Raw genomic sequence first — 280,113 nt, 5'->3', positions numbered from 1 at the left:
TAATAAGAAGTCTAACACATAGGCAATTGAAAACCCAAAAAGATATGAGAGAGAATTGAGCAGAAAGAAGGTTTGAAAAATATGAACAAAATTTTTTCTAAGTTTTATTAAAAACATCAATTTATAGGCTCAGAAAAGTCAGCAAACCTTAAGTATGATAAATACAAAAGAAAAAACAACTATATTATCAGTTAAGTTTCTGAAAACCACAAAGAAAGAGAAAATCTTAAAAGCTGCAAAAGGAGAAAAAACATTACATCAGAGAGAATCAATGATAAGAATGACAGCTACTTTCTTTCCAGAAATGATAGAGGCCAGAAGTCAATAGAACGATATCTGTAAAGTATTGAAAGAATAACACTGTCAAACTAGAATTCTATTTCCAGTGACAATATCCTTCAAAATTTAAAGTGGAATAAAAATATTTTAGGTAAATAAAAACTGAATTTATCATCAGTAAATTCACACATGAGAAATGTTAAAGGAAGTTCTTCAAGCAATAGGGAAATGATACCAAATGAAAGTTCAGATCTACAAGAAGTTATGAAGATCACCAAAAATTGTAAATATATAAAAAATTTTAAATCTTTTTTCTCTTATTAAATTATTAAAAGATAATCAACTGTTTAAAACAAAAATAACAATCTGTTATGAGGTATATACCTTTGTGGAAGTAAAATATGTAACTATATCCGAGTACCTACTGTTTTTCTTTCCTTCTACCTAGCTATCCCTAAGGGATGAAGAAGGGCCCTTCAAATTGGCCAACTCGCCCGCTGGTGTGGTTCAGTGATTGAGCATCAACCTATGAACCAGGAGGTCACTGTTGGATTCCCGGTCAGGGCACATGCGCGGTTTGCGGACTCGATTACTAGTGTGGGACATGCAGGAGCAGCCGATCAATGATTCTCTCTCATCATTGATGTTTCTATCTCTCTCTCCCTCTCCCTTACTCTCTGAAATCAATAAAAACATTTTTTAAATAATAAAAATTTAAAAGTTGGCCACCTCAAGAGCTTCAAATCAACTGCACAATGACCATCAATATTCTCTTTGGTTAGGAAGAAACTTCCTTCCCAAATTCTGTCCCCTTTTCAGGCCTCCTGATGTCTCCCAGGGCCTAGCCCACCCCGCGGTTATGTAAGGTTCCTAAGCTTTTGTTCATTCTCCATAAAAGAAGAGCCCGTTGATTCTATTCGGGAACCAGGCATTGAAAACCTCTTCTTTACAGGGCCTCCACATTTTGCTTCTTCTTTTGGAATAATTTCCTCCTCTCTTTTCTAGTTAATCCTTATTCATCCTTCAGATCTCAGCTCAACTATCACTTCCTCAGGGAATCTCTCACTCATCTCTCCTCCATTCCCTTCATGCCCCATGTCTGTGTCCATGCCTGCATGTCATGTACGGTCTCTCAGTTCCTCTGGACAAGGCATCACCATAGTCATGCCCCCAGAACCCAGAGGCTGAGCCCACAGAACCACTGTTGGGTTCATGGAATACACACCTACCTGCCTTTCAGGATGTTCATCTCTTCCAAGCTCTTTGGACCTTCTTGATGTTGATTGACCTCCAGTTCGAACTTCTCTCATCACCAACTGTTAGATTCTTCTTGCCAGGGCCACCTTCTTTCCCTCAATTCATCCAGTGTGCTTGTCATAGTCAACCTTATTCTGCTGCATCCTTTTGCCAATAAATGCCATGTTATGTCCATGTAAAACTGAGCCTTGGGGAATGCCCATACTTAGAGGCAGGAGAAAGGCAAGAAGGTATTTCAGGCCAGCCAGGGTTAAGAACCCATCATAGGTATTACTATGGTACCGTCATAGCATTTGTGACATTATATTATCTTTGGCCTATAACCCTGTTCTTCATTGTATCCAGTGCCTAGCACAGAGTCTGGCTGCATATATGCATTCAGTCAATATTTGTTGACTAAGTGAATAAAAATTTGAAGAGTTCAAAAAGACCCATAGGAAATGGATTTATTAAAGTGAAGGAAGGAAAGTTTTGAGAAAGTATTAGGAGTTCTATTCTCCCCCTTCCCCAAAACCCCCAATCCAACCCCACCCCACCTCTTGCAGCACTGGTGTGGCAGTTGGTTGGCCACAGTCACCCTGGAAAGGCTGGGTGAGTGCCTGTCCATTCCTGATGCCAAAGTACACCTTGAAGTCATGCCTGCCCAAGAGGGTTTCAATGATGGTCAATTCTTCTTGTACTAAAAGACATTACATAATGAGGTAAGTGGCATTACGGCCATTAAGGCCTGGGATTAATGAGATAACATACTCTTAGTATATTCTCTGCAATTATCTGAGTGTACTTGACATTTACCTCTAATTCAGTGGTTCACAGTCCTGGTGTGACTGCTCTCAAGGTGTCTCTAATAATTGCAAGTATATCAACAGACTCTCCAAATGAATGATTCACTTTAATACAGATTCCCAGGTCCACCCCAGACATATTGTTATAATAATTTTATGGTCATGAGACAACCCCTCTAATGTATGAAATAATTATTGTGTGAAATATTTGCTGTGTGGAAACCCCAATACTCTGTAACTTCCAAAATTAATGAGCACCCCACTATCTTGATGTAAAAGCCCTGAGCCCTTACAGTGTAAACGCCCTGCTCCTAGCAGAAGGCACACCGTCCGGCCCACACTGATAAGAACACAAGTTGTTTACTTCCGTATATATAAGCCTGGGACCATCCTCAGTTGACGTCTCCTGCCTGATAAGAGGAGGACTCCATGTCGCTTCGTGAGACAAGCCCCTGACTGCTCTGCTGTGTGAGCCTGAACCAACTGCGGCCGCCGGTCTCTCTCTGTTTTCGTCGTCCGTCCTTCAGTGTGCATCGCCGGGTGGCCTTTGCTGGAGCCTAGGACCCACTAGGAGTAGGTAAATAAACCCTGGGTGATTGCATACTAACTCTGTCTTATGTGTCATGTGTTCCGGTTCGGCTCAGCTGTCTAGACATTGAAGTACCAGGGGACAGGCCGTTATTGCTGACTCCTGGTCACCTGTGTTTGTCCCACCAAGTCTAGACAGAAAATCAATTAATTGGGGCATAATTGGGACACATATTTAATAGGACTCCCTGGAGTTGAGCCTAGAAACCTGCCTTTTCCATAAAGATTCTCAGATGACTCTGGTGCAACACTCAGGAATCATTGCTCTATGTCAGTCCTCTTGTTTTCTGGATGAGCAAACTGAGCCAGGAGGATGAAAATGACTTGCCTAAGTCACACTGTGCCGGGATTAGGACCAGGATCCAGGCTTCCTGGCTCCAATTCCAATGCTCTTGCAACTACGGTGCACAGCCTCCGAGTCCCCAGACTCCGGCTCCCACTTCTGGGAAACTGAGCAAGGCTTAATTACAGGAGCCCTGCTCTTTCTGGCCTTGCTCCTCAATACCATGCAGCCTGAGGGGGCAGGGAGAGGGGTGGGCAGTGGGTGTGGTGTAATGTGATCAGCTCTGAGGGGCTCTTTCAGCCACAGAGGCAGAGGCTGGGAGCCGCTGTCCCGCTGGTCGGCTGGGCGCCCCACCTCCCACCAGCTGTTTTCCTATCCAGGCTCCACTCAACCCCTCCCCACCCCATTTGTCAACAACTCGCAGAGATGAGAAAAAGGCAACAGCTATGCACGTGTGTCCTTGGAACTAATGGCACCGAGAAAGCAACCTAGAGGTTGTTACTGGAAAGGCTGCCTGAGCTGTTTCCATAGCAACACGGACATCCCCTGCCCTAGCGGCTACGTGCTGCCCGGCATGTGCACTTTCCCGGGTCCTTGGAAAACACTGCACACTGCTATCTCCCTCTGGCTCAGGGGTTCAGGAATGAGCTGTTAATCCTGGTATTGAGATAATAATATCCGAGACATCCGCGGGACCTTGAGCCAGTGGGAGCTGAGGAAACACGTCTGCAGACGGTCCGGGGAGAGACCCAGAACTCGGCCACCTTCACATTCCTCCTCCTGCGACAGGAGCTTAAATGCTGTTGGATGAATCGCTGGGCACATGAGTCTCTCCAAGTTCCTTTGCTCTTGGAGGTGCGAGAAAACCAGAGCAGAGCCTGCAGCAGAGCCTGCAGTAGGCCCTTCCCAACTACGCAGGACGCATATCCATCTCCAAATGGCATCTGAGAGCCTCTGCTTTGCACTCCTCACACACCTGTGTCTGCTGGCCTCTCTGAGCTGCAAGCCACCAGAGCTAAATGGATGCAGGGTGGAGGAGGTCATTGCTGGGGGAGAGGGGACATCTGTGATACTTTCAGCAATAAAGATACATTTTTTAGAAAAAGAGTAACAGCCCAGCGGGGCGTGGCTCAGTGGTTGAATGGTGACCTATGAACCAGGAGGTCATAGTTGGATTCCTCATCAGGACACAGGCCAGGGTTCCAGCTCCATCCCCAGTGTGGGGGGCAGCCGATCAATGATTCTCTCTCATCATTGATGTTTCTAGCTCTCTCTCCCTCTCCCTGCCTCTTTAAAAATAAAAACATATTTTTAAAAAAAGAAAAAGTCAGTAACAAAGTGTTACCTCGCCCAGGGGCATGTTCCCCTCCCTCTACAGAGCCCTCCCCCCACAGCCCCTACCTCTGAAGCACACACACTTTGGGAGAGAGGTATGCAGCAAAGGATCCCCAAGAGTGGAATTTCAAGCACCAGCCATGAAACTGCTTTTAGAAAAGGGGAGGGGATGCACACTGTCCTGAAAATTATTTGCCATCATAACCATAGCCTGGAGCATATTTAAAAACATCGATCTTCTTTATCTTCCTTTGAAAGTGGGTTTCACATAATTAAGGGGACATTTCATTGCTGTATGTTTCTTAGGAAAAGCGCTGAATGCAAGCTAGTTCCTTAGAAGCCCCACAGCATTGCATTACTGCATGCAGTCAATGCATTTTCTTAAGTGGTTTTCATACTTGGAAATAGCAGACGAGTCTGATGAACAAGTTAGGTAAATAAGCCGGATAATGCCATTAGGGATGAAAGAGTCCTTGCAGCTTTAATCAAATGATAAAGGCTTGGGGTTAGTTGGTTTGTGTGGTTATTGTTTTTATAGGGTCCGTGCGTAATTCAGGAAACCATTTCACGTGGGTCCCCTGATCAGGCACCGTCTCAGGCCCTGGGGATGGCGAGAAGTGGTCCTGGGATGGGATGGGGCTCCCTGCCCTGGAGGTGAAAGGGGGTCCAGTCCACTGGGGAGACAAAGAGGCAACCACAGGACATAACTGCTTCCCCGCTCCCCACCTGGCCTCAGACCGCATCCCTTCTGAAACCCCCAATCTGCCAGCTCCTTCCCGTCTTCACTCAGTGTCCTTGGGCCCTGGAAACTGCTGGAGAAAACTCAGCCTCACCGCCTGCCATCCCTTGAGGTTCCTGGGGACCTCCAATCTGCCAGCTGTTACCTCCAGAGCCTCCCCCGTGCTGGCTTACTCTCACACAGCAGCTGCTCTAAATTTTAACCGCTGGTGTTTGCCTCCACCCTCACCCCTGCTCCAGGAGCCACCATCTCCTCCCTCACTAGCAGCAGATAACTTTTACCATTTCCTCAGGAAATAAAGGCTGAGCGGCTGGAGCTTCAGGCTCCCAGTCCTCCTGGACAAGGCCCCACCCCAGTCAAGCCCTGGCCAAGGCAGCGCTCCAGGGCAGTTAGACAGGACTTCATCCTTCAGAGGTGAACGGCCTGATGGAGGCTTTGAAACCACAACTCCTCCCAGGGCACGTCCTGGGACTCCGCTCCAACCCAAATGCCTTATCTAAGAGCCTTTCTGAAGATCCTGGTGCAGATGTTGGCCCCAGTCTGCCTGCAGACCCAGACAGACCTGGAAAGGCTCTGGATGGCGGCCCGCCTCTGAAGTTAAAAGCTGGGAGATGGCGGCAAAAAGTAGCCACAGGATATCCGACTACTCAGAAGCTGAGGCCACACGACCACGGCTGGATTCAAGGAATGCATACCTACCTGTCTAGTTTTCACCTGCCTGCCGGGATGCTCATCTCTTCTGAGCTCTTTGGACATTCTCGCCCCCAGTCGTGTCTTCTAAGGACCAGTCCTCCCCTTATCGCAGGGAAGGAGACAGGCCCAAAGCTAAGGCTTCCCTAGTGATCCTGCTTTCCCTCCCCAAACAACTGTCTTCTGATGTTACCCCTGCATCACATTGTTACAGAAAACCGGAGAAGAACCAAGCAACGCTCAGAGAGTTTGGAGTCACACTTTATTCTCCGCGGTGGGCTTAGAGAAAATGAATTCAAATTCTAAGCAAAGCTACAAGCAGAACTTCCCTTTTTATTAAAGAGCCAGCCCTATGTGTGCTTAGTGGTTATCTCGCTGCTGGCCTTGAAAACAACACAGTTCTATCCAATTAAAAAATACACCTGGCATGGCATTAAGAGTATGGGCGTATCTAGTCTCTGGCCTACAAGGTCACACAGCTAAGTTTATCTTCCTTATTATTCAAGCAGGCTAAAGCAGGCTGGAAAGCAAAGTTATTTTTTTAGAATAAGAAGCCGTCTAAAAAATAGCAGAGAATTCCAAACAGTAGTTTTACAAAATAGGTGTTAGCCTTCTCAACATAAACATACCTGAGTCTTCCCCCCAGCTGTTTAAAAAGGTGAAGGGATTAGCCAAGGAACATACATGCATAACCCATAGACAGACAACAGTGTGGTGATGGTCAGAGAGAGGGGGTTGGGACTGGGTGGAGGTGGGCAAAGGGGTAGAAGATGGGGAACACCTGTAATAGTGTCAGCAATAAATAAAAATAATAATAAAAATAAAATAAAAACAAAGGCAGATACAATAAACCCTTAATCCTCTGTTCCACCAGATTCCATTTTATAGTGCTCTTTTCCTCCCCAGTGAAGGTTTATTTAGAGAATAAAGAATTATTTGGGAAAGGTTAAACATTCACAAGATTTTCTTTTTAAAAATCAATATTAAGAAAGCACAGCCCTGCCGAAACCGGTTTGGCTCAGTGGATAGAGCGTCGGCCTGCGGACTCAAGGGTCCCAGGTTTGATTCCAGTCAAGGGCATGTACCTTGGTTGCGGGCACATCCCCAGTAGGGGGTGTGCAAGGGGCAGCTGATCGATGTTTCTCTTTCATCGATGTTTCTAACTCTCTATCCCTCTCTCTTCCTCTCTGTAAAAAATCAATAAAATATATTTTTTAAAAAAGAAAGAAAGCACAGCCCTAGCTGGTTTGGCTCAGTGGATAGAGCGTCAGCCTATAAACTGAAGGGCCCCAGGTACAATTTCAGTCAAGGGCACATGCCCGGGTTGTGGGCTCAATCCCCAGTAGGAGAACTGTGGGCCATGAGGCTGCAGTGGGCACAGGGGCAGGTCTCGGCCCATCCTCCATGCCCCCATCCGGCCCTCCCACTGCAGTCCACCCCCCCGTCCCCCTCCCCCCCCCCGCCCTCCCCCCTCCCCCATCCCCTGTCTGCTGGCAGCCTGCAGGGCCAGCACTGGGTGCCAGCAGCAGATGTGGGCGGGACTGTGGCGCTCGGGAGCAAAGAATTTTCAGTAACCACCAGAGGCTCACCCCAATGACAGTGACTGGCACTCCCGCTCACCTGCTCCACCATCCTGCTGCGACAGACACCCGCCATGTTCCTCTCTCTGCCACCTGCTGCTGACACCTGCCATGTTCCACACGCACCCCCTGGTGGTCAGCGCACATCATAGCAACCGGTTGTTCAGTTGTTCTGCCATTCGGTCTATTTGCATATTAACCTTTTATTATATAGGATAGAAAGCTTTCTCTTTTCCCAGATTTTAAAAAAATTCTACACTTTTTTTTTTTTTTAACCAATGCTTCTCAGTACTGGTGGCATTGTCAGGGTGGGGACTTTTATAAAATATCAGTGCCTCCATTACCTCTAGAGATTCTGATTTAAATAGATTTCTTTTTCAAATCCTCTTTTGAGTATATATTTCCATTGATTTCTAGAGAGAGAGGAAAGGAGAGAGAGAGAAACATGGATCAGTTGCCTCCCATACGTGCTTCAACTGGGGATTTAGTCCACAACTTTTTGGTGTACGGGTCAACACTCCAATCAACTGAGCCACCCAACCTGGGCTATATAGATAATTCTTTTTTTTCTCTCACTATATTTTTATTTATTTTTGAGAGGAAGTGAGAGGAAGAGAGATAGAAACATCAATGATGAGAGAGAATCATTGATCAGCTGCCTCCTGCACACCCCCTACTGGGGATCAAGCCCACAACCAGGGCCCTTGACCGGAATGGAACCCAGGACCCTTCAGTCCACAGGCCGATTCTCTATCCACTAAGCCAAACCAGCTGGGGCTAAATAGATAATTCTTGAATAAATTCCCCAAGTGATTCTGAAGCTCAGTCAGCATTGATAACCAGTTTTTTAATATTTAAGATTTTATCTTTTATATTTAAGTTTTGATTCATCTGGAATTTGTACTAAGGTAAAGTGTGATATGAAACTCAACCTAGTTTTTTTTCCTGAAGGCTATTCCATTATTCCAATACCATTTAATAAATCTAAACTACCCAAACTGACTCCAGAAGAGAGAAAAATTCCTGCTTCCACCACTTAATATCTGGGTGATTTGGAGCAAGTTATTTAAACTCTCTAAGCCTCAGTTGTTGTTTTTTCATCTGTAAAATAAGGATAATAATACCTCATAGACTTATTTTGAGAATTAAAAAGGTTCACAAATTTAAAGCCCTTAGAACAGTATTGGGCCTTAGTAAAATGCCATATTAATATTTGCTACTATATTTGCTACTACTTATTTGGCTCAGCAAATGAACATGTGCAGAGCCAAACCAGATATGATAAAATGTTATGTAATCATTATACTTTTAAAAAGTTTAATTTAAGTGAAAAGAGATATAAAATTAACTCTCTAGATTTTTTTTTAATGTATACAGTAAACAAACACTAAAAAGTACTAACATGTTAACAGTGGTTATATTTGGGTGAAAAGAGATCATGAATTCTCTTTCTTTTCTTTCTTAATGTTTCCTATATTTCTCCATTTGCCTACAATAAGCAGGTACTGCTTATATTCAGGGAGGAATGAAAAGTTTAAAAATTGCTAAGTAAAGAGTGGTGATCTGGATCACATCCCTCAACACATGTGTTGCCCTGCCCAGCACCATTCGAAGAGCTCATTCTCTATGTTACATCCATGTCACGGAGTTTTCTGGGGAGTGAGGACCCAGCATTGGGACTCTGTCTCCCGGCTGGTATGCAGGGAATTTTCTGGGCTATTCTAATCCAGCTAATTGCCCCTGCATCCAGCCTGCATTATGCTATCACTGTATCAACCAGGTCATGAAAGACCTTATCAAAAGCCTTGCAAATGTCTCCATTTGTTGGGTCAACAAATATAGATTGAATCTCTATTATGCTCCAGACTTTGAGTCTATCATGTTTCCTTAATAGATGACTCTAGAAACAATGGGGGCGGGGGGAGGCGGGGATGAGGGCATGTGACAGGGGGTAGGGGAGGCTGGGGGAAGGTCAATGGGGAAAAAAAGGAGATATATGTAATACTTTAAACAATAAAATAAAAATAAAAAAGGTGAGACTGACATACTTTGTTTTTTAAAATCTCAGGCAGAATGCCAATGACTGATGCTTTTTCAAAAGTCTCCCAAACTGTACTATCATTATTATTTTTTCTAAAAGCACTGTTTTTATTTATAGAGTCCTAACCACTTCAGCGGCCAGAGAAGTGGTAGCGGTTCCTTTTTCAACCAGGGCCTCCAGAATGTCAGTCTGTTGTTACCAACGCACTGGCAAGTGGAGTCATGGATCTGGCAAACTAACTACAGTGTTAAGTCTCTCTCTGCTGGAACAACAGGTGAATGTCCATCTCCGCTTCTGTAAGCATCCAGAATTTAGGATTTTCTACTGTAACTACTCCAGCTTCTATTTCTGAAGGTTTGAAATCAGTTGATAGAACAGTAGACAGGCATGTAATCACAGTTTCCACTGTCTGTTCAAAATATTTTCTTCACTTTTTTTTTTTTTTTTTCAAGAAAACTGGTTGACTTGGTTTAACTCCTGCTGCAGTGGCTTGAAACCCACAGTGGTAACCGGCAAGATCACACCTCACCTGAGGGCCTTGTTCTTCCTCTATACCAATTAAAATCACATAGCATGCCCTAGCCCAGTGGTTGGCAAACTGCAGCTCGTGAGCCACATGTGGCTCTTTGGCCCTTTGAGTGTGGCTCTTCCACAAAATACCACGGCCTGGGCGAGTCTATTTTGAAGAAGTGGCGTTAGAATAAGTTTAAGTTTAAAAAATTTGGCTCTCAAAAGAAATTTCAATCATTGTACTGTTGATATTTGGCTCTGTTGACTAATGAGTTTGCCGACCACTGCCCTAGCCAGTTTGGCTCAGTGGATATAGCCTTGGCCTTGGATTGAAGGGTCCCGGGTTTGATTCCAGTCAAGGGCATGTGCCTCAACTGCAGCCTTGATCTTCAGCCTCGACATGCCAGAAGCAATCACATGGATGTTTCTTTCTCTCTCTCTCTCTCTCTCTCTCTCTCTCTCTCTCTCTCTCTCTCTCTCCATCCCTTCTACTCTCTCCAAGAATCAATGTAAAAATGTCCTTGGGTGAAGATTAGCAAAAGTTTAAAAAGTAAAATAAAATCACACATTAACAAAGAGGCCTCATTTTAGCCTCATTGTGCGTGTAGACCTGAGAAATATCAGCAGTTCTTTTTCACAGCGTGTCCACAGGAATCTCATAGGCCCACTTGTATTTCCAATTAGCTGCCTCATAGCACGCCCTCTGTACCTGGGACCTGCTAGCCGCTGCCATTCCATTGTTTTTCGTTATCTTGGATTAGTGAGTCACCGTGCTGGAATCCAAAAATTTATCAGGTATTTCCTACTGTGTGACAATTACTGCACATTTTTTCCCTCTGACAGCTACTGATGTAAGGCCACCCTGGTTAGGAGCCTTAAAAGCATATTCTACTTGGTAGTGCCAGCCATTGGGTGATAAAATGGTATTGTGGTAGTCAAAACCAGTGCCAGAACCACGAAACATGTTGGTGCCCCCACTACGTCAAGTGAGTCTCTGGGACCCGTAGCTTTGGCACCAGGATTATTATTATTTTTTTATGATCTAGTCTAGATCTTGTCTGGACTGAAGCCGAACTCAGCCAGTGGTATTTGAACAAGCTGTGTTCGTCTCATCTGAGCACCCAAATGACTTTACTTCAGCTCTCTGCTTCCTGGCCTCTGTCTCTGCCCTAAAATGGCTCAAAGAGCACCACTGGGACCAGCCCTTTGTCCTGCAAACCCTCCGGGACCTGGGGTATAACTTCTTAGTGCCCGGAATCTAGAACTCAATGAAAGCAGCAAAATCCTGGAAAGTCTTCCTTTATCTTGGCCTCAATGTGAGGGAAGGTCAAGGGGATTCCAGGCATTTTTAAAGTGCTAAAGAAAATCTCTCCCAACTCACTCAAATTCTTTGCAAGTATGAACTTCCAATTACCACTGAAAATGTTTGTTTTTATTTATTTTTTTTAAACAGACATACTTTTTTAATATATATTTTATTGAGTTTTTACAGAGAGGAAGAGAGAGGGATAGAGAGTTAGAAACATCGATCAGCTGCCTCCTGCACACTCTCCACTGGGGATGTGCCCGCAACCAAGGTACATGCCCTTGACCGGAATCGAACCCGGGACCTCCCAGTCCGCAGGCTGACGCTCTATCCACTGAGCCAAACCGGTCAGGGCATGAGTTTCTTAAGTGATTCCAGAAATTTGATCTCTAACAGTGGTTCTCAAATTGGAGTATGCCTCAGAAGCCTCTGGAAGACGCGTTCAAATACGTCCCCACCCCAGGCTTTCTGACTCAGCAGGTCTGGGATGCAAAAGAATCTAAAAGCTAAGAAAAGGGTGAGGGGCACTCTTGTTGGGGTGCCTGATGCTTCTATCAGAAAGAGCAAAGGGGGAAAGCAGGACAGTAACAGCTAACATTTGGGAGAGGTTCCAACGTGCTTATTCTTTTGTGCATTGGTTCATTTAAGCTTCCATCAACCTGAGGAGACAGGTATCCTGATCATCACGTTCATTATCATCATGTGCTTTCAACAGATGAGGAAACTGATACACACACTAGTAATTGGAAAAGCCCGGATCTGGACCCAACAGTTTCAACTTCCATGTTAGCATGGTTAACCCCACCTGAAGGATCTTCCTGATAAATGTGAACCCTCAGGCACTCACAACCTATCCGGAGGCTGGAGGCCCTGACCCCATGAGCACACACCCTCCTAGGCTTGTGGAACTTCTTGTCAGACTAAGGACAAGACCATACAATCAACAAACATTGATTATAGGCCACATTGCCACAGGCATTTTATATACATTACTAGTAGCCCATTTGCAGGAAGAATCCTGCAAGCGGCCGCTGCGGCTGCATGCGCTGCCGCTGCTGCCGCCGTTGCGGCCACCGTGCCTGCACCCGCGCGCCGCTGCCGCCCGCCCCGCTCCGCCCCACTCCGCCCCGCCCCACTGTGCTCCGCCCCGCCTGGGCTTTCCCTCTGGCAGCCACCTTGCTTTCCGCTTTTCCTCCCTCTTACTTCTAAGTTGTCTTCAGTCTTCACTCCTCCCTCCCTCAGTGTATGCAAATTAACTGCCATCTTTGTTGGGTAATTTGCATACTCGCCCTGATTGGCTGGTGGGCGTGGCTTTGGCTGGTGGGTGTGGCTTGGGCATAGCGAAGGTGCAGTCAATTTGCATATTACTATTTTATTAGGTAGGATCTCTATTCCCAATACTCTTTAAGATAGAGTTTTGTCATTTTCCCATTTCATAGCTGTTGCAAGAATTAAAAGAATGTACCTAAAATGAGCACTGAATACAAATTCATTCCATTATTGCTCCTCCTGTAGATGCCTTTTGCTGCCTCTGGCTACATTCCCAAGCTTTAGGCAGCTTACAGTGGCTTTAGGCCTTTGCTAGTATTTCAGGGTAATGACAGGGTGAGGTTAGGGGGTGCCGAAGGCAAAGAAGGATGTGAGCTTCAAGGAGCAATTGCTTTTGGAGAGAGTTTCATGATTTGTTTGTTTGCTTTATTTTTAATTTGAAAACTACTGACTTGTAGCATTGTTTTTATGAGGGAAAAAGTGTTTCAAGTTCCAGACCAGACACTTAGGACACAACTGTCCCTACTGTAGGTAACAGAATCAATGAGCCAGTGTCAAAATGTGGCAAGAGGCAGTGAACCAGTACCTGGCCCCGAAACCCAGACATCAAAAGCATTCCAAGTTCAAGAGCAGCTCATGTGATGGCTCCTGTTTTCCTCTTTTACCTAAGCACATCTATTTATTCAACAATGATGCATCCAGCCCTGCTATGAGCCAGCAGCAGAGGCCAGCATTGGGAATACTGAGATGAATAAATCCCAGGCCCCTCCTTCCAGCAGCAGTTAACCTGCTGGGAGGGATGAATGGGGAAGCCATGGAGCTCGAGTAAGAGGGGCAGGAGTGAAAAGAGATGGAGGAGGGCTCCAAGGGGAATGATCAAACTTTGTGAGGAAGGTAATGCTGGATTGAGACTGAAAAGATGAGTGTTAGAAGTGGAGTGAGACCTAGACGGTTTGGCTCAGTGGATAGAGCGTCGGCCTGTGGACTAAAGGGTCCCGGGTTTGATTCCGGTCAAGGATACATACCTCGGTTGCAGGCTGCCAGCCCTGGTCGGGGGCATGCGGGAGGCAACCAATCGATGTGTCTCTCTCACATAGGTATTTCTCTCTGTCTCACCCTCTCCTTTCCACTCTCTCTAAAAATCAATGAAAAAAATATCCTCGGGTGAGGATTTAAAAGAAATAAATAAAAGAAACAAGAAGTAGGGTGATTCTAAAGTGCAGAGCACAGCATGGAAAGGCAGATAGAAGGCACAGGTACCACACTGGACACCTGCCACCCTCATTTCTTCAGAATGAGAGGGCCATGCCCACAGTCCCCTGAACTGGCAGCCTCTGTGGCCTGCTTTATGCCTGTGTTTCCAAGTTCCTCCATCCCAGCTCCTTTATCACTGTGCCTCGTCTTCCATCAGACTCCCTTTTGGCCCAGAGCTAGCTTGGACTTTGCCCAGTATGGCTGCAACTCTAGTTTGCCTAGAAGCTAATGCCCTGGACAAGTGAGGACAGGTATAGGTGTCCTCTCTGGCTAGGTCAGCTCTCCCAAAGCCTGTTCCTCCCTACTAGGCAGCTCTGGGGCCAGTACTGCACCCCTCCCTGCTTATTCTTCCATAATGCCTATTCCTGTGCCTACCAGAGACACTGAATCCAGTGAGAGGGTAAGAAAATGAAAAGATAAAAAAGAAACAATTCTTGGGAAGCAGACAAAGAAATGAGCAGAGAAAATTCCAGCTAGGAGCTAACTGAAAATGGACACTGCTGTCTTCACCGAGAATTAAAAATAGAGCACTGACCCAGCCAGTGTGGCTCAGTGGTTGAGTGTCGACCTAAGAACCAGGAGATCACGGTTTGATTCCTGGTCAGGGCACATGCCTGGGTTTCTGGGCTCGATCCCCAGCAGGGAGCATGCAGGAGGCAGCCGATCAATGATTCTCTCTCATCATTGATTTCTCTCTCTCTCTCTCTCTCTCTCTCTCTCTCTCTCTCTCTCTCTTCCTCTCTGAAATCAATAAAAATATATATAAAAATATAAAGCATTGGAGACATGTGAGCACAGGAGTGGCCACCACTGGTCCATACATATTTTCCTGTTCAGATTGTATCTTTGATTTTGAGAAGAATTTTCCAGAAAAAAAAGAGGTCAAACATGAGAAGGAGGGCAGTCTGAGGAGGCAATTAGGGGAAGCACCACCACTGGGAATAAAGAGAAGAGCAAGAAGACATTGGGAGTCTCAGAACTGTTCATAAAAGGGGATCAAAGCGATAGAGGGTGAGAGAGACTGGATTATTTTTGTTGGATGGTAACAGTCAATATTATGTGATATGGCCTGATCCCAACATTTAGAAATGAAACACTATTGTAAAGGTGTAGCAACAAGAGCTCATGAGATAGAAAAACTTCATGCTTAAAGTACTTGGATGATTTAATTGCTGCAAGAAAGGACCAATATTTTATTATATGCAGGTATCCAGTACATAATAAGCATTGACTAATATTTTATAGACCAGATGCCCAGTGAGATCAGGTTAGATAATATCCAACATGATGGTTAAATGCTGCCATCTATTTATCATCACACATTCATGCATTAAGTGGCTTCCTGCTATCTACTAAAGGCCTACTATGAGCCAGAGGTTGGGAATGCAGTGATGAGTAAAAGAGATACAGACCCCGGGCTTCATGGTAATTATAGTCTAGGATTTATTATTCTCAACTGGAGGCAGTAACATCCATACCACCAGGGGACATTTGGACATAAGGGGCACTCTTGGTTGTACATTGACTAAGGACCCTATTGGCATTTAGCTGGCAGGGAACTGGGTTGCTAAACATTCTACATTATACAGATTTTGACCATAGGCCAACAGTGCTCCTCATGGTAAGTATTGGTAGTGTAAGATGTAACACCATTTTTAGAGCGATTGTCTTCATAATAAGACTGAATATAATGTTTCTTTTAGAAGGATAAATTTTTAAAATTCCTTTACAGTGTTCTTATTTAATCTCATGGAATACTTTTCTTCTAACTTGCACACTTTGGAAAACACTAGAATAGGGGTTAAGAACAGACACTCCTAGGTTTGAATCCCAGCTCTTATCACTTACTGGTTTGGATTGTGAGAAAGTTAGTTAACGTCTCTGAGTTCCCGCCACGAGGTAAATAATAGCTAGCTCACTGAGGTATGGTTGGATTATTAGAAGTACTAAAGTCAATGGTGTCTCTGAATTGCCTTATATGGTATCTGGAAATCTGGGTGTTAAGAAGAGGTGGTAGTACAGACATTGTGGCCCAGAAGTTTGGATGTGGAAAAGATGATGTGATGGATGGATGAAGGGGGAATTGGGGACAGGGAATAGCTTCTTAAGGAATGAGGACACCTAAAGTACTAAAGGGTACAGAGGAATTAGAAGGGGAGAAGAAGGCCCAGCAGGTGAGGGTGGACAAGTGAGGAAGTGATCCAGGCAAGAAGACACACCTGGAAGGTGTTATTCCTATGCTATTGCACATCCAAGGAGTGATTCTTTTGCCACAAACATTCCCCTGAGCAAACAGCCCCTCATGATACCTCACTCTATTTCTACCCTGCATCTACTTTGTGCAGAAGATACTACATACAAACCTATTTCTTGTTCTCATGTGATCCTGCCTCAGATGATTCACCCACAGAAAGGCTCACTGGAGGGAGAGGGTAGTGACTAAGCAAGGTCTAACCACACCCTTTACCTAGCCTCTCTTGGCAGGTCATCTCAGCGCCCCATCACTATATTGTGAGGTCAGGAGCAGGGACAAGAGCAGGGAGTCTAAGCAAATGGAGAGTTTGCTTCTACTCTGTATGGTCTTGCTTGTTTGTTTGCTTGCTTGACATGTGTACTATCTTGACAAGATTTCTGCAAAGTTCCTTCATATCACTTATGTTGGGCAGAAGTTGGCCAAAGAGTTCCCCCCACTGGTCATGAACAATGTTCTCTCATTGCTGAGGCATGTGCCAGAAGCATAATATAGAGCAGAGCTTTGGGTGTGTGGTGGGGGGAGGAGACAGAAGCATGGGAAGGACTTTGCTTCTTGGCATTCATTTCATGCAGACCATTGTAGAATTTGTAAATATGTGTTGCCTCTTCGTGCTTGTTGTAGGAAGCCCCAGCTCTCAATTCAAGAGTTGGCATGCATTAATGAAAGGCAACATCCTAGCTGCTGTCCCCACTCCCTTTGCCTCCTTCCCCAAATAAAAATATTCAGAAACTGGGTAAGAGTTGCCCCATTCTTAATTTCACCCCTGCTTCCTTTCATTCTCACTGTTCTGTAGAGATAGCAGCTCTCTGAGAAGGTGAGTTACAGCTGCCAGTCATGGCCAGTGGGGCATACTTCTACCCAGTGCTTTTGGATGTCACTAGGCAGGTTTTCTTGGTTGGGTTTTGGCAATTGTCCTTGGCTAAATGCCGAGCTCTCAAATTGATCTCCTTGATCAGTGCATGTGGGTACTCTTAGCTGTGGTGTCATTTGGTTTGTTCAGAAAGGGGAAAAGGAAAGTTCTGCAACTATTCTTTCTTTTCCTTATTCACACTCCAGGGTGGATGGTCAGGAAGCATTATTTATGAAAGGACCTTGGCCTTTCCTATTGATAAGGTCTTCTCCCAAACCTGTCATTCTATGCAAAATTTCATCTACTTATAGCATGGATTTAATTTTTTTTATATATATTTTATTGATTTTTTACAGAGAGGGATAGAGAGTTAGAAACATCGATGAGAGAGAAACATCTATCAGCTGCCTCTTGCACACCCCCTACTGGGGATGTGCCCGCAACCAAGGTACATGCCCTTGACCGGAATCGAACCTGGGACCCTTGAGTCCGCAGGCCGACGCTCTATCCACTGAGCCAAACCAGTTTCGGCTATAGCATGGATTTAATATCAGAAATGGCAATAAACACCCTCTGCAGGAAAGAGAGCTATGATGTCTGCTTTGAAAGCAGAATGGGGAAGCAGCAACATGTATGCCATGTGTTTGCCATCTAGTTTATAATCAACTAGATTATGGAATTGCTTTTCCTATTATTCCTAGGGTCACAGTTCAACCCACTGTCTCTGTCATGTGAATCTATGATTACCTTTAAAAATTATTTTTGGGGGTGAAAGGATTAGCTAAAGAGCATATATGCATAACCCATGGACACAGACAATAGTGTGGTGAGGGCCAAGGAAGAGAGGGGCAGGGGATGGATGAAAATGGGAAACATTTGCAATAGTGTCAACAATAAAAAGTTTAAATAAAAAATTATTTTACCTGGGTAATTATATCTTTTATCTTCATGCCACTCAATTTATTGCATTCAATCAAGGGATATTTATTGAGCCCAGTTATGTGCCAAATGCTATTCTAAGACCCTGACAAAATAGCAGTGAACAAGAAAGACAAGATCTCTGCCCTCACGGAGCTTATGTCCTAGAGTAGGGAGACAAACAATAAATAAATACATACATAAGAACATTTCAGGTAATAAGTGCTTCAAAGAAGCAGAGCATACCAATGTGATAAATATTTTGTTGTTGTTTTTAAGATGAGAGATACACTATGGCATGCTTGTACGACATTGGCAGAGTTGCTGTATAGAAAGAAAAACTATTTGTTGCAGGAGAAAAATAATAATTACAGGAACTACTCGGATGCCCTTTCTCTTCCACACCCACTTTCTTCTCCAGAGCAAATCAATTTTTCTCTCTCCAACTGATCTCTCTGTAGTCTGTAGTCATCCACTTCTCTGTGCCTCCAGGGTTGTTTCCCATCACATACGCCAGGACCATCAGCTTCCCAAAGAAAATCAGACATGAGAGCATGAGGTGCCCTTTTACATGTTTGGGTATTTTTCTATTATCTGGATCATTTGTGTGTTCTTAAAGTCAATTTAACTGTCTAGTATGCTGTTACCAAGGACTGGCTTTCTTCTCTCATGTTTCTTCAAGAGAATTCATTTTGTTGATCTTTCCTCTCAAATAATCCTTTTCAACTCTTTTGACAATAGCAAAGACAACTCTCAGAAAACTATTATGGTCATAAAATAAGCAAACATATAGTATTTATCACCAGAGAACTTTGGAAATCCCCACATGGATTTCCTAAACTTTGTGAGGAAGTTTGGCTCAGCCAGGTCATGCATAGCCATAAGGAATCTTTTGGATCCCTTAACTCCAGGCCCAAACTCAATCTTGACCCAAGTAGTAATCTTTTTCTATAACTTCTAGAACAGAGCCAGCTAAGGCAGAGTCCTTCATTAAACCAGCTGCTCTAGAAGAAGAGGGCCAAGTGCCAGGAGGTCTCAAAAGAAAGAATCTAAAGAAATATCAACAGAAAAAAGGAATGAATGCAGGAAAGCTTTTAATCCTTTCCTGATTCTATCACTGTGGCCCAATTGTTTCCTTGACTTTGACCCATATAAAGCTCTTTCTTTTCTTCCTCTTCTTCCTTTTCCTCCTGCTCTTCCTTTTCCTTCTCCAATGTGTATGAAAAGACAGAGAGGTTCTTTTGACAGAGAGGTACATTGGCTCTTTCTAGAGATTTGAGTGTGTCACTAATATAAAATTGACAGATTGCAACTAATAATCAAATTTCCAACTATTGCATGTATACCCAAAGGGGTGTACATATTTTCTTACTCTTACAGTTTAGATATGGAGATTATGGTCTGGGTCCCTGAGACCTGCACTTCATAACAAGGCACTTGTTTGTGATTCTTTAATGGAGGAACAGCTCAGAAGAGTTCTTCAGGCAGCCAGGTACAAGATGGGTTTATTCAGAAACTTTCCATTTGCTATGAGTTATAATCTTAGTTAAAAATATCTCCTATAGCCTAGCTGGTTTGGCTCAGTGGATAGAGCATTGGCCTGCAAACTGAAGGATCCCAGGTTTGACTCCAGTCAAGGGCACTTACGTACCTCGATTGCTACCTGGCCCTGGTTGGTGTGTGTGTGGGAGGCAACCAATCAATGTATTTCTCTCACATTGATGTTTCTCTCTCTTCCACTTTCTCTAAAAATCAATGGAAAAATATCCTCAGGTGAGAAATATATATATATATATATATATATATATATATATATATATATATATTATATATATTAGAGGCCCGGTGCATGAAATTCATGCATGGGGGGGTGGGGGGGGTCCCTCAACCCAGCCTGCACCCTCTCCAATCTGGGACCCCTTGAGGGGTGTCTGATTGCCCATTTAGGCCCGATCCCATCGGAATCCAGGACTGCTGGCTCCCAACTGCTTGCCTGCCTGCCTTCCTGATTACCCCTAACCACTTCTGCCTGCCATCCTGATCATCCCCTAACCACTCCCCTGCCAGCCTGATTGATGCCTAACTGCTCCCCTGCCAGCCTGTTTGCCCCTAACTGCCCTCCCCTGCAGGCCTGGTCCCCCCTAACTGCCCTCCCCTGCAGGCCTGGTCCCCCCTAACTGCCCTCCCTTGCAGGCCTGGTCCCTCCCAACTGCCCTTCCCTGCTGGCCATCTTGTGGTGGCCATCTTGTATCCACATGGGGGCAGGATCTTTGACCACATGGGGGCAGCCATCTTGTGTGTTGGAGTTATGGTCAATCTGCATATTACTCTTTTATTAGATAGGATAGAGGCCTGGTGCACTGGTGGGGGCTGGCTGGTTTGCCCTAAGGGTGTCCCGGATCAGGGTGGGGGTTCCATTGGGGCATGGGGCAGCCTGGGCAAGGGGCCTGTGGTGGTTTGCAGGCTGGCCACGCCCCCTGGCGACCCAAGTGGAGGCCCTGGTATCTGGGGTTTATTTATCTTCTACAATTGAAACTTTGTAGCCTGGAGCGGAGCCAAGCCTCCTGCTTGCTCCGTGGCAGCAGCCATTTCTATTGGGATTTATGTATCTTCTATAATTGAAACTTTGTAGCCTTGAGTGGAGGCCTAGGCCGGCAAGGGCAGGCGGAAAGCTTGGCTTCCTCCATTGCCAGGGAAACCCAAGCCTCCCTCCTGCTCTCTGTGGCTGTAGCCATCTGGGTTGGGTTTATTTGCATATTCGCTCCTGATTGGGTGGTGGGCATGGCTTGTGGGTGTAGTGGAGTGATAGTTAATTTGCATATTACTCTTTTATTAGATAGGAGATATATATATATATATATATATATATATATATATATATATATATATTTAATACTTATAGCCCTGGCCAGTTGGCTCAGTTGATTGGAGTGTCGTCCTGTACATCAAAAAGTTGCAATTTGTTTGTTAATGTGTTTTTTTAATGTGAGAAAGTTTTTAGCTCTTAAATAATTCAATTACCAATCTTTTTCTTTGGGTTTTTGTTTTGTTTTGTTTCTTATTTTTGCCTTTGCATTATGACAGTCTCATTCATCCTAAGATAATTAAATCATCAAACTAAATTTTCTTATTGTACATTTGATGGTTTTATTTATATTCATATACTGGAGACCTGGTGCACAAAATTCGTGCATGGGGGCAGAGGGTGCCTCAGCCTGGCCTGCACCCTCTCCAATCCAGGACCCCTCAGGGGACATCCTTTTCGCAATCTGAGACCACTGGCTCCTAACTGCTCACCTGCCTGCCTGCATGATTGCCCCTAACCACTCTGCCTGCTGGCCTGGTCACCCCTAACTACCCTCACCTGCCGGCCCAGCCTTATCGCCCCTAACCACCTTATCGCCCCTAACCACCTCTGCCTCAGCCCCCGCCTCCATGGCTTTGTCCGGAAGGACATCTGGATGGATGTCTGAAAGATGTCTGGTCTAATTAGCATATTACCCTTTTATTAGTATAGATATTGCACAGGACAACAAACTATAGCTGCCAGGATTAATCCAGCCAGCTACCATTTTTTTATAAAGTTTTATTGGGACACAGACACACTCATTTGTTTATGTAGTTCCATGTCTGCTTTCACTCTACAATGGCAGTTAATTAGTTGTAACGGAAATGGTATGGATCACAAAGCCTAAAATATTTATTATCTGGACCTTTACAGAAAAAAATTATCAACTCCTGGTATATGGCAGTAATACTTATTTTAGTTCTAGTATGTATTAAATAGTCAATACTTTTTCCCACTGATTAAGTGTCACACTTATTATATATAAAAACACAGACACACAGACATAATACAGGCTATTTTCTTCTTTTAATCTTGTCTATTTCTATAACAGTATCATACTTTTTGAAAACCTGTAGTTTTAAAATGTTAAAAAGCTGATAGTAAAAGTTTTTCCATTATCACTTAGAAATCTTATTGACCATCTTTTAATCTATTCTTCTCAGTGATATTTTGTCAAATTTCTATATTTGTTATGAGCATTTTATATATGTTTTTATGTGGACATATGTATTAATTTATCTTGGTAAATACCTAGAAGTAGATGGAATTGCTGGGTCACATGGTAAGTGTACATTTAACTTTATATGAAATCACCTATTTTTCTTCTATTATATATATATATATATATATATATATTTTTTTTACATTCAAGAATGTTTCCTAGCCCAGCCAGCGTGGTTTATTTTATTTTATTTTTAATTTCTTTATTGATTAAGGTGTCACATATTTGTCCTCATCCCCCCATTCCCATCCCACCCCCCCTTCACCCCCCTGTTGTCCTTAACCATTGGTTAGGCTCATATGCATGCACACAAGTCCTTTGGTTGATCTCTCCCCCCTACCCCCACCTTCCCCTACCCTCCCTCTGAGGCCCGACAGTCCGATCGATGCCTCCTTGTTTCTGGGTCTGTTCTTGTTCATCAGTCTATGTTGTTCATTATTTCCCCTAGATGAGTGAGATCATGTGTTACTAGAAATATACTTATAAGAACCGAATGTGAGACGAGCAATAATAGTTATGCTGACAGGCAAATGAATCAGTCTGTAGTGAGTTTCTTTCTGAACCAACAGTTCTTTTGAGACCCAATTTCAATGTCCACCAGTTCCTTACGTGTATATGTCAGCACTGACTTTTCAGTTCTGGATGGTGGACAAATGGTGGTAATGCAGGTCTGACTCCCTCTGGTTTGGTCTCGCCCGGACCCAGGGGCGTGGCCTCACCTGGACTCAGGGGCGCACAGCCTCACCCGGACCCGGGATCCAGCCTCACCGGACCCAGGGGCGCACGGCCTCACCCGAACCCAGGGGTGCACGGCCTCACCCGGACCCAGGGGCGTGCGGCCTCACCTGGTCCCAGGGGCGCGCGGCCTCACCTGGTTCCAGGGGCGTGCGGCCTCCCCCGGACCCAGGGGCGCGCGGCCTCACCTGGACCCGGGGGCATGCGGCCTCACCCGGGCCCGGGACCCAGCCTCACCCGGACGCAGGGGCGCATGGCCTCTCCCGGACCCAGGGGCGCGCAGCCTCACCTGGACCCGGGGGCGTGCAGCCTCACCCGGGCCTGGGACCCAGCCTCACCCGGACCCAGGGGCATGTGGCCTCTCCTGGACCCAGGGGCGTGGCCTCACCCGGACCCAGGACCCAGCCTCACCCGGACCCAGGGGCACGTGGCCTCACCCAGACCCAGGGGCGCGCAGCCTCACCCGGACCCAGGGGCGTGCGGCCTCACCTGGACCTGGGATCCAGCCTTACCTGGACCCAGGGGCGCGGCCTCACCCGGACCCGGGACCCAGCCTCACCCGGACCCAGGGGCACACGGCCTCGCCCGGACCCAGGACCCAGCCTCACCCTGACCCGGGACCCAGCGGGGCTTCGTCTTCTTGATCCCAATTCCTGTCGGTCAATTCCCTCTCAGCAATTCCTCCTGCCATTTTCTCAAAGTTCTGGGGCGGCTGCCACAGAACTCGCTGGGTGGCGGGCTTGGCGAGGCTCCTGTGCGCCCGGTGCGCGGCGGCGGGCTGGTCTGAGGTCGCTGCGACGGCGCTCGGGTCTGCAGCGGCGGCCGGTCTCCGGGCGAGCGCTCCTGGATCCGGGACCCAGCGGGGCCTCGTCTTCCCAATCCCAACTCCCATCAGTCAATTCCTTCTCAGCAATTCCTCCGGTCATTTTCTCAAAGCTCCGGGGCGGCTGCTGCGGAACTCACTGGGCAGCGGGCTCGGCGAAGCTCTGGTGCGCCCGGTGCGCGATGGCGGGCTGGTCCAAGGTCGCTGCGACGGCACTCGGGTCTGCAGCGGCGACCAGTCACCGGGCGTGCGCACCTGGCCACTTCCGGGGCGCAGAGATTCTCAAAGGACTCTGAGGTCAGCAAGCGCGGAGTCTCCCACCCCATGTCCCCCAGGGGCTCGTCTGTCCGTGCTCGGCAGTGAGCAGAGCCGTCCCCTCAGCTGGAGACCACCGGGGGAACTGCGCCGAGCACGTTCCAGGCCGCCATTGCGTCGCCAGAGCCGTAGTTCTTAAAGTGTGATCTTTGGCTCACCGGCATCAGCATCATCCCGTGTCCCCCTCTCTTTTATTCTAGTTGTAGAGCATCCGCTCAGCCAGCCCTCCAGTGGTTCTGGATGGTGTCTGCTCTGTTTTCCAGTTGTAGTTTCAAAATTGTTGTGGTAGGCAACAATCAGGCGTCCGCCCTATGCCGCCATCTTGGTCCTCCCTCGTAGTTAAGTCTTGATTGTTGTTGGTGTCACTGGGAGGAATTGACCTCCAGGCCAATTGGCTGTGAGGACCCGTTGTATCTATAAAGGAAGAATTGCTGTGCTGGAGACACGTTTATGGGCTGGGACTTGTTCCAGTAGGGCTTTGGCGCTCACTGAGTCTGCCTCTTGAATGTGTCCCTTATGCGAGTGGTTGAAATCTGGTGTCGTCTACCATTCAGCCAGCTTTCCCGTGGTTCTTGGTGGTAGACGCTTTGTCTTTTAGTTGTATTTTTGAAATTGTTGTGCGCGGCGCAGTTTAGTTATTTAACTTTGCCGCCATCTTGGTTCTCCTCTTCTATTATATTTCAATATTTTTTTTAAATTGTTTTGATTTTCTCTTCCCAAAAACCCAATTATGCCTATGCTGGATCTCTTTTGACTGCCTTCTACATTTACTCTTTTCTCTTTAATCCTTTTCCATCTTTATTTCTAATTCATTGTATTAAGTTTCATCATTCCTATCTTATGCTCTGCCACTGTCATTTCCTCTTCAATGTTGTCCAGTTCTTCTCTAGTTGTACCCCCTGATCTCAGGATTTCCAACTCAGCTTGGCCTTTGCAATGTGTCCCTCTTCATTGTAACTTTTGCTCCAGCTACTGCACTTTACAGTATAATTTGGTATCCATTTTGGAAAACTGTTGTCATTATCCACCAGAGATGAAGATACACATACCCTAAGATCCTTTGAGCCCTGGATTCTTATATATTCTTTTTATATTCTGTACATATTTCAAGCAATATAAGCCTTTTGTCAGTCATATGTGTTGCATATAATCTCCCTCTATGGCTTTCTTTTTTACTTTCTTAATGTTATTTTTGATGAGCAGAAGTTTTTCTTTTAATGTATTCATAAATATCAATCTTCTTCTTTATGATTTGTGCTTTTTATGTTCAGTTTAATAAGTCTTTCCTTACCCTGACATCATGAAGATATTCTTTTATAATGTCTTCTAGTTTTAAGTTTTGCCTTTCCTTTAAAAGAATAGTTTATCTGAATTTTATTTTTGCATATGTGTGAGCCAGAAATTAATTTTCATCTTTTCAATGGGTTTCCAAATATCCCAGCACATTCAGAGAAGAGACTTTCCTTTTCCCACTGCTCTACAGTGTCACCTTTGACATAATCAAGGGTCCATATAATTGTTTTACTATTCTAATTCATTGAGAAATTTGTCCATCCTTGAATCAATACTACAAAGTCTTAATTGCTATAGTTTTATAATCAATCTTGATACAGCTAGCTAGAGTAATTTCTCCCATATTATTCTTGTTCATATATACACATATATTTAAATATTATTTTTTATATTAAACTAATAATTTTGATATCAGTATGTATATATTTCTAACATATCTATTTAAATACAAATATATATAAATCTGTAATACTAAAAATATATCTATATATTATATGTTTCTCTATATATTTATATACTTGTGTGTATAGATAAGTAGGTAGATAGATAGATAGATAGATAGATAGATAGATTTCCCTCAAAACATAACTTAGATAATAGTACTTTTATTATTATTCAGCTCAAAATATTTTATAATATTATGAAATGCATACATATTCAGCATTGTTATATCTTCCCAGTGAATTAAACCTTTAATTAATCTTTTTCCAGAGTGAATCTGTTACTTCTGTCATTTGTCTGGAAGCACTAGCAACCTGGGATCACCTTAACCCAATTTCAGAGACTTAATTAAAGCTGAGTTGCAATCCCTCTGAAGGCCTATTTATTCTGGTTCAACCTTACTCCTGGGGTGCAGGCATCCCTTTGAGGTCTCAATCTAATGAGAGGAGGGTTCATCAGACTTCCCTCTTGGTGGGCCCTGGAACCCAGGTCTTGTGCCCTAGCTATCAAATGTGTCCTAAACATGCCCTGCAGGGTTGGCAAGCACCCCAGTAAACTGCTTATTTTGGGGAAATAAAAAATTGTTACTTTGGCATATTAGTTTTAAACTGGTCATGGAACTGAACTTGATTATTAATTCTGGAAATATTTTTCTGCTGCTTCTGTTACATTGAAGAGGAGATGACAGTGGCAGAACATAAGGTAGATAATAATATCATTAGCAAATGCTCATGCTTCTGTCTCAGCATTTAATATTACCGAGAAAATGAATGCAGCCAGTCTAATTTTTAAGCATGCCTCCTCAAACTGGATGCTTTACACATTTTGCGTAAATGTGAGTCTCTTCTCATTGATTTGTATGGAAGGAACAATCATTTTCATCAACATAGAACACTCTCTCTGGAAGTCTGAAAACATTCTTTTATTCCACAGTGAAGTATTCTGTCCTGTTTGTTCTGTTCTCTTCTTCAGAAACAATTATTTATTAAGTCACATCTCAATGTTCTGTTCTCTATATCTATTATATTCTCTCACATGATTTTTCCCCCCTTTCCTCTGCATTCTGGGAGAATTTCTCAAGCTTGCTTACATCTTCTCTGTTATCGGTTTTGGTCTTTATTGGCACAATGTGCATTTGAAAAGTTTGTTATCTCATTCTCTTATCTCTGAGTGGTTTATGTCCTGTCTCATAAAGATCACACCTCTTTTACTCTACTGAGGACACCAGAATTTTTCTTCTGGACCCTGCAGTAAATTATTTCTCAAGATATATTCAGACTGAATCTTCAGCCTGCTCTTTCCTTCCCCTTATTTCTGTATTTTACTTACAGGTTCTATATTAAGTTGTTTTGCTCTTTAATTGTGATTTTCCTTTTTTTAATTTAAATTCTTTATTGTTTAAAGTATTACATATGTCTCCTTTTCCCCCCATTGACCTCTCCCCAGCTGTTCATCATCATCATGTAGCTTGCATTTATTGAGTGTTTGCTATGTACCGTGCTAAGTATTTCTCATCTATTGACTTGTGTAATCCTCACAACAACAGTGAAGAAAAGCAATACTGATCTCATTGTATGGATGTGAATGCTGAGACACCAAGGTTAGGCAACTTCCCCAAGGTCACAGAGGTATAAATGGTGGAGTCAGGATTTGAACCCAGAGAGTCTGGCTCCAGAGTATCGATGTTATATGCCTCTCAGTCGTATTTAAATCATTTTTTAAAGGTAAATGCTTTTTGTTTTTTAATATATTTTTTATTGATTTCAAAGAGGAAGGGAGAGGGAGAGGGAGATAGAAACATCAATGATGAGAGAGAATCATTGATCGGCTGCCTCCTGCACGCTCCCCACTAGGGAATGAGCCTGCAACCTGGGCATACGTCTTTGACCGGAATCAAACCCAGGACCCTTCAGTCCTCAGGCCAACGCTCCAGCCACTAAGCCAAACTGTCTAGGGCATAAATGCTTTTAAAACTTGATATTTGACAACAGACACTGTTGTGTAGATTTCTCCTGGCTCCATTTCTATTTGTGTGAAGTCAAACTCCATTCTCAGTTCCATAGCTGAAGGACAAGGTGAAGTACATAACATCCAGGCCAGTTCTGTTTTTCAGTGGGTGTTCACCCATTTAACCCTGTACCTGATACTCCGAACCAATGCAGTTTTTGAAAAGCTACATTTCTGACTGGTTCTGATAGAGCTCTTTCTCTCCATGCCAATTCTAACAACTCTTTCCCTGCAGGGGTTATATCTCTCAGGATGCAGCCAGGTCCCCCACCTTGGTGTCTACAACACACACACACACACACACACACACACACACACACACACACACACCATCCCACTACTTACTGCCTAGTTAACTTCTGGGGAATTGCTGTCTTTAAAAAGATGCAGATAGATAACAAGGAAGGAGGAGGAGACTCAACATTGATTACCTCACAGGACCCCACAGTAGAGGGTCAGCTGGGTCTTTGAATCAAGAGGTAAACAGTGGGGCAGTCTGAAGAGACTTATGTTTCTCTGGTATGTTCTGTTTCGTGACCCAAATGAGGAGAAGGTTGGTCTTAACCTTTATTTGTCTATGAAGGTAAAGATTCCTCTGAAATTCTAGGGCAGGGGTCCTCAAACTACGGCCTGCGGGCCACATGCGACCGGCCGAGGACATTTATCCGGCCCGCCGAGTGTTTTTGCCGCCGCTGCCTGTCCTGCTTAGCAGCCGACTTAGCAGTGTGCATAGGAATTTGTTCATAGTTTTTTTTTAAACTATAGTCCGGCCCTCCAAAGGTCTGAGGGACAGTGAACTGGCCCCCTGTTTAAAAAGTTTGAGGACCCCTGTTCTAGGGTTATATTGTCCATGAGACTTAGTTTTGGGGGTGGTTTATAAGCTTTCCTCTCACCACTCCCTGCTATGCCTTCATAGACACTTAATTGAGAAGGTGAGAAATGCTGTACAAAGGGCTGTTATCCAGAATTCCTCTCAGCTATTGTTTTTAAAGTTTGCCAAACAGATTAGATCAGATCAGCAATCCAAGGCATTCATAAAGGTATTAAAGAGCCACATCCATTTCTAAACCTGATTACAGCTTCACCAGTGGCTTTGTGTTTCAACAGGTACTTTTCACCTCACTTAGCAACTTCCAAATCCTCAACATATAAAAATAACCAACCAAGACTATCTAAAAGCACTATCGTGTGTTCACATATAACTAGTTAACAACTACTATTTGCCTACCCAACCAGGCCTACTTTCCTCTTCTTCCTGAGTAACACAACCTCAATTTTATTTGGAATGACTATACTTTTGAGCCTCTGTTAAATCCATAGAGTTGTGTGACATTATTTTAGCTAAGGAAACATGAATAGAAGCTGTTGGGAATGGGGTGGGAAGCAGTGCACAGAAAATACTCCCTAAAAGGGCACAGGCAGCTGAAGATTGCTCCTCTCTTCTTGTTCTTCCTCACTCCCTCCTGCTTCCTGCCTAGAACACACATGTGATGGCTGGATTTTCAGCAGCTCTATTGGACCATGAGCAACCTAGAGATGGAAGCCATGCACTACCAATGGCAGAGCAGGTGAATAAAATGAGTTTTGAATTTTATACCTCTAGACTTCTTTTACAAAAAAAGAAAACCAATAACACAGTAAAGCTCACATTTTGTTTAAAGTACAGTTATTTACAGTCTTTTAGTAGCAGTCTAATTCAATTTCTGAACTCCTTCTCTAAATAATAACAGTAATAAAAAGCTAATGCTCGTTAAGTGCCTACTATGTATTGGACACTCTTCTATGTGAAATTAATTCATTTAATCCAGGTAAGGAAACTTAAATCAGAGTGTTGAAGTAACTTGCCCAACGTCACACAGCTAGCAAGCAGTAGATCTAGAATTTGATTCTAAACAGGTCTCCAGAATCTGTAGTCTTAGGCACATGCTAACGGCCTCTGACATTCCAGCCCAAACATCAAACATGACCCGGAAAATACACTGGGCACTACAATTAGGCAACAGTTTAAGTTAGGTGGTTTCCAGACTCCTGTGTGACTTTCATAGAATCCCCTGACTCATGTAAACATCGGACCACAAATGTGGCATAAACCCCAAACTGACAGCCTGCCGCACAAGCTGAGCTGAAATCCCGGGTGGGAATTCACAGGCACTGATGCATCCGGGTGCTGGGCCTCCTACTGCCCCCGGGCAGCCCACTGTACTAGTAGTTCCATTCACATCTCATTCAGGAATCTCACGGTGTAAATCATCCTTTGGAAAACTCCCAATCCCTCCCCCACCCAAGTGAAACCGGAGCAGAACAGTTGTAAAAATTACTTATTAGCAATCCTTCGGGGTTTCTGTGCAGTTAGGTGCATGTGTTCAGATCACTGGCATGTATCAACCATTCCAGAGCCACATGCCCAGTGTTTCTGTCTGCAGCTGTACTGCACTCACAGCTCACCATAGAGTAATCACCAAAATCATTTGTAAGAGTTTGTCCAGATTCCCTGGGACATTTGTATATGCATTCGTATATATAAGGTGTTTTCTAGCCATTTCTCAGCCAATGTCAAGTTCAAACATTATCATCATGCTTACAGAAAGTTGTTGCTTTTCCCCCTCTTTTCTCTTTCTCACCCACAATCTGTTAAACAATCAGACTGAGAGCATCTGACTGAAAAGGTCGAGTGGGAGATACATTGATTTCAACAAACAGGGAAAACACTGAAAATTTCAGCAAACCCCAAACTTACCCACAAGCCAACACTGCAAAAGGACCCCCTTGGAACACAAGCACTGCCGGCATCAGTGTTATAGAAGCCTGGCGAGATGGGCCCACGTGAAGTCAACAAAGGGCCGCTCCTATGCAACCTGGGTAATTCCCTGCCTGCAAAGCATGGTTAGACAGTGAATAGGCAGACTCCTCCACCTACAATTTCACCCCCTTGGCCTCTGCTAATGTCTGAAATCCTTCCGCTACAAATAGAGCTTTTTCCGTTTTTCTCACAGTTAGAGAATGCAGATGCTACCTGAAAGATAGGCATATAGAACAACCATGTTCTTCCCCAGGGAGAGAGACCTAGTTTAGCGTGTCAGTGCCTTTCCAACCTAACAGCTACCTGAGAGGAGATAAATAAGGACAACAAAAAAGGTGTGCAGCAGGGTGGGGATGCGGAAGAGTGGTGTGGGGAGAGGTGAGCCACGCCAAGCCAGGAGGTGAGAGAGAGGGTGCGTAGAGAGGGCCATGTGGAGGGGTAGAGCATGGAGGGGTAGAGGCACTAGAAGGTGTAGGGCGTGTGCAGGGTGGGGGCTCACAGACAGGTGAGCCTCACAGACAAGTGGGGTCTAGTGAGTGAGCCAAGGAGAGGAGAACTGGGCATATATAGTCTTCCTCACCTGGTGGGGACTCTTGGGTAGAAGCTCTGACCATTGAGGCAGAAGCAGTTGGGCCCTGGGGTTCCAGAGGAGGGGGAGGGGGAAGGAATGAATTAAGGGAGTAAGAGGGAAAAGACAATGCAGCCCATTGTCTCCTATTTCATGCAAACACCTGCCTCCGTGAGACCAGCACCAACTCGTGCTGTATGCCGTTCCCAGTTCGCCCCAAGCCCGCCTAACTGTTCCTCTTGCCAAGGTCAGTCCCCAAAATCCGATTGCCCAGTCACGTGGGAATGAGTCAGAGCCCTGCCCGGCTGGGTGGGTTGTGGGTGTGGGCGGAGGCTAGGAGACTTGCATAACCCTGGACGGCTGATGTCACAGCTACCTGGCTCAGCCCCAGAGTGTCCCCTCTAAAGGATTGGAGAGCAGGGGCTCCAGGCAGTAGGATTTCTGGCTTCCCCTCTGGATTGGCCTTCTGATGCACCCTGTCACTTCCCAGACCAGAGTATTAACAGGGCTAATGAGCCCCTTTCCTATCTGCCTCTGTGGGTAAGTGGAGGGCTAGGAGGTGTTAAAGCCAACACCCCTGACATCCCCAAGCGTGACTTTCTGTTCCAATTACTGGCACCGAGCACTCCTGAGATGCGAGGTTTCTCTGAGCTTCTGGTAGGGTGGAATGGGGCACCCTTCCAAAGACCACTGGTCTTGGGATCTCCAGCCAGCTTGGTTCGGGGGGTGGGGGGCGGGGAGAGGGATAAGAGATGCTGAGTTGCCAACACAGGTCGGCTTAATCTTGGGAACTTCAGAGACAGACCAAGCTTGTGACAAGCTTCTGGTATAATCACCTTGGTCCCCCAAAACCACCTGCTGAGCAAAGGCAGGGAGCCAGGCTGATGGGATAAAGGCATATATAATTGGAGATGATACAGGAAGCAGCAAGTGAGAAATAGAGGAACTTATCCTTTCTCGTATCTAGAGTTGTCACATCTGAGCTAAAGTCAACAAAGAAACTCCAGGGCAATGATTCTAAGAGGATGTGCCTCTAGGGGGTTGGAGTGGGGGGAAGAATGAGTCTCAGTAGGAGAAGGGAGATTTTAATATTCTCTCCAACCACCACCACACCCACCTACAGGAATTCTGAATCACCTTCAGGTAAGAATGGCTATAGAATCAACAGCCAAAAAGGTTCCGTAACTATTGAGCACCTCCTGTATCCTGGTGCCATGTGTAGATGCTCAGGGTACCGAAGCTCCAGTGGGTCATCACGCTGGATTTGTCTGAGCATGATGGTTTACTTACTCATAAGACAGTCCAGCAGGGAGGATCTGAAGCAGCCCGACTTCACCCTTGGGCTGGGATAGGTACCGAGGGAAGTGACCCTCTGACCCAACCTGATCCCAGATGCTCAGTCAGGCAGGTGAGGCTGGGTGTCACCATCTCGGGCAGTCTCCAGCTCTGGGGGAAGGAGGTGATGAGTAGTAGGGGACGAAGCAGGGGTTAGACTCAGAAGGTGGGCAGAGTGCAGGCAATATCAGCAGAGCGGCACCTGGAAGTCTGGTCAGGCAAGTTATCCACAGGTGGGAGGGAATGTGCAATTGAGCACGGGAACTTAGGAGAATTCTCCAGTCTTGGGGAACTGGAAGGTACAGGCAGGGAGGCAGGTTACCAGAAATGGAACCAGGAACAGAGGTTGAAGGGGAAGCAAATGGGGGCTCTGGCCTTGGAACTCGGCAGTTGGCCCTGGATCACCTTCTTGGATCAGATGGGGGAGGGGGAGGGGAGTGAACGGCACAAAGGCATAGGAGAGTATGGATTGGACAGAGAACTGTCAGCTCGCCAGGGAGGGGATCCATGGGTCTGACTGAGGGAAATTGAGAGCTGGAGGCAGAAACAAAATCTGTAAATCTGCCTCTTTAGGGTACACAACCAGGACCCCCACTAGCCCACGTGGACCCTCATGTGAATTGAAAATGGTGCCCCTCTGGGCAGGCCAATTGAGAAGACGCACCAGAGGCTCTCAGGTGGCACCTTCGGAGGAAGAGACAGACTTTTCTTCGTCCTGCAGGTGCAGCCCACGCCGGGACACACAGTTTGCTAACAGAGCCTGAGCTAGATTTCAGTGCTCACTTACTCCCTCGGTCAGGATCTGTGTGCAGTCCACACACCGCACGCCTGGACATGGATGCCTGGGAACTGCCCAGAGAGACGTGTGAACCTCCTGTTCTCCCTGGCAGCGGGCAAGCCTGGCCTTCCAACAAGGAGCAGTGACTGTGGGTGGGCTTAACTCTGTGGTGGGAGAAGGAGGTACTGAAATAAACTAGTGCCTTTGAAAATGGACCCCACACCTCAGCTTCCACCCTGTGTGGCCTCTAGTTGATTCCTTGTTCACACCATGTTGGAATGTCAAGAATCAGTGCTAGTGACACCCCCTCCCCATCTAGCAGCCACAGAGCCATAGCTGGAGAGACACTGACGATCAGGGTAACCTCAGCCTGTGGCTTGCATCTGGCTTGAATCCTGACCTGCAGGTTATAGTAACTACTAGAAATAACTCACATTTATAAAGCACATTACCATTTACCCAGTGCTTTCACGCACATGATCCCATTTGCTCCATGTGAGGCAGGGGTTGACAGGCGGGCCTCTCACAAATGAGAAGGCAGGCTCGGAGAAGTCTGACATGGCCAGATGGGACAGCAGGTGGTTGGGAGTATGCCCTCTGGAGTCTGACTGCCTGGGTTCCCATCCCAGTCCTGCCATTTCCTGGCTGTGTGACACAGAGGAAGTTGCTCCACTTTTCTGTGCCTCAGAGGGAGACATGAGCAGCTACCTCATGCCTGAGTGGTGGCAGTTAAAATACTTAGAACAGCTCTGACTGGTGTTGCTCAGTTGGTTGAGCATCTTCCTCTCCATTCCTCTTTCTAAATAAATCAATAAAAAAACATATTTTTAAAAAATTTGAACAGTGCCTGACATGGAACAGGTGGCCCCAGCATAGAAGGGATACTACTTCCATAGCCAGCTCTGGGAAGTAAGATACACCTATACGTACAAAATCCCACATAAAACGCAGCCCATTTGTGGCATAATTAAGATTGGTCAGATTGCAATATGACATTTGGGAAATTTAATTAGTTTGTTCGAGCACAACTTAGTTCCCACATAGCTGGACACAGTGCCCACAATGCAGGTGACAGTGATGAGGAAAGCGGGTGGAGCGAGCCCTGGGCTGGACTGGACCGTGTGTGTCCCCTGGGAAGAGGCGTCTGGCCAAAGGTGGGGTGGGCAGGTGGGAATTCAGGCTCAATCTAGCCCCTTCCTATTTTTCAACAGAATCTTCTTCGTTTTATTTTTACTTATTTACTTATTTTAATCTATTTTTATTGATTGTAGAGAGGAAGGGAGAGGGAGAGAGAGAAATATCAATGATGAGAGAATCATCAATCGGCTGCCTCCTGCACGCCGCCCACCGGGGATCGAGTTCACAACCTGGGCATGTGCCCTTGACCAGAATCGAACGGGGGACCCTTCAGCCCACAGGTCGATGTTCTATTCTCTGAGCCAAACTGGCTAGGGCGAGTCTTCTTCTTTTAAAACAAAATACTGATTTTTAATATAAAGTATCCCGATTTTCCACGTTAGCCACTATCTTGAATTTCTTTAAAACAGAGTGTGGGCCAAACCAGACCCAGCTGCAGGCCACCAGCGTGTGCTGCCTCTCCAGGCTGCCCTCTCTGACTGCCGCCCTCTGGAGCCTTCAGTGCCTGCCAGCCACCTCTCTCCAGGCCTGTCAGATACCACCTTGCTGCTCCTCTCCTTGAGATCCATAGATAGTCAAATGTCTGCCGTGAAAGTCATGGGGGTTCTGCCTGGAGCATTTCAGAGGGGAGGTGCCATAAAAATTAATTACTCAGTTAATTACCATGTAGCATGAAAAATACTGTGCTGTGTAAAATAAGATAAACTGAAATGCACTTCTAAATGTGAACAAGCAATGGACAGTGCTAAGGACACTCCACACACGTGTAAGACACTATGTACTCACTGTAGTGTTTTAATAACACTCGTCTCAGGGGAGAGAGTTGACACCACAAGAAAACCTTTGTTAAAGCGAGGAACTTCGAAGTCATCTCCCCCAACCTCTCATATTAATATGGAGAACCTGGGAGAAACCTGCTCAAGATCTCAGAGCTAGCACCAGCCCCCCAACTCCAACACGGCGCCCCCATGTGCTCGCTAAACGCACTCTTCCAACTATACTGTGCAATGCCTGCCTTCCAGGGCCAGCAAGTGCTCTCCTCAGGGGCACATCCTCATACATGTCACCCAAACATGTTCATCAGAAGCACTTCTGCATGTGTGGGGTAGCACTGGAGCCTCAGGAAGTGATAATACGGTTGCTTACATTTGTAGAGTGCCTTATATGGTTACTAAAGGCCTTCGTATGTTCCTTTACTTTTCTGGAAGGTGCGCAAGGCATTAAAAAAAATAAATAAAGAACCCGGGCTCTGGGTCAGGCAAACCTTGTATAAACACCACCTAAGAGGCAAGTAACTCTGTGTGAGTCACTTGACCTCCCGGAGCCTCCTATGTCCCCCTCTGGATATGCATGGATAATAGCTACTACTTAGTATTGGTATAATTCTTATGCGATTTCCCAGCCCCCAGTTAAAGACATGTTGCTGAGTGACTATGACACTGGATCCCTGACTCTGGTCCAGGAATGTTACTTGGCTGACAAGTGACCTCTTTAGAATTGGCACAAGGTCCGTGAACCTACCGAAGGGTGAGTTAGCACATGCAGATACCCACACCCATGCCCTGCTGAGTGCCCACAGGCAGAAGGTTGCTGAGGAGGTGGCCCTGGGAAGCCACCCTGGCAAACTAAAAGCCAAACTTCAGGTCACCCCAGTTCTCCTGGCACCACAGGCCAGCAAATGCCTTGGTTGGAGCTGGTTGCCCCTGCATCTGGCTGGCCACTGGCACTGGGACACCTTCTCCCTGGCTTCTAAATCCATTTGGCAATCTGGTTCACACGGAGACCATTCTGTCTTAGCAGCTAATTGCAGAGACGATGGTCTCAGCAAGATTAAGGCAACAGGATTAGAGCTGAACAGCACCTGTACTCACACTTGCACCAATAAAGTTACACAAGCTAGTAGTGCCTAAACCTGAGGGGATCAACATTCAGAACAGAAAGGATTTTCCAGAGAGGAACAACCCAGACTGATGAGAGGCCATATAGGCAGAGATAGAAGAGCCTGTGGCCCAGATGAGAGGAATCAGCGGCTTAGTCTAAGCTCCATCAGTGGGATCCTAATTAACTTCAGAAAATAGCTTAGTCCTCCTAGCTATTGTCCTCTCCATTTATAAGAGGGTAAAATAGCTAGTTGTCAACATCTAGTAAATGTTCACAAACAGGCATTGTGTTAAGCACTTTGCATGTGTCTCATTGATCCTCACAATGAAGCAGATTCCATTATTATTCCCATTGTCCACATGCAGAAACCGAGACTTATGGAGGGATAATTATCACAGGAGGAGCTGGGGAAGGCTTCAACAGCAAAGGTGATGTTGAAACTGTCTTTAAAAATGAGTAGATGTGTGTTGAATGGGCAACAGGAGAAAGAGGAGTCAGCATAGTGTATTCTAAACTGAGGGATTAGCTTGCACCAACGCCCAGAGGCAGGAAATGAGCTGGAAGAGCAAAATGAGATCTCACTGTGACAGAATAAGCTAAGGCAGAATAAGCTAAGAAGTTGGGCAATGATGTGTCATCAGGTTTTTTGGTGGGAGAGTCACAAGATCGGATTTGTTGGGTAGAGTAATGATTCCCTGGTGTGTTTTTTGTATAAAGTTTTGCATTCTTCATTTATTATGCCTACAATTCACTCTTTTTTTAATTTTTTCTTATGATGAGAGCTAAATTTTTAAAAAAGATATATAAATTGATTTTAGAGAGGCAGGGGGAGGGAGAGAGAGATAGAAACATCAATGATGAGAATCATTGATTGACTGCCTCCTGCACACCCGCTACTGGGGATCGAGCCTGCAACCTGGACATGGGCCCTGACCAGGAATTGAACTGTGACCTCCTGGTTCATAGGTCGATGCTCAACCACTGAGCCACGCTGGCCGGGCTACAATTAACTCTTAATTTCTGACCAGTTCCATCTCATTCCTTTTTTTACTATCCTAGTGTTGTGCATATTTCTGTCAACTGTTTAACCTTTTTGGAAGGAGATAAAAAATCAATACATGCCTACTTACAAATACTTGTGTGTACTTACACATATAGTTGGTGTCCAGGCCAGGGGAGAGAAAATGACAGGAGAGACTGAGAAGGAGGTGATTATTTCTAAGAGGTAGGTAGAGTAGTAAAGTGATGGGCCACAGGGGCCAAGGGGACAGAGTTAGAAGAGGGAGCAGTTGGTCAGCATGTCACATGTTGCCAAGAGGTTAAATTGGATGAGGACTAAAAAAAGGCTGTGGGATTGAGCAATGAGAAGGTCACAGGGGACTGCACAGACACAGAGTCAAAAGACACAATGGGAGATGCAGAAGCAGCAAGGACAGACTCACCCATTCAAGCAATTTGCAAAAGGAAAGACAAAGAGTGATGGGTTAAGAGGAGGCTCATATTTGCTTGTTTTGTAGTTTGCATGAGTGGATAGGAGCACAGATGGGAAGGTGAGCATCAGACAGGTAAAGGGACAAAGGAGAAATAAACCTGGAAGTAGAATGAATCTTCGACAATGGAGATGGCGAGAAAGCTAAAATCCAGGCCACGGCTTTCCTTTGGGACGACAGCTGAGGTTGAAGTGTGCAATCTGATTGGAGGAATCTGAGAAGCTGGTTTCTATCCTTTCCCCACAGAAATATCATTGAAGTCATTGCCCCAGCTGCGGAATCCTGGCATTCCTATTCCTGTGCCCTCTCCCCCAGCGCACACACATTTACTCACTACATGACTCGGGGGACAGTCCCTTCTCTGGGCCTCACTTTTTCTGCCTGAGGCTCCTGATAGGGGAAGGGCTATGTGTGTGTGTGGGAGGGGGGGAAGGAGGCATCTGTAGAGGGGAGGTGGACCACACAGGTAGGAAGGAGAGAAGAGGCAAAGAGAGGGGGTAAGCCAGGGCTTGGTGATCAGGTTCAAGGTGATCAGGTTCAGGGTCTTTCACATTCTGATTCCAGCTTTCCCAAGGGCTGGGTTCTCTCTGACTGATCGACAATTCCTGTTCTGCCTGTTTTCTAATAATGCTTCCATTTCCATTCCAAAGATGAACTCAAACGAAGCTTGTATCCAAATGAAAGATTAAAAACAATAGTAGTGAGCAAATGGGAGAGGTCTGTGGCTGCCAGCACGTATGTAATGCCGCCTGTTCCTGGGCACTTACATAAGCACAGCGCTGCAGTGAGTCACAGCTGCCTGCAGAGCTGAGACATGATTAAGCCTTACAACTCCTCTGCCTGGAGCAGGGCAGGGTGTGCTATTTAACCCCTCTGCTCCCAGGGCCTGGCACGGGAGAGGGCTGGCCTTGGGTAGACAGCTGCTCAAGATTGTTGCGTTCAGGGCATTGGAGAGGAGTCTCTGAGACAGCAGCAAAAGGCCTTTCATCCCCCAACACAAATACCTCTGGGAAAGATAAACATATGGACTCCCAGCATTTCAAAATTGAGTGGAACTTTAGACTTGTCCAGTCAAATTTTCCCCCTTCATGGATTACTGACCATTCAAGATCACCCAGTGCGATAGCAACAGAGCAGACACTTGAAACTGGGTCTCCTGACAGCAAGCACACGACGTGCTAGACATGATGGCCTATTGAAAATATTGCCCCTCAGTATCTCAGGCAGGGAGATAAGTGGGGACCTGCTCTGTTCTCACAGCCTTAGCAAGAATGACCCCAAAAGGGTTTCCCCCTTACTCCCCAAGTTCTACTTAATATCCTCATAGCCCGAGTTCTTGAGGGAAGACTGTTTGGATTCAGGTAGAATCTCCAGCTCTGGAGCCCATCTGTCTGTCTGATGTGGTTCCTAGCTCTGTGTCTTTGGGCTTGTTTTCTCACTTATTTGATTCTCGGCAGCCTCATCTGTGAAATGAAACTTATTTGTGGTGCCTGGCTCACCAAATGGTTGCCACTATTAAAATGGCAGAAGGGCCACTGCCTTCACAAAGAATGGGGAGTCCTGGGTTAAAATGTCATCCACCAACTCCAAATGTCTGTCCTGGTCTCACTTAGTAACCAACTGATTCTGCCATCCAAGAGTTATCTAAATTGCCAGAAAGTCTTTTCTTTTTCATAATTGTTCTACTTGAGCATGTCTATTTAAAGCACGTATTCTAGAGGAAGGGGACCTATAAATATTAATAGAAGTGAGGGGCACCTAAAAGGTGGGGTGAGGAGATGGCTTGAACACAAGGGATTAAGTAAAAGGCTGCATGCTGACTGGAGAAACCCTCTTGCCCTTCAGCTGCTTACTTCTAGGAATGCTGACGGCCAGGCTCACATGCTCCGGGAGGGAGATTGGAGCATCTTGATCTGGAGAGTTGAACCACATTTGGAGAAGGACCTCACATCCTTCAGATACTGACACTTGGAAGCACCTCAGCGCAAAAATCCCTTCATTGCTCAATTGCTGGAAGCAGTGGCCTCAACTCTATCAGACCCATCATCTTTTTTCTAAAAAACAGCTTTACTGCCCAGCCCGTGTGACTCAGTGATTGAGCATCAACCTATGAACCAGGAGGTCAAGGTTCGATTCCCAATCAGGAGACTTGTCCAGGTTTTGAGCTTGATCCCCAGTGTGGGGCGTGCAGGAGGCAGCCAATCAATGAATCTCTCTCATTGTTGATGTTTCTATCTCTCTCTCCCTCTCCCTTCCTCTCTGTACTCAATAAAAATATCGTTTTTAAAGAATATTAAAGGTATGTGCACTTTTTGCCTGGCTTCTTTCATGAAGCATAATTATTCTGAGATTTGACCATGCTGTAACACCACCTCCTTTTAAAAATAAATACTTTAAATATCCCTTTACTATCTGAAATGAAATTACTAGTTAAAATAATAAACCTACACATAATTTTTAAAAATACATTATAATGCCCTTACAAAGGAGAAATAAAAGGAAAGTAATTATAATGCAATAGCATGTGTTTCACTATGAAAGCATGTGGGCAGAACACCATGGCAAACATAATAGATGCTTTCATCTTACAATGAATAAGTTTGAACTTAAGAGAAGTTAGATCAGGTTCAACTGAATGTTGTTGATATTTTCATTATTATATTTTGTTATATTTTGTATAGTTGCCATTTTAAAATAAGGTCTAAATTAGTATATTTGAATCACCACGAGTAAGACCATTGCAATTGTAGTCTAATATCAGTGCATTGATCACAAGCAAGGCTGTTGTCAGTAATACGTCTTTCTACATGGTGAAAACCCTTGATTAAATTCTTAACAAAACAAAGTCTAGTCTCCCTTAGTTAAATGGTAGCTGCATTCTTATAAATGCAAATCTATAGAAATTTCAGGGTATATTAAATCCATGTGAAAAAATTATTTGTATTTATGTTACCAGAACCCCAGTGTTTTTTCCTTGAGTCTGCCTATCTGTGTGCACTGAGGAATGCATGAGCAAGAGTTTGCAGTATGGAAAGAAAAAGTATAGTTTCATGTTGAATTGGCAAATATGGAGATGGGGAACGTTATGCTCTAAAACCCTAGCTCCCCAATGGCATGTAGGTTATAGATTATGTAGGGCAAAATCACAAGACACCATGGGTTAGGAAGTACGGGGTCCTGCTGGGCACTGATTGGTCAGAGATGAGACAAGGGTGATAAATCATTTCTTCAGGTCTTAAGGACAGTCTTAAGAGGTTCTTTTCTGGTGTGTCTCTAGCTCGTCTTATGGGATGGTCGCCAGGGAGTCATTCTACCTCAGGGCTCTGAAGCTGAAACATAACTTAAGTCAAGATGTTATCTTTTGCCTACCGGACGTCCAGAACTTGTGACCATTAGTCAGGTCCAGGATACTGTTTGCTGCCTGTTTTCTGTATTACCTGAGAGAATGACTAGGTGTTTCTGCATAACCTGAGAGAATGGCTAGGAGCCAGGGGAGAGGGGAGGAGGTTATTTCTAGAGCTAGGATATAAAATTAAATTTAATCAAAGTCATAGGGACCCTGGGTTTCATTTATATATAAGGCAAAGTTGATATGCTGGATCAAACATTAAAACCGGTTTTTCACCAAATAACTGTCCAGGAAGACATTGAAAGTGCAGTAGAACACAGAGTCACCAGATCAAAATGCAATATTTGAGACATACTGATGCAAAAAAGAATTGTTGTTTATCTGAAATTTGATTTTAACGGGGGTCCTGTATTTAATGTGGCAACTCTAGACATATGGCAATCTTTGTTGTGTGGGCCTGTCCTGCATCAACTAGCATCCTTGGCCTTCACATACTATACTAGTATACTAGTAGGCCCCTAAAGGAAAACTTGGTTCCTCTACACTTATAACACTTTTGAACCAAATATGTGGGGGTTTTCCTACACGAACCAATTCTCCAACTCTTCAGATACCAATGGAATGTCCTACAATTTAATTTTTTAAAAATATATTTTATTGATTTTTTACAGAGAGGAAGAGAGAGGGATAGTCAGAAACATCGATGAGAGAGAAACATCGATCAGCTGCCCCCTGCACACTCCCTACTGGGTATGTGCCTGCAACCAAGGTACATGCCCTTGACCGGAATCGAACCTGGGACCCTTGAGTCCGCAGGCCGACGCTCTATCCACTGAGCCAAACCGGTTAGGGCTACAATTTAATTTTGACACTACTCAGAGTTAGCACAAATCCCACAGGTTTAGGGCTTACTCCTACAAGACTGCCCCCCACTTCAGAGGCTAATCACAAAAAATCAAGTTGTCACCTGTACTTCTGACCAACTGGTTATAAATCAGGGTTCCCACAATCCCCTTCTCAGGTTTGATAATTTGTTGTAATGGCTCACAAAATTCAGGGAAACATTAACTTATGTTTACCAGTTTATTATTTAAAAAATGATAAAGGATACAGTTGGACAGCAAGATGAAGAGGTACATAGGGTGAGGTCTGGAAGGATCTGGAGCCCAGGAGCTTCTACCCCTATGGAATTTGGTGTGTGCCACCCTCCCAACACCTAGATGTGTTCACCAACCTAGGAGTGTTCTAAGCACGGTAGTTTAGGTATGTTTATGGAAGCTTCATCACGTAGTCATGATTGATTATTAACCCAATCTCCAGCCCTTCTCCCCTCCCCAGAAGATAGGAGTTGGGGCTGAAAGTTCCAAGTTTCTAATCATGGCTTGGCTTTTTTAGTGACCAGCCTCCATCCTAAAGCTACCCAGGAGCCCACCAAAAAGAACCTCATTAGAACAGAAAATATTCCTATTACAAGAAAATAAATCAAGAAAATTAATCAATAGCACCCCTATTACTCATAAATTTTATTTCTCATAAAATACAAGGGTTTTGGAAACTCTTTGTCCAGGAACCAGGGGCAAAGACCATATATGTATTTATTATGTCAATGCACCTGAGATCTGTCCCTTTTGAGAACCACTGGCTTACAGTGAAAGTCACCAGAAACAAACCCACCCACGCACACAGAGCCATCAGCTTCTTAGAGATTGATTCAAACATCCATGAACAGCTAAGAATCCACAGACATTGGAAAAAGACCCCCAAGGTGAAAACCAAAGACCAGAAGAAATAGAAGGAAAAGGGAACTTAGAGAAAAGATCAAGAAGGAAAAAATTGTTTATAATCTTTGGAGAGATAATAGCAATAAGAGGTTGCTATAGAAGGAGGAGGAGAAGTAGGAAATCTATAAAAGAACTGAAAATTAAATATGTAATGGCCAAGGTTGAAAAAAAAAAAATCAGTAGAAAGGGTGGAAGGTAAATTCAAGGGAGTCTGCCAGAAAGCAGAACAAAATAACAAAGAGATAGACGATAGGAGAGAATGATCTGGGGAATTAGAGGATCAATTCAGGCAGTTCACAGTTCTAGAAAGAGAAAACAAAAATTTGAAAAGGGAAGAAATTTATCGAACACATCATTTAAGAAAAAATCTTAGTACTAAAAGACTTGAGTTTCCAGATTAAAAGGCCTGTCAAGTGCCAGCACAAAGAATACAATCCATATCATGATAACATTTCAGAACACCAAGGGGGAATAAAAGTTTCTAAAGAGAAAGAAAGAGTTACATCTAAATAACTAGGAATATGAATGGCCGTTTCTCAGTTGTAATATCGGAAGCTAGAAAATACGAAACAATCCTTTCAAAATTCTGAGGTGAAAAATGATTTTCAGTATTAAGTTCTATACCCAGCCAAATTATAAATCAAGTGTGAGAATAAAGAAAATTTCGGGTTTGAAAGTCTCAAAAGACTTTTCTCCCATGCATTATTTCTCAGGAAGCTATTTGAGAATAAGTCCATGGAAATAAGGGGATTAATAAATCAAAAAAGAGAAAGACGTGGGATTCAGGAAACAGGATCAATCACAAGTGAGAGTCCAATGGGGTTTTTAAGATAATGACAGGAAGTCCCAGAGTAATAGCCCAGAGAGGAACAAGTCAGCTTGGAGCAAGATGCTGAAGGCAGGAAAGTTATCTGGTAGGTTACTGGTACATTTAACTTTGTGAACAATCATGTTAAGAAACCATCCATCAGAACTGAGAAACTTAGGCAAATGGGGGAGGAAACAAGTACTAACTCTAGGAATATCAAAAAGCTTACAAGAAAGGAAGCATAAGCACAATCCAGTCCTTGGCTCTGTAATAAATGGTACTTACATCATTATGATAATAGAAACAATGAAATCAAAATTGTTTTTGATTTAACCCAAAATTGCAATATAGCTATATTGGCAGAAAGAGAAATGGGCAGCGGAGGTGGGAGACAGCAAAAAAGCTATCTCCCATTTTACCTATTAGAAAGCCAATAGTTAAAGTCTACAATTCATGACTCAAACCAACAATATATGCATATCACATAGAAAAATTAAAGATGTAGTAAAGAAAAAAATAACTAAAAAAAAAATTATAAAAGTAAATTAGAGCCAGCTGGTGTGGCTCACTGGTTGAGCGTCGACCTATGAACCAGAAGGTCACGGTTCAATTCCCCGTCAGGGCACATTCCCAGATTTCGGGCTTGATTCCCAGCTGTGCAAGCAACAGCCAATCAATGATTCTCTCTCATCATTGATGTTTCTATCTCTCACTCCCTCTCCCTTCCTCTCTGAAATCAATTTAAAGAAGAAAAAAAAGAGTAAATTGGACAGGAGATAGCTGTTTTTCCTTATGAGCCTTTTGGCATTGTTTAACTTTTAAACAATGTAAAAGTTACATAAGTAAAAATCCTATATAATAAAAGGATAATATGCAAATTGACCCTAAAGGCGGAACGATCAGAACGACCACTGGACCAGTCACTATGAGGCGCACTGACCATCTGTCAGTTCCTTTCCCCGGCCAGCAGGCTCCAATCGCCTGATGACGAACGAGGAACCGGGGGTGGGTGGCAGGGGATGTGGGCGGTGCCAGGCCAAGGCCCTGACCCCACCGGTCGCTCCACACACAGAGGGCAACCCACCGAGGGGTTGGGGCTGGTGAACGGGCAGTAACAGCCGACCTCTCAGTCCCTTCCCCCGGCCATCAGGCACTGACCACCCTATGGCGAAAGGGGAACCAGAGGTGGGTGGCAGTGGGTTTTGGGGCCAGCTGTGGGCAGCTGGGAGGATGGCCCTGATCACAGGCCAGGCCTAGAGACCATACCGGCACATGAAATTCATGTACTGGGCCTCTAGTTAATAGATAAAAGTAAATATCTTAAATGTGCTTCTTGGATAAAAGTTAAACTTAATTTCAAGTAATTATTATGGCTGTGATAGAAGTGGTCTGGAACTTTCTCGAGAGCAGGAACATCTGCATTCTGACCTTAAATTAAAATAAATCATTGAGCTATACCCTTTGTCTCATGACAGGCAAAATAGACCAGCCCCTTTGAAAAGGGAAACCAATGACTCCTCTGGTCAGGAAAGGACTACAGAGGAGGCTGGGGAAGGACCCTGCTGTGCACGCCTACTATGGCATCTCTCTCTCTCATTCGGTGTGTTGTCAAGTCACCAGGAACAGGAGGCTACTTTCTCTATTACACAGAGCAACAAAGGGGGAATGAGTGGTTCGATAATGAGGCCTGATATCTGTTTCACACAGAGAAAGCCTGGGCCTCCCAAAAGCTTTAGGTTACAAGCTAGACAGCACTTATCAGGGTTCTTAAAGTTGAAACTGGGACATGAAGAAGCCACAGAAGATGCAGGTGAGTATTCTTCTCAAACACAAAGACCTGGGGACAGATTAAACAAAGAGTCCCAGGTATGGAAGCAGATGGGTGAGGGGAAAAATGAGAGATGTGTCTTTCTATTTTTATTTTTTTATTGATTTCAGAGAGGAAGGGAGAGGGAGAGAGAGATAGAAACATCAATGATGAGAGAGAATAATTGATCAGCTGCCTTCTGCATTCCCCCCACTGGGGATCGAGCCTGCAACCTGGGCATGTGCCCTTGACCAGAATGGAACCCAGGACCCTTCAGTCCAAAAGCCAATGCTCCATCCACTGATCCAAACTGGCTAGGGCGAGATGTGTCTCTCTTTAAATCTTGCTCTAAATTTCAGGTTGCCTTGTATGTAGAGTGAAAATTAAAAATTGTTTAATTGCTGTTGGGCTTTAATGAAGAGTTTTATTTTAGTGGTGGTGAGGGGGGAACATGGGCTGGGTGGGGGCTATAGTTTGTGACTGCTATCCATGCTTAGGAAAAGCCTGTCTGCGTGGATCACAAGCCCACAGTTCACATGGGTGGCAGCTTTACCTGGGGTGGCAACTCTACTTGGGCTACAGGCCTAGTGCCCAGGAAGAGAAATCCCCTTTGGCCTCGCCAACCTCAACCTGGGAATTGATGAAAACAGCATGTCCCTCTTGAGCCTGTATTTTCAACCGAGGTCATCTCGAGCCAGATCTGATTATCTGTGTGTTAGTTCATCACACATTCTGATGGAGACATTGGCATTTACTTGACTCTAGAACAGAGTACATTACATCCCAGGTGTGTTTTGATAACTATCTCATTAAGAACCTTTGAATGTTTCGTAGGAATAGTTGAAGATCTACAACTGGAGATTAAGGTAGTCCTTTCTGAAGAGGTTTTCCAGACTTTAGTCTGTTTTTCATTACACATTTTAATAACTTGACCCTAAATCCTCTCTCCCCCTGCCCCCAAAGAAAGAATTTGATTTGAGACAAAGAGACAAAAATATGGACATAGGACATAAACACAATGTTTGCGTGAACCTGTGGTAGAAGGAGTACCCCTAAACTATCAGAGGTGTCCCGCATGATTTTCTGGGTTCCAGCAGGTCTGAAACCCCCACCTCAAACCAGAGTTCTCAGCTCCCCAGATAACCTGTGGCAAAACCTCTTTATGATTGATGAAGTTTGGAGATCTCCCGGTCTCTGGTTACAGGGGCTGGCCTGTTAGTCAAGAAATAGTCAGGGCTGCCCAGACAGTGTAGCTCAGTGGTTGAACATAGACCTATGAACCAGGAGGTTATCGTTCGATTCCTGGCAGGGCATATTCAGGGTTAGTGGGACCCATCCTTGTGCAATGGAAAATCTACACATAAATTTGGACTCCCCACCCTGGCAGTTTGGCTCAATTGGTTGAGTGTCAACCTGTGGAGCGAAATATCACCAGTTTGATTCCTGGCACATACCCAGGTTGCAGGTTCCATCTCCTATCAGGGTGCATGCAGAAGGCAACTGATCGATGTTTCTGTCTCTCACATTGATGTTTCTATCTCTTTCTTCCTCTCTCTCTAGAAATCAATTTTTAAAAATTGGACTCCCCCAAAACTTAATCCTCCTTTGGCATCCACTGGAAATGGTTCCAGGGTCCCCCTCAGACACCAACATTTGCATATGCTCAAGTTCCTTATATAAAATGGCATAAAACAATGCAGCCTACTGCATCCATGGATTCCCAACCATAGATGGAAAATGCTATCTTCAGTGCTAGATTGGTTGAATCTGTGAATTCAAAACCCATGGAAAAAGAAGGCCAATTGTATATTTATTGGGGGGAAAAAGTATATAAATGGACTCATGTATTTCAGATCCATGTTGTTCAAGGAGCAATTGTACTACCTTTCCTGGCTTTTATTTTCAAAGTGTAAGCACCAGAGAGATTATGGGTGGAGGCAGAATATGTGGAAAATCATGAACAGAAAAAGATTTCCTCAATTCTAGGGAAAGGCTCCCCTGGGAGAAGAATAGGGGGCTGATCATCTCAGAGCATGGCACCAAAATTAGGCTTTTTTTCCCCTAACATTAAATAATTGTCTAAAAAAATAAAAACAACTTTTTTACTAACTTCTACAGTGAAGAACATAAAAGTGTACATGGAAAGCATTGACATGGGCACTATTTTAACATCAATAACAGAATCACTTAAACAGGCACCCTCACCAAAAATTTCAGGAAGCTTTAGAGTAAGGGAAAAGCCACTGAATCAAGGGTCTAAAATTATCTCTACTTTGAAGCCACTTTTTTAACTTTACAGCTCACTAGAGACAGAGATTAAGCAAGAAGTGAAGTCCTATAAAGATATTTTTGGTACTCTGCTTTCTTAAAAACGTAAGGGAATTGCACATTCATGTTTTTTCTGCACAAATGCCTCTGTCCTGGTTTCTTTTCTTTCTTTCTTTCTTTCTTTCTTTCTTTCTTTCTTTCTTTCTTTCTTTCTTTCTTTCTTTTTTTTCAGAGAAGAAGGGACAGGGAGAGAGAGGTAGAAACATCAATGATGAGAGAGAATCATTGCTTGGCTGCCTCCTGTACGCCCCCTACGGGTATCAAGCCCACAATCTGGGCATGTGCCCTTGACCGGAATCGAACCCGGTCCCTTCAGTCCACAGGCCAATGCTCTATCCACTGAGCCAAACTGGCTAGGGCTATCTTGGTTGCTGCTTCTCAGCTTCTGAATGTCATCTATGAGCTGAATACTCCATAGATGTGATCCATAAAGGCTTCCCTGCTGGCCTTTTCCCTTCTCTCTTCTGATCAGCCCTGGTCTGTGGGTAAATCATACCCTTTTACCAGGTAAATAACCAACTGCTCAAACCCAACCAAGAAAGAGTAGAGGGTTGGATTGAGGGAAGGGAAAGGCAACATCTTACCACCTGATTCAGTTTTCTGTTTGTTTCAAAGGTGTGTGTGTGTTTTTTTAAATAAATAAACATTTTATTTAGAATAATTTTAGATTTATAGAAAAGTTGCAAAGATAATACAGAGAATTGCTATATCTCTCTCACCCAGTTTCCCCTAATGTTAACATCTTACTTTTCATGGTCCATTTGTCAAAACTAAGAAAACAGTATTAGTACATTATGATTAACTAGACTTTATTCAGATTTCACCAGCTTTTCCATGTAAGTTCTTTTTCTGTTCCAGCTTTCAATTCAGGACACCACGTTGCATTTTGTAATTCATCGTTTTAAATTTTTATTTTATAAAAGTTACACATGTTCATGGTTTGAAAAGTGAAATGATCATATATGACTGATGAAAAGCTGTTTCTGCCCAAACCTTCCTCACCTCAAGTTCCCTTCTCTCCAAGGCAAAATATTTCAGGTTCTCACTCCATTTACCCTTTCTTCCTTCAGTCTAGCCATACTGGCCTCTCTACTGTTCTTGGAACATGCCACGCCTACTCTCATTTTAAGGCCAAATCTTTGCTCAAATATCTTCTTTCCAAAGAAGTCTACCCTGACCACCCTATTTCAAATTGTAATACTCCTCACCTATGCATTCCTAATCACTCTTACTCTGCTTTGTGTTTTCCCCTTCAATACTACGTAATTTGTTTGTTTGTTATGTACATTGTTTATTATCTCTCTTTCTCTACTGGAAGGTACTCTGTGGCAGCAGAGATATTGTCACCAATGAATCCTAAACACCTAGGACAGTGCTGGGCACACAATAGTCACTCAACAAATCTTTGTTGAATAATTGAAAAAATTATGAATGAACAACATTGAGAGAGAAGGAATCAGACAGGAAGCGGTAAGTTCTTTACTCTGCCAGCTCTATAATATTCTTCTAATTTTCCTATTGACAGAGCCTAACATGGAACCTTCTGGCAAGGGAGAAATTCAGTTTGCAGAGTTTTATAGTCAACCAGAGGCCCGATGCATGAAGATTAGTGCAAGAATGGGCCTTCCTTCCCCTGGCTGCTGTCACTGCCTTCACTCTGGCCGGAGCCACCTTTCCGCCTTCCCATGCTGCCCAGAGGCCTGGAGCGCCTGGGGCGGTGCAGAATGCCTGCATCCTTCCGACAACACAAGCATCCTGCCCCTCCCCAGCCGCTAGGTGCCTGCATATGCAATTAACCTGCCATCTTTGTTGGGTTAATTTGTATACTCATTCCTGATTGGCTGGTGGGCATCATGAAGGTACGGTCAATTTGCATCTTACTCTTTTATTAGTGTAGATACTCTTTTATTAGTGTAGTTGTTTCAGATGATCCATCAATTCTTTTATTTTATTTTCATCTGGAGCCCTTGTACCTTCCTGCTCCAGGTTTCTTGTTTCTTCTTGAGGCCTGTTGCTTAAGTTGTTCTGGAACTTCCCTTCCCCATCATCGTGGATGTCTTCTCTCTTATGTTGAATCCTCAATTTCCTGAATCCCACACTTTCTCTTTCTTGATTTAATCATCTTCAAAACTCACATCCTGCAGTATCTTCCTGAGAAAGTATGCAGGGGAGATAAGCATTTTGCATATCTGAAGTCGCCTACTCTCAGACTTGATGGATGGTTTATCTGTGTAAGAAAATCTAAGTTGAAAACTATTTTCCTCTGAATATTGAAGGTATTGTTCCACTGTCTTCTAATTTTCAAATTGCCAATTTTTTTTGTATGCTCATCTCTGAATTTTAGGGCTTTCCTTGTTTCCTGTGTTTTTCATTTGTTTGTTTGTTTGTTTTGATCATGACTACTTATTCATATGTGTAAGTGAGAGATCGAAAGGCTGGTTGATAGTTCAGTGTACATGGGAGGAGCATGTTGAAAACTAGCCACTTCCTTTCTGTCTGTATTTCCTCTTAAATGGGTGACTTCCTCCAGATAGAAGTGATTTAGTTTTGTGTGCAAAGTATTTGTGATGGTAGTGTACCGGGGAGGAGAGTCTACTCCGTATGCAGACTCTCACTTAATCACACTCTTTTCAATATGGTACTCTGGTCTGCCCTCTGCTGTGCCCTGAGTCCTCAACTCCAAAGCTTCTTCAGCTCAGTCTCTACAGAGAATACATCTTCTCCAGTCCCCTGCCAGAGTGGACAATCAATCTCCTGGGTGCATGGGGTAGGAAAAGAGATATGAAGTCCAAGGATTTTATTCAGTCTTCTTGTTTGGAGTTACACCCTGAACCATTTCCTAGCTCCATCACGTGTGGCTCTAGGACTCTCTGAGCCCTGCCTGGTCTTCTGTGATCTGTGAACCTTTACAAGGTGAAGCTCACTGCCTAGTGAGTAACACAGACAGGGAGATACCGGAGGTCAAGAAAGGGGAGGTGACAGTGTGTCAGGGTGGTAGAGAGACCTGGAAGAAAAGGTGGGACTTCAGAAGAATGAAAGCAATTTGGAGGAGTAGAGGGAGGGAGCAACTGCTCCGGTTGGCCCTGCTTGAAGGTATATTGAGGCAGCATTGTTATAGTACTTTGGGGGCCTGATAAATAGACAGAAGATTCTAGAGGATGATGAAGTTGGAGAGTAAACTTGGGCCAGATTGTGGAGACTTTGAGTCTCTTCTCTAAATCAGTAGATCTGGTGATAAAAATCAACTGGAGAGCTTTAAAAAATACCAGACCTTTAAAAATCTGAATGTCAGAGATCTGAGCCCAGGAACCTATATTTCTTTAAATTTACCACATGGCCTGGCCGGCATAGTTCAGTGGTTGAGTGTCAACCTATGAACCAGGAGGTCACAGTTTGATTCCCTGTCAGGGCATATGCCCAGGTTTCGGGCTTGATTCCCAGTGTGGGGTGTGCTGGAGGCAGTTGATCAATGATTCTCTCTCATTATTGTTGTTTCTATCTCTCTCTCCCTCTCCCTTCCTCCCTGAAATCAATTTAAAAAATAAACAAACATATAAACTTACCACATGACTCTGACAAACTGGCAAGTTTTGGAATCACTTATTTAGGCAATGAACTGTGGGTGGCTTATAATAGAAATCATGATTAAAGTGGGAATTTTAGAAAGATGAATTTGACAGCCGTATGCAAGGTGGACTGGAGGTTGAGGGACAAGAGACAAAGATGCATGGGAAGCAATTTCACTACCTAAGGCAAAGAGTGTCATGAGGGTCTACAGGAGGGAAGTGACTGGGGGTAGGGGGACTTTGTCAATTCATCTGTTATGGTTTGAACTGTATCCTCACCCCCATCACATGCATATGTTCAAGACCTAACCCCCAGTACCTCAGAATATGACCTAATCTGGAAATAGGGTCATTGCAGATGTAACTAATTAACTTACATCTTAACTTGTTAGGGTAAGCCCTAATCCAATATGACTACTCTCCTTATTAAAAAAGGGGGAATTTAGAAACTGTCATGGACACACATAGAGGAAAGATGACATGAAGAGAAATAGGGGGAAGATGGCCATCTGCAAACCAAGGAGAGACACCTGGAACAGGTCCTCCCTCACAATCCTCAGAAAGAACCCACCCTGCTGACACCTTGATCTTGGGCTTCTGGCCTCCAGAACTGTGAGATAATAAACTGTTGTTTATGCCACTCAGTCTGTGGTACTTTGTTATGGCAACCCTAGCAAACGAATACACCATATTTTTGGAAACCCATTCCGGGATTCAAGTTACCTCTTCTTCACTTTCTCATGAGGAATGATTCCCCAAAGCTACCCTCCTGAGAGGGCTGGAAGCGGTGGTTGCAGAATGACGTATGTGTTTCCAACCTGAGGCACTGGATGCTCTTCTACTTGAGGAGTGAGTGGGGGTGGCTTTTCTGGGTCATTGGTCAGTTTGTTCCCAGAACCCACCTGAGAAATCAAATAACCTGCTCTAGTGATTGAAGATTGTTGGGTATAAATGTCTGTTCTCCCTACCTGAGGAAGTAATCAGTGCCAAAAATCTCAAGCTATGGGTAAGGCCAGAGGAGAAAGATACTCATCTCTGTGGAGCCTCTAACCTTCTGCAGTAACTCACCCAGAGAGAAGAGAGCTGCAACAGGTGGAACAACCTACAAAGAAGGTAAACCCTGCCCTGTCATTTTATGACTTAGGCTTTGCTGAAATAATTATCCCCCTTGGCTAAACAAAGAATTTCCAAGAACTCTCTATATCGAGGCCAATGGCATGATTGATGTAACCCCATGGGACCAGGGACAACAAGTCTACCACAGAACTCTTGGCTTCCAGTAATTCGGTGTCGCCCTTACTAACATCCTTGGCCACCTTGGTGCTTTTACCTGCCAATGCTCCCAACACCAGTCCTCACGATAGGCCACCTGCCATCTGCTCACTCTGAGACGGCCAAGTTTTGCTAGAGAAAGTATCACAACTGTACCACAGGGCCTACTAAGTATCCCCACTCCCCAACCACATTTGGGCTATCCATCTGGAGTTGGCCTCCTGTTGCTTCACTCCCAACCCCTCCAAAGAGTTTTCTAGGCCCCACCAATCAGTTTCATCCCATGTCTTTCACTTTCACCTGAGAATGTCCTTTTCATTTTCCCGTGAAGTAAAGTCTTCAGGCATATACCACCTCAACTCTGTTTCTCTCCACCTTAGAATTTCGCTTTGTTCGCATCCATCCTCTCATGGGTCCCTCCTATTTCAGGGGAAGAGGTGATGTTTTGTTTTCTTGTCCAGGCAATCCCATCTCTGCTCTGAATCCCATCTCTTTTTAAAACATCTATTATCTCATTTGTTTAAAAAAAAAACACAAAAAACTTTTATTTCAGAAAAATTTAAACACATACAAATAATCTTATTTACTTTTTGCATCTCCAAACTTTCTTGCCTGCAAGATCAGGTCTCCTTCAGCCTGAAAAACAAGTGTTTAAAAACTATTATAATCTTGCTACTCCCTTGAGCGGCTTCCTAATTTCTTTACCTTTTTTAATGATCAGATGAGGCCAACAAGTTCTTTCCTTTATCCCCTTTATTTCTTAACTTCCTGCAATCTAGCTTCAATCTCTTATCACTCTACTAAAATTCATCTTTCAACGTTTTTACCTTGTTATTATTTTGAAATAAATTCAGACTTATGAAAAAGTTGCAAAAATTTTGGAAAAAATTTCCATATACCTTTACCCAGTTTCCCCAAATGTTAACACCTTTTATAACTATAGTATGTTTATCAAAATTAAGAAATTAACTTTGAGACAATACTATTAACAAACTACAGACTTCATTAAAATTTCACCAGTTTCACCAATGTCTAACTTCTAAATCCATACTTTTGAGAAAGCTTTTTACTAAAGCCATCTTAAAGAACATTTTTTTTTAGCTTCTTAAATTCTGAATATAAAAGTAAGGAGTTATGAGTAGAAAATTTGGAAAATGTGGAAAGATATAAAAAAGAAAATACAGCCGAGGCCGGTTTGGCTCAGTGGATAGAGCGTCGGCCTGCGGGCTGGGGGATCCCGGGTTCAATTCCGGTCAAGGGCATGTACTTTGGTTGCGGGCACATCCCCAGTGGGGGGTGTGCAGGAGGCAGCTGATCGATGTTTCTAGCTCTCTATCTCTCTCCCTTCCTCTCTGTAAAAAATCAATAAAATATATTTTTTTAAAAAAAAGAAAATACAAAGCCAGAAGAACACATTAAATGACAATACCATGGAGATATCATCAGCAAAATCTATTCTGTGGATTTCTTCAGGGGAAAAAAAATCAAAGAACAATAGAAGAATGAAGGGGGAACCTGTAATTTAAAAAAGATTCATGAGCCCTAGCCTGTTTGGCTCAGTGGATAAAATGTCAGCCCACGGAGTAAAGGGTCCCATGTTCAATTCCCGTCAAGGGCACATACCTCGGTTGCAGGCTCCATTCCGGCCCTCATCAGGGCACATGTGGGAGGCAACCAATTGATGGGTCTCTCTCACATCAATGTTTCTCTCTGTGTGTCTCTCCCACTCCTCTAAAAATCAATGGAAAGATATCCTCAGGTGAGGATTAACAACAACAAAGATTCATGAGCTAGAGTAATCGATTGTAATGTGTAGACTTCAGATTCCAATTTAAGGGGTAAACTTTAAAAAAATTAAAAGACAATTGGAAACTGTGCACTCTGAATGATTGGTAATTTAAGAAATTATTGGTAGTTTCTAAGTTTGATCATTGATCTATGTTTATGTTTAAAGAACATTTACTTTAGAGTTACCTATTGGAATATTTATAGATGATATGACTTCAAAGTGATGCTCCTTCCTGCCCTCGTCCTGCTTTGCCCTGATCCTTCCCATATTGGAAAGTAGCTCTAAGCCCTTTCCAATATCAAGCAGTCCAGTCTTTTGAATCTCCTTCAATTCTCAGCTCTGCCTATAACCCTGCTTAGCTCAATAAGAGCAGGAGAGTCTGGCGGAAAACACCCCAGTATATGTTAATATTCTGTTCATGTATAATGCTGCAAAAATGCAAATATTAACTTTTACTATAGAAGGTGAATACACAAATAAACACTTGTTGAATGATAAAAGATGGGTACCATATTCCAAGTGCTGTATTCAAATGCTATTTCATAATGTTTTAATTTTTCAGGCTATAATTAAAAACTCCATGTTTTCATAAACACCTAGAAAAGATATCATTAAGAAATTTTGTCTTTGTTGTTTTATTTTAATATAAGACCTCTACCAATAATATGGAAACTGTGTTAAATTTATTTTATAATATATAAACACTATGTAATCGGGAAATAAATTTGTGAAACAGATTAACTTCAGCTGTATTTGAAATTATAATTTAGTCCTTTAAAGACAATATTAATATCCAAGTTCAAATCTTTTTTAACTATAAATGTCACATTTATTTTGACAAAAATATTATGCACATTATGTACTAATCTGACTGTGGGTGTATATTTTGTCATTTCCTTACCATTTCACTCACTTTCTTCTGTAAAGAATATTTAGAAACCTTGGGGGGGGGAGGGATCTTATTAAAATTCTTTAATTATCTGGTTACAAATTCCTACTAATAATAAAATTGTATGCTATCAAAAAAAGTTATGCAGACTAAATAAATTTGGATCATTTTTTTGTATCCTATCTATTGCTCTTGTTCTATATAGTACTTATTTATTGTTTAACGTTGCATTATAAGCACTTTGCTGAATCTTTAAATATTCTTAGAAAACTTAGTTTTTGATGCCTGCAGAATATTCCACCATATACATGCACCATAATGGATTTATCTCATCCTCTAGTGTTAGATCCAGTGGCTCCTTAGTTGTCAAAGCAATTCAGTCCTCTTCCTCTTTGACTTTCCACATTACTTTATGTTATTGACCATCCTTCTGCCTTGAAAAGTTTCTCCATTGGCTTCTGTGACATCTTCTCCATCTTCTTCTTCACAACCGAGTAATAATTCTGTCTTCAGTTTCTCGCCAAGGTTCTATCTAGGCCCCCTCTTAGCCTCCTCTTCCCCGCTCTTTCATCTCTTTCCTTGGGTGAGCTTTTTTTCTCTTGGCTTCACTGTGAGGGATTCCCAAATCTATAACCTCAACCCTAACCTCATTCCAGTGTTCTAGACCACCAACTCCCCTGTCTATTGTACATGACCACCATAATATAGCCTAGTGTAGTCCCACCAACACTACTGAGCAAGCAAAGGGGGTCATCTTTAACTCTGCATGACCCTTTGTACCCATACATGTCACTGCCATCTCCCCAGATTTCAGCTTGATGCCTTAGAATCACTGTCCACTCTCTCCTTCAACCTCCCCTTCACCAAGTCACCAAGCCCTGTACAATCTACTCCTGAAATGTCTCCGACAACAATTTCTCATATTCCATTCTCACTGCTCCACTTACACTTTGAATTTTCATTCCCCACTTGCATTTATGTCTTACTTGGTCTTTCCTTCTCTCTTTCTGTTCCCTCCAATTCCTCTTACCTCCAACCACCATATTCACCCTCCTAAAGGTTGACTTTAATTGGGGGGCTTACCTGTTCAATAATCTTCATCGGTTCACCTTTACTCACCAAATTGAGTTCTGACATTTAAGGCCCAATATAATATGACCTGCCAAACCCTCTCCAACCTCATTTCTCACTTCCTTTCACATACAACATGGAGGAGGAAGAGCATGGCTCCAGAGTCAGATCCCACTTAGTCGCGCCATGGCTTTGGGTAAATTATCTGAGCCTTTGCTCCCCCATCCATAAAATGGGAGCACCGACTTCATTTGTTGTTGGGAGGGTAAAATGAGATAAAGTACTTAAAGCCTAATACCAGGCATATAGTAGGTTCTTAGTAAGTGTCATATATTATTACTTTTATTACATCTCTGCAGTCAAACTGAATTGCTTAGTTTCCCCATACAAGTTTTAGGATTTATTTCACATCCCCTACTTTTGCTCATACTATTCCCTCTGCCTGCTGCTTTCACCCATCACCTTCACCTTTTGAAATCCCCCCTATACTCAAAGGCCCTGCTACTTCTCTAAACTTTTCCTCGACCACCAGCAACAAGAGCTCTCCCCATATCCCTCTGGGCTCTTTGCTTCCAACACTGCTGAGGCACTTATACTGCCTTCTGGTGAGCTGTGCCAGGCTTTATCTCCCTATAAACTAGGGTGGGCCTTCCTTATATTTAATATCTTCTACACAACCCAGCATAGGGTCTGTCACAGAGCTGACAATTGGGAAACGATAATCAAAAAGTTAAGTGGATGACAGTTCCTGTTTCTCAACAACAACAAAAATCCATCTTAATGCCTATCTATTGCACAATTATTTATTAAGCATCCTATTAATCTTATTAATACATCTTATTAAGCCTAGCATTAATGACTATGGTCCTTGCCCTCTTGATGCTTACAGCCCAGTTCAGAAGATTATACTCTCAGAAAGAAAACTGAGAATGAGTCAGGGCAATATTTAACAATGTGTTTAATTAACTATAATCAAAGTTCACAATGTAATCCAGACAGTTTCCTGGGTGGTCAATCTAGGGAGGAGTCTGGAGGGGGTAGAGGGGGAAGAGGGAAGGAGCAGAGGCAGAAATCTTCACTTAGAAGGTTGAGCTCACTGGAAGGCAGACACGTTTAGGTAGGGAAAGTAGAGGGAGGGGTAATTTTACAGCAGAGTAATTACTAGTATACAGTATATTCTGGGTGGGAAGGGGGCAGATAAACTACCAAGAGTGTGCCTCCCACTAAGTTAATGATTCTTTGTGCTGGGATACCAGTGGATGACAACGGACGCCCGTGACACTGCTCACATGTATCATTATCATAATTATAAACACCAGGGCTTAACATTTACCTGCCGGAGGCTCCTGGGAGTAATGGGTGTCTCCCACACCTGTGGTTGAATAAGAGCACCTGCAATTCCTAGAGAATTAGCTTTGATTAAAGAAGTTTCTGAGTTTTATTACTTTTCTATTTTGAGATTCTAAGTGGCTGCTCTGATTAATAAGGTCACATCTATATGCCAAAACCTAAGAGAAGGAGGTGGGACCTCCCTCTCAGCCACATGTGGCTTAAGGAAGGCATGAGCCGATTGTGAGTTATGAGATGTAATTTAAGGAATCCTAGAAAGAAACTGCCCCCACCAGCCTGTCCACGTGCCTGAAATGACACCATGCTCTATCACGCAGTTGTAGCCAGTTCTCTTCTTACAAACGTAAGTCCCCCTGAGGAAAGCCACGTTCCTCTCTCATCTTTGGTTTGAATGCAATTAGCATTCATCTGAGGGGAGGATAGAAGGCATAGAAGAAGGATAGAGGACAGGTTCCGGGATGGAAAAGTGGGGACAAATCACCACCACCCTGCCTGGTCGGTCTAAAGGAAAAAGCCTCCTGTCCTGAGATAGGCTGCATTCCTCTGCTTCTGCAGGAGCCTGCACTACGCGGGCTGTCAGCGCGGTGGAGCCCACCCCTCGGACGTGCAGAGCTGCAGGTCCCGCCTTGCCCCCAGGAGGGAGGGCACGTGGGAGGGCAGCTGACCCTGCGCGGTCCCCGGTGGCATTGACTGCCGTTACGTAAGGGCTTATGAAACGCGAAGGACCAGCCTGGCGCTGCAGTATGGGCGCGAGTGACCGACAAGCACGCCACATATTGATCAGGTCCCTGCCCGCCGCAGCCCTGGCAAAGGCTTCGGGGAAGGCCCGGGAGAGGATGCGCGCCCGCTCAACCCGGGGCCGCCCCGCGCTGCAGCTCTCCAGGGCCCACGAGGCCTGCTCACGGGGAGTTTCAAGTTCAGATCGACTGGAGGGGTTTCAGTGAACGACGTGTTTTATCCGAAGTCGAACTTCACGGGATCTTCCTTCCGTCTCTACCTCGGTTTTCATCTCCTGTCTCCAAGTGGCTCTCCCTGGGACGCAGCCCGCAGCGCCCAGGTGGTGCTCGTGCTGCCACCTGCAGGTGAAAGGGGGAATTGTAGTTGGTGGCCCGTGACTGGAGGGAGGATTTCAGAACAGGGTAGAGAGTTTTTCAGATTACTGGAATCACTGACGTTTAAATATGTTCATTCCAAACAGCACAGCAATTGGCAAAAGACTTATCTAGCCTCCACACATCCTCTGGAGGTTTCCCTTTAGTTTGGTTTTGCATTTGTGGATTTGGAAGGGGATTGATGATATATATTTGCACAAATACAATTAGGTGGTGTAAAACAGATTTCACCACCAAAGCATGTAATTGATCCACATAGGTCAGTGCGGGTTCGTTGCTGGTGCCGCCTCCATGAAGTCACTGTGATTTCCCCCCTGTCAGCTCCTCCTGGCCGATATTGTTCAGAGCGGCCCCTGTGCCATAACCAATGGTCATCATCTGAATCACGCACAGCCCAGTGGGTTACCCCATCACCCTATACTCCTGCACATGGTGACTCTTTCTGCAGGTATCCCAACGCCATGGTTTTGCAAGTGAGTGATTGTTTAAAACATAATTTTAGACCAATCCCATTAGAGTGATGGGTAAGAGCACAGGCCTGTGGTCCAGCTGCCTAGGTTTGAATCCCGACTCCCACTTTTTCACCTGGTGGCTTGAGAAAGTCACTTATTCTCTCTATGCCTGTTTCCTCACCTATGCTAGTACAGTCTTCATAGGATCGTTGTGCATTTTAAATGAGATCATGCACTCGAGCACCGGCAGTACAGTATACTGCGGAAGAGGATGTGCCCTGAGCACAGAATGCCCAGATGCGTGTCCAGGCTTTGCCACTAGCTGGTTTTGGGCATATGGGGTAGCTTACTTCACTTCTCTGTGCCTTGGGTTTCTCATCTTTCTTCCCTGACAGATGGTGAGCTCTGTGACGCTCAGGACTGTATTTAGCATCTCAGTTGTCTAAAAAGTTCTTTCAATTTCCTGTCTCTAGAAAAGAAATGTGGAGAAGAAACACTTCACTGAACAGGGTCAGAAAACATGATATTACTAGTACTTTAGACACTTGATAATAGATCTATCCCAATCTATAGAGAAAGAGATTTAGAATAGGTTTTATCATTTTGGCCAAATATCCCAAAGGAAGATCTTCCTTTCCTGATTAGTAATAACAATAAGACAACTAATATATATCAAATGTTGCCCTAACCGGTTTGGCTCAGTGGATAGAGCTTTAGCTCATGGACTGAAGGGTCCCGGGTTCGATTCTGATCAAGGGCGTGTACCTTGGTTGCAGGCTCAATCCCCAGTAGGGTGCATGCAGGAGGCAGCTGGTTGATGTTTCTAACTCTCTATCCTTCTCCCTTCCACTCTGTAAAATCAATAAAACATTTTTTAAATAAAACATATATATCAAACGTCATGAGCAGGCACTAGACCAAGCATATTACACACACAAGTTCATTCAAGTCCTTCCGTAACCCCCCATACTCTACTCAGCCTCTTTTAACTGATGAAGAAGAGGCAGGCTGACAGCTGGGACTTGCCAGTGTCACACAGCTAGTAAGTAAAGGAGCAGAACTGGGACTTGAACCCAGGCCTGTCCAACACTGGGAGAGAAGGCTCTTGCCTCTGGCCGGCTAGCCTGCCTCCCAGGAGTGGCAGGGCAGCTGCTGCTGGCTTGCTCAGGAGAGGTGCCTGATAATGGAACAACAGACGCACTGAGTGTGTGCATGCTTCCTACCCCAACTGTCTCGCTCCCTTCTCTTTGATTTACTTTGCATTTCAATTGGTTGAGGTTTATACCAGAGTCATCTTCTTTGGCTCCTTCCCTGCCTGTGTCTGGCACTCCTGGCCCTATTCTGGCCCCAGAACGCTCTCTCCCCTAGTTCCTGGCACCAGGGCAAGAGGCAATATCCAGTGTCAGAGACCAGCAAAGCCCTCCATGTGACAGATGAGCACTTGCCCTCCCAGCTGACTGCGCCCATGCCTCTGACGAGTGGTTTCAATGACTGTCAGTCAGTCCAGACCTTGTCTCTCCCCCAGCAAGTCCCAAATGCCCAGCTCACAGGGAGCAGCTGCTCCTCACGTGCTCCTGGCCCCAAAGGCCAAACGTTTCCTCTCGGTTCATACAGTCCTGAGCCTCCCCATTCTCTTCCCATAGCCCTGTTTGTTCTACCCATAGGACCCCCCAGGTCCAGATTCTTTTATGACTGATGGCACAGCCAATTTGTTTTTGGCATTTGATTTCCAAATACTCAACAGCTTCAGTAATTTCAGCAATAACTGTACAGGGAGCCCCAGACCACTCATAGCTTCTATTCACAAGACTTCTTTTAACATCTTTTAAAGGATTGTCGAGAATTCTAAACTCATTTCCCTGTCATATGTGGTTCTAAATAATCAGTAGGTCCTGTGGCAGGCCCCAGAAACCGGCGGTCACGTACTGAGCACCTGCAGTGGAGGCAGTGAGCAACCAAATATGTCTATGCCACTGTGGCACTTGAGGAAAAGCAACTGTGGCTAAAGAAGACGGGAAAGCAGGTGGAGATGCTGAGAGGAGGTTCTGAGCAACCTCACAGGCCACAGAACGGGAACTTCTCAACTCCAGATGCAGAGGAAGCACCCAGAGAGCTTGCTGGGGCCCCTCCCCCAGGGATTCTGATTCCTCGGGTCTGAAGTGGGGCCCAGACAGTCAGGGTCAACAGGATCTCTTCCCATGGAGGAGGTCCACAGATAAACACTCAAAAAAAGAAGAAAAAAAAGCTGCTTGAGGCACCAAGAACACCTGGGAGAGGGAGCCTGAAGCCATCAAAGAGGAGGACTCAGAGAGCAAGGAGACAGAGAAAGTCAGGGAAGGGTTTCCTGAGGAAGGTGTTCAGAAAGGAGGGTAAGCAGGAGGAAGAGACTGAGGGGGTGTGCTGTGGATGAGAAAGAGGCTCAACGACCCCAGAATCCCACATCCGGAAAGGACCTAAAAGTTAAGCTCTTTATGCAACTCATAAACCCCACATTTCCAGAGAGCTGTTAGGCAATCTCTCTTCAATGTGCACAGTATGGGAAATGCAACAGCAGCTCATCCCACTTTTAATTCTTCTTCTTAGAATTATTTTTATTCTCTTGGACTAAAATGTATTGTTAGGTCCACACCAACAGGAGCCAGGCCAAGCGTTTTAAAATTGTTATTGCATTTTTCTCACAGCAGGCTGGGACCAGTGTGTCGGTTGTCAGCCCTGAGGGGGTAATTAGGTTCCCTTATATGGGGTAAAAGTATGCAATTTAGGGTCAAGATGTGGGTGCACCGGGTGAGGCCACACGCCCCTGGGTCCGGGTGAGACCGCGCGCCCCTGGGTCCAGGTGAAGCTGGATCCCGGGTCCGGGTGAAGCTGGATCCCGGGTCCGGGTGAGGCTGCGCGCACCTGGGTTCAGGTGATGCTGGGTCCCGGGTCCGGGTGAGGCCACGCGCCCCTGGGTCCGGGTGAGGCCACGCGCCCCTGGGTCTGGGTGATGCTGGGTCCCGGGTCCGGGTGAGGCCGCGCGCCCCTGAGTCCGGGTGAGGCCGCGCCCCTGGGTCCGGGTGAGACCAAACCAGAGGGAGTTGGACCTGCATTACCACCATTTGTCCACCATCCAGAACTGAAAAGTCAGTGCCGACATGTACACATAAGGAACTGGTGGACATTGAAATTGGGTCTCAAAAGAACTGTTGGTCCAGAAAGAAACTCACTACAGACTGATTCATTTGCCTGTCAGCATAACTATTATTGCTCATTTCACATTCGGTTCTTATAAGTATATTTCTAGTGACACATGATCTCACTCATCTAGGGGAAATGATGAACAACATAGACTGATGAACAAGAACAGACCCAGAAACAAGGAGGCATTGATCGGACTGTCGGGCCTCAGAGGGAGGGTAGGGGAGGGTGGGGGGTAGGGGGGAGAGATCAACCAAAGGTCTTGTGTGCGTGCATACGAGCCTAACCAATGGTTAAGGACAACAGGGGGGTGGGGGCATCCGTGGGGAGGGGTGTGGGATGGGAATGGGGGAATGAGGACAAATATGTGACACCTTAATCAATAAAGAAATTTAAAAAAAAAAGATGTGGGTGCACCAGTCGGTCAAGCGGAGGGGAAGGCATGAGTTGGTCAAGGGAGCCAAGGGAGGATAATGCACAGGTCGGTCAGGTGAAGAGGAGTTAATCTTATCTTGCTTCTGCGGGCACCGGCCATCTGCCCCAAGCTATAAGGGAAAGGCTTTTAACAATATGTATTTCAGAAAACATGCCCAAGCAGAAGAGATGAAGGGTAGTTCACCCTAACATTCCTCCCTCTTTGTTTTAATGATATTCTTCTCAATAATGGACTCGGAACTGGGGAGCGTGAGCCAAAGTCCTTCTTCTATATTGACTTCTGTGCTGGTAAGGGGTGCAGACCCTGACTGAGAGTCCGAATGAGAGTCACCTAGGGAGAGGGGAGTGGACAGTCCCAAAGGCTAGCGCAGTGGCAGGAGGGTGGCTGTGCTGTAAGGGGTGGAGGGCAATTATATTAATGTTTACCTATTATATTATTTATCTGTAATAAATTTTTGTTTCTTGAAGAGGAGCTTGAGGTCCTCAATGGCTCACAAGAATAGGTCTCAGGTTGAGGTTCCTGTGGGGACTTGTAAGAAATAGGTTTTAAAAGAAAAGAAATAGGTTTAATTCAAGATAAACAAGGAATTAGGTATTTAATAAGGTCATAGGCATATACCCTATGAAAACAGAAAGAAGAACACAAAGGTTAATCAATATAGCAAATTATAAACCAGTTGAGGAGATTTATAAATGCAAAGATTTTGCTGGGAAGCAAGCAAGCAGTGACAACTTGACAGATTGTCTGTAGGTAGAATATTTCTGGTGATGTTATTACTAGTAGGTGCTGAGGTCTGTATAGCATATATAGACACAGTCTTAAGACAAAACTTTGAAGACAGTTAACTGTACTGGAGTTTATTACCTGTAATTGGGCATTGTGATTTTTATTGAAACATAATTTCTCTCCTTAATATCATCCTCGTTTTTCTCAAAGAGACTGTATTAAGTGTTAACTTGACCTGATTATTTGTATAAACACAATAAGAATAATAATTGGTTATAGAGGCTTCTTCAGATTTACTTTGCTGCAATTTCACTTACAAGGAATATGTAGAGTGAGCTTCAGCCAGCCCTCAGCGCACAGAAGCCAAGCCACACAGCTGCCATCTGACTTTGCCTGTAAGAGTTTGGGTGAATTCCTCAAGTGCTTGAGGTCCCCAGAATGTCTTGAGGTTCTTTCTGCCATCCCTCAGGAAAGCAACCTTTGTCCCTTCCCTGGAAAGATTTGCTGTGAGCCAAGTGAACAAGTAAGGTACCAGGTCGTTTCTCTAAGGCATTCTTATTGGCTTTAAAGTCAATCTTTTATTCCTTAAGGCTTTCAGTGACATCCAGAGTCCTGGCATGTCTCTCTCAGACATGGCATTTCAGTCAAAGTCTTGGTTAATAAAACTGTAATGGGAACCTGACTTTATAGAGAATAGATTCTTATTGGATTTATGCAAACAAACACATTGCCATGAAAATAATAATATTCACTCATTAAGAGCTGTTAAATCCTGGAAGAATCAGGTAGGGAGAGAAATATAAATGATTCCATTTTGATTATCTACCTAATAAAAGAGTAACATGCTAATTGACCGTACCTTCGCAACACCCACCAGCCAATCAGGAGTGAGTATGCAAATTAACCCAACAAAAATGGCAGGTTAATTTGCATATGCAGGCACCGAGCAGCCAGGGGCAGGGCGGGACGCCATGGCGATGACACAGGCTTTCCACACCACCCCAGCTGCTCCGGGCCTCTGGGCAGTGTGGGAAGGCGGAAAGGCAGCTCCAGCCAGAGCGAAGGCAGTGCTGGCAGCCAGGGGAAGGAAGGCCCATTCTTGCACAAATCTTCATGCTTTGGGCCTCTAGTGTAGATATAATTTACCAAATCATTTTAGGGAAATAAACAAGCTTTTTTATATCTGGAATAAATGATAAACTTAGAATGGCATGGTTATAGACTTGACCATAAAAAAACTGACAAAGAACCTTGCTTTTCTGTAAAATATAACATTCTAAGATAACAATTTCTTGGCAATAATAACTATTATGAAATAACATAAATTTATATTCTTAGATTTGATGTAGAGTTTTAATATGTAAAGAACAAATAGCCTGGCCATCGTGGCTCAGTGGTTGAGCGTAAACCTATGAACCAGGAGGTCATGGTTCAATTCCTGGTCAGGGCACATGCCCAGTTGCAGGTTTGATTCCCAGTGTGGGGCATGCAGAAGACAATCGATCAATGATTCTCTCTCATCATTGATGTTTCTACCTCCCTCTCCCTCTCCCTTCCTCTAACATCAATAAAAATATGACTTTAAAAATTTTTAAATAAAGAACAAACAATATGCAAGATTTTAAAATGCTGTCCATAGCTTATTGGAAGTGTACATGGAGTACTGGAAACAATTCATAAATGCCCCAATGTGTGGATCATAAACATCTGAAGTACTACTGCCAGATGCCTTCCATTGGACACTATTATTCTAGGCTTGTCCGGTGTCACTGACACCTGTTACTCCTGAGAATTTCCTGTTTGAACTTGGCTCTGGATCTTTGTAAGTTTCTTCTTAGAACAGACTGAAATTTTCAGAGCATTTATTTTAATACTAGAAGCCCAATGCATGAAGATTCATGCTAGAATGGGCTTTCCTTTCCCTGGCTGCCAGCACCACCTTCCCACTCTGGCCCAGCCCCTTTCTGCTCAGACCCCGGAGCAGCCTCTTCCCGCTCCGGCCCCTCCTTCCCATGCTGCTAGAGGCCCTGAGAGTCCGGGGGTGGGGCAGAACACCTGCGTCATCGCCATGATTATGACACAAGCATCCTGCCCCTGTCATTCGGTGGCTGAGTATGCAAATTAACAGCCATCTTTGTTGGGTTAATTTGCATATCACTCCTGATTGGCTGGTGGCATAGCGGAGGTATGGTCAATTTACATGTTTGTCTATTATTAGGTAAGATTAATATATGTATATAATTAAACATAGCTATTATTATTAATTTTTATTTGGCATAGCTTCCCATGTAATGTTCCAAGCATCTTTTGAAATTTAAACTTTGGGAAGGTTGTCAAATATACTTAACCAAAAGATTATATTATAAATCTTTTATAAATTTAGGTAAAACAAACACAGTTTTATGGTAATAACTTTAAAAGATATTAATTATACTTAAACCGGTTTTAATATTAAATATTTTGTCTAGACCATAGGATTTTGTTTAATCCTCTGTAGGCCAAAAAGATATTATACCCTAGTAGTGCCATCCGGAGGCAGAAACACATAAATATATAATATCTATATATATTACAGGTAATATATAGACAAATATATAAAGACCATATACATGATTCAAATTACTAATTTTTGTAGAGAAGACATAACATTTTTCATTTTGTTTCTGATGACTTTTAAGAAGGCTGGAAAAGGGAAGAGGCGTTCTCAAATACCAAGCTGGAAGACCTGTTGAGATTTTCAGTGAAAGTGTTAAGGGCTCTGAACGAGCAGTGGAAACAAGGTAAGTCTAGACTCTAATCAAAGTCTTGTTTCTAAGCAACAAGAAAGAGCCTGGGAGGGGGCGGGGGGCTGCTTTGGCTCACTGAAAAGTCAGAAACCTGGTGACCTAAGATGGGACATGACAAGAGTGGGGTTGTTAGAAATAGTAGGAGAGAAGGGGTCCCTTCGGATATCAGGGGGGATCAGGTCCTGACTTACTGGGCCCCATTGCCCAGGTGTCGCCTGGGGACGGTCCTGTGGGCAGGTGACTCCTGTCCAGAGGCAGGTTTACCTTTCATTTTAGCATTGCGGTGTTTTGAGAAAGGACTTACTCCGCAGCTGGACAGGCAGATTCCCCCCACGCCGTTAATAAAGGGCAGGAGAAAGTGTAATGAAAGTAACTCTAGGTCCACTAGGGAGAAATTAGGTGGAGGAAGGGGCCTGGAGCCTGACTGGTTTTTTTACAAATTTAAACTTTTACAAACTTTTGCAACCTTCACAACCTTTTACAAACCTTTCTACAGTTTGCACAAACCTTTCTATCCACTCAGAAATAACCATCATTAGAATAACTCCATTTCAATTCTTGTCCTGCAAAAATGTGTTTTTATGTGTCTAATGCCTTCTATTATTAAACCCGTATGATTTTCCAACTTAAGTTGAACTTTTAACTCTTAGAAACCTTAATTTCCAGTGACAACCAAAAAGCAAATAACCAGTATTCCTTAGATTGATGTTTATGAACACACTTTAAACATACTCTTATTTTCAGGAAAACAAACTTTCAACAAAGCACAAGACATTAAAGCAACAGTTCCAAATCCACTTTATAGACATTCTGTAATAAAAGCTAAGAGCAGGCGAATTTAAAACTTGCCTAGCAATTAATGTTTTAGTATTTTATGTTATTTTTAAAATATTTAGATGTTTAATAATATCTAGGCCATTTTTATGACACATTTTGTAACAGGGATAACATGACCTTGACAACTTTTTAGGAGACTGGAGGAAAGAAAGGCGGGCGGGGGCGGGGGGGGGGGGGGGGCGGGTAAAGAAGGTTGTAGCAGGCCCCAAGCCAGTTCTCAAGACTTCAGCCTCCAGCCACTTAGATTCAAAAGCGCCACGTTCTTTCCTTACAAGGGGAGGGGCTGTACTCCTCCCTGTAGCTTCTGAAAGGCATGACTACAAGAGAGATTCTCGAAGCTGCAGTTGAGGGTGGAGTGAAAGGGTAGTGTTGAGGATGGCCATTCACCCCAGTGACCAAACAGGTTTTGGAAGAAAGAGGCCTTGGAGAGAGAGTAAGCAGCCTCCATGTCTAGGAAAAATTTGTCTTACCTGTCACATTGAGGACCACCCTTGGCTCCATCCCTTCAATGGTGATGCTCTTAGTGGGGGCCTGTGGGAGCGGTGGGCCCCCTCAGTTCAAGGCCATCGTGTGGGTAGGTTCTGGTCCTGGGGACCTTCCAGCCCCAGGGACAGCCCCTCTTCCAGTGGCCGAACTTGTGCCAGAGAGCACATGGCCCTTGAGGTGACACATGATTAAAACTGAGCCCTTTGCTTCTATGGGATGGCTTTCCTGCTCTTCCTCTGCCCTGTCTCCGTTGTTAAAAACACTGAAAATTACTTCTGCCACCGACTCAGTGGGGGTCCAGAATCCTAAGCTGTTGGTAACTTTTTTCCTAATGCCTGGGGCTGTCTGTTGGATCAAATGCATCCCCAAAGTGGCTTTTTGTTTCTTACTTTCCTTAGAGATGACATGCTGAGGTTTGGGTGATAATGGGCTCTGCTCCTGATAGTGGCAGGACTGTTGGGTAAGTGTTCGCAGTTTTGCAAACCAGTGCCTGCAGTCTTGTAGCAAAGAAAGAGTTAAACAGCGGCTGCTCTGTGGAAGGGGTGGGGTGAGAAAGAAGGGGGTTCTGCCTTTGTGAGAGGCAAGCATTTGGGGGGGGGGGGCGGAGGGGTACTGTGAGGAAAGTTTCCTATTGTTCAAATTGTGGCAATACACTCTCTATAAGTTTTCCCTGAGTCCCTAGCTTGGTAAATGGCTAAAAGCATTCACAAAACAAACTTAATTGGAGAACAGTGCTACAATTTAGAGAGTTATTTACAGGCCAGAATTCCCTGTCCCCGAGTTGGTATTGGGGCTGAATGATCAGCTGGGTCAAAGAAAGAAAGGTTTAGAATGAAGAAGAGGAATTTGGTAAGTGGTACAGTCCTGACAGAGAGAAGGGTGACTTAGAGAAGGAAGGAGGCCTGGACGTAGGGAATCTCCCACCATTTCCCAGTGCGGTGGCAATAGTTAGTTGTCTAAGTCAGTGAGGGTACAGAAATCGAAAGTGCCATTCTCAAGCCACACGAATTCATTATCCTATTTGGGCCAAGTCGTGCTGCAGTAGGAAATGAGCCATTTGGGTCTGATGTTGGCTGTGAGGTTAAGGTGGTTAAGATTCCATGAGGCAACCCAAAGGGGTGCTAGTTCCCCATAATGGGTGGGCGTGGTGTAGAGGGGGAAAGGTGAGTAAGAAGTCTATCCCAGAGGTGAGAAGTCTGAAGGGAAGGCGTCCCCACCGTCCGAACTAAGCACCCGAGAGAAGAGGAAGACTGACGCTATGTTAGGGAGCTCCACTCACACAGGGTGGAAGAGTGGATCCTCCCGCCCCTGGTGCATGAGGACTTTGGTGAGGCAAAAGCCAGCAAATCAGAGGGCCAAGGGAAGTGACTCTTACTCACCAGAAATTTGAGTGGCTGGTGTGGTCTGGAGAAGCCTGCAGCTGGGAGTGGGGGTCCACACAGGCTTTCTAGGCGAATCCCGGGTTTCAGCACCAAAATGTTGGGTCTGCACAGACAGGAACCAGGCCAAAAGATGCTGTGAGAATTTAAGAAATTTTATTGCATTCTGTCACAGCAGGCTGAGACCAGTGTCAACCCCGAGAGGGTGGTTAGGTTCTCTTATATAGGGTAAAAGTATGCAATGTAGGGTCAGGACGTGGGTGCACCCGTGGGTCAAGGGAGGGGAGTGCACAGGTCAGTTAGGTGGAGAGTTCTTATCTTGTTTCTGCAGGTGCCGGCCATCTGCCCCAACCCATGGGGAAAGACTTATAACAACACTAGAGGCCCAATACATGAAATTCCTGCACGAGGGGGTGGGGTGGGGTGTCCCTCAGCCCAGCCTGCACCCTCTCCAATCTGGGACCCCACCGGGATCGGGCCGAAACCGGCAGTTGGACATTCCTCTCACAACCCAGGACTGCTGGCTCCCAACCATTCGCCTGCCTCTGCCTGATTGCCCCTAACCGCTTCTGCCTGCCAGCCTGATCACCCCCTAACCACTCCCCTGTCAGCCTGATCAATGCCTAACTGCTCCCCAGCCAGCCTGATTGCCCCTAACTGCCCTCCCCTGCTGACCTGGTCCCCCCCCCAACTGTCCTCCCCTGCAGACCTGGTCCCCCCCCCCCAACTGCTCTCCCCTGCTGGCCTGGTCTCCCCCAACTGCCCTCATCTGCTGGCCCGGAAACCCCTAACTGCCCTCCCCTGCAGGCCTGGGTCCACCCACAACTGTCCTCTACTGCAGGCCTAGTCTCCCCCCACAACTGCCCCCCACTGCAGGCCTGGTCCCCCCCCCCAACTTCCCTCCTCTGCCGGCCCTGTCACTCCTAACTGCCCTCCCTGCTTACCTGATCACCCACAACTGCCCTCCCCTGCAGGCCATCTTGTGGTGGCCATCTTGTGTCCACATGGAGGCAGCCATCTTTGACCACATGGGAGTGGCCATCTTATGTCTTGGAGTGACAGTCAATTTGCTTATTACTCTTTTATTAGATAGGATATATTTCAGAAAACATGTTCAAGTAGGAGAGATGAAGGGTAGTTCATCATAACATATTTCTCCCTTTATTTTTCTATCTGATCCTCACAGAAAAAGAAAGATTAGAAAACTAATTCAGCTGTGACTGTCTTATATCCCATAATCTTCCTAGAGATGGTTTTTACATTTTTTAAACAACTTTACTGAGATATAATTTATATAGAACTTAAAAGTGTACAATTTGATAAGTCTTCACATACCAATACACCTGTGACATCATTCCCACGGTCAAAATAATAAACATATCCATCACTCCCAAGTTTTCATGTGTCCTTTTGTAATCCCTCTCTTTATATCCCTGTTCCCATGCCTAGGCTACCACTGATCTTAACTTTGTCACAATAGATGACTTTGAATTTTATACAAATATATGTGTGTGTGGGTGTTAACTTATAATATGTACTCTTTTTTTGTCCAACTTCGTAGGGTTTTGAGATTCATCCATGTTGCTGCATGTATCAATACTACGTTCCTTTTCATTGCTGAGTAGTGTTCCAATGTGTAAATATGCCACAATTTATTTATCTATTCACCTATTGATGGACATTTGGATTGTTTCAAGTTTTTTATTGTTACAAATAAGGCTTCTATAAACATTCATCTAAACTCTTTGTATGGACATATATTTTCATTCCTCTTGGGTAAATATCTAGAATAGAATGATTAAATCACAAGGTAGGTATATATTTAAGTTTTTAAGATATTGTCAAACTGCTTTCCAAATAGCTATACCACTTGACATTCCCACCAGTGTGTACGAAAGTTTCAAGCGCTCCTTGTCAACTTGATATGGTCAGTGTTTCTACTTTTAGCCATTCTAATAGGTCAGAGGCATTGTTGTTTCATTTGCAATTCCCTAATGATCAATGACATTGAGCACCTTTGCTTGCACTTATTTGCCATCTACATATCTTCTTTGATAAAATGGCCTTCCAGATATTTGGCCCATTTGGTGAAGGATGTTATTTTTTTATTTATGGACTTTTTAATCATGGTTAAATCAAGAGCAGTGTGTTTAATTTATTCTATTGTGAAAACATTCCATACTTTAAGTCCTTTATGTACCCAAAGGCACAAATTGATTTTTAAAAATATGAGGAAATGAAAAACTAAGTGTTCCCTATAGAATAGCATAGAATGTTTATAAAATCATTAAACAGCTCAAAGGTAAAACTAAATGCTTATCTAGATCCAAGAATTGCCTGGGTCGGCTTCTAAAAGCTTTGTAACCTAAAAAGAAATTAAATATAGGAAAAGAAAGAGCAAGTTCAAAGCTTCAAATTTTTAAAATAAAGCAAGCTCTTGTTAAGGATTCTAGATGGAAAACACACACACACAAAAGCCAATGTTCTCACACTAGCCAGTTTGGCTCAGTGGATACAGTGTCGACCTGCGAACTCAGGGCACATACCTCAGTTGCAGGCTCAATCCCTGACCCTGGTCAGAGAACACGTGTGGAGGCAACCAATTGATGTGTCACTCTCACATCGATGTTTCTCTCTCTCTGTCTCTCCCTCTCCCTTCCACTCTCTAAAAATCAATGGGAAAATATCCTTGGGTGAGAATTAACAAACACAAAAAAAATCCAGTTTTCTCAAGAGCCAAATACTGAACCAACAATTCAAAAACTATGGGTTACACAGTGCAATTAACTGTTGCAATGAAATGCTTTATAAAGTGTGCAATCTGTGCATATAAAATTTGCTGGGTTTACAAACTAACATCTCCATTATTTTGTATTCAGATTGCTTATAAAATAACTTTTCTATCTTAAACATCAGAAAGCAGTAAAAACTGGCTATAAACGCCTGAAAATTGCATTTAGCTAAATTGTAATACTTTAATACGATTAGACAATGATAAAATCATCAAAGAGATCATAGCAGGCCACAAAGTCCCTGAGAAGCTATTGACAATCTAGCATTTTCATATCATGTAAAAATATTCATTCTGTTTACCAAAAATAGCAGCAGAAATGGTATTCATGATGATTAAGACATGTACCTGTAAAAAGTTAACTACAGCATCATAAAAATGGTTTGTATTAAATTGTAGATGAGTGGATTGACATGGAGATCTCAGTTGGATTTTCCCGAGGTCATTACCTTTGAGTATGGGCACTGGTCTTTTTATTTATTTTTTTAAATATTTTTATTGATTTCAGAAAGGAACAGAAAGTGGGGGGAGGGAGAAACATTAATAATGAAAGAGAATCATTGATTGGCTGCCTACTGTACGCCCCACAATGGGAATCAAGCCCGCAACCGGGGCATGTGCCCTGACCAGGAACTGAACCATGACCTCCTGGTTCATAGGTCGACACTCAACCACTGAGCCACACCAGCCAGGCTGGTCTTTTTAAAAGGCAGGATGCTATTCTCAAGTAGTTTCTTGGATTTTCTTCTGAGCATTGTGATGATCTTTTCAAATGGTGAACAGCTGTGGTATATTATTATTTTTCCATAGTTCTTTCTCCCTTTCTGATGTTCCAAGATACCTTTTATCCTTCTGTTTCAAGAACTTCCTTCAGCCATTCTTTTAGGGTAGAGTGGGTCAGCTGGCCACAAATTCTCTTGGTGTTTTTTTTTTTTTATCTAAAAAGATCTTGATTTCCCCTTTATTCTTTTTTTAATCTTCTGTTTCTTTTCTGAGATGTTCTACTTTTCATTTGTTGTAAGCATATATGTAACTTCTATTGAAGAATTTCTGTAATAGTTTCTTTAAAAAATGTTTGTCTACATCACACCCTGGCCAGTGTCTCTAAGTGGTTAGTGCATCTGCCCACACACCAAAGGGTCATGGGTTTCATTCCTGGGCAAGGGCACATACGTGGGTTGCAGGTTCGATCACGGTCAGGGCTCTTTGGAGAGGCAACCAATCAATATGTCTCTATCACATGGATGTTTCTCTCCACCCTCTCCCTTCTTCTCTCTCTCTCTCTCTCTCTCTCTCTCTCTCTCTCTCTCTCTCCCTGAAAAGCAATGGAAAAAATATCCTTGGGTGAGGATTAACCAAACACAAAAAAAATTTTATCTACATCTGTATCATCTCAATGTTGGCATCTATTAACTGTTTTTTCTCATTCAAGTTAAGATTTTCCTGTTTCTTGACATGATGAATAATTTTCTATTATATCCTGAACATTTTGGAATTTATGTTATATGACTCTAGATTTTATTTAACTTTTCTGTTTTATCAAGCTACTTCTGACCCATGCCATCAATAAAGGTTGTTGTGCCCTGGCCAGTGTGGCTTAGTGGTGGAGCATTGGCCCACACACCTAAGGGTCAAGGGTTCGATTCCCGGTCAAGGGCACATACCTGAGTTTCAGGTTCAAGCACCCCTGGTCAGGGCTCATTAAAGAGGCAACCAATCAATGTGTCTCTCCCACATCAATGTTTCTCTCTCTCTCCCTTTCTCTCTCTCTCTCCCTTTCTCTCTCTCTCTCCCCCCTCCCTCCCTTCCACTCTCTCTAAAAAAGTCAAAGGAAAACATATACTCCGGTGAGGACTAACTAAAAAAAAAAAGGAAGAAGAAAGAAAAAAGTTGTTGCTGACTCATTCCTGCCAGGTGGGAGTGGAAGTCCATGTTCCCCATTTGGCCTCCAATAGACACTTCGGTAGAGGAGAGGTATCTTTATTGCTGGGTGTGGGTGAGAGCTCCAGCTTCCCACATGGACTTCACTGACATCATCGCGAGAGTCGTTCCAGGGAACACCACCCTTGCAGGGAAAGAGTGAGGAGCATTCTTGCAATTTTCATTTCCTTTGCTGAAACACAATTGTGAAACTTGATTTCTAAGGATTTGATGATAAGTTCACTGCTCTAAGGATCATATGATCAGGACCAAGGACATGTTCACACCCACGTTGAACTTCACCACCTCCAAAGCAGGGAGGTTTTCCGTGGCCAGACAATGTTCTCAATAAGCCCAAATCCACAGACTGCAAAACAGCATCCGCTAAAGCCAACATGTCCACATCTAAATGACGATCTGGTGGCATTAAGTAGGGACAGATTGTTGGCAAAGGTCTTACGGGGAAGGCACTTTTTAATGAATATGATGAACTTCCTTTTGACGAAAGCCTGAATAGGCCAGGTAATAACGTGCAGCACACAGGAAGGTTTCAAACATCAAATCCTCTGGCAGGTGAAAAGTAATGCAGGGGTATTCTGGAAGCTATAAGAAGTTCAAGCAACTCCAGGAAACATATCAAGCTGTTTATTATTTTAGAAGTGTCTTAGAGGTTTTCAAAATGCCAAGAAAATAAGAAATTGTAAAAACGTCAAAAATAGTGTCAAAAGGAGTTAGGAACTGCTTTAGAATTTCTGGGGGTTTTTGTGAACATTTATATTTAAGGGCTTCTCTTTTTTTATTGATTTTTTACAGAGAGGAAGAGAGAGGGATAGAGAGTTAGAAACATCGATGAGAGAGAAACATCGATCAGCTGCCTCCTGCACACCCCCCACTGGGGATGTGCCTGCAACCAAGGCACATGCCCCAGACCGGAATCGAACCCGGGACCCTTGAGTCCACAGGCCGACGCTCTATCCACTGAGCCAAACCAGTTTCGGTTTAAGGGTTTCTTTTATTGCAACAGTAAGAGTCCAGAAGCCCTATACTACTTTATTACTTTCAGAGTAGCAATCCAGGAATTACCTAGTGTTATATTTTCTTTCGATCAGAACTATAGAAGTAATGCGAGGCACTCTGCAGCCGTGTGTGATAATAATTTTGGAGCACACCGGGTAATTTAGAATCAAAGTCAGGTGATTTTTAAAAGAATTTTAATTCTCTTTCTGTATTTCTCATTTGCATGGAACTCCGTCTCCACAGACAGTATTCTGGCTGCCCTCGCTTTGATCCCCTTTAACTGGAGGAGGGCTGTTTCTCGGACACTGCTCTTCAGACACACCGGGGTTCAGAAGTGGTAGCCAAATTGATGGGATGCTGACGTCTGCCCGGGACACCACATCTAGGCTCCCCGCTTGGCCTTTGCTGGCAAAATGAGGCCACAGTGTTTTATGTAGGTCATATTTTCTGCTTCTTTGCACACTGGTAAATGTTTCATGGACATCAGACATTGTAATCTTGACCTTGTTGGATATTAGATATTTTTGTATTTTTTAAGCTTAGTTCTGGGACACCATTAAATTATTTGGAAACAGTTTGATCCTTTTAGGTGCTGCTTTTATGATATTCTGGGAGGGTCCTGAGCAGTGCTCTGCCTATGGCTACTTACTCCTCACTACCGAAGCCAGGCCCATCTGTGCGCATGACCCAGGGCCCCATGAATGGGCACTGTTCCAGCCTCGTACTGTTACTTCCAATCCTCTCAGGTAGGTTCCTCACACGGGCTGTTCAGTACTCAGCTGAGTTCTTGACAAGAACCCTCTGCACATCTCCAGAGTTTCTCTGCACAGCTGTCCCCTCCCCAGCATGCTGTCCTGCAAACGCTGTCCTGCAAACTCTAGCTGCTTTGGTCTTCGCAGACATCCCTCTGTTTTCTCAACTCAGAGGGTTTGCCACGCTCCACCCGAGTGCTGTGGCCTAGCGCAAACGCTGGAGCAATTGTAGGACTCAGCTTGTCTGTTTCTCACCTCTTAGGAGACACTGCTTCCTCGTCCAATGTCCATGTCTTGAAAACCATTGTTTTATGTATTTATGTGGTTATTTCTTGGTGTGTGTTTTTCAATTGTTGTTTCAGGCAGAGGGATAAATCTAGACGTTGTTCCATTTTGGCCTGATCAGAAGTCTCCTAGAGAAGTTTTTAACTTTTTATTAAAAAAAAAAAATTCCAAGTTTCATAGAAATTGTGAGAATAGTACAATGAATCCTTGCTTATATACTCTTTTACCTAGATTCAGCAATGGCTAATATTTTGCCTAATTTGTTTTATTTCTCTCTAGATATGTAGATACAGATATACGTGATGCATACGTCATTATAGTTTTTGCTGAATCATTTAAGAATAGGTTGCAGACATCATGCCCTTATCACATTATTATATCCATTTTTCAGAGGAGGATACAGGCTCAGAGAGGTGAAGCAACTGGCTCAAGGCCACAGAGATGCTAATCAAGGGAGCCGGGATGAGAACCCAGGCCCATCTTTCTTCACACCTAAGATTTTAACCACAACATTTTACAAGAGCCACCATCTTTACCCAGCACGTGAGAAAAGAAAGGTAAGACTCCAATAGCAATTCCCTATGGAGAATGGAGAGAAAAATCAGGAATTCTTTCTTCCTCCATCTTCAGTCCACGCTGGTGGCTCATCTTAGGCCCCAATTATCTAAACATGTCACTTGTTTTTTGCTCCCATCTAGTTTATTAGAGAAATTCAGTGCCTGCCTCACTTAGCAGGAGTGAATTTAAAGTGCTTGACTCCTTGGAGATTTGACACTCATTTAGGCCCAAAGAACCAACCTGGTTACCTGATTCACACATCCTGACCTCTTTCTCTCCTTGCAATCCAACCTCAGAGGGGTAGCAGGAACTCACACTTTTCAGGCCCCATTTTGTCCCATCTTGTGTATGTGCTCACTGGGGCTCCTCTAACACAGAGCCATCGTGGGACCTGGCCACACCCTTAGAGAAAAGGTGCAAACTCAAAGACAGGAAAGAGACCCAGGAGGACCTCCTGCTGGCAGCTCCTGCTGGTTAACAGGGCCACCTGTGGCCCACTCACACTTTCATGCTACAGAAATCTGGATACAGAGGTGATTGAGTCTCCAGGAGCTTGGTTTCTACTGAACTCAAAGCCTGGCCTTGTGAAAGCTGTGTTCTTCCTCCAGCGCCTTCTGACTGGCCATGTCAGGGCCCTCTAAAGCCACTGTGATGGTTTTCTGTTCCTGTTACAGAGTCTTCTCATCACGGCATCTTCCTGGAAAAGGCCATGATTCATGTTTCATTTCAGCCCGTTGCATCTCAAGCTGCTTCCCGGCAGCTAACGGGAGGGAGGGAGAGCAGGGGCGAGTCCTGCTTCACTATTTCCAGCTAAATGCCACTCCCTTTGTGAGACTTTTCCAGTCTGCTTCTGCCAATGAGTCCTTGGGCCGCAGCCCTCCCCTGCTCCCCGCTTCCCTGACCTTTCAATCTAGAGTATTTCCTGTCTCCATCAGCCATTCATATCACGCATTGTTTGTTTCGTCACTCGCTGACAAGTGAATCCCACTTGTCTCCTTAACCAGACTTTGCATTTCTGGAGAACTGGGACTATATTTTTAAGATATTTTAATATCTTCCTCAACTCAGAATATAGTATTATGTGCCTTTCCTTATCACCCTATGTAAAATTCCAAATGAATAACATCCTCCCCTCCGATCTGAAATGTAACTTATTTGTTTTGTTTAATATCTGGCCCCCATTAGCAGGAGAGTTCCAGAAAGCCAGGGATTTTTGTCTGTTTGTTCACTGATTTTTTTCCCAGCATTTAGAACAATGTCTGGCATACTGTGTGTGTTCAATAAATGTGTCTGGAATTAAGGGATGAATAATGCAGAAAAACTTTGAAGTGAAGCAACAATATTTCTGGAAGATTTTTTTCCCATTTCAACTCTTCAATGAGTATTTTATGTATGGTTATTCATGAATTTCAGGAGGATTTTTTTAATTATAATTTTTTAATCCTCACCCAAAGATACATTTTTATTTATTTTTAGAAAAAGAGGAAGGGAGGGAGGGAGGGGAGAGAGAGAGAGAGAGAGAGAGAGAGAGAGAGAGAGAGAGAGAGAGAGAGAGAGAGAGAGAGAAATATTGATGTAAGAAACATCAATCAGTTGCCTCCCAACCGGGCATTGAACCTGCAACCTAGGTATGTGCCCTGACCAGGAATGAACCCACAAACTTTTTGGTGTATGGTTCAATGCTCCAACCAACTGAGCCACCTGGCCAGGCTCAGGAGAATTTCTTTAAGCTCTCAAATCAATTTCATTTTTTAAATTCTGGCTCAGGAAAGCGTAACCACCAGTAGTTAATTGAGCTTTCACTATATACAAGTAAAATGTATAAATGCTTTTTTTAAAAAAAAATATGTTTTCATTGATTGCAGAGAGGAAGGAAGAGGGAGAGAGAGATAGAAACATCAATGATGAGAGAGAGTCATTGATTGGCTGCCTCCTGCACGACCCCACTGGGGATCGAGCCCACAACCTGGGCATGTGCCTTTGACCGGAATCGAACCTGGGACCCTTCAGTCCGCAGGCCAATGCTCTATCCACTGAGCCAAACCGGGTAGGGCTATAAATGTTCATTTAATGAACACTTCTCTCCACAGGTTGATACTGTTAAAATGATAATTTTACTTTTTAAAATATATTTTATTGATTTTTTTACAGAGAGGAAGGGAGAGGGATCGAGAGTTAGAAACATCGATGAGAGAGAAACATCGATCAGCTGCCTCCTGCACACCCCCTACTGGTACATGCCCTTGACCTGAATCGGACCTGGGACCCTTCAGTCCGCAGGCCAACGCTCTATCCACTGAACCAAACTGGTTAGGGCTAAAAGGATAATTTTATTGATGAGGATCCGAATCTTCTAGAATGTAAAACCTTGCCTGGTCTCACAGTGAGTCGATGGTGAAGCTAGGACTTGAACGTAGGCTATTGTGGTTGGCCACCACACTGCTGGACCCACTTTTCCTACCTTAACTGAATCCAGGCTTCCAGGATGACCCTTGAGCTTCCTTCCCTAAGGTCTTCAGGTCCTGGCCAGCCCCGCTCAGCCTTCCCCAGGATGAGAGACTGGGTTCTGGGAATGCCCAGGAAGGACTCAACGCCTGCTACGACCCAGAGAACTGAAGAAGAGTAAATTTATGGGAGGGGAAGCAACTGAAAAATAAAAATAAAAAGTTCCTGATACCTGAGTTGCCTTCATTAGATGCTGAAGAGCAATTTAAGGTACAGCATAAACATTGACTGTGACGGAGATGACTGTAAATAAAGCACATTTCAGGCAGAGCGAAGAGTTAAGTTTGGGTCACCTTGAGCTTGAGAGAACTGTTCAATAAGGGCAGATGTTGCAAAAGCGGTTGGATACAGGAATTTGAAGTTCAAGCAAGAGGGCTAGGGATAAAATTGGGGAGTTGACAACGTCATGGAAACTTGTCAAAGCAGATGCCCTCCAGGCTGCCCGACTTTCTTCTTAGCTGTCAGAGCCCCGCCCTGAAGACGGCCAAATGGTTCTGAAAGGTTGACGAGTGCCATGTTTAGGTTTCATTGTTCCCTGCACTGCTGCAGCTGCTGCACCCCAAAGCTCAAGTTTGCCCTATTTCCCTTCTCGATGGGGTCCCACTGGGATCAACTAGTGTGCATGACCCATTGCCATTGCTCACTGACTGAAATGGTTAACCTCAGCGATTGCTGCGGGGACTCCATTTTCCTGGGCTCTCATGACTGACCAAGGTACTTATAAAAAGGATGCATTCTTTTCAGGTATGTTAAAACCATAATCCAGGCCTGGGATCAGATTGCCTCATCTCAGTGACTTTGCATGTCTCAGATCTGAAGCCAGTTTCATAGTGTGATGTGAGATCCCTCTTCTTTCCTTCCTTTTCATATTCTGGGCATAGCACGCACCGCCTTCATTAACCACTCAACCAATGTGCATCCCATCCCTGCCCCTCGCTGTGAAGGTGGAGATTGCAGAGCATGAGGGGAGAGGGGGCTCAAGGAGCTGGCTAGAGCTCGGAGCTGTTAGCATGGGGTGCCTGAAAAGTACTGACTGAAGGCGGGGGAGAGAGAGAAGGATTTTTTTTAGCAGCATTGAGAACCAGCTGATGTTGGAAATCATAAATTCATTCCAGAACCAGTCACCTGGCTGTGGAATTTTCTCTAGCTGAACTCCAGGAGAGAAAACAAATAGTGGAGGGCCACTTCACGGTTGGGAAATGGCCTGGCATGCGCATAGGGAGAGCCGGTGGTGGGTCCTTGATGAGAACGTGGCTGAAACGATTGCTAGTAGGCCCCAGGCTGGAGCAAGGGAGGGAGGCAAACCAGAAGGAACTGATACTCAGAGTGTCCCAGCTCAGGCAGGCTGTGGGTGAACCCACAAGGACTCAAGGGGAAGGAGCATGGGGGGAGCCCGGAAAAGCAAGTCCAGGACAAAAGAGACAACTGCAGCTGACAGCCCATGCTCAGTCTGCCTCAGGAACCTCCACAGCCACAGCCAGGCAGCAGGAATCCTACACAATCCCCTGTGGCCAGGCCATACCCTACCCATCAGAGGTCCCAAGGCATCAGGGCTCAACGAAGCCTCAGTTTCCCAGGAACAACTCAGCCCCTCCAGCTGAATCTCTCCAGTTTCACTTTCTATTGGAATGACACTGGGGTACCCCACAGCATTAAAGGCAGAGCTGAAGAAGTAAGTCTCGAGAATGCAGGTACCAGGAAAGCGCAGACGTCAAGGACTAGAACCAGGGACTCAAACACTATCAGGACTCTCTTTAGCTTCCTTCTTTCCTTTGCTCTGCGAGTTTTCTTCATTCTCTCTCACCGAAGAAACTTACGAGCTTGGACTCTGGAACCAGCTGCTTGAGATTGTAATCCCAACTCTGCTCTTTCATTTACCAGCTGAATGACCTTGAGCAAGTGACTTACCTTCTCTGTGTCTCAGTTTTCTCATAGATATAATAATAGTGCCTACCTCCTAGGGTTTCTTGAGGAAGCAATAATTGAATACTTTTAAAGCACTTGGAAGAGTCCCTGGCCCCCACCCAGGCTCTCTCTCATCTAAGAAAAGAGTTTGGACACCAAAGATGTTAATCAGCAATTTGCCTTGAAGGTTAAGGGTAATAAACTGGGTGGCAGAAGGCTGGCATTTTAGTTTGTACTCTTGCTGTAGGCCCTGCAAATTTCTAGAAGTACCAGGTATGAAAATGAAAGAGGGCCAGTCCATGGCCTCAGGAAACACCAAAGACACAGCAAACCAGGTTTTAAGGTGAACTTGAACTAAAGATTGTTTCTGTCTTCTTGCTTAAGCCCAGACCCTAGAGCCAGCCTTCAATATACTATGCTCACTACATGACCTGCATCTCCCCAGCTCAAAATTCTCCCATCTTAAAATGCTCTCCAGTGGAATGTGAAATCCATTGTTAAAAGTTTTGTTCTGAATAAATATTTATCTTTTGTATTGCTAAAAATCAAAATCAAAATGCTCCCCAGTTCATCAAGACCTCAATCTTACATCTGAGTTACACTCCAGAAGAGGAGAGGGCAGTAAGAGAGTGCTGTCTCACCCCTCTGTGCCCCGGTTTCTTCATCTGTCAAGTGGAAATCATGATAACTACCTCTCATCCCAAAGGATCTCTTTGAGGATAAAATTAGAACTGACCACCTGATAACCCACATCCAATGCCATTTCAAGCAATGGTGTCTCAAGAAGGGCAGGGAAGAGCTAATTTGGGGTGAGAGACACTGATACTCTGGACTGTATATCATGCACTAGCTATGCCAAGGTTTTAAGTCCCCATGTTACCTAGCATGTTAGCCTCAGGACTCATGGCCCTCAATTGATGCCATCTGGTATTTACTCAAACGATGAGAGAAAATTTAAGATCAATCTAAGAAAAATATAGTCTGGGAAGACAGCTCTGCAACAAAGACTAACTCTGTCTATGTGGAAGGCAATTTGCAATATCTAACAACTCATGTGGTGATTCTTTGACCACACAAACCCATTTCTGGGAATTTATCCCACATGTACACCTACATTCCTACGAGATGACATATATACAAGATTATATGGTAAACACAAGGATTAGAAATAACTCAAGGGTCCATAAATAGGGACTCATGAAATATACTATGGTACATCCTTACAACTCAATAGCTTAAAATGGAACAAAGAAGCTTTCTATGCATTGATGCAGGAAGATCTCCTTGACACACTGTGTTAGAAAGAGTGGGAAATAAGAATGCATTTTAGTATTTTTTATTTGCTTGTATTTTCACAAAAAGTCACTAGAAAGATACATAAGAAATTTCATAAGAGAGGTGGGAGGGAGGCTTTTCAATTATACCTTTTTATATTTTTACTTTTAAATCATGTGAATGTTTTAACTTAGCAAACAATAAATTAATAAGGGAAATTAAAAAAACTCTAGAATGCATTCCAGAGGGGCAAAGAGTGCTCACTGGGTGACTATGATCCTGGGTGGGCCTCTGACCGCCCTGAATTTCCTCAGCTGGAAGACAGGAGACAGTAGCCCTGTCAGCTCTCAGTTCCTTCCAGCCCCACTCTTCTATAAATAAGATTCTTTCCTGGATCGTGCCCTGTTTTATATCATTGCTACCTTCTGTGACCTTTCGCTTATACAAATGATTGCAAGTTGACTGTGCCTGTTCGGCACCATTGTCCAGAGAATTCCCAGAATCTTACAACCCATATTTGGTTACTTCTCATTCTTGGATTACATTTGGCGATTGTCCATGACCCTGTGCTTCTCTCTTAGGCTTTGTTCAGAAGCTTTTAAATTTGTACTTTAACTTGGATTACTCATTTTAGAAAGCAATTTGGTCATATAAAGAGTAAATACAGCATCCTGTTTCTTGGGTAATCACTTTCTATATGACAAAGTCCGGTACTGCTCCATTGATTCATTTGGCAGTACTGCTGTTAAGGGCAATGGGAACGCAATAAAAACCCGTGAGTGCGGCATATGGAAACTGAGTGAGCTGGGTTGCCCTGCTGTGTCCTGGGAGACAAGGGCAAGGCTGGGGACTGAAGAGGAGCCAAGAGGGCAGTGCACTGTGCCTGCGGCTTTTGGTGCTGCTGTCCCCTGAAGGCTGCACATTGGAGGAGAGAGTGGAGAGCGGCCTAGGCTAAAGGCTAAAGGAAGAGGGAGGAGCTCTATGAATGTAAGACACCAGCTCCAAGATTGGGTCTGGGCCCAGCTACAAGAGGAGGTGGCTCCGCGGTCCCATATGGCCAGTGCCTGATGCTGGTGTAGATAGTGTTGGCATAACCCACTGAGACACCCAGATATCCCAAGAGCGCAATTTTCTTTAAAAATCATTTTTGTCCAAAAACTTAACATTTTTAAATCTTGAAAAAAATTCTAATTACTTTCCTCCAAACACAACTAATTTCATTTTTCCATGTTTACTTCCAGGCCCTGATGATAAGAACTTACTTTTCCAGAAGTGGAATACTTGTGTGGGTCAGTTTCTGCTGTTGTTACGTAACGTGACTTTCTAAGCCTGTGGCCTTAAAGTCTTCTTAATGATAATTTTTTAATATATTTTATTGATTTTTTTTATAGAGAGGAAAGGGGAGGGATAGAGAGTTAGAAACATCAGACGAGAGAGAAACATCGATCAGCTGTCTCCTGCACACCCGCTACTGGGGATGTGCCCGCAACCAAGATATATGCCCTTGACTGGAATTGAACCTGGGACCCTTCAGTCCGAAGGCCGATGCTCTATCCACTGAGCCAAACCGGTTAGGGCCTTAATGATTATTTTCATGATTGAATACTATTTCATTGCATATATCCCCTATGGGTTAGTTGACCATTTCCCTGTTATGTTGGAGCTTCTCATACACTTAGCTTCTCTAGCCTTAAGAAGATTTTCTTTCAAATAAATTCTTAGGAGGGAGATAACTAGGCTGAAGGATATGAACATGATAGACATTTTCATTACTTTCTTACTTTTTTTTTGCTTTCTTGACCTTATCCTATCTCCAGCCATGGAGTTTACTATACCATCAGTCAGATTATCTGTTTATATTGGTGACCAGTATTTAGAGTCAAGGTATTGTTTTCTTATTATTTAAATAAGATTTTTTTAACTTGAGCTTATATTACTGTAACCATTATTTTTTATCATAAAATTAATGCTTGCTCATTGTAAAACTTTGAATGTTTCATAATGTTTTATATAATCAATTACATCAATGACATATAATCTTATTGTATTCTTATTGATGTTAATTTTTTTGAAATTTTCCAATATTATCTATCAATCTTTTTCTTTATCATTTTTGCTATAGCTTCAATTCTTATAAAGTTATTCCTCTACAATAGAAACAAATACTCTCATGTTGCTAGTCTTCCCATGACTTGATTTAGATGTTTAATGAGCTATATACTTGACATTTACTTTGGTGTGTGGTGTAGGGGTGGCAGGAAGGAGTAGAAACCAGACTTGCTTGATCGTATTGATTTTGTAAGGTATTCCCACTCCTGGGAAGTCAATTTGGCAAAATTATCGGGTTGCAGTACTTATTTTTACGGTTTACCAGTCAACTTACACGTTGTTTTTTGCAAGCAGAGGCTTCAATTTGCCCAGGTATGAGCCTTGATTTACACTTCTATATTTCCTACAGCAAGCAACTAGCCTCATGCCTTCCACATGGCAGATGTTCCATAAGCATTTGTTAAAATAGAACTAATAGCATGGAGCTGTTATTTAAAAGAACAGTCCAGAAGCTGAGGGTACTGTCTTTAACCATCAGGACATATCCCCACGGGTTACCCTTTCCCAAGTCATTATTAGCTGCAGAATGGGAATACTGGAGGGAGAAACGGATTTATCATTATTTCTAGATAACGTGATGTTAAGCAATAGAGGATTTGTTAAAATAAGAAATATCAGTCCGACTGGTGTGGCTCAGTGATTGAGAGTCGACCTAGGAACCAGGAGGTCATGGTTCGATTCCTGGTCAGGGCACATGGCCCGGTTATGGGCACTATCCCTGGTAGGAGGCATGCAGGAGGCAGCCAATCAATGATTCTCTCTCATCATTGATGTTCCCATCTCTCCCTCCCTCTCCCTTTCTCTCTGAAATCAATAAAAACATATTTTTAAAAAGAAAATAAGAAATATCAGGCAATAGGATTCTGTACAGCTACCAAAGATGATGGTGTAGAACCACATTTATTGTTGTGGGAAAGTGTCCAAGAGAGAGTACCAAAGGGAAGAAGCAGGTTACAGCCAGTATTATACCAGGATCTAACTTGAAATATACATCGTACTATGTTGAATATATACATAGAGAGAAATCAGGTAGGAAATTACCAAAATATATTTAGGGATTATATCTCTGGCCTATGGAGATCCAGGTGGTTCTTATTTTTCTATACTTTTCAGGATTTTCTGAATGCTTCATAATAAGCATCCTAAATAATAAAAGGGTAATATGCAAATTGACCCTAACAGCAGAACGACTGGGAATGACCAGTCAGTATGATGTGCACTGACCACGAGGAGGCAGATGCTCAATGTAGGAGCTGCCCCCTGGTGGTCAGTGTGCTCCCACGGGGGAACTCTGCTCAGCCACAAGCAGGGCTGATGGTTACAAGCGCAGCGGCAGTGGCGGGAGCCTCTCCCACCTCCTCCACAATGCTAAGGATGTCCGACTGCAGCTTAGGCCCGCTCCCCCTGGGAAGCGAGCCTAAGCTGGCAGGTGGATATCCCTTGAGGGCTTCCAGGCTGCCAGAGAGATGTCTGACTGCCAGCTTAGGCCCAATACTCTGGGGAGCAGGCCCAACCTGGCAGGTGGACATCCCCTGAGGGCTCCTGGGCTGTCAGAGGGCGCAGGCGGAGCTGAAGGACCTCCCCCCCCCCACACACACACACACAAGTGCACGAATTTTCGTGCACTAGGCCTCTAGTATTTATATAATTGAAAAAACAATAAATCTCTTTTACCCACAAATACACGCACATGGATGTGTATGCAAAACTCATTTCAAGTTCATTAGGAGCTGTGTTTCTCCCAAAGTGGTTAGTGTTTGTGACCTAAGGCCACTTCCCAACCCAACCCCACCTCCCTGAAAAACCAGATTGGTCTGCTCCATCTAGCCCCTTCCCCTAGAAAGGGGAGCCCTCGATCTGTGGATTCCAGAAAGGCCTAGTCTGGGCCTGATTCCCCAGGTGACCATGGGCCCTGGCGTCAGCACCCACACCCAGTCCTAGCTTCATCCTCTAAGGCTGCCCACCTTATCCAAAGTTAAGAGGGCTCTTCCTGTGGTCACACAGCGGGAGCTTTTGCCTCCCTCGTGGGTGGATTTGGAAATCACTCTGGCAGCCTCAAGCCTCCATATGCCAGGCTACTCTGCCCCACTACTGGGCTGAAGGTCATGAGCAGAGCATGCCAGTTCCAGTAACCTGACTCCAGGTCTCTTGGGGGTCTTAAATATCCCTCATCTGTGCCCCTCCTGAGGGCCTCAGCCCTGGACCTCAAATGGCTGGTTGAGCTCATTTTGCCACCTCATTCCTGTTGGCCACAATTTTATGTCTGAACCTACATCTGCCATTGCCCATCTCATTGTAGAAACATTGCCTGGCTATATGTGGTGCATTCAGTCCTCTTAATGATTGTCCATTCTGCACCCCAGAGGTTGTAAGAAGGCCCTTTGTTAGTCTCAATGTCTGCTGGAAAGAGAACTGGATTTGCCATCTCCCTGTTTCAACTTGAGTCATAATCTAGCAGCTGCTCCCTGGAGCCTCTTCTTCTGATCTCTCCTGGGCCAGAGACCACCACTCTGAGAGGATGGTCAGGTCAGCTCCATAAGGCCGGACCTCCTCGTTCCAGCCTGGAGCATTCTCTCCTAATTGCCGCTGCATTGGAGTGAGTGACCAAGTCTCAGGGTGACTCAGTAGGCTGAGATCAAGGCTGGCCTTGATTATCTTGAGACTTTTAAAAGATTGATATAGGCATTCCTCATCTCTCCAAAACCAGCTCCCTGTCAGTCTCATCTTGGTCATTTGCTTTCTAGCTCCATAACATTTGAGGAAGAACAAACAAGAAAAAAGGAAAGCAGCATCTACAAGGCAAGCACCAGGAAGTGAGATCCTGAGAATGAACACATGTAGGGATTGGAAAAGTGTGAGATCTCAGAGGGGAGAAGCAAACAGCCCTATGTGTCTGATATTACCTCAGAGTACAATAACTGATGTTTCTCATGTAACCCCACCTCCCATATAAACATGGGTCCCTATCAGCATGCTCCCCAAGAGTGCCAGGTGTTTTCAAAGAAGTCCCAGACATCTGAAGACTGCCTACCCTGCCCCAGTGGAGAGGGCTCCTTTTTGCCATGCATCCATCAGAAGCTTTCGCACAACCACACTGCACACTGGTCGGCTCTCATCATTTGAATGGCATTTCTCAGAAACTAATCCAAATGTATTTTTACTGTTGATACATTTATATAGAATATATTTAAAGCACAAATAGTATTGTTTTACTGCATAGAACTAGCCAATGAAGGGCAAAGAAAACTGGACCAACAAACTATTAATGACTTAAGTTTTCTGTTTAACTTAATTTTCCTCATCTGTAAAATTAAGTATATATATACCTGACTGAAGTACTTCAAAAGACTACTTTGAAGATAGGGTGGCTATGTGAAAGTTCTGCCTATAAAAGGAATGTGTGTTTTACTGTAGTAATAATTCCTCTTATCTAAATTGGGTTAAAATTACAAGAGGAAGGAGAGTTATAAGTACATAGTACTTATAATTACAAGTACTATGTAAAATTACAAGTACAAGTGTATAACTCAAAGATTAGAGATTAGGTATATCTTGCAGACAGGCAATTGATCTAGAGTTGGGCACAGCTCAGAGCGGGCTTCCGGCCAGCATTAGCAATATGCCATTCTCCGGGAACGAGTGACACCTATTGCACTGTACTGCAACTGACCTGGAAAATCAGAAGTCTTCAAACCAGCCATGACTTATATACAATTTTAGTCAGGCACAAGATGCCATTGCAAAAATAAAAATTAAAAACAATCATAGAGTATTTTCCTTGGAAAAATCATGATTTTCTCATATTTAAAAATAATTTTTTTCATATTCAAATGTAATGCAAATTAATTGTAGAAAATAAAGATCGTCCAATAAAATCACTATCAACACTTAGTTTAGAGCCACTTCCCCCTTCAGTGTCATCATCACTCTCAGTTCATTCTTCTCCTTTATGTTCTTTTTCTTTCTTCTCCTCTCTCTCTCCAACCATATTGTTGTTGTTTTTAAGGTAAAAATTGCCTGGCTGATGCAGCTCAGTGGTTGAGCATCTACCTATGAAGCCCTGCAAGAGGCAGCCAATCAATGATTCTCTCTCATCATCAATGTTTCTATTTTTCTCTCTCCTTCTCCCTTCTTCTCTGAAATGAATAAAAACACATATTTTTTAAAAAGGTAAAAATTATTCATCAGGGATAACCATTGCTAACAGTTCTGTGTGTATTATTCCACACGTTTTATGACTATGGAAATATATATTACAAACTCATGGGGAACTGTGGGGCGTTTCAGGAAGAGGCTATCAGAAGGAACTTAGGGCTTGCGCTAGGTGCTTGCTGGAGGCTTTAAGGAAGCAGGGCTTTGCTCTGGGTGGGGTGTTGCCAGGAAGTGGGGTAATGCTGTGACTGGGTGCCTTACTAAGTCTCATCCAGACGAAGGGACGACTAACATGATGCGGGAGCGGGTGAAGGACTGGTAAAGCAGCCGCAGCCTCTCCTCCAGCCGGAACAGGTGGATGCCTGGTCATTTTCGTGGTTTGGACAATGTTCCCGTTTGTCTGTGTGCACACATGATTATGGAGTGGTCTTGTTTCTTCTCAATCCGTCACATCCCAGCGTGGCCTTAGCGGATGCTGGTGTCCTGTGCGGTGGGAGAACGCCAGGCCAGCTCCCGGCTGGCAGGGCTGCTCTTCTTCCTTACGGTTTCCTTTTTTTTTTCACTTAAGTTTTTCTAGTCAATATGGGGTTATTTAACCAAGTTTCTCTTGTTGAATAATTAGATTTTTCTAATATTTTAGACTTACAATTAACATTAAAATGAAAACCTTTAGAAACATATTTTTGCACAATTATACTGTTATTTCCTTAAAATAAATTTCCAGAAGGTAATTACTGGGTCAAATGATATAAACATCTTAACGTTTTTAATAGATATTAAAATAGAAGGCCTTCTGTAGAGTTTGTATTAATTTCATGTCCAATAATAGAATACCCAATTCCTTCCCAAACTGTGGTCAACACAATGATCATTCACCTTTTTAAAAATCATTGCCAGTTTCATAGGCAGGAGAACATCTTGTTTCCAATAATGTTATTATGAAAAATTGGATCCAAAAAAAAAGGACAAATGAAGCATATGTCTCCCTGGGCTGCCTATCTGTCACACACCACATGAGACTGTCTCGGTAGCTGCAGGGGAGTCCAGTAGGGGGTACAGAGCCTTTGGTTGGTGTCTCAAGTCTGTTTCTCAAGCTGCCAGTTCAGAAAAGATGTCAGCAGAATGCACTGTCTTTGGGTTCCTCGGAACTTGGGACTGTACCTTGACAACAATGCTTTTCAGCTCAATCATCTGCCTCTTCACCGAGTTAGGAGCGTCAAAGGGGCAGGTATAGCATTTTATTCACTTGTTTTTTACTTATTTAAATATTATGTATATAAAATTTACCATCTCTTTTTAAGGTGATACCTTATGTCTAAAGAAGAGAAGCTTTTAAATTTTTTTAATTTATATTTTTAGAGAGAAGGAAGGGAGAAGGAGGAAAACATCGATGTGAGATCAGTACATCGGCTGCCTCTTGCACACCCCCTACAGGGGATGGAGCCCAAGACCCACAGTTTGATGCCCTGACTGGGAATCAAACTGGCAACTTTTCATTGCATGGGATGACTCCCAACCAATACCACACCAGCCAGGGCCCATCTTTACCATTTTTTAGTACTCAATTCAGTGGTTTTAAATACATTCATAATATTATGCAACCATCACCACCATCTACCTATAGCACTCTTTCCACCTTGTAAAACATGTTAAAATTCTACCCCTATTAAACAATAACCTCCCCATTCCTTTCATCCTCAGCCCCTGGCCACCACCATTCTAGCTTCTGTTTCTATGAATTTGACTACTCTAGGTACCTCATATAAGTGGAATCATGCAGTATTTGTCTTTTTGTGACTGGCTTATTTCACTTATAATGTCCTCAAGGTTCATCCATATTGTAGGATGTGTCAGGATTTCCTTCTTTTTTAAGTAGTGTGTGTAAGAAACATTTTTAAACCACTAAGAGTATGGGGTTGTTTGTTATTATATCACTAGAGGCCCGGTGCACAGATTCGTGCACCAGTGGGGGTCCCTCGGCCTGGCCTGCAGGGATCGGGCCAAAACTGGCTCTCCGACATCCCTCGAGGGGTGCCGGGTTGCGAGAGGGTGGTTCTCTGGTGAAGCACCCTGGAATTGGGCTCCCTCCTCTCTTGTTCCGAGTGCATAACCCAAGAACCACAGCTGCCAAGTCACCGCAGCTCAGCAGCTCCTGTGTTGAGCGTCTGCCCCCTGGTGGTCAGTGTGCATTAGAGCTACCAGTCGGAGCATCTGCCCCCTGATGGTCATTGCACGTCATAGCTATCGGCCAGTCAGCCAGTTGCTTAGGCTTTTATATATATAGTTAACAAAGCCTATCCTGACTAGCACAGCATAAATACCCAAAAGAATAATAACTTATCTAGCAAAGCTCCTAATGATAGCCTTGTCATAAACCTTTGTAGAGGTAGCATGCAGACACTTTGGTTTGTCAACTAGGACACCTGGGAATTGCAAGGTGATCACAATCTACAATGAGTTATAGTATTACTAGAGGCCCAGTGCACGAATTCGTGCACCAGTGGGGTCCCTCGGCCTGGCCTGCGGGATCGGGCCAAAACTGGCTCTCCGCCATCCCCTAAGGTGTCCCAAATTGCAAGAGGGTGTAGGCCAGGCCGAGGGACCCCACTGGTGCACAATCAGGGCCAGGGAAGGACACGGGAGGTTGGCCAGCCAGGGAGGGACCGCAGAAGGGCTCCAGGGCATGTCTGGCCCGTCTCACTCAATCCTGACCGGCTGGACCCCAGCAGCAAGCTCACCTACTGGTCGGAGCGTCTTCCCCCTGGTGGTCAGTGAATGTCATAGCGACTGGTCGACCGGTTGACTGTCTGCCCCTGGTAGTCAGTGCACATCAGTGAGTGGTTGAGCGGCCTTAGCATATCATTAGCATATTACGCTTTGATTGGTTGAACAGCCGACCGGACACTTAGCATATTAGGCTTTTATTATATAGGTTGATGAAATCACAGGCAAATTGCCTAAATCCAGTAAATCTGAGAGGTGATAGGTTTTAAGTGTGATAAAAGATTAATTTGGTGGTTATGTGTTGGGAGAAGCTACCTTAGGAGAAATGGCTTCTTCATTTTAGAAGCCATTCAACTCTACCCTTCTACAGCCAGTTCTGTTCTCTTGGTCTATAGGCCAGTTCATAATGCAGACATCCAGACTCAGCTAATTTTAGAAATGCTGATATTAGTTACAGTAGACATGAATGTTTCTCTACAAACTCACAGGGGCCAAAAAAAAACATTACTTTATTTCTGTGAATCAATTTAACCTGCACTCCCAGTCACTTCAGAAGGAAAATATTTTATCTCAGGCATTTTGAGGGTGGCCATCTTTCTCCCTAGAATTGAACATGAATTCATGGGACTTGTGTGGCTCCCAGCAAAGGACAGAAGAGTCTGGTTCCCATGACTTTGCTGAGAAGCTCATTCTCCAAAACCACTCAGTTAATGGACAGGCAGCTCCATCCTTTCACAACAAAGTATGGGACTCTTCCCCCTCATCCTCAAGGCCATGACTGTCTCCAGCATCCACCCCTCCACCTCACAGAGCTTGTGTCACTTCTGGAGAAACTGCGTGGAAACAGAGCACAGGTCTACGTCACTCCAAGACTAAAACAGCCATCCCCACTCTCACCTCAGGCAAGGGCCACTTCTGCCTCCTCGCTTCTTATAGCGGAAGGAATAGGAGCTTACCTATCATAAGTGAGTAAGCATGTCTTGAAAGGAGAACACTAAAAATGCATGTTGACTGTTTGCATTCCTGGGCTTGCAGGGGAGAATTCTAGGAACTCCATCTGAGGCTAATTGGAGCCCCTCAGTTGGCAGATACAATGTATGCCTATGCAGGCCTGAGCTTTCCCCAGGAGTTCTCTGCCTCAGCCTCTGACCAGAGAGATCGAACCAGCTTCCTCAACACTTACCCGTCCGAGAGTGCCTAGTGTGAACCTCAGTCCTGGAAGGACTTTATTGCCAGCCTCAACTCAAAGGACTAGCTCGAACCTGAGGGTGAGATGTTGGTCTTTGGATCCAGCATCAGTTGCTGACTCCTCCTGCCCCAATCATGGTTCCAGCTGCAGGTGGTGAAAGCTTTTAGCTTGTGGTCCAGCACTGCCAAGTCTCGGAGTGCCAAGTCTGTCATAAATGAGGAGTGCCACACCCACCAGTGGGCAGGTCCAAGATGCATCTGTAGCCCTAAACCCCAGTCCCCTGGGCTGGGAACCAAGGGGAAAGAAAAGAGAGGAAGAGTTCTTGGCTTGCACTTATTTCTCCTCAGGGCCTGGAGCAGCCCTCTTAACCGGGCCCCTGGCCCCACCTAACATCCTCAGGAAGCTGGACTCTTCTCTATTGCTTGCCGTTCCCCACCTCAACCAGGACCTGGTGTTTTCATCAGTCCAAATAGACCTGTCTGGAACCACACCTGTTGTCTACTGGTCACACAAGTTACCATGTCACAGAGAGGCCTGTCCTGGGGCCCACCAGGGAAAACTTAAAAACTGCAGAAAGATTTCTTGTACTTTTATTGCTAGTTTTTCCTCTAGTTGGTAAAAACAATCTTTCAAAATTCCAACTTTGCCTCAACAACCAAAAAAGGCAAGTCTTATCACTACGCCTTTGAGACAGGCAGGACCTGTGTATAGTCTGTTGCGGCCATGACAGAAGCAGAGAAGCCAGGATAGTCAGGGCCCAGCAGATACCAAAAGGACGTTTCCCGCCATCACTGAGGCCACCAGTGAAGTTGTGGGCTGCTGGGGAAAGGGAGGGACTGGGAAAAGATGTGAGTTGGCCTCCTGTTGGGTTAGGCCAGTGCTGTGCTAGAGCTCCCTTGGCTCAGAAGAGCCCATAATGAGCATCTCTTTCTGGCTCTATTTTCAGTAAGGGGAGGTGGGTAGCAGCAGACAATAGTAGGAGTGACAAGCTGAGGGTAACAGTTTAGGGATCAGGGACCAGAGCCAAAAACAGAGGGGAATTTAAGAGTGAGGGCCAGGAAGTGGGGCGCAAGTCCCATCTTCACCCTTCTTTAATGTGTGAAGCCAGCCAGGTCTCTAGCTGCCAGAATCCTCACAATCGTCCCTGTGGGAATCCTGCACCCTCCTTCAGCTCTCTTCCCTTCCCACACCCCAAAGATAATGCAATTACTCACACTATTTCTCTAGGGGCTGGCTTCACATTCCTGAGCTCTCACTCACTCTTGGGGCTTGAACTTTCTAAGAGGTGATTTTCCTCACTTCATGTCTATTCCCATCATTCCTCATTTTTCCTACATTCCTCATCCCATTTTCCTCCAACCAGAGCCACTGTTCAAGAACCGAATGCTCAAATCTACCATGATCTAATCCAAGCATGTCAAACTTGTGGCCAGCAGACTGTATGTGGCCCGCTGGCCATGAGTTTGACATGCTTGAATTCCTCCCCACCCTCCCACCCCGCCCTGGAAAATTCTCCTCCCCTCCTCAGAGACACCAGGCCCCTCTAACATCTCCCCATCTCCTTTCCTCCCTCAAATGGAATTAACGCATAACTTTGAGAGAGTAAAGTGAGGACAAACCCAAGAACATACACCTTCCTCCATCCCCACAAAGAAGGACTAATAAGATCACTAAGGTCAGACACCTGAGAATTACAATAAACCACAGGCCCTGCCTCCCACAGGCCTTAGACACTGGCTGCTAAGATCTGGCCAGAGATGACATCTGTGTGAGGCAATGACCCTCCTTCCATCAAATGGGGCTTAAAGTGATGCATGTGTCATGGTTACCATTTGGTTAAGGCATATGATTATGGTGTAATAGTCCAATATTTACACAACCACCTCTACTGGTATAGATAGTGCTTTATTGTTGACATGTTCTCATTTAATCCTTGTAGCAACCTTGAGGTAGGTATTATTATCCCCACTTTACAGATGAGTAAACCAATGTTCCTAGGTTACATTACTTGCTGAAGATCATACACTTATTAGGGCATAGCCACTGATAAGTCCAAACCCAAGGGGACTCTTTTGGGTGATTCACAGGCTGCCGCCAAGGAAAGTAGAGCTGAAAACTTCAACTGGGAAGGGCTGGATCATTCATTGGAGCTCAAAAGGGGTAGAGTGGGGGGGGGAATCCCTCACCAGGGATGAATGAGGCACATTTACAGGCCAAGACCAGAACCGAGCAGGAGAAGCCTAAAGCATCTGCGAGCTGTGAAGCAGGAAGAAGTCTTTAAGTTTAGTGAGAGTTGATAGTGTCTTCAAATATGCACAGAGCCCAGCTTCCAGGGTCTGGAGAAATGAGATGGCATCCAGGAGCTGCAAGTCCAGGGGCTGGCCACAGAGCAGGTGGGCCGGGGCAGAAGAGCTGCTGCTGAGTGGCACCATCTCAGCTTGGCCAACGGTGTCATGACTTGGGGGCAGTGGTCCTTTAACTTTGTTAAGGCCTTGAGAATCTGATGAAAGCCATAAAACATCCCCCCAGAAAAACACAGACACACATACACAGACAACATTTTGCATACGAGTTCAGGGAGTCCATGGACCCCCACTGGAGAACTAACTAACTGCTTTAGGGCAAGGGTGTCAACCTGAGTAAAGTCACTGATACAAACTTATCTTTACACTGCTTGCATTTCCTATGACTGTTCCCTTTTGTTGTTCCCTAATATTTAGAATGTTGTGAAATTTATTTTTAATGGGAGCCAAGGAAAGGGGGTCCAGCCTGCACTCTAGCCAGAGGAAGAGAGCATGGCAGTGATGGCAGCCAGGAGGCAAAAACAAACAGAAATATGGGGTCACATGTACTGCTACCCTTCCCACCCAGAAGGCCTCTTTGGGAGTTTTTCTCAAATCAAGAGAAGGGTTGTGAGAAGTGATTGGGGGAGTGGGGGCAGTTGTTTCTTTTCTTTTAGAAAGCCATTCCTTCACTGGCTATAGGGTCAACTCCCCCATCCCAACCTTCCCCCTCCTTACCCCCGATGAATACACCTTGGCAATGGCCCATTCATGCACATTTGGCAGGTGTCCTATGAACACTCATATATACACATGCTTTCATGGAAGAAGGAAAAGTGGGGTGGGGGGAGATCATGCACTCTCCACAGAGAATTAGACTAACTGGAAGAATCAGCAAAACCACTCCAAGGACTCAGTGCACATTAGCTTCCAATTGCCTCCATAGCTCCTCCTTCTGGCCAGGGTAAAACCAGAAGGCAAAGTCATAGCTATGTTCTATGCCCCTCTCCAAATTTATGGGCCCAAAATAATGGGCCAGGACTGAAGGGGTCACCGGGGTTCAGAGAGCAGGGGTGGGAAAAGTCCTGATTCACTGCAGAGAGAAGTTCTGATCTCTCATGGGAATCAGGAATCAGGACTCAGACAAAGGCCTGGCCTGGAGCCCATCTAGGCCCAGAGAGGGCTGACAGTGAAGTCAAGTGATCACTCAAAGGCCGAAGAGAACTCAGAGGCCATGATGGTCTTCCAGGCCCAGTGACCCCAACACCTCAATGGTCACTCCATTCCAGTGGCCACTCATGCACTAGTGGTCATTTGCCCGCCCTAGATGGATGTTTCATCACACGTGGCCAGAGGAGCCCCAGTTAACCGAATATGGGCTGGGCTCGGGCAAGGATCAAGCAGAAAAGGTGGAGGGAAGCCACCAAAGCCACTGCCCCTCTTGCCTAGAGCCAGGGGCAGCCGCTCATCTTCAGGAGAGGGAGAGGGAGGATCCTGGCTGTAGCTTGTGGTCCCAGATGGCGGCGCCCCCAGGTCCAAGCCCACCTTGTCTCTAGCCAGAAGTTCCCTCTGTCGCCGTCGCTGCTGACGTCGACCAATCAGGAGGAGAGTCAGAGATGCTGCAAGAACCCCCAGAAAGAAGCCAGCCAGTCCAGCCCCCACAGTGTGGGCCCGGCCTGAGGGGCCCTGATGGCTGCCCCATACCAAGCTATAAGCTGCTACCACGCGGGCTGCCCCACCCTCCTGACATTCACAAGCATAAGCACCCATGGCCCCTGGGGTTACCACCACCTCTAGCCCATCCCTCCGGGGGGTAAAAGCAGTCACTCCACTGGGCTGGTGCCACACACAGGATGCCCAGGCTGAGCTTGGGGAACATGGCAAGACCACATGCGCAGCTGTAGCCACAGGAACTTCAAACACTACTGGGTGTTCTGCAAAGAAACAGCAAAGGCATAAAAGGTAGTGAGGCTATAGGCTGGGGGGTAGAGGGGGGATGAAGAGAAACATAGGGGGGGTATCAGATTTGAGAAGGAACCATGGGGGCAAAGCTAAAAGGAGATTCCCAAAAAGGGTAAGGCCCAGGTCACTGGCTACCGTATCTTCCAGGATCCAAGTTTAAAAGTGGGTCCAAAATGGACAACTTTCTAGCCTCTTTCCACCCAACTCCACCCACATTTCCCTAAACCAGACAGACCTCCAGGCTCTTTAGGACACAAAGAAGAGACATCCGCTGACTCTATGTCTTGGACCAGCCTACAAAGAAGAGAATATTTGATAAATCCAGTGTCAATATTCCCTTCTATACTCCTCAGTACCACAGAATATTCACTCACTCGTTATATCTCCCATCATCTCATTAATCACTCCTAGAATTATCAGCCAACATTCTCATCATTAAAATTTCCCCCAATACTCCTCATGACGATTGACATGTCAAATTCTACATATGTTCTAGCAGACCATAGAAAATTAAATCTGCACTAGGTCTGTTGGAAAGCTGTTTGGTGGTGTGCTTTAAAAAAAAAATTTGGAATTTTCCAAGAAATATAGCTGACTGTCCACACCATAAGATTTCTCTGGAAAAAAATATTAAAACTACAGGGTGGTCTGGGTTTTTTTCTGTTAAAAGAAAGGGAAGACTTCTCTATAAAAGTTAATCAAAATTCTGTGAGGGTCAGTGAGATTACTTTGTTTCATAAAGCTGCTCATCTCTGTGCAGGAACTCTTTCTTCAACAACTGTTGGTACCTAATGGCCTCTAACAGATCTGTTTCAAATAATACAATCTTGATATTTTCAGGATTTCAATGGACTGTGTCTGAAAGAAGGACAGCCAGACAGGCTGCTCACTCTGAACTTCCTGGCACCACTAGGAGGGAGGGAGAGAGGCCAGGGAGACCTCTAGTGGGCTGTCAGTGAAGACCAGGTGAAACACACAAAAGCTTCAACCAAAAGTAGATTCTGTTTGAGTGTGAATTCCTTCAACATGAATTGGAGCCCCTGAAATAAGCTCTGAGACTGGTATGAATATATTAAAGTCTCTGGGTAAAACCAAGTTTGCTTAGTCTAGCTGACAGTGGGGAAGATGGGAAGGCCATAGGTGTGGCTATAGCCACAGGAACGTCATGGTCTGTGTTTTCTCCCTTATATGAATTGAGGTATGAAGGGTAGAGTGCATAGAAGTACCAGCTTGGTCATTTCTCATATTACTAAGAAGTATACTGGCATATATGCACACCCCACATCCTACCAACACATACATATATATGTGGAGGAGACCCCAAGGCTCAAATACACAGGATATCCAACACCAATGAAATTCTTATTTTAATGAATATTAAAGCAATAAAGAAAAGAATCAAGCACTTGTTTTCATCTGAGATGTGTCAAAGTTCTCCCAAGAGAAACTAAAATACCAGATCCAAGTTCTTAACCAAAATCAATTCCCAAAAACAAGTACTTTTACTTCTAAAATATTTGTAAGATTGGGATTAAGTAATATGCACAAATATACAGTAAATTAACTGGGCTTCAAAATAGGAAGTCATGAAGTCAGTCTGAAAAAATACCTTTCAAGCAATCAACTAAAAATTACTCATTTGAAAGGAATCTTAATTAAAGATTAAAAGACTTAAGAAACATATCAACCAATTACAACTGATGGACATTATTTTGACCCTGACTTAAGCAAACTATCTTTAAGTATATGCAATTGGGAAAATCAGACATTGATTAGATAGTTAATGACATTAAGAAAGTGAGTTTGCAGTGTGATAATGATAATATGGTTACATTTTTTTTAAAGCCTTTCTGTGTTAGAGGTACACACAGAGAGATTTATGGATGAAGTGATATGATGTCTAAGATTTGCTTTAAAATAATTGAAAGTGAGTGAAGATAGTTATCAAGACTGGTCAGTTGATGGTTGTTGAAGCTGAGTGATAGATACATGGAAATTCATTATACTATCTAGTTTTTGAATGTTTGAAATTTCCTATAATAAAATGTTTTTAAGAGAGTCCTTATCTGATACAGATATATAATGAAATATTGTAGATGAATATAATGTCAGAGATATGCTTGAATGTGGCACATGATTTTAAGTTAACTGCTGAGTGAAAAATGGATGATAGGATCCCCAAATGGACAAAACAAGACCAATTTGGAGGTTATTAGAGTAATCCAATTAATAAATGATGATGGCTAGGACAAGGGTGATAGCAATAGAGAAGGAGAGAAGTTGCTGTGGACTGAGGATATAATAGATGGAGCTAGAGTCAGTACCAACTGCAATATAGTGTGGGCAATTTCTGGCTTAAACAACTGGATTCACAGAGGTCCTTTTTTTGCGATGAGGAAAACCAAAGAACCATGTGAAAGAACGAGAAAACAACAGTGCATGCTAAGACCTGCTAAATTTGAGCAGCTTATAAAGCATCCAAGTAGGCAGTTGGATAAGGAGTTCTGTGAATAATATCAGTTGGTGTTGAAAATAATGGGAATAATATCACCTAGAAAGTGCATAGAAGTGTAAAAAGAAGGACTGAACCCTGAGAAATATCAAAATTCAGAAAATGGATGGAAAGGAATGAGTAAAGGGAGACAGGCTGGTGAGATAGGGAGGAAAACCAGGAGAATGCAGAGTCATAGAAGGCAATAGGAAAGAGTATTTCAAGGCAGGAAGGAGGGAGTGGTCAACTGTGAAAACACTCTTAAGAGCTCTTATAAAATGGAAACTGAGAAGTGTATGGCAACATGAAAGTCAGTCACATGGTCCAGGGCAGGTCCAGCAAGGTGGCAGGAACATTGATAAGGCCGCATGATGGACAAACAGATGAGTTAGTAGGGACTGACAAACACAGTGACACTAAAAGAAACACACATGGCAGCATGAACAGATCAGAAACAGGCAGATACATGGAGAGGTCAGAGCCTTGTGACAGCAGGCAAGAGGCCAGGGCAGCCACACTCACCCTCCATGCTCCCCAGCATGGGCCACACACGCATCTAGCCGGAAGCTCCAGGCACAGACAGGGTCTTGGGCCAGGATGCACTCTGAGCAGCTCTGGAGACGTCCACAGTTGGTTGTGTTCACTTGTGTTACCTCAGTACGGGACCCAACCAGGAGCCAGCTCTAGAGAAAGTGAGTAAAAAGAGGACTATGCTGCATCTCCCAGACTTTGGGGTAACAAGCTAGCTCCCCACCAGACTCCCCGAAATCTATGACTCACTTGATACAATTTCATATTCTCAACTGGCTGTGGCTCTGGGAATAAGGCCAGATCCTCAAGGACGCTGAGCTTGGCTCCAATCCGCACAGCTCTGTGGAGGTGTCCATCCTCTAGGAAGCAGGCAGAGGGCACGACATAATGACACACTGTACCTGTGCCCTGGACTCTCATACCTGTAAGTATACGACCCTCTGTTTGACAAGAGCACGGGATGGGCAATGTACGTGGTTACTAAACATACCTGTCCCCAGGTAGAGCACATCATACTCTTTTCCTGAGAGGCTGGCCACCCTGTGGGCCACAACTCTGAGATAGACTGTATCCGTAGTGACCAGCAGGGAGTGGCCATCAGCTGGAAGCACTGGCCTGTCCATGAGGGGGTGATCCCGGATGAAGGTGAGCACACGGTCAGGCAGGGAGAGTGACGAGCCAAACTGCTGGAGTTTCATGTTATTAGCGATGCACTAGAGAAAACACAGGGTAGGTGACGTTTCCCAGGGGCCAGGAGGTATCCGTGATGCTTAGTTGGGCTCTTGCTCTAATGAGGCAATTCTGGCATGGGGTGAAGAGCTGCCCCATACCCCTTACCTCTCCAGGTCTGGGCTGGGGTACATCATTGTCCATGACAGGCAGTCCCCTGTTGCAGTCATGTTTCAGCTCTCTGAAGGGACCATACAGCACTGTCCGAATGTCTTGTGGTCGGAAGGCACAGACAGCCGAGATGGCAGCGCCCTCCCTGAAAGAGACACAGGTTGGAGCCAGATATCTGAAGAGCACTAGGGGACAACTCACTCCCTGTTAAATGAGATGACCCATAAGAAATGCATAGGAGCCATGCAGCCAGCTCCTGGGAGAGGCCAACCCCACGTATCTCCCACCCTGTAACTCTCCTCCACACCAGGACCCCCTCACCACTGGGAGGAAAAGATGCCATAAAAGATGGGGGCCCCCACTCCAGTCTCAGGTCGAAGAATAGCCATGTCCTGCAGGACACTGGAGGCCCGGCCATCTTCAGGCCCTGGACACAGCAGGTCAGCCTTCAAAAAGGTCGTCCACCTCTGCTGGAGGGTCTTCCGGCCCCCAAGGTCCCCCTGAGGTGACAAGAGCATGGGCATTTCTCTTCAGAAGACCAATATTGTAGGGAGAATGTGGAGACCAATACGAGTTTCCCCCAGACAAGGACAGATGGAGAGACAGATGCATAAAAATGCAATGTAGACATACAGACAGAGTTAGCAGTAGGGAATGATACATGGGCAGACAGGGTCACAATGACAGTGACTAAGTTCATTGTTGCACTTATGAAGCACTATACTACGTGCTTTACATACCTTACTCATTTAGTCCTCAAAACAACCCTTATAGCTAGGCATCATCAACATCCTCATCTATAAGGAACCTGCCCCAAGTCACAGAGGCAGGAAGTAGTGGAGCAGGGTCTGGAGCCCAGGTCTGTCAACAGTTCCCACCTTTAACCTCTACACCTCCTGGGGACACTGTGTCACAAGGGTAGTTATGGAGTTAAAGGGGCTAGAGCCCTTTCCCCATACTCTTCGCAGAAAATAAGTCAAGACAGGGAAAATGGAGACAGAGGAGAAATGCAAAGACAGAGACCCAGAGAAGAAAAGACAGAGACCAGGCAGAGCAGGAGACAACAGACAGACAGCTGGGATCGGAGTCTCACCGCACACACACGGGCCACCCGAGGAACTTTAAGGCGCTCGTATGAGTCAAATGCTCGAGAAGTCTCCGTAAAGAAGAAGTAGATTTCCTTGTCTCCGTCTTCATCCCCCCACTCAGCTGGCCTCAAGGCCACGGCTGCGACAAAGGCTGGAGCTGGGGAGACCTGTGGTCTCAGATCCCACAGACTCAGTGCGGGGCCACCCAGCCTCCACCCACCCTCTTTGTCCCCAGAGTACCCCTTTTCCTCTCCCCACCGTTAAGCCAGGATGGCAAGGTCTCTGTCCGAATCCAATCCTCAGCACGGCCCACAGCCCGGGAGATAATTGGCTCCGTCCCCAGGTAGTTTTTCACAGTGGCAGCATAGAGAACCCCCCCTGCAGGGAGACAGGGAGGAGATGAGCTGTGAGACCTGCTGAAGGATACAAAAGGGGCCACAGGCAGAGCAGGGATAAAGCAGGGGCAGGAACTCTCAGGGGCTGAGTGCCCATTAAGTGCAGGGCACTGCTAAGCACATGAGAGGATTCCCTCATTTAAAATCATCCTAGACATAAAGTGCTCCAGGGCAGAGTGGGGAAGCAGTGTTTAGAGGAAAGTGCAGGAGTGTTAATGTATATGAAGGGAGAATGAAAGCTGCCCTTGTATCCCAAACAGTGTGGCTCAATGGATGAGCATCTACCCATGAACCAGGAGGTCACAGTTCAATTCCTGATGAGGGCACTTGCCTGGGTTGTGGGTTTGATCCCCAATAGGGGACATGCAGGAGGCAGACAATCAGTGTTTCTCTCTCATCATTGATGCTTCTAGCTCTCTCTCCCTTCCTCTCTCTGAAACCAATAAAAAAATTTATATATACATATATACATATTCATATATATCACACACACAAAGAAGAAAGCTACCGTTGTGGAAATCAGGCTGTTTGGTTGGTTTGCTTGTGTTGTCTTTGTTTTAGGGATTTCTCTACCCTGTAATATGCTAATTATACTGCGACTCTCCAGGAAGGAAGTTTGCTTTGCAGCAAGTCCCAGTCTTACTTAAGTTCTCCCCCTGTGGTAAATGTCTGAAGGAACTAGCATTCTTTCTTTCTGAACATTAGTGGGTGTACACTGCTCTGAAACTAGTCACAACTTTAGGGAATACTAGCATCATTTGGGGAACTGATTAAGATGCAGATTCCTGGGAGAGAAGGGAGTGGTACAGCTCTGGGCTGAATGTGAGAGCATTATAGCCACTCTGAGTACCACTGCCAAGGACTCAGACATGAGCCAGAGAAAATGATTTGGGGGAGTAAAAGGTCACAATCCCCTCCCCATCAGAGTTTTGTGCATCACAGAGGACAGCGGTTCTGGAGAGAACAGAGTGGCATTACTTTATCACTTACTACATACGAGGCACTGTGCCAGGTGTTAAGCACATTGATGCCCCAAGAACCCTCATCTGAGTCCGTTTAATCAGATGGATACCAAGTTGTGGGGATGCACAGATGTGTGCAGGAGCACAGAGGACGGCCCAGCCAAATCTGACTGGGTAGCAGCATCTCAGAGGTGACATTTGAGCCAGGTCTGAAGAATAAGCATTTGCCAGGTAGAAGGGCTTCAGGGAGGACAATCAACATGTGGGAAGAAGGATGCCATGTTTAGGGATGTGGGCTACTCCCCAGGCTGAAGGGCCAGTGGGATACAGGAGCTGACAGGCAAGCAAGCAGAGGTGCAGTTGGAGGTGCAGAGATAGGCACCAATTATGATGACTCTTCTCTGCCAAAACCAGGAACATGGACTTGATCCTACAGATAAGAGCAAAACTGCAGAGATTTTCTTGAAGACAGGTGACATAATCAGTTTTGGTTTTTAAGAAGATAATGCTAGTTAAGAGGCCATTCACACAGTGCAGGCAAGAGTGGAGTGCCTGAATTAAGGCAGGGGTAGAGGGAATAAAGGGACTGGACTTGGGAGATACTTCTGAAGTAGAGTCCATTAACAAGGTTTGAAAATCAATTGAGTATGAGGTGTGAAAGAATGGAATAAAATGTATCTCTAAGGTTTCCTGATTAGAAGATGGATGATAGTAGATGGTGATATTATGATCCAAGCCAGGAAATGACAGGAGAAGGCCCATAAAGGAGATGGCTGGAGAAGAAGTGAGCTTAGTTGTTGGACATGCTAAGGTTGAAGAACCTTCAGGACATCTGGTCAGAGATATTGGAAGGCAATCAAACAGAAGGAGTCAGGCAGCAGGGCCAAGTCAGGCTAATTGGGAGTCATGCTTAAGTCATGACATAAACGTCACAGACAGGAAAGGCGGGAAGAGAGCCTTAGGACACCACCCTCTAGGGGAGAAGCTACTGAAGGCAACTCAGAAGATCAAGTCAGAGAGGATGGAGAAGCAAGAGAGGCTGGTATGCCAGAAGCCGGTGCAGAAACCCCAGCAGGAGCCATGGGGCTCACCCGCTTAGGGTAGCTGTAGAGTAGGGCCACTACAGGGAAAACAGTCATGGTGGAGCAAAGCTGCATGCCTCAGGCACCAGAAAGATAACCACTATTTTAAAAACGGTATGCAGAGCAAAACAGAGTTAGGAGCCCTCAGAGGGCAACAGTGGAGGGCTAGAAACAGTGGAGGGGAGGGAAACTATACTATCTCTTATGATTTGTGTTTGTGATAAGAATCCAAACATGTTGGAGCCAGGGAGTTTTGGGTTTGAACCCTGAATACTTACTGGTAGTATGATCTTGGGCAAATTAACCTTCCTAAGCCTCAGGTTCCTCAGAGCAGTGCTGAGGCTTAAATAAGATAAACACAGAGCCCAGATAGGGCCTGGCCCATGGCTGGCATTCAATACATGTTGGTGATAGCTCCTTATGAACTCTCAAGGGGCCATGTGCTTGAATTGTTGCCTGAGGTGGAGGGATTATAAAATGGCATCCATTTCCTTGCAGTGGTTTTAGGAGGAAGAAACCAGGTTTGGGGCACAAGTCCTGGACCCAAATGGAGCAGCAAATAAGCCAGTCCTCTGTATTTCCAAGGGGAAATAAAAGTTGATAAATAAGCCAAAGTTGGAATAAAAATTTCCCTAAGAGTGTTATAAATAAAATACTCTAAAACCAAAAGTCTGGTAGAAGTTGTGTCATGGATAACCTGAGAATGCAAGGAGATGTTGTGAGTGTTATAAATAAAATACTCTAAAACCAAAAGTCTAGTAGAAGTTGTGTCATGGATAACCTGAGAATGCAAGGAGATGTTGTGGAGACAGTTATAAATATGTTGGCAGCATGGTTTGGGGTGTGTGTGTGTGTGTGTGTGTGTGTGTGTGTGTGTAGACAATCAAAAGTATTCTGCAAACAGTAAAGGACCTCTGTTAACCATGTAAGGACCCAATGATAGATAGAGGTAAAGGGTCCCAAAACTTTCTAACAGATCATCAAGGGTACTCAGCAACTCTGGAGCCTAGATTGCTGAGGAACACACTCAGGATGGAATAGCAGAGGGTCACTGACACTAAGGGACTACAAAAGGGATCAGACACTTTGGGAGGAAATAGTAGAGTTTCAGGTGTACCAAGGAACTTGCAACAGTCTTACAAACACAGAGAAAGAACAGCAGCCATCAGTTAATGAGGGCAAGAATCTACAGAGGACACAGGATCACCCCATGTCCTAGATTCTCCGGGACAGTCTCACTTCCAAGTATTTTGTTGTACTGTCCATATAATAAAATATTCCTGAATGTGCAGTTTTTGGTGGATTATTACTGAATGGATCAAGTCAGTAGACATTAAAATATACATTTGCTATTGGCAAAAGATGATGTGCAAAAGAGAAAGATGCCCACAGTGTTGAGTTCAGGGAACAAGCTGGTTAGAACAAAACACTGGGTACAATTCAACCCGATGTTTAAAGATATGTATACATGTCTGCAGATGTAGGAAAGATTGTTGAAGGAGCTACAGCTCTACAGTGTTAATGAAGTTTGCTTCTGACTAATGAAATCACAAGTGATTTTCATTTTCTCCTTATACTTCTTGTGTTCATTGAATCATTTTTATAGTTAGCATCATTTAATTTTATAACCCAAAAAATGGAGATATTTTCATTTTGGTAATACAAAAAAAAAAAAAAGATTGAAAGTTGCAAAAGATGAAGAATCACAATTATTTGTGGAAGTCAATCCACATCTCTACCTGCCCAGATGTAAGCCTGTGAGCAGAGGCTTCCCAGATGTGTTAGAACACAACACTGGTAGACTAGGGTAAGTGTCATGGCAATGAATATTTCACTCCCCTGGGGTTTCAAGTTTTCACTTTTTTATCAAAATGCTCACCTTTAAAGGTTTACAATAGAAATTATCATTCATTAGCTTTAAAATTATTTTAAACAGCCCTAGCCAGCTTAGCTCAGTGGATAGAACATCGGCCTGCAGACTGAAGAGTCCCGGGTTCAATTCCGGTCAAGGGCATATGCTCTGGTTGCAGACTCGATCCCCAGTGGGGGACGTGCAGGAAGCAGTCAGTCGATGATTCTCTCTCATCATTAATGTTTCTATCCTTCTCTCCCTCTCCCTTCCTCTCTGAAATCAATAAAAATATATTTAAAAAACAAAACGATTTTAAACATACCCTGGCTTTCCTTCCTCCACTTCCTTTTCTTCTCATGATCAGAGCTTTGCAGGATAAATAGCTGCTACCCTAATAGTCTACATTTCCTTATCTAAGGATTGGGGCAGCTAGATAATTTTCTTTAAAAACACAGTCTATTATCAGGCCATAATTAGATAGTTGGAGACGTGGCATTTATCTTTTCCTCTGTTGACCTGACCGTATAGCTGTCTTGTTTCAGTGTGTGAATGCTAGTCTTAGGGCAGATACACCTAGATTTAAGAGGTGGGCTGGCAGCACCCAGTGCATCTGGAACATTTGCAGTATTCCTTGGCAGATACAATAAAAGACGCAATGAGACCAAAAGGAAATGATACAAACCCAGGACAGGTACCTAAAGAGAAAGAGCAAAAGTTCCCTCCCTCTGTTCTTCTTGATAAAACCCCCTCTCTTTTTTAATAGGATGTGATAGGAAGACCAGAGATGACTGCTATCTCTAGCTTAGGTATCTGGGTGGGTAAGCACTCGGCGGAGGGGACACTGATGAAGGAGCAGGTTTGGTGAAGGTTAGTGAAGATGATGAGCTTTGGGACATGCTGATTTTGAGATTCCTATGGGACATTCAAATGAAGATATCTGGAAGGCAGGTGGATGTGTGGTCTGTAGCTCCAGATAAGGTCTGGGAGGCATCAGAAGGCAGTGAAAACAGAATCCACAGGGCTGGTTGAGATCATAACCACATAGAATGAGAACAGAAGAAGATCCTGCATGGAAATCTAATGAGCCCCAACATTGATGAGCAAAAGACAAAGACCCTACAAAGGAGATTGGGAAGGAACTGCTGATGTTTTAGGCTAATGTGAATGTTACTGTCAAAATATTTTAAAATATTTCCAAATCTGAACAGTGCGAATAGAGACACTGAGATAATTTTGTTAATTTTATCTAACTGCAGTACAGATAAATGTCATATTTGAGGACACGATTTTGGAGGCTTTTCCCAAAAGAAATACAAGTACCAATAAACAAATGAAAAGTTGTTCAATCTCACTAATAGAGATGCAAGTAAAAAATACATCAAATTGGTCTTTGGAGGAAGTCACTGTTTGTATGCTTTGTTACGTATATTATTTGGGACTGACAAGGATGCAGTGAGACAGGCCCTCTTATCACAGTTGGTTGGACTAAATGGAAAGGAATTTAGATAAATCCATCAAGCACCATAAAAATCTTTACACCCTTTGGCTGTGCAAGTCTACTTTTTGGATTTACTCATATGCAGTTAATGACATTTATGTGGAGAATTTATATTAAAAGATTTCTTCTACAGCATTATTCATAAAAACAATAGTTTTTTAATCTAAATGTATAATTTTATAGGAATAATTAAATTGTGCTATGCAATATTTATATGATGGAATAAATGTTATGTAGTCTCTAGAAATCATATTTTGAATAATTAATTTCTATAACAAGAAAATGTTTAGTATACAATACTAAGTGAAATATGCATAATAATTCCAATTTATTATAAATACACACACAGACACAGAAAAAGTAGTCTAAAATAATAGTAGTTACCTGGTAATGATTGAATTGCAAATAAACCTTTCACTTTCTTCTTTAACATTTCTACATTTTCTCAACTTTCTACAATGCACATTGTAATTTTTATAATTTAAAATGTTATTTTATTATATTCTATTAATAAATATTATAGTCTAATAATATTTTCATTACTAAAACTTTTTATTTCAAAATACCTCTATTATCTTTAAGGACATTTTTATATCTTGTAACTAGGAAATTTGGTTCTAGTTCCTACCTGATGTTGTCACTATTTCTATATCACTGTTTTCAAAACAGAGGATAGCAGGGCATAATGGACCAACATTGAAAGTTCTGACTAAATACTGGCACCTACTTAGATCAAGAAAAATTTTAAATTATAACCCTATAAAGTTTAGAACTTGCGAGAAAAATTTATATTGGTATTGACTATGACATGGATCTGAGACAGAAAGAGACATTGAGGTTGTATGTTAACTGTCTAAACTTAGTCATTCTAAACTGTTAGAAAGTGATTTCTGATCACTTCCATCAATTATCAGATGAAAGCCAACATCATTATCTGGAAAAAAAAGACAACTTCATTATTTGGAAAAAAAAACTTGAAATCATTTTGAAAATGTTACTCCTTTTTGAAATTTTTCTTTATCATGCAATGATCTTCTTTATGAAATCTGTGCCCTTGAACCACATGCTAATGCAAATCCACTTGCTGACTGGAACACTGAGAAATTACAAGCAGAAGGTTGAATGTACTTAAAGTTTACTGCTTGAAAAAAAGAAAACATGTTAAATGATTATCTTAGATTGTTGCAATTGAGACGTCATGTTGTTGATAAGCAATTATGTAGAATCAAGACACATTCACAGCCCTGGCTGGTGTAGCTCAGTTGATTGAGCACCATCCCATGTACCAAATGGTCTCTGGTTCGATTCCCAGTCAGGGCACATGCCCGGGGTTGCAGGCTTAATCCCAGCAGCTGATTGATGCTTTGCTCTCACGTTGATGTTTCTCTCCCTCTCCCTTTCTTTCTCTCTAAAACTCAATTTAAAATCTTTTTTTAAAAGAAATTCACAAATGGGAACTATCTATAATACTCTCAACAATAAAGTAATTTTTTTTAAAAAAGTGACATTCAATCACTATCTTTCTTAATATTCTCAATGACTGGCTCAGAATTTTGCCACATATGCTTGATAAAAAGTCAACAAAAATAAACCACCGATTAAACTATTTCATTCAAATATGTTTGAGTATAAAAAAGGTCTCATCAATATCAACTATAGATGAATGATAGAACTGACAACCCAAATGTTGTATTTAATATATATATAGATATATATATATATATACTTATGTTCACTTTCAAAACATTTATGTTATTTCTTTTCAGAAAAAAGTAAGTCCTTAATTATCTGACTAGAATTTATTTAATTTGTATAGCTTTTATGACTTTTCCTATGAAGTCCTATATAAGAAAAAAATTATTGGTAACAGACAGAGACTTGGCCAACAGCAGCTGCCCTCTCACTCCAACAAGAATTGTTTGAGTTGTCTTGTACCCATGGTGTGGGGAAGTGGGTTTATGATATCTAAATCCAGCCTACCACCAGGAATGCTCAGGACCTACTCAAGAAGGCAAATAATCCCCTCCACCAATATTTACAGGGTAAAATAAGATTGTTGTTAGAGTAATAAATTTGACAGTAAAATAGTAGTCAAGTTTTCAGGCAAATTTAAATTGGCTAGTTGAAACAAGCAAATATTCTAGAAAAATTAATTGTACTGGACAAAAAGGTGTTCCTAAAGTGTTAACTAAAATTTTTATTGGTAGTTCATCTCATGATAAAATTGCGCACCATGTAATGAACCTAAAACAGTAATATTATAGTGCAAAAAATTAAAATTTAAAAGCCATCAAGACTACATTATGAAATTTTCAAAAGCCTCCTAATATTTAAGTCAAAAAAGGGGGGGATAGTAGAAGAATATCATGTAAGGAAAAATATCCTGTAAGTAAATTACATCTAGAAAATTAATACTTTAGAAAATTAATTGTAAGGCTAAAAGCAAGACACCCATGAAAAACACACAAGGTGTCAAAACAAGCCAGAGGAAAATCATTTGGGCAAAAAATGAAATAGGATCCCAAGCCAAATTTATAGAAAATATTCCTTTATTAACTTTTGGTCGAGAATATGTTTGTATATTTTCAGAAAACAACTCCAAGACCATGTGGATTCCAGCAACAGAGAGGAATCGACAGGACTACTCCAGCCATGAAGACAGAAGAGAAGCAGTCCAGAGATGGAAGACAATGACATCGCCTTGCCATACTAGCAGTTAGCAGCTGTGCGTCATTGCAGGTTGCCCAGGACCAAACCAGAGAGAGTCGGACCTGCATTACCACCATTTGTCCACCATCCAGAACTGAAATGTCATTGCTGACATGTACACATAAGGAACTGTTTGACATTGAAATTGGGTCTCAAAAGAACTGTTGGCCCCGAAAGAAACTCACTACAGACTGATTCATTTGCCTGTCAGCATAACCATTATTGCTTGTCTCATTTTCGGTTCTTATAAGTGTATTTCTAATAGCACATGATCTCACTCATCTAGGGGAAATAATGAACAACATAGACTGATGAACAAGAACAGACCCAGAAACAAGGAGGCATGGATCAGACTGTCAGGCCTCAGAGGGAAGGTAGGGGAGGGTGGGGGTAAAGGGGAGAGATCAACCAAAGGACTTGTGTGCATGCATATGAGCCTAACCAGTGGTTAAGGACAACAGGGGGGTGGGGGCATGCGTGGGGAGGGGTATGGGATGGGAATGGGGGGATGAGGACAAATATGTGATACCTTAATCAATAAAGAAATTAATTTTTAAAAAATTAAAATTAAAATTAAAAAATAAAAATAAAATAAAAAAGTATAGCTTTGCCACTATGATTATCTTAATAAAATTTACCTAGAAAAAAAGAAGACTAAAAAAAAAAAAAAATCAAGGAAACAAAAGATGTCATCCAAACTGTGAAGGGTGTGAGGTTTTATCCTGTTACATGCTAACAAGTTAGCCTGTCACAGTTTTAAGGATGCTGGCAAAAGATCTGAGATTCCTGATTGTGGGACAAAAGACAGATTATTACTACAATAATAAAAGTACTCAAAAAAAATTTATTGTTACATCTTACATTCCAATTTTTTTCATAAAATATTACACAAAAGTATAGATAAAAATCAATTTTATAACAAAGTTCACAGCTAAAGTCAGTGAAGAAAGAAAAAACAGTATGATGAATAAGTCAACTGATTAGCTAGTTGGGAAAAATTAATTTAGGTCTCCATCTCATGTCATTCATCAAAAGAAGTTTTTAAAAAATCAAAATGTTAAGTGTTTGGGGGAACAAATTTAAGAAAAAAGTTTTTATCTGCTCTCTAACTGAAGAAGGATTTCGCTTAAAAAATGTAATTAGAAACGAAACAATGTAGATTGGAACCTTAATATCCTACCTGGTAATTGACCCAAGAAAGTAAGCAGAGGATTTATGAGAAAAGAAATAAAAATAGTACTAAAACATGAAAAATGTTCAACTTCACTAATATTCAAAGAAATACAAATTAAAACAAGGTACTATTTTTAGTCTCAACAATCTTTTTTTCCTTTTTTTTGACTAGTTTATTGGTTTTTATAGAGAGAGACAGGGAGAGAGAGAAAAAAAAACATCGATGTGAGAGCACATTGATTGACTGCCTCCAGCACAACCCCACTGGGTATCGAGCCTGCAACCAAGGCACGTGCCCTTGACCAGGAATCCAATCCATAACCTCCTGGTGCACAGGATGACACCCAACCAACTGAGCCACATCAGTCAGGACTCAGAGATCTTTTAAAGTGACAACAATATATTTTGATGAAATATATGTGAGAAAAAAAGCACTCTCACTTACTGCTGATTTAGGGTGTAAATTGGTACACTCTTTCTAAAAACCCAATTAGCAACAGATAATAAGCCATAAAATGCTCACACCCTTTGATATAGTAATCTCTTTCCAGAAATCTTAAGGAGACAATCTAAAATAAGGACAAATATTTATACATAAAAATGTTCATTACAGTGTTAATGGATAATAGCAAAAACTTAAACTAAATAAAATTAATTTATAGAAATTATTTGGAGTTGCTTAATTAAATTACTGTATGCTTACAGGATGAGTAATAGCATGATGTCATTAAAAATTCTCTTTATAAAGAATTTTTAAATTATACAGAAATGCCTATGATATAAAGTTACATAACAAAATTCAAAATTATACCCATGTAGCATGACATTTAAAAGTTTTATAATATACACACACACATAAAATTTCTACTAACCTGCTTGTTTTACACTATCATGAGAAAATGGCTAGATCCTCACTTAATTTTGAGGATGCATGTGGAGTACTCTAATCTAAAATACAGGCTGTGTAGGACACAAACAATTCACTTTGTGGCTACCCGAGAATTAAGCAGTCACTCTCCAGAAAAGATTTATACATAAACTGTGAAAGAACCACTCAACACTTGAGCAACTGTATATGGCTTGTTCAAAGGAAGTAACAGCAGGAACTTATTGAATAGTCATTACTGACTCCTCTGAGCTACAAAGGACTGGCCAGTAAAATATGCGCTTGCATACACATTACAACAGGCTAAAAGGAAGTATCCTAAAATATTAACAGTGGTTTTCTGAGTAGATACTCTAGACCTTTGCTAATATAGTAGCCACTATACACATGTGACTACTTACATTTAAACTGAAATTAAATGCAACCAAAAATCCTTTCCTTTAGTCACACTTATCATATCTCAAGAGCTCAAAAGCCACATGTAGCTAGTGGCTACTTTTGGACAGCAAAGATACAGAGCATTCCTATCATCACACAAAGTTCTTTTGAACAGTTCTGTTCTACAAGACTTCATATGTTCTTTATACTTTTTCCAAGTGTATTATAATATGCATTGTAGCAGAGTCCTCTTATGAACAGAAAAAAAATGAGGGGGGTGGGAATGAGGTCAGCAGAGGAAACACTCACATTAGAGGTGCAGAGAACACATTCTCTAGGGAGAACCCAGGGAAATAGTACTCTGGAGAAAAGCGGGACACAGGCACGCTAGGAAGAATAGGGAAGGCTAGAAAGAGACATGGGAATAATAGACATTCCTAGGAAATGAAAGAAAGGACACAGAAATTCCAACAGCAGGGGTGGGGAAGGAAGCAATTATAGCAAGAAGTCACAGGTTCTTATCTCTCCCACTCACCAGCCATTACAGCTGCTGACCGCTGAGCTGGCTCAAAAGGACATTTCCCCCGGCCACTCTCAATTCTTTCAACCTGCTGGAAACTGGACACGGCCTACAGACCAGAAGGGGGCAATTGGTTTAGGGGTCATAGGGTTCATGATGAAAATCACAAAGATGTTCAGATGAAGGAAAAGCCCAATTCCCATTCCTCTGCTACCATCCCCATATCCCCAGTCTGTTACTCCTGATTCCCCTGCCCATTCCTGCACTTCCCATCTCTGCCATCCCTTTTCATCAGTTTATTCTTCTTCCGTCAATTCCCCTAATACCCAACAACCACATGAAGGAGCACCTAAGATGGCCCTAGATGACACGGAGAGGCTGAAAGGCAGATCTTTCCTCTGAAATGCTGAACTGTAGGGTTTGCAACTGGCTGGAGAATGTGCTACAGGACAAGGAGGACAAGAGCAGGCTGAAGTCTGAAGCCCTTAGGAAGGATAAAGAAAAGTAGAGACTGATACAGGGCCATCTGAAGCCCAGGGGTCTAAAGAGAAGGGCCATCCTTTCCCCACACCCACCCCAAGGATAAAAGATAGCACCAGAGCCAAGGATACAGAGAAGGGGGAAGAGAATCTGCAAAGTCATGAAGGCCTGAAGCTCAGTCAGAATTTGCTAATTTAATGCCTTCCTCATCCAGAGACTCCAGGAGGAATGACCTGCGTGTGGGCGAAAGGTGTAAGAGCCAGCCAAAAGTTATCTTAATTAGGCATCATACACTAAGAGAGGCTTCAAGATAACTAAAAATAGAAATCAGGGATGATTTCAACCTAGGACTAACAGAAAATGTTAACTGTGGCTGATTGGGAATCAAAGTTATGGCCTGGACGTGCCAGGATATCTCTGGCTCACAAACTAGTGTGGACAGATGGTGTTGCTAGAATCTAATAACCTGGACAGTAGTTGGAGCTGCAATGCAGATATACACTGAGTGGCCAGATTATTATGATCTCTGAACGCATAATAATCTGGCCACTCAGTGTATATCCTATATAATAAAAGGCTAATATGCAAATTGTCCCCTCGACCAGGAGTTCGACCAGCAGGCAGGCCGGCCAACCGTCCATGTCCCCTCCCCCTGGCCAGGCTGGCCGAACTCCACCCATGCACGAATTCATGCACCGGGCAAATAATACACACACACACACACACACACACACGGCAAATAACACACACACACACACACACACACACATACACTGAGTGGCCAGATTATTATGCATTCAGAGATCATAATAATCTGGCCACTCAGTGTAAATAATATTAGACATGGTATCTAACTTTTCTGAACTTATGTTTCATTGCCTGTAAAGTGGAAATAAATAATACCTAAATATTATAATGGGGTGGTGAGAATTGAACTCAATCATGAATGTAAAATACCCAGTGCCAAGTCTGGGATAAAGCAGATACTCAATTGAATGTGAAGTCTTGTTGTAATGTAAGTCTAACATTTTTCTGTTATATGCTGGAGTTCCCTCAACAAAACAAATTAAAACGTTGACCTCCAAAAGCTAATGAGCTATCACTGAAGGGTAGCACTCCACATTGCTGGAACTGATAGGTCCAGTGCTTGAACTTCCTTTTGTAAGAACCTTCATTTCTCTGAGCAAGCTGTTGTGTCAGGAGCAGCTAGCTAGTCAAAGCTCTCGGAAAATAGTTATGAATAGTCTCAAAGTCATCAGTCTGGAACATGAGAGTCTCAGAACTCAGGATACGGCAAGAACTTGTTCGAGCAGATGGGCATGGGCAAATAGGATAAGACAGGCAGGTAAAGGCAGAAGAGAGCATCCAGAAAGTCTGGAGGGCAATCTTGGTATGTGGCTTGAAGGGTTAACACAGCTGATCTTTTTGTGCCCTATATTCTCCTAAAACAAGCCTTGACAAAACAACAGTCCTTCATTTCATGAGCCTGCTAGACAGAAGGTACAGAAAAAGAGCTAAAGTTGTGGGCTACAGAACACAGACCCCTGATTTTGCTCTGGGTGCTGGTGTTCCTTGAGAGTGGACAGGGGTCCAAGTCACGCCAATCCTGACAGGTCTGTCCAGAGCATTTTCTGTCTGGATACCTAACCACCATTAGGGTCCCACCTCAGAGAGCCAAGGAAGAATAGAAGGACCCTGGGAGATTACCTGGGAGTAAGTCTATTTTCTATAAGCCATGGTTGATATTCATACCCATGGGCTCCCTGAGCCTGCACAGACTAAAAAAAGGATAAATATGGCAATGACAATTCTGCTACTTTGTGAGCTTTGTGAGGACTATAGGAAAACCAGAGACTCAATATTACCTGATAAAATATAGAGATTTTCAATACCACCTGCTCTAGGAAACCTTTCCAGGATGACAAGATGAGGGAGCTATCCACACCCAGCAGGGAGCCTATCATTTGCATTATGAAAAGGACTCGGCATAAGCCAAGGGCAGCCCACAGGGACTGGCTATATATCGAGTATATGCAATTATAGCATTCTAAGCCAGAGATACGAGGATGACCTTCAACAGAGAGAGGTTTGGAGATACACACTGACTAGATCCAGGTGGCAAGGATTACTGAAGGTTGCAGAAGGGTGAAGTCAAGATTGAAGTTAAAGATCAGGGTCAGGAAAAGGAGTCATTGCACTCCCTCCTATTGCTTCATGGAGTAAGAAGGGAAGTCACTGGATGCAAAGGATGTGTGAGGCTTTCAACTCATCCTAGGGCCTTGTCACAAAGGTGTGCTACCAGAGGACCAATGACTGACTACTGGATAACTGAAGGGAAAAGATGAGGATTCAAAAACATCAAGACCCTTCCTGAGATATCACAGTCCCAGGGACTTTTGTTACCAAGACCAGCCTAGATGTGATTAAGGGTAAATATGTCCCAAACCTGCCAGGGTCTGAGGGTGGAAATGCCAGGGCTTCAGCAGCAATGAACAGGACCTGGAAGAAAACATGGTTGACAGAGCAGCCACCTTGAAGGCAAGATCGATCCAGAGTATGGTGCCAGCAGGTGCTAATTAGTGGGCAGTGACCTCAGAAGCTCATGAGAAGAGCTTCACATTCAGTGAAGTTGGCAGTGGATATGGGAGAAGGTGGTGAGAGTTACATGCCAGGGAGGAAGAAACAGGCATGTACAGTGCTGATTAAGAAATGGACTCAGGAAAAAAAAAGGACCTAGGCTGCCAGGACAAAGCATACATAGGACAAGGGAAACATGAGTTACTAGCTCTGAAGTCTCTCCTGGATTTCTCCTCTCCCCAGCTCTGCTAGCATCCCTAACTTCCTTCACTGTCCCACTACATCTCCCTTTAGACTTTGTATAACTTACCTTCTACAGACAACCTCCCTCCCCACCCTTTCGTACCTCCTCCAGTGGCAAAGGCTCCACCCAGTGAGGACATCCCTCACCCCCAATGCTTATCATGCACAAGGGTTGCCTTAAGCATGCCCCCCATCATGGTCACTCACAGAAGACCCTTCCCATCCTCCCACCCCTGTCACTCACAATAACCCCGCACTTCGGATCAAAAGCGAAGGTGCCACAAGTGAGGAGGTGAGAGGCATTGGCAATGGCGAGAATCTGGACAAAATTGTGACATTCGTCCTGGAGGTCAGAGATGGTTAGAGAGAATCAGAAGCAGCAGGTACAAGGAAAGGTAGGGTAGTGTCAGGCCAGTTAGATGCAGCTCTGGGATCAGAAATGATGGGTGATGACATGGTGTTAGAGTCCCTGCCTGGGCCCATTGGGATGGCAGCACTGCAGGGGACTGACAGAGTCAGGGCTGGGCCATTTCAATTGACACTCAGGACAGGGCCCAGATTTACACCTACCTCCTTCTTGCCTTTCTTCCTACAGTTCTGTCTGTGGGCCTCAGGCACCATCCAGTCAATCTGAGAAAGGAGAAATAACCATTTCCCTCTGATTCTCCCCAACTCCTCCCGAGTCAGGGTAGATAACACAGTTCCACAACCTCCATCAATTTGGGAACTTCAGAGACACCCCTCACCCCCAGAGCACTGTTTTTAAAACTGGAGGTCCCCAGCTATTAATGAGTAATAAAATCAATTATAAAATCACAGCCAACATTACTTTTAACAAAATATATCAGGATGTATCTCATATAGGAGTAGATACTGGTTCAAGGAAGTTTCTTTCAGTACACACTTTGTGTACGGCAGGGGTCCTCAAACTTTTTAAACAGGGGGCCAGTTCACTGTCCCTCAGACCGTTGGAGGGCCGGACTATAGTTTTAAAAAAAAACTATGAACAAATTCCTATGCATACTGCACATATCTTATTTTGAAGTAAAAAAACAAAACGGCAAAAATACTCGCATGTGGCCCGCGGGCCGTACTTTGAGGACGCCTGGTGTACGGAGTCAAAATATACCATATATTTCTTATTAAGGGGTGATCAAAAAAGTTTGAAAGCTATTGTCCTAGATTAATGTGATTCTAATGATTCCTCTGCCCACCATCACCTAAAACCTGGTCACTGTGGCCTCCTCCCCTCATCATGAACCTCCCTCACAGCCTCCCCCGTCACCATGACCCCCCAAACACCCTCAGCTGACATAATGTACTTGATGGCCTCCCCTATTCATTTTCACTAACATTTCACCTCCTATCACACACCCCTCCCTGACCTCCCATAAAGCCATGGATCTAATCACATGCTCTGGGGTCTTCCCCACTCTCATCTCTCACCCTTCGAGGTCTCTCCCCTGAGAAGGGCAGAGATAAAGCGAAGATGGCGTCCCGGGCGCCGACATAAAGTGTATGGGAAGCAGGATCCACAAGGAGAACAGAGTAATTGTATGTCTGAGGGACGGTGAACCGGGTAAGGTAAGTGTCAGCCTCTGGCAGAAAGAGAGGGAAGAGTGACATCAGCCATCGCTTCATAAGGATTAGGTCCACAAGGCCAAAAGAGCCCGTTTTTGTTTTTTTCCATTTATTTATCAGCCATCAGGGGAAAAACACAGAGCCGGCCAGCTATGTAACTTTCCCAGAGATAGATAACCGATGAGGCCAGAATATTTAGCACACAATGCAGTCAAGTATGCTTTTTCTATAAAAATAGAACACTTTATTAAAATAACAACATAAATATTAAGCCTGTAAAATCTATTCATAGCAACATGACACACAATTTGAAAATACCTATAAACGCTTCAAGTACTCTCCTCTCTAAATTTCCCTTTTTAAAAAAAAAAACAAAACACTACTTAATAATAACTTCCTTTTACTTAGAAGGGAAATGCTACACTCTTTTCACTAACACATTAGGAGACTACCTCCTCTCTCTCCCACAATCCTTGATCTCCTTCCACCTCCATTCTACCCAAAAAGCAAAGAAGTATAGAGTGTAGTGGGCAAGAGTATATGCTTTGGAAATGGATCAGCCCAAAGTTAAATCTGGCTCTTTCACTTACCAGCTGTATGATCTTGAGTAAGTTACTTGCCCTCTCTGAGCATTACTTTCCTCATCTGTAAATACCACCATCCAGGGTCGTTGAGAGAATTAAATGAAATAACATGTGGAAGCATCTGACACATAGTACAAATCGTTCCTTTCTTCCTTCCTTAAGTATGAGCTCTGTTTTGACCAAATCCAAATCTCAATTCAGCATTCAAAATTCTTACCTATTTATGTCACTCTCACATCGATGTTTCCCCGCGCTCTCCCTCTTGCTCTCTCCCCCTCCCTCCCTTCCACTCTCTCTGAAGAAGAAAAAAGGCAATGGAGAAAAAATATCCTCTTATTTATTTTAAAGATTATAACAAATAAGTTAGCATGCCTTCTTAGCTCAATGTCTGGCTCTGGGGATCCTATTCCTGCACCAATACAATTCTATTCTACCTGTTTCATCTGCTCAGCTACCCTCAAGACTGACAGAATGGCCAGCAGCCATTCATTCCTAGCTATGCTGATGTATGGGGCCCCACCCATCTTCCTACAATCATATTCATGACTGTGCTGGCTCTCTCGTGCTTAGAATAAGCCCTGGTTCCCTCAACCTCCTTTTGTATCCCCAGCTCCGCTTCACCTTGCCATTAGACCTCTCTGGATCCCTGGACATCAACCCAGCCTGGTAATCACACCTCTATGTAGCAGCTATTGCTCCAGCACAACCCGAAAGCCCAGACTCCAACCATTTGTCCTCTGGATTCAAAACGTCCTATATGTCAATGGTCTGAAGTTTAGACTACATTAATATCAACTACTAGTCGAGAGTTTTTGCCAACAGGTTGTACTCTCAGCTTCACTGGTTCTGTCTGCCCAAAGTGCTAACACTCAATGCCCACTGAGAAGAAAACAAGATCCACCGCCACACTCATGCCCACCTCAGCAGAAAGCCTTTAAAGTGTGAATCACTCCAATGACCACTTCTAACCTTGTGGCATCCCCTGGCTTCTTGCACAGCTTTTGAAAGGACCATATCTCCCTCCTCCTTTTTTCTTTCTGAAGACTTTAAAAAATCATTTAAACAGAATGTTAAGTCAACTCACTGAGTGGTTTCCCAACATTCAATAGAGGGAACGGGTAGGGAGAGCAGGCAACGTTAGGAAATCAGGGTTATGAGAGATCGGATTGTGGAAGAATGGGAGTTGGTGTCAGAGATGTAAGAGGACTGGGAAGTGGGTTAGGGAATATTAGGGCTGTGGGCAGGACAAAAGGGGGTGGGGGGGTAGAACTAATGATATGCGAATGAATTTGAGAAGTGGGCAGATGAAAATGCTGAGCTGGTCATCAAAAGAATGGGTGGATGGAACAGAATGAAAGATCTCTGGGTTTGGAAGCCAGGATGGGTACCAAACTGGCGTGACCGACACAGGTGCATGTCTGGTAGGAGGATAATAAGGGAGGGAGAACTTCGAAATAGATGACCTCTGGCAACTCCCAAACCCTCCCTGGGCCCCAGTGCCCGTGTCTGCACCGCGACGGATAAGGCTCCCGCGGTTCTGCGAATAAGGGCCCGCGGGAGCCGCCTGGGCGTGTCACGGGGGCCGAGGCGCGAGGCCCCGGCCCGGGATGCGATGGAGCAGCACCGCGTGGGAGTCCCGCCTGGTCTCGGGCGGGGATGGCCGGCGCGGAGGGGCCCAGGATGCGGCCGCCTGGGTCCGGGGAGCAGGAGGGTGTAGGCACCCGCGGGCGGCGCCTGGGAGCGGCGCAAAGCGCTGAGGGCGAGGACGCCCGCGCCTTACCGGAGATGGGAAGCGAGGTCCTGGGCACCGAGCGGGGAACGCGACCGGACACCGGGCCGCTCAGCACCGCCAACAGCATCAGCGGGAAATGCGAGCCGGGAGGCGGCCCGGGGCCCGGGCGGGGCCGCACGGCCGAGGCCGGCATCTTTGGCTCCGCCTGGCCGCCGGGTGGGGCGCACCCTACCGTTTCTGCTCGGGGCCGCGGCGCCGCGGGCCTCGGTCCCACTCGTTTCTCCTCGGCCAGGTTCGGCCTACGGCGGGCAGACCGGACGCAACCCGGCCCCGCCCCTTCAGGAGGAGGCCAATGGCAGTGCTGGTTTTCTCCTCCAGCCAATCGGGGTTGAGTGGAGCGCCGGCTGGGCTGAGATGCCCCACCCTGGTGGAGGCGGAGCTAGACCCAGGTGTGGGTGGGAGTTCTTTCTGCGAATTGGGCTGGAGTGTCCTCTCCGGCGTGAGGGCCAGGCAGAGAGAAATTCCCAGCTAACCAGGTAGAGTTGAAGACCCAGAGTAACCCACTGACGGGACCAGGGCACCCCTACCCCAACTGGATTTTGTCAAGGGGACTATAGAAGTCAACAGCAAGTAAATGAAAATGGGAGTGAGGAGAGAGGGGCAGAGCCGCGTGGAATTGTGGAGGTCTGGAAAGACTTGGGTGAGCTTCCGAAGGGAAGACTAAACTCTAACTTCCATGAGGGCAGGGACCATTGTTTGTGTGTCCACTGTACCCCCCAGTCCTAGCACAGTGCCTGGCACATAGTATGCCCTCAACAAATATTTATTGAATAAAAGAGTGACTGACTCAATGAATGAATGAATGAATGAGTGAGTGAGTGATGTAGAAGAGAAAGGTTAAAGCCAAGAGCACAATGGAAGTACCACTAGAATGTTCCATGGGGGTAGCTGACAGGAAGTGTCAGGTGTAACTATTCTCCACGGAGATCCAAAACTCTACCAAGGGCCAAAGAAGGGTTTACACACACACACACCCCTCACCCCGCGGCCTTGGAGACCGAGGTCCTGGGGTGCAGCCTGAGGTGGAGGGGGGGGCGACTCCCCCCGCGGCGAGCCGCCGGCCTGAGGGGGCGCCTTCCGCTGCGCACGCGCGCGGGGAGCCGAAGAGCGGGGTAATGGGGTCTTGGTCTTCCCACAGCAAGTGGGGGGGACACCAGCGCCTCTCCACACCTCCGGGCAGGAGAAGGGCTGAGGAGACCTGAGGGAGGAAACGGGAGGGAAACAGAAGAAGCCACCTCCAAGGTTGGGCTCCGGCCAGCTCGCGCCCTCCCCCAGGAGGTGTTCGCAGCTCGGGCCTGGGGCCAGAGGGACGCCCAGAGGCCAAAACCCACCGCGGGTCCGGCTCGGCCCTGGCAGGCGTTTCTGACCAGAGGACCGGCAGACGCCTTGTCTCCCGGGAGGGCTCTCCCAAGCCTGGGGACTGGGCCACCCATGTGACCCACGAAAATGTTCTAACTTCTTGTAAAGTCAGAAAACACACACACACAAGAATCAAAGAAAATGTTTTGATTCTTTTTCTTACGTCAGAAAAAAATGTGAAATTTTTAGGGCCCGCAAAAAAAAATCTATTCATTAATTGTTTTTATTTTTTTTAATGAGGTGAGAGTCCGGGAAGACAAAGGTGCTCAGGATCGCATGGCTCAGGGGTTGAGCTTTGACCTATGAACCAGGAGGTCACGGCTGGATTCCCGGTCAGGGCACATGCCCCAGTTGTGGTTGCGGGCTCGATACCAGTGTGGGGCGTGCAATGATCCTCTCTCATTATTGCTGTTTCTCTCTCTCTATTCCTCTCTGAAATCAATAAAGATATTTTTTTAAATAAATTTTAAAAGTGCTCAAGATCCACGAAATTTTTAATTGAGCGTTGAGGGAGGGAGAACCACTGAAAATCATTAGTCACACATAAATTGTCCTAAAGGCTATAAAAGCTTTGGGGGGGGGGGGGGGGCTTAACCTATTAAGACCTAAAGTCTGTTATTTAAAGGATGAGGAGGTTAAGGAGGGGAATGCTCAGACAGTGGGAACCACAGTGAGAGGCCCACAATTTGTGGATGTGAAAGGCGCCCGGGGGGTGGGGTAGGCTGGAAGGGGTTGGTCAGGGGGTGGCATGGCTTCGGCCAGCTCGCATACAGATGCATACAGAATTTCGGAGCCAGAGTAAGGATTTTGGATTTTGTCCCAAGTATAATTGGAAACCATTGAAAGGTTTTTAGTAAGGGAGTAACTTGATGGCTTCTGGTGGTTGGAGGCTCAGTTCCAGGTTTAACCAGTTTGCAGGGACACCAGTAAGTGGGTGTTCTTGGCAAAAGTGGAGACTATAGTACAGGGTCAGATGTAGTCAGATGCTGCTTAGTACTTTGCCCAGACACATCAAATGCATTAATTAATCATGTTTGAGGATATAGGGAAGACAACGGCCTCTTACCTCATTAAAGTCCAGTCTTGGAATTGCACACAGTGTGGGATCTAAAAATGACTGTGCAAGCTGCAATTGTCAAAGTGATCTTTTTTAAAAAAAAAATTATTTGTTTGTTAGTTTGTTTAGAGAGGAAGGGAGAGGGATAAAGAGATAGAAACATCAATGAGAGAGAAACATTGATCAGCTGCCTCCCACAAGCACCCCACTGGGGACCACGCCCACAACACAGGTATGTGCCCTGACTGGGAATCGAACCGGTGACCTCTTGGTGCATGGGTTGATGCTCAACCACTTGGCCAAACTGGCCGGCCAAAGTGATCTTAATAATCAATGGGGGAAATTACAAAATTGTTGTCAAATGTTAAAAGCTCTCCTATTGTCAGTTATAAGTGTACAAGGAAATGAAAAATAATAAAATTAGTATCTGTTTAACACACTATAATTTAAAACATTAGAAACATTGAGAATTAAAGTGTTTTATTTCTTTGTAAAAACTATCAATGATAGTTTGTGCTTGTGCTTCTCTTCTTCTCAAGACATAACTTAGGATAGAACAAGCCTCTTTTCTCTGCCTTAGCAAATTGTTATACTCCTAAGTTTGAATCAGCTTACAATATTTTATCCTTTGTGCTTTAAATTTTGTAAAGTATTTCCAAGAGTCCCTCTACTATGAAGTTTTTTGAAGTGGTACTTTGTCTAGGACATCTTCTGTCAGTTCCCTTTCACTAAGTTCCTCTGGCTGTTTTATATAGAGCATTGGTTCTCAACCTTTCTAATGCCGCGACCCTTTAATACAGTTCCTCATGTTGTGGTGACCCGCAACCATAAAATTATTTTCGTTGCTACTTCATAACTGTAATTTTGCTACTGTTATGAATCGTAATGTAAATATCTGTGTTTTCCAATGGTCTTAGGCGACCCTGATAGCGGTCAAGACCCACAGGTTGAGAACCGCTGCTGTAGAGCCTAAGACCATCGGAAAACACCGATATTTACATTACGATTCATAACAGTAGCAAAATTACAGTTATGAAGTAGCAACGAAAATAATTTTATGGTTGGGGGTCACCACAACAGGAGGAACTGTATTAAAGGGTCGCGGCATTAGAAAGGTTGAGAACCACTGATATAGAGTCATCAAATGATGCCGTCAATATTCTCAGCTCTTTCTTCTACAACTCCATTTATGTTTGACTCAACTCTCACTTTCTGTATTATATCACTTACAATTTCTGTATGTGTAACTATACCATAATTTATCCTTTCTAGCATTGATTAGCATATGTCTTGTTTGCAGTGTGGGGTAATTGCGAACAAGACTCTTATGGATACTCTTTATGCTGCTATGATCTGATTTTTGTTCATGTACCTTATGCATGTCATTATTCACCATATATGATTGTGAACAAAAATATCCAAAAGGATCTATGGCTAAATTATTAAAATTAGTAATAAAGTACAGCAAAGTTGTTGAATTTAAAAAATCAATATATAGAAATTAATTCTATTTCTATGCATTAGCAACAAACTGAAAACAAAATTTAAAAAGATGTTATGTAGCCGAAGCCGGTGTGGCTCAGTGGATAGAGCATCGGCCTGCGGACTCAAGGGTCCCGGGTTCGATTCTGGTCAAGGGCACGTACCTTGGTTGTGGGCACATCCCCAGTAGGAGGCGTGCAGGAGGCAGCTGATGGATGTTTCTCTCTCATCAATGTTTCTAACTCTCTATCCCTCTCCCTTCCTCTCTGTAAAAAAATCAATAAAATATTTTTTTAAAAAGATGTTATGTAATTAACATTAAAAAATGGCAAATCTCTAAGAATAAAATTTAATAAAATGTGAGACCTTTTGAAGAAAATGATAAAACTAAATTATTTTATATTTTCTATATACACAGCCATAGCATCTGCAAGCAATGAGTTTTATTTCTTTCATAATTCTTTTTATGTGCCATTGTTTTCTATTTGCTTATATTTTGTTTAAAATTTTTACATCTAAGTTCATGGATGAGATTATCCTATAATTTTTTCTTATAGTACTCTGATTTTTTATATCAAAGGTTATACTAACCTAGTAAAATTAATTGAGCAATGTTCCCTCTCCCATTCTCTGAAAGAAATTGAGATTGAAATTCTTAGTCTTTGAGAGTTTGATGGAACTCATCAGTGGAATCATCTTCCCTGTCATTTACTTTGTGGGAAGATATTTGACTACCAATTAAGTTTCTTAAATAGTTATAGGGCATTTGGGTTTTTAAATATTCTTTGTGATTTAGTATTAGTTAGATATATTTTTCTAGGAAGTTGACCAATAAAGCTGAAGGTCAAGTCATGAAGGGTCTTGAATGGGTCTTGAAGGAGAAAATGTGGTCATATTTTCATTTTTAATAATTACTATGTACCAAAAAAAATCAGTGTGTTAGAAGCATCGAACAGACCGTCCAACCTGGGGGGGGGGGGGGGCGGGGCGGGGGGGCCTAAGAGATCAACCAAAGGACTTGTATGCATGCAATGCATATAAGCATAACCAATAGACACAGACAATAGGGGAGTGAGGGCATGTGCTGGGGGGTGGGAGCAGCCGGGGAGAGGTCAATGGGGGAAAAAGGAGACATATGTAATACCTTAAACAATAAAGAATTTAAATTTAATTTTAAAAAGTAAATGTGTTAAGCACTGATAAATAAAGTTGACAAAACAGGTTCTCCACCCTTGGGAAATTCACAATATAGTGGGAGAGACAGTCATAGAAACAAATTACTATACAGCACAATAAATGCTAATAAAGAAAGTGAGGGTGGGCTGGGAGAGGTCAATAGGGGGAAAAGGAGATATGTAATACTTTCAACAATAAAGAATTTTTAAAAAAAGAAAGTTTATGAGGGGATATGGCTTACTCTGAGACTGAAGTTTGACTTTTGTGTAACTTTTTCATTAGTTCTACTCAGAATCTCTAAGTATTCTCAGCCTTACATTACAGGCAAATATCTAGATCCCTCGGGAGCTATTAAGATGAGATAGCCTTCCAAAACACTCATCATTTTAAGGTGTATAAATCAGTGGTTTTTACTATATTCACAAGTGTGGGCATCCATTACACTCTATAATTCCAGAATGTTCATCCTTCTAAAAGAAACACTTTATCCATTAGCAGTCATTCTCCATTTCTCTCTTCCCTTAACCTCTCCCAACCATCAATTTACTCTCCGTCTCTATGGATTTGCCTGTTCTGGACATTGCACAGAAATGGAATTATACCTTAAAAAAAAAAAAAAAAGATGGGGTAGCCTGCCTAGAAAAGCTTGAGTTAGTACCCAGTGACTTCTCTTTTTTTTTTAATATATTTTATTGATTTTTTACAGAGAGGAAGGGAGAGGGATACAGAGTTTGAAACATCAATGAGAGAAACATCGATCAGCTGCCTCTTGCACACCCCCTCTTGGGGATGTGCCCGCAACCAAGGTACATGTCCTTGACCAGAATCGAACCTGGGACCCTTCAGACCGCAGGCTGACACTCTATCCACTGAGCCAAAGCAGTTAGGGCCCCAGTGACTTCTTTTTGGACTTTCTGTTTCAACAGAGCATATAATTCAGTTTTACAAAAGCCAGTGATTTCTCTTTCTTCCCTATAGGTGTAGAGAATATCAAGGTGGTAGCTACAATTCCACCTCTGGTCTGACTGCCATGTATCATGGGCGAACTACTGGTAAAGGGCCCTCCACTCCCTCGCAGATTTACCAGCAACCTCCGAGGCTTCTCATTGTGCATATCTCTCTACCATCCTGGGCTGACATCTGCTCCAACCTCTGTGAGGCTATGCAGAACTTTTTCTCTCTAGCCTGCAGCTTGATGGGCCCCAGCCGCATGTCCCTTTTCAGCTTATACATGGTGCAAAACCAACACGAGTGCATCCTCCCATTTGTGGTGAGTATGTCTGTATTTGTTCATTTTATCCTGAAAGTAAATATGAGGTTTCTGCTGCAGAAACCTCATATCACAGTTATTATTACTTACAGCAATAGTTGTGCCTGTTCCCATGCCCAATACCCCACAAGCAACACAATGAAAGCCAGATGTCATCCTGCACATAAAGGAGTTTTATATGCAAAAGAGAAATTCCAAAATTATTAATATTGGGGTTTAAATAGTCCACATCTTTCCCCCTCTACTCCTGGGAAAAACCTTGGCATTTACAGCCCTCTGGAATATAAGCAACTGACTTCTTTTGTACCCCTTTGTAATGCAAACACAGGGAAATAGGTCTAAATTTCTTCAGATGTCTTTGGCTCTTCAAGTAAATAGCCAAGACTTATCTTTTAACCCAGGTTTCAATGTTCTTTGCTCAGACAGCCCTAACTGTGCAGAAACCTGAAAATATGTTCTCTACAGTTTCACACAAGACTCAAGTGAAACTCCCTAAGGTTTCAAAAGACAAAGGCAGCCCTAACTGGTTTGGCCCAGTGGATAGAGCATTGACCTGCAGACTGAAAGGTCCCAGGTTCGATTCCGGTCAAGGGCATGTACCTTGGTTGCGGGCACATCCCCAGTGGGGGGGGTGCAGGAGGCAGCTGATTGATGTTTCTCTCTCATCGATATTTCTAACTCTCTATTCCTCTCCCTCTCCCTTCCTCTCTGTAAAAAATCAATAAAATATATTTAAAGAAAAAAAAAAAGACAAAGGCAGGCCAGGGGCTGTGCTTTTATAAAGCTCCCTCACACATACACAACTATCTCTCCTCCTGAAACAAATCCAAATCATCACTTTCTCCCCTATACAAAGTTCACAACCACAGGGAGCAGAAAGACTTCAGAGATTCTAGTGCATCCCCTTTCTGAGACAGCTTGCTACTAGGATAATCAGAGAAGGCCTACTGGGGATTCAGGACTTTTATCCCTACTTGTTGGAAACAAGACCTCCTCCCCTAGTGTCCATGGAATTGGTGTAGGAGCCTGGACTCCCCGCCTCCTACCCAACATTAAAAAGTTATCTCTGACCCTAAGATGGTGTCAGAGGAGGCAGAGTGGAGGCATGTGGGGAGCAGTAATGAGGAACCTTTTTACTTCCAAGACAGGGTGGTATCAATGAAGGACTAGTGGAAAGGCAGGATTTGCCTGCCCACTTGATAGTAAAGAAGCTTCTCCATCCCCTGAGTGTCAGTGGGGGCCATGTAGAGAGACTGGTAACAAGGTACCTTCCCTTCTGGGTTGTAATCAGAGGCCAAATGGAGTTACATCCCACCTGGCAATAATTATCTAGAAAGCTCACTTTCCCCCTTGGCAGAGTATCAGATGAGGCCTGCTAAAGCAGATCTAAATAAGATCCAGGGTCTTACAACATAATACCCCAAATGTCCAGAATACAGTAAAAAAAAAGATCACTCATCATATCAAGAACCAGGAAAATCTCAACTTGAATGAGAAGACTACAATACTGAAATGACACAGATGTTGAAATTATCTAAAAAAAGATTTTAAAGCAGCTAACGTAAAAAATGCTTTAACAAGCAGTTATGAACATGCTTGAAACAAATGGATAAATAGTGCATCTCATCAAAATAAGAGAAGTACAGAGAAGAACCAAATAGAAATTTTAGAACCAAAAAAATTCAATAACCAAAATCTGAAAAAATAAAATCGTCAATGGATGGGCTCAACAAAGAATGGAGAGGTCAGAGGAAAGAATCAATGAACTTGAAAATAGAATCAAAATTACCCAATCTGAGTGCTCGCTTCGGCAGCACATATACTATTCTTTCCTCTTTCCAATACTCAATTGGAACGATACAGAGAAGATTAGCATGGCCCCTGCGCAAAGATGACATGCAAATTTGTGAAGCGTTCTATATTTTTAAAAAAATTATCAAATCTGAGCAACAGAGAAAAAATAGATTTTTTTTATTGTCTAAAGTTTTACATATGTCTCCTTTTTCCCTGATTGACCCTCCCCTGCCCCTCCCCAGCCATTCCCACCCTAGGCAAGCCCCCACTGCCCCAGGAAAATAGATTTTTTTAAAATGAACAAAGCCACAGGGATCTGTGATATAGAAGATCTAACATTCACATCATCCAAGAGAAAAGGGGAAGGGTAAGGCTGAAAAAATTATTCAAAGAAATAATTATTGGAAATTGCCCAAATTTGGCAAAAGTTATAAACCTAAATATTCAAGAGACTGGTAGGTTCCAAACAGATAAATACGAATAAATCTGTTCTAAGACACTTCATAATCAAACTTCTAAAGACTAAAGGCAAACTCTTGAAAGCAGAGTACTAACACCTTACATATAGGGGGGTGGGGGAGAGACAAGTAACAATAGATTTATTTTCATCAGAAATCATGGAGGCCAAAGGAAGTATAGCATTTTTCACTGTGAAAGAAAAAAAAAAAACACATTAACCTAGAACTCTGTATCCAATGAAAATATCTTTAAGGAATGAATCAGAAATAGAGATATTTTCAGATTAAGGAAATACAACTGATTTTGTATATTGCTCTATCTTATTATCTTGCTGATTCACTTGTTCTGTGAAGGCTTATTTTTGGTAGATTCTTTGGGATTTTCTATATAAACCATCATGTCCTCAACAAATTTCTCCCCTTCCAATATGTATGCCTTTTATTTCATTTTCTTATCAATACTTAAGTGCTCCTTAAGACTTCTAGTATTGTCCTATCTAATAATAGACAAATATGCAAATTGACCATACCTCCAACACACCCACCATCCAATCAGAGCGAGCATGCAAATTAACCCAAACCAAGATGGCTACGGCCACAGAGAGCAAGGTTTCCTAGGTAACAGAGGAAGCCAAGCTTTCCGCCTGCCCTTGCCAGGCCTAAGCCTCCACTCAAGCTACAAAGTTTCAATTATAGAAGGTAAACAAATTCAAACAAATGACGGCAGAATGGAGCTTGAGAGAGCAGGCCAGGGTTGCCGCCGGCAACTGGGGAAGCAAAGCTTTCCGCACACCCTGGCCGGGCCCACCCGCTTAAGGCAACAAAGTCTCAATTATAACCCCAACACAAATGGCTGCCGGCCTCGGAGGGAGCCCCAGGCTTCGCTCCATTCCAGGCTACAAAGTTTCAATTGTAGAAGAAAAATAAATTCCAGATACCAGGGCCTCCGCTTGGGTTGCCAGGGGGCGTGGTCGGCCTACAAACCACCACAGGCCCCTCGCTCAGGCCACCCCACGCCCAAAGGGAACCCCCACCTGATCAGGGACACCCTTCAGGGCAAACCAGCTGGCCCCCACCCGTGCACCAGGCCTCTATCCTATCTAATAAAAGAGTAAGATGCAGATTGATCATCACTGCAACACACAATATGTCTGCCCCCATGTGGTCAAAGATCCTGCCCCCATGTGGACACAAGATGGCCACAAGATGGCCAGCAGGAGAGGGCAGTTGGGAGGAACCCGGCCTGCAAGGGAGGGCAGTTGAGAGGGACCAAGCCTGCAAGGGAGGGCAGTTGGAGGTGATCAACCCTGCAGGAGAGGGCAGTTAGGGGTGACCAGGCCGGCAGAGGAGGGAAGTTGGGGGCAAACAGGCTGGCAGCAGAGTGGTTAGGGGGTGATCAGGCTGGCAGGCAGAAGCGGTTAGGGGCAATCAGGAAGGCAGGCAGGCGAGCAGTTGGGAGCCAGCAGTCCTGGATTGTGAGAGGGATGTCCGACTGCCCGTTTAGGGATCCGACTGTCCACCAGAATCGGGCCTAAACGGGCAGTCGGACATCCCTCGAGGGATCCCATATTGGAGAGGGTACAGGCTGGGCTAAGGGACAACCCCCCTCCGTGCACAAATTTCGTGCACCGGGCCTCTAGTCCTATATAATAAAAGGGTAATATGCAAATTGACCAAACAGCGGAACAACCGGTCACTATGATGTGCACTTACCACCAGGGGGCAGACACTCAATACAGGAGCTGCCTCCTGGTGGTCAGTGCACTCCCACAGGGGAGTACCACTCAGCCACAAGCCGGGCTGAGGGCTGGCGAGCACAGCAGCGGTGGCGGGAACCTCTCCCGCCTCTGAGGCAGCGCTAAGGATGTCTGACTGACAGCTGTAGCGGGCCTAAGCCGTCAGTCAGACATCCCCTGAGGGCTCCCGGACTGCTAAAGGGCTCAGGCCAAGCTGAGGGGACCCGCCCCTCCCCCCCAGTGCACGAATGTCATGCACCAGGCCTCTAGTGTTAAATAAGAGTGGCGAGCACAGACATCTTTGCCTCAGTCCCAATCTTAAAGATATAATATTGTCTTTTACCCATTAATATGATGTTAGCTGTTGAACTTTTTATCAAATGCTTATTCTGCTTCAGTTGATATGATCCTGTGATTTTTCTCCAGCCTTTTAATATGGTGAATTACTTTAATCATTTTCAAGTTTTGAAACAGTCTTGCATCCCTAAAATAAACCTCACTTTATTATAGTACTAGACACCTATCAGGGGGGCCGGCCAGCCAGGGGGGAGGGACTGCGGGAGGGAGGGACCATGGGAGGTTGGCTGTGGGAGCGCACTCACCACTAGGGGGCAGCTTCTATATTGAGCATCTGCCCCCTGGTGGTCAGTGCATGTCATAGCGACTGGTTGACCAGTCGTTCTGGTTGTTCCAGTCGTTTGGTTGTAACAGTTGCTTAGGCTTTTATATAGAGAGACTAGAGGCCCGGTGCACGAAATTCGTGCACAGGGGTGTGTGTCCCTCAGCCCAGCCTGTACCCTCTTCAATCTAGGACCCCTCGAGGGATGTCCGACTGCCTCTCACAATCCAGGACTGCTGGCTCCCAACTGCTCGCCTGCCTGCCTTCCTGATTGCCCCTAACCGCTTCTGCCTGCCAGCCTGATCACCCCCTAACCACTCCCCTGCCAGCCTAATTGATGCCTAACTGCTCCCCTGCCAGCCTGATTGCACCTAACTGCCCTCCCTTGCAGGCCTGGTCCCTCCCAACTGCCTTCCCCTGCTGGCCTGATCACCCACAACTGCCCTCCCTTGCAGGCCTGGTCCCTCCCAAATGCCCTCCCCTGCTGGCCATCTGTGTCCACATGGGGACAGCCATCTTTGACCACATGGGGGCAGCCATCTTGTGTGTTGCAGTGATGATCAATCTGCATATTATTCTTTTATTAGATAGGATAGAGGCCTGGTGCATGGGTGGGGGCCAGCTGGTTTGCCCTGAAGGGTGTCCCGGATTAGGGTGGGGTTCCCTTGGGGCATGGGGCGGCCTGGGTGAGGGGCCCGTGGTGGTTTGCAGGCCGGCCACGCCCCCCGGCGACCCAAGTGGAGACCCTGGTATTTGGGATTTATTTGTCTTCTATAATTGAAACTTTGTAGCCTTGAGCGGAGGCCAGGACAGGCCAGGGCTGCGGGAAGCTTGGCTTCCTCCATCGCCGGGGGCAACTCAAGCCTCCTGCTCTCTCCAGCTCGGTGGCTGCTGCCATTTTTGTTGGGATTTATTTATTTTCTATAATTGAAACTTTGTAGCCTTGAGTGGAGGCTAGGGCAGGCCAGGGCTGCGGGAAGCTTGGCTTCCTCCATTCCCGGGGAAACTCAAGCCTCCTGCTTGCTCCGTGACCGCAGCCATCTTGGTTGGGTTAATTTGCATACTCCCTCCTGATTGGCTGGTGGGTGTGGCTTGTGGGCGTAGCGGAGGTAGGTCAATTTGCATGTTTCTCTTTTATTAGTGTAGATGGTTTGTAATTCTTTATGAATTATATTTGTTAATATTGTTTTAATATTCTTTTTTTAAATCTATATTTATGAGTAATATTGGTCTTTAGTTTTCTTTCTTTATACTCTCTTTGTTTTTGGTATTAGGTTAATAACTGGCCTCATAAAATGAGTTGGTAAGAGTTTCCTTTCCTTATATTTTCTGGAAAAGATTGTATAGAATTGATACTAATTCTTCTTTAAACATTTGGTACAATTTTCCAGTAAAACCATCCAGGTCTAAAAATTACTTTTTCAGGAGTTTTAAATTTCTTTTATAGTGATAGGGCTATTTAAATTATTTATTTCATATTAGATTGTGGTACTTTGTGCTTTTCAAGAAATTAGTCCACTTCTTCTAGGTGTTCATATTTATATATGCAAACTTGTTTATAATATCCTCTTATTATCCTTCATATGTCTACTAGGTCTGTAAGAACACTCCTGGTTTCATTCCTGATATTGATGTTACATCTTCTCTCTTTATTTTCCTTTGTCTATCTTGCTAGAGGTTTGTCCATTTTATTGATCATTTCAAAGAATTAGCTTTTTGTTTCATCAATCTTCTGTTTTTAATTTCATTGACTTATACTCTTTATTATTTTCTACCTTCTGCTTGTTTTGGGTTTACTTTGCTATTCCTTTTCTAATTTCTTGAAGTAGAGAGCTTATATTACTAGTTTGAAACTTTTTCTATTCTAACTTGGTGTTATAAAATATCCTCTTATCATATAGCTACAGTAATCAAGATTGTGTTGTATTGGTGGAAGAATAGATACATAGATCAAAGTAACAAAACAGAGAACACAAAAACAGATCCAATGAAATATATAAAACTCATTTTTTATGAAGATGCCAAAGCAGTCCAATGTACAAAGAATAGCTTTTTCAACAAATGGTTGTAGCAGTGGGACACCCATGAAAAAAAATAAACCTGAACCTAAACCTCTTATTTTATTTTAAAATTAGCTCAAAATAGGTTATAGATTTAAATATAAAACTAAAACTTTTAGAAGACAACATAGGAGGAAATCTTCAGGACCTAGAGCTTGGTGACGATTCCTAGACATGACACAAAAGCACAATTCATAAAAGAAAAACTTGACAACTTGGACTTCATCAAAATTAAAAAATTTTGCTCTGCAAAAGACCCTATCAAGAGGATAAAAAGACAAGCTCCAGACTGGAAGAAAATATTTCCAAATCATGAATTTGACAAAGGACTCATATTTAGAACATACAAAGAAGTCTCAACACAACATTAAAAAGAAATCTAATTCAAAAGTGGGCAAAACACATGAAGAGAAATTTCAATGAAGAGACTATATAAGTGGCAAATGATCACATGAAAAGATATTCAACATCACTAGCCATTAGGCAAATGCAAATTAAGACCATGATGAGATAATACTACACACCTATTAGAACAGCTAAACTAAAAAAATAGTAACACTGCCCAATGCTGTCAAGGATTCAGAGAACCTGGATCTCCCATTCATTGCTGCTGGAAATATAAACTGGCACAGCTATTCTGGAAAATAGTTTGTAATATTCTTAAAAATCTAAACATACACTTACTTTATAACACCGCAATTGCACTTTGGGACATTCATCCCAGAAAAATTAAAATTTACATCTACACAAAAACACATATTTAAATATTAACAATAGCTTCATTAGTAATAGCCAGAAACTTGAAACAACCTAAGTGTCCCTTAATAGATTAATGATTAAACAAACTAATATATCCATACCATAGAATACTACTCAGCAATAAAAAGAAATGAACTATTGACACATACAACTTGGATGGATCTTGAGAGCATTATGTTGAGTGAAAAAAAAAAAAAAGCCAATCTCATATGGTCACACACATTAAATTCTATTTATATAACTCTCCCAAAATGACAAAATTATAAAGAATAAGAACAGGTTAATGGTTGCCAAAGATTATGAATGGGAGGGGCTGGAGGTGTTACCGGGAGCCCCCGCCCCCCTTGGGCTCAGATGCCTGTTGCTGTGTCCAATAACAAAGGCAGGGTTGGATCATATGGGCGTTTATTGAGAAGGCTAGCCAACCAAGAAGACAGGCGCTTACAAGCATCAAATCCTGCCTTCCAGCCAAGGTGCAGGGAACAAGATTATAAAGGGGAAGGGGCCAGGGTGAGAAATGCAGCTATGTGCAGGCCTGGGGATCCGCAGACATCAGCTATTGTAATTAGTCATCAGGCGATGAGATGATGTTTTGACTCCTGGTGGGTTGGCCTGACAATGTTTATTGGTTCTGCTTGCTGGATTCACAGCTGAGTCCCTCAATTGCTTTGCACAGGCCTTGAAAAGAAAATTTTAAGAAAACCTTAACCCCCTATTCACATATTAGAAACTTAACCCCCTATTCATATAAGTATATGTGTTCTAAGATCCTATATAATAAAAGAGTAATATGCAAATTGACCATACCTCCACTACACCCACAAGCCACGCCCACCAGCCAATCAGGAGCGAGGACGCAAATTAACCCAACCAAGATGGCTGTGGCTGCAGCCACGGAGAGAGCAGGAGGCTTGAGTTGCCCCCGGCGATGGAGGAAGCCAAGTTTCCACAGCCCTGGCCTGCCTTGGTCTCCACTTAAGGCTACAAAGTTTCAATTATAGAAGATAAATAAATCCCAACAAAAATGGCTGCAGCCATGGAGCAAGCAGGAGGTTTGGCTCCACTCAAGGCTACAAAGTTTCAATTATAGAAGATAAATAAATCCCAGATACCAGGGCCTCCTCTTGGGTCGCTGGGGGGCATGGCCGGCCTGCAAACCACCACAGGCCCCTCACCCAGGCTGCCCCACGCCCCAAGGGAACCCCCACCCTGATCCGGGACACCCTTCAGGGCAAACCAGCTGGCCCCCACCCGTGCACCAGGCCTCTATCCTATCTAATCCGCCTATCTAATAAAAGAATAATATGCAAATTGACTGTCACTCCAACACAAGATGGCTGTCCCCATGTGGTCAAAGATGACTGACCCCATGTGGACACAAGATAGCCACCACAAGATGGCCAGCAAGGGAGGGCAGGCCAGCAGAGGAGGGAAGTTGGGGGCGACCGGGCCTGAAGGGAAGGGCAGTTGGGGGAGACCCAGGCCTGCAGGGGAGAGCAGTTGGGAGGGGACCAGGCCTGCAGGGGAGGGCAGTTAAGGGTGACCAGGCCTGCAGGGGAGGGCAGTTAGGGGTGACCAGGCCTGCAAGGGAGGGCAGTTAGGGGCAAACAGGCTGGCAGGGGAGCAGTTAGGCATCAATCAGGCTGGCAGGAGAGTGGTTAGGGGGTGATCAGGCTGGCAGGCAGAAGCAGTTAGGGGCAATCAGGAAGGCAAGCAGGCGAGCAGTTGGGAGCCAGCATTCCTGGATTGTAAGAGGGATGTCCGACTGCCCGTTTAGGCCCGATCCTACCGGGATCGGGCCTAAATGGGAAGTCGGACATCCCTCCAGGGGTCCCAGATTGGAGAGGGTGCAGGCTGGGCTGAGGGACAACCTCTCCCCCTGTGCACGAATTTTGTGCACCGGGCCTCTAGTTTAAAATAATATGATTACTTTTCAGATTAATTCAGGTGCTCTATCTATTAGATTATAAGTCCCCCCTATCAGAGGTGACTATAAAAGCATAGCACAAGGGAGAGCTTTATGGTGAGGGAATAATTCTGTATCTTGACTGAGGTGGTAATTACACGAATCTACAGATGTGATAATATGATATAGAACCCTATACACACATTGTACTAAGATCAATTTCTTGGTTTTAAAATTGTGCTCTAGTTATGTAAGATGTAACCACTGGAAGAAACTGGGTGAAGGTTACACAAGTTCCCTATGTACATTTTTTTTAGTTTTGTGTAAATCTATAGTTATTTCAAAATAAAAAGTTAAAGAAAAGCAAAGTTAACATTACACACTCACTAGAATGGCAGCAATTTAAAAGACAGGCAATACTAACAGGCAATACCAAGTGTTGGTGAGAATGCGGTAAAACTTTAACCCTCACTCATTGCTGAGGGGAAGGTTAAATGATACAACCACTTTGGAAAATAGTTTGTCAATTTCTTAAAAAGTTAAATGTATACCTGCTATATAACCCAACAGTTCCACCCCAGGAATCTACCCGGCAGAAATAAAAACATGCATTCACACAAATAAATATACATGAATATTCATGGCAGCATTATTCATAATAGCCTCAAACTGGAAACAGAATGTCTGTTAACTGGTAAATGGGTAACTAAATTATATAACTCTGACTGTATATAACCCACTGATTATATATCCTACGAGTATACTGAGGACAGAGTGAAAGTGATACTGACGTTTCTGGCCATGGGGCAGATATGCTCTTCTATTGTGCCATTTTCTTTGTGCATGTCTTTCCCATGAACATACTTGCCTGTGATATCGATCTTCACTCAGGCAATAGAGGTAGAGAAAAGTAGAGAGTGACCTGGAAGGACAAAATGGAAGATATCCAGCATAAGAGGCTTTTTGAGAAATGAGCTCATGTTCCAAACAAAGGTAAAAGGATTTTTCTCCCCCTCCTCAATTGACTAAGTTATATGCATCTGGCACTCCTCAGTACATCTGGCCCTGGATGAATCCTTTGATCCCTTGCTTACTCTATTAGGAGAGGCAGACTATTCTGGACCAAAAACCTCTGACTGGTATCTCAGGAAAAATTACAAGCCACTTTTTTTTCCTAAGAAAAACAATAAACTCAAACCTGGTTAAAAGCTCAAGAAAATCACTGAACAATTGAATCTTATGTATAGAACAATTGAATCTTTGGTTAAGGAAGAATGCTACTTTAAATCCATTGCCTCTGACCTATATAAGCATCTGATGTTTTCTATCTGCAGAGTTAGCTCAAAATATAAAAGGAGAACGATATCAAGTAGGAGACTTGCCCAAACTGAAAACCTCAATATAACTCCTCATATTTAATTTATGAGTATAATCAAATAATACTGAACTTTTTATAAGGAACCATGACAGAGGAATCATAATTAAAATATTAGAATTCCTTTTATATCCATTGTGACATTAATATAAATAAATCTGACCAAAGTGATTAATCTTCTCTCAAAGCAGTTTCAGAAGAATTCCCTTACTGTGAAGATCTTACCAATTCTTTATTTTTTTATTTTTTTAAATTACAGTTTACATTCAATATTATTTTGTATTAGTTTTAGTTAGGTATGCAGCATAGTGGTTAGATAAGCATGTATTTTACAAAGTGTTCCTCCGATATTTCCAGTACCCACCTGGCACCATACATAGTTATCATGTATGACCTACAATGAGATTTTGGACTAATTTGGCTATCCTTCCCATCTACTCCCACCCCACACCTGCTATTGATGCTTGGAATTTCTTCAAGTAGTGTCACAAATTTTCATTTCACATTTATTCAAAATGCATATATCCTTAGGAGATGTAACATTGACCTAGAATCAGATTATATTAGAACACTTCCTGATAGCAAGTTTTTATAAAGGAGGGTGAGGAGAATCAAGAAGTTTATCTCTTGGCTCTTTGAGCTGACTGCAGACGAAACCAAACATCTCTTACTTACTGAAGTAGTCCTGAGGAGCAGATTAGGTAGGACCTTATCAGTTATGAAATGATCAACCACATCAAAATCCTCATTTCTGGAAAAACACCCCTCTTGAATAAAGAAGCTGCCACTGCTTAGACTGACTGAGAAATAAAGACAGTGTTTAAGAGTAGCCTTGCTAAGCCTCCAATTTGCAGGCCACCCCAAAGTAAAACTAAGTAGTAACAACTGGACCTTCCTTTCCTGTTTCTGGTAACTCCACATAATCAAAGCCCTTTGGCTGCAAATTTTCGTTCTTCTGGTATAGGGAAGATTTGAGTGTAGTGCCTAGAACGAACATAGTAGGCATTCAGTTAATGTGGATCAAATAAACAGAAGGGACTCCTGAGGAGGAATAAATGATAATGAAGGTAGACTCCCAATTAATCTGAAACCTGGGTCACTAAAGATTTGTATCTTTGATTCATTTTTCTCTGCAGCAAGTGAAAGGGAACTTTGCCAGGCTGCAGACCTGCATCTCAGAGATCCGCACATTACAGAGGGAAGGTTGTTTCAGACCACAAGGTACTTCTCTGCAGCTGGCAGTAGAAGATGGGCTCCAGCAGTTCAAACAGTACAGCAGACACGTGACCACGGGCGCGGCTCTGACCTACACTTCCCTGGAGGTAGGAGATGCTGGCTCAGGAGTCTAAGCCATCTTCCCATTTCAGTCCACTTAAATGCTTCCTTATTTATCATTCTTATATTGTTCTATGTTTCATTCACATTGAACGTCATTTTCAAGACGAGGTTTTCAGCTTCCTGCAGGCAGGAGACATGGCCCCTTTGTCCTGTAACCTGTGCAATTCTTACTACACAGCTAGGTAGAGAGAGGAGCTCTAAAAATTGGGACTACAGTGAATTATAAGGGAAAAGTGAAATCTGAATATGCCATCTGCCTTTGGATTTTTGGAACTTGTAAAGCAACCGTTAAATTGCCTAGATGGCTGTCTATATTTATACATTCTGGGTACCCTTAAGAACTTAATCAAATCTTAGCACCAAAATGAGTAACTTTTCTTGGGATTAGCAAATGTGGAAGTGTAAAAATTTCTAAAATTCTGGTGCCAGACTGAGACAATCTTAAAAATATAATTAAGTTATGACTGCATACTGCGCTGAGTGTGTGAGTGTGAGTTAAAAACATTTTCAGCCCGAGACTAGAGTCACATCTTGACAGCTATTGTCCTGGTGTGCTAGAGTTCTCGGAGAGAATCTGCTGGTCTTGATTCACTGACGTGGGCCGGAAGTGCCCCCGGTAGTGCCCAGATCAGAAACATAGGCTTCCCAGCTCCTAGATGGAATGGGTTGTCTGTCACCTTCCCTCATACCTATTAGGGAGTTGGTACCTGCCACAGTGTGTTATAACCCTTTTCTCTATAAAAAATAAGAAAATCAAAAATTAAAAAAAAAAAAACATTTTCAGTCTCTGGTAACCTCAGGCATCAAACAGATTTTTAAAAACAGTTTAAAAAATAATTGTGCTTTCATCTACATCTCTCTTCCTCAATCAAAATGTCTAAGTACAAGAAAGAATTGCCTCCCAGAATTTCAAATTTAAGACAAAACTGCTAATAAAAACAGAATATATTCATTGAGGTAGAATCAAATATTCACATTATACACAAACACCTCAATATTCCTTCAGGTCAGATATATTGATCAAGGATGAATACATTTTTTTCATTTATCTTTATTGTTGAACGTATTACAGATGTCTCCCTTTTTTCCCCCATTGACCCACTCCACGTTGAATACATTTTAGAGTTAAGAGCCAAAGAAACAGCGCAGCTGGATCCAGGTTGAACAAGGAAAGAAATCTACATGGAAGCGCCACTGTGAAAAAGTAGCATGTAGCCAAAACCGGTTTGGCTCAGTGGATAGACCCGTCAGCCTGCGGATTGAAGGGTCCCAGGTTCGATTCCGGTCAAGGGCACATACCTTGGTTGCGGACACATCCCCAGTAGGGGGCATGTGGGAGGCAGCTGATTGATGTTTCTAGTTCTCTATCTCTCTCCCTTCCTGTCTGTAAAAAATCAATAAAATATATTTTTTTTTTAAAAAAGAAAGAAAAAGTAGCATGTAGGCTCTCTGCTATTTAGTTCATATTTATTGAGTGGAATTTAAGGATCCAGTGTTCTTTATTTCCTCATAAAGTCAAGGCATTTTGAGCAGAACAGACACTAGTGCTTCAAGAAATCTGAAGAAAAAAGAAAAAAGAAACTAAAACGAGGGGGATGACCTCACTGGTTTCTGTCTAGGGTAGGCTCACCCTGTTTGGAAGGATCCTGTGATGATCCCAAAATAATATGTCAAATGAAATTTGATTTGTAGGTTACAATTAAGCCTCTTCTTTGCCCTGAAGACAATAGCCACTACCACAGATTTCTCCTGTGTTTATTCTCTAGATCTAACCTATGTTTCTCACTCTGTACACCAGGGAAGGCAGACACATTGATTTGTGGATTTATTTCCAGATTACTATTCTGACTTCCCAGCCTGGAAAAGAGGTGGTCAAACAATTGGAGAAAGGATTGAAAGATACAGACCTAGTCAGGGTCAGGAGGCTTCAGGTGGTTGAGATCACGAAGGAAGCCCTAGAATGTACGGACTCAGCATCCCCTATTGAAGAGTCCAGCAATGATGGTAAGAATTAAATGGAAAGATAAAAAGAAGGTAAGAATTTTAATGAGCAGTGTTTTACAGGTCAGGAAGGTTATTTTCCATGGTCTTTTTATGTTCTTAAGTAAAATGAAGCCAACAGATTTCACTGTGGGTCAGACATGTGTTTCTAGGTGTTAGAGTTAAATTATAATCATATTTTTAATTTCAGAAACAGTATATGTTCATGTAAAGCCTGAAATATAATAGGTATAAAAAGTAAAAATTCTTTCCTCCTCTAATCACTTTTAAGAGATTCAGGTAGTCCTCCCAACTTTCCTTTAGATCAGGGGTGGGGAACCTTTTTTCTGCCAAGGGCCATTTGGTTATTTATAATATCATTCGTGGGCCATACAAAATTATCAACTTAATAATTAGCCTGCTATATTTGATCAAACATTTAATTAACTCACTCCTAATGCCTTTGCAGGGCCAGACCAAATAATTTTGTGGGCCTTATATGGCCCACGGGCCAGATGTTCCCCACCTCTGCTTTAGATAGACATTCATGTATACACATTTGTCTCTGGGTATCTGCAGGGTATTAGTTCCAGAATCTCCACGCACACCTAAACCTGCAGATGCTTAAGTCCCTTATGTAAAGTTGTATAGAATTTGTATATAACCTATGCACATCCACCAGAATAATTTACATCATTTCTAGATTATTTATAATACCTAATACAAGGTAAATGCTATGTAAATAGTTGTTATACTGGATTGTTTATGGAATACTGATCCAAAAGAAAAGTATGGCCCTAGCCAGTTTGGCTTAGTGGGTAGAGCATTGGCCTGCAGACCGAAAGGCATGTACTTTGGTTGCAGACTCCTTCCCGGGCCCGGGCCCTGGTCCCAGCTCCTGCAGGAGGCAACCAATCGATGTGTTTCTCTCACATCAATATTTCTCTCTGTCTTTCCCTCTCTCTTCCACTCTCTCTAAAAATCAATGGAAAAATATCCTCAGTGAGGATTTTTTTAAAAAAAGAAAAGATAAGTCTATACATGTTCAGTATAGATGAAACCATAACAGGCATAACTACATAAGACGTCAAAAACAACGTACCTTTTTTTCTCATACATTTTCAATCCACTTGGTTGAATCCACTGATACAAAACCCATGGATATGGAGGGCCAACTGTATTTAACATTTTAATGGGATAGTTATATACATAATCTACTTTAGTATTTTAAGCAGCTATCTATGTTAGATATCTATGAGATGATCTGTCTCATTTTTTACTGGCTACATTATTTTTTTGCTGTGTGATTGGACCATGATTTATTTGTTAATCACTTATTAATGAACAATTTGTTTTATTACATTTTGCTATTAATCAATGCTGTATGAACAGACTTTTATGTAAGGTTGGGTTCATGGGCTTATGGCCAGCACAGCCTCACAGGGCCCTGCACTCATAAAAGCCCTATGCTTAGGATTTAATGCTCTCAGTTTGCTGTCATGGCATCCTTAATAATTTTTATCTTTGATTCATGATTTGTAAGTGAAGTTTGATAGAACAATGAAGCAGGTGCCATAGGATTAGAGTTTTGGCTCACACGCACCCTGTCTCTACGTCCCTCCCACCTCTGCAGAATGGTTCTCAGTCACCAGCTTCCCTGGTATCTGATATCCACTACCTGTCCACCCCCACTACCTGTCCACCCCCACGCAGCAACCACTGGCATCCAGGTCCCTGTCAATAAATCCTATATAAACCACCCATAATCCTACACTTCCAAAAGAAAACAAATCTTCAAACCGAGTCTTAAAGGGCAGTAGGAAGTAGCCAAGCAGAAGAAGAGGAAAGGGGCACTCAAACAGGGGACCCAGGGACATGAGAAAGCAAGATGAGTCAGACTTGCAGAGACGTGCCCATGGTTCCCTATGACGAACTTCATCGGGCAGAGGTGGAAATGAGGCTATAAAGGTAGGCAAGGATTAGATCAAGAAGGGCCATATATGCCCTAAGTCCATCTAAGACAATGGAAATTTATTAAAACATTTTAGTCAGGAAGTCAAGTAGAGATTCCCAAATTATGGAGTTTAAGAGGTTCTTAACTAGTTTTAATTAAGCTAACAGTCAAGTTATAGTTTACCCTCTAGCAGTCCTTTCTAGTTGTATTGGCCTTCTCCAAGGTTATGCACGCAGGAAGGTGCCCCCTGTTCTGATACCTTTGATCTCTTCCTGGTCCAAATGGATAATCTTACTCTGCCCTTTACCCCCTAATTAGTCAGGGGGTTGGTAACTAGATTCCTGTCAGATTCTGACACATGTGGATCCTTCCAGCATCATGAGACCACTGACATTATTCTGATCAGGGCGGGAGGGTGGGTAACCAGCCTTAGCTGTGTGGTGATTAGCTCTCCCCTACTGCACACACTCTGCTTTCCTCAAGTCAGTCTCCTCACTGACTGCCCTTCTTTCTCTCTCCATCCCTCCATTCACAGTAGCCTTTTCCTCTGAATTCCCTCTTCTTTCCTCTAAATTCCTTCCCCTATCTTCTTCTAGCCAAATCCTCCCCATCATTTAAGGCCTACTTCACGCTTGTGACTACCGTATTGATTTTCCTTTCCTTAGGACAACCACATCACTTGTGGTCTGCACCATACAATTTAGCACTTTATGCAGTATATACCATATAGAATTGTTTACCACTGTATTATAGTATGATAATTTTGCCTTCTCTCCTAAAATTGTAAAATACTTAATATCTTTTCTCTCTGCATTAATTGGAAATTTGTCTTACTCATTTTTGTGTAGCATATACGAGATTATCAGTAGATAACTGTTGAATGAATTGATGACAATGATACCTGTGGAGACTGTTCTCGGTCTGCCCAGCATCCCCTTCATCCCCTATCTCTACTCACACTTCCACCTTTCTGATCACAGAGGGAGCCATGACCCAAGTGAGGCAATCATAGTTCCCCTCCTCCATTCATAGTCCTTCCCAGTGGGTTCTCAAACTGAATTTGTGAGTAAGAAACTCCTTTTCTTTCTCTTTGGCCATGAACAGATTAGGCATGGACTATGCCCTTTTCTCCCTTCAGTGACTATACCCAGAAAGAACTTACTGTATCTCTATCAGAGCTCGGAGTACTCTGAGGCTGCCTGATGCCTTTATTTAGAATTGATAGTGGCTAGAGATGTATGGAAGAGCTTTTAAATGCAGGAAAGCAGCTTTCTACTTTGTGTCACTGCTGATGATTCTTCCAGTAACTTCCTATTTGCTTATAAATAATACAGCATCCCACAAATTGCTTGTAATTCCTCTTTGTGGGGTAAGTGTACAAATGATTTATGGCTTGAAATCTTCCTGCTTTGCCTGTACTTGCCTTATAATTAATTCCTTTATTCTGTTATGTTTTGTTTCGTCTTGGTGTCCTTATCAAGAGGCTAGCAACATTAGCTTCTCTCATTCTCAGAAGGACGCATGGTCTGGAATTAGGTTGCCTAAATCTAAATCTCAGTTCTATCACGTTCTAGCTAATGTGACTTTGCACAAGGTACTCAGCCTATCTAAGCCTTAGTTATTAATTCCTACCCCATGCAGTTGTTGTGGGGATTAAATGAGATCACACATGTATGTTAATTACTTAGTACATCATAAGTTCTCAGTAAAAGTTAGCTATTGTTATTAACATTTTCAAAGTTTTTTGTATATAGATAGTATAATATTTCTGAGATTTTTAATTTTTATTTTTAAATATATTTTTATTGATTTTGAGAGGAAAGGAGAGGGAGAGAGATAGATAGAAACATTAATAATGAGAGAGAATCATTGATCAGCTGCCTCCTTTACACCCCCTACTGGGGATCGAGCCCACAACCCAGCATGTGCCCTGACTGGGAATGGAACCATGACCTCCTGGTTCATAGGCTGATGCTCAACCACTGAGAAACACCAGCCAGCCTCTGAGATTTTTTTAATAGCTAGGTCCCAAGTGGACTATGAGTTACCTGAGGATATGACTATGTCTTAAATATCTTTGTATCACCAGCATATATCATTCTACCTGGCACATAATATACTCTCAATAAATGTTTGTTGAATAAATAAATGAATGGCTAAAAAAATCAAATGATTTGGGAAAGGCCATAGTCATTCTCTTTGACATCAACTCAAATAGTTAGGGACATATCGCAATCACCCATAGCTTCCCTTTGTAGCCCATGAACATCATGAATTGATTCAAACACTTCCTGAATCTATTACATATAATTTTTAAACTCAGATAACCATGATCATCAATTAAATAAAAATGGTCTATGCTCCACTTTTAAAAGAAAGAAAACATGTTACAAGGAAATGTTGATATTGCAGATAAATTTAAAAAGAGACTATATCCTTTGATTGGTCTAAATTCCCTCTTCTTGAGTACAGCTCTCTACAGTGAGAACTAATCATTACAGAGATGACTTACAGACTCTAAAAGACCCAGAATCATAAAAGAAAAAGTGAACTTTGAACTTAAGAAAGTAGACTCACATTTTAGAAAGTTCTTTAATAGGGTCTGAAATGAAAAGGTTAACTTTAAATCACATTTATATCTGTTAGGGTTTTCTATAAATTTTCAGCCTATGTAGTCTCTATTGCATGTTTTCTTCTAACTATGGTAAATAGTACTTTCTTTCATCTCCTCCTACTTGATCTAACTTGTTCTCTTTTTCTTTACTTTAAAATTAGCTGGAAGATTCTGCCTAGCGCTCTTTGTATTAGTAGCTTTTGTCTGGTTAGTTTATTTTTTTTAATATATTTTATTGATTTTAGAGAGGAAAGAAGAGGGAGAGAGAGATAGAAACATCAATGATGAGAGAGAATCATTGATTGGCTGCCTCCTGCACGCCCCCTACTGGGGAGCGAGCCTGCAACCCAGGCATGTGCCCTTGGCTGGAATTGAACCTGGGACCCTTCAATACGCAGGCCGACGCTCTATCCATTGAGCCAAACCAGCTAGGGCTTGTCTGGTTAGTTTAATTTGTTATGATAAGTTATACAGATTTAAACGTTATAAAAATGTAATATAGCCCTAACCGGTTTGGCTCAGTGGATAGAGCGTTGGTCTGCGGACTCAAGGGTCCCAGGTTTGATTCCGGTCAAGGGCATGTACCTTGGTTGCGGGCACATACCCAGTAGGGAGTGTGCAGAAGGTAGCTGATCGATGTTTCTCTCTCATCGATGTTTCTAACTCTCTATCCTTCTCCCTTCCTCTCTGTAAAAAATCAATAAAATATATTTTTTTAAAATATCCTCTCTAATAAAATGGCAATATGCAAATTAACCATCACTCCGCTACATAAGCCACGCCCACCAGCCAATCAGGGTGAGTATGCAAATTAACCCCATCCAAGATGGCTACAGCCACAGAGAGCAAGGTTTCCCAGGTAACAGAGCAAGCCAAGCTTTCCATAGCCGTTGCAGGCCTAAGCCTCCACTCAAGCTACAAAGTTTCAATTATAGAAGGTAAACAAATTCAAACAAATGGCGGCAGAATGGAGCTTGAGAGAGCAGGCCAGGGTTGCCAGCGGCAACAGGGGAAGCAAAGCTTTCCGCACACCCTGGCCGGGCCCACCCGCTTAAGGCAACAAAGTTTCAATTGTAGAAGGTGAATTAACTGCCACAGAAATGGCTGCCGCCCCGGAGGGAGCAGCAGGCTTGGCTCCGCTCCAGGCTACAAAGTTTCAATTGTAGAAGGAAAATAAATTCCAGATACCAGGGCCTCCACTTAGGTTGCCAGGGGGCATGGCTGGCCTGCAAACCACCACAGGCCCCTCGCTCAGGCCGCCCCACGCCCCAAGGGAACCCCACCCTGATCCGGGACACCCTTCAGGGCAAACCACCTGGCCCCCACCCCTGTACCAGGCCTCTATCCTATCTAATAAAAGAGTAATATACAGATTGATCATCACTGCAACACACAATATAGCTGCCCCCATGTGGTCAAAGATCCTGCCCCCATGTGGACACAAGATGGCCACTACAAGATGGCCAGCAGGAGAGGGCAGTTGGGAGACACCAGGCCTGCAAGGGAGGGCAGTTGAGAGGGACCAGGCTTGCAAGGGAGGGCAGTTGGAGGTGATCAACCCTGCAGGAGAGGGCAGTTAGGGGTGACCAGGCTGGCAGAGGAGGGAAGTTGGGGGCAAACAGGCTGGCAGGGGAGCAGTTAAGCATCAACCAGGCTGGCAGCGGAGTGGTTAGGGGATGATCAGGCTGGCAGGCAGAAGCGGTTAGGGCAATCAGGAAGGCAGGCAGGCAAGCAGTTGGGAGCCAGCAGTCCTGGATTGTGAGAGGGATATCCGACTGCCCGTTTAGGCCCGATCCTGGTGGGATCGGGCCTAAACGGGCAGTCGGACATCCCTCCAGGAGTCCCAGATTGGAGAGGGTACAGGCTGGGCTGAGGGACAACCCCCCACCATGCACGAATTTCGTGCACTGGGCTTCTAGTATATATATATAATATAGATAGTTTGAAATGACCCAAAATTCTACCATTCAGAGATAAGCACCATCAGCAGTATAGAACATGTTCTACTGAGTTACTTTCCCTACACATGTATGGATCTGGGCATACATGTAACATTATTATTGTTATTGATATTATCTATTTTTACACAAATGGGACTATACAGTACTCACTGCTCTGCATTTTTTTATGTTTTTCATTTAACTGCTTACCCATATTTTATCCATATTGGCACATAGAGATCTAACCCATTCCTTTTAATAGCTGTGAGGTATTCCAATGTGTAAATTCATCACCATTTAAATAACCATCCAGTGGGATTTTTACATTTTACTGAAGAACAGTGTGACCTTGAACAACTTCTTCAGTAAAATGTAAGCTCTTTATTCTACAATTTTCTCAATTATAAAGTAGGGCTAATAATAATAGCTACTTTACATGGGTTTCATGAGGATTAAATACAACTTGCATGTAAAGCACTTAGGACAGTGCCTAACACATGTAAGCAGTAAGTAAATGTTATTGGTTGATATCAATAGGGGTAGTACTTTTTTACATGTCTTTTTTTTTTTTAATCCTCACCTGAGGATATTTTTTTTCCATTGATCTTTAGAGAGAGAGTGCAAGGGAGGGAAGAGGGGGAGAGAAAGAAACATTGATGTGAAAGAGACACATTGACTGGTTGCCTCCCACATGCGCCCTGACTGGGACCGGGAATGGAACCTACAACTGAGGTATGTGCCCTTGACAGAGAATTGAACCTTAACCCTTCGGTCTATGGGCCGACACTCTAAGCACTGAGCCAAACTGGCCAGCGCTACATGTCTTTTAACTGAGAAAATATTAGGCTCTAATTTTTTTTATTGAAAAGAAGATATGACCATAAAATAATTTTTTAATTTAAAATCATTCATAGTCTCACTTTCCCATTACACTAATTTATTTTTGCACATTGTTTCTCAGGTGTCCACAATCATGTTTAGGTTACATAACTATAATTCATGTATGTAATTTTTGTTTTCATGTAACATAATATACAATTTTTCCATAATTTTGTTATTTATTTATTTCATTTCTTTTTTGCTCTTAAAAGAGGACTAGAAAGTGTTGATCTAAGAAATACAAATATGGCCCCAGATGGGTTGGCTCAGTGGATAGAGCATTGGCCTGCAGACTGAAGGGTCCTGGGTTCGATTCTGATCAAAGGCACATGCCCTGTTTGTGGGCTCAATCCCCAGTGGGGGGCTTGCAGGAGGCAGTCGATCAGTGATTCTCTCTCTCTCTCATCATTGATGTTTCTGTCTCTCCCTCCCTCTCCCTTCCTCTCCAAAATCAATAAAAATATAGTTTAAAAAAGAAATACAAATATGAAGAAGTATACCTCTCATGGGGGAAGCTGGATACCTTCTCTATCTTTCTGTGCCGTCTTTACATCTAAGCCAACTCTACACCTTAGAGCAAATCTCTAATTAGGATCTAGAAGAGCCTGACAATTCCAGCCGCCAAAGTTAACCGCATAGACGAGCCATCAATCAAGGGAATAACTAGTATTGACAACAGCAGAGTGATGGAAATTCTTATACAGTGATAGAAATAATGTAAATTGGTACGCAACTTGTCATTTTGTTGAAGTAACATTCACAATACCCTATTCCTAGCAATTTGCCAGAAAAAAACTTTTACCATATGCACCTGGAGACAAGAATGTGAATATTGACATTATTCAAAAAGCCAAAAATTAGAAACCACGCAAATGTTCATTGAATGAAGCATGAATAAATATAATTAGGTATAGTCACAAAGTGGAATGTTATACAGTTATGAAAATGAATGAACCACAGCTACATACAACAATGAGAATGAATCTTAATATTGAGAAAAAAGCAGATAACCAGATATATACAATATGGTGCCGCTTCATAAAGCTCAAGCAAAACTAAAATAATAAAGATTTTGTTTAAAATAATAAAACTACTTTCCAAAGAAAAGGAATGATAAAAAAAAATTCAGTGTGGCAGCTTCCCCTAGAGAAGATCAGGAAAAAGCATACAGATATCTTAGTATTGATGATGTTCTGCATCTTAAGTTGAATAAAGGATTCATGAGTGTTCAAGTGCTGCTATACTTCATAGCTTACATATATGTTACATGTATTCATTTGCATATAATAAAAATTTTATAATAGCTTTCTAAAGACTGCATAAGTAATAAATATGCCAAAACTTAAAAGGCCACTGTGATCAATGCACTTGAGCATCCAGAGGGCATCTGTTCAGGTTGACAAAAGTCTGAACTCGTTGGGTATGTAAGTCTTTCAAACAGTTACAAATCAACCTAATGATGCTGTCAACCAGCCTACATCTCTCAGCCTTGTACACAAGGATATCAGGTTCCTTTCTAAGTGCTCACAAACCATCTGTTTAATATTTCCTCCTAGACTTTGCCAGGGATCGATGTCAAGCTCTTTTGGAAAGGTATTTTATCCATATGTGTTCTAAGGAAACACCACATGTTAACAACCCAAACATAGAAGATAAAGATTCATTGCTTCCAAAGGATTCCAGCGGGGGCGGGGTTGGGAGCTCTTCTGTGCTTCATGCTTCAGTGCAATTGTCGAATTCCACATATTAATTTGTTTCCCCTTTTAGTGTCTTAGAAAATAGACCAGAAAATACAGCTGTTCCTTGAGTTTGCATTAAAGTCATTTCCCTATGGTGTTACAACTAAATTACAACCACTGTTGTATTTATTACCTAAATATTTTTAACACAGAGAGACATTTATTTCATTAACAGAAGCCATGGCCTCAGAAAAAGAACTCTTCCCTTTTTAAAATTGAATTAAATAATTTTTTAGAGTTTGATGGAAAATATAAAGTTATTTGAAAATTGGGATTATTAGCAATTTTCTTTGCCAATGTTATTGAGAAATAATTTACATACTATAAATTGCATACATCCGAAGTGTACAATTCAATGAGTTTTGACAGTTGAATATGCCCACAAATCATCACCACAACCAAGATATTTCTATCACTCCCAAAAGATTTCTTTTATCCTTTACATCCACTCCATTCCTCCCTTGGTTCCTGGTGCATACCACTGATCTACTATTTGTCTGCAGATTAGCTTGCATTTTATATAAATGGAATCATACAGTATATTCTTCTTTTGTGTCTGATTTTTTCCATTCGGATTTTGAGATTCATCCATGTTGTTTATATAGTAGTTCGTGTCTTTCTGTTGTATCTTTTTGTTGCTGAGTAACATTATGTGGTATGAATATGCCGCATTTTGTTTAACCATTCACCTGTTAACGGGCATTTCAGTTGTTTCCAATTTTTGCCTGTTGTGACTAAAACTGCCACAAATATTATACACAAATTTTTGTAGACATATGTTTTTATTTCTTTTAGGTCTTACTGTGTTTATGGTTCATCTTTTCCCATTTATTTGCTTTCAACCCATTTGTAACTTTCTACTTAAAGTTTATCTCATAAATGGCATATAATGGAGTTCACTTTTTATTCAGTTAATCTCTGCCTTTTATTTGGAATGTATAGTCCATTCACATTTACCGTAACTATTGATATGATTGAATTTAGCTCTTCAATTTTATTTTTATGTTTTTGTTTGTCCTCTCTGTTTTTTGTTCATCTTTTCCCTGTTTCCCTGCTTTCTTTCAGGTTATTAAATGTTTTTGGAATTCTATTTTAATTTATTGCCATTTAGCTATATTTCCTTGCATTATTTTTTAGTGGCTCTAGTGATTGTGTTATACTAGTGGCCCGGTGCACAAAATTCGTGCACGACGGGGGGGGGGGGGCCCTCAGCCAGGCCTGCACCCTTTCCAATCTGGGACTCCTCAGAGATGTCCGACTGTCCCACAGAGATCGGGCCTAAACCGGCAGTCGGACATCCCTCTTGCAATTCGGGACTGTTGGCTCCTAACTGCTCATCTGCCTGCCTGCCTGATTGCCCCTCACCACTCTGCCTGCTGGCCTGCTTGCCCCCAACTGCCCCCCTACTGGCCTGCTCGCCCCCAAATGCCCCCATGTGGCCTGCTCACCCCCAACTTCCCCCCCTGCTGGCCTGCTCACCCCCAACTGTCCCTCCCCACCAGCCTGATCACCCACAACTGCCCTCCCCTCTTGGCCCCTAACCACCTCTACCTCAGCCCCGCCACCATGGCTTTGTCCAGAAGAACATCTGGAAGGTCTCCCAGTCTAATTAGCATATTACCCTTTTATTAGTATAGATGCCTGGTGCACGGGTGGGGGCCGGCTGGTTTGCCCTGAAGGGTGTCCCGGATCAGGGTTGGGGTTCCCTTGGGGGGTGGGGCAGCCTGGGCAAGGGTCCTGTGGTGGTTTGCAGGCCCACCACATCCCCACTGGGGACAGTGCTGGCCTGGGCGAGGGGCTGGGGAAGTTTGCAGGCCAGCCACGCGCCCATGGGGTGAGGGTCCCCACTGGGGTGCCTGGCCAGCCTGGGTAAGGGGCTGATGGCTGTTTGCAGGCTGGCCACGCCCCCCAGGGGGGACCCTCACCCCATGGGGGCATGGCCAGCCTGGGTAAGGGGCTGAGGGCCGTTTGCAGGCCCCTCCCTTGGTGGCCAGCCCAGGCGACGGCTACCCAAGCCTCCCGCGCGCCCAGGACGGCTCCTTGTCTGCCACCCACAGGCCCCTCCTTCGGCGGCCAGCCCGGGCGGGCGGGAAGCTTGGCTTCCTCCCTTGCCAGGGGCAACCCAAGCCTCCCGCTCACTCTGGCTGGCTCTGTGGCCACAGCCATCTTTGTCCTGATAATTTGCATACTACTCCTGATTGGCTGGTGGGTGTCATGAAGTGATGGTCAATTTACATATTTCTCTTTTATTAGTGTAGATATCCTTAACTTTTCACAATCTACTTAAAGTCAAAATAGTCCCACTTCACATAAAATATTGAATTACAATACTTCACATAAAGTAGGGATTAAAATCTATTTTTAAACTTTTTTGCAGTCTACTTAGAATTAATATAGTACCATTTCATGTCAAATATAGAAACATTATATCTATATAGATATATATCATTTATTCCCTACACACACACACACACACACACACACACACACACTGACTTTTTGTTATAGTTGTCATGATATTGCATCTACATTATAAATTACAGGAGACAACATTATAAATTTTTTTTAAACAATTCTGTGTATTTTAAAGAAACTAAGAGAAACAATGTCTTTTATATTGACCATTTTCAATGATCTTCATTCATTCCTGAGGATCCAATTTTCTCTTGGGTATCATTTCTTTCAGTTCAAAGAACTTCAGTATTTCTTGCAGTGTGGTTTTGGTGATTACAGATTCTCTTAATTTTTATTTATATAAAGATGTATATTTCACTCTTATTCTTGAAGGATATTTTTATTGCATATAAAATTATGGATTGACAGGATCTTTTTTCTTTCAGCACATTAAAGATGTCGCTTTACTATCTTCTGGCCTTCCATAGTTTCTCATTAAAAGTCACAATTCTTAAATTACTTTCTCCTGTATATGAAGTATCATTTTTCCGACTGCTTTCAAGAATATTCTCTTTATGTTTGTCTTTCAGCAGCTTTATAATGATGTGACTAGGCCTGGATTTCTTTCTTATTTGGGGCTCATTGAACTTTTTGAATCTGTAAATTTATATCCTTAATCCAATTTGGGAACTTTCTGCCATTATTTCTTCAAGTATTTTTTGTCTTATTCCCCCTCTTCTCTCCTTCTGGGACTTGAATTACCCATATGTCAAACTAGAGCAATTACTTTGGCTGGGAGAGTAATCTTTTTAGAATCACTTTTTCTCAGGCCTGTGTATTTCTCATGGGGCAGAAGCCTGTGGCTGGTGGTGGGGCTGCCCTATGGGAGAAGCTGCACTGTATCCCCATTTGGAAAGAAACATGGCTAGCCTGTAGGTCAGGGCCTTTGTAAGACTGTGGAGGATATGCAGGACAGCCAGGAGCACCATTTTCCTGGGCCTCTACTTTAGACGTTCTATGTCAAGAGAGAAATGTAGCCATTATCTATGCATACGTGTGCCAAAGTGTTAAATGCTCCCATTTTAAAATTTACACATTTTGATTTTGTAACCCTGATTTTAGATTGACTTCTGAGAAGGACTGCTGTAGGCATTACCTTATCTTCAATGATTAGGCTTTCTTAGTTTTTCTCATAATTGTGGCCCTTCCAGAAAAGCTTAAAAAGAGCTCATGCTTATTTCTGTCTGAAATAAGACAGAAAATGTTAAGAACCATACGATTTCACTCATATATGGAATGTAAAACTGAAAGCAACAAATGAACAAACAATGCAAACAAACAAAGACTCATAGACACAGACAACTGTATAGTGTGGTGGTTACCAGGGGGAAATGGGGGAAATAGTGAAGGGTAACAGGGATCAAATATATGAAGATGGAAGGAGATTTGACTTTGGGTGGTAAACACACAATGAAATATACAGATGATATATTATACAATTGTACACTTGAAACATATGTAATTTTATTAACCAATATCACCCCAATAAATTTAATTTTAAAGATTTTTTTAAAGGAAGTTATAAAAAGCAGAGAACAAAACATCTTGCTTCTTGATGAAAATTTAAAATAAGAGAAATTTTTTTTTAAGTTTAAATGTTGAAAAATAAGATCATGGAAATCTCCCAGAAAGTACAATAAAGTAGACATCTGTAATACTGTCAACAATAAAATAAATAGATGAAAGAAAGAAAGGGGGGGAGAGAAAGAAGGAGAGAGAGACGGGAGGGGGGGGGGAGGGAAGGAGAGGGGAGGAGAGGGGAGAGGAGGGGAAGGGAGGGGAGGGGAGGGGATGGGAGGAAATTGGGAGTGAGGAGGAACCTCCGTGAAGGATGTTACTGCTTGTGGCCACAGTGGGGCAGGGTAAGTCCAAAAACTGAATGTGAATCCTGGCTGCTGTATCAGCTGCAGTGAACCAGGCCTTCCTCACTTGTCTTAATCACCCAGACACTCAGAGCTGCCTGCACCCTCACTCTGGCAACCTTTTTATTTCATACCCTCAGTAGGACCTGGTTTATCCAGTGCCCAGTGTCCTGCTCGCCAGTCAATGTGGCAGTTGCTCTTCAACATCTGAGAAGTGAGAAGTCTCCTCCCCATCCCCGGGCTCAGCACGTTTAGTTGCACCTGTGAGGGACACAGCACTGAATGTTGGTGTTCTTAGTTATGTTGGTGGTGGGGAGGAAGCAGTCACCAAGGGGAGTGATAGGAGGAAATGTCTTTAAAAGGAAAGCACATTCTTGTCCTATAAAAGCAAATCATTCTGTTGATGAGAGTAAAGGGAAAAAAATGCCATTTGTTGAACCTACTGCATGTTATTCATAGATAATCATCTCACTTCTTATGCCTCACTATCACTGAAATAGGTTGTACTATCCCCACTTTGCTCAAAGTCACAAAGCTAACAACTTTCAAGTCACAACTCAAACCCTGGTCTTTCCACTACATCCCACCATGTTTCAAAAACTCACAGGGGAAAAAAAGAAAACCCTTCAGAAGAAACCAATTAACAAGTATAGTTTGCACTGACCAAATGAAGCCCACAGATATCCAGGGGATGCTGATTAAAACTGAATAAGGAAGGATGTACTTAAGCATAGCTTCTGGGACAAAGTCAGCGCTGAGTTGACTTCTGGGGGAGGTGCAGGCCATAGATTGACAGAGTAATAAAAGCACTAAGGAAGGAAGGAAGTCATGTGGTAAGGAGACTAACTTAGCTGAAGCAGAAGAGTTACAGGAAAAATTAATGAGAGCTGAGGAGGAGGAAGCAATTGTTTAACTTATTGTTTAACTCAACAGGCATTTGCTAAGCTTCAGCTCCATGCAAACTACCTGAGTGGGATTGGAATTCGGGATCTCCCGTGGAGACGGGAGGAATCCTGTGAGCCATCATAGAAAAAGGGAAGGGCCAGGTGTTTGAGCAATAATGAGTATCACCAGTTGTATAGGTCGAGTGAGGGGAATAATGAAGATGAGAGCCGGAAGGCAGGATGTACTCTTTAGCAAAGGTGGGATCTGATGAAACCATACTTTAGAAACGTTTGCTGGTAGTAGTACGTATGGAGGAGAAGGAATGGAGCTTGATAGGACAGCGAAGTGGTTGCTGCTATGATCCAGGCACAAGGCCTGATCCACTGACAGAAAATGAAAAAGAAGCTCTCCCTCTAGGGTGTTCTGCTTTTTACACATTAGCCGTTAGCTTGGACCACGTGACTGTCTCTGAGAAGCTGCTGACTCCCTCCTGAGCCTGCAAAACTGCAGACTCAAACTTGTTGCACGGTGTCTGGGTGGAAATTACAGGAGCACATTTTCAAAGAAAGAAGTTCTGCTCTGTGGCTCTCCCAAAAAAGAACCTGTAGGTTGGGAAATTGGAAAGAACTTCAGGAATGTTGATGGGTATCTGCAGGGAAGACTGTCACCATCCTTCATAGAGATGCCATGTTTCAGGCTTGGTTCTTCAGCTTTGCAGGATCAGAAAGTTATTTTGTCAGCACCCTCTCAGAGATAGACTCACCCTATCAAACTCAAGACCAAAGTATAAACCAGAATATTTTAAAGGGAGAATCATAACCACTATCATCACCAAAGGGAGCAGAGACCTGACAAACATATCCTGCCATTGGGACACATCACTGAGCCAGCACGCCCTCTCCACGGAGCCACTCTGGGATGAATGCTGTCAGTGTGTGCCCCTGTTGCTCCATTTCTGGCCAACCCTCTCCCCTTCTAAGGGACACATTCATCCTTTGGGTAAGCCAGTGCTGTCCATAGGCTCCAGCCCAATCTTGCTCTGGTCAGTAAACCATTCTCCTTTCTTAAGATCACTGGTTGGTTTTTGTTTGTTTATTTGTTTGTTTGTTTGTTTGTTTTGTTGTTGTGGATCTCATCACTCTGTTGATTTTATGGTTTAACTACCTGAGGAAAACCCCTATTTTTATGTCCAGATTCTTGCTGGGAGTAACTTTGTGTTGTCTCCTTATACGGACCATGGGAGGAGTTTCTACTCTTGTATCCTATCCCTGGGGAGAGAAAATGAAACACTTCTTCTCTTCAAATTCCTGTTGTTTGAACTCTAAGTAATATTATCCTTTCTGTTTTCTGAGGTCCTTTGCTCAATTTCATTTCTGTAGTTCATATCGGCCTCCTTATGTTTTAATAATTATTTTGCCTCCCTGAAGAGAAGCTGTTCAGTCATTTCCATATGTCATTCAAGGTGAAGTCCAGGCTCAGAAATCTAAATTATTTCTTGTTTTGTCTGTGACAAAATAAGAGTCACATTATTTAAAAGAACCTTTCAAAAAATAAAAGAACATTTCTCTTAACTTATGATGAATATTTCTTTGACAATGACTTCATATGTATCACTGTAGTAGAGTTTAAGGAGGAATGGTCAAGAATAATGTTCCTGTGCTGGCCAGGTAGCTCAGTTGATTAGAGTGTTGTCGCAATACACTCTAACCAACTGGACACATACAGGAGACAACTGATCAGTGTTTCTCACATCAATGTTTCTTTCTCTCTCTCTAAAATCAATAAACATATCTTCAGGTGAGGATTAAAAAAAAGAATAACGTTCCTTTATAACTGCAATAAATATTCCTTTTTTAAAATATATATAATGTTGCTTTATAAACTCCAAAAGAGCACAGAGTACCATATATCTCATATATCTTTGTACACTGTATAGTATTTAATCTTCTACATTCTACATAATAAATATTACTGCTTAAATGAATGAAATAACTAATTCACTAATGAATCCTTGTAACTATCCACAGAAGATGGTGGAGTTTCTTTCACACGTGTCACAGGAGAAATGCATGTGATGCCCCTTTTCAGCCAAAGAATAAGTCATTCAATATGATGTGAAGTCATCTAGGTCTCACCACACCTCCCCTGTGTGGGTACCAACACGTTGGACTGAAGCCCTTTGTTCCCTGTGGAAAGTCTGCCACCTCTGCATACTTGTCCTCAGGAATGTCGTTCTAGAAATAAACTAGCCTTCTCCCTGGGGTCCATGAGTCATACACAGAAGTTAATTCATTGGAGCAACTGGCTTTTCTTAGGCTCTTTGTAAAAGTATTTCAGAGAGCCCCTCATAGTCAGGAAAGAAAAAAAAGGTTCTTTCCAGCTCCTGCCTCATTTCCTCTACCACCTTATATTTGGCTTTTACTGACAACCTTTACCTGCAGACCCAGATCCCAGTTCCTGAGCTAGTGTTGCCTGAAGCAGGAAGTAGACTAGCAGAGCCTCCTCACCCACCACCTGGCTCCATTCATTCATATTTGGCGTCAAATCATACTCCACTATCTTCGTCTTCTGGGCTGCTAATCACACTTGTGAGATACAGCACACCAATGACAAACTTGTATAATCTGTGTCAGAAGGTAGGGCCCGGGAGTTCATCTTTTTGTTGTTGTTGTTTTCATCCTTTTAAATTTTATTTTTTATGAAAGAAGTAATAATTGAATACATTTTCACTATGAAACAACAACATAAAGCTGAAGTTCCCCCTTGTTAACTACTTAACTTACATTGCTATATTATTTTACTGGTTTTTTCTAGAATGCATTTTAAATATAAGAAACACATGATTATAATAAAATTCAAGCAGTATAGAAATATGAATAGTAAAAAGGAATGTATTTCAGAACTGCCCCATTTCTACTCCTGTCCACTGTTAACAGTTTGATGGTAGCCTTCCAGACTTTTGTAAAATACATTTACATACACATGTATGTACTTAGGCCATTAGTTTTATTTTTATATAAATGGGCTCATACTGTACATCTGTTCTACAACTTTCTTTATTCACTTACTACCTCGTAGCTTTCCGTGTCAACACATTTAGCTTTACTTTGTTTGTTAACAGCTGCATAATACTCTATAGTTTGATTGTGCCATAATTTATTTAAATATTCCCTTATTGGTGGGCATTTGAATTGCTTCCTGTTTAAGTTTTTGATTATTGGTTATTATAACAATGCTGTGCTGAACATCTTTGCATATGTCTCTTTGTGTGCTATCCAAGAATGCCTATAGGCTAGATATCTAGAGGTAGAATTGATGGGTCAAAAAATGGTGCACTTAAAATTTTATATTTTTCAAATTTTACAATTAAAGAGTTAAACACTTTCACTACTCTTTCCCTTTATTCTGCAGAAAGCTCTTTCCTGGGAACTGACATTGACCTTCAGACTATAGACAATGATGTTGTCAGCATGGAGGTTTTCTTCAAAGCCTGGCTACATAACAGTGGAACAGACCAAGAACATATTCATCTTCTTCTTCCTTCACAGTCTTTCAGCAACATTTCCAGAGCCAGAGATAAGCCAAGTACACAATCCTAAAAAAAACATACTATATAGGCTATGATTATCCCAGTCTAAGATTAGTACTCTAGATTGGTGAGTCATCAGAATACAGAGTCCTTGAGGTTTAGGGATTAGAGGAGGATTGGATGAAGTTCTCCAGTGTAAGCAGGCAAAGCAAGAAAATTTCTAAAAAGTGACCGATTAGAAAACTGAATGTAATTAAGTCCAGATAGCAAGGGACTGCTAGTTTAGAGGCAAAGACTTAGACATCTCAATAACAGGACAGCAGCTACGCTGCATAAGAGCACAGTAAATCATGTATTTCTCAAGTTTTTCATTTTTAATGAGGTAGATATTCATATAATTTGAGGCATGCTGACACCTCAACAATATCAACAGGGCCTATGAGTAGAGGAAAAGAACCAAGACTAAACCAATATTACATAGAGGTATTCTGGCCATGGCTGGTGTGGTTCAGTTGGTTGAGCATTGTCCCGTGTACCAAAGGGTTACGGGTTCGATTCCTGGTCAGGGTGCATACCCAGATTGAGAAATCGATCCCTGGTCAGGGGTCAGGTGGTACAAGAGGCAGACGATCTCTCTCTCTCTCTCTCTCTCTCTCTCTCTCTCTCTCTGTCTCTCTCTCTCTCTCTCTCTCTCTCTCCCTCTCCCTCTCCCTTCCCCATTCCCTTCCTCTCTAAAAAAATCAAATTTTTAAAACCGTATAAATAGAGGTCTTCTAGATAGGAAGACATCATATTGGGGAACTACTAAAGCAACTATTAAGGCAGGCCCCAGAGAGGATATCTAGAGGCCCAAGACCATATTCACAAAGCACATTCGGGCAATGAAAAACAAGAGATCAGTCAGTGTTTTGAACATGCCAACATGGCCCTGGATATTGTTCAGCCTGGTAGGGATACTTCATTCCAGGTCCCAATAGATGATAGGGGTACGGCCATTTCTAGTCTCCATCCCCTTTGAAGATTGGCTCAGGACCCAGGGTGACAAGGGCCTGCAAATGGGCCCATCAGTACAGTCAGCCACAACCAGTTTGGAAAAGCTGACTCCTTAAGGCCCTACTTCAAAGGGAAAGGACCAAGGTGTGTCTTGGGGAGTTGGAGTTCAATGAAAAAAATGGGTACAGACTCCTGGCCTCAAAGGGAAAGATATACCAAGTCTATCTACCTCCAGAGCTGGAGCATGTACTTACTACTCAGCCTGCCTCGTGCTGGGTAATTCTAAACAAAGAGGCTAGTGATTCACTTTTCTTATTAAGGAGAGAAGGGGGCTCAAAGGCCAGGAACTCTTGAAACCAGCCTTTCTTCCACTGTTGCACAGCATTTGCTCATGGTACCGTTGAGAACTTCTCTATTTTGCCCTCTCTCTTTCCATGACTTTCAGCACCATGATCAGATCCCGAATGTTTGTCTTCATCTGCAACCGCTTTTCAGCAATGCACAGATCCTCATGGTGTATGGTAGAACTTAGATCCAGACTCATCAGCTCTTCTGCTGGGGAGGACTTCACTGGCATCCAGATGCTTAGATATAGTTGGGATAAGGTCTGGGGAAAGTAGACCTACTCAGCGTTAGGTATGACCCACCTAAGAGTTTATGCAACCACAATAAAGACCAGACTGTAGTTACCCATTGTTTAAAAAACTAATGCATTGCCACACACGTGGATTTCTATATATGTGGCTCATTACAAAAAAAAAAATGAAACAAAACAAAACCCTGAGCTCTCCTACTACAGAATCTTTTGAGTACTGCCCCTAAGATATTCACTTTGACTCTTCCTTATAAGGTTCTCCTCCTTTAAGGGCTCCACCCCATACCACTTTCTTCTGTAGCTACCCATGGCCCTTCACCCCACCTCAGAGGCCTCCTTGTGATGGACAGAGTGCATAATCAGTTTCAGATGAGTGTCTTTCCGCATTCCTTGGATTTGGGGTCTGCCACCTCGGCACCTAGGTTCTGTGTAGTGAGAAGCGCACCTTGGTCTAGGCCCAAGACCTACTAAAACAGCTTTGAAACACTGCTAAGACTACTGCTCCCATAGTTCTCAGCACTGGCTGCAATAAAAATCACATGAAGAACTTTTCTTAAATACCAACATCTGAGCTTCATCCCCAGAGATTCCAATTTGATTGGTGTGAAATAGGGGTCAATATCTTTTAAAAGTTCCCTGGGTGATTTTTAATTCCATCAGAGTTGAAAACCTCAGCCAGATTAACACACCTGTCCAATCCTAAAACCCAGGGACCCAACAATGAAGACAGGCACGCAGGAATGAGGGGAAGCTGGAGTCCTGGGCAAACTCCCTCCTACTGACTTCTTGGACTCTGGGACACACCAGAGGCACCTCACCCAAAATTAATGTCTAGGTCTGATGGCTGAGCCCAGGAGGTCCAGCTGGACCTGACATCTATTCTGCCACCCTATTTTTTTCTACCTTATTTCTACTTTTGTTTTTACCTCATGTTGCAGTTAGTATAGTTATTTCATAAATCACTCACATCAACTACTAGCCTTCTCACAAGGACTCCACATTTGTATATTCATAGCTTTGTTAACAGTATTCAAACCTGGTATAAATTGTATTGAAAACCTTTGTAATATCAAGGATCCAAGCTTAGTGCAACAGAACAGCGTACACTGTCAATACACCTGCTGGAGCAGAAGCTTAATGCAGATGAGCATAATACCGTGATGAATAACTCATACCTAGATGAAGCCCCCTCAGAACTGTGGTCTGGTGCCACAGTAATGCTCCAAGGCTCAGGAGGTTCCATACTTTAGTTTCTTTGGGGAATTTAACAGTAAACCTATTTCAGGAACGTATTCCTCCCCTGGTGCCAATGCCCTAGAAGAGCCCACAGAGGAACAGTGGCTGTCAGCTGACTGCCTGACTTCTGCTTTTCTGCTCTGCTTTCATCTGACCTGTAATCTTGCCAAAGTTTAGCCACAGGGAAGCAGCAGAGGCAAAGTTTCCTTGTATAGTTGCCAAAGGGTCTCTGCATACTGTAGTGTTAGCTGCCTCCTCCCCATAGGACACATGTTCCTCTCAGACTGGATCACAAGCCAGATCTCTCACTATGGGGCACAGCTCAGCCAGCCCAGATGTAAAACAAGTAAAAATCATGTCAGACCCAGAAAATGTTACCTATTGTGTAGTGCAATACTGTCGGCTCCAGACCTGCTCTGCCTTCCCAAACCAACCTCTCTTCTCTCCTGCCTTCCACTCTCCTGCCTTCTCCCAGTTCTTACTTAACTAATGGAGGTAGAATGGGTGGCAGATGTTATCACATAGCCTGAGGTAACTTGTGACAAACATCCTTCCCCAGTGCTTTTTTTTTTTTTTTTTTTTTCCTGTAGTGTGCCTGAAATGTGATCTCCAAGAGCGGCTTCTCAGCCCTTCCCTACTGCCTGGCACAGCTGATGGCTCCCTGAAAATGGATGACCCCAAAGGAGACTTCAGCACACTCTACCAGATGGCTTCCCAGTCATCGGCCTCTTATTACAAGCTCCGGGTGATCAAGTATGGATCATGGGAACCTCCCCAACCCGTGCAAATGCTGATTCTATGGGTTCCATGGCTAGAAAGTCCAGAGATAGAGGACTTCCCCAAGTTTCAGGCAGGCGGGAGTCAGGTCCAAAGCAGCAATTACAGATATGGGCATGAAAGAGCAGTCAAAGCTGCTCGGCACATGGAGACAAATGAGCAGATGGTGGAGATGTGCCTCAGTAGGACACTCTGAGGTCTGGATGAGGATTGGAAATCCAGAAAGTCTCTGAATGCAGGGCAAAACAAGATCAGCAGAAAATGTTTATTGAGTACATATTGTGTTTAGGCACCAGGACAGAGATATGACCTTCAAGGAGCAAGTGGCACGTAGGATCTTCCCCTGCCCCCCCACCCCCCGCCCCATTTCTCTAATTCAACGACTTTCAACCTTTTTCACCTCATGACACACATAAATAAATTACTAAAATTCTGCAGCACACTAAAAAATATATTCTTTTTTGCCGATCTGACAAAAAAAATAGATATAATTTTGATTCATTCACACTGGACAGCTATGTGAATGAATCAAATGGCTGTTATCATTTTTTATTTGACAATCTAAGGGAAAAGAGGTCAGTACTCCTGACTAAATAGTCAGGTATTTCATGTCTTAAAAATTCTTGCAGCACACCAGTTGAAATTCGCTGCTAAGTACTAGAATTCCTGCTTCCAGGGGAACCAAGTCCAAGGAGGAGTTAACAATGATGGTAAAGGCCACTTTTATTGCTTCCTAGTTCCTATCACAGTGCCCATGCACAGGTATCTGAGTAAGCTTGTCCATAGGTTTGTGACCATGGATGTTGCTAGGAGCCTTTTAAAATGCATGCTCTTCTTATTTTTTTAAAATATATTTTATTGATTTTTTACAGAGAGGAAGAGAGAGGGATAGAGAGTTAGAAACATCGATGAGAGAGAAACATCGATCAGCTGCCTCTTGCACACCCCCTACTGGGGATGTGCCCGCAACCAAGGTACATGCCCTTGACCGGGATCGAACCTGGGACCCTTGAGTCCGCAGGCCGACGCTCTATCCACTGAGCCAAACCGGTTTTGGCATGCATGCTCTTCTTAGATGCATCCTCTGTCACCACAAAAGAGCAGGACTGGGGAGCAGATGGTATAACCATATTGTGTTATACGATTGCTGTAGCAGAGGTATTATGGGAGTGTCTCCAGGGATGTCACTGAGAATGGAATGAGCTCAGGAGAAGAAATAGCCAACAGTGTCTGGAGCCTTCATGATGGCTGCTTCATTCATTGATTAACAGGCTTTTAGAATGTGCTATGTGCCAGATACCTTGTAGGCACTGGCCATACATAGATGAATAATTTACAGTCCCTAACCTAAAGGGTTTCACAATAGGGCCTTAGACTTACTGAATCTGAGTGGATCTGGGTCGAGGTTCTTATAATCACTGAGGAGACTTTCACTGCCATTGTCTCTTCCCAGGGCTCTAAAATCCAGTGGGATCTGCGAGTCAGTAACGTATGGACTCCCATTCATCCTTAGACCCACAAGCTGTTGGCAGCTGGACTGGGATGAGCTGGAGACAAATCAGCAGCATTTCCATGCTTTGTGTCACAGTCTGCTGGTGAGTGTTTTGTGCCCCCAGGTGAGGAAGAGGAAGAATGTTAAAAGTACCAACCATAGAAAAGCCCTTAGCTTAATCCTGCCCTGACCCCAGACCTGTCCCAGTCCTCAAGAGGACAGGGAAAAAAATGGAAATACTCTTAAATGTGGGTTAAGTGTGACTTGCCTCTGTTGATTTTATGTTGTAGAGAATAATTTCTGAATTCAGTTTTATGATATTAAATTTATAAGACCCTAATTTTTTTGCATTTAAATGGCAGCAGGGAATTTTCCATAAGTAATTATATTTTAAAACCTATTTTCTCCCTCACACTGTGCTGGACATTATGGTTCATTTAAAAGAAGAGCACCTAGTCTGTGCCAGACATTGTACTAAGCCCTAGATATTTAATGGTTAACATAATAGACATTTTCTTGGCTTCAAGAAATTTACTCTCTAATGGAAGGGACAATTGAACATATACATTGAGTGGTCAGATTATTATGATATCTGAACGCATAATAATCTGGCCACTCAGTGTATATCCTATATAATAAAGGGCTAATATGCAAATTGTCCCCTCGACCAGGAGTTCGACCAGCAGGCAGGCCGGCCAACCGCCCATGTCCCCTCCCCCTGGCCAGGCTGGCCGGACCCCACCCATGCACGAATTCATGCACCGGGCCTCTAATATATATATTGAGTGGCCAGATTATTATGCGTTCAGAGATCATAATAATCTGGCCACTCAGTGTATATTCTTAATTATGAAAAGTTTATGAAGGAGAAGAAGTATCTGCTATCAGAGAGCGTCTCTGTGAAAGTGGCACTTAAACTGAGACCTGCCAGGTAAATGGTAATGAGCCAGGTGAGGGGTGGTCGGAAGAGCACTGCAGGTGCTGGGAAAGGAATATGCAAAGAACCCAAGCCTAGAAAGAGCTGAGAGAATAATCAAGAATAAAAAGACCATTGTGACTGAAACAGAGTGAGGGAGAGAGCCACAAGGTGGGCAGGACATGTGACTAGGGGTCAAACCAGGCAAAGCTTTGTAGGCCAGATTAAGGATATGGGACTTTAAGCACAGAAAGAAAGCCTGAGGAATGAATCATCTAAGTTTTTAAACGATTACTTGGGCCTAAATTTGGAACTGGCAGAGGCAAGAATGGAAGCAAGAAAACAAGGCAGGAAGGCACTGCAGTCGCCTGAGAAAGAGATGACAGTGGTTTTGACTCCAATATTGGAAGTCAATATAAGAAAGGCAAACTAATTAAAGAAATATTTTAAAGAAAGAGTCAGAACTTGGTGAAGAATTGGATGTGGGGAGCAAGGAAAATGAAAAGATCAAATAACTGCATGGTTTCTGATTTGAACAAGTGAGTGTATGGCATTTCCTGAAATGGCAAAACTGCCACATACATGAAGCAGTAACACAACACTTACGAAGCAAAATAAAACAGCCGCCAAGATAACCCAAGGACGTGTATTACTGCTAGTGGTCACAGACTCGAGGTTTGACCCAGCAGGATGTGCGTGATCGGAACAGCGCAGCCATGCGTCTCTTTCACTATCAGAAGCAGACTTCTTTTTTTCCTGTTTCAAAGCCCACACTCCCTTTTAGGTCCACCCGCTGAGTTCCTGTTTCCGATCTGAAGAACACTCATCTCCTGTCTTTGCAGAGCAGAGACAACAGATATATTCTGACTGTTAGAGCTCAACAGCTCGGCTTACAACTTACTCCACCCAATTCCTCAGGACCTCGGAGATGCTGCATCACTCGGGAGGAATTTCTCTCAAGTGGCTTCAGTACAGTCTTACAGTACATGATAGTATTTTAAACAGACATCGACTCTTTTTTTATTTTTGAGGCTGTCATATGAAAAACTCTGAATTATTTATTCTGAAATAATTTTGTTTTGCTTTCTCTTTTATTAGTAATAAGTGATATACCGTATTTTCTGGCATATAAGACGACTTTTTAACCCAGGAAAATCTTCTATACGCCCAGTCGTCTTATACGCCGGAAAATACGGTAACTTTCAATTCTGTGTTACTGTGAATTGGAATCTGGGTGTTTCACATAGGTAATTTTTATATCCCTAACTGACTTCTGAAAAACAGGGACTATTTCCAAACAGAAAGCTCCTCTGTCTTTGACCGTGGCGGCTATCCCCTGAGGCCATCCAAAGTGTGTGTGTGTGTGTGTGTGTGTGTGTGTGTGTGTGTGTGTAATTGATTTCAGAGAGGAAGGGAGAGAGAGATAGAAACATCAATGATGAGAGAGAATCACTGATCGGCTGCCGCTGCCTCCTGCACATCCCCCGCTGGGGATCCAGCCCACAACCCGGCATGTGCCCTGACTGGGAATCAAACTGTGAGCTCCTGGTTCATAGGTTAGTGTTCAACCACTGATCCACACTGGCTGGGCCCAAAGTGCATTTTTTATAGTTTGCCTCAAACCTCATCTTTTCCAGGAATCCTTTACCAATGTACCATCCCCTACAGTAATCTCTCCTATTTTCATTTTTTTTTATCTTAAATAAGTTAAAAATACAAATAGGCATAAAGTACAAAATTTTCTAAGCTCCAAGAATTGAGAGTTGTTAGCATGTTGACATATCTGCTTTTAGCCTTTATATGTATTTCTATGTATGTAATAAAAATTTCCCCAATATTTGAAGTACCTTTGATCCCCAATGTCAGAGGTACTTTCCTACCTCTACCTAATCCCTGGCAATTACCAACCATGAGTTTGCTGTGAATCCTCCTAGTTCATTTTTCATTTCTTAGTTCTTCATTTTGTATCATGAATGTTTTTCTTTCTTTTTTTGTATGGAGTTCTTGGTGGCGGCTCTACAACAGGAACTTTTCCCTGCTAGATGGGATGAACCAGGTGGTGTTGGTCTGCGAATCCTCTCTAGCCACCAGATTTGGTGAGGAGTATGTCTTGCCTCTCTCCCAAGTATGTCTTGTCTCCTCCCTACTACAATTCAGCATCTTAACCCTTGGTAACAGATTCATAGAAAAGCTCAAGTAAATTTATAATGCTGCACCCAACAACATCTGGGCCCTGTTTCGGGGGAACTCTGTGACTAGAACTCCCAGCTTGGCTTTCAATTTTCTAACCAATCTAGTTTTACTCTTGTTTGGCTCAAAACAAAATACATTTTAATACACAGCTAGAGGGAGTATACATGTTCTGGAGAGTGGTACCCTTCCACACTTTAATGCCATTGCTGGGCCCAAGAAAACAATCAGAAAAGGAGCAAAGATATATGTACCAGCATGTTCATCTTCCTAAGTGCCTGTCACTTAACCCAGGTTCTGCATGCTTTACCTCATTTAATCTTCACGGCAACTCTGTGAGAATAAGGATTGTTGATCTTGTTTTCACAAATGGGGAAGACTGACATCTGAAGAGATCAAGTGACTTACCAAAGTTCACACAGCTACCAAAGTGGCTACCTCAGAATTTGAATCTAGTTCTGTGGGTTGCAAAGCCAATGCTTTTTACTTCTTGTTAAATTCCTACTCCTACTCAGGATGTAGCCAGATAAATAGACTACAGCACTGAGGCTAATTCTCCCTTCACTGAACACCCCCCAAGCTTCTGTGCGTCACTGGACATGAATTAAAGCAGGGGTCCTCAAACTTTTTAAACAGAGGGCCAGTTCACTGTCCCTCAGACCGTTGGAGGGCCGGACTATAGTTTAAAAAAAAACCTATGAACAAATTCCTATGCACATGCACATATCTTATTTTGAAGTAAAAAAACAAAATGGCAAAAACACCCGCATGTGGCCCGCGGGCCGTAGTTTGAGGACGCCTGAATTAAAGGGACTGGGTACTTGTCCAGCTCCTCTCCCATCTTACACTACTGTTGTTCCCTCTACTCTATGTTTGCTTCACCTCATCCAGATTAAAGATCACTCTTTTTCTGGAAAAGAGAGAAGCAAAGTAGCATTTGAATGGCTCTTCCTTCTTGCTTTTCACATGACATCTTCTCCAAGCAACAAAAAGCCTGAAGATCAGTGTGTTATAGAGAGAAGAATTTTCCACAAGCCTCAGCTCATTCACTCAACAACAAAATTTTTTTTGAGTGCCTACTACTATGTGACAAGACTATTAACTTTCCTGGTTCTATTTGTACAAGTTTTTAGCACTTCTTTAACTCAATCCTTAGTTTTGCATTCTTTCTTACACCTTTTTCATATGTTCTTTTAAACTCTGATGTTGTCAGCTCCCCATGTAACAAACATTCTTGCCTTCTCTTTCTCACTGTGATGTTTCCCCTCCAGCGAACTTCTCATTCTAACTTCTGTCTTTCTTTTAATAGCTACTCACTCAGGCTTGAAACTTCAGTCACTTCCAGCCTTCTCACCCTTCACACCCGCTTTGTCACTAAGTCGTATCAGTTTTCTTCTCATAACATGAATTGTAACTGTCCTTCCTTTTCCCACTGCTTGTTCGAACCAAGACATCAGTAAACTCCTAACTAGCTTCCTTACCTCCAATCTCTCCCTCTTCTAATTTGCCCAGCTCATTGAACTAGATGAATCTTCTTGAAGCATTCTCTTGACTATCACATGTTTTCCCATGGTGCCAGTACTCAGTGACTTTAGCCTTGTCTATTCTATCCCATAGTATCTATCGGTATTGCATCTATCTTCTCCTCTCTCTTCTATTTATCACTATCCTAGTTCAGTCCCAATTTACCTCCTTCCTTTAATGTTGGAAAAATATCTTACCTTGTCTAAATGCCTTGCACATTTTCCCTTCCCAATCCATATTACATGCTGCCACCAGATGAATCTTCTTGAAACACAGCATTGATCCTGCCTTTTCAACTCAAAGATATTTTGTGAGTGTTCATTATATTTTAAAATCCATATTCCTTAACCAAGTATTCACACTCCAGTCTTGTCTCCCATTATTCCCTTCATGTACTACACACAGCAACCAAATTAATGTACAGACTTTAAATTACCCCACCTTTCAACCTTTGCTCATGTTGTCCCTTCTGTCTCCATGTATTCAAATCCTATCCCATCCTGAAAGACTCAGCTCAAATGGTCCTTTGCACTGAAGCCTTTCTTGATCCCTATATTTATCCTTAGACCTTTGTGTGCTCTACCTATTTTTAGAGAAAAGTATATTTCAATCCATTTTAAATATATGATCCTGCAAGATATGGATTAAAATCTAGGAGATAAATTTGACTACCCAGACTCCAGGATAACATGATTGCCTTTCCCTGACATTTCTACCACTTCTCTCTTTTACCAACTAATTTCTCAACCTTAGTCAAATTTAGGTTCAGAGTAGAAATTGTTACCTCTATTTTTTTGGGGGGGTGGGGAGGGGGTCAAGGCAAGGCAGTTACTAATCTGTTGAGGTAAAATATAATTTGTGTTGTCCATGAAAAGCATGGACGTTAGAGTCAGATGGCCCTAATGACAGCTTCAGTATTTCCCCACTGTGTGAACTTAGGCAGCATACTTACCCTCTCGAAGCATCAGTGTATTCATCTATTCGTAACCCTAACAAATCTAGTGGCCCTATGTGGTTTAGTCCCTGCATAAGTGGTAGATAAAGAAGCACTCTCCAGAGGCCAAAAGGTATTTTTTAATTAATTTATTTGTGCTTTCAAAGAACACCCCCCAAAAAATAGTGCATAACCTACAATGACATTTCTCAAATTTTCTTGCTCTGTCCCGCTATTATATCTAACCTGTTTATTTTTTCCAAGACCCTTTCACACACACAAACATACACACACACAATAAATAAACAAACATGAAAACACTGTCTACATCCCAACTCCCTGTTCCTGTATCATCTTCCTCTTTCTCTCTCTCTCTCTCTCTCTCTCTCTCTCTCTCTCTCTCTCTCTCTCTCTCTCTCATATATACATTCTGTAGATCGACAGCCTCTCTGACATCGTCCCCTCCCTCTCAGATCCTGTCTCTCTCTACCTATTTAAAATATCCAGGAATAGCTCTAACCGGTTTGGTTCAGTGGATAGAGCGTGGGCCTGCGGACTGAAGGGTCCCAGGTTCAATTCCGGTCAAGGGCATGAACCTTGGTTGCAGACACATCCCCAGTAGGAGGTGTGCAGGAGGCAGCTGATCAATGTTTCTCTCCCATCGATGTTTCTAACTCTCTAGCCCTCTCCCTTCCTCTCTGTAAAAAATCAATAAAATATATTTTTTTAAAATAAAAATAAAATAAAATATCCAGGAATAGAACCCACAATGCTTCTTTTTTGAGTAGAAGTGAGGTGGTAGAGAAGGAAAAAAGGGGGGAAGGTGCATGACAGATACACATTATCAACTCTTGTCCCTGTCAAATGTGAAATAGAGACAATAAAAATATACCTCGTATAGTTTTTAAGATGAGTAAGTAATGGTGGGTGTGTAAAGCACGTAGCATATATCTGGCATACAATTTGCACATCATGGTTGGTTAGTAGCCCTATGATTTCCATTTGTTCCTTTATTATTCTAATTTTCTGTAGAAATTCTCCATATTTTCACCTATAGTCTTTTTTTTTTAATATATTTTATTGATTTTTTACAGAGAGGAAGGGAGATAGAGAGTTAGAAACATCGATGAGAGAGAAACATCGATCAGCTGCACACCCTCTACTGGGGATGTACCCGCAACCAAGATACATGCCCCTGACCGGAATCGAACCTGGGACCCTTGAGTCCTCAGGCCGAGGCTCCATCCACTGAGCCAAACCGGTTTCGGCTCACCTATAGTCTTAAACACACTAATTAATCATAGCTATTTTAAGGTTCTTATCCACTAATCCCAATACCTGGATCACCTGTGGCTTTTTTTTCTATTGTCCCTTTTTTCTTGTGGTTTTCAGACATGTGGTCTTGAATTTAGGTGCACCTAATAATATTACAATGAAACATGCTCATTGCGTGTAAAAAATTGTAGAGGCTCCAGCTGGTGTTGGCTTCCTCTAGAGAGGGCCCATCCTGCCCTGCACTAAGCAGATAGCGTGGTGGCAGATCATCTCATTCTCCTCAGTTCTGCTGAGTCAAGGCTGGGCTACAGTCCTGCTACGGCTCCACGTTTGCCCCTAGCCCTCCAGGATTTTCCTCTGAAAACCTGGTGTATAGTGAGTGTGTCCCCTCCCCTTGGCTGCTGCAATGTTCTGCATCTAGAGGCTTTCTCCTTAGGTGCAGCCCCAGGATTTGGCACATGTGCTGAGTGAAAAACTGGCTTTATCAGCTACCCTACCCCTGTCAAGTCTCTACCAAAAGATCTGCTGGTTTCTCTGTTCCCTTGCAGGTGCTTCAGCAGGTGCAAATCCTAGATTCTCAGCCCCCACCCTGATTCTCTCCAACTCAAAACCAACATATGCCCTCATGGTGAAAGCAGTTCCAATAATTCCCTCATCTCTCTGGATTCTTTCCTCTCCAGAGACTTAGCCGCCTCTCATTTTCATTGTCACAGCACCTCCTCACTGCTTTCAAACCAACAGTTTCTGTGTATTATCCAGCTTTCCTAATTGTTCTGGGCAGGAGAACCAGTCTGCCTCTGGCCATTTCGACCCACTCAGATGCAGAAGTAGATGCTTATTAAATCCTCATTTGTTCCCTCTCTTCACCCCTTCTCTGGCTAGACACCCCATAATACATTTTCTGGTTTACTCTCAAACAGCTGGCACCCTATTGTGTTATCATTGTCAGCTCCCTGGGTTTCCCTACAATTATAAGCACAGCTCAGTTCATTCAATGGTGTCTGTTCCTCCTTTCTGAGCAGTTCTTCTGAACAAAGTCCACACTGGCATAATCTAATTCTGTTATTACTGCCAGCCACCAGGCCTCAACTGTAAAAGCTGTGTAGCTTTTCAAATTACATTTTATACATACTCTAAAACCTTAGTCAACAGCAGCCTTAAGTGTTATTCCATTCCCTCACTTATTTTTTACTTGACAGTTGGGTGGAGTTGTATCTTTCTGTCCTCCTCCTAGATTATTTTGTTTTATTTTAGTATTTTACTTCCTTTTCCTCAGAATATCCCTTCAATCAGATAGGCAAGGTTCTTGATACATCCATCTCCCAGCCCTTTCTGAAAGATATGTGCCATCCACCATACCCATAAATTTCACCCCAGACCACAACAAAGCTATGTGGGTTTTTTTAAAAATACATTTGTATTGATTTCAGAAAGGAAGGGAGTGGGAGAGAGAGAGAGAAACATCAATGATGATAGAGAATCATTGATTGGCTGCCTCCTACATGCTCCACACTGGGGATCAAGCTCACAACCTGGGCACATGCCCTGGTGAAAGCAGTTCCAATAATTGAACCATGACCTCCTGGTTCATAGGTTGATGCTCAACCACTCAGCCAGGCCAGCTGGGCGCTATGTGAATTTTCTTGTTTTGTTTTGTTTTATAATCCTCACCTGAGGATATTTTATACACACACACACACACACACACACACACACACACACACACACTGAGTGGCCCGATTATTATGATCTCTGAATGCATAATAATCTGGCCACTCAGACCTTAACTGGTTTGGCTCAGTGGATAGAGTGTAGGCCTGTGGACTGAAAGGTCCCAGGTTCGATTCCAGTCAAGGGCATGTACTTTGGTTGTGGGCACATCCCCAGTAGGGGGTGTGCAGGAGGCAGCTGATCGATGTTTCTAACTCTCTATCCCTCTCTCTTCCTCTCTGTAAAATATCAATAAAATATATATTTAAAAAATAAAAATAAATAAAAAATAATCTGGCCACTCAGTATATATATATTAGAGGCCCGGTGCATGAATTCGTGCATGGGTGGGGTCCGGCCAGCCTGGCCAGGGGGAGCGGACATGGGCGGTTGGCCGGCCTGCCTGCTGGTTGAACTCCTGGTCGAGGGGACAATTTGCATATTAGCCTTTTATTATATAGGATATACACTGAGTGGCCAGATTATTATGCGTTCAGAGATCATAATAATCTGACCACTCAGTGTGTGTGTATGTATGTATGTGTGTGTATATTTTTTTTTTTTTTTTTACTGGTTTCATAGATGAAGGGGGAGAGGGAGAGAGAGATAGAAACATCAATGATGAGAGAGAATCATTGATCGGCTGCCTCCTGCATGCCCCACACTGGGGATCCTGGGGATCGAGCCCACAACCCAGGCATATGTCCTGACTAGAAATCGAACCAGGACCTCCTGGTTCATAGGTATACACTCAATGACTGAGGCATGCTGGCTGGGCTCAGGATATTTTTTCCATTGACTTCTAGAGAGAGTAGGAGGGAGGGAGGGGGGGAGAGAGAGAGAGAGAAACATCGACATGAAAGAGACACATCGATTGGTTGCCTCCCGCACTCACCCCTACCGGGACTGGGGAACTTGCAACCTAGATATGTGCCCTGGAATAGGAATCAAACCCAGCACCCTTCAGTCTGCAGGCCAATGCTCTAACCACTGAGAAAACTGGCCAGGGCAGGAGCTATATGTTTTGACTTCATTCTTTAATATTTATAGATCTACTAGAGGCCCGGTGCATGAAATTTGTGCACGGAGGGGGGTTGTCCCTCAGCCCAGCCTGTACCCTCTCCAATATGGGACCCCTTGAGGGATATCCGACTGCCCGTTTAGGCCCGATCCCGGTGGGACATCCCTCTCACAATCCAGGACTGCTGGCTCCCAACTGCTTGCCTGCCTGCCTTCCTGATTGCCCCTAACCGCTTCTGCCTGCCAGCCTGATCACCCCCTAACCACTCTGCTGCCAGCCTGTTTGCCCCCAACTTCCCTCCTCTGCCGGTCTGGTCACCCCTAACTGCCCTCTCCTGCAGGGTTGATCACCTCCAACTGACCTCCCTTGTAGGCCTGGTCTCTCTCAACTGCCCTCCCTTGCAGGGGTCCTTCTCAACTGCCCTCCCTTGCAGGCCGGGTGCCTCCCAACTGCCCTCTCCTGCTGGCCATCTTGTGGTGGCCATCTTGTGGTGGCCATCTTGTGTCCACATGGGGGCAGGATCTTTGACCACATGGGGGCAGCTATATTGTGTGTTGCAGTGATGATCAATCTGCATATTACTCTTTTATTAGATAGGATAGAGGCCTGGTGCAGGGGTGGGGGCCAGCTGGTTTGCCATGAAGGGCGTCCCAGATCAGGTGGGGGTTCCCTTGGGGTGTGGGGCAGCCTGAGCGAGGGGCCTGTGGTGGTTTGCAGGCCAACCACGCCCCCTGGCAACCCAAGCAGAGGCCCTGGTATCTGGAATTTATTTTCCTTCTACAATTGAAACTTTGTAGCCTGGAGTGGAGCCAAGCCTGGGGCTCCCTCCAAGGCCAGCAGCCATTTCTGTTGGGGTTATAATTGAAACTTTGTTGCCTTAAGCGGGTGGGCCCGGCCAGGGTGTGCAGAAAGCTTTGCTTCCCCTGTTGCCGGGGGCAACCCTGGCCTGCTCTCTCAAGCTCCATTTTGCCGCCATTTCTGTTTGAATTTGTTTACCTTCTATAATTGAAACTTTGTAGCTTGAGTGGAGGCTTAGGCCTGGCAAGGGCAGGCGGAAAGCTTGGCTTCCTCTGTTACCTAGGAAACCTTGCTCTCTGTGGCTGTAGCCATCTTGGTTTGGATTAATTTGCATACTCGCTCTGATTGGATGGTGGGCATGGCTTGTGGGCATGGCTTGTGGGTGTGTTAGAGATATGGTCAATTTGCATATTTGTCTATTATTAGATAGGATAGCTAAGAATTATTAAATTATTTTTAAACTAAACATTTTTAAAACATTATCTAATAATTATTAAATGTATTTTTTTAATCTGAGGATATGTGTGTTTTTTATTGATTTTCAAAGGAGAGGAAGAGAGAAAGAAACATCAATTGGTTGCCTACTATATGCTTCCTGGCTGGGGCTCAAACCCACCTGAAACAGTTCTAAACATTTCACAAATATTAATTTATATTATATCCATAACCAAACTATAAAGTAACAATTATTATCCCTGTTTCACAGATGAGAAATTGAGGCCCAGAGAGGCTAAGTATTTTCCCAAGATTATACCATTAGTAAATGGTAGAGCAGAAAGGTTGACTACAGGACCCAAACACTTAACCACTCTATAACCATGTGGAAATTCAGTCCTCTGAAACACATTCACTACTCAATAAGAATCCACAGAATAGCTTCTCCCAGGCTTTATTTGTATCAGGAAAAGCTGTTAGGCTCCCTTCTAGTAAAAGTGGGTGGCTTGCATTTCTGTGAGCTTATCTAATCTTGGCTCTGTTATTGCCCTACCCTTATTTTTCCTTTGCCCAACCCCCTTATTTGTTTATTTTACTTTTCTAAACTGGCATAAATGCTTTGTGGAATGTGGTAGGGAATATATATATATATATATATATATATATATATATATATATATATTTAATTTTTCCCAAGTATTTATGAGATGAATCTACCCATCACCAGGAAAACATAATTTCAGTTACCAAATCCTACTATGTAGTCCCAGTTATGTAGTTAGTGACTCATTTTCCACATCCTCATTTCTCTTACAAAGTCATGTCTGTGTGAACTAGAAAGAGAAATGAAAATACCACCTAGGTCTTTCAGTTTCCTACTTAAAATGTCGGCGTCTCTGGAGATGCATTCCAGAGTTTTACTGGCCATGTCTGCCCTAATTGGCCACAGAAGTGACAGAATTCAAGCCAGGATGTGTCCAGCAGGAGTCTAAGTACACAGGCGATGACCTGGTTGGGCTGTAAATGGGTGGGGAAATGGAAAGTCCTTGGTTATATTAGGCAAAGAGTCAAGAGCAAGAAACTAAGCTGAGAGTGGGGTGATGGCAGGTCAGAAGCCATTTTTTTTGGGCGGGGGGGGGGGGGGGAACTATCAGAATGAGTTTAAAGTATAGCATGTGCATGGAAACAGATGTGCCAGGAGAGCAGGCTAACTAGAGTCAGTGGGTTCCCTCAAATATGCTAAACTGTTTGCACCTTCATCTTTTTTTTCATGCTGCTCCTTCCCCTTGCCTCTGTCCACCTGACAAATAACTACTTATTTTTTTCCAGATTTTGCTCATATACCTTCACTACGAAGCCTTTCCTGTACTCCGCCAGCCCCCACTTATTCTTTTTTTTTTAATTTCTTTATTGATTAAGGTATCACATATTTGTCCTCATCCCCCCATTCCCATCCCACACCCCTCCCCACACATGCCCCCACCCCCGCTGTTGTCCTTAACCGCTGGTTAGGCTCATATGCTTGCACACAAGTCCTTTGGTTGATCTCTCCCCTTTACCCCACCCTTCCCTACCCTCCCTCTGAGGCCCGACAGTCTGATCCATGCCTCCTTGTTTCTGGGTCTGTTCTTGTTCATCAGCCTATGTTGTTCATTATTTCCCCTAGATGAGTGAGATCATGTGCTATTAGAAATACACTTATAAGAACCGAAAATGAGACAAGCAATAATGGTTATGCTGACAGGCAAATGAATCAGTCTGTAGTGAGTTTCTTTCTGGGCCAACAGTTCTTTTGAGACCCAATTTCAATGCCCAACAGTTCCTTATGTGTACATGTCAGCAATGACATTACAGGTCTGGATGGTGGACAAATGGTGGTAATGCAGGTCCGACTCTCTCTGGTTTGGTCCTGGGCAACCTGCAGTGATGCACAGCTGCTAACTGCTAGTATGGGAAGGCCACATCAGCGTCTTCCATCTCTGGACTGCTTCTCTTCTGTCTTCATGGCTGGAGTAGTCCTGTCAATTCCTCTCTGTTGCTGGAATCCACATGGTCTCAGAGTTGTTTTCTGAAAATATACAAACATATTCTCGACCAAAAGTTAATAAAGGAATATTTTCTATAAATTTGACTTGGGATCCTATTTCATTTTTTGCCCAAATGATTTTCCTCTGGCTTGTTTTGTCACCTTGTGTGTTTTTCATGGGTGTCTTGCTTTTAGCCTTACAATTAATTTTCTAAAGTACAAATTTTCTAGATGTAACTTACTTACAGGATATTTTTCCTTACATGATATTCCTCTACTATCCCCTCCTTTTTTGATTTAAATGTTAGGAGGCTTTTGAAAATTTTATAATGTAGTCTTGATGGCTTTTAAATTTTAATTTTTTGCACTATAATATTACTGTTTTAAGTTCATTACATGGTGCACAATTTTATCATGAGATGAAGTACCAATAAAAATTTTAGTTAACACTTTAGGAACACCTTTTTGTCCAGTACAATTAATTTTTCTAGAATATTCGCTTGTTTCAACTAGCCAATTTAAATTTGCCTGAAAACTTGACTACTATTTTACTGTCAAATTTATTACTCTAACAACAATCTTATTTTACCCTGTAAATATTGGTGGAGGGAATTATTTGCCTTCTTGAGTAGGTCCTGAGCATTCCTGGTCCCACTTATTCTTTTTTGTCCCTTCCCCAACCATGAACCTGTTGCCACATCTCTCTGGAGCTTCACAGCGCTGATAAGTGGTGTAAATTTTTATCTTAGCTCTCTGATTTGAGAAATGTCACATTGCTGTATTTTCCTAAATGAAATTTATAAAATATTAGTCCCCAAGTGCCAGGATATTGACACACTCAATATCTCTCTGAGTGTCTCTCCCACTCCCTCAGAATCCCCGGGGGCTAATAGTCCAGAAAATATGGGAAATGGCCCTTTGGTCTTCAATACACCTCCAGTACATTGTTGAATAGAAATGGCAAGAGCAGACATCTTTGTCTTGTTCCTGATCTTAAGGGCAAAGCATCCAGTCTTTCATCACCACCTCTGATATTAGCTGTGGGTTTTTACAACTTGAGGCAGTTCCATTCTAATCCTAGTTTGTTGAATGTTTTTATTGCGAAAGGGTTTTGGATTTTATCAAATGCTTTTTCTGCATCTATTGAGATGATTATGTAGGTTTTATCCTTTGTCCTATTAACATGGTGTATTACATTGTTTGATTTTTTTTTTATGTTAAACCAACTTTGCATCCCTAGGATAAATCCCATTCCGTTGTGGTGTATAATCCTTTTATATGTTGCTGCATTTGGTTGGCTAGGATGTTGTTGAGGATTTTTGCATCTATATTCATAAGGGATATTGGTCTGTCATTTTCTTTTCTTGTGATGTCTTTGTCTGGTTTTAGTATCAGGGTAATATTGGACTCATAGAATGATTTGGGAAGTGTTCCTTCATCTTCTATTTTTTGGAAGAATTTGTGAAGAATTAATATTATTTTCTTAAAGGTTTGGTACAATTACCAGTGAAGCTATCTAAGGCCTTGGCTTTTACTAATTACTAATTCTTTATCTTTACTTGTGTTAGGTTGTACCAAAAAAAGTTAATATAGCAGGCCTAAGACTCCTATCGTTAGATAGTCCTACTTGCAAGATTGACTCTTGGATGGCATCTGGAAACTTGGACTTGGGGAGCATTCCCACCATTCCCTAAATAATAAGAGTGGCACCCTGTGCCTAAACTGTGCAAAAAATATATGGTTTATGCTAAACATCTGCTTTTCTTCTAGGAGTCTAGAATTTTCATATGTGCTAGGTACAGAGTGTTTATGTGACCAATCCCCAATAAAAATGTTGGACAACACACTGTCATGGCCAGTGTTGCTAAGTGGTTAGAGTGTCAGCCCATGCACCAGAGAGTCACAGGTTCAATCCCCAGTCAAGGGCATGTACCCAGGTTGTGGGTTCAATTCCCATCTCCACTCGGGGCATATGCGGTAGGCAACCAGTCTATATGTCTCTCTCACATCAATGTTTCTCTCTCTCTCCTTCTCCCTCCCTCCCTTCCACTCTCTCTGAAAAGCAATGGAAAAAATATCCTCATGTGAAAATTAACAAAACAAAATATGTTGGACACTAAATGTCTGACGACTTCTCCTGGTGGACAACATTTTACACATGTTGTCACAGTACAGTGCTGGAGGAAAAAAGTGCATTCTGTGTCACTTCATAGGTAGAGGACTCTTGGAAGCTTGTACCTGGCTTCCTCTGAACTTCACCCCATGAGTCTTTTCCTTTGCTGATTTTGCTTTGTATCTTTTTGCTGTAATAAGTCATAGCCATGAGTATGACTAAATACTGAATCCTGTGAGTTCTCTTAGTGAATTATGGAAACTGGGAGTGGTCTTGGAGACCCATGACACAGATTTATTCAGATTTTGTATTTCTTCTTGAGTAAGTCTCAGTAGTTTGTATCTTTCTAGGAAGTTATATATATTTTTTGGGCATACAGTTATTTATAATATTTTCTTATAATCTTTCCAATTTCTGTAAGGTCAGTAATGATGTCCTTCTTTTATTTTTTATTTTGGTAACTTGGGTATTTTCTCTTTTCTCCTTGACTAGTCTAGCTAAATATTTGTCAATTTTTCAAAGAACAAGCTATTATTTCCATTGATTTTTGCTATTATTTTTCTATTCTTTTATTTTGTTTTTTTCTGCTTTAGTATTTTGTTGTTGTTGTTGTTGTTGTTGTTGTTTCTTCCTTCTGCTTGCTTTAGTTTTGTCTCCTTTTTCTCATTTCTTAGGGTGAAAGGTTAGGTTATTGATTTGAGATCAGTGGGGTTTTTTTAGGGGTTTTCAGCTATAAATTTCTCTGTAAGCACTGCATTAACTGTATTTCATAAGTTTTGGTATTTTCTAATTTCCCTGGTGATTTTTTCTGTGAACCATTGATTATTTAGGAATATGTTATTTAATTTTCATATATTCATGAATTTCCCCCAAAAAAGTTATTGTTATTGATTTCTAATTGCATTCCACTGTGGTTAGAGAAGAGACTTTTGATGATTTTAATATTTTTAAATTTATTGTACCTTGACTTATGGCCTATTATATGGTCTAGCCTGGAAATGTTCCATGCTCACTTGAGAAGAATGTATAACCTGCTTTTTGGGGGTTGCAATGTCTTTTACTATCTCCCCTGGTCTCCTTTTTGGAAGCCAGTATGAGAGTAGCAGAGTCGTGGATATTGCAGCTTCATTTTCTTCCCCTCCTTCTGGTGTGAGAAAATAAGCAAATAATCTCAAATTAACCTCATTTCCTCCTGATGCCCTTCCAGATTCCAAAAAATCCCAGGTATGCACGGCTTTTCCATAACTAGCTCTGATTTCTCTTCCGGGATGCATGAGGACGAGGAAATGTGTCTCTGCCCACAAGCAAAGCAAAATGAGTGCTCTTGCTCTTCCATACTCTCAGTGGCTGCTTCAGAAACACTCCTACTCAGGAATTGGTCAGTCGGTTCTTCTTTAATCACTGAATTTGGTCCCAGACCATCATACTATTGGCAGACAAAGGGAGCTCTGGTTAGGTGAATTCGAACTTTTACCTGCTATAATAAACTAGAGGCCCGGTGCACAAAATTCGTGCACTGCGGGGGGGTTGTCCCTCAGCCCAGCCTGCACCCTCTCCAATCTGGGACCCCTCGAGGGATGTCTGACTGCCGGTTTAGGCCTGATCTCTGTGGTGAGATCAGGCCTAAACCGGCAGTCAGACATCCCTCTCACAATCCGGGACTGCTGGCTCCTAACCACTCACCTGTCTGCCTGCCTGATTGCCCCTAACCACTTCTGCCTGCCAGCCTGATCACCCCCTAACTGCTCCCCTGCCGGCCTGATTGACACCTAACTGCTTTTCAACTGGCCTGATTGCCCCCAACTGCCCTCCCCTGCAGGCCTAGTCCCCCCCCAACTGCCCTCCCCTGCTGGCCATCTTGTGATGACATGGGGCGACCATCTTGTGGTGGCCATCTTGTGACAATGTGGGGGTGGCCATCTTGTGGTGGCAATCTTGTAATGACATGGGGGCGGCCATCTTGTGATGGTGCGAGGATGTGAGGGTCAATTTGCATATTACCTCTTTATTATATAGGATTCCCACTGGCCCTTTGGCAAGGCCTAAAATTGTCCCTTCTATTCCTGTTTTCCAAGATATCAGAAGTGAATAACCACATCCTCTTCTTTCCCTTTGGTATCTATAAAGGATCAATTTGGCTGCAACTAACAGAAAACCAATCTAAGTCTAACTTGAGTAATTAAGAGTTTATTTTTCTCATTAACAAGAAGTGTGGGGGCAGACAATTACGAGTTAGTACAATTGATCAATGATACCGTCAAAGACCCAGGCTCTTTCCATTTTTCCACTGCAGCAACCATAGCAGGTGTACTTCATCCTTATACCAATTGTCTCATGGTCACAAGATGGCTATTGCAACTTAAGACTAAGTCCTGTCCTAGGGGGAAAGAAGAGGTAGGTACAGAGACAAAAAGCTTGCCAGCATATTACAAAGCTTTTCTAGAATATTACCCAGCAACTTCTATGTCTCATTATTTAAATCTAGGTCACAAACCACCCCTAGACCAATCACTGAAAGGCTGAAAAATGGGTAGAGAGAAGGGGAAAGGAAAGAGGGAGGAAAGCAGTGTCCAGTCAACCAAAAATTGGCTGCCACGCCTTCCTTCATAACCTTAGTAAAGAAGTTAGGACAAGGGTAGGGGAGGATGACTTTAGTCAGGCTGAGGTTGGAGTATGGCACGCCATTCAGCTGTGCCACTGTCCACACCTGTTCTAAACAGAATCAGTCCCACTTTCTAAAAATCTAAGTTCCTTGGCCCTTTCTATAGCAAAGTCTCTAAACACAACATAAATAGATAACTTTTCACCTTCTTTCTGGTAAATTCAGCATCTAACTCATTTTCCTTTCTTTAGAATTAGCAAAAGCATATTCTAAGTACTCCGCAGTCATCTAGTCATTAAACATTGTTCGATTTGAGGGCCTCAAAGGCTGGTCTGGGACATCCCAAAGACATCCCCATGCCCCTGCCTTTTCTCAGTCTCAGATACCTGCTATGGCAGTTAACCATTTCCAACACAGCTACAACTGCCTGTACTAACAGGCCAACCCATGACTTAGGTAACATGTTCAAGTTTGGATTTCAAGTCTCCAAAGAGGTTAGAAATTTAGAGTCTGAAATAGGCGCCTTAAAGTTCAGCTACCTTACCTCTCACTTTCTCCGAATACTCCTGGAAATTACAGATAAATTAATATCTTTATCAAACTCTAATAAGGATTGATTTATCTCTCTTCCTTCCAGAACCTTCTGCCAACCTCTCTTTAAAAATCAGCCCAAATGTTTTAAAGCATTTTGTAAAATCCTTTCAACTCACTCTTCCCAGCCCTATGATAATCCCCACATCAGGAGTTACTTTGGAGAGACTTCATTTGTTTCTGCATACCAATTCTCTAACAAAATCTTAGCTAGCTAGTCTCAAAATCAGTTGACTACAATCCTTAGGTCATGATTTTTTTTGTGTCCAACATTCAAAGATTCCTAGTAATCACTGGACGTAGCAGGTGTGACTTTTTTCCCATAGCACTGAGGTGCAAGAAATGTCTCATGACGATAGTTAACCCCGTTCCATTCTCCATGGAGTCTTGGAAGGGTGACCAACCACCCCAGTTTTCTCAGGAGCCAGGGGTTTTCTGGGACACAGGACTTTCAGTGCTAAAAACGGGCAAACTGAAACAGTTGGCCACCTAAGTCTGGACAAACATCCGTTTGCAATCCTTTCCCTTACTATAGTATAAGCTCTAAGAAGGTTCAGTGGATAGAGTGTCGGTCTGTGGACTGAAGGGTCCCGGTTCGATTCCAGTCAAGAGCACATGCCTGAGTTGTGGGCTCAATCCCCAGTTGGGGGCGTGCAGAAGGCAGCCAATCAATGATTCTCTCTCATTATTGAAGTTTCTATCTCTCTCTCCCTTTCTCTTCCTCTCTGAAATCATATATATATATATATATATATATATATATATATATACACACACACATATATGTATATGTATGTATATATTTTTTTAAAATGTAGAGAGAATTATAATTCTTAAAACGCTACATTTACCATTGAGTAAGACATTAGGCCTCTCTAGGGTGAACATCTACTTCAAGGAATTTCTTAACTTGTCTCTGTATTATCAACACTTTTTAAAAAAATATATTTTATTGATTTTAGAGAGAGGAAGGGAGAGGGGTAGAGAGATAGAAACATTGAATCAGCTGCCTCCTGCACGACCCCCACTGAGGGATGAACTCACAACTGCGACTGGGGCATGTGCCCTGACTGGGAATCAAACCATGACTTCCTGGTTCATGGGCCTATGCTCAACCACTGAGCCACACCAGCCGGACATGTCAACACTTTTGTGTACATCCACAGGGGAGGAAGAGGAGTACTGTATCTAAGGGCACGGGTGATTCAGGCAGGAAGTCCCTCCCTCGGGGAAACCTCGGTTGGGATTGATCTTCAAACCGTTCCAAAGACTGAAGATGAACCAGAGTGTATGTATGTCCTTGTTTCAGAAAAGAGAATGGCTGCTGTTGGCCAAAGGGGAGCCCCCAAGCCGAGGCCACAGCCTGAGAGAGGCTGCCACCACCTTCTATGTGATCATGCCATCACGCTCCCCCACTCTGCTGGTGAAGGCAGTGGCCACGCGGGAACTGATGCTGCCCAGCCCCTTCCCCCCGCTGCCCGAGAACCCGCCTGATGACAGCCTTAGGATTGTGGAGGCAAGTGGAGCCCAGGTCTCCTGAGACAGATAGAGGGGCGAGAAGAGAAGGGGATCCCAGAAAGGGATGAGGGGGAGGAATGAGCCAGTGAACTGAAGGACAGGGAGCTGATGAAGAAGTGGCCCCAAGGGTGTGGTGAGAGAGTCGGAGAAGCACGGGTAGGAACTGAGGCCGAGCAGGGGGAAGAAAGCAGTATGGTGTGTTCCCACAGGTCTCTCTCTGCATTGTAAGTGTGCATGTGTGCGCACCTGTGTTTGTGTGCATCTATTTCTGTCTGTTGAGGGAAAGAGAAAAGGCAGACAATGTAGGCGCCCAGAATAGGAAGGGCTTCAAAATCAGACTGGGGTGCAAAGGGGGAACACTCTGAAGGCCATTTCCTCCTCCTCCTCTTCCTTGGATCCGGATTCTGGATTTCCTCCGCCAGCCTCCCCAGTCGGAGGACAGGAGGGCGGCTCTGGGTGGGAGAACTGGAACCACCTCGCTGCTGGATCACTGGCTTATGTGCAGAGAGGACAGAGCCTGGGATTGTGCTCTCGGCTTGACGGCCACAGGGATGCAGAGAGAGGTGGGCACAGCGGCGGTGGCTCACTCAGCGTCTCACTTCAGGGCCAATGGTTCCTGGCACAGGATGTTGTGGCCGGAAAACCTGACTGCTCAGGAATGCTGTGCTCGCGTGTCCTTTAGTTCTGCTCGCCTCACCTCGCAGGCAGGCCAGAACTCTGTGTACTCGCCTTGCAGACTGCAGGCACCCCCAGGCGGGGGGCACACCCTCCCTCACAGCCTTGCACACTGGATCCCTTATAACCCTCATGACGCTCCGGAATCCCATGACACACCTCTCGGGGCCAGAGTGTTCAGTGTCCCTGACCAGTCAGGGTTCTCAGACTTCTTGTACCTGTGCCTGACACACGCGTGCCTCACAGTCAGAGCTGGGGGCCAGAACACCCTGTGGGACACTCATCTATCTCACAGTCTTCAGAGACACCCGAGTGTTCACACCTCCTCCAGCCTCTTACACCCAAAGGGCTCTGCCTGACATCTTGTGTTCTGTGATCTCAAGTTCCTCCTCCTCTCTTCCTCAGAGCTTGCTGGACGGCCTGGAGCTAGAGCCCACCTACAACCCCTTGCAGGTTTGGAGTCACCTGTATTCACACCTGAGCAGCACCTTGGCCAAGCCCCAGGGCCGACTCCACCCGAGCTGGGAGAGCCGGGCCCTGAGAAAGGTACAGCTCCCTATCTCCCCCTTTATGCCCAGAATCCAAGTGACCCCCCGCCCCGCCATCTCCTGTTACTAATACCCACCCCACCCCATCCCAGGGAGTAGCCCTCTTCTCTGGTCCTTCTCTGGACCAGGCCAATAGGGAAGAAAGAGAACATCCCTTTGCCCAGACAGAGGAAATTACAACCCCTCCCCACTGAGGGAGCTCTTCTGCTGGGGCTGTGACATGATAACGTTCAGGTATCTTAATTCCTGTTTAGTCATTGTTCCACTAAGCAAACCGGCTGCACTGGAACTACAGCCATAGGCCTTCATTGAGAGGAGGCTGAGGGAAGGTAGGAAAAGAAATGCCCCAGGGAAGGGAAATTAGCCTTTACTGAGCATCAGTCACTTATGTGCCAGGTTGTGTGACAAGTGCTTTCGCATATAATTTTCTCATTTACTCCTCACAGCATCCCTGCAAGGTAAGTGTCATTTCACAGAAAAACAGAGGGAGGCTGACCAAGGTTAGTAGCTTGTAGAGAGGGCTCTGGTGACAAAGGTTAAAGAGAGAAAAGTAATTGAATGTGGAGAGTTATTTTTATGAAATCCGTATTTTATATTTGAGCTTTCTTTTGCCCTTACCTTTTTCTAGTTCTGCAGTAATAGAGCCTTTAGAACAAACCCGCCAGCCGCGAGTTTGACACGCTCGCAAACCGCGCTTTCCCTTAGCTGAAGTTACAAGAGATGTTTCAGACTAGGAGGAACAGAACTCACCATAAGTTAGCTGGTGGGCAGGCTAGCAGAGGAGGGTCACAGCCAGGGCCTGTGCCCTGTGGAGGCCAGAGTCCAGGGGGCTCCTCAGCCCTGAGCCTTGAGGCTGCCATTCGGGTGGGACAAGGGAAGGAGTGGGGGCAGCAGACCCGGAAGGGAATGGAAGAGGTCAGGAGCTCAGGTCTTCAGAGATGGCTCTGCTCACTTTCTTTTCAGCCTGGGCAGTTGCAGACAAATCGAGTTCGAGCCACAGTGGCCCCTCTACCGATGACTTCAGCCCCTGGCAGAGCCCCCAAGATACCAGCGGCCAGCAAAGCCTCCGCAGAAGCCTTCTTGCAGCTTTCTGAGGAGGAGGAGGAAACGGAGGGGGAGGGGGAGGAGGATCCCTCAGGGCTTAAGTAACCAGCACCAGACCCTGGCTGCCCTGCTCAACCACATCCATGCTAGGGCTCACGTGCCGGTGTTCTGAGGTCAGACTTGCCTTCCATCCACCTGAGCCTCTGTGAGCTCCAGGTGACTGAGAAACCGCCCTCCCTCTGTTCTCAGTGCTGCCCCCACCCCACTCCTCAGCCTGGGGCGGGCACACCCAAGCCTCTCACTTCTCCAAGTAGGCACTCATTTTCCTTCTTTTTTTTCTTTTTTTGTCGTTTTCTTTTGGGTCATTTGTTTCTGTTAACACAGATGAAGATTAAACCCAGTAACCCAACACCATTGTTAGGAGCACATTTCAGGCCCCGAATTTCTCCTTGTAGCTCTGTGTAAGCCGGTGGATATCAGATCACCTTCGGGAAGTGGCCTCAGAAGACAAGGATGAGGTTTTCAAAGCTCGTGGAAAACAAGTAGGATTGAAACCCAAGCATGACTTCGTAGCCCGTGCCCCTTCCACTACACCTACCCCACTGTAGTTCCCTTTAGGCTCCAAACAGAAAAGTGGTTGGTACTCAGTACCTACATGCAAAGTGTGTATGGATGGGATGGGTGGTGGGGAAGGCATGAAAAAGACCGATTCCTATCCTATTCTCTCCTCACACCTGTCTACCTTCCCATCTGCCCTCTCCATCCACAGAATAACTATAAAATGTTCACCTTCTATGTACTTCAAGTTGCACTAAGTACTTGAGAAATTTAACTCCTTCCCTATAAACAACTCCATGAAGTAGAAATGGTTAACGGTTAAGTTTTCCCAGTTTACAAAGGAGCAGCAGGGGTAACTAAGGGTTGCAGGTTGCAGATGTTATCAAACTCAACCAGGGTCACAGAGATGGGGTCAAGCCCAGATGGGCTGGATGGACCACCCAACACACCCCTGGTTTCTCCTCCTGATCCCCTCCGCACCCACCCAGCACACCCTGCTTGTGTCCCCTCTGTGACTATTCACACACATAGACCTCTTAAACTCTCTGACTTTAATGAGAATAAAACTTTTTTTAAATAAATCTCGGGGGGGGGGGAGGAGGAGGTGAGGAATACAGGGGAAAGGATCCAGGCAGTCCAGCATCTTCCTACAGCCTCCATGCAGGCCCCTCCAACTGTACCCACTCTAATCCATAGACCTGGTCCAGCAACTGTCCATTCTTTTGGGGGGATGACTTAGAGATGCTGGCCTCCCCAGGTACATCCCTGAGCCCCTGTCATCTGTCTCACTTCCAGGACTTCTGGGGATTAATCATTCTTCCCTTGACTCCCCTGATTTGTCTGGTCCTCTAGTCTCACACAGGCCCCTCCAGTCCTCTGGGTCCCACTGGTGCTAACAGGTTTCTTTGATGCCCCAATGCCACCTCTCCATTCTCCTCCCATCAGCTACCCCACCCAGCCTCACCCTACTTCTCATGTGGAGCCCTCTGACTTGACCCCAGTCCTGTCAGCCCCTACGCTAGAGAGCCCACAGTCCCAGTTCCCGGAGGCCCGGCTCTTCTGGACCTGGCTGTACAGGGCAGTGTCTGAGCTGTGGCCTTTGCTGCCACTGCCAGTTGTACCAGGTTCAGGGAAGGCCAGGCGCTGGGGCTTGGGAGCTGGGATGGGCTTTGTGCTCCGAGGGGGAGGCACGGCGTAGTCATCGGTGGCAGGGTTGTAGGGGAGCTCATAGCCCTCCTCCTTCGCTCGAGCCTGGCACCACCATGCATCCTTGGGCTCCTGCGGCAGGTCATAAAGGCCCCGGACAGGAGCTGGTCCCAGGCCCTCTGGTTCATCATAGATGGGGTCCTCCTTGGGGTCCGTCAGCTTGGCCTTCATCAACTGCTGCTGCACATGCTCATACAAGTCACAATAGAGAGTTTTCTTTAACTGTACCTTCTCCCCTGCCTGAGCAGGGGTGCTGTCCAAAGGGTCTGAGTATAGGGAGTCCTGGGAAGGACCTGGAGGAATGCGCAGAGAGTCTAAGGGTTCAGCATACAGAGCCGGAGGGCTGTCGGGGAGCTCCTGGGCCCCAGGGTGGGAAGCCAGCTTCCCCTCCGCCACTTCTTCACGGGAATCAGCTCTAAGAACATCCTGCCCCTGACCAGCCTTGCCCTGGGCCTTCTGCCGGTGGATAGCAGTCTCGACTGCCTGGAAAATGTCATTTCCCTGTGCCGTCTGGAAGGTGAAGTTTCCAGGGCCAGAGGGGCAGCGCCGACCAGCCTCAAAGGAGAACATGACCTGAAAGAGAGTGAAGGGAAACACATTCCCAGGAGTCCACAGGAGAGGTGAGGCACAGGGCGTCTACAAAGAAAAGACTAGCTGGCGAGGGAGGTGGGCTCCTGGGCTAGGCAAAGACGGGTTATCCAGAAGGCTTTCCACCTTCCTCCCTGCCCACCCAGCCCTCAGCCCCAGCCCCAGACAGCCCGCAGCCCTACCTTGTCTCTGCCATAGCGACGCAACAGAGTGTAGGGCCAGGAAAGGACTGGCTCGAGTATCTGACTCTGAGTCCCCACAGTCAGGAGAGTCAGCTTCTCAGCCTCCACCCGCAGCACATAGGAGCCATGCAGGCCGCAGCGCTCAGCGGCTTCCGTCCTCTGCACGGCGACCCAGAACTGGGATCCTGGAAGGAATTCACAGTTACACTGGCACCTGGCTGCGAGGGGGGACAGGTGGTCCCAGCGCTCACTGGTAAGCCAGCTCTCAGTAACTTCCTACTTCCCCATGGAACCCCTAGTCGGTCCCTTCCCAGGGGGCACCCTTCCTTTCCCCCTCCTCCCTGCACAGCTTTCCAGGCGGCTACCTTCCCAGGTGGGGCTATACAGCGAGTTCTCCAGCATCTCCAGGGCAGAAAGCTTGGGTGGGTTCTCGGCAGGCGCCAGACCCCAGCTGCCTTTCTGGGGTAAAGAGAAAGAGCGTATCCAGAACCCTGTCATTCCCTCAGCGCGGTCCCGAGGGTCTGAGCCAGCCCCATTCCTCTGCCCAGTTCCTACCCCCATCCCGCATCGCCTCTAGGACCCCGTTCGGCTCGCCCCAGCCCCTCGCGAGCAGCCCTGGCCCCCTCACCGGAAAGGCATTTAGGCACAGCGTTTGCACCCAGGCGGCGCTGGACGGCGCGTCGGCCGCCAGCAGGTGCGAGCGCTGCGCGGTGTCCAGGCGGAAGGCGGCGGCTCCCGGCTCAGGGGGGCTCTCCACGGCCACGGGCACCACGCTCACACACTCGGCCAGACGGATCACCTTGCAGTCCAGGCGGCGCGAGCTCCCTCGGCCCCCTCCAGAGCTCGACCCCTTGTGATCGAAGAACTCGAGGCGCGCTACGCCGTGGGGGCTGGCCGGGTAGAGCACGGCCCAGGTCTTCCTCCACCTCTGCGGAAAGAGCGCGAGAGGCGCTGGGGAGGCCGCGGGCGAGCGCCCGCCCGACGGGGAAGGAAGGACCCGCGCAGGCCGCTTCCGAGTCGGAGGCTTCCGACGGGGCCGGCGAGCGCGCACCCCAGGCCGGCAGACGCACCTCCGCAGTGCGCGGAGGGACTTGGTGGGGACTCCACCGGCTCTCGGCTCCCCGCGCCGCGCTCCCACCCGCTGCCTGCCCCTCCCCCTCCCCCTTCCCGGGCCCTGTCGCCCACCCCTGGCTCTGGTGGGGTTCGGGACCCCTGCCCCGGTCTACCTTGGTACCGAAACGCTGACTCTGCAAAAAGAGCGGCCCCTCCATCACGGCCCCGTCCATCGCCCCGTCCATGGCCCCCGGCGGTTCCTTCTTTGCTTCCTGGCCTTGCAGGCAGGAGGCGGGGCGGGGGCGGGGCGGGGGCGGGGCCGGGCCCACCCGAGGCGTTCCCGCCCCCGCCCCGGACCCCGCGGACCGCGAACCCGGAGGACAGAGAAGAACGAGAAGGGAAGAGGGTCCCCGGATAAGCTGGACGGCGCACGCCCTCCTGGCCCCTACCCTACCCACAGCCCCGGGACGCGCACGAGTGGCTCCACCAAGAGACACCTCGCGGCTTCGGCCAGAGCGCTCGGGCGCCCGGGCTTGGGAGCTGTGTGCGATGTCATATGCTCAACGTGACGTAGGAGTGAAGGCTGTGACATCACCTGGAAAATGCCGACCGGCACCCTGGGGACCCGGAGGGGCCCCGTGGGCCCTCTTAGCCTCAGTTCCCCACCACCACCACCACCACCAGACCCGCCCCCGGCCTGGCAGCTGACTCCCCACGGAGCCGGGGACCTGGAGGAAGGGCTGGGGGACTGGAAGGCTTCCTGCAGCCCGGAGCGGAGCCGCGGTTTCCCGCCGCCGCAGGGGCCGCCGCCTGGGCCGCCCCACAGCCCCGTGGCCTCTTGCGTGTCTGCATCCCTGACCGCAGCGGCCCGGCCTCCAGCCCGAGGGAAAAGAAAGCTCCATTGAGCCGGCCGGGAGGGGCGGGGCAGGGGGGGGAGGCGGAGCGGCAGCGGCCAGCTAGCTCCCCGGGGGAGGGGCGGACCTAGAGGAGGGACCTGGCCCGGGAGGAATTCAGGGAGAAGGCGGAATGTGGGAGGGCTCGAGGGGACGTGGGAGGGACGAACAGAGAGGGGGGAGAGAGGGCGGGGGTCCAGTCTCCCCTGGCCAAGCACTTTTTTGGGGAAGTCCTAGGACTGATCTCCAGGACCAGGACTCTTCTCCCCGCGTCCAGGGCCCCCGCTCAGCCTAAGGTAGGGGGGTCACGCTGCCGGCAGGAGGAAGGGGAGTTGCGGATGGAGATGATGGTGGAGGGTCCAGGGCAAAGGGGTGATGTGGGAAGGAGTCCGAGGGGAAGCCAACTAGCTGGAGGTTTTATTATTGTCCAAGAGTGAGACAAGAAGATTGGAGAGAGAGGCAGATATTCGGGGACGGGGGGGGGGGGGGGGGGGGGGGGGAGAGAGAGAGGAAGGGGGCAGGGTTTTCCAAATAGGGCAGCTGGGAGGGTCCTAAGGCTGGGGACACCTCTGTGAGGCCCTACCCCTGGGCCCCCAAGCCTAAATGTGCCCAGAAAAAGAGCTGTCCTGTTGGGTTGTCTGAGTCTGGGGAAGCATGTTGGGCGCCCCCAGCCGCCCCCCCCCCTCCTCGCAGTCCAGGAGCTGTGCTCAGCCCCAGACAGAGGGAAGGCCTTGGCTGAGAAGATGAATGGTGCCCCAGCCTCCGGTTGCCCGGTGACAGTGGTGGGGGTGGCGATGTTGGCAGGAGACTTGGACAACCCCCCCCCCCCCCCCCCCCCCACAGCTTGAGGCCTGGCCCTCCTGGGCCCCTTGACCCTGCAGGGCACTTGAGAGCCTGTGTGCTGAGTAGGGCGTGCAGTGGGGTCTCCGTGGACTCCAGCTTCTGCCCACTCTGCCTCAGAATCTGCCCAGATGGGACCCTGGGCTTGGCCTCAATTCATGGGACCCTAGGTCCGAGGATCTCCTACGCCCCCTTGCCTGCTTCTCTCTCAGTAGCTGTCTGTCCTCTGTCTGACTGGCTGAACAGGTCATCTGGGTCCCTCCAGCCTCTGCTTCTTGGCTCCTGTCAGTCCCTCTCCTCCTCACCTGCTGCCTGCCTCTCTCAGCCACTCCCCAATTCTGTGTGCCTGGCTGTCTCCCATCTCTCTCTCTCCCTCTCCTGTCTCTCTCTGCTGGCCCCCTTTCATTCCCACCATTTCCCTTCCTCTCACATCCTGTCTGTCTGGGTCTTCCTCTTTGTGTCTCTTGCTCGGTCTCTATCTCTTTATTTCGACAGACTCTTGGTCTCTAATCACTGTCATTTGATCTCTGGGTCTCTTGTATTGTGAGTGGCTAATGAAGGTGATAATTATAAAACTAGGGGAGGTCGATGTGACACATTAACAACTAATAGTGAGAGTTCTACTCTTTACAAAAAGAGAGCCAGTCTCTCTCCCTCTCTCCCCCCACTTCTGTTTCCATCCCCCACTTCTCTCTCCCTCTCCCCATCTGAGTCTCTCAGTCTCTTTGACTCTGTGTTTCAGCCCCTATTCTGTGTGTGTTTCTCCCTCACTATCTTAGTTCCTGTCCTTCTCTCCCCCTGTGTCTCTGGTCTTGCTAAGTGTCTTTTTTCCTCTCTTGACCTCTCTCTCAGACCTGGACCTGCCTCAATATCTCTCTCTCTCTCTCTCTCTCTCTCTCTCTCTCTCTCTCTCTCTCTCTCCCAGGCCTTCCTTCTCTGCCATGCGACCTGTCAGTGTCTGGAGGTGGAGCCCGTGGGGACTGCTGCTGAGCCTGCTGTGCAGCTCGTGCCTGGGATCTCCGTCCCCATCCCCGGCCCCTGAGAAGAGGGCCGGGAGCCAGGGGCTGCGGTTCCGGCTGGCCGGCTTCCCCAGGAAGCCCTTCGAAGGCCGCGTGGAGATACAGCGAGCTGGCGAATGGGGCACCATCTGTGATGATGACTTCACGCTACAGGCAGCCCATGTCCTCTGCCGGGAGCTGGGCTTCACGGAGGCCACAGGCTGGACCCACAGCGCCAAGTATGGCCCTGGAACAGGTGAGCTCCAGGTAGAGCCTCGGTATTGCCCAAGTGTGGCCTAAGAGCAGGGGGAGGGAACATCAGGATGGCACAGCCGCAGGACCACAGGACACTGAGAATAAATAGTCAGGTTAAGCCATGGGTGACAAACCAGCCAACACAGTCACCTCTCCGAGCTGTGTGATCTTAGGCTGGTCGGTGCCTTCTCTGAGCCTCTGGTGTCCCACGTGCAACAAGACTAGATGATACCCAAGTTCCTTTCAAGTATGATTCTCCAAAGCCATGTACGAGCACAGCCCTGATCAAATGAGCCCTGTACGGTTCAAGTACGGTTGCTTCGTGGGAAGCTGAGAGCAGATACATGGTGTCTGGATGCCCCAAAGCCAGTCAGGATCATAGATACTGCAACTGACAAAGTCATGTGATAGGCCAGAGCTGAAATCAAGCTGGAACTGACTAGGGCAAGTATGAATGTTTAGTTAGGAGCAATTCCAACTGAGGCCTGCGGGTGCTTGCACTGTATGAGCCCACGGTTGGAGTGATAGAAGCTGGTGGAGTCTGCAGCTGATACCCCGATTCCCACCAGCTAGGCCACTCCTGGAATAAAGTGTCACTTGTAAGTGCCACATTTTAAGAGAGACGGTAGAAAATAGAAATATTTTGAGAGGATAGCTGCCCAGATGTGAAAGATTTGAAGCCAACTTTCAAGGAGTAGTAGCTGAAGAAACCAGGGATTTTTGATCTGAAGAAAAAATTTGGATAGCAACTACATGACGGACGTCTTCAAATATGAGGACAGTCATGTGGCTGTCAGGAGGGATTTTTTGGGATGGCATCAAAGGACTGAGTCAGACCTGGCAGGGGAAAGCCATAAAGAGTCATGAAAACTGTGTAACGGCTCCGGCAGCCTGGTCGGGCAGGAGATAGGTGTCCCAGCAGAAGCTGGGAAGTCCTGTCAGAATATGCATCAAGGATCCCTGCACAATGGCTGGGACAGACAACCTTTGGGGGCCCGCCCAATTCTGAGAGGAAGGCAGTGACACCCGTTTCAGTAAGGTCCAGGCAGAGAACAGGACAGGGGGCAACGTGGAAGCACAGGCAGGGTGGGCACATGGGAGGCTCAGGTGAAAGATCTTAGATGTCCAAGTCCCGCAAATGGCTCCAACTCCTTAGACTCCTTTGGCTATGTGGTCTCGGGCAAGTTACTTCACTTTTCTGAACCCCCATTGACTTTTAATATAAAGTGGTGATAATACTTCTGGCAGCTCTGTTCTAAGAATGATCATGTATGTACACACCATGGCAGCGTGCCTAACACAATAGGTACTTGGTGAACCATAGCTGCCGTTGAGTGGGTAAGAACTAAGCAGAATTTCAAGGTTGACTCTTGGTTTTTTATCCACCGTACCAAATTCCTGAGTAGCCCAAGACCACCACCAGCCCCTCCATCGATCCTATGCCTCTTTTTTTATTCCCTCCAGGGCCCCTTCCCCACCCGTTATCTTACCAGAAAAATGGGATCATGATAGCCACGTGTGAGGCCTCCGTGTTCGCTCCCCCTCCCCTGCGTCCCCACACTTCTCTGTCCCCCGTCTCTCCCTCCACAGGCCGCATCTGGCTGGACAACCTGAGCTGTAGTGGGACTGAGCGGAGTGTGACCGAATGCACCTCGAGGGGCTGGGGGAACAGTGACTGCACCCACGATGAGGACGCTGGGGTCATCTGCAAGGACCAGCGCCTCCCTGGCTTCTCCGACTCCAACGTCATCGAGGTCTGCAGTACACACACACACACACACACACACACACACACCAGCCAGGCTGGCCAGACAGGGAGGGCTGTGGGGTGTTGTATGTGGTTAGAGGAGCTATTAGAAGGTAGGGGATTCCGTATGCCCCATGGGGTCATTTGGGCTGTTAGGAAGCTGGGGGCTGGTGGGGGTGGGGGCAAGTGGTAGAGCTCCTAGATGTAAGTTCCAGATTTGTTCCAGCCTTAAACCCGGCAGGAACCTCTCCGGCCTCCTCCCTGGTCCCCAGGGAAACCTGTCCTCTCCTAGAACATCTCACTCCTTACTTCCCCCTCCTTCAAGGCCACTTCCTCATGAAGTGCTCCCTCTTGCTCCTGCAGGTGCTCCTTCCTCAGCTTCCTGGACACCCTTGATCATCACAGCATGTCCCTCCACCCCCACACACCCCTCAGCACCCCACTGAGGGAGGCCTGGCATCTCCCTCAGCCCCTGCTCCCCATTGGGTTGGCAGGAAGCACACTCAGTCGGGGTTCCTTCGAGGTGGCAGGACATGTGCAAGGTGCTACTGGGGTGCCTTCCTTGCTTGTGGTCCCATCCTCAGGTTGAGCATCACCTGCAAGTGGAGGAGGTGCGACTTCAACCAGCCGTGGGGCGGGGCAGGCGGCCCCTGCCCGTGACGGAGGGGCTGGTGGAAGTGCGGCTTCCCGGCGGCTGGTCCAAAGTGTGCGACAAAGGCTGGAGCGCCCACAACAGCCACGTGGTCTGCGGGATGCTGGGCTTCCCGGGCGAGAAGAGGGTCAACGCGGCTTTCTACAGGTGAAGGGACGTGGGCGCTGGTGGAGCAGACTGGGGTGGAGGGGTGCTCCTTAAAGAAAGGGGTTGGGAGACGGGGTTCTGGGGCAGTGGCGGGGGCGGGCGGGGGGGGGGGGGGGAGGGAGGCCGCTGGGAGGCCGGGAGGTGAGGAATCCGGAGGGACCGTGGCGGGCTCCCCCGGCGGGTCTGCCGTCCGAAGCCGGGGCGGGGCGAGTGGCGGCGGGCGGGCGGGCGGCGCGTCGGTGCCGTGACGCCGGCGGTGGGCGGGCAGAGTCCCCGCCCCGGGCGCGCGCCGGGCCCAGGCCACGCCCCGCAGCGGCGGCCCCGGGCGGTCACCGCCACCGCGCCGGCGCGGCCGGGGCCCGGGGCCGCGTTCCGAGAGGGCGAGGGCGCGCCCTGCCGAGGTGGCGCCGGGCGTGTGCGGCGCGGGCCGGGCGCCGGGAGCCCGAGGACTGGGACTGCCGGCGTCGCCCGCGGGACGCACGGGGCGGCGTGTCCCCGCCTGGGGGGCGAAGTCCCCACCGGGGCGCGTCTGTGAGCGCGGAGCCCCCGGGACTCCTAGGAACGTTTGCTAGGATGCTCCGCGGCGGAGGCGCCGTCCGCTCCGCCTGCCGGAGAGCCGGCTTCCAGGAAAGCGAACCGAATCGCACTGGTGACCGGCTCAGTGCTCACAGCGTCTCGCTTCCCTGGAGCATCTCACTTGGTCATCCTGAGAAATTTGGAAATCTTGGCGCTCGCTTGGGCAGCACATATACTAGAATTGGGAATCTTCAGTCTCCCTGTAATCTCCTCTTGTAGGCTAAAACTGCTTATGTTTTCTTCAGCCTTTCCTTAGATCGGTTTTGCAGAAAGAACTCTTGACATCTATAGGTGACCTTCCGCTGGGCACACTACTTCCGACGTGGTCTGCCATGGCCTGGTCAGAGGGGGGAAAAGGAGAAATGCTCAACTTTGATTAAAGCCGGCCTAGATTTTGCATCGCCTTTCTGTTGAGGCAGCAGCCCTCTGCTCATCCTGAACTTGTAACCACCTAAAACCAATTCAGATCTTCCCTTATCTCTGCGCCTGTTTGAATCTACATCTCTGTGGAGTTTACCCTATAAGTTTGTCACATCACTTTAAAACCATTTGAGCCCTAACCGGTTTGGCTTGGTGGATAGAGCATTTGCCTGCAGACTGAAGGGTCCCAGGTTCGATTCCGGTCAAGGGCATGTACCTTGGTTGTGGGCACATCCCCAGTGGGAGGTGTGCAGGAGGCAGCTGATCGATGTTTCTCTCCCATCGATGTTTCTAACTCTCTATCCCTCTCCCTTCCTCTCTGTAAAAAATCAATATATATATATTTTGACATTTTATATATGACATTTTAAAAGTCATGATGACCGCATGAGATTATCTTGAATCTTGACATTATATTCCGTGTCATCCCTCCCAGCTTCCTCTGGTAGACAAACACGATTAGCTATGCCTCTGGCTTCATCAGAGTGACTGTGAAAATTGTGGAAGTGTTTAAAACCAACGCCTGACTCTTCTTATGAAAGTTCCCTCCAGGTTTACATCAACCCTTTAATCATTAGTTGTGAAATGTTTTTTCAAACAATTTGGAACAAACTGAACACTACAATGATGTAACATTTCACCATCTTATCTATAATGAAATCACGGGAGATTTTGTTAGTTTTTGCTAACATCCAGATACATTATGTTCACCATTCTCCAGCCTTCTGATTTAGTAATCGTTCAAAAAAAGAAAATCATGGTGGTTTGACTGAGCTAATTTTTCTTGAAAGCCCTTTAGGTCTCTAAGAATTACCATAATTGTTCCTCAATGTTCACAAACTTTCTATTTCATAACTTACTCTAGAATATTATTTATCCGTAGATTGAGGAATCCTTTTCCTTTTTGAAAGTCAATACATTATCCAACCACCAGTCTTTTCCATTCTTGCTCAAATTTTCCTTGTCTTGGCTCTGAGACACATCTGAAAGTTCTTTCATTCCCCAGAAATATACTTTATCTGCTCTAGTGACACAACTGTTGTAAGCCATCTATGTGCTGTGCTCCTCTACTATTATTATCTATCTTGGGTTTGTTCTTTGTCTTTCCTAATTCAAAACCAGGTCTGAAAGATGAGTATGAGTTAAATAGCAGGCATTTCAAGTGAAAAGGATAGCATGAACAAAGGTGTAGAGATTTGTTCATTCAGCATTTATTTATTGAGTGCCTACTGTGTGCCAGGGATTGTTGGGATTCAACAGTGAACAAAACAGACAAAAATCCCTGATCTCATGGACTACAGAAGATTTGGAAAATAAGTAACATTACAAAATGTTAGAATGGCAAAAGATGTGATCATCAAAAGCAAAGCAGGAAAAGGGTTATAAAGTGGTAGTGGGACAGCAGTTTTAAATAGAGTGGTCAATAAAGGCCTCTTTGAAAAAGGCATCATTTGAGAAAAGATCTAAAGGAGGTAAGAGCATAAGCTATGCAGATATCCAGACCAGCATTTTCAGGAACAGGGATCATAAATGAAAAAAATCCTGGGAGTGTGTATCGGGGCAGGGGAGCATTCTTGGCATGCTCCAGGAGACCCCTGGGGCTGGAGCTGAGTGAACAAGGAGGAAAATTATAGGTGTGATGTAGAAGAAGGTAGTGAAAGAATTTAGGAGGCTTTCACTTTTACTTGGTGTGAGTTAAGGTTTTGCGCAGAAGTGTAACATCTGACTTCCATTTTTAAAGATTATTTTCTGCTTAATTAAGAATAGATTGTTAAAAAAAAAAGAAGAAGAAGAATAGATTGTGATGGATACAGTAGAATAAACAAGGCAGAGAGACTAGTTAGGAGGTTATGGTCTCCTCAAAGTCTAGTAAAGAAAGTCAACCAGTGAACATGATGAAAAAATTATCAAATTCTGTCTATAGTTGAAGGTAAAGCCAATACAATTTGATGTGATGTGAGAAAAAGAATGGGATTAAGGATCATTCCAAGGTTTTTGGCGTAAACTAAGTATGCAGTTGGCCTCACTTGATAAGGAAGACAGTGGGTGGAGCATGCGGAAAAGGGTTATATATAACTTTTTATTGGATCTGTTACATGTGAAGTTCTTTAAGGCATTGAAATGGTGAGGCTGGGTAGGCAATTGGGTATATGACTCTAGAGTTCAGTTGATGAAAGTATTTTAAATCCTGAAACTGGACAACATCACCAAGGGAGTGATTGTTTAAAAAAATAAAAGAGGTTCGAGGACTCAATCTTGAGAACTTTAAACATTATGAGGTCAGGAAGATAAGGTGAAATGCAAACAGTGAGGAGGATAGAAAGAAAACCAGATAAGTATGGTGGCCTGGAAGCCAAGTGCTTCAAGGAAGGAGAGTGATCACCTGAGTCAGTGCGGCAGAGATATTTCTAAAAACATAAGGGCTGAGAAGCAAACACTGGACTTAGCATTGGGAAAGCCATTGTTAATCACTCAATTGTTACAGTATCACAGTGCTTGTGTTCAATTCACCCTTTTTTAATTTAATATTGTCCCCAAAGCCATTCACATAACTTTTATTACAGTATATTGTTGCAACTGTTCTGTTTTATTATTAGTTGTTATTGTTAATCTTTTACTGTATCTTATTTATAAACTAGTAGCCCTGCGCACGAATCCGTGCACCAGTAGCTCACCAGTAGCTTGCTGCTGCCCTCCAGTAGCTCTCCGCCCGCTGCCCCACCCTCCTGTAGCTCCCCTTGCCCCTCCTCTTCTCCTCATAGCTTGCTACCCTACTCCCTCCGGTAGCTCTTCACCACCTGCTTGTAGCCAGTAGCTCACTGCTGCCATCCTATAGTCTCTGCCACCCGCTTGTAGCTCACTGCCCCACCCTCCTGCTGATCCGTGATCCGGTCGTTATGTGGTCAGTCGTTACACTTCACGGTGTAATGACCATTTGCATATTACATCTTTATTATATAGGATTAAACTTGTTCAATATATATTTTTATTGATTTCAGAGAGGAAGGGAGAGGGAGAGAGAGAGAGAAACATCAATGATAAGACAGAATCACCAATTGGCTGCCTCCTGCATGCTCCCCACTGGGGGTCAAGCCTATAACCCGGCATGTGCCCTTGACAAGAATCAAACCCGGATCCTTCAATATGCAGGCTGATGCTCTATCCACTGAGCCAAACCAGGTAGGGCTTTGCTGTGTCTCTTGAGAAGTCATATTTGGATATAGTCTACAGTGTGCAGAGGCACTAAGATTTTAATATATAGATTCTAAACAAGGCTGAAGCTGGTGGGTACTTCCTGCCCTGGCTTCTCCCTGAGGATGTACTTAGTTGGTGTTTTTGCCAAAACATCTCATATGTCCAGCATTGCTAGCCAAGGGTCTACAGTAGCTCTCAGGTCTCTTTCTTGAGACATTACTAAGAGTTTAGAACCTTTCATCATATAACTATAGTGTGAAACGTTTTCTCCAAATGTCTTTTTCTCAAACATGTCTAAAATAAAATATACTTGGCACTTCCTTTGGCCAGTAACTCAGAGAGAGCATCTTGAACTCCAGAGTAGTACTCAGAAAGATATAGTATTATCTAGAAATTTAGAAATACAGTAGTTTCCCCTTATCCACAGGGGATACATTCTAAGACCCCCAATGGATGCCTGAAACTGTGGATAGTACTGTACTCTATATATACACTATTTTCCCTGTACATACATACCTACAATAACGTTTAGTTTATAGTCCTAGCTGGTTTGGCTCAGTGAATAGAGCATTGGCCTGCATACTGAGAGGTCCTGGGTTCACTTTCAGTTAAGGGCACATGCCTGGGTTTCGGGCTCGATCCCCAATAGGGGGCATGCAGGAGGCAGCCGATCAATGATTCTCTCTCATCATTGATGTTAGGGTTAGGGTTAGGGTTAGGGTTAGGGTTAGGGTTAGGGTCAGTATATATATATTAGAGGCCCAGTGCATGAATTTGTGCATGGGTGGGGTCCAGCCAGCCTGGCCAGGGGGAGGGGACATGGGCAGTTGGCCGGCCTGCCTGCTGGTCGAACTCCTGGTCCAGGGGACAATTTGCATATTAGCCTTTTATTATATAGGATATACACTGAGTGGCCAGATTATTATGCGTTCCGAGATCATAATAATCTGGCCACTCAGTGTAGTTGGACAGTACAAAAGGGGGTGGGGAATTAAAGTCTTTGAAATCAAAGGGAGAATGAGAGGAGAAACAGACCTAGTTTCCTGACATTAGACTTAAGGTAACCTTTTGAAGAATAAAATAGGTCAATATTTAGGCCAATTAAAAAGAAGTAAGGTTTTAGAATTCATTTCCCTGGAAGTAAGTTTGGGAGATGAGCTGAGTTTGTGAATGACGAAAGCATGTGAGATTTAATGTGGGCAGGAAAGGGGCTGTCATCCTAAGCAGCCTGGCCTCATATTCCCTAGTCCAGTGGTCGGCAAACTGCGGCTCGCGAGCCACATGCGGCCCTTTGGCCCCTTGAGTGTGGCTCTTCCACAAAATACCACGTGCGGGCGCGCACGTACAGTGCGATTGAAACTTTGTGGCCCATGTGCAGAAGTCGGTTTTCGGCTCTCAAAAGGAATTTCAATCGTTGTACTGTTGATATTTGGCTCTGTTGACTAATGAGTTTGCCGACCACTGCCCAACTTAATGTTCTCAGACATCCCTACCGAGGTCCTTGATCCTGGTTCACTAGCCTCAGGCCTGGAAATGCCAGAAGCCAGAGAACAGCCAAGAATAAAAAGACAGTTCACCTCCCTAGACGTGACCAGGCCAGTTCTCTTTCCTCACCTGGTCAGTCTGGCAAGCCTAACAGTCCTAACACCTTTCTACTTACACCTTTTCCCTTAGCCCTTCCTCGGGTTTCTATCCAAGAGTTCTTATCCCTCATCTACCTTAACCTCATGTCTGTGGGTCCTGGTATAGGGGCTCTGTCAGTCCTGAATCCATGTCCTTCACTACTGCTCACCCACCTTGTCATGTGCCTATGAGGTCAAGCAGCTGTGAAGGGTGGAGCCTCGGAAATACCTGATGCTCTAACATCCTGCCTCCAGGAACCCCTTGATTCTTGGGAAAGAAACCTTGCCCCTGGTCCCAGCTGCACCAGCCTTTCCCACTTGGTTCTAGCCTGACCCTGACTCTGCTGTTGTCTTATCCTCACAGAAAGTTGAGGAAGCGAGCGGCCAAAGCCTCGGCCCGACGCCCCAAGCCCCTTGGCAGGTAATGGGGCGAGAGCCCTGGGACCTCCTGCACGCCTCGGTGGCCCAGGAGGTGGATGGATGGAAGGCAGCCTATCCATGTCCATCCCCAAACCCAAACGGAGTGACTAAGGATATGACTGGGGGTGGGGGTAAGGAGGGAGGCAGACATGGGAATGGGCAAGCCTTGACCTCAGGAAGCACAAGGAGGAATAACAGGAATGAATGGCTGAGGGAAAGCCTCCTCATCCTTATATTTCCCCCAAATAGCTGAGCCACCTGCATGCTGTCTCACCTTCCCCCAATCTTTACCTCCCTTAATTCACCCACATTCCCATTCTCTCTTCTGCCTTTCACTTTCCTCTTATCTCCTCCCCGCCCCAACCTGGACTGACATCATTCGATTTCTCCTCACTGTTGCTGAATCCAGAGAGCAACATGAGATCCTGAAATACAGTTCGGGGTACACAGCAGTCAGTGTATGTAGCACACTGGGCCACCTTCATTCCACCCCTTCCCACACATAAAGGGTTCTTCCCAGAAACGGGAAAAAAATCACCCTCTGCCTTTCCTGGGCCATGTACCTAACCACTACTTCCACTAACTTATTTCTCCTTTTTTCAGACCAATCACCAAGCGTAAAGTCAAACCCAAACCCCGAGTGGGCAGGGGGCCGATCAAGAGGTAAATAAAGTTCAGGCTGGGTGGACAGGAGAGGGACTGCCTAGTGATGAGCCCTGTGATTGGGCTTTGGTCAGGAAGGGGTCCAAGAGAGCCCCCCACCACGAGGGGGAGGAGCAGCAGCTAATACAGACCCCCTTCCAGATGATTCACTGAAACGAAAAGTAAGGCTGGCTCTTATGTTGGTCTCTGGGGAATTATGCTTGTCACGGGATTTTTGGAAATCTCTATAGGGGTTCATTCACTGACTACCTTGTTCCACATGCTCATTTATTCCCTCAGTGAATTCTAGTAGAAACTCTGGCACTTTTGTCCTTCAGAGGCCAATGCTTGCCTCTCCCCTAAGAAGTTGTCTGAGGGATCGGTGTTCCCATCCTACCTTTATTTGATTCATTTTTTAAAATATATTTTTATTGACTTCAGAGAGGAAGGGAGAGGGAGAGAGAGATGGAAATATCAATATGAGAGAGAATCATTGATCAGCTGTCTCCTCCACACCGCGCACTGGGGATCAAGCCTACAACCCGGGCACGTGCCCTGATTGGGAATCGAACCCGTGACCCTCTGGTTCATAGGTGGACGCTCAACCACTGAGCCATACCAGCTGGGCTTGGTTCGCTTTTTAAAATAAGTGCTACTGGCCTGGACGTAAGACTCAGTGTTCCCTCTGGAACCTTTACCAAGGATGGGATCCTCTGTGGCCCCATTGACACAATTAGGCTCCCAGTTCCCTAATTTTCCTCCTGGGTTTCTTCAAAGAGAACACGAGGGCGTGGAAAAGTTCCAAGCCGTGATTACATCTCACTAGGCTTCCCAAGGCCATTTGCACACGCAAAGTCTCCCTGATAACTTCTTCGGCCGTGCCTGAGGTACAGAGAATCCATCCCTTCCTGTTGTGCCCTCCTCTCTTCGGTGCATTCTGAGACCACCCACTGGTCTCCTGGTACCCCTCCTTCTCCAGCTCCTCCTCTGGTGGCTTCAAAGGGTGTACTTGTAGTGCTTTTAGCTTTGGGTCATCTTTGCCCAGCATAACCATACTCTAGCCTACCCTGACCCCTCATTAAAGTGCACATCGCCATTTTTACTTGGTTAGTTGTGGGGGAAGGGGAGGAGGGAGTTCAGAAGAGAGGTGTCTTTTTCCTGTGATGGCCTCTTTGACTTTTATTTTCAGCCAAACAGGACTTTGGGAGAGTACCTGATCTCTCTGAGCTTCAGAATCCACTGATCCTGAGCTTCCAAAGGTATTCTGTCGAGTCTGCAGGCTTCCTTTGCTGTGTTTATAACCGTTTCCTCCTCTGTGTCTTCCTAGCCAATGTCTTCAAGTCGTCATGTTCCTTTTTTCCTCTGACATCAAGTGATGAGGCCTTACTGCAATAATTCACTGTCAAACCAGCCTCACAGGCCCTCTCCACCAATACCAGGCCTCAGCTGGTCCTCTTCCCCTCTGGGCTCGAACCAGCTGTCCTGGGAAGAATGTACTTCTGTTGTCACATGCCTAGCTGCAATCTCTTCTTTCATTGGCGTCAATAAATAAATCTCTTCACTCTCTCAAGCATCTCTCCGCAGTAATTCCAAATTTTAACATCCCTAGTTTAGTCCCATTTTCCTGTCTGGCGGCTATGGAACATTCTTTCTGATAGGTTTAAATTGCAAAAGCACAGGCTATCTCATTAAAGACACAGCCAGCTCCGGTCTGGGGGTGGGGATGTCTTTACCATTGTTGTTCATGTTCACTCTCCTTCTCTGGCCATGTGGTCCCTCTAACTCCTGTTTGTCTTGCATTCATACACCGTCCCTACATCTGCCAGCTCCAGTCTTTCGTGTGCCCACCATCTGGTCTGTTTCTCCCATAACTGCCTGCCATACTCTGGCCTATAGAGCCTCTGGCCTGAAAGTCCCTCTGGCCTCTACGGAGCCATTTAGACCCGACTTACTCACTTGTTTGCATTCTGACTCATTTGGTTAGTCCAGTCTCAGCACAATAGAAGGATCTGCTCACTCTGGCTGTTCAGGCTTCCTGTTCACATCGACCGCCCCTCCTGCCCATCTCTTCCCACTGGGAAGTCCTAGCTTCCCATTCTCTTTGCACAGCAGCCTCAGCCTCAGCCTCCGTTAGGCTCAGCAGCCTGAAACCATTTGGAACAAGGTCTCTGTCAGGCAAGTCAAGACTAGCCGCCCTCTCATAGGGTTCTTCTGCTGCAGAAGGTCCCCCAAAGACCCTGCTGTCTGGGTAACTTGGGCCCTTTCAGCGTGGAAATTGCCATTCCCTTTGTCCTTTGGAGGGCAGCATTGCAGAGCAAAGGGGAAGAAGAGGGATAAAGTGGTCGTGAAAAGTCAGGGGATGGTGGCGGCATGGAATAGGAGGAGGGTTGTGAGCAAAGAGGCAGGAGCGTTGTTTTACCCTACTGCTCCCCACTCCTGTCCCCACAGGCTGCTGGCCCAGCGGCAGCAACACTCCTTCGGTCTGCATGGGGTGGCATGCGTGGGTACGGAGGCCCACCTCTCCCTCTGTTCCTTGGAGTTCTATCGTGCCAATGACACCGCCAGGTGCCCTGGAGGTGCCCCTGTGGTGGTGAGCTGTGTGCCAGGTCCTCTCTATGCAGCATCCAATGGCCAGAAGAAGCAACAACAGTTGAAACTTCAGGAGGAGGTTTGTGAGACAGTGACCATGACCTTTCCCGCCCCAGGTGGAGAACGCCCCTAGCCTGGCCACCCATGACTAAGCACAGCCCTGACCTTTAAGGACAGAGAGGAACCTTCTAGCGGGTGGGCCACCTGAGACCATCCCCCCATCCCTTCCACCATTCACCTCCAGCTCTGCTCAGCCCTCTCTGTGCTGACGTTCCCATTCACTGCCACCGGACTGTCTCTCTTCTCTACAGGCCCCAGTGCGTCTAAAGGGCGGGGCCCGCCCTGGAGAGGGCCGGGTGGAAGTCCTGAAGGCTGGCACGTGGGGCACAGTCTGTGACCGCAAGTGGGACCTACAGGCAGCCAGCGTGGTGTGTCGGGAGCTGGGCTTCGGGAGCGCTCGAGAGGCTCTCAGTGGTGCCCGCATGGGGCAGGGTGAGGGGGATGAAGGTGGGAGGGAAGGGGAATGAAGAGGTACACACTCCTGGGGGAGTATAATCCTTGGGAAGGCAACCCCTGGACAATGAAAGCCCAATTACAACCTCTTGATGTTTGGTCTTTGACCCTAGGCATGGGTGCCATCCACCTGAGTGAAGTCCGATGCTCTGGACAGGAACCCTCCCTCTGGAAGTGCCCTCACAAGAACATCACAGCTGAGGACTGTTCCCATGGCCAGGATGCTGGAGTCCGATGCAACCTGCCCTACACTGGGGTAGAGACCAGGGTCAGTCATACTTTCCCCCCGGGTTCAGGTGCCTCATATCCTATCCAGTTGTTGTCATGCTCTGAAGTGTGACCACTGCCCTAAGCCCCTGCAGTACTGCAGCTCCCACCTGACACCATCGCTGTCCACCCTTTACGTGCCTCTGAATCACCCTTCGGCCACATGCCCGCTACGAACTCTCACTACCCACCCCAAAAGCTTCCCCAGCTCTTCTGTTCTGTCACTACAGATCCGACTCAGTGGGGGCCGCAGCCGACACGAAGGGCGAGTTGAGGTGCAAATAGGGGGGCCTGGGCCCCTTCGCTGGGGCCTCATCTGTGGGGATGACTGGGGAACCCTGGAGGCCATGGTGGTCTGTAGGCAACTCGGACTGGGCTATGCCAACCATGGCCTGCAGGTGAGTAGGAAGGAGAGGAACCTCGACTATTGCCTCCAAAGCCTGTGTTTGGGGCAGGGGACGTGGAAATGAGTCCTTTGGCCCAGGAGGCTGGATGGTGGGGCCTCACAGAAACGCCTACACGTGTCCCCAGGAGACCTGGTACTGGGACTCAGGGAATGTGACAGAGGTGGTGATGAGTGGAGTGCGCTGCACTGGCACTGAGCTGTCCCTGGACCAGTGTGCTCATCACGGCACCCACATCGCCTGCAAGAGGACAGGAACCCGTTTCACTGCTGGAGTCATCTGTTCAGAGAGTGAGTGGAGAGCCAGCCCGGGAAGGGAGATTCTGGGCCACCCCTTTTGGAGAAAGAGGGCTTTAATCTGGAGGGATGCTCCTTCCCCGTGGAAAACCAGCCTCACACACATAGGTGGGGGGGAAGGAAGCACCCCCACCTGTCCTCGCCCTTCAGCAGTGACTTCTAACACTCCCCTTCCTTCCTGGGCGCAGCTGCATCAGATCTGCTGCTGCACTCAGCACTGGTGCAGGAGACCGCCTACATCGAGGACCGGCCCCTGCACATGCTGTACTGTGCTGCCGAAGAGAACTGTCTGTCCCACTCGGCCCGCTCGGCCAACTGGCCTTACGGCCACCGCCGTCTACTCCGCTTCTCCTCCCAGATTCACAACCTGGGAAGAGCTGACTTCAGGCCCAAGGCTGGGCGCCACTCCTGGGTGTGGCACGAGTGTCATGGGTGAGAGGGTCAAGTAGAAGGGCAGAGCCACTGGGGATAGAGTGAACCTGCTGGGGCAGGGAAGGAAACAGGGTTCCCTTGTCTCTCGTCCCCACAGGCATTACCACAGTATGGACATCTTCACTCACTACGATATCCTGACCCCCAATGGCACCAAGGTGGCCGAAGGCCACAAAGCTAGTTTCTGTCTCGAAGACACCGAGTGTCAGGAGGGTGAGTTGGTGCCTAGAATGAGCTACAATATCTCCATCCCATAAGCTTGCCTCACACTGACATATGCCATGTCAATCCCTTCAGATGTCTCCAAGAGGTATGAGTGTGCCAACTTCGGAGAGCAGGGCATCACTGTGGGTTGCTGGGATCTCTACCGACATGACATTGACTGTCAGTGGATCGACATCACAGATGTGAAGCCAGGAAACTACATTCTACAGGTGCCTGGGGTCTGAGATTTCCAGCTGGTGAGGGGGAGCAGTGTTTATTCAAGACACCTTTGAATTATGTTGCCTTTCTCCCACTCATAGGTGGTCATCAACCCCAATTATGAAGTAGCAGAGAGTGACTTCACCAACAACGCAATGAAATGTAACTGCAAATACGATGGACATCGCATCTGGGTGCACAACTGCCACATTGGTATTTGGTGGGAAAAGCGGCCCAGGAAGACGGGATGGGAGGGAAAGCCCTTCATTCTCTTCTCCCGAAGTTGTTTCTGTCTTCCCACCCACCTCTGGATCTCCCAGCCTCTTCACTTCCCCCCACCCTTCCCCACAAAGGGTCTGTTTTCCTGTCCAAACCACCCATTCACTTTACAGGTGATGCCTTCAGTGAAGAGGCCAATAAGAGGTTCGAGCGCTACCCTGGCCAGACCAGCAACCAAATCATCTAAGGTGCCAACACCCACCTCTTCAAACCACCACTGGCCCCTAATGGCAGGGGTCTGAGGCTGCCATTACCTCAGGAGCTTACCAAGGAACCCCTGATGTCAGCAGGCCCACTGCAATCATCCAACGTGTACTGAGGATGTGGAACTGCCAAGCATAAGTTATCAACCTCCTCCAAGGCCAGCAGTACGGATCTGTGGCCAAGCACGGGGAATCCTGGCTCTCAGGCCCAGCAGTGAGCTGCGCTCGAGACAGAGCAGCACCTGATTAACTGGCCAGAACAACAGACAGCAGCAACTCGTTTTCTCAAATAGCGAGGTCAGGATGGTCAGCTCCGGTATATCCTCTCAGTTCAGGGGAAATACAGCTTTACCTCTAGCCTTTTAATGGGGGAAAAGATCAGTGCCCCCTCCTTCATTTTTGACTATAACATGTTGCTAGGTATAATTTTATTTTATATAAAAAATGTTTTTGTGATTCCTCAGAGCCCAGGGATTGGTGCTGGTGGTTGGAGGGACCTGCCCCCCACAGGTTCATTTAATCCTCTGCCCAGGTGCCCTCAGAGCCTAGGCCAGGAAAGCAAGGTGGAAATCAGAGCAGGAGCCTCATTCTCCTGTTGATCCATTCATTCTGTGATTTCAGGGGTCACATATAAAGTCAGTTTTTCTGGTCCCCGCCGGATCCGCACTGCCAGCTGGGATTGGGTTCGAACAGCTTCATAAATATCTTCAGCATTTTGTACCACCTGCTCCCCAATGGCCAAGATCACATCTCCTGGCCGCAGACCAGCCCTAAGGCAAAAGATGGGCAGAGAGAAAGAAGGGAGTAGATAGCCCAGTTCAAGGGCACATGCACACCTCACCCATCCCCACCGCATGGTGCAGTCTCTCTCACCGGTGTGCAGGGGAGTCCAGGATGACTTTATGGATGAGCACACCATGCTGAACATCAGGAAAGCTTGGTTCTCGAAGCTGTAGTTCAGCAAGGATGCTGAAAGGATATAAACCATGCTGTTAAGCACTCCGAGGTACTCTTTCCCCATTTGAGGTTCACCTTAAATTACTCAATACACTGGCAACTGTATGAACAGGGAATGCACTACGTACTCCAGATACAAAGGTCTTCTAGTAGCTAGGAAATGGGACATGTATAGAAAAGATACCTAATTCCATGTAACACATAATGTTAAGTCAATAGCACTAATCTCATTCTAGAATCGTAAAAGAAGCTTTAAGGGAGAATTTAAGCTGAGCCTAGCCCTAGAGGGATAGATGGGCCTGATATTTAAGTATATAAAACAAGAACAACATAGAGACCTGGAGTAAGAAATCAGGTTGACTGGAACAGAATATATTCACATAGGAAGCCAGGTCTGGAAAATGGCCCCTAAACACTAAATTAACAGATTGTAAATCAAAGCAGTAATGGGATGAAATCAATCTGGTGGCAGTTGTGCAAAATGGAGTGGGGTGAAAAAGTCAAGAGGACAGCTCTTCTGATATCTCCAGGTATGAGGTAACTCATTATAAAGACAGAATTGAGAACAAAGCTCGGTAGAAATGCCATTTGCCCACCAATGTAGGTGGTCCTACATATCGCACTACCCCTAAAGCTCATACCTGGGAGTCAGGGTCAACATCATCACCCCAATGTAGCGGCGCTGGGACCCACTGGTTCCAAACCAGGAATCTGTGATAAAAAGACAAATGAGCCTCACCTAGCTACATCCTTCCTTCCCTTCTCTCTAATCCCAATAGACCCTTCTCCAACAAGGCCCAATGAATGCCCCACCCACCACTTAAAGGACCCCACCCCACACACTAAGTCAGGCTCACTCTTCTTTTCCCCACGATGCAGAAACTCTCGAAGGCGATCAGAAGGGATGGCAAAGGAGATTCCAGCTGTGACCTTCATGGTATTCACTCCGATCACCTCCCCATCCTGCAGGGACAGAGCCCACTATTCCTTAGCCCAAACAAATAGCGGGAGATGGGGGTACCTGAACAAGAGTAGCAGGGAGTGTTGGGGAGTTGGGGAGATCTGGTTGGATTCTGGACGATAGCTCACAAGGGGCTGTTCAGAAACTTGACCAAACCTCATTGAATTAGGGAAAAACCCACCCCTTCCCACACTGACCTGGGGCAGGGATTCTTGGAAAGAAGGATGTCCCACTCACCAGGTTAACCAGGGGACCTCCAGAATTTCCAAACTGCAGGACAAGGAGAAAACATGGAAGAGATCCAGGGACTCTATGCCTGGGGGCATACCAGGATGTAGGCCTTTTCTCCAAATTATCTCCTTTCCCAGCCCTTGAACTGGGGCCACATTTTTGTAGCCCAACTTCGATACACAGGGGGAAGCAAAAGTAGCTTTACAGTTGTAATACAATAACACAATATTAAGGAATATTACAAGAATAAACTGTGTTTCGTGTACTCACAACTATGGATACTTTTGCCCACCCCTTTATAGGCTCACCCCACCATCTATCACACTTGGTGCCTGCACCACACAGCCTCGCCCCTTCTCCCACCCTAGATTGCCATTTCTCCCACATCAGTACGCACATCAATAGCTGCATCAGTCTGGATGTATTCCACATTGTTTTGGGGGAGGCCTAGTTCTTTGGCTGGACGCTGAACAGAGCTGACGATGCCGGACGTGATGGTGTTCTGCAGTGCAAAGGGGCTTCCCATGGCAACAACAAACTCCCCTTGCCTGACATCAGCTGAGCGTCCCAGGGGCAGCGTGGGGAGAGGTTCCTAAAAGGGAATGGGTAAAAGGGGCCTGTCATCTGGGGATGCCAGCAACTTCACAGCCCCAAGCAGACCCGGCTCGCCCGGACCCCCACCTTGGTCTGAATCCTCAGCGTGGCGATGTCTGCCACCGGATCCACAGCTGTGACCGTGGCTTCATATGTGTCGCCGCTAGGCAGCCTCACACGAACTCGGCGCCGATCAGCCACCACGTGGGCGTTGGTAACAATGAGCCCGTCCGCGGCCACCACGAATCCTGAGCCATTCGAGATGGGGACCTCGCGGCCAGAAAAGGGGTGTCTGGAATGGGGGGGAAGCACGGATGTGAGGAGGACGGACTCCTCCGGCTCGCCCGCCCTCTAGCCCGCGACTTCGGTGCCCCTGGTCTACCCCACCGTTACCGGCCCAGGATCTCGATATAAACGACCGCAGGTGCGGTCTTCTCCACCACGTCGGCGATGAAGTTGTATTGGCTCCGGGGAGAGTTGGGCGGCGGGCCACGGACAGAGGCAAAGACGGCCGGGGGACCCCGCCCCCCGCCCCACAACAACAGTAGCACTGCCCCCCCAGCGCCCAGGGCCACAGCCAGCCACGCGCGCGGAGGGGGCCCAGGGGTCCCTGAGTCCTCCCGGGTCTGACGATCCGGGGCCCCCGCAGTCAGCCGTGCTCGGGAATCCGGAGTCCCCGACGTCAGACACGTTCGTGGTCCAGGGACCCCCACAGAGAACCGGGCCCGGAGACTGGGGGTCCCAGAAGTCACCCGGGCCCGAGGAGTTCCTGACGTCAGCAGTGCCCGGAGGTCAGGGGTCAACAGGGGCGCCTTCCCCCAGCGAAATCCCCCCAAAGCCCGCCATCCCTGAAGGCTCCAGCCTGCACCCCGCCCCGCCCTCAGTGCAGCCATCAGCTCCGCCTCGGCGGCCTCCTCGCCCGCCCTACACAGAGGCGGCGCCCGGGACGTGAGCAGGTGACCGCGGGACGCGGGGCACGCCGGTACCTGAAGTCCTGCAGAGGCGCACCCGGACCCGGATTCCGGGAGGCCGGCTCCGCCCCCGCCCCGAGAATGCCGGGAATTGTGGTCCCCGCGGCACGCGAGCGCTGGGCCCGCGAGGCATGCTGGGGCGGCTAGCCCTTCCGGGGCGCAGGAGGATTTCGGGTCCCGGCACCCAGGGCCTACGCCCGGAGACTCCGCCTTCCCAGGAGCCCCTGCGGCGGGTCGCGAAGATGGCGGCGGCGGCGGCGGCGGCGGCCGGACACCCCTAAAGCAACCGCGATGGAGCCTCCCCAGGCGCCGGGGCCGGAGCGACTCTTTGACTCGCACCGGTAAGAACGCCTGAGGGGAGACACCGGCGCCCGCACTCACCCGGCCCTCGGCGCCCGATCATCCCGCCTCTCGCCCCCAGGCTCCCGGGTGACGGCTTCCTGCTCCTCGCGCTGCTGCTCTACGCGCCCGTCGGGTTCTGCCTCCTCGTCCTGCGCCTCTTCCTTGGGATCCACGTCTTCCTAGTCAGCTGCGCGCTGCCGGACAGCGTCCTTCGCAGGTTCCGACCCGGGCGCTCGGGGAGGGTCTGGGCCGGGTTCGACCCGAGCAGTGCCGTCACGATCGCCTGCGTCCGCAGGTTCGTGGTGCGGACCATGTGTGCCGTGCTGGGGCTCGTGGCCCGGCAGGAGGACTCGGGACTCCGGGATCACCGCGTCAGGGTCCTCGTTTCCAACCACGTGACACCTTTCGATCACAACATAGTCAACCTGCTCACCAGTTGTAGCACCGTGAGTGGGGGCGAAGCCAGAACTCTAGGGCCGTTCCCTGGGGCCCAGCTCGTGGCTACCCTCTGCCCGCCCGGTTTCGCCTTGGAGACCACGAGATACTGAGCCGTACCCCAAACCCCGTTTCTACCCCCCATTTGTCAGTTTTGTCACTTTACAGCATTCTTCTTGCTTTCTCTCTTCCCTGTTCCCAGCCTCTACTCAATAGTCCCCCCAGCTTTGTGTGCTGGTCTCGGGGCTTCATGGAGATGGATGGGCGGGGGGAGTTGGTGGAGTCACTCAAGAGATTCTGTGCTTCCACGAGGCTTCCCCCAACCCCTCTGCTGCTATTCCCCGAGGAAGAGGCCACCAATGGCCGGGAGGGGCTCCTGCGCTTCAGGTGGGTGAGCACAGGTATTGGCCTCCAAATGCCTTGGTAGTCAAGCTTGAGGGCCCTTAGGTTTTCACAACCTTCTTCAGCCCCAACCCCCTCCATTCTTAGTTCATTTCCTTTCTGTCCACTTTTGGCTCTTACCCCTGAGTCCCTGTAGTCCCCATTTATCTACTTGGGCAGTTTGACAGTTTCCTGTGTTAAGTCAGGTATGAGCTGCTGACCGGGCTGGCTGGAATCCCCTTCTATTCTCTCTTCCTTCTAGTTCCTGGCCATTTTCTATCCAGGATGTGGTACAGCCTCTTACTCTTCGAGTCCAGAGACCCCTAGTCTCTGTGGTGAGTGCATGTTGGATAGGGAATCTTTGGGGCTTGGGGAGAGTTTCCCACTCCTGGCCCTGACTTAGATCTTACTTCATGCCTTCCTCTCAGACGGTGTCAGATGCCTCCTGGGTGTCAGAACTGTTGTGGTCACTTTTTGTCCCTTTCACGGTGTATCAAGTAAGGTATTGTCCTCATTTTTTGGTGGCTGGGAAAAGTTCACCTCAAGGTCAAGAAAGTAGTGGCCTCTGCCCTGTCCATTTGCAGATCTTTTAATAGCAAGGTTCCACCACAGAGGCGATACAAAGTATTTACTCTCTCCCCACCCTCACCACCACTATCCCATGAAAAGAGGTATCAGCAGCTGCCCCCCAACATGGCCCTGGATTGTTTTTTGCAGGTGGCTCCGTCCTGTTCATCGCCAGCTGGGGGAGGGGAATGAGGAGTTTGCCCTCCGCGTACAGCAGGTGGTAGGGTACACAGGCAGGGTGGAGGTGGGGTCTTTCCTTAGGTAGAGAGGGAGGAAGGCTTGAGACCTTGACACTCCCAACCTTCCGATATTCCCTAGCTGGTGGCCAAAGAACTGGGCCAGACAGGGACACGACTCACTCCCGCAGACAAAGCAGAGCACATGAAGCGACAAAGACACCGCAGGTTGCACCCCCAGTCAGGTGTGTGGTCTCCGTACACCCAGCTTTTTGTTTTCCTTCAGCTTATTGTGATGTCCTCCCTGTTCCTGTGCTAGTCTTTCCTTCCTCCTCGTCTCCACTCACCATATTTTGGATTTCTTTTTTGCAGCCCAGTCTTCTTTTCCTCCCTCCCCTGGCCCTTCTCCTGATGTGCAGCTGGCAACTCTGGCTCAGAGAGTCAAGGAGGTGTTACCCCATGTGCCACTGGGCGTCATCCAGAGAGACCTCGGTATGGGAAAGGGTAGCCACACACAGGAAGACACAGAGGAAAAGTGGGTGATGAGGGGGAAAGGTGAGCAGGGAAACAGGCCCCTTCTCCTCTCTTCCCTTCTCCCCAGCCAGGACTGGATGTGTAGACTTGACCATCACCAATTTACTTGAGGGAGCTGTAGCTTTCATACCTGAAGACATCACTGAGGGCACCCAGGCCCTTCCCACAGCCTCTGCCCCCAAGGTGAGACCCAGGAAATGGTCAGATCCAAGACCTGGGGTGGGATGGGGCAGTCTACATACTCCCTTCCCTGGTGTCTCTTTTTTGATCCTGAGACCCTAGCACAGTGCCTCTCTTGCAAAGTAGGCATTCGATGCAGGTTTAATGATGATGACTTCGCAAGCCCTCTGACATTGTGATCACCTCAGTTCCCCAGCTCTGGCCCGGTGACCCCTCAGCCCACAGCCCTAACATTTGCCAAGTCCTCCTGGGCCCGGCAAGAAAGCCTACAGGAGCGCAAGCAAGCACTATATGAATATGCAAGAAGGTGAGGGGCTTAGAGAATAATGGGTAGGAAGGGGCAGGTTGAAGAAGGGAGCTAATTATGGAGTTAATATGGCAAAGCCCACCCGATGTCTCCCCCCTATGTCCCACAGGAGATTCACAGAAAGACAGGCCCAGGAGGCTGACTGAGCACAGATGGCACCCAGAGCCGCAGGACGGAGACTGGGGGAAGCCCTCACCCAACTCAACAGGCCGGATGGGTGGGTGGTAGAAAGGGAGAGATGGGGCTTCCCGCCAGTATCACATTAAATTCAGGGTTTTCACTCAAGGTCTCTGTTGCCTCTCTGGGTCTAAAAAGCCCCCTGAACAGGTTCCTTTTTCCTCGTTTGGGTGGAATGGGGATGAGGTCCTCTTTAGGTTTGTGGGGGGTGGTCAGAATCCAACTGTCTGAAATCGCCTCCTCATGTCAAGAAATGAATGATATTAAGGAAGTGTAACTGAACTGAAGACCCAACAGCAACTGAACATAGCTAGGATGTTCAGCCCAGGTTTGTGAAGAAATGGCTGCAAAACTACAAGTCCCAAGATGCCTTTCACAGAACATGGTGTTTTATAGAGTTCATACACGCTCAGTGTGATGGCTGGAGCCTGTTCTCCATAGGCTCCTGACTAGGTTAAATAAGGCGGAGCAAATGGCTCCACCCCAAAAGTGTCTAGAATTGTATTTGAGCCAAGCCCCAGGGTGGAGCCGGAACTGACCTTTGTACTTCATGCTGGTCAAGGTTGGTGGTAACTGGCTGTGTGGTTCTGGAACTGGCTGCCGTCCTGACACGTCTCAGAGCTGCAAGCAGGTTTGATTCCAGGATCCTTGTGGCCTTACTCCCCTCCTTTTATTCTTTATCCTTTTCCCTCGGGGTCCTTCCCATAGGTCTCACATAAGTCCTACTGCCCCTGAGGACTCCTGTGTTAGTCACAGGATTTTTACTACCTGCTACAGGATAACCCATTTCTGATAGTCCTTTATTTAGAGACGTAAGTCTCCACTATTTCCTGGCAGCCAAGAAGTGCTGGGAAGGCCCTGGCTGGGAGGTTCAGTTGGTTGGAGCATTACCCTGTATACCTCCATATACGGGTAGGTGGAGGGTTCAATTCCTGGTCAGGGTACATATCTAGATTGCAGGTTCGATCCACCCAGTTGTGGTGCATATGGGAGGCAACTGACGGATCTCTCTCCCTTTCCCAACCCCTCCCCCCCGCCAGCCCCAATCAATAAACATCCTCAGGTGAGGATTAAAAACAGCCCTGGCAGGTGTCTCATTGGTTAGAGCGAGGGCCCTGGGCACCAAAGAACCTCGGGTTTGATTCCTGATCAAAGGCACCTGGGTTGCAAATTCAACAGCCAATCAATATGGCTCTCACATCAATGTTTCTCAAAAAATCAGTGGAAAAAATATCCTCAGGTGAGGATTACAAAATAAAAAATCCACAAGTGATGATTTTTTTTTTTAAAGTGCTTGGAAGGATGGACCTCAGTGCATTACCAGCTGAGGGTAACCGGTTGGGGATCGGGGCTGAGGTGCAAAGGTGGTATGAGGCTTAATGACTGCCCTGCCTTCCGTAGGTACTGCCGGTGAGCTATGGCCTCTCTGCTCCTTGGCCTGACAGAAGAGTCTGGCCTGAGCCCTGGGGAGTCTGAACTGGCTGTGAACCCCTTTGACGGGCTTCCCTTCTCCTCCCACTACTACGAACTGCTTGAGCAGCGCCGAGCCTTGCCCATCTGGGCTGCTCGCTTTACCTTCTTGGAGGAGTTGGAGAGTAGCCCCAGTGGAGTGGTGATTGTGTCTGGAGAGCCTGGCTCTGGCAAGAGCACCCAGGTGGGGGTAGATTCTGGGAGAGACAAGGTGTGTGTGTGGGGGGGAGCCCTAGAGAATTGGCCCTTCCCTGGGCAGAGGGGGATTGGACTGCCAGGGGTTATGGGGGAGGTAAGCAAAGAGAGTCAGGTTAAGCTGGCCCCTGGGTGGTAAAGGACCAGTGTATGCCCCAAATAAGGCCATAGCTCCCCTAGCCCTTCTCACTGAAGTCCTGTGTCTTGCTGACGGGTTGTCCTTCCTTACCCCTGTCCCAGATCCCTCAGTGGTGTGCAGAGTTTGCACTGGCCAGGGGATTCCAGGAAAGCCGGGTAACTGTCACTCAGCCCTACCCGCTGGCAGCCCTGAGCCTGGCCCTGCAGGTTGCTGATGAGATGGACCTGACCCTGGGTCATGAGGTTGGATACAGCATCCCCCAGGAGGATTGCACTGGGCCCCAAACCCTGCTCAGGTGAGGCTTCCTGCGGGCCTGATTCAAATCTAATTCCCCTCATAATAGGAACAAGCCCAGCCCTCTGACACCTCACCATAACCTCTCAGCCCAGCTCACCCTTTAAAGCATGCATTATAGCCCTGGCTGGTTTGGCTCAGCGGATAGAGCGCATGCCTGGGGACTGAAGGGTCCCAGGTTCAATTCTAGTCAAGGGCACATGCCCAGGTGTGGGTTTGATCCCCAGTGGGGGGCGTGCAGGAGGCAGCCAATCCATGATTCTCTCTCATCATTGATGTTTCTCTCTCTCCCTTCCTCTCTGAAGTCAATAAAAATATTTTTTTTAAAAAATAAAGCATGCATTATGCATTGCTGAATTAGGTTCTTTAATCCTAGCCTGGACCTCACATTCGTCCTTACCCTCATTACAAAAGTCTTACTTTCCCAGCTGGGGTACAGCTTCTGAACAAAGTGTCACCAGTCAGTAAGGTCACTGTTAAGGAATTCAGTCACAGTCTTTTTCTGACCTTAACTATCAAAATCTAGGCTCCCTGGGTAGAAGCTCCCCTGAACTGGGGCTGGCCAATATCCACACTGACTCCTGCCCACTGCCAATGTCAACAGGTTTTGCTGGGACAGGCTGCTTCTTCAGGAGGTGGCCTCGACCCGGGGCACTGGAGCCTGGGATGTGCTGGTACTGGACGAGGCTCAAGAGCGGTCAGTGGCCTCAGACTTACTCCAGGGGCTGCTGCGAGATGCCAGGCTGGGAAACCTCCCAGGCGACCCCAAAGTGGTTGTGGTCACTGACCCAGCCCTTGAACCTAAGCTCCAAGCCTTCTGGGGCAATCCTCCCATTGTACGTGTACCCAGAGGGCCTGGCAGGTGTCCCACTCCCATCTACAGGGACACTGTCCCTACTGATCGAGTGGAAGCTGCCTGCCAAGCTGTGCTTGAATTGTGTCGAAAGGAGGCTCCGGGAGACGTGCTAGTGTACCTGCCCAGCGAGGAGGTAAAAAAACGGGCTGCAAAAGGAGGTGCTCCTTGTGCCACCTTCCTGTCCTGGAGAAGGGAGCACTGCTTGTTGGGAACACGGGCATTGTAGTATTCACTCTCTGTTGGGGTCCTGGGGAAACACTCAAGGATTTCAGAGTAAAGATGTCTACTACCCTCTTTTTTATTCCATCAAATGCAGAGATTTGTGGTTCAATGAATTCCTGAAATTATAACACTCCCCAACTTTTATGAGTATGTGCATTTTTTCAGAGTGAAGGGCCATAGCTTTCATCAGTTTTTCAAAGAGGTCTGTGACCCAAAAAAGGTGAGAAGTGCCCTAACACCCCAACCCTCTCCTCAGGAAATTTCCCTGTGCTGTGAATCCTTGTCCAGGGAGGTAGGGACCTTGGCAATCCAAGGACCTCCACCACGGGTGCTGCCCCTTCACCCAGGCCATGGTCAAGCTGCTCAGGCTGTGTATGAAGACACAGACTCAGGTGCCCGAAAGATTGTGGTCACTCACTGGCTGGCTGACTTCTCCTTCTCCCTCCCTTCCATTCGACATGTCATTGACTCAGGACTGGAGCTTCGAAATGTGAGTGACAAAGATGAGGGTTTTGGAGGCTAAAGATAGAAATGGCCCACTCTAATCTGTCTTGACCTTGGTTGGCGGGCGGTGACAGGTGTACAATCCTCAGATCCGAGCAGAATCCCAAGTGTTGAGACCAATCAGCAAGTGTCAGGCAGAGGCAAGACAACTACGGGCAAGAGGGGCGCCTCCAGATAAGAGCCTTTGCCCGCCCTGACATGGCCCATGGAAGTCACTGACACGCAAGCCCCGAGAAATCTACAGTGGTCTTCTTTCCCAGGTCTTTTTCCCCTCAGGATCCTGCCTCTGCCTGTATCCTAAGTCCTTCCAAGAACTAGAAGCTCCCCCATTGCCCCAACCCAGGGTGTGTGAGGAAAATCTGAGCCCGCTGGTGTTACTGCTGAAGAGGAGACAGATTGCAGAGCCAGGGGAGTGTCACTTCCTGGACCGGCCTGGTGAGCACTCCTGCCCAAGTCCTGCTGTCTGACCGCAGGGCTCTGAGATCCTCTGCACTATGAGCCCTGTTTCCTCCCCAGCTCCAGAAGCCCTGATGCAGGCCCTGGAAGACTTAGACTACCTGGCAGCCCTGGATGACAACGGACACCTGTCAGACTTAGGTGTCATCCTATCAGAGTTCCCCCTGCCCCCCGAGTTGGCCAAAGCCCTGCTGGCTTCGTGCGAGTTTGAATGTGTGGATGAGATGCTCACCCTTGCTGCCATGCTCACTGGTATAACTCACCTCTCTCCCTGGCTCCTTTGGCTACTTCAGGCCTTCCCTTGGTGTTTTGGTGCTCCAAAGGCTAGCCCTTTCCCCCGAGCTCCAGTTTCCACCGCACGATGCCTGCAGAACCAGGTTTCATCAGTTATCCCTCTTCTGTCTCTTTAGCCTTTTTCTTCTGCTGGTTCTTCCTCTCACCATGCTCGAATCTCTTCTATCTCTTATTACTAAAACTCTTCACCCCTCTTCTTCAACCCTATACGCCTCTTCAGCTAGATGGTATAATCTCTACCCTATTCCAGCTAGTGTATTCCTCACCCACCACACTCCAGATCCAGGTCCACCACCACACTAAGACAGCTTTCAGCTCACCAGTGACCTCTTGAAGACCTAACCTAGTGAACACTTTTGAGCTCTCCTTCATGACCTTTTTTTATTTTTTTAATATATTTTTATTGATTTCAGAGAGAAAGGGAAAGAGAGAGAGAGAGAGAGAGAAACATCAATGATAGAGAATCATTGATCGGCTGCCTCCTGCACGCCCCCTACTCGGGACCGAGCCTGCAACCCGGGCATGTGCCCTTGACCGGAAGCGAACCTGGGACCCTTCCGACCCTAGGCCGACTCTATGCACTGAGCCAAACCGGCTAGGGCTCATTCATGACCTTTTGACACTTCAGAATGTTGGCCACTCCCACCTTGAAACTGCCCCACTAAACTTCTGTGACCACTCCTCATGGTTCTCATCCTACCTCCCTACTGTTCCCTTAATGTCTTACTTAGACGCTTCATCTTCTGCTCCTCCACTGTAAGTTGGACCTCAGGGTTTTGTATTCTTGCCATTTGTGTCTTCTCATTCCCTGAACTCTCTCAGCAAGTTCATCCACACCCATGCTCTGAAGGGATACCCTCACACTTAAAATATACAAACCTTGTATCTCCCTGTCAATGCCATTCTTCTGAATCTTAGATTTATATGTTTAACTCCTGATGGACATTTCTACCAGAACAGTCCACAGTACTTCAAGCCAGAACTAAACTTGAACACTTTCTTAAATGACCTTCTCACCACCACCACAAAATGATACCATCATCTCCGCAGCTCCATTACCATCATTTTAGACTAATCTTTCTCTGGTTTCTTTCATTTTTATCTCTTAAGTATTATTTTAATTAATCTGCTCTTCTCCATACTCACTGTCAGGTTCTGTCACTGCTCAGCTGGACTCCTTCAGTAGCCTCCTAATTAGTCATGTGAATTTTGAACTTCTTCAAACACAGGGACTCTCTTAAAAACTCTTCAACAGCTATTTTTTTTTAACCTTTTAGACAGACTGTAAACTCATTTACCCAGCACGTCCAGCCTCTCAGGACCTGGCCCATACCTACCTCCCCAGCTTTATCCCCTGTAACTCTGCCATGCACGCCATTCCATCCACCCATACTAGGCACTTGCAGTTCTCCAAACATGCCATGCTACTAACTTGCTGTGCCCACAGTCCAGAATCCTCTCTCCACCCCTTGCCACTGAGCTAATTCCTACTCAAACTTCAAATATTGGCCCACACAACTATCATGCTCATCAAGTTTGCTCACTTGTTTGTCTCTCCCACCAGACTCCTTGAGGACAGAGACTGTCTTTCATTTACCTTCAATGTCTAATAAAGTACATAGCGCTTAGAAGTTATCGATGTCTTTTGAATTAAGTTCCCAAAGTGACATTTCTGCCTTTTTACCATTCCACCTGTTCTGCTATCCTTTCTCATTCCCCCAAACATCCTTCCTCTCTCCTGCCTGCAGCTGCCCCTGGGTTTACCCGTCCTCCACTCTGTGCAGAGGAAGCTGCTTTACGCCGGGCCCTGGAGCATGCGGACGGTGACCACAGTTCTCTGATCCAGGTGTATGAAGCCTTTCTACAGAGTGAGTGGCCCACTCTGCATCGTCTTACAGAATCCCAGGTTTTCCACAAGTGGTGTGCAACCAGCGGACAGATCTCTATGCCAGGAAGAGGAGGCCCTTTGGACAAGGGTTTGGTTCTTTCGGGGGTCTTAAGGGCTTTAGTTGTAGCTGGTCCCTTTCTTCTCCTAGGTGGAGCAGACAAGGCTTGGTGCCAGGCTCGGGGTCTAAACTGGGCAGCACTGTGTCAAGCCCAGAAACTTCGAGGAGAACTCCTAGAACTTATGCAACGAATTGAACTTCCCTTGTCCCAACCAGCCTTTGGCTCTGAGAAGAATCGCAGAGACCTTCAGAAAGCACTGGTGTCTGGATACTTCCTTAAGGTTAGGGAAAAGAGTTGGAGTCATAAAAGGATTGGAAGTCAGAGAGACCAAAGATTGGTATGCCATCTCTGAAAATTGGGGTCCAGATGGCCATTCAGAAGACTCTATAGAACCACCACTAACTTCCTTTGGGGTACAAGGAGCTTTTGGTGTGGAGGAACTATAACATCTAGAGGAAATGCTTTACTTTTAATACTCTCACCACCCTTACTAATTCCTTCTCATCTCCCTTACCTTTTCCTACTGTCTGCCTCTTCTCTATAACTTATTCCTTCAATGTCTTTGCCTTTCATTGAGGTGGCCCGAGACACGGATGGGAGTGGAAATTACCTGCTCCTAACCCATAAGCATGTGGCCCAGCTCTCCCCATACTGCTGCTACCGAAGCCGCCGGGCTCCAGCCAGGCCCCCACCGTGGGTGCTTTACCACAGTTTCTCCATTTCCAAAGACAACTGCCTTTCCATTGTTTCTGAGATTCAACCACAGATGTGAGTCCCATGACACCCCTCCTACACTGCCCATTCCTCTTCCTGGGGCCAAAAATATGGCTGGGGAGTTAGAGAGCCTTAAGAAGAAGAGGGAATCATAGTGGTCTGTAGTAACATGATTTGAGAAGACAGGGTTTGTGGAAGGGATAGTAAGAAGTTTAAAAATACGCTTTATGAGAGAGTATATGAAATCATCTAATTATGACTCTCTGTGTCAGGCTGGTGGAGTTGGCCCCTCCATACTTCCTGAGTAACCTGCCGCCCAGTGAAAGCAGAGACTTCCTGAACCAGCTGAGGGAAGAAATGGCAGATTCTTCAACAGAGAGTGAATCCTCCTCCACCAAAGAGTTTGGAGATGCCTGTGCCCTGCAGTGACCTGCCTAAGGAATGGAGCAGAACTCATCTCATTGTATTGAGTCCTTCCTCACTCTGGCACCAAGGCAGCCAGCCAGATTTAAAAGCTGAAAGTTGCCCTGCGGGTGTGGCTCAGAGGTTGAGCATAGACCTATGAACCAGGAGGTCTAAGTTTGATTTCCAGTCAGGGTATGTGCCCGGGTTGCAGACTTGGTCCCCAGTAGGGGGCATGCAGGAGGGAGCCAATCAGTGATTCTCATCATTGATGTTTCTATCTCTCCCTCTCCCTTCCTCTCTGAAATCAATTAAAAAAATTTTAAAAATAAAATAAATCTTAAAAAAAAAAAAAAAAAAAAAAAAAAGCCGAGCCCTGGCTGGTTTTGCTCAGTGGATAGAGTGTCAGCCTGCAGACTGAAAGGTCCTAGGTTCGATTCCCATCAAGGGCATATGCCTGGGTTGTGGGCTTGGTCCCCAGTAGGGGGTGTGCAGGAGGTAGCCGGTCCATGTTTCTCTCTCATCATTGATGTTTCTATCTCTCCCTCTCCCTTCCTCTCTGAAATCAATTTAAAAAATATATATTTTTTAAAAAGCCGAAAGTTTAGGATCAAATATAAATCTTGGAATCTGAGTCTCAAGAATTGGTAGGCTGGGGCCATGGCCACATAGCTCAAGTGGTTAGAGTATCATCCTGATATGCCAAGTTTGTGGGTTTGATCCCTGGTCAGGGCACATACAAGAATCAACCAGTGAATGTACACACAAATAAGTGGAACAACAAATTGGTCTCTCTCTCTCCCTCTCTCTGTCTTAAATCAATAATACATTTTTTAAAAAACATTTTTAAAGAAGTGTTGGGCTGGGAGTAAAAGGAATCATGTTAGCCACAATCTACACAGGGTAGGACCCTTTCTTTAGCCTTCTTCTATTTATTGGAGAGGGACTGATGCCCCCATATCCTCAACTTAAGCTAAACCTATTCTTGTGCTTCCTTTTGAGCTACAAAAGTTCTTTTTCTATAGTGCCAAATTTGAGCTTGGTTCTGCAGCAGCATTTACAACCTGAGGTACTCTGGCTAGTATGGCTAAGCCTTTGAGCATCGACCCAGGAAACAAGAGGTTATTGGTTCAATTCCCAGTCAGGGTACATGCCCAGGTTGCAGGCTTGATCCTCCCCCAGTAGGGACCATGCAAGAGGCAGTTGATCAATGATGTTCTTCTGTCATTTATGTTTCTATCTATCCCTCTCCCTTCCTCTCTCTCTAAAAGTCCATAAAAACAAAGAGTTAAAGATGACACAATATCAAAGACTCAGGGCCAACTCCTCAAGCAATATCCCCTTGCCATGCTCCCACTTCCGGTCAAGACTTTGTGCTATGGCTGACCTAGCTGTCACTAATGCAGAACATGAGTAGTTTGACTACAGTTGGCCTCACCCTGCCTAAAGCTTACTTCCCTCTATTATACTGCTCCTTCCTCCAGGAAAGAATTGGGGTGCCATAGGAATCAGACAAAATCTTCTCTTTTGTCCTCATACAACTTAAATCCTGCTCCTTCTTAACCCTCAAGGCTATTGCAACTTTCCATCTAAAAGCTTCCCAGCAGCGCCTGGCCCACCTACAAGCTAAAGTCTTTAACAACTTCAGGGACATCATGCTTTCCTTTCTTTCCAGCTGGCTACTCCTTTCCCTTTCCTTCCCTTGGACCACTAACTTTGATGACCTCCATTACCTTGCACATTGTAAATGTGGTTGTAGAATTCGGAGGGAAAAAAAGACAATCCTTAGAACTCTGCCTTCTCTTAATAGTGTCCCCTTTTGGAGTTCCTGTCATCACTCTGTCTCTACTTCTATGTGGATGTCAACTGACTTCCCCCAAAGGCACTTGGTCAGAATTTATTCTTTCTAGGTCTAGCATTTAGTTTTTCCTGTAGAGTTCATCTTGGTCCTGTCTTCGCAATTTCTCCTTCATCATCCACAGCACCATTGATATCCTGATTCTCTACATTTCCAACCTTGGAGTTATCTGTGATTCTTCTTAGATCTAGCACTTCCTAATTATTTGCGAACTTCTGCTCATCCTAACTCCACTGGGTCCATTAACTTTGTCCCCTTCTTCCTCCTCTCTCCGCTCTGTCCCAATGGGATTAGTGTTCCTAGATTTTCTCTTTCATCAAGTGAAAGATGAAAGAAGTTATCTGTCTCCCCTGCCACCCAAGCGCCTTGTGGGGGAATGTAGTCAGCAGTTTGAACACACACGGACAACATGAGGCTCAACAAGAAGAATCCTTAGCGATTATTTTACAGTAGAAAGATGTGATGCCCAACATGGATAACCCTCTGGTTCCTGTCACCGTCAGACTCCTTCTCCAGCACCTCTTCCATTACTCTGCTGTCATTGGCATCTTCCTTCCATCACACCTTTGGTACCCACCCGGCCAGTGCGGGCTGCCCCATCGCAGCATCACCTTTTACCTGCTCTGGCTCCGCGGAACCGCAAGTCCGACCCACCTGCAGAAGACCCCCGGAGTCCCTAGGGGAAGCAACTCCCATTGGCCAGCCCGCCCCCTCTCCGCACCTCATTGGCTACTGTACTGAAGGTCCCGCCCAGTCGGCCCCTCAGGTTCCAGCGGCCGTGGGACAATCCAAGCGGAAAACGGCGGGAAAGGTCGAGTCTCTGCTGGCGGGGCAAGCACGCCACGTTGGCCTGGGAGCCGGCAGTGGCCGAGGAGCCCTCGAGGAGAGCTCAAGGCCGGCTCCTCCTCACGCGCTGCGCTGCTGCAGGACCACGGCGGGGGCGGCCGCGCCACCCACAGCCCCGGGCCCCGCGCTCCACGCAGCGCCTCGGTCCGGAAAAGCTTTCGGCCCGCCGGGCAGGCGTAGCTCACACCACCGAAGCGAGCCCGGACACGGAAGCCACCTTGTTGTCCTCGGCCCAGGGCTGCAAGTTCTGCAGCGCGAAGAGGGACGAGTTGTGCAGGCAGAGCGGGTCCGGGGGCAGCGGCGGCCGCAGCGGCCGTGGCAGCGCGTCCTGCTGCAGGTGCAGGAGCAGTCGGCCGGCGCGGTGCCGCTCCGCCTCGCGCTCCTCCGCCGTCTGGCGCCTGGACGGGCGGAGATGCGGAGTCAGCGAGGCCGGCCCTCGCCCGCCCCGAGCCTCACCGCCAGTTGGTCCGGCCCCGCGGTCCCTCCCCGCCCCGCGCCTCACCGCCACTTGGTGCGCCGGTTCTGGAACCACGTCTTGACCTGAGCGTCCGTCATGCGCAGGGCCTTGGCCAGCGCCGCCCTCTCCGCCGAGGCCAGGTATTTCTGGCGCAGGAAGCGCCGCTCCAGCTCGAGCACCTGGGAACGCGAGAAGGACGTGCGCGGCTTCTTTCGCTTCGGCGGGGTCCGGTTTTGGTAAGGATGGCCGATGCGGCGCGTCCCGGAGAAGGGGGAGAGCGCGGCTGCAGGGAGGAAGAGAGAGCGGGGCCGGGTTTGCGGGGCGGCCAGGGGGTCCCTGAGAAGAGAGCGCGGCTGTCCAGTCCGCAGAGCTCCGCGCGCGGTCCTGACTGGCGCCCCCAGTTCGCCCCCGCACCCGTGGAGGCCTCTGGGCAGGAAAGGGCTCGGAAGGAACGGCCCTGGGTGAGGGGGACTGGTCCCCATGACTTCACCCCGCTCTCCCCGCGGCGTGGACAGTGGCCTTCAGAGAAGGGCGCGGGCATCGACGGGAGCTCACCTCCCACGCCCTCTCAGCGGCGGGACCAAGACACCTAAGTTGGGAGGGGATCCCCTGACCTGACCTGAGGGAGGAGTGTGAAAGGCGACCTGCATGTGGATCCCGAGGATCCAAGATGAGGGAACCCCGTCATTGTGGGACAAAACGGTGGAGGGGGTGGGCATCCTCACCCGTAAGCCGGTCCTTGGCAAAGCGGCGGCCGCTGTCCATCCACGGGAAGGTGAGTCCCGCTAGGCCCCCGGTGCCGCCCAAGCCCGAGGGGCCCGGCACCGCGGGCGCGCTTCCCGCGGGCGGCGGCACCGGCAGCGGGCGGTGCGCGGGGACGCGGATCACGCCGCCGGGGCCCAGGCCGGAGCTGCTGGGGAGCGGGCCCAGCGCGCCAGAGGGACCGTAGCTCGAGGCTCCGTGAAATCCACCTGAGAACGCCGCGCTGTCCCCAGGGCCCTGGCCCGCGCGACCCGGGCCTAGGCCGCTCCCGGTGGACTCCGGGCAGCTCAGGATCTGATCGATGCCGAAGCTGATTGGCTCGTGGTGCGGGAGGCTGTGCGAGGCCAGCACCGCCGGCTCCATGGGTCCGGGTTAGGGGGGGCCCGCAGGAGGTTCGGCGGGTTGGAGGGCGCCCCAGGCAGCTCTGGGAGCCCAGCCGCGGAGCGCGCAGGGCGGCGGCCTCAGGGGCCCGCGGAGCTGGCCGCGGCTGGGCGCCGGGGCCCCCGGGACAGCTTCATCCCAGTGCACGGGCAGTAGCCGCGCCCATGCCGGCCTCTGCGGGGCGTCGGTGCAGGAACTCGCATCCCGGGGGAGCGCGACCGACCAGGGTCCCAGGAGCGCCCTTCCGTCTCAAGCGCAGATGGACGCGGGGCTGCCGGGCTTCTGCCCGAGTCCGGGGTGGAGAGGGTGGCCGGCTCGGGCTGGGGCAGTGACTGACAGATCTGCCTCCGGTGGGCAGCGGGGGCTGGGGGTAGGGCAGGGGCGGGGCCCGGCCCGTTAAAGGGGAAGAGGCGCCGATTTGCGCCCAGCGTGGGGAAGACTGGTCGATAGGGATGGCGGGGGTGGGGTGAGGGGGTGGCCAGGGTGTAAGGAACCCAGCTCCGTCCGGGAGGGGCGAGAGCCGGGGCGGCTGCGCGCTGAGTCAGCCGAGATGCGCACGGCGACTGCATCCCCGCCGGCCTCCGCCTTGGGGCTTCCTCGTGGGCGTCTCTTCCCACACCCCCCACTCTTCGCCTCCCGATGGGTCCTGCCTGCGGACTCCCGGATTCGTTGTGCCCCCCGCCTACGTGCCCTCGAAGACCAAATCTCGTTGTGGCTTCCAGGATGCGATGGGTAGCAGCGGGGGACCGGCGCGGCCCGGGAAGGCCCGGGAAGGAACAGGTGTGGGCAGCGGTGGCAGGGCGCAGCTGGCGGGCCGGGGCGGGGGGCAGCCACTCTGGGCCAGTGTCCTGGGGCACCTCCGGGCCTCTTCCGTAGGGCCCCCAGCTCCTTTCGGGAGCGCCAGCAATTGGTGCCCTTGTGTTCCTTAGAATTTCGATTTTCTGAAATCGGTGTAAAGCGGACTCGTGGCTGAACGCGGGCCCACTCAGGCCGGTGTGAGTTTGGGGTTGCCTGTTCTGCCCCCCGACAGAGGACCACCCAAGAGGGACTCTGCGCCTCCACTCTGCGCCTAGGGAGTGGATTCTCACACACTCTCCCCCACCCCCCCCCCCCCACCCCCCAGGCGGAGACCCTGAAGCCTTCCGAGGAGGACCAGCCGCCTCATTTCCCATAGACGCTCCACCCTGCCCAAGCGCAGGAAACTGTGCCTGGAGCGTGTGTCCGAGAAGCGAGGTGGGGAGAGACCAAAGCGGTTTGGTGACCTTATGACCTCTGGCCAAGGACCCGGGAGCTGGGAGTGTGTGAACTCGGCGTCCTTCCCCAGGATGGGACCCCTGGCCGGGCGGGCCCCTTCGCCTTAGACCCGCCCCTGCCGCCGCCCGGCCCGGTGCAGGCCGCCATAATCGGGTTAGCTGGGTCGGAATTACATTACCTTCCCCGGCCCGACCCGGCCCCGGGGGGGCCCTGGCGCCTCCAAGCCGGTGAGACTGGGCGCAGGGAGGGGGGTGTTCTTCACATCCCGCGGGCGGGCGGGTTGGCACCGAGGAGCAGCTTGGCCCGCCTCGGACACGTGGTGGCCAAAGGGCCCCACCCCGATGTGCCAACCCCTAGCTCCTCCACCCCAGCCCACTCCGTGCTCAGCCCCAGGCAGCCGGTTACCCCATGGGGGCCAGCGTGCCTTCTCCTTCTAAGTCTAGTAGATGGGTCTCCCTAGGAGCACGGAATCTTCCAGTTGATTCTTCAGGATCTCCTGGGAAAGGCGCTGACTCTTTTCTCCCCAGCAGATGGGCTGGCAGTCTGGCGCCTGGGGCAGGGTGGTGGGTCTTTTCTCTCCAGGGAATGGAGGAATGATATTTGGGCATCTGGGCAGGGAAATAAAGAGGAGAAACAGGGAGTGGGCTCCCTCCCCACCAAAGCCACCAGCCCCTCGGTTCTCAGAAGCCTCAGTTTGAAGGCTGGGGGAGGGAGACAGTGGGCATCAATACCTAACATCCTTCCCCAGCCTTGTTCACACCCATCATCCAATTCTTCCAGCCCTTACCGCACCCTGTCAACCACCTCTTCTGAAAGGGGGCTGGGGCGGGGGTCTGCAAATTTGGCAGGTGTGTTCTGTTCTTGGTGAAAAAGACGGGCATTATCACCTCCCCTAGCCCTTCACAAAAACCCGAGCTCCCTTTCTCAACAATAGAGGGACGGGGCTACTAGGGCACGTGAAACCCGCTATTCAGGCAAAACCTTCTGAAATAGCATGGCTGGATCCCCCCAGATGTGAACAGAGAGGCTAAGGAGACAGCAAACTAACTAAGCCTTTGGCTCTGGCTGGGTAGCTCAGTTGGTTATTCTCATTCATTCTCTCTCTCCCTCCCTCTTCCCCTCCCTCCCTCCCTCCTTACCTTCCTCTCTCCTTCCTTCCCTCCTCCTCTCCCTCTCTTCCTCTAAAATCAATAAATAAAAAAATTAAAAATACATAAATAAAGCCTCTGAGGGGGACTGACCTGCACGTTAGGAGTTTGTCAGTCCCTTTCCCACTCTAGGGGGTGCGCCTCTGAGAAGAGTGTGGCATTAGTGTATCTCCAAACAAGCTGAATAAACCCTGGAATGCATCAATGAGTGAATCAATGAAAAAGACAAGGTCAGCATAGTATAGACCTGTATACCTGCTTATTATACATCCTGCCTTTTCAGGTCAGCACAGATGGCACTGCCACCCAGAGATTGCCTAACTCCGCGGTTGGCAAACTGTGGCTCGCGAGCCACATGCTGCTCTTTGGCCCCTTGAGTGTGGCTCTTCCACAAAATACCATGGCCTGGGGGAGTCTATTTTGAAGAAGTGGTGTTAGAAGAAGTTTTTAAAAAATTGGCTCTCAAAAGAAATTTCAATCATTGTACTGTTGATATTTGGCTCTGTTGACTAATGAGTTTGCCAACCACTGGCCTAACTGATCCTTTGAGCAGAATGGCCACAAACGAGTAGTACATACTCACCTTCTACAGAGTTAAAACTTTTTTTTTCAGTGCCCCATTTCAAGAACAAGGACTTTCAGTCTGTCAGCCACAGTCCTAGGAATTCCTCTGCTTGCCTTCACTTTGCTGATTCCCTGATTCTCTGGGAAGGGTGGTTCCTGCTAGTTTATGTGGAAGATGGAGACTCTGTGGTCAGCACCTCCACCTCCCATACACACTGCTTTGGGTTCATCTCACCATATTCTACATGCATGTGGCCCCCAACTCTTCAAGTTTTCAAGCCTGCACCTTCACAAGAAGAGGCCATATACCCAGCCTGTGCTTCTGTGCCTTCCCTTCCTTCCTGCTATTAGTATAGTATCCTTCCCCTGAGATGGTCCCCCCACTCCTGTATCATCATTTCTCTCATTTACTTAGTTCTTCCTACCCTAACAGTCTTAGATCACTGTTATCTAAGCAAAGTCTTTACCTGGCTCTTCATGAAAGATTGTTTTCTTTTCCCATTTCGTGCTGACACCCACTGCCTCCATTTCCTCATTATTTATTCTTTTAACCCACTGCAAGCTGGCTTCACTACACCAACCTTCTCAGGAAGCATCAGGATCCAGTGTCCATTATCCAGAAATCTCTGACATGTTTTACTTTGTTGATCACCAACTATTTCTTGTAATGTCCCTTTTTTTTGGCTTCCTTATATAATAGTGTCTTCTTCTATATCTTTGGACTTTCATAGTGACTGCTTATGTTTTTTTCCTCCACTGTCTTTTCTTCTTCCATATAGACTGTGAGCATTCTTTAGATTCCAGACTTCAGTTTTCTCTCTCTCTCCATCTGCTCAGGTTTCATCCATTTCAATAGCTCCATCTACTACATCCACCCAGAAAACTCTGAGACCTTCCTCCCTGGTTCTGACTGTGGTGCTCCAGCCCCACCATTCCAGCCTCCTGGGCAACTCCACTTGCCTTTGCTGCAGCCACCTTAAGTCCACCAGGCTGGGAGACAGGCTCTCCTCCCAAGCTCCTTACTCCCTCCTATCGTGCTTTCCTTTGAAATACTTCATATACAGCCCTTCCTTTCCATGCTCACTGATAAAAGCCTAATCTAGGCCATCATCACTACCACCTACATTCATTCATTTGTTCATCCAGGAAAAAAATGTTTTTAATCCTCATCTGAGGGTAATTTTCCATTGATTTTTAGAGAGTGGAAGAGAGAGGGAAAGACAGAGAGAAACATTGATTGGTTGCCTCCTGCACCAGCCCTGACCAGGACCCAGGCTGGGGAGGAGCCTGCAACCGTAGTACATGCCCTTGACTGGAATCAAACCCGGGACCCTTTGGTCTACAGGCCTACACTCTATCCACTGAGTCAAACCAGCTAGGGCCATCCAGAAAATTTTGATTGAACATGGCACTCTTAGTCCTCTGTACCTGGCACTGGAGATATAGATGTATAAACACAACAGGGGGGGAATGTCTATGACACTGAGAAGCTTACATTTTAGTGGGGGAGGCAGATGTAAAATAAGAAAAATATACAATACATTGAATAATAATTGCTAAAAAAGTAAAAATAAAGCAAGGGAGGGGGAGAAGTAAAAGGGTAGGGAGCTGTGATTTATCTAGAATGATCAAAAAAAAGGCCTTGTGGAGTGCCAGGCTGGTGTGGCTCAGTGGTTGAGCATCAACTTATGAACCAGGAGCTCAGGGCACATGCCCAGGTTGTATTCAGGGGCTCTGCTCCCAGTAGGGGACCTGCAGGAGGCAGCTGATCAATGATTCTCTCTCTCATCATTGATGTTTCTCTCCCTCTCCCTTCCTCTCTGAAATCAATTAAAAAAAAAGGGGGGGGGGGCCTTGTGGAGTAAAGACCTGAAGGAAGAAAGGTACCATTTTTACATCTGAACATTTCAAGTTGGTGACACAGTGAGAGTACATTCTGGTGTATCTGTGGAACAAACGGTGAGGGATCCAGTGTGGCTAGAGAGATTGAGTGACTGAGAGACCATGCAAAGCCTTGAAGACCACTGTAAGGCCTTGGCCTTTTATTCTGATTAAAAAGGGAAGCTGCCCCAGCTGGTTTGGCTCAGTGGATAGAGTGTTGGCCTGCGGACTGAAGGGTCCCTGGCTGGATTCCAGTCAAGGGCGCATGCCCTGGTGGCAGGCTCGTCCCAAGTAGGGGGCGTGCAGGAGGCAGCTGATCAATGATCCTCTCTCATCATTGATGTTTCTATCTCTCTATCTCTCTCCCTTCCTCTCTGAAATCAATAAAAATATTTTTTAAAAAGAGGAAGATTGGAAGATTATAAAAAAGTAAGGCACCCACTTTTAAATTTTATTTTAACAGCTTTCTTTTTTAAAAAATATATTTTATTGATTTTTTACAGAGAGGAAGAGAGAGGGATAGAGAGTTAGAAACATCGATCAGCTGCCTCTTGCACAACCCCCACTGGGGATGTGCCCGCAACCAAGGTACATGCCCTTGACCGGAATCGAACCCAGGACCCTTGAGTCGACAGGCTGACGCTCTATCCATTGAGCCAAACTGGTTTCGGCAATTTTTAACAGCTTTCTTAAGGTAAACCTGACATACAGTAAACTGCACATATTTAAAGGGTACAATGTGAAAAAAAATAAAGTGTACAATGTGATAAGTTTTGACATATGCATACACCCATGAAGCCACCAACACAAACAGGATAATGAACATATCCATCAACTCAAAATTTTTTCCTTATATTCTTTTTTATTCATATTTTACCAGAATTACTCTGAGCTGCTGTATTGGGAATAGCTTAAAGAGGGGCAACGTGGAAACAAGAAAAGCAGGGGGAAAAACACTCCTCATCCAGAGGACAGCTGATGGCATCTTGGACCAAAGAGGTAAGCAGTGGCTCTAGTAAGTAGGTGATTACAACATCACCACTCCCAAAACTTCTTGTCGCTTATCCACTCCAGTTCACTCTGAACAAAAATGTCTCTCTCCTAGGGTCACTCCCCTCTTCAAAAGAGCCAGCTAGCTCTCTATGGCCCACGGGCTAAACGTCCCAGCTCCGTCAAGTCCTGCTTCTTCTTCCACTGCCCTCAGATGCACACCTTGGCCTCCTTCCTGCCCCTCTCCGGTCCCTCCCCGCCGCACAGCCTTCCTCTTCTGTTTCCACCGCACTTCTCCCCCACCCCAGCTCTAAACTGTGCCCACACAGAGTCCCACTTCCTTCAGAAAGCCTCTCGAGGTCTCCGTTGGGATCCCTCCCTTCTTTCATCTCCAGCTGCCCTCGGTGTCGGTACTTCACAGTAAACTTACACTTGGCTTTAGTGCTACTGTGAGCACCTAGGGACGGCGGCGTGCAAGCCTGCGGGACCCCTGCGTCTCCCCCAAATGCAGGTCCCTGAGCTCGTGCTGCTGCAGGGACTCGCCGCGCGCGCGCGTCGGTGTGTGGCAGTGTCCTCGTCGTCCTCCCCTCCTCCTTCGGCATCTGCTCCGCATTAGTCTGTCCCAGGCCTCCGCAGGCGCCGATGATTGAATCATCATCATTAACGAGGGCCTGCCCCCCTCATCCCGGCGGCAGGGGGAGGGCGGTGCGGGGGCTGTAAGATCACTACCAAGTCTCTAGGGGCTCCTCCGCCCCGTCGCCCTCCCCGAGCCTCCGCACAGCCCCGAGACACTCCCGCTCTGGAGCCGGGAGGAGGCCCGCGATCGGGAGGTAGCTTCGCGTTGTCCAGCGTCGGCCGGCGAGGGCGACCTAACCTAGAGAGCGCGGGAGGGGCTTCAGCGTGGTTGTCACAAGAGCGGGGCGGCCCGGAGCGGGGGCGGGCGGAGACGCCCGGCCTTTGCGGGTAGGAGGAAGCAGGCTTTTGCAGGCTCCAAAAGTTCGTCCCGACGTCCGGTAGGGTCTATTACGATTATTACCACAGGAGGTCAGTGAGATAGGACCCCTCCCCACACACACCCCCCGCTCCCTAATTGCGAACTGAGGAGGGGGAGGGGCCACTGGGGCTCAGGTGAGCACACGGGGGAGAAAGGACATGGGCGGGGCCTCACGGAGAGTCAGCGAATCCGAAAAGACCTAAGCCCTCGTTGCTCGGCGACAAGTCCCGCCCCGCAGGCGGCACCGGAAGTGGCAGGCCGGGATCAGCCTTTAAGATGGCGTCTCCTCAGGGGGGCCAGATTGCGATCGCGATGAGGCTTCGGAACCAGCTCCAGTCAGTGTACAAGATGGACCCGCTACGGAACGAGGTGCAGGGGCGGCAGGGTTACTGCTGTGGTCGGCTAGCGGGGCTGACTGGGGCCGACGAGAGGACAGGCCGGGACCGGCCAGGCGCCCAGTGCGCCTGCGCAGAGGCAGGGGGCACAGTGCGCCTGCGCGGTTGCGGTCGAGTTGCCAAACTCTAGGCTGAGACGCCTGCGTATTGTGCCTCCGTCGTCGTGTAGCCTCCCCCGGGAAAGGAAGGTCGGGCCAGTCCACGTGAAGGGAGCCCCCGCTATGCGCGGAGACCTCTGCTGGGCGAAGGGGTAGTGTCAGCCCCCGGGAGCTAAGCCCTTGCTGACCGACCATGCAAGGTGCGGGGCTCGGCTGTGAGATGTGATGAAAGAGGGAACTCCCAGGCTGGGAAGGCTCCAGGGTTGGGATTGGGAAGGGTGATCGGTGACGGAGGGTGTGTCCGCAGGAGGAGGTCCGAGTAAAAATCAAAGACTTGAATGAACACATCGTCTGCTGCCTGTGCGCTGGCTACTTCGTGGATGCCACCACCATCACAGAGTGTCTCCATACTTGTGAGTTCCCTGCACCCTGGCTGGTTCTTCCAGGCCCTGGTTCCCACCCAGCTGGCTGTTAGCCTCTGCACCGCCTGCCCCAAACACCCAGGCACCCCATCCAGCCCTGATTCCCAGAGGGCCTGAGAGTCTGTTTTTCTTTTCCTACAGTCTGCAAGAGTTGTATTGTGAAGTACCTCCAAACCAGCAAGTACTGCCCCATGTGCAACATCAAGATCCACGAGACACAGCCACTGCTCAACCTCAAACTGGACCGGGTCATGCAGGACATCGTGTACAAGCTGGTGCCTGGCTTGCAAGACAGTGAGTGACCAACCTGACCCTGAGGGGCTTCTAGAGGACTGATGCTGGGTAGCAGCTTGAGGTGACAAGGGCTTTGGTGGGCATCATGTAGGTAAAGAGGTTGACAGCCAGAGGGACAGTTAATACTTTACTCCCATACTCCACTCCCTTCTAGGTGAAGAGAAACGGATTAGAGAATTCTACCAGTCCCGAGGCTTGGACCGAGTCACCCAGCCCGGCGGGGAAGGTATGTCCCTTGGCAGCAGGAGGGTAAGGTAAAGCCCCCAGAGCATTCCTCCTGCCCAGTTTTGCTCTCTGGGGGAAGAGGAGTATGGAATCTGTGCTACTCGCCTCACTACTCTGTCTTGCTCAGAGCCAGCCCTGAGCAACCTCGGCCTGCCCTTCAGCAGCTTTGACCATTCTAAAGCCCACTACTATCGCTATGATGAGCAGCTGAGCCTGTGCCTGGAGCGGCTGAGGTGAGAGCGTCAGCGACCCAGAGCCAGGGCGGGGCTCAGGGAGAGGGCTCGCAGTAAGGGAGTGTCTGTTCCCTTGAAGAGATTATATCATGGCTCTGGATGGGGATGGGGGGAGAGGGATGATAGTACTCCCTAACCTGTGTCTGTTTCCCCCCCAGTTCTGGCAAAGACAAGAATAAAAGCGTCTTGCAGGTGAGAGGGGCTATGGGAGGGCCTCTCTCAGGAGACTCGCCTCCTGGGGCCCTTCTCTCACACACCTCGTCTTCCTTTCCCTCCCCACCCTCAGAACAAATACGTCCGATGTTCTGTTAGAGCTGAGGTTCGTCATCTCCGGAGGGTCCTCTGTCATCGCCTGATGCTAAACCCCCAGCATGTGAGTATTCCCACGGTAGGTTTCTTTGGGAGGAGAAGGGGCTACAAAGGGAGGGAGAGTTTAGAGTAGACCAGGTGAGTTCCTAAAACTGTGCTCCCATCTCCCTGCTAGGTGCAGCTCCTTTTTGACAATGAAGTTCTCCCTGATCACATGACCATGAAGCAGATATGGCTTTCCCGGTGGTTCGGCAAGGTGAGCCAGGTCCAAGGCAGTCCCAGGGCAGGGGTGGGCCGAGGGGGCCTTTTCCGCAGGAACTCTCCCACTGACTACTTCCTCCCCTTGTTCTCCCCTCAGCCCGCCCCTTTGCTTTTACAGTACAGCGTGAAAGAGAAGAGGAGGTAGGGGCCAAGCCCCTGCCCCATCCCTCTCCCTGCCCCTCCCCAGATATTTATGTGAAATTAATTGTGGCTTTATTTTTTGAAATAAAAACTTTTAAAAAGCACCTCTCTTCTTCCTTCTTATCCCTACCACACACTCATACTTTGTCCTGTGTCCTGCTTCCCTCAGAAATCCTCTGAGTGTCATCAAGAAGGATGCCCCTCAGGAAATCACCAAAGGAGCGGGGTAGAGGACCCTACTTATGTAAAACCCAGAAGGTGAGCTGAGTGAAGTCAGGCCCCCACACCAGCTCATTTTGGTGAAGGGAAGTTTTTCTGGAGGGGAACTTTCTCTGTCCTTGAATGTTGCACCATGTGACAAAGGCCTGAGCGGAGGTGTCCTAATTCAAGCGTGGTGAGAGTAGGGCTTGGGTTGGACAGTGGTCACTGCAGGACTGGAGAAGAGTGATATTTTATTTTATTTTTTTTAATTTATTTATTGATTAAAGTATCACATATTTGTCCTCATCCCCCCCATTCCCATCCCAAACCCCTCCCCATGCATTCCCCCACCCCCCTGTTGTCCATGACCACTGGTTAGGCTTATATGCATGCATACAAGTCCTTTGGTTGATCTCAAGAATGATATTTTAAAGAAAAATCCGAAGATTTGCATAATCGGAGGAGGCCAGAAAAAATGGGGGCATGGGACACTCACAGGGATAGAATTGGAGACTTGGCTGTCTATACAAGCTTCCGCAGGCCTTCGGGTACCTGGGCTAGGTGAAGCCAGCTCGTAGAGAGAGTCATTGAGGGGGAGAGGGAGCCGGTGCCCAGGAGGGCAAAGGCAGCTCCAAGGAACAAGAGGGAAGCAGCAAGGCTACCCTCCACCGAGTAAGTCAGCAAGCTTCCTGGTCTGTGCGAGCCTGGCCATGAGCGCTGGGCTCTGAAAATAAACCAGGCCGGTGTTCCTGTTCTGTGGGTCTCTAACTGGGGTGGCCAGAAACTTGCAGTCTGTGTGTGAAAGGGTGGTTCTGAGGAGTGACGAGGGAGAGGTGTGGGCTAGGGGGAAAGACACCCCTGGGGACTTGGGTGGCTCAAGCAGCTGCAGGAATTGGGGCGTGTCTGGTTGGGGCTAGGCTTGGGTCAGGAATGCCCAGCTAGCCCTGGCTGGTGGTTCAGTGGTTAGAGCGTCCACTGGTGCACCAGAGGGTCGTGGGTTCGATTCCCTGCCAAGGGCATGTCCCTGTGTTGCAGGTTCATTCCTGTTCGGCCTCCCCTGTTGGCGTGGGGGAAGCAACCAGTCTTGGGTGTCTCTCACTAGATCAGTGATGGCGAACCTATGACACACGTGTCAGCACTGACACGCGTAGCCATTTCTGATGACACGCGGCTGCATGCCGAGGACGAAACATTTGCTGCTCCTGAGGATGAAACATTTGCGACTAGAGTCATGGAGTTAGTTTTTTCCTCAGTGACACACTACCCGAGTTATGCTCAGTTTTTTGGCGAAGTTTGACACACCAAGCTCAAAAGGTTGCCCATCACTGCCCTAGATGTTTCTCCCCCTCCCTCCCTTCCACTCTGAAAAACAATGGAAAAAAATATCCTCAGTTGAAGATTAACAAAACCAAACAAAAATAAACAAAAAGAATGGCTGGCTAAAAGAGGAGGCTGCCTGAGGGGCCCCAGGCCTGAAGACCAAACTTGGGGGTGAGGCCTTTGATGACACCTGCCTTGGGGCCAAGGAGCAGCCCAGGGGCATTCAGGCGGGATCTGGGTGGAGCAGCTGCCCCGCCCCACCCCCAGCTCAAGGCAGCCTTATTTCCGTCTGTCGGCGGCTGTGGTGGCGGCTGTACAGCCGACCACTTCCCCAGGTTGCTGACGCAGGCCAGCTGCGGGCTCCGCATCTCTCTCCCTCATCTATGGGCTCCTCCCCCGCTCCCTGGCCTGCTCCAAGCAGCAGACCCTAAGGGGCGGAGGGATCACGCCCGCGGTTCTCTAGGGCTCTGACACAGCCCGCCCCGGCACCGGCCCTCTCCCCGGCGCCCGTGACCTGCAGCGCTTCCAGGTGAAGGTGTCAGTCCTCACCCGCAGGCCCTCGCCCGCCGTGCCTCTGCCGCCCTTTCTCACTTAGTCGCTTCCACCTGGGAGAAGGGACCCTGAGATTTGCCCCAGCCTTTGGCATAGAGGGGGACCCGTCCCTCTCAGCCTGGCCAGTCTCTCCCTCCCAAGACTTGGGGCGGGGGGGGGGGGGGGGGGGGGGGAGAAGGAGAGGGGAAGGCTGGGAGAGGATGTAGGGACAAGGGTCCCAGGGTGTAAGTTTGTGTAGAGGAGGGAGGCGTCTGAGTATCCGCAGCTCCCCATCCCGGCCGCAGGCGGCGGTTACGAAGAGCTCTGTGTGAACCAGGGTAAAGGGCTGGAAAGAACTTACAAACCCGAGTCCTAGAAAGAACGAAACTGAAACTTGGGTGTCCAAATCCGTTCACTCTGCAGTAATGTTTTCACAAGAGAAAATCCCAGAAGTGTGCGAGATGGATGGATCCCCCGCGCCAAGCTCCTCTGCTTGGAGTTTCCCCCATAAACTCCCACTTACCTCTCACGCTGGCTAAAGGAATTGGGGCAAGCGGGGGAGAGAGATGTGGAGCCCGCAGCTGGCAAGCACATCTCCCAGACTGTCCTTTGCATCGTCCCAGGGGAGTTATTCTGAGGATTCCCCCAATACCCCCCCCACCACACACACACACACACACACACACACACACACACACACACACTCACACAAAATTCAGAGGATTGCCCAGGGTGCAAAACCTGAAGATTAAAAGTAGTTTATTGAGCAGATTCCTGTACCAAGAAGAGGGGTCAATCTGGGGCAGGCCTGGGTGGGATTGAAGGGACTCACCAGATGAGAGGCTGAGGATGGCTGGGTGAGTGAGAGGCGTGATGTCTGGGAATGAGAGAAAAGGTGGGGATCGAGCCCGCAACCCCGGGCATGTGCCCTTGGTCCGAATGGAACCCGGGACCCTGCAGTCCGAAGGCTGACGCTCTATCCACTGAGCCAAACCAGCTAGGGCAACATTTTTTTTTTTAAAGAGGGAATTGAGGCACCTTCCTGAGGGAGTGAAAGTCGGCATGTGGAGATCTTTATGAAGGGAGGGAGTGGAGGACCCTGAAGTTTCTGAAAAGAACAGTGAGGGGAATCTGAGGGAGACGTGAGGGATTGCTTGAGAATGCTGGGAGAGGAAAACTGTCGTGGTGGGAGGGGTTGGGGTGTGCAGTGGTGAATGATTATGTCTGTGGATTGCTCTAGGAAGGACCCAAGGCAGGGAGGGTTAGACCATGGGAGGGGGAAGGAAGAGGTTCACATCGGGGAGCACTGGGGCCTGTCAGCCCCCCAAACTGGAGTGGGGGAAGTCTATGAGTCAACTGAGTGCCCCCCAAGCCTAGAAGGTAGGTTTAATCTTTTAATCTTCCTCATTAATCACTCACCCTCCTCCTACCCCCTCCAGGGATCTGAGGATCCGGTTTCTCCCCGGCTCAGGTTCCAGAGGCTTCACTGGGAAAAGTCCCCTCCTGTGGCCCCACAATAGGCTGGACAAGTCGCTGGCTGCTGGGGAGACCTTAGTTGGGCTCTGCTGTCAGCAGCCTCCTCCCATTACTAGTCTCTCCTTCCCTCTCCTCCCCCAAACGCACATCTGGGGATTGCCTAACCCCCCCCCCCCCCCCCCCCGTTGTCCAACCCCATTACCTGAGCCCAGTTGCATAGCAGAGAAGGTAGGCAGGGGAGGAAGGCAAGGGCCCTTTCGGAGAGCCCCACACTCCCCACAGACACACACTAGATATGGAGAGCAAAAGGTGACAAATGCAACACAGATGACGCATGAGTGAAAGCTGTAGTGTCTGGTGACTGGCCTGGTACGCGAGCTAGCCAGTTCCTGCATCCTCCCGGGACCCTCTTTAATTTCAGATTAAGTGAAACCACCAGGATGGTTCCCAGGGCTAAGGCCTCCAGCTAGGAGGATCTCTCCTGACCCTCCTCTGCCCCCCACCATTAATAACCCATTAACAAGGTCCTGACGCATCTCAGCTTTCTGCTGTGGCCTGGCCATGCTCTCTGACCCACTGGGCTGTGTTGCTCAGGCTGCCACAAGAGCACTGTGTGAGTATCTGTGGGTATAGGGGGAAGGGGTGGTCACTGAAGGGAGTCTTTACCAAGAAGACTCTGTGTTTCTCTACTTCCGTTGGGTGGGCGAGGTCAGTATCGCACCCTGTGAGGTTCCCTAACCCCCGTGATCAAAGTGTCTTCCTGTCTTTGAAAAGTCTTTGGCCCACATGCCTCAGATCTCCCAAGCTCTGATTGGGGCACCCCAACTACAGGCTCCACTTGCCCCAGGGAATAGACAGGTGGACCCAGAAGATCACTGCACAGATGGTGGGAGGTGCAGAGGTTTACAGAGAAGGTGACAGAATGGACAGTCCAGGAGGGACGACCCACTTCTTCATGGCACTGTTAGAAAAAAACTAGAAGAAACCCGTAGCAGAGAGTTCCTCAGGAGTGGTGGGGCATCTGTCCTTGGGCTGTAAGCCCACCGGCGATTTGGGATGTGATATGCGAACAAAAGCCTTGCCTTGTTGGGCTCCCCTGGTGGAGCAGCTGTCCCAGAAGAGCCTTATTCCTACAAAGGAGGGCCGTGGAGGTGCTCACCTGGTGTGAGCCCTGGGTTCGTTGAGCCGTGGGAGGGAAGAGAAGAGTGAATGACACCTGGATGCAGATAAAATAGGAATGACCATCCCCGTCCTCCGAGTTTGTCCCTGGCTTGGCAGGGGTTTCTGTCCCAGAATCTGGTTGGATGGATCCAGAGTGACTGGATCCATCTGGTTGGATAGGACCCAGAGTCACTCTGGATCCATCTGGTTGGATAGGACCCAGAGTCACTCTGGATCCATCTGGTTGGATAGGACCCCTCTCACCACTGCTCCCAGGCTGGGGAACCCCAACTGGGACGACTGGAGCTTAATGAGGAGACAAAGACATCAACTGATAGACGCGTGTGTAACCAGAAGGCCCTCTGTGGAGGCCAGTCTTTCCTGGCAAAGACCCCTCCTGAGCAATAACCCTAGCCCTGGGTTTGCTGTGTCTTCTCTCCTGAGGGCCAGGTCTCTGCGCTTCTCCGTGTTTTGTTTTGTTTTTCAATTGATTTCAGAGAGCAAGGGAGAGGGAAAGAGAGATAGAAGCATCAGTGATGAGAGAGAATTGATCGGCTGCCTCCTGCCCACAATCCGGGCATGTGCCCTTGACCAGAATGGAACCCGGGACCCTTCATTCTGCAAGCCAAGGCTCTATCCACTGAGCAAACCGGCTAGGGCTCCCTGTGTTTTGACTTCCTCAGAGCCTCTGAGCCCTGCTGGGAGAGCCTGGGGTCCAGCCGCAGAGCCGGCTGGAGTCCACTCACCTGCGCGGACTTGCACCTCGCATTCCCACTGTACCCAGTTGCATTCCCACTGTACCCAGTTGCATTCCCACTGTACCCAGCTGCAGTCGCTCTGCCGGGCCGGGTTCTTCCAAGGCTTGAGTCCCCCCGGGCCCAGTGCCTTGCTAATAACTTCCAGGCGCCGGGACCGACTTTAAGAGCTCTCAGCAGGAGTGGGGCGGGGAGGAGGGGGCCAGGTCAGGAGACTGAGGTCCTTCCTAGGTGGGATGGGGATCTTGGCACAGTCAACTCTGAGCGCCTCGGCATTTTGCAAATCTCCGGCGCTGCGACCAGGGAAAGCACTTTTATTGCCTACGAGAGAGTTTATGAGCCGGAGCGGCGGCTGGGCGGGAGGGGGCCGCCCAGGAAGGGTCCAGCCAGAGTGAGCACAGGGCCGCGCCCCGCAGCGCGGAGCAGCCAGGGGGCCAGTTCTGGCGAGTTGTTCCGCCGGCTTCCCTGCGCGCCCCCATAGCCTGTAGAAGAAATACCGCTGCCAGGACGTCTACCAGCTCCAGATCGACGGCGGCCCGGGGTTAGGGAGCGGGGGCGCCGGAGGAGGGGCACTCGGGGCTCGGGCCCAGCGTGGGGGGCGGGTCTGAGACGGGGGCCCAGATCGGGAGCCGCGCGCTGGGGCCCAGGCAGCTGCGGAGCCGAGCACATTGGGCGGCAGGACCGCCACCGCCCGGCCGGCCGGCCATGAGCTCGGGCCCCGAGCCCCGGACAGCCCGGACACCCTTCAGCATCGCGGATATCCTCGGCCCCAGCACGGTCCCTCGAGGACCCTCGGCGCCGCAGCTCCCAGAGTCGAGCCCAGGTCCCACGTCGCCGCTGTGCGCGCTGGAGGAGCTGACTAGCAACGCCTTCCGCGGACTTGACGGGCTCGCTCTGCAGCCCTCTGAAGGTACCGCGCCGGCCGGCCTTCTCCCCATCTCTCTCCTCCAAGTCCCCCGGCTCCACCTTTGTGCATCCTGGCCGCCACCCCAACCTGCCCCCTGCCCCCTGCCCTCAGCCCACGTGCCGGGTCTTGCAACTCCCGCGGCTCACCTCCCCTCGGTTAGTTCCCAGGCTCCCCGGCTGCCGGCGCCCGCCGAGGGGAAGGGCCGGGCTGTCTACAATTGAGCGACCCCTTAGTCCTTTCGCTGTAGGCGGCGCAATCGCGACCGAAAGGCCGGAGAGAGGAGACAAAAGGCCTGAGCCGGAGGCTGTAAACCAGTGGGCTGGGGCACGGCAGGCGTAGAAAGTGCTGGGGGGCGAGGCTCCGGCTCTCCGGGTCATCACGCTCCGCTCCGAGTCCCTCTCCTCCCGAGAGGGCGCCAGGGCCTCGGGCTCGAACTCCGCCTTTCCTTGCCCTCTACACACCCACCACCTCCCTCCCTTCTGTGCTGGGGGGGAAGAGTGTGCCCTGAACCGAGAGTGCCCGACACGACCCACGAGTCTAAAGAAGGGCCGGGTCGGGGTCCTGTTACACTCACCAGGCCGGTCAGCTGCCCCTCCTCTGACCACGGTTGGTCCCCACCTCTGGTGCGGGCCCCAACCTGCAAGCCGGCTCCATCGGAGCCTCCGGGAGGCCTCACCGGCGCGCGCCGGACGTCCCGACCCTGCGGCTTGCCTCCCCTGGCCCGGCCCGCCTTCCTCCCGCCCCTCTCGCCAGATGCCCCCATCCCGCTGCCTCCCGCATCCCAGGGGCGGGTTCCACTTCGTGCCCCCACGCCCTTCCTCGGCCTCGCGCATTTCGCTAAGGGACCGCGGTCTAGCTCCCGCACCTTCACCCCCACCCTGGAACTCTGGCAGCGGCGGGATTTCCCTCCAGGACTGACGCCCATGCCCGCAGCCTGGAGACTGACTCCCACCCCCTCTCCGCAGGCCGCGCGGCCCCGGGCGCTCTGGGCCACGGCCCGGCGGGCCGCCGACGGCGGAAGTCCCGCACGGCGTTCACGGCGCAGCAGGTGCTGGAGCTGGAGCGGCGCTTCGTGCTCCAGAAGTACCTGGCGCCCTCCGAGCGGGACGGGCTGGCGGCCAGGCTCGGCCTGGCCAACGCGCAGGTCGTCACGTGGTTCCAGAACCGGCGCGCCAAGCTCAAGCGCGACGTGGAGGAGATGCGCGCCGACGTGGCCTCGCTGCGCGCGTGGAACCCCCAAGTCCAGGGCCGCCTCGCGCTGCCAGACAGCGCCCGCGGCCGCGGTCTGGGCCCGGCGCGGCCGGACTCCGGGCCCCACCTGTCGGACGAGGAGATACAGGTGGACGATTGAAGGCAAAGCCACCGCCCTCGCTCTGGGGCGCTAGCCTTCTAGCCCCCTCGCCTCGGCGCCCCGCACCCTGTCCGGGTTGCGGATGGAGGGTGGCTGTCGACCTCGGCCTCTTCCGGCTCACAGGGCAGACGCCCACCTTTCCTAGTTATTGAGAATAAAGTGGAGACTCCATCGCATCACGCCTCAATCCCGCCCCGAGCAATGAGAGCAAAATCTGCTGGTTATTTCGGGTATCCCTTGCTTGGCATGTGCGGAGCGGTTTTCTTTAACCCTCATAGCAAGCAACCCTACAAGGTAGGTGATATAATCATGGCCATTGTACAAAGGAAGAGCCCCTGGGTCAGGATTTGGTCCCTGGCGTCTAGCCAGCCTTCAGAGCCCAGGAGACTGGGGGCTGAGCGGAGGAGGATGAACTCCAGTAGCTGCGGGAGGACCTCCCCTACGAGCGGAGGAGGATGAACTCCAGTAGCTGCGGGAGGACCTCCCCTACGAGCGGCGTGGGTCGCAGTTCCCCGAGCCTTTGATCCCCCTGAAACCTCTGAGACCTTGCTCCTAACCTCAAGCCGGGCCCCAAATTGAGGTCGTTTTGCCGGACTTGCTTTTCCCACCTGAGGTCATTTGTGAATGGAGCCCCGCCCCTTCTCCCCACCCCACCTGAAAGAACCCTAAGCTGAGTCACAAAGTGATGCAAGCTGGGAGAGGGGGGAACACCCCTACTTCCGGGACCTCCACTCCACGGTGGGGCGGAAAATGTTCCCACTAGGATGGCAGAGGCAGTGGCGACAGGATAGGATGGCCCCGCCCACCGAGGCGGAGGTTGGAGTAACTGCCAGCCTACCTCCAGGGGCAGACATTTCTGAGATTAATGTATCCCACTGGTGACGAATCACCCTGGTGCAGTGTGATGGGGAGGGAAGAGGAGCTCTCAGTAGCTACAGACCTCTATGCACGTCCCTCCCAGATAATCAGCGGAAGACTATACTTAGGTGTCTTTCCTGCTTCCCCTCTCTCCCAGTCAGTCCCTCCTCAGATCTTCCCATTCATCTGCCCAGGAACCACAGGCTCGCTCGCAAGGGTTCAGGAGGCTCAGCTAGGGTCTCAGTTGCAGAGAGAGGTCCCAGGAGAGGATATTTCAGGGAGAGTGAACAGGGCTGGAAGGCAGAGGGAACCTGGCCTTTTCAGACAATAGCTACCACTCACTGAGCAGTTCCGGGTGCCTCGCATGGATTAATCTTCACAATAACCCCAGGAGATAATGAGGCTTTAATTTCATTTTAAGGATAAGGAAACTGGATGGATCACAGAAGCCCAAGGGAACTTGGTCATGTCATGAGGCTTCTAAGTGGTGGGGCTGGGACTCACCTGCTTGTCTGACTCATGCTCATGCTGTTGGCCACGGTAGGTTCTGTCCCTGTAAGTGTGACTGGGCCTCACTGAAAGAAGAGATTACAGAGAGAGGAGAGGAGAAGGGCCAAGGGTAGAAATGTAGGCACTGTACTGTAGACAGAACCTGGTCCTTGGGGGTTTTAGAGGAGAGGCATGAGAGCAATGCTTAGGGGAGACTGAGGAAGTAGTGTATTTCTGGCTACTGCAAAAGGTAAGAGCAGAGAGAATTCAGGGCCAGACTTGGAGCGGGGAAAGAGGGAGGTTGTCAGCAAAGATGAATCAGTGTGATTCCCCCGTGACGAAAAATTGCATGAGTCAGTGACAACCTTGCAAACCTGGGCAACTGGGAAATGGCATCATGGACATAAACAATGATAACTAGGATAGAGCTACGAATCTGTCAGCCATCATATACAAAAGGTATTCTTTGTAACTGTGTTGTCCCTTCAACTACACTTACACACACACACACACACATACCTCCCCTGGTTCATGTTCAAGGCCCCCTGCTGATTTCCTTTCTCCCCTTCTAAAGGCCTCTCTGGAACCTTTAGAGTAGGGTGATCAACTTATTCCTGTGTATCCAGGACTTCCTTCCAGTTTTAGCACTGAAAGTCCCACACCTAGGGGATCCCTCAGTCCCAGGAAAATCAGGATGGCTTAGCACTCTGCTTTCCAGCCCTGGGGGCTCAGGACTCAGGCTGCTTTGTCACAACCCTACTGGTTAGCAGTGTGAGTATGGGGACAAAATGTCAGGAGTCCTGTGGCTCTCGGAGAAGATTCAAGTCTAGGACAAGAGGAAATATGTCTTTGAGAGGCTGGAAGAGCAAGGAGCCAGCTCAGCCTGAAAGCAAAGATACCACATAGTAGTGGTAATCAGCTATTCTTAGAGATGCCAGGAGCCTCAGTGGGGTCCCCAAAGCAGAGAGTTCCCCCCAGAACAAGGCCAGATGGGCAGGGCTCTGGTGGAGTCATCCCTAAAAATAACCACCTCCTCTCCCCAACACCACGCCCCAACCAGGCATAAGCGAAGAACTTCCAGGGCAAATAATTCTACTTAGGAAGGTAGGGGCCAGTCAAGTTAGTTGGTTCTGAGCCATAAACCTCCTCCACTTGAGGTTTCGTAAATTCTAGCCCAGCGCTGCCATCTCTTATGATCAAGCCTTGAACAAACAAAACTCAAACCTGTCCTTCAAAATGGCCTCTGGATGGGAACACCAGGGTCACCTGGGGGACTACTGAAACACCAATTGCTGGGCTCCTGCCCTGCAGGTTCTGATTTAGAAGGTCTCCGGGGGCCTGAGAACTCGCATTTGTAACAAGTTCCCAGGTGACACTGATGCTGCTGGTCCAGGGACCACACTGTGAGAACCACCGTCCCAGGAACTCTGTATTTTGTGAAATAAGCAGCAATTCACCCATACTCCTCTCTTCCCACCATGGGAATCATGAATATGTAGGAGAGTTGCAGATAAAAATTGGTTTATTTAACAGTCACTATGTACCAGGCACTTCGTAGGTATTTTTTCACTTTCTCTTTCAGTCCTCGCAACAGCCCTGTGAGGTAGGGATTGCACCATTTTACAAATGAGGGAACTGAGGCACAGATGTTGAGAGACCTGTCCAAGGTGACCCAACTAGTAATGGCAGATTTTATCGAACTGTACAGTTTCAACACCTCCTATCTCTAGGTATGAACGGTATTGAGCAAGACCCATAAAAGGCAGCAGGAATCACTTAGCCTGATGAATGGTTCCCCTTGGGAGGGCATTCTGGGAGGCCTAAAAATCCCCTGAAGATCCACATTTAAATGAGCTGAGAGTCCCAGGCAACGCTAGGTAGGAACCGGCCAGGGGCAGCTGCCAGAATCAGAGAAACCAAAAAGAACTCGTGATTCTTACATAGGAAGTAGAGACTTCTATCCATCTCTTGGGGCAGCGACCCTTGGTGGGGAAACTGAGTAAATGCACAAAGGTAGAGACTAGTTACAATGCCTAGTGCTGAAGTGGAGAAAGAACATGGCCAAGGCAGTCTGGGGCCTGCTGAGGCCCATCAGCAGGAGAGCCAGCAGTGGGAAGTGTGGACACGTATGGGCTCTGCCAGCCCCAGGCAGGAACTGGGTAAGGGAATTCCCAAATGCAAACCCTTGGTGAATCTTCTGGCAGTCAGAGAAGTGAGCATCAGACCACTGGGCAAAGGATAGGTCACATGTGCACAAAAATATGGACGGGAAACAAGTCATGAGGGGCTGGGGCTGGAGAAAACAGGGCAAGGACTGGGGTTAAGATGAGGTGAGCACCCACAAGGTGAAGAGCGGGACTCAGCCTTATCCATCACTGTGCCCCATTCCCAGGCACAGAGCTCTGGCTAGTGAATGAGTTCCCTGGGGCCAGGAGCAGAGCAAGCCTCAAATGCCCCCTACAGTCTTAACACCTAAACTGTTGTACTTGTAAGGTTCCCTTCTTGAGCCTTGGTGGATTTTATTTTTCCTTATTGCCCAGAACAGTGGTCGGCAAACTCATTAGTCAACAGAGCGGCAAACCGCAGCGGCTCGAGAGCCGCAGTTTGCCGACCACTGGCCCAGAAGAAGCCATCTGCTTGAGAACAAAAGATAGGCCGTTTTAGCGGTCATGGGCCTCTTTCTCTCATCAGAAGGTCTCTGTGGCAAGAGGAATGACTATCAGGGGTGTCTCTAACTATGGTTTTGAAATACAAGGTCTCAAAATATTCAGGGAACAGCCACCGCACAGTGTCCCTCATCCTTGTGGGATATACACATGGCCTTGTCCTACGAGGGACAGGTCTTCCCTCATCTGGCCTGAGGTAGATGCGGGGGCCCAAGTCCCAGGGTGCTCCAGCTCTTTGAGGGGTTCTGGAGATGGAGAGGAGGTCTTCTACTCTGAGTCTGGGGGTGGGGCCGGCTGGAGAGGCTCGGGTGATGAGGTGGATAATGCAGGGGTGGAGACAGAAGGCCAGGGGCCCTCGGAGCAGTGCTTGGAGGGTGACTGAGGGAGAGAAGGCCCCCGGCCACGGGTGCAGTGTGGGGAAACGGCTGGGGGAACCCAGTTGGCGGAGGTGGTGCAGGGTATCCTCCTCGCTGATCCTGCTGAGAAGGGAAAGGGATGGCCATCTGATGTACTCCTTTCTAGCAGCACAGCTCCTGCCCCTCATCCCACTCATTCTGCCCCCGCCCCCGGCCCCACTGAGGCAGAAGGCAGCACTGCTTGGTGTTGCAACCACAGCCAATTCTCCCTGCTGCCCCTCAGCAAGAGCACGCCTGGTTCCCTTACCATAGCAAGCCGCAGAAGACAAGTGTGGAGCTCCCGAGCGGCATCAGGCTGGGACCCACCTCTCAGAGTCTCCTGGAACACAGCAGCGGCCTCCTCGAAACGCTTTGGTCCCAGATTAGAAAGAGGAAAGTTTAGGTACTGGGGGAAGGGGAGTGGTCAAGGAACTTCAAAGTGCCCTCTTTCTCAAGCTGGCCCCCAGCTCCTAATATCATTGACATTGTGGTATTGCGGTACATTGAGCTTACCTAGAAAATGTCAATGTAAACCCAATCCCCACCATCCCACCCAAATTCCTCCTCTGCCTCCAATGTTGGACCCAGTACCTGCAGTCCCATCAAGGCCTTGCCCAGGCGGAAGAGGCCCCGGGGCCAGCCAGGCCGCAGGGTAAGGGCCACCTGAGCATCAGCCAGGGCCCACGCCGGCTGACCCAGCCTCTCGTGGCAGAAAGAGCGATTTCCAAATAACCTGATGAAGACAAAGGGACCCAAAGTCCAGGTCCTCAACACCTTGCCTTGCCCTGACCTCCCAGCACAATGGCCAAGCCCCCACCTACCTGTGGTCCCGGGGGTTGAGCTTCAAAGCCTGGGTGAAGAAGACCACGGCCTCATGGTAGAAACCTTTTTGGGCAAAGCCAGTACCCAACTCTGGCAAGGAGGGAGGGTGGGAAGGTTCAGATGGAGCTACCTCAGATGGGGCTAGCCCAGGGAGGGTGGAGAGAGGAGGGAGAGAGGGTCTTACTTGCCAGCTCCTGGCTCTGCTGTACGGCAGCCGCCAGCAGTCCTGGAGATGCCTAGGGATGGTGAGGGGAGAAGAGTCAAGCAGGACTTGGGCCTCAACCTCCCCAAATTCTTCTCCTTTGTTCACACAATTAACATTACAATTGGCATCAACTAGCTCAAGTAATTCTCCTAACAGCTCTGCAAGACGCTACCAGCCCTACTTCCCTGCAGAGGAAACTAGCCAGGGCCAGGGTGTCAGTGATGGAGCTTGACCCCAAGTCTCTTAAACAGGAGGCCAGAGAACTCCTTCTCTTGGTCACTGCCCTCGACCCTTAGGTCATCTGACTTCGTGGAATTTTCCACTAGTTCCAACGGAGGTTCTTCTGTTCACCTCACCTCTGCCTTAGGGCTCTGCCTGGGGCTCTCTTCTCTTGGCGAGCTTCCTTCCTCCTGGCTCATCTTCTTCGGAGGGCCCAGGCTCTTGCCTTGGGGCTCCTGGCTCAGTTCCTTCTCTCGGAGAGAGCTAGGGGGCCAGTCCCCAACCTTGCGCAGAGCCAAAGACACGAAAGTGCTAGACAGATCCAGTACGTCCTGTGAGCAGAAAGGAAAGGGAGGGCGGGGGTGGGGATGAAGTATGTCCTAGAGTAGGAGGAAGTAGGGGGTAAGCAGAGGCCAAGAGGGGAATAAAGGGGGCTCTCACCTCTTCCTCACCACACTGTCCCTGAGCTGGGTTCCCAGGGCTGGACGGGGGGCTCCCATTCCCATCAGGGGTGGCCTCGACCTGGAGGGAAGGTAAGCAGGTACAGAGTTGGGAATGCCTGGAGCCACAGGCCTTTGATTCCCCATCTCCCTGGCACGTGGTACTCTTAGTACCTGCCTGTGGACACTCACCTTGGGCACCCCACTGTCCTGCTCCAGGCGCTCCTGTCGCTTCCGGTCCTTTTGGCGCTGAAATGATGATGATGTATTCTGAGCACTATACTTAAATTACACCGATACAGTTTGTATCCTGAGATCAGTTCTTCATGTGTAGAATATATACTATATGCCATGTATGTACTGGTGAAGAGTTTTGCATATACTATCTCACTTAACCCTTGGAACTCTTTGAGGGAGGCGTTGTTACCCTCATTTTACAGGTGGGAAAGCAGACAAGGGTTACCAGGCAGACATCTCGCAGCAAGCAGGAGGCGGAGCCCAGCCCAGGCAGTACGAGGTGGCCCCAGAAGGGCTGCACCACATGGCCTCGGGGAGGCCCTACCGTCCCTGGGCCCCTTGGGCCCCCTGGCAAGAGGATCCTGCAGGCCACCTCGAGTTCTCTCGAAGCTTTCCCTCCCCCCAATCCCTCTGAGCTCCCGCCCCCGGCCCTCTAGCTACCTTCTTCTTGAGTCGCTTCTTCTCTGCTTTCTGCTTCACGCGCTCCTCCTCGGCCACCAGCTCCTCAGCCAGACGGTTGGCTTCCTGGAGGAGGAAGGGCAGGTGGCAGGAAAAGAGAGAGAGAGCAACAAAGAGGCAAGTATGGAAGGATCTTGAAAGGTCCAGATTAGGGGGGGATATAGATATGGGAATATGGGGTTTCGAAGACCCCTGGGGGAAGGTGAAGCCCATGCAGACAGTCTCACCTCCTCAGTCAGCAGGAGCTTCTGGGGCATGGGCACCTGAAGCAGGCTGTCCGAGCCGCTGGGCAAGGATGCCGAGGCAGAGGGTCTTTGAGGGCAGGGCTTAGACCCTTGGGGAGGGTACAGGAAGGACTTTTGGAGACCACAGTAGGTACCCGGTCCCGCAGCCCCCTTGCCCCTATCACTCTGTCTAGTCGTTTCTTCCTCATCATGGAAATGGTCCAGGAGGTGATCTGTCAGGAGGGAGAAAGAGAAGGGAAAGGAAGAACATGAGAGAGAGGAGCATCTGAGGGCCAGCCCTCCCCAGGGTACCAGCCTTGATCCCTGGGCCCGGCCCCTTCACTCCCCACCATGGTGCCACAGCTGCAGCCGCCCGCTGCTCCCATCCACACGGATCCGGTGTAGGCCCTGGGTATCACTCTCCACCAGCCGTCGAAGAAAATCCACTATGTCCTGGGAGAGGAGGGGAGGTAGGCTGGTGTTGGGGGGAGCTCTGGGAGAGAGCTAGGGGCTTGGCTAGGTTGACCCCTCCACCATGGAAATCACAAAGTAGCCACCCAGCCTGGAGAACCTAACTGGCCCACCTCTCCCAGCTCAGCACCTCAAAACACACTGCTCTCAGCTTTCATGGTGTATCACCTCACTTCACTATTGTCCTGCCTTCCCAAGGGGTGAGTGTGGCTTTCAGCCTGGCCTTCTCAACCATCCAGTATCTCCTCCCCTGATTTGCCACTAGGTCAGCCACTAAAACGAAGTCCTCTTACCTGCTCATCCAGTTATGCCCCCTTTCATATCTTTGAATATGAACAGCCCCCATATAACCCACCTGGAGCTACCTCACGCTTAACTGAATGCAGCAATTCCTGGCTGGCCTCTCCCCTGCACTTCATGTCTCTCCCCACAGCCAAGCTCTCAACAATTACTCCCTTACTGAGACGCTTCCAGTAACCCCCCACTGCCAAGGCCACACATTGGCATCTAGCTGCTCAGCCTGGGATCTGGAACCTTCCAAAAAGTTCCTTGGCCAACCTTTCTAATCCTCCCTTTGCCATCCTCCCTCTGCCACCAGGCTCTTTCTAGCCTTAGGGTTTTCCCCCAGTGGTCCTCAAATCCCTCCTGGCTCTGACCTGCTTTCTTACCACATCTTGTCTCAACTTCAAGGTCCAGTTCAAATTCTATCTCCCCTGAACGACATGCCAGACCCTTTCATCTCCAATGATCTCTACCCTCTCTCAACCAAGCTGCGCTCACACAGACTGTGTTATACAATATAGAGCCTTACTACTCACTGCTTTTCTTAAAATATATTTTTATTGATTTCAGAGAGGAAGGGAGAGGAGGAGAGAGATAGAAACATCAATGATGAGAGAAAATCATTGATTGGCTGCCTCCTGTACACCCCCTACTGGAGCCTGCAACCCAGGCATGTGCCTTGACCGGAATCAAACCTTCCTCTCTGAAATCAATAAAATATATATAAAAAAATAAAAATTAAACTAAGAAGGACAGGAATCATCACGTCCCAATGTGGCTAATCAGGCCTAAACAGAGCAGACCCTGTTTAGGTGGTAGCCTGCTGACTGAGAAACTTAGAAGCCACATGAAACTCCAGAGTGCTAAAATAATGTGTAGGCAGGACTTCAGATCACTGAGGCATAGTCAACCTCTAAACAATGTTAGATGCAGGGCTCCCCTCAGTAGACAGTCTGGACTCAACAGCATCGTCATTTACATTGCTGGGCACTTCCATCAAGCTTTATTCTCAAACTTGAATTGTTGATGGGTTTATTTCAACTTCCAAAACTGAAACTTAGACACAAATAATGCATGCTCTGGACCCATTTGAGGCAGCCTCCCCAGGATGTACCTGCCATTCAAATCCTAGTATATATCATTCCCTATGTCTTCAACCTCCCTTTTCCTCCTCAGCCCAAACAAACAAACAAACAAACAAACAAAAAAGACTTCTTTGACCTTCCACCTCTCCTCCAAACACATTCCATGCTATTGTCTTAATTCACAACCTGGCCACACATGACATGGCCCCCCAATACCTTCATGAATCACCTCCTACCATCTTATCACCCTCCTCCAGCCACAGTGACCTCCTCTTAAGTCCCTACAACACCAAGTGCACTGAGAAGTTTCACTTTTAACATCTCAGGGCTTTTGTACTTAGTTCCTCTGTCAGGAATGCTCTTTCCCCAGTGAATGGCTCAGTCTTCTGCCCCCTTCAACTCTCTGCTTAAACCTTTGTAGAGAAACCTTCTCTGGCCATTCCTTTTAAAGCAACAAGTCTCTGAACTCCACTCAGTGGTCCCTAGCCTCCTCCTTGCTTTATTTCTCTTCGCACTTCTTGCATTTGACATCTATTTATTAATTGGCTGCTTCCACTAGATACTTCTAATCCATTTAATAAAGGGATTTTTATCTGTTTGATAGACCTGTCTTCCCAGCATAAAACAGTGCCTGTGTTAGGTGCACAGCTGGTGCTCAGTGAGTGTGTGCTGAGTGGGTAATGGCGGACAGATTGGGGAGGAGACTATTCTAATAGAGATGCTGCCGGGAGCTATATCTGAAGAACTCCGTGTGACCCACCCAGTGAGTTAGAACTTTGTCCCCTCAGTGACGGGAGTGGACCTGACGTGGGAAGTGAAACACTCAGATAAAATACTCCTGGTGGAATGTTTAGTGACAAGGCCATTACCACGGTCCAGGCCAGAGAGAATGAGTTCTTGAACTAAGGCAGAGGCAGCAGGAGCAGGAATGGAAATGATGGGTTCGATTGGAGAGACACTTCAGAAGTAGTGACTAACTGCATGTGTGACGTACAGGAAAGGGAGGACTACACAGAATGGCTTTCAGATTTCTGGATGGAAGTTTGTGTTATCCACCAAAACTAAGATTAGAGGAAAAGCAATCCATTTGCAAAGGTGATGAACTTCTGGACTTGTGAGTTTGAGGTTTTTAGAGATAACCATGAAGCCGTTGGAAGTACAGCTTCTCAGTGTTCCCAAATCTGATCCTGTCCCTCCCACAATAACCAGATCACCTACCTGAGGACATCCAAACCCCGGGTTGGGCAAGGCCTTTCAAGTGCCTTCGTTCCCTCCTCCTCTCCTACAGTTTAAAACAAACCCTCCGCTCAGGTTTCATTTCAATGAAGTTCTTTTAACTTTTCCTTGCTTTGGTGTCTTTGCTCCCACTGCTCCCTCTTGTCAGAACACCGTTCCCAGGGAGCGCCTACTCCCTTCCCAATCCTCAACCCACAGACTCTAATCTGCCCCACCCCGCGCACCTCTCGGCAGCGTCCTCCGGGGTCGACGCCTCCCCCGCCCCGCGCCCCAGGTCAGGGCCCGAGGCCACGCCTCTCCAAGCCCGCAGCCCAGCGGGGCTCCCGGCCCGGGCGAGACTCAGCACCGCGGGGTGCAAAGAGGCGTGATCGACCGAAACAGGGCGCGGGGGGAGCTAGGAGTCCCTTTACCTCGTCGCCGTAGTCCTCGGGACCGAATTCCTTGCAGAGTCTGGGGACAGCAGCGCCCCCCAGCGGGCAGCCGGGCCGCAGAGGACAGTCTACACCGGAAAAGAAAGCCGCCGGTCAGGGAGAGGGATTGGCCGGAGGAGACCTCAACCACCGCAGGAGACTCGAAACCCGACAGAAAACAGACAGACCCGAGGCAGGCGGCCCCTGCCCGCCTGGATGCCCCCGGTTCTGTCCCACCTGCTCACCTAGCTCGATCCGCCCCGCTGCCTTCGGAACCAGCGGCATCGCGCGTCCACAGTAACCCGAAAGTGAAAGACAGTCGCGTATTTGATGTGGGCCGAAGGGATAGGGGCGGAGGGGTGAGGGGGCAACGTGGGCGGCCATCTTTGTTAGGGGCGGAAGCCTCCGACTACGGGGCGCGAGAGGGCTCAGGACGGCCCCGCGGCCGCAGAGCCAGAAATGACGGCTCCGCGGGTGGGGCGGAGTCCAGGCTCCGGCGGACGTTGGGCGGTGCGGGCCAGTGGGAATCGTTAGGTACGTTCCGGGCCCGCCGACCCATGGCCCGGGCGTCCCGCTCGGATGGCCTGCCTCCGCTCGCTCCGGGGCCGCCGCCGTGGGCGCAGGCGGGGGCCGCGGGGGAGGAGCCCTGGGAGAGAAGGCGAGCGGGCGCCATCGGCGGGGATGTTCGCGGCGAGCCGGGGCTGCCGGTGGCCGGGAGCATCCCCTGCTTGGACCAGCGGCCCGGCGGAGCTGCCAGAGGGCAGCCGTGGTGGGCGGCGCCGCCGGACAAGGGAGGGCACCCTGAGGCTGGCGCCGCAGACCCGAGGCAGGAGGCTGCCGCCGACGGGCCGGTCCCTCCCGCGCTGCAGCGTCTCCTGGCGGTGTTGCTGCGGCTGCACCGCGAGCGGGAGCGGCTCCTCCAAGTGCGGGACTGCGCCCGCCACCTGCAGGCGGCCGTGCGCCTCCTGAGGATGCTGGACCCCGGCGCGCCGTTCCCGGGCCCGGACCCCTGGCCTCAGCTGTGCCGCGACCTGCTGCCGCCGCTTCCCCGAAAGGCAGTCTTGCGAACCGGCCTTAGGGAGACTCCCGAGCCGCTACTTCTGGCGCGCCCCGTCGGACTAGCTGCCCAACGCCTGGAGGCCGTCATCGAGACGCAGCTTCGTGCTCTGGGCCGGGCGCCCGCCAGCCCCGTCCTGTCATCGCAACTGGCTGACCTGCTGCTGGCGCTTCCCACCTACCACCAGCTGCAGGGAAAAGCCTTAGACCACGTCCCAGGGGCAGCGCGCCCTTTCCCCCCGGGCCGAGTGCTCTGCCTCCTGGCGGAAGAGCGGGGTTACCTGGTGGCTGGTCGGCTGAATGAGGCGCTCAGGGGATCGGGCTTGTGGGACCCGCTCCGCGCGTGGTGGTGTGAGGAGCGGGAGCTGCTGCTAGGTCTCTCGGGCTTGATTGGGGGCGTGGCAGGTCCAGCCAGCGGTGGCCTGGGGCTTGGTGGGGCTGGAGCCCTGTGGAGCCAGTACTGGACCCTGCTATGGGCAGCCTGCGCTCAGAGTCTGGACCTACGTCTAGGACCCTGGAGGGACCCCAGAGCCGCGGCACCACAGCTGAGTCAGGGTGAGTGGTGGGCTTGGGTGGGCGTTTGGGAAGGCTGGGGAGTCCCTTCTCCGTTAGTCACCTCACTCACCTGCCAGCCTGACTACAAAAGCAGGCCCTTTAAAACGAACACCCCCTTGCTCTCCTCTGCAACCCCGGGATTCAGGCTATACCTTCTGAGCTTTCTAGGCAAAGTATTGCTTTTCACCCTAGTCTTGAGTTTGGGGGGGCGCGGGGGGTGGGGTGGGGAATGCCTCCTCTCTTCCCCCATCATTGAGTGGGCAGTGATTGTAGAAAATTGAGGCCTTGTTTGCAGGCTCGAGTCATTTCTCCCATTAGCATCCCTGCCTCAGGAGTGTGAGAAGGAGCTGGCTTCTTTGTGTCACAGCCTGTCTCATCAGTCTCTTATCCGGAGCTGGGACCAAGGTGAGAAGAAAGGGGCCCTGGGAGTGACACAAACCCCAGGTGACCTTTCCCTATCAAACCGTACCCCCCTCATCTTCAGTCTTCTGCCAAGCCTTGGGGTCTGCTGGTGACCAGAGCAGCCTTTCCTCATCCTCTCACACCACTGAACTTCTGCAGCGGCTCTTCCCTCCTCTCTTGGACGCCCTTCGAGAGCCCCAGTCAGGGCTGCTCCTCTGTCAGCCTCCAGGTGAGACAGGCAGCTGGGGCTGGGGAAGCAGGAGCACCGTGAGGATATCTCCTTTGTTCTTTCCCTCTGTTCGGAAGGCTGGCTCCTCCCAGAGGTGCTCCATGACCCCTCAGATACTTGTCCCTCCCCTCCCCAGGCCCTGCACCCCTTGCCCTGGGGCTCTGCACCTTGCAGACAACCTTGCTCTGGTTTTGGGGCAGAGCTCAGCAGCATCTGGCAGCCTGGGCCCCAGGTTCCTTCCTGCTCCTGATCCAGAAGGACTTACCTGTAAGTAGCTGGGGATGGGGAGGGGAACCGCCTAGGCGGGGCTCACACCTCACTCCCCGTTTCTGCCAAAGCCTCTGCTACATCAGGCAGAAGTTCTCTCTAGCCTGGCCTCAGAGGAAAGCTTGGCCCTGGAGGTGGAGCAGCAGCTGGGCCTGGAAATCCGGAAGCTGACAATACAGATCCAGGTGAGGAGAGCAGGGACCCCGACAGTGGCGAGCTTTTGTGTTGGGGGTGGGAGTGGGGCACAGAACATCTCAGAGACTTGGAGTCTTCTTGGAGTCTCTGCTAAATTTTATCGTTTTTGCTTTGTTCATTTTTTGTTCTACTTAACTTTTTATTATGGAAAATTACAAACATACACAAGTAGAGAGAAGGGTATAATGGAGTCCCATATTCCTACCACAGAGGCTTTAACAATGATCAACTCCTGGTCAATTTTGTTTTATCTATGTATCCCTTCCCCCATGTCAGGCTCTCATTTGGTCATGTGAATGGCCACTGATGATGATTGCCTAGATCCATGATTTCTTTTCTTTTTTTGTGTGTGTGTTAATCCACACCCGAGGATATTTTTTCCATTGATTTTTAGGAAGTGGAAGGGAGAGGGAGATACAGAGAGAGAGAGAGAGAGAAACATTGATTGGTTGCCTCCTGCTTGTGCCCCCATGCATTCAATACCCCAGCCTTCAGTCTGAGGGCCAATGCTCTAACCACTGAGCAAACTAGCTAGGGCTAGATCCATGATTTCATTAGGGGGTGCAAAGTGGTGATATTCCAATTCTATCATTTCTTTTTCTTTCATTATTTGGATTACTCCTATAAAATGAAACTTGCCCTCATTAATTATTCGATTACTCTGAGGTCTATTTTGTAGAGAAAAAGCAAGATAAATGGTTGAGTTCTTTTATTTACTAGTTTTTAATACAATGTTTCTCCTCTTTTTAAAACATAGAATTTGTACTTTTATTAAAGTAATCCATGTCCAGCCCAGCTGGTGTGGCTCAGTTGAGCATCAACCCATGAACCACGAGGTCATTGGTTCCATTCCCGGTCAGGGCACATGCTCAGATTTCGGGCTCAATCCCCAGTGGGGGCGTGTACAGGAGGCAGCTGATCGATAACTCTCTCATTGATGTTTCTGTCTCTCTATCCCACCCTCTCTCTCTCAAATCAATAAAAACATATTTTTAAAAAAGTAATACATGTCCATAGTTTAAAAGTGAAATAGATACAATTTTAGAAGGTTTCTAATGTCCACTCCCACCTCTGATTCCTGTTCCACAGTGGTAACTTTCATCCACTCTTGGCTGTTTCTTCTTCTTTTTAAATATATTTTTATTGGTTTCAGAGAGGAAGGGAGAGGGAGCAATAGAAACATCAATGATGAGAGAGAATCATTGAATGGCTGCCTCCTGCATGCCCCCTACTGGAGATGAGCCCACAACCCGGGCATGTGCCCGACTGGGAATCGAACCATGACTTGCTGGTTCATAGGGCGAAACTCAACCACTGAGCCTCGCAGGTTGGGCGTGGCTATTTCTTCTAACATTTCTTATTTTCTTCTAAATTTATGAATAAAACTATTATGCTTCCATTTTTCAATTTTTCACATTATCTATTCCTACTATGGAAGATGTCTGTATCTTTTGTTTTCTCTTCCTACCCAAATTTCTCCTCTTCGCCCTGAATAAGGGCAAAGCTGTAGAGTTCAGTCCTTGTCTCCCTGCTCTTTTCTCTCTGCCTTCCTGCTACTCACAGTGCCTTGGTGCTATGTACCCCCACTCCAACCCCAGTTTAGCCCTAATCTAGCATCTGCATCTGCCTCTTGGACATTTCCACCTTCACTTACTGCTGCCTTCTTCAACTCAACATGCCCCAAAGAAGGCCCCTTATGATTAGGGTGGATAGTGATGGTCATGGGAGCTCTGAGGACAGAGACAGTGGCGGGCATGTGGTGACAGAAGCTCCATACAAGGCCTATGGCTCACGGGTGGCTTGGCAGCCTTAGAGGAGTGGCAGGAAGTGGACAGTTCATAGTTCCTTGGGAGAGTAGTGGAGAGACGGCCTGACCAAAGCAGAAACTCCCTTTGTATGTAGTGGGTTTGTGTGTGTTTGGGGTGGGGTGGGGGACTGGGGAGGAGTAAGCAGATGGAGGGCATTGAACACTAGTGCACAGAATCCAGACTTTATCTAATGAGTGATAGGGAGCCACTGTAAGAGTGGGAGGGGAACAGTGAAGGCAGTGATGGTGTTTGATCCAGCTACAGTGGTCAGGATGGAAGGGAGGTGAGGAGACATACCGTCCAGCTCTTGGTAGTAGTGGTGAGAACAGAGCAAAAGGAACAGAGATAGTGTGCTCACTGTATGAACCAAACACTGTATAAAGCACTCTGATGCCTTGTTCCTCTAGCTGGGCATCCCACCACATACAGTACTGGGATGAGAAAGAAGAATTGATGTTGTGAGTTTTCTCCCCAACTGGACTGTAATGTCCCAGAGAGAGAGAGAGAGAGTCTCATCATGTGATCTTGTATTTACTGAGTATTGAGTGCAGAGGTTCCCTACCAATATCAATTGACAGAGGGGTCATTTCCTTGGCATACATAAGGAAGGAGGGGAGAAGAGGTTGGTTTAGAGAGGCTATTGTCAGGATATGTACCAGGAACCGCATGGGCTCCAGCCTCACCCCCATGTCCAGCCCCCCAGGCTCCTTCCGCTCTTCAGGCTTGCTGGCATTTAGTCACCTTTTCTTTACAGACCTGCTACTACATACCCTATTTCTTGGGGTTCTTATCCTCCAAGATGGGCTGTAGAGACCCTCTCTTTTTTGCCATCTCCCCCTTCAAAAACAAAACCTAGCCGTAGCTGGTTTGGCTCAGTGGATAGAGCATTGGCCTGTGGACTGAAGGGTCCCGGGTTCGATTCCGGTCAAGGCACATGCCTAGGTTGCAGGCTCGATCCCCAGTGGGGTTCGTGCAGAAGGCAGCCGATCAATGATTCTCTCTCATCATTGATGTTTCCCTCCCTCCCTCCCTCCCTCCCTCCCTCCCTCTCTGAAATCAATAAAAAACAAAACCTATCAAACGGAAGAAACCAAACCAGGGCCTTTTCTTACTTTATGGGTTGCACTCTGCTCTGGAGAAATGCAAGTAGGCTGTCAGAATACTCGGTGTAAGGACTTCCCAAAGGTTCTTGAATCTCAGAAAGTTATAGTCATTGCTCCTGATCTACACACAGTTCCTGCCTTCCTTTCATAAACGATAGCCAGATATTGTACAACTCCCTTTTCTTCAGCCTCTCCCTAGCATTTGCTTTTGAACATTGGTTGTGGTGAGGGTCTCTCTCTCTTTTTCCTACTAATGTTCCTCTAGGAGTAAAGTAATCTGGAGGATTTCTATCCTCTGAACCAAGCTGGGAAGAGCAGGATAATCTTAGGGCCATTATCCATATTCTTTTCTGGGTTCAGACCTTTTGGAAAATGCAGTAAAAGCGATGGCATCTGTCCTCAGAAAATGCCTGAGCCCACACAATTATGTATACAATTCTGTTCTTGGGTTTTATGGATGCCAGGTTAAACAGCTCAGATTTAGAAAAGCATCAGAACTTGACAAGCCCCTAACAGACAACCCCCTTTTACTTTGTCACTATGCCCACAGCTCCTGCCTGAAGAGTCGCTGAGTCTCTTTTTTCAAGAATGCTATAAACAAGCTACACAGGGCTTCGAACTTCACATGCCACGGGGTCGGTACTGGCGGCATCGTCTTTGTCCTGGTAACTCCTCATTCCAGCATCCTCAGGGTTCCCAGGGGGTAAGAGTATCCAGACCCCTCCAAATCCTACCCCCACACTGGAAATCCTACTGTCTTCCCCCAATCACTTCATTAGGTGCTCAATGGATCCCAGTAACCTTATATCCTGTCCTTTCTTTTCTCTTACCCCAGAACTTCCCAGCATTCCTAGTGAGTATGCTGGGTTGGTGGTCCGCACCGTACTGGAGCCTGTATTGCAAGGATTGCAGGGTTTGCTACCTCCAGCCCAGGCCCCTGCCCTTGTCCAGGCATTGACAGCCATCCTGAGTGCCTGGCTGGACCACATCCTCACCCATGGGATCCGGTTCAGGTGGGGAGAAAAGGAAGTAGTGGCAGGGGGATGAATGGAACTGGAAAAGGGGAGGGGATAAGTGGGCAGAGCAGTTTAGGGAGACCAGAGGGTCAGGTGGTCACATTGTACCTCGGCCTTCAGCCTGCAGGGGACACTGCAGCTTAGACAAGATTTTGGAGTGGTCCGGGAGCTGTTGGAAGAAGAGCGGTGGGGCCTGTCCCCTGAACTTCGCCAGAATCTGCTCATGCTCAGCATCTTCCAGCAGCTGGATGGGGCCCTGCTGTGTCTACTGCAGCAGCCCCTGCCCAAGACTCAAGTCCACAGAAGGCCTCCCTGTTGCTGTGAGTCACTCCCCCTTCTCAACTCCAGGCTCTTTGGGCCCTCACTTACTACTTTAAAGGCCCCATCCCCCAAGCTCATCATTGATCTGGCTTCAGCAACTCCCCAGCAGCCATCTCCTTTCCACTCCTGCCTTACCAGGTGCGTGTAAGGAGGTCCAAACCTCGGAATTGCCCAGCAGCAGCCTCAACAGCCTGGAGAGCTTGGAGCCCCCTCTTCGGCCTGGAGCACCCCCAGCACAGACAGCTCAGCTGCTGAGCATGCTGTGGGGTGGGGGACCTAGCCCTGAGGCTTACCTGGTGGGAAATCAGCAGGCCTGGCTTGCCCTAAGGCAGCACCAGCGCCGCCCCTGGTGGCAACTGCCTTTTCTTTCCTGCCTGGAGACCAGTCCTGAACCCTAAGGAGTCTAATCAGCAGCCAGAACGTCAATGCTCTGCATTTCTGGCTGGGAAAGCCCAGACATTGGAACTGCCTGTTAAAGAAGCCTACACCTGGAAGCTTGGAAGAAAACATATGTGAGAACAAACTACACAGCCTGGGCTTACCAGCTAAGAATCCAGGGTCACTCCAGTATCTGGAATCCAGAGTAAATGGCAATACCACAGCCTGGAGCCAGGAGGCTCAGGCCTAATTCCCCATCAGTGAAGACACTGGGAGGAGGGCCACAGGGTTGTATCCCAGAGGAAAGGGAAGGAGAAAAAGCTGTAGGAAACAGAGAGCCTAGATGCCACTTCTTAAGTCCCCAGAGTCAGACCAAACATAAAGTTAGTACATCAGGAACCACAGAGGTTAAACAGTCATAGCTGGGTCTGTCCCAAGGGTTGGATTACCCTGTCCTCCCCATTACTACTTTCAGCCGTTGAACCTTATTGGGCTGTAGGACCTTCCCGGTTAAGTTTTGGTTACTGAGAGTTCAACATGTTTAATTTTCTTTTTTTAAAAAATATATATATTATTGCTTTTTTTACAGAGTGGAAGAGAGAGGGATAGAGAGTTAGAAACATCGATGAGAGAAAAACACCGATCAGCTGCCTCCTGCACACCTCCCTACTGGGTATGTGCCCGCAACCAAGGTACATGCCCTTGACCGGAATCGAACCCGGGACCCTTCAGTTTGCAGGCTAATGCTCTAGCCAGTGAGCCAAACCGGTCAGGGCTCAACATGTTTAATTTTCAATGACCTGGGTGGGGTTTACTCCCTGGTAAGTGATGATCCCTGCCGTGGTGATGGTGTCCTCCTTGTAAGGGACAGCACCTAAGCTGGTGTTAACCTAGATCGGCCCAGCAGGGAACGTGAGGGGAAATGGTGCAGACGGCTCTTACACAGCCTTACTGAGGCACAACAGGGCTATGAATGGTAGTATTCGCTGACCAGTTACTTTGGGCCCCTCTCTAATCTGTGCCGAAACCATCTCTCCTCGCCTGGGGCTGGGGAGCCCAGGCCAGCCGTCCCACGCGACCCGCGGCAGGGAGCCTGGACTCGGCGGCGGCCGGGGGCGGGGCCTGCGGCAGCGCAGCCACTCAAAATCTTCCCTGACGACACGTCCGGCCGGGCGAGTGCTTCCGGGGCGGAGGTTACCATGGCGGCGGCCACCGTGGCTCGGCTAGGACTCCGGGCAGTCAAGGAGGTTCGGGTTCAGTTCTGCCCCTTCGAGAACAACGTGGAGTCTACGAGGTACTAGGGGAAGGGGGAGGGAACGGGGAAGGACGCACTCCTCTCCCGCCGGGGGTCTCACGCTCTTCGGCCCGGCGCTCGCGCCGCTCTCCCACCGCAGGACCTTCCTCCAGGCGGTGAGCCGCGACAAGGTCCGCTCCACCAACTTGAAATGCTCAGTGATTGTGGATGTGAGGCACGACGGCTCCGAGCCCTGCGTGGATGTGCTTTTCGGTGGGCTCGCTTGGGGAGTCGGGCGGGAAGGGCGGCAGGCAGCCCGCGCCCCCTTGGCCCTGTTGTCCTTCTCGTACCTGATTCATTCGCTTCTTCCCCAGGAGACGGGCATCGCCTGATTATGCGCGGCGCCCACCTCACCGCCCAAGAAATGCTCACTGCCTTCGCCTCCCACATCCTGGCCCGGAGCGCGGCGGGGAGCGGGGACAGCCCTGGCGCTGATGCGGGCCGCTGACAGCGCGTAAGAGACCAACAAGCAGATGTTCGCCTGGGACTTACAGAACACTTATCCACGAAAAGCTTGACTTAATCATTCAAATCACCATCCCCACCCCTCAAAAGAGCCCTGTGACTACAAATCTAACCAATGCTTCTGGGATGAGACAGGGTTCGGGAGGGGTCTAGATAAACTTGAATTTATTTCGTTTTCTAACCATCACTCACTGCTTAACCGTTTTGAATTTGGCTCCCCCCACCACTCTCTCAAGTATGATACCTCTTACTCTTATTAGCTAAATCCAGTACTGTTTTCTCAGTCCTGATCTCTCCACCTAAGTAGCATTTGCCACTTTTAATTCATTCCCTATGGAACTTCTCTTCCTTTTTCTCTCTTAAAGATAAAGGTAAACTCCACCCTCACCCCCCCCCCCCCTCTTTATTTTTGAGCTATCTCATCTTCTGTTATAACTTGAACTACCATTTTGGGTTAAACCCTGCATTTCTGTTTGGGTCTAATCTTAATTTCTGTGCTACAGTCAGGTTACCTACTACCGATTTTCTCCGAATCTTACAAACATTCTTTGTTCAAACTAAAATTCATAATCTTACATACACTTATACTTGCCTCTCCCTGACGTCCCCATTCCTTTTAAAGGCACTTCATGTGCTCAGCCACGTGGGCTGGAAATCACAGCATTGTCTCGGGCTCTGCTGTCTCTGTTTCCTTGCAAACCCAGTCAGTAAGTTCATGTTATTCTATGTTAAACAAAAGCCCCTGAAATGTTCTCTTCATTCTCATTCACTCTCCTGTATTATTGTTACATTCTCCTTTTTTTCTCATCATTTTTGCTGCTGCTTAATTTTATCTTTCCAAAGCACATCACTGGTTATGTCTCACTACTACTTGTTTTGGAGAACAGCACCTAAAGTACTTTTCATACAGAGTTACCACCCATTAGTGTGGATCATGAATCAATTTAGGAGGTTAAATCAGCCTTTAATAAAAAAAGTAAAATATGTTCCCTGAGTCTGCTGGCGTATTAAACAGTGTCCCTCCTTTTTCCTCAGGAAAAAAAAAAAAAGTAAAGTATCAGTACATGCATGGCACATGGAATGAGAAGTATTCTCTTAAGAAAGTTAAGTTTAAAAAAAAAAAGTAAGTTTTAAGTATATAATTATCTATATACAAGGTATCCCCCCAGAATGTACACACACTTTAATAGCTGATAGCTCAATTTTGAAAATGAAATGTATTTTAATAAACACTGCCTTTATTCAAAGTGTGTGTATACATTTTTTGGGGGACACTATATGTGTGTGTATAGATATATAAAGTACGTGTGCATGTGTATATCTGAATGTACTTGGTTACAATGTAGATACTTCTTTTACTATGGCTTATAGGAAAAGATGGTTGCTAGCCACCAGAACTTCAAAATGCTCAGCTAGGCAATCAAGGATCTCTAGACACTGCTTGCTGGGTGCTTTGCCAAATACATTTTCCATGAGTCTCCTACAGCATTACTGTACTGCTTCTCTGCTTAAAAGGGTGCTATCTCGCCCTAGCTGGTTTAGCTTAGTGGATAGAGCGTCAGCCTGTGGTCTAAAGGGTCCCTCCCAGGTTGGATTCCAGTCAAGGACACATGCCCAGGCTTGATCTGCAGTAGGGGACGTGTAAGAGGCAGCCAGTCAATGATTCTCTCTCATCATTGATGTTTCTATCTCTCCTCCTTTTCTCTCTGAAATCAATATATATATATATTTTTTAAAAAGGGTGCTATCTACAAAGGGCTGGTTTTTCCCCTCCCCCTTTAAAAAAAAACTACCACAAGACAGTACAGTGTAGTAAAGATCCTGAATGCCTGAGCTGGAACTCCAGCTTTGCCCTTAAGTAGCTGTGTAACTTTTGGACAAATTACTCTCAGTGCCTCTTTCCTCTTTTGTAAAATGGGGATAATAGTGCCTACCTCCTAAGACTGTTGAGAGGATTAAATGAATTGGCATCTGTTAACACTTAGAACATTTTTGGGAATGAATTAAGTGTTATGTAAGAGTCCTTATTGTCCTACTTTATGTATACCATGAGAAGGCAGGGTTCTTTGGAAAAGACATTAATGCCGGGGAAAATAGAAGACAGCAGGAAAAGAGGAAGACCAAAAATAATTGACTCCATAAAAGAAGCCATAGGCATGAGTTTACAGGAGTTGAGCAGGGCTGTTGAGGATAGGACATTGGGGACAAAAATCATTATGGCTTGCCAGGAGTCTGAGCAGACTCAATGACATGTGACACACAAGAAGCTTTACACTACAGTCAAAGTTACAGCTTGGATTTGAATTTCCCAGCTCTGGTTAAATGGCTATTATCTTTGGCCAGACTTAAGCACTCCTTATTTTTTAAATGGGATGGTTCAAACATTGCTGTAAACATGTGAACTTGAGGTTAGGGCTGTTTTCTCTGTCCCCAGCACCTTGCATAATGCCTGATATAGTGTGTACAATAAACATTTGTTGAATTTACAAATATTTAGCATGTACCTTGTGCCTATAACTTCCATTGGTACTAAGATACAAAGATGAATAATAAAAACTCGGGTATGTAATAAATGCTACAATAGAGATGTGGACCAGGTGCATTGGTAGTAAGAAAGACAGGACTGACCATTGGGTTTGGTTTGAAGGTGATTTTTTGTTGTTGTTAATCCTCACCTAAAGATTTTTTTTTTTCCATTGATTCTGAGAGAGAGTGGAAGGGAGGGGGAGAGCCCGAGAGAGAAACATCAATATGAGAAAGACACATCTATTGGTTGCTTCTTGCACCAATGGGCCCTGACTGGGCCTGGGAATCGAGCCTGCAACCGAGGTACATGCCCTTGACGGAAATGAACCCGAAACCCTTCAGTCTGAGGGCCAACCCCCTAACTCAGCAGTTGCCAACTGGTGGGCCACAGACCACACTGGTGGTTCATCAAAAGATTGGTGACCGCTACTCTAACTACTGAGCCAAACTGGCTAGGGCAGAAGGTGATTTTGAATGAGCAAAAAGTCTACCAATGTAGGGTGGGGCCAGAAATCAGATTATAGTGAAATTGGAGTAGACATGCAACAAAGTATTTTATATAATGAAGTTTCGATGAGAGGTGTGATAATAGAGTAGCATAAGGGTGTGGAGTAGGGTTTTTAAATGACAGGGATTTGTACTTTATGAAAATAACTTTTGTGGAGGAGAAACTATTCCATGAGTGAGTATTGCCCCACTGGCCAGCTAGATCCTGGTCAAAACATACTACTTCCTGAAAAGCCTACCTGTTCCCTATGCCCCAGACATGCTGGTTCCTAGAAAGCATTGTTGTCCTGCTCCAGGCAAGTATACAAGGCATTTCCCCCTTATTTGGGGTGGGTTACACCCCTTATCGCCTGCCAAGTGGCATGGAGGATATTCCATGTTGTCTTTGCCACAAGGCACACCTCATATGTAAATTCCCTTGATAAATTCTTTTTTTAAAAAAATATATTTCTTTATTGATTTCAGAGAGGAAGGGAGAGGGAAAGAGAGAAACATCAATGATGAGAGAGAATCATTGATCGGCTGCCTCCCGCACGCCTCCCACAGGGGATCGAGTCCGCAACCCAGGCATGTGCCCTTGGCTGGAATCGAACCTGGGACCCTTTAGTCCACAGGCTGACGCTCTATCCACTGAGCCAAACCGGCTAGGGCTCCCTTGATAAATTCTTAATGTATACTTACCTGGCAGGGGAGATACCGTGATCATGAAGGTGGTGAAGGTTTTCCCAGGGTGAGGCTTATCCATTGCATTCCAGATGTGCTGACCCCTGAGATTTCCTCAAATGTGGGAAATTCAACTGCAAAGGTTTTGGTAGTGGGAGCCTAAAAATTAAATTCAATGAAATGATGGAGTTTCCCATCTATCAGCCCCAAGAAATTTTAACACCTTTTATGCTGAGCTGTTGGTTACAAATAAGTAACTGAATTTAAGTTGCATTCTGAACCACCATCAAATGTAATATTGACTCTTCTAGGTCAAACTGAAGTGCTCCTACCTACAGCTTTCCCTAATCTGGACATAGGCAATCTTTTCCTTAAGCTTCTTTGCTTCCTGGGTTGTAGGAAAGGAAAATAAAAAATAATTCTCTAAGTGCATGCATCACCATTATGGTCCTTTTAGGGTTCCTCTAGATTACAGTGGTTCTCAACTTTTCTAATGCCACGACCCTTTAATACAGTTCCTCATGTTGTGGTGCCCCAACCATAAAATTATTTTCGTTGCTACTTCATTACTGTAATTTTGCTACTGTTATGAATCATAATGTAAATATCTGTGTTTTCTGATGGTCTTAGGTGACCCTGCTAGCGGTTCTCAACCTGTGGATCGCTGCTGTAGAGCCTAAGACCATCGGAAAACACAGATATTTACATTACGATTCATAACAGTAGCAAAATTACAGTTATGAAGTAGCAACGAAAATAATTTTATGGTTGGGGGTCACCACAACATGAGGAACTGTATTAAAGGGTCTCGGCATTAGAAAGATTGAGAACCACTGCTCTAGGAAGATAAGGAATCCCAGACTGAGTGGAGATATAACTTGACTAAAGTCACAAGGTCGCTGAAAGACACTGCTGGAACAGATCTCAGGCTTCCTCTTAGGTCCACTCTAGCCCCCTCCTACTAGGAAAGTGGGCAAAATGATCCAGTTTGATTCAGATACACCTGGGTTCCAAGCTAGCCACTTGCTATCTCTGTGACCAGGGCCAAATTATTTGAACTTTCTAAGCCACAGCTTTCAGCCACCAGATTGGGTCATGATGATGAAACCTAGGGTCCTTACAACTTTGATTAAATTTAGTTTTAAATCCTAGCCCTAGAAATAATACCAATCTCTCTATATACAGGGGTGGGCAAAAGTAGGTTTACAGTTGTACAAATGGAAAATAATACAATAATTAAATAATATAAGAATAAAAAAATAAACTTTCACATATCACAATTGTAAATATCCCTCAGAGACCTAGCCTGTTCCCCATTATCAGCATCCCCCTCTGCTCCCCCCACCCCGCAAGGCAGCAAAAGACAGTAGCCCAAATGACTAATAGTCACATGGTCCAGACCTCTGGCAGGCTAGATAACATTGATAGACATTTATTTTTTAATTTAAATTTTTATTTTATTTTTAAAATAATTCTTTATTGTTAAAAGTATTACATATGTCCCCTTTTCCCCCCATCTACCCTCCCCGCTAAATTTTTATTTTAGAGAGAGGAAGGGAGAAACATTGACCTGTGAGAGAAACATCAATGGGTTGCCTCACACACACACCCCCATCAGGAATGGAACCCACAACCTGGGTTTATGTCCTGACCGAGAATTGAACCTGCCACCTTTTGGTGTATGGGACAACACTCCAACCAACAGAGCCACATCAGCCAGGGCAAGATAACATCTTGACCTAAGTTATGTTTCAGCAGCTGAGTCCTAAGGTGGAGCACTCTGACTACTTTTCCATGAAACCAGACAGAGGGACCTGGCAACACACCTCAGCTGCCCTCAAGACCTGCAGAAATGATTCATTATGCTTACCTCCAACCAATAAACTCCCAGCAGAACCCAGAACCCTTAACCCATGGTGCTTTGTGGTTTTGCCCTACATAATTTGTAACCAACAGCCCACACCAATGGTTGTTTGTAGCTTGGTGTTATTTTGTTGTGTGTGGTTTTTTTTAAAAAAAAAATTTAATTGAATTCAGAGAGGGAGAGGAAGAGAGAGATAGAAACATCAGTGATGAGAATCATTGATCCGCTGTAAATACCTAGAGATAAAGCCTGCAACGAGGGCATGTGCCCTTGATGGGAATCGAACCTGGGACCCTTCAGTCCGCAGGCCCACGCTCTATCCACTGAGCCAAACCAGCAGGGGCTGTTCCTATTCCTAGTTTTGAATAATAACTTCCCAGTTCTCTCCAGCAGTGTGGGAGTCTTCCCATGCACCAGAAGGTCAGCAGTTGGATTCCTGGTCAGAGCACATGCTAACCCTTGGGATAGCATCTCATATATACATATATATATGTATATATATATAATAAATATATTTAGGAGAGCCTAATGGGAGTTTTTTTGTTGTTGTTGTTTTCTACTAGCCTGTGGACTTCGTGAGGATACCAAATAAACGTCGACCCAGTAGACACGGTCAAGGAGAGGCAATGCGGATAACAGCCTATGCCACACCAACACGCCAGTTCCGGGCTAGGGAACTTAACCTGACGCAGTGGGGCGGGACTTCCGCCGAGAGGCGGGAGCGGAACCGGAGGTGCACGTACAGATTAGTGGCCGCCTGAGCGCTGCGCTGGAGCTGGGCAGGAGAGGCAGGACGCGGGTTCTCGGCCGCCCCCAGAATGGCTCGGGGCGAGCGGCGGCGCCGCGGCGCGCCGACAGATGGAGCGCGGGTGGCTGAGGGGGCGGCTCGGGGCGGCCCCGCGCGACGGGAAAGCCGGGGCGGCGTGGCCCGCGGCACGGTCGGGGCAGCAGTTTTAGTCATCGTGGTCCTGCCTCTGGCCCTGACCCTGTCGGGAAGCTGGCTGCTGGCGTGGCACCGTGCGCGGCGGGCGGTCACGCTGCACTCCGCGCCCCCGGCGCTGCCCCCCGGCTCTTCTAGCCCCGCCGTGACCTCCGACCTCTTCTGGGGCACCTACCGCCCTCACGTCTACTTCGGCATGAAGACCCGCAGCCCGCAGCCCCTCCTCACCGGTAACCGGGCCCCGGCGGGCAGGCAAGCGAAGTCTTCATCTGGGCGCCCCAGCTTTCCTCTAGAGCAGGGGTGGGGAGGAGCGGATCAGGAGAGTGAGGAGGAGGGATGACCCTGGAGTTCTCGTGGACACAGAGGGACAGGGTTGCTGCTCTCTGACTTACGTGGCCATTCTACCCCCAGGACTGATGTGGGCACAGCATGGCACCACCCCTAAGCTCAGGCACACGTGTGAGCAGGGGGACGGCGTGGGTCCCTATGGCTGGGAGTTCCACGACGGCCTCTCCTTCGGGCGGCAACACATCCAGGATGGGGCATTAAGGCTCACCACTGAATTCGTCAAGAGACCTGGGGGTCAGCACGGAGGGGACTGGAGCTGGAGAGTGACTGTAGAGCCTCAGGTCAGGGCCTCAGGACACCCTTCCCCTAGCCCAGACTCCCTCCATTCTTCCTTTGCTGCCAGCAAACGCAGTCTGAAGTGGGGGGTAACAGCTGGAGCTCTTAGTCTGGCCATCTGGTTTGAATCTGGTTGCCTGCCTGAAACACTTGCCTAGAAGACCACCTGTATTTACAATTCCTAAGTCTTGGTTTCCTTTCTGTAAAATGGGGATGAAAATTGCACCTAACACAGGATTGTAAGAATTAAAGGAAATAATATGTAGAGTTCTTAGCATAATACATGGCACAGAAATACTCATTATTTCCCAGAGAACTCTGTGCAGGGATATTTAACTCATCCCACTGGGTGTTTACCCTCAGTGACCCTCAACACTGCCAGATAAGTCAAACCTCGTTTCTCCAACAACTTCCATCTCGAACAATTCAGTTCTCAACCAAGTTGTTTACAGAAAAAAATGTCTTGGTTGTCAAACCAAACTTTGGTTTTGGAACCCTTTCATGCTGATATCTCAGCCTGACAAAAAGCGTCTCTCAGGCAACAGAGAGAATGCTTTTGTTACTGATGAAATTAATGATTAGCACAATTTTAAAACAGAGAGACCATCAAGAGTGCTAATGTTGCTAAGGGTGTGAAAGAAACGATGATCATAGGCAATTGAAGAGGTAGAAAAACTGTTGATTTAGCTAAAGGAAAAGCAGTTGGCCAGTGACAGCCATTTTCGGAGATGGTGTTGTATGAAGATGCTGCATGCTGACCTGAAAGACATCCCTGGACCGAATGCTAAAAGTGATTCATTTACGGCTGGTGGGGGTAAAATTAAGAAGTGTTTGTTTATATATTAAACAGTACATTAGACATGTACTGTACATAAGAAAGGTTAAAACGGGATCATTTGGGGGTCTGGATTAATTCAATTTACATGATTTCTACTGGGTAAAATGATTCGGTTTTCCAACAAATCGTTTTCGAACAGCCTTCCAGAACGAATTAAGTTCGAGAACCAAGGTTCCACTGTTACTTGTTGTTTCTCATGTTGCTCTGACCTGATGCCCCTTTCCCTCACTAAGTGTGATTCTCAAGAGAGAATGTAAATCTAATGCAATGTTTTTTCTGTCCTCCTTGTTCACCTAGGCCTTGGGTACCTCTGCCCTCCCTTTGGTGTCCCTGTTCTTCTATGTGGTGACAGATGGCAAGGACGTCCTAGTGCCAGAGGTTGGGGCTAAGGGGCAGTTGAAGTTCATCAGTGGGCACTCCAGTGAACTTGGTGACTTCCGTTTTACACTTCTGGCACCAACCAGTCCAGGGGATACTACTCCCAAGTATGGCAGGTAACTGCGGTGGGGGAGAGTGTGGGGTGGTGGTAGGGGTGGTACGATGCTAACTTAGCTTGGTTTCCATCTCCTCTACTCTACCCTCTTTCCACCAGTTATTTCCCTTCGCACCAGTCTCCATGCTCCCTACATTGTCAAGACCTTTCCATCCTAACTCCTGATCACCTCATATTTCTCTTTATAATCCCTTCTACTTCCTACCCTCCTGAATAATATTTCCTATTTGTCTTCTTCCCTTCAAGCTACAATGTCTTCTGGTCCTCCAACCCAGGACTTCCCTTGCTGACAGAGATGGTGAAGAGTCGCCTAAATAGCTGGTTTCAGCATCGGCCCCCAGGCGCTTCCCCTGAACGCTACCTTGGCTTGCCAGGATCTCTAAAGTGGGAGGACAGAGACCCAAGTGGGCAAGGACAGGGACAAGGGCAGTTCTTGATACAACAGGTGACCGTGAAAGTCCCCTTTTCTGTGGAGCTGGTGTTTGAATCTGGCAGTGCCCAGGCGGGAGGAAACCAAGCCCGGGGGCAGCTGGCAGGCAGCCTGCTGACCCAGGCCCTGGAGAGCCATGCTGAAGCCTTTAGAGAGCGCTTTGAGAAGACCTTCCAGTTACAGAAGAAGGGCCTGAGCCCTGAGGAGCAAGCTTTGGGTCAGGCTGCCCTCAGCGGTCTCCTTGGTGGGATTGGCTACTTCTATGGACAGGGTCTTGTGTTGCCAGACATGAAGGTGGAGGAGTCTGAGCAGAAGGTGGCCCCGGCCCTCTTTCCACCTGTCCCTCTTTTCACAGCAGTGCCCTCCCGGTCATTCTTCCCACGGGGCTTTCTTTGGGATGAAGGCTTTCACCAGCTAGTGGTCCAGCGGTGGGATCCCCGTCTCACCCGGGAGGCCCTAGGCCACTGGCTGGGGCTACTCAATGCTGATGGCTGGATTGGGCGGGAGCAGGTGCTGGGGGATGAGGCCCGAGTCCGGGTACCCCCAGAATTCCTGGTGCAACGGGCAGCCCATGCCAACCCCCCAACCCTGCTTTTGCCTGTAGCCCACATGCTAGAGGGTCACGATCCTGCCGACTTAGCCTTCCTCCGCAGGGCCTTCCCCCGCCTGCATGCCTGGTTCTCCTGGCTTCATCAGAGCCAGGCAGGGCCAGTGCCACTATCGTACCGCTGGCGGGGTCGGGACTCAGCCTTGCCAACCCTGTTGAATCCCAAGACACTGCCTTCAGGGCTGGATGATTATCCCCGTGCTTCGCACCCTTCGGCCACTGAACGGCACCTGGACCTGCGGTGCTGGGTGGCACTGGGCGCCCGTGTGCTGGCGCAGCTAGCAGAGCAGCTGGGAGAGGCGGAGGCGGTTGCAGAGCTGGGCCCGCTGGCTGCCTCACTGGGGGCAGAGAAGATCCTGGATGAGCTACACTGGGCCCCAGAGCTAGGAGTCTTTGCAGACTTTGGGAACCACACAAAAGCAGTGCAGCTGAAGCCTCGTCCCCCTCACGGGCTGGTTCGGGTGGTGGGCCGGCCCCACCCTCGCTTGCAATATGTGGATGCCTTGGGCTATGTCAGTCTTTTCCCCTTGCTGCTACAGCTGCTGGACCCCCACTCGTCCCGCCTTGGGCCACTGCTGGATGTTCTAGCTGACAGGCGCCATCTCTGGAGCCCCTTTGGTTTACGCTCCCTTGCAGCCTCCAGCCCCTTTTATGGCCAGCGCAATTCAGAGCATGATCCTCCCTACTGGCGGGGAGCTGTGTGGCTCAATGTCAACTACCTGGCCTTAGGGGCACTCCACCACTATGGGCATCTCAAGGGTCCTCACCAAGCCCGTGCTGCCAGGCTCCACAGTGAGCTCCGTGCCAATGTGGTGGGCAATGTGTTGAGGCAGTACCAGGCCACAGGTTTCCTGTGGGAGCAGTACAGTGACCGGGATGGGCGGGGCATGGGCTGCCGCCCTTTCCAGGGTTGGACCAGCCTTGTTCTACTGGCCATGGCCGAAGACTACTAAAGGGAGAGTGTGGGAGGGGAGTGAGGTCCCTGTAACACTCTGGACTAGAGGGACCAGGTCTCTAACTTCTGCCCCTAACCCTCAGATACCAGTGCTTTGAATCCTCATGTCAGGTGTTTCATTATCATCCCACACAACCCTGGGGTGAATGTGAATTCAGAGTCTATTTTTCTAAATAAATTGAAAAACCATGCCAAATTACTGTTTTTGCCAGCTTTGCCTCACCAAGAGGCCTTAGCTCAGTCCAGGCCTTAGGGCTGCCTCCTATCCTTCAGAGAAGCTAGGAAAGGTGGCCATTACCTGTCCCCTCCAAGGCCATTCAGGTACAATGAAGTGAGTTGAGCACTAGACCACCCAAGTCCACAAGCAGCTGGTTCACATCTCTTTAATGAGATCAAAGGCTCCTGTGTATGTCATGGGGGTAGAGCTAGCACAGTCCCCCAAACATGGCCCCTGTCCTCAGCCCTTTCAGGCAGATTCTAGGAAGGCAGGGAGAGGCTGAGGAAAACTCAAGGAGTTGGAACCAGGGCTGTTTCTAGTGGGCAAGCAACCAACCCACCCTCCTGAAACTGCTTATGGGATGCCCCCTTCACTGGTAGCCAGCCCCATAGAAGGAACTTGGGGTATGGGGTCTAGGGACAGTGTACAGGGGGAGCAGTCCCCAAGATCTGGCTGAATAGCACTAGCCTTAGCCTCCTTGACTGGCTCACGCTCGCTGGAGTCAGGGCAAGGGCAGAGCTCGATACCCGAGTCACCAGTCAGGCGGCGATAACGGCAGGAGGGGGGTGTGGGGGCAGGGCTCACCCCTGCCCCAGGCTCACCCTCCTGATGAGGGGGGGCACTCTGGTGGGAGGAAACACCTTCCACATTTGTTCCCTCGAAGTGGGCAGGGCAGCTAGAAGTGGAGGAGCAGCAGGTACATTCCCTGGAAGCAGTCAAGGGGCAGCCTGGGACCGCAGTGTAAGGAGGTGGTGGTGTGCCCGGGCGGTGAACCACATCCTCATAGGCTGGGGGTTTGAAGGCGCTGAGGAGGCCTGCAGGAAAGAACGGCATGGTTGGTTGAAGGCAACCAGGGGTGAGGTGGTGGTCTCTTTACTGTTAGGGAAAAGTGTGCTTTGAAATGTCTGCGAACAAAATGTGGGGATGATTCAGGGTCCTCACTGGGGAGGAGCCACTGGTAGTGAGCCCAGAGCCTCAAGTCACTCACGAAGGTCAAGCAGTGAACTGGTAGGAACAGGGCCAGCCCCATGGCATGCCCCGTGGTAGGCCAACAAGTTGATCTCACGCTGCCGCTGCTGTTGCTGCAGCCGGAGTTTAGCTCGTCGATGACGGAAGGCGCAACAGCAGCTAAAGAGGATGAGGACAGTCCAGAGCAGCCAGAACCCTGCAGGGGGGTGAAGAGGAAGAGTCTCAGATACCTCCCATGCAAAGAAGGGTCCTTGAAGGCTAGAATTCTGAGGTCCAAGGGAGGGTGGGCAGAAGGACCCGAGAACAGCCCCCATAGAGACTCACACCAGAGCTCATAGTAGTAGGTGCAGCAGCCAGTCTCCCCGCAGCAGTGACCACTCTCACAGAGGTAGGGCTGGTTGTTCACTCCTGGGCAAACCTCTCGAAGCTGGGAGCAAGGAGGCACTTAGCACCAAGGGAGATTCCAGCCCAAGGCACTGTTCACCCCCACACCCAGCCCCTGCATGCACATCCACAAGCCCACCCTGTGAACCAGTGTCGCACAGATCTATGAGGAGGCAAGAGTGATGCTGAGAGGAGTGTTCAAATATCTGAGGGCTGTCAACATGGAAGAGGATTTGGAATAGCAAAAATCAGCCTGGAGAACAAGACGAAGATGTGAACACAGAGGCAGATTTCAGCTCTGCATATAGACTGGCCCCAGGGCATTTTCTGTTAACAGGGTGTTTTGGCAGAAGCCAGAAGATAGAGCAATCTCAAAATCTCAGACAATGGGTAAAAATGGTTTGAAGTAATTTCCAAAGCTAAGATGCTTTCATCGTCCCTCATGGTCTGCCATTCCCCATGCCCACGGTGGACCTTTCCACCTCTGAGTCTCAGACTTCCTAGGATAGAGGAGGGACAGTGTGAGACCCAGAGCAGTGCTCCCAACCAGATGGATTGCTGTGGATGATAAAGGATGGCAGCGCGCGAGTCTGGGTTCCAGCTCTTCTCCAAATTGCTCCCTCAAGAGAAGACGCTATTGGACTCTGTTGTGACAATAGGCACACAGAAAAGCATCACAAATAACTGTTGCAAGACAGGGAGCCTCCCTGGGGCCTCTCTCTGCCTCTGGTCACTGGAGAGTCGCTGCAAGCTCCCATTGCAGCCATGGGATGGGTCTATGAGACTGCAGGCAAAGTCAACTGCATCTACGTTGCAAAGTTTAAACAAAGAATGGAAGGGACATATTTAGGAACTTCACAATACCTTTGGCTCCGTGAGTTCCTACCCAACCCCCCCAAAAGAAAGGGACAGAAAAGGGGAAAGGGAAATAGATGGCTATCGGGATATGCTTTTGGAGCTGATGGGATACCTGCTGTTGCGGCACTCGAAGTGCCCCCCAGGCCTCCTCGCTGCCGTTCCCGCTGCTGGCCCGAGCCATGCCTCCACCTACAGCCCCCCGAAGACTACAGCCTCCTCTACTGCCGGCCACCCCGCCCCTGCCACCTCTGCCGCCACCGCCATGGTCCCTGCCCGGCCCATCTCCGCTGCCGCCACCATCACTCCGCGGCCGGAGCTCCCATCCGGGGAGAGCTCTGCCAACTAGGAGCCAGGTTGCTCCGTCCTACCAATCAGCATCGCCCTCCGGCGAACGGGCCAATAGGATCGGATCGGAGGTTTTTGCTGGTGACCAATCCACAGCAGCGCCCCTGCCACTCTCCCAGACAACAAGCGTTCTCCCAGACAAAGAGTGGAGTGAGGTTCGACCCACGGCCCTGACTGACAGCGACGATAGCCAACGTGGACAACAGAACAGGCTTCGAGTTGTCAACCAATGAACGGCCGCCCAGAAGAGCAAACTCCCCTCTGATTGGCTGGAATCCTGTTTCCTGGAATGACGCCAAATGCCCGATCACGCCAGGTAATCCCGCTGGAAGAGATGGGAGTCCCAAAAGTCGGCCGGAGTCGAGCGCCGGCGGCCAGCCCGGGCTTGGTGGACGTTTCCGAGGCGTCAGCGCAAGCTCTGAAGGGGGCAATATGTGTGGACAGGGAATTGGCTTCCCATACCCCATACAGTCAATTCTGTAAATTCGGTACAAGTCGAGGCACCGGAAAAAAATTTAATAAGGAAGACACTGAATCCGGGCAGGGGAGAGGGTTCAGAGTCCTGGTAAAGGGCCTTAAGTAGCCAAAAGGGGGGACCCGGGGCCTTCGGGTCTCCCCAGCCGCATCTGCAGGTTGATGCGGTAGCACTGAAGGCTGCAGAGTGCCTGGCCTGTGCGGGAGCAGGCGTAGCGGCGCGGGTGCGGACAGCCAGGGACGGAACACCGCGGAGGAGGGCCCGGCGGGGGTGGCCGCTGAGACACTGGTGCGGGGGTGGGGACGCCAGGTGGGAAGGAAAGGGTGGAACCCTGTGCCCCGCTGCTGTAGCGCACCATGGGGGCCGGGGCCGCGGCTCGCCCTCCCCGCCGCTCCCCCCTCGCGGCCCCTCGGCCCCCACGCCCGCTGGGCGCTGCAGTCTTCGTGAGGCGCTCGATAGTCTGGTTCTTGTGCTCCTCCGCCCGCCGCGCCGCCTGCAGCCGCCTCTTACGGGCCCGCTCCTCGCGCTTCAGCAGCATCTCCTCGGTGAGGGCGGGGGCCGGGCAGCCCCCAGCCACAGGCAGCGGCAGCATCGGGGAAGGCTGGCTCTGCGCCTTCTGGAGCAGAGCTCGCTGGGGAGAGACAGAGGTGGTGTCAGAAAATGGAGAGGCGAGGTCTGCAGGAAGGGCCAAGCGGACATGTGGAAAGCAAGGGTCCTAAGGAGCGCAGGCCTTGGGAGGAGGGTGGAATGAGTCCCCTTTCCAGGAGTCCTGAATACTGCCTCCTCCCAGGTCTCCAGACTTTCAGCCTTAGATCCTTGACTCTCAAGAGGAAAAGTGTTAGTAATATTACCTGCCTGCCCTGTGTACCAAATTCTCTGCACCATATTTCTGAGGATTTTTTGTTTATTATTTTAAATCTTTATCTCATTGAAGCATCAATTAGATAAGTGCTCAATGCCTGAAAAGCTCCTCTGGTACTGGAAATGTTAGCTCTTCAAAGAGGTCTTCCCTCCCTATCTAATGTCTCTTTCCTACCGCTTTCTGTTTCATCACTATCTATCTATATATATATATATATATATATATATATATATATATATATATACACACTTAACTGTTTTTCAAAATTATTTCCTTCTTTACCTACCCACCCCAACACACACATGAATACCAGCTCCATGAGAAAAGTATCTTTTCTCCATCAGTGATTGCCCAATGCCCAGCAAAGTTCTTGGGACATGGAAGGTTCTCTCTAAATATCTGGTAACTGAAGAAAGAATGAACCAATTTACCTGTCGAGCTGTGAGCAGCCGTTCATTGATCTCCTTCTTGAGATCTCCATTGTCATCTAGCTCCCCCTTCTCCAGGGCATCCAGCCACCTCTGTTCCTCCTCTTCCTCCTGACCCCCTAAGTCCCCCGACAAATCTCGAAGTGGGGAGGGGGACAAATTACTATCTTCATCTGGAGAGATAAAAGTAGAATTGTTCAGCTGGGGCACCCAAATTTGGCCAAGTTAATACTGGAACACTCAAAATTCCCTCCCTCCTCAGAAGTAACCTTCTCCCTTTAATCAGGTTTCCCCGGTTTCCCCACCTCCGGATCCTTCTCACCCAGCCAGGCACGGTACTGCTCAAGGGGGACTCCTTCCATTGGTTCCTCTTCATTGTCCACAACCATAAGGGGAGAGGGGGACCGAGGGCCCTCAGGGATCACAGTGAAGGTAGGAACACTGCAGAGAAGCAACACCACGCTGTAAGCCGAGCAAGTATCTTCCTTCTGCTCAGTAGCTACCTCCAGCTTCCCCCACACCCTCCAGGTTCTTCCTGGGCCCTGAAGTCACCGTGTCCATTCTATCTTCTGGAAAGCCCAGCCAGCGTCTCTTTTCTTTGCCTCCTTCAAAAGTTCCCCAAGTAAAACCTTGGTTCTCTTGGCCTCACCTCTTGGTGCCCAGGACCTGCCCACCCAGCTTGATCTTGAGTTTGAGCTGGGGCTTGGCAGGAGACGGCTGCGTGGGCCCAGCTTCCTCTTCCTGATGGTGTTTCTTCTTGTGTTTCTTCTTGTGCTTCTTGTGCTTTTTCTTGTGCACTCCGTGGCCGTGGGCACCCGCCAGACTCAACTCCAGCGCTTCCCCTGCGGAAGGAGAGCCTGTCAGCGGTGTGAGGCAGGAGTGGGGCAGTGAGAGCCCCGAAGAACCCAATTTCCCTAAGGGCTCCCACTCTTCCCGCGGTACTCGCTGTTACCATAGCAACAGCCCCGCCTTTCTCCTCCCACCTGTGGCGAGGTACCTTGAAGGCTCCGAGAAGCGAGCAAGGAACTCCTTCTCTACAAAGGCCTAAGTGGCTTCATCGACCCGCGCTTACCTGGCTCAGGGGCCTCCATAGCCCCAGAGGTGCTCCCGCGCCGCCACAGCTTACTCATGGGTTCCTGCTAGGAAACGGGGCTGGAAATGATCAGAAACAGGCAGACATGCCACTTCCGCCCCGCGGAAGAACTAATTCCAGCGAGACAACCGGTACTTCCGGTGCGTAGCAACCATGTTTGTGCGGGGTACACATTGACGCTAAAATCGTCCCCGAGAAACAACGATTCTCCCAACCAAAGTTCCGGGCCCTGGGTCTGGGACAATTCAAAAGGCGCGGCTTTCCTTTCGTTCTGTCTCTCCATCCAACCCAGCGCGGGCGATTTGATTATTTCACTCCAGCGTCGGGAGCGAGCGTCTGCTCCCGGCCACACTCGGGGCTAGGCAATGAGGACACTAGGATAAGGTGACCAGCCGTCCCGCTTTGGGCGGGACAGTCCCGATTTTAACAATTTGTCCCGCGTCCCGCGTCCCGCGTCCCGCGGCGTTTTAAAAAAGTCCCGATTTTTCGACAAGCTAGGGAACGGCGGGAGAACGGGAAGGGAATATACGGTTTTCGGCGGCCATGTGGCTATTTAGCCAGGATATGAGTTTTATATTATTTTTGTTAATTTTATAATGTTAAACTTTAATAATAACAAATAATTGTTGAGAACTGATTATCGAGAACTGCTTATCAAAGTTCGCATTGTTGATCAGTTGTTAGAATTCGACCACCATTGTTTGGACTTAATGAACAATGGCATTTTTTGGGATTGGCAACGATGAAAACGTTTTGTAACTGTCTCTCAGACGATACACATCGTACTGCGTGCTAGTAAGCTAGTTACACAAGTGATGTCATTACAAATCAGCTATTCAGATAATTTAGGTAAGTTATTTATTTATTTCATAAATACATAAATTTTCTTGAATTTAGCAGACAGTACTCGTATTATTTATATTTTATAGTGGCGGCAAAAAGTCTAGCGCCGGCCTTGAAAGTGACACTTACGACTTACGGCAAATTCATGACCTTTTAAACAACGACAGCAATCTACTAAAAAAAATTCACTCAAATGAGAAATATTCCAAAGAATAAAATAATACTATACATAATTTTTATTTATTATATTTGTAAATTGTACTTATGTTGAAATATAAAAAAATATATTACAATACTATTTTTGCGTTCTATGAAAATTTTTGTTGCTCCATATAGACCAAATGAAGAACACCCCCCCCCCACCCCCAGTCAATGGTGTCCCGCTTTACCAATGTTAAAATCTGGTCACCTTACACTAGGATGAATGCGAACACTCTCCTCTGACTTCGAGGAGCGAGTGGAGGGGTACACAAACCAGATTGCCGGCCAAACGGCAAAAGTGCTCAACAGCACAAGTGTCCTACGAGCAGGGCAAAGAGTGTTTAAGCCTAAATTCTCATCAGTAGAGAAATGGGTAAATGAATTACGGTGCATCTGTGCAATGTGGAGCACCATGTTGCTAAAAAAATTAAGAGTGATAAGTAATTGATAAGACTGACATGGAATGTAGATTCTAGTAGGTAATAGCATTGGGAACAATCTAAATGTTCTCTAATGAAACACCAGAATAAGTTGGTATATGGATTTGGAACATCCATACAATGGGAGGCTATGTTGCTATTAAAAGAAACGAGGCCCCAGAAGACTACCCAAGAAACTGATGGGTGGCTGAAGGGAGGCTTGTTTTTCATAAAATACCCTTTTGTGTCTATTGAATTTTGTATAAAAGGTGTATGTTTAAAATAATTTTAAAAACACAAGGTAGCCCCAGCCGGCTTGGCTCAGTGATTAGAGCATCAGCCTGCGGACTGAAGGGTCCCAGGTTCGATTCCAGCCAAGGGCACATGCCTGGGTTTCGGGATCAATCCCCAGTAGGGGGCATGCAGGAAGCAACCTATCAATGATTCTCTCTCATCATTGATGTTTCTATCTCTCTCCTTCTCTCTTCCTCTCTGAAATCAATAAAGAAAAAAAACACACACACACACACACACACACACAAGATAGCTCTGTGTGTGTTGATAAAGGAAATAAGCAAGTTTCAAGATGATGTGATTCCATTTAAAAGACATTATAACTCTAGCTGGTGTGGTTTAGTTGGTTGGGACTCATCTGGTGTAATAGAAGGTGGTGGGTTAGTTTTCTGATCAGATCCCGAGATCAGGAAGCAGCCAATTCACATCAAT

General features: G+C 46.9%; 16 protein-coding genes and 1 pseudogene across 28 annotated transcripts; 9 read left to right on the top strand and 8 right to left on the bottom strand.

Moving 5' to 3' along the window:
* Nucleotides 1–9,816: 9,816 nt before the first annotated feature.
* LOC307111652 (proteasome subunit alpha type-6-like) lies at nucleotides 9,817–11,051 on the bottom strand (annotated as a pseudogene). Its single transcript has 2 exons — nucleotides 10,661–11,051; nucleotides 9,817–10,155 (listed from the first exon to the last, which is right to left on the bottom strand). The product of its transcript is annotated as a proteasome subunit alpha type-6-like (transcript).
* An 83,016-nt stretch (nucleotides 11,052–94,067) lies between these two features.
* SEMA4F (ssemaphorin 4F) lies at nucleotides 94,068–120,367 on the bottom strand. Of its 2 annotated transcripts, XM_079792425.1 has the most exons (14): nucleotides 120,089–120,367; nucleotides 117,590–117,741; nucleotides 116,714–116,773; nucleotides 116,388–116,486; nucleotides 112,859–112,952; nucleotides 101,647–101,766; nucleotides 101,394–101,545; nucleotides 100,622–100,800; nucleotides 100,298–100,445; nucleotides 99,951–100,173; nucleotides 99,710–99,819; nucleotides 99,452–99,612; nucleotides 96,674–96,732; nucleotides 94,068–96,410 (listed from the first exon to the last, which is right to left on the bottom strand). In XM_079792425.1, the coding sequence occupies exons 1-14, from the start codon at nucleotides 120,231–120,233 to the stop codon at nucleotides 95,800–95,802; spliced, it is 2,313 nt and encodes a 770-aa protein (XP_079648551.1). In that variant the 5' UTR covers nucleotides 120,234–120,367; the 3' UTR covers nucleotides 94,068–95,799. The 2 variants fall into 2 exon arrangements, with proteins under 2 accessions (XP_079648551.1, XP_079648550.1); XM_079792424.1 differs by lacking the exon at nucleotides 116,388–116,486 and having other exon boundaries at nucleotides 120,089–120,353.
* A 159-nt stretch (nucleotides 120,368–120,526) lies between these two features.
* On the top strand, nucleotides 120,527–185,843 carry M1AP (meiosis 1 associated protein). The gene is made up of 11 exons (XM_079791496.1): nucleotides 120,527–120,576; nucleotides 126,153–126,444; nucleotides 138,288–138,473; nucleotides 140,325–140,493; nucleotides 158,208–158,381; nucleotides 161,740–161,902; nucleotides 163,380–163,521; nucleotides 182,863–183,069; nucleotides 184,152–184,292; nucleotides 184,741–184,752; nucleotides 185,258–185,843. The coding sequence occupies exons 2-11, from the start codon at nucleotides 126,205–126,207 to the stop codon at nucleotides 185,441–185,443; spliced, it is 1,620 nt and encodes a 539-aa protein (XP_079647622.1). The 5' UTR covers nucleotides 120,527–120,576; nucleotides 126,153–126,204; the 3' UTR covers nucleotides 185,444–185,843.
* A 584-nt stretch (nucleotides 185,844–186,427) lies between these two features.
* Nucleotides 186,428–189,271, bottom strand: DOK1 (docking protein 1). The gene is made up of 5 exons (XM_079792827.1): nucleotides 189,099–189,271; nucleotides 188,501–188,800; nucleotides 188,238–188,331; nucleotides 187,873–188,057; nucleotides 186,428–187,675 (listed from the first exon to the last, which is right to left on the bottom strand). Exons 1-5 carry the CDS (start codon nucleotides 189,168–189,170, stop codon nucleotides 186,869–186,871), a joined length of 1,458 nt encoding a protein of 485 aa, XP_079648953.1. The 5' UTR covers nucleotides 189,171–189,271; the 3' UTR covers nucleotides 186,428–186,868.
* A 709-nt stretch (nucleotides 189,272–189,980) lies between these two features.
* LOXL3 (lysyl oxidase like 3) lies at nucleotides 189,981–207,196 on the top strand. Of its 2 annotated transcripts, XM_079791974.1 has the most exons (16): nucleotides 189,981–190,114; nucleotides 191,584–191,912; nucleotides 193,502–193,665; nucleotides 194,243–194,457; nucleotides 200,635–200,691; nucleotides 201,294–201,353; nucleotides 203,781–204,000; nucleotides 204,233–204,413; nucleotides 204,548–204,702; nucleotides 204,932–205,099; nucleotides 205,233–205,395; nucleotides 205,590–205,833; nucleotides 205,931–206,046; nucleotides 206,131–206,267; nucleotides 206,358–206,469; nucleotides 206,649–207,196. In XM_079791974.1, the coding sequence occupies exons 2-16, from the start codon at nucleotides 191,600–191,602 to the stop codon at nucleotides 206,720–206,722; spliced, it is 2,379 nt and encodes a 792-aa protein (XP_079648100.1). In that variant the 5' UTR covers nucleotides 189,981–190,114; nucleotides 191,584–191,599; the 3' UTR covers nucleotides 206,723–207,196. The 2 variants fall into 2 exon arrangements, with proteins under 2 accessions (XP_079648100.1, XP_079648101.1); XM_079791975.1 differs by lacking the exons at nucleotides 200,635–200,691; nucleotides 201,294–201,353.
* HTRA2 (HtrA serine peptidase 2) lies at nucleotides 207,152–210,511 on the bottom strand. The gene is made up of 8 exons (XM_079791977.1): nucleotides 209,875–210,511; nucleotides 209,569–209,773; nucleotides 209,285–209,479; nucleotides 208,894–208,926; nucleotides 208,553–208,658; nucleotides 208,337–208,406; nucleotides 207,612–207,707; nucleotides 207,152–207,508 (listed from the first exon to the last, which is right to left on the bottom strand). Exons 1-8 carry the CDS (start codon nucleotides 210,372–210,374, stop codon nucleotides 207,343–207,345), a joined length of 1,371 nt encoding a protein of 456 aa, XP_079648103.1. The 5' UTR covers nucleotides 210,375–210,511; the 3' UTR covers nucleotides 207,152–207,342.
* Nucleotides 210,512–210,604: 93 nt separating this feature from the next.
* On the top strand, nucleotides 210,605–213,659 carry AUP1 (AUP1 lipid droplet regulating VLDL assembly factor). 2 transcript variants are annotated; one of them, XM_079791978.1, is made up of 12 exons: nucleotides 210,605–210,793; nucleotides 210,874–211,011; nucleotides 211,090–211,240; nucleotides 211,432–211,616; nucleotides 211,873–211,945; nucleotides 212,039–212,112; nucleotides 212,328–212,394; nucleotides 212,496–212,598; nucleotides 212,726–212,845; nucleotides 212,955–213,070; nucleotides 213,256–213,374; nucleotides 213,484–213,659. In XM_079791978.1, the coding sequence occupies exons 1-12, from the start codon at nucleotides 210,744–210,746 to the stop codon at nucleotides 213,518–213,520; spliced, it is 1,233 nt and encodes a 410-aa protein (XP_079648104.1). In that variant the 5' UTR covers nucleotides 210,605–210,743; the 3' UTR covers nucleotides 213,521–213,659. The 2 variants fall into 2 exon arrangements, with proteins under 2 accessions (XP_079648104.1, XP_079648105.1); XM_079791979.1 differs by lacking the exon at nucleotides 213,484–213,659 and having other exon boundaries at nucleotides 213,194–213,330.
* On the top strand, nucleotides 213,531–223,143 carry DQX1 (DEAQ-box RNA dependent ATPase 1). Its single transcript, XM_079791976.1, has 13 exons — nucleotides 213,531–213,591; nucleotides 214,114–214,182; nucleotides 214,953–215,205; nucleotides 215,457–215,650; nucleotides 216,254–216,638; nucleotides 216,984–217,217; nucleotides 217,306–217,405; nucleotides 217,508–217,666; nucleotides 217,748–217,939; nucleotides 219,730–219,849; nucleotides 220,018–220,208; nucleotides 220,506–220,696; nucleotides 220,915–223,143. The coding sequence occupies exons 3-13, from the start codon at nucleotides 214,969–214,971 to the stop codon at nucleotides 221,069–221,071; spliced, it is 2,160 nt and encodes a 719-aa protein (XP_079648102.1). The 5' UTR covers nucleotides 213,531–213,591; nucleotides 214,114–214,182; nucleotides 214,953–214,968; the 3' UTR covers nucleotides 221,072–223,143.
* A 113-nt stretch (nucleotides 223,144–223,256) lies between these two features.
* TLX2 (T cell leukemia homeobox 2) lies at nucleotides 223,257–225,725 on the bottom strand. Its single transcript, XM_079791861.1, has 3 exons — nucleotides 224,931–225,725; nucleotides 224,251–224,488; nucleotides 223,257–224,146 (listed from the first exon to the last, which is right to left on the bottom strand). Exons 1-3 carry the CDS (start codon nucleotides 225,328–225,330, stop codon nucleotides 223,930–223,932), a joined length of 855 nt encoding a protein of 284 aa, XP_079647987.1. The 5' UTR covers nucleotides 225,331–225,725; the 3' UTR covers nucleotides 223,257–223,929.
* On the top strand, nucleotides 224,303–234,655 carry PCGF1 (polycomb group ring finger 1). Of its 5 annotated transcripts, none has more exons than XM_079791864.1 (11): nucleotides 224,303–224,441; nucleotides 231,076–231,194; nucleotides 232,471–232,548; nucleotides 232,980–233,085; nucleotides 233,236–233,388; nucleotides 233,543–233,614; nucleotides 233,741–233,846; nucleotides 234,005–234,038; nucleotides 234,133–234,219; nucleotides 234,331–234,411; nucleotides 234,514–234,655. In XM_079791864.1, exons 2-11 carry the CDS (start codon nucleotides 231,174–231,176, stop codon nucleotides 234,559–234,561), a joined length of 786 nt encoding a protein of 261 aa, XP_079647990.1. In that variant the 5' UTR covers nucleotides 224,303–224,441; nucleotides 231,076–231,173; the 3' UTR covers nucleotides 234,562–234,655. The 5 variants fall into 5 exon arrangements, with proteins under 5 accessions (XP_079647990.1, XP_079647992.1, XP_079647994.1 ...); XM_079791868.1 differs by lacking the exons at nucleotides 224,303–224,441; nucleotides 232,471–232,548 and adding exons at nucleotides 230,699–230,889; nucleotides 232,744–232,872; XM_079791865.1 differs by lacking the exon at nucleotides 224,303–224,441 and adding an exon at nucleotides 230,699–230,889.
* Nucleotides 234,656–240,706: 6,051 nt separating this feature from the next.
* LBX2 (ladybird homeobox 2) lies at nucleotides 240,707–242,259 on the top strand (the record flags this gene model as incomplete). Its single annotated transcript, XM_079792466.1, has 2 exons — nucleotides 240,707–240,911; nucleotides 241,874–242,259. 2 exons carry the CDS (start codon nucleotides 240,707–240,709, stop codon nucleotides 242,257–242,259), a joined length of 591 nt encoding a protein of 196 aa, XP_079648592.1.
* Nucleotides 242,260–245,117: 2,858 nt separating this feature from the next.
* On the bottom strand, nucleotides 245,118–253,141 carry TTC31 (tetratricopeptide repeat domain 31; the record flags this gene model as incomplete). Of its 4 annotated transcripts, none has more annotated exons than XM_079792529.1 (13): nucleotides 245,118–246,751; nucleotides 246,936–247,037; nucleotides 247,259–247,400; nucleotides 247,489–247,579; nucleotides 247,674–247,725; nucleotides 248,051–248,245; nucleotides 248,355–248,435; nucleotides 248,546–248,602; nucleotides 249,032–249,115; nucleotides 249,277–249,506; nucleotides 249,624–249,726; nucleotides 252,758–252,846; nucleotides 253,003–253,141. In XM_079792529.1, the coding sequence occupies 13 exons, from the start codon at nucleotides 253,139–253,141 to the stop codon at nucleotides 246,455–246,457; spliced, it is 1,662 nt and encodes a 553-aa protein (XP_079648655.1). In that variant the 3' UTR covers nucleotides 245,118–246,454. The 4 variants fall into 4 exon arrangements, with proteins under 4 accessions (XP_079648655.1, XP_079648656.1, XP_079648658.1 ...); XM_079792530.1 differs by having other exon boundaries at nucleotides 245,118–246,748; XM_079792532.1 differs by having other exon boundaries at nucleotides 246,995–247,037.
* A 25-nt stretch (nucleotides 253,142–253,166) lies between these two features.
* CCDC142 (coiled-coil domain containing 142) lies at nucleotides 253,167–260,112 on the top strand. The gene is made up of 9 exons (XM_079792528.1): nucleotides 253,167–254,368; nucleotides 254,687–254,773; nucleotides 254,853–254,999; nucleotides 255,136–255,266; nucleotides 255,338–255,451; nucleotides 258,923–259,037; nucleotides 259,208–259,385; nucleotides 259,509–259,708; nucleotides 259,848–260,112. The coding sequence occupies exons 1-9, from the start codon at nucleotides 253,315–253,317 to the stop codon at nucleotides 260,105–260,107; spliced, it is 2,286 nt and encodes a 761-aa protein (XP_079648654.1). The 5' UTR covers nucleotides 253,167–253,314; the 3' UTR covers nucleotides 260,108–260,112.
* Nucleotides 260,113–261,137: 1,025 nt separating this feature from the next.
* MRPL53 (mitochondrial ribosomal protein L53) lies at nucleotides 261,138–264,326 on the top strand. Its single transcript, XM_079792534.1, has 3 exons — nucleotides 261,138–261,381; nucleotides 261,482–261,594; nucleotides 261,696–264,326. Exons 1-3 carry the CDS (start codon nucleotides 261,287–261,289, stop codon nucleotides 261,827–261,829), a joined length of 342 nt encoding a protein of 113 aa, XP_079648660.1. The 5' UTR covers nucleotides 261,138–261,286; the 3' UTR covers nucleotides 261,830–264,326.
* A 3,802-nt stretch (nucleotides 264,327–268,128) lies between these two features.
* Nucleotides 268,129–272,503, top strand: MOGS (mannosyl-oligosaccharide glucosidase). The gene is made up of 4 exons (XM_079792350.1): nucleotides 268,129–268,576; nucleotides 268,758–268,975; nucleotides 270,106–270,302; nucleotides 270,548–272,503. The coding sequence occupies exons 1-4, from the start codon at nucleotides 268,225–268,227 to the stop codon at nucleotides 272,289–272,291; spliced, it is 2,511 nt and encodes an 836-aa protein (XP_079648476.1). The 5' UTR covers nucleotides 268,129–268,224; the 3' UTR covers nucleotides 272,292–272,503.
* A 182-nt stretch (nucleotides 272,504–272,685) lies between these two features.
* On the bottom strand, nucleotides 272,686–275,565 carry WBP1 (WW domain binding protein 1). Of its 2 annotated transcripts, XM_079792353.1 has the most exons (5): nucleotides 274,834–275,565; nucleotides 274,382–274,507; nucleotides 273,804–273,906; nucleotides 273,499–273,675; nucleotides 272,686–273,325 (listed from the first exon to the last, which is right to left on the bottom strand). In XM_079792353.1, the coding sequence occupies exons 1-5, from the start codon at nucleotides 274,900–274,902 to the stop codon at nucleotides 272,865–272,867; spliced, it is 936 nt and encodes a 311-aa protein (XP_079648479.1). In that variant the 5' UTR covers nucleotides 274,903–275,565; the 3' UTR covers nucleotides 272,686–272,864. The 2 variants fall into 2 exon arrangements, with proteins under 2 accessions (XP_079648479.1, XP_079648478.1); XM_079792352.1 differs by lacking the exon at nucleotides 274,382–274,507 and having other exon boundaries at nucleotides 272,698–273,325; nucleotides 274,834–275,436.
* Nucleotides 275,566–275,567: 2 nt separating this feature from the next.
* INO80B (INO80 complex subunit B) lies at nucleotides 275,568–278,028 on the bottom strand. Its single transcript, XM_079792351.1, has 5 exons — nucleotides 277,904–278,028; nucleotides 277,481–277,673; nucleotides 277,154–277,272; nucleotides 276,835–277,004; nucleotides 275,568–276,172 (listed from the first exon to the last, which is right to left on the bottom strand). The coding sequence occupies exons 1-5, from the start codon at nucleotides 277,959–277,961 to the stop codon at nucleotides 275,642–275,644; spliced, it is 1,071 nt and encodes a 356-aa protein (XP_079648477.1). The 5' UTR covers nucleotides 277,962–278,028; the 3' UTR covers nucleotides 275,568–275,641.
* Nucleotides 278,029–280,113: the final 2,085 nt, after the last annotated feature.

Source organism: Cnephaeus nilssonii, assembly GCF_951640355.1.
Source record: "Cnephaeus nilssonii genome assembly, chromosome: 15".
NCBI classification, from domain to species: Eukaryota; Metazoa; Chordata; class Mammalia; order Chiroptera; family Vespertilionidae; genus Cnephaeus; species Cnephaeus nilssonii.
Note: the sequence above shows the minus strand (reverse complement) of the source record. Positions and strands in the feature narration are given on the sequence as shown.

Excerpts from the sequence above, each read along its gene's own strand:
- SEMA4F (XM_079792425.1), bottom strand. The coding sequence starts at position 120,233 with ATGCCGGCCTCGGCCGTGCGGCCCCGCCCGGGCCCCGGGCCGCCTCCC. Across the intron at positions 117,742-120,088 it reads GACCTCGCTTCCCATCTCCG|AGGCTGACACTTACCTTACC; the intron begins GTAAGGCGCGGG and ends TCTTTCTGCCAG. Across the intron at positions 96,411-96,673 it reads GTGTCCTAAAGAGCCTGGAG|AACACCCAGTAGTGTTTGAA; the intron begins GTCTGTCTGGTT and ends GTTTCTTTGCAG.
- M1AP (XM_079791496.1), top strand. The coding sequence starts at position 126,205 with ATGTATCATGGGCGAACTACTGGTAAAGGGCCCTCCACTCCCTCGCAG. Across the intron at positions 138,474-140,324 it reads TGACCTACACTTCCCTGGAG|ATTACTATTCTGACTTCCCA; the intron begins GTAGGAGATGCT and ends ATTTATTTCCAG. Across the intron at positions 161,903-163,379 it reads TACAAGCTCCGGGTGATCAA|GGCTCTAAAATCCAGTGGGA; the intron begins GTATGGATCATG and ends GTCTCTTCCCAG.
- DOK1 (XM_079792827.1), bottom strand. The coding sequence starts at position 189,170 with ATGGACGGGGCGATGGACGGGGCCGTGATGGAGGGGCCGCTCTTTTTG. Across the intron at positions 188,332-188,500 it reads TGTGCCTAAATGCCTTTCCG|AAAGGCAGCTGGGGTCTGGC; the intron begins GTGAGGGGGCCA and ends TCTTTACCCCAG. Across the intron at positions 187,676-187,872 it reads GTCGCTATGGCAGAGACAAG|GTCATGTTCTCCTTTGAGGC; the intron begins GTAGGGCTGCGG and ends ACTCTCTTTCAG.
- LOXL3 (XM_079791974.1), top strand. The coding sequence starts at position 191,600 with ATGCGACCTGTCAGTGTCTGGAGGTGGAGCCCGTGGGGACTGCTGCTG. Across the intron at positions 205,834-205,930 it reads GTGTGGCACGAGTGTCATGG|GCATTACCACAGTATGGACA; the intron begins GTGAGAGGGTCA and ends TCGTCCCCACAG. Across the intron at positions 206,047-206,130 it reads AGACACCGAGTGTCAGGAGG|ATGTCTCCAAGAGGTATGAG; the intron begins GTGAGTTGGTGC and ends CAATCCCTTCAG.
- HTRA2 (XM_079791977.1), bottom strand. The coding sequence starts at position 210,374 with ATGGCTGCACTGAGGGCGGGGCGGGGTGCAGGCTGGAGCCTTCAGGGA. Across the intron at positions 209,480-209,568 it reads CGCTGAGGATTCAGACCAAG|GAACCTCTCCCCACGCTGCC; the intron begins GTGGGGGTCCGG and ends ATTCCCTTTTAG. Across the intron at positions 208,659-208,893 it reads GAGGTCCCCTGGTTAACCTG|GATGGGGAGGTGATCGGAGT; the intron begins GTGAGTGGGACA and ends CTGTCCCTGCAG.
- AUP1 (XM_079791978.1), top strand. The coding sequence starts at position 210,744 with ATGGAGCCTCCCCAGGCGCCGGGGCCGGAGCGACTCTTTGACTCGCAC. Across the intron at positions 211,946-212,038 it reads AGAGACCCCTAGTCTCTGTG|ACGGTGTCAGATGCCTCCTG; the intron begins GTGAGTGCATGT and ends CCTTCCTCTCAG. Across the intron at positions 212,395-212,495 it reads TTGCCCTCCGCGTACAGCAG|CTGGTGGCCAAAGAACTGGG; the intron begins GTGGTAGGGTAC and ends GATATTCCCTAG.
- DQX1 (XM_079791976.1), top strand. The coding sequence starts at position 214,969 with ATGGCCTCTCTGCTCCTTGGCCTGACAGAAGAGTCTGGCCTGAGCCCT. Across the intron at positions 215,206-215,456 it reads GCTCTGGCAAGAGCACCCAG|ATCCCTCAGTGGTGTGCAGA; the intron begins GTGGGGGTAGAT and ends CCCCTGTCCCAG. Across the intron at positions 220,209-220,505 it reads TGTCTGGATACTTCCTTAAG|GTGGCCCGAGACACGGATGG; the intron begins GTTAGGGAAAAG and ends CCTTTCATTGAG.
- TLX2 (XM_079791861.1), bottom strand. The coding sequence starts at position 225,330 with ATGGAGCCGGCGGTGCTGGCCTCGCACAGCCTCCCGCACCACGAGCCA. Across the intron at positions 224,489-224,930 it reads TGCCAAGGACCGGCTTACGG|CCGCGCTCTCCCCCTTCTCC; the intron begins GTGAGGATGCCC and ends TCCTCCCTGCAG. Across the intron at positions 224,147-224,250 it reads AACCGGCGCACCAAGTGGCG|GCGCCAGACGGCGGAGGAGC; the intron begins GTGAGGCGCGGG and ends CCGCCCGTCCAG.
- PCGF1 (XM_079791864.1), top strand. The coding sequence starts at position 231,174 with ATGGCATCTTGGACCAAAGAG. Across the intron at positions 233,086-233,235 it reads CACAGAGTGTCTCCATACTT|TCTGCAAGAGTTGTATTGTG; the intron begins GTGAGTTCCCTG and ends CTTTTCCTACAG. Across the intron at positions 234,039-234,132 it reads AGAATAAAAGCGTCTTGCAG|AACAAATACGTCCGATGTTC; the intron begins GTGAGAGGGGCT and ends CCCCACCCTCAG.
- CCDC142 (XM_079792528.1), top strand. The coding sequence starts at position 253,315 with ATGGCCCGGGCGTCCCGCTCGGATGGCCTGCCTCCGCTCGCTCCGGGG. Across the intron at positions 254,774-254,852 it reads TATCCGGAGCTGGGACCAAG|TCTTCTGCCAAGCCTTGGGG; the intron begins GTGAGAAGAAAG and ends CCTCATCTTCAG. Across the intron at positions 255,000-255,135 it reads GCTCCTCTGTCAGCCTCCAG|GCCCTGCACCCCTTGCCCTG; the intron begins GTGAGACAGGCA and ends TCCCCTCCCCAG.
- MRPL53 (XM_079792534.1), top strand. The coding sequence starts at position 261,287 with ATGGCGGCGGCCACCGTGGCTCGGCTAGGACTCCGGGCAGTCAAGGAG. Across the intron at positions 261,382-261,481 it reads AACAACGTGGAGTCTACGAG|GACCTTCCTCCAGGCGGTGA; the intron begins GTACTAGGGGAA and ends CTCCCACCGCAG. Across the intron at positions 261,595-261,695 it reads CTGCGTGGATGTGCTTTTCG|GAGACGGGCATCGCCTGATT; the intron begins GTGGGCTCGCTT and ends CTTCTTCCCCAG.
- MOGS (XM_079792350.1), top strand. The coding sequence starts at position 268,225 with ATGGCTCGGGGCGAGCGGCGGCGCCGCGGCGCGCCGACAGATGGAGCG. Across the intron at positions 268,577-268,757 it reads CCCGCAGCCCCTCCTCACCG|GACTGATGTGGGCACAGCAT; the intron begins GTAACCGGGCCC and ends TTCTACCCCCAG. Across the intron at positions 268,976-270,105 it reads GAGTGACTGTAGAGCCTCAG|GCCTTGGGTACCTCTGCCCT; the intron begins GTCAGGGCCTCA and ends TTGTTCACCTAG.
- WBP1 (XM_079792353.1), bottom strand. The coding sequence starts at position 274,902 with ATGGCTCGGGCCAGCAGCGGGAACGGCAGCGAGGAGGCCTGGGGGGCA. Across the intron at positions 274,508-274,833 it reads TTCGAGTGCCGCAACAGCAG|AGTCCAATAGCGTCTTCTCT; the intron begins GTATCCCATCAG and ends TTGTCACAACAG. Across the intron at positions 273,907-274,381 it reads ACTGCTCTGGGTCTCACACT|CTTCGAGAGGTTTGCCCAGG; the intron begins GTCCCTCCTCTA and ends CCTTGCTCCCAG.
- INO80B (XM_079792351.1), bottom strand. The coding sequence starts at position 277,961 with ATGAGTAAGCTGTGGCGGCGCGGGAGCACCTCTGGGGCTATGGAGGCC. Across the intron at positions 277,005-277,153 it reads GCAGTACCGTGCCTGGCTGG|ATGAAGATAGTAATTTGTCC; the intron begins GTGAGAAGGATC and ends TTATCTCTCCAG. Across the intron at positions 276,173-276,834 it reads GGCTGCTCACAGCTCGACAG|CGAGCTCTGCTCCAGAAGGC; the intron begins GTAAATTGGTTC and ends GTCTCTCCCCAG.